Raw genomic sequence first — 218,091 nt, 5'->3', positions numbered from 1 at the left:
TTGCCTTTGTCACACGCACAAACGCACGTACTACGCAAAACCTAATTATGCTGGAATAGTGAATAAGGAAAAAAAATGATATCCAGCAGTAGCCAGTAGGTGGATTAGATGAGATGAGATTTGAAGCAGGTAGTTCAAGTCCAAAATTCACGTGGTAAGCATAAGTGTGATAAAAAGGGGCAAGTGAATCAAGCTGGTACGAGATTTTGCTAAAGCATCTCGGCAAAATATGATTCTGTTTGGATGTTACAGTCAGGCAGTGAAAAAAAAAAGTAGGAACGTGGTGCATTCGAGAAAGCCACGACGATGTCAAATGGAGCTTTTTATATACGTAGAAAGAAAAAAGAAAACGTGACATGGAGCTGACCAGTGTTAACTGGGCTGACATATGTTTCGCAAAACACTAAACATGAGTAACATCGTATGGGACGACATGGTCATCCTATGAAAATGGCAACATACCGATAGCGGCGTACGTTTTATTAGAAGATTGAGTGACAGGATCGCAGATAACAACATGATATAGTATGCACATTTCGGCATCTTAATAGAGCTGATTTAGGAGTTGTTGTAAACTCGGCACTGATGCACATTGGTTTGTGGGGGTCAATGGACTGACCGCGTACGTACACTACAAAACCATGAAGTGGTGTGAGATCGCCATTGTTTTGACTTAACCACCATTAGGTTTGGTCTTGGTCACCTGATACTGAGATACACCCATGCCATGTGACGAGAGCATCAATTGCTCCCAACCGATTATTAGCCCGGGAGGGAGTCCACTGGCGAAGTGGAGAAATTAAGTCAGACCCAGTGACCCAATATTTGACCGGGTGTCCTTCCGAACACCAGGTCCAGGGAGCAGCCGTCGCCAGCTTCTGATCAAGTCCATCTATTTCGCTATGACACTGGTGCACGGACGCAACGCGGGCCCGCGAGATGGAGCCGTTGTTTTTGTTTACCCGGGAGGTTGGTTTGGTTATGCTCGCCCCGCGGGAACGGGATGCGGTCTACGTGCGCCGCGTCCACGCACGAGTGAGCCGGGCCGGGTGTGGGGTTGGCTGTGCACCACCAGACCACTAGCCGTTATCTCCGGCTGGTTTTCCTCTCCTTGCTGGTTCACACGTTTTTTCTTTTTTTTCTTCCTTTCCGTTATGATTATTTGGTTTTGAGGTCAAACGATTAAACAATAATTTTACGTGTCCAAATTAAGTGCGTTTTTAAAATTTGGGGTGCTTCCCACTTTCTTTTTTATTTCCACGAAAATGATAACATGGTTGATCTGTCGATTAAACGGTGCTCAGTTTTCCATTTACAATTGGTCGTGTGTGCACAAGGTCCAAATTGAGTATCTGAGATAACTGATGTCCAAATCTGTAGACAAAGCCGTGTGCCTATTATACAAAATATTGAACAAGTAAAATCCTGTAGTTAAACCGTTGTTTTTCATGTTGTTGACAAGATAGGGGTGATGATTTTGTTTTCGAAAAAAAGGCGCCATGCATGGCAGGTGGAATTCGATAGTTCGAAAACAAAATGGAATTGATAGAATTTGAGATCGCATGAATATACAATAAAAGTTGTTTGGTTTTACCACATACTCCCTCCGTTCCTAATTAGGAAATTTACAAGGGTTTCCTTGCAAAACAGCCGGCGCCAATTAATTAGGAACGGAGAGAGTAATAAACAAAGCAAATTTTGGTCATAAACAAAGAAAACTTGTGCCTAAAACTTCCTTTGAGATTGCACGTAAAGCGGTTCAAGCAAAAGATCAATATACAAATCAAACAACCTTGTAGAAATAGTTTCTAAGGACTTCAGCCTTTTTTTACAAAAACATTTAGCGCCCAAAAGGCTCTAAAATGAGTTTTTAAAAGTGGTCAGACATAGAGGCACCCATTTAAATTGAAAACAAAAAAAATTGTACTTTGGTGTGGACATGCTTGCGTCGGAATGCAATGTTTCTTTTCTTCTCAAATATATGTACTCCGTAGCTAGAAGTGACGTAAGTTGCCACCACTAGCTTGAGCTTGTGACGCGGTTCTTCGCTTAGTCTTCAGAGTTCGGACTTTGTACTGAGTTACTGACCTTTGCTTTTGTTTCTTTTGAGAGGCTACTGACGTCTACTTCTGACATTGTATGTCAGCACCGGTGGGGCCGAGCTTGACTTTGAAGAGCCACGAGGTATCATAGTCATGGACCCAGCTAAAAAAGGTCATGGCCGAGCTTTTTCATGTTGTTGTGGTTTAGTGCAAAATTTTCCGTTTCTAAATATTGTCGTGGTTTAGTGCAAAATTCCCGTTCCTACATACTTGTCGTGGTTTTAGTACAAATTTACAGAATAATACAATATAGTGATCGTAGTGCCAGTGTTTGGCATCTACACAAATGAGTAAATATAATCTACAGAAACGAGAAAATTGTAATATCGAAATGCCTGAATGCTGCGAATTTGCAATGGCTTGGTAAACTTCTCCGAAGAATTCCACACACTACTGAAGCATTTTGATTAAGACGAAAGGGTAGCTGGTCGACCGTCTAAATTTCCACACACTGTTTGCATACAAAATTGCAGACCCAGAACATATCATATCTAGACAGGATATATACTAGTACGTGGAATATTATACAGCAAGGATGAGTTGTTGCATGTTCTCCATCCATGCAACGTACCCGCGCGGCACTATTTTATTGCCCGGCCAGGAAAAGGAAATACCGTGCACATGCGTGATGCAACGCAACACTCCGGAATAAATATACTCGAGAGTAGACCAGGGAGGCAACGCACTCATAATTAATTAGCAGGCAATACTTAATCAGTTGCACTGCTAGATTCTTGGATTTTGCCTAGGGCGGGAATAGAAAAATTGAAATATGTGGCGACAGGTTACTGAACGACTAAAATGAACGTACTCCGGAGCTACTAGGAACCTAGGAGGAGCTGAGGAACGTGTTACATCTAAATCAATTCACCTCCCAGCAAATGTGTGTCGACAGAGAAAAATAGACGATTGACACGTTTTGTGATACGCATTAGTTTTATCTTTTTGGGAGTATGACTTACGCGTTTGTGAATACTGTAAACATTATACGGTTTGTCGTTACTCTTCCGTGCACATGTCGGTACTATCATCTTTCCAAAGTGTAACTTCAGTTAGGTTTGATAGAAGAGGAAAAGAGTTGCATCCAGACTCAAGGTACTTGAAGAAGACATTCTTTTTAACTTATGACACCTCTTTATTAATCATCGGTAAGAGTACAATTTCAGTTAAGAGGTACTCCCTCCGTTCCTAAATACTTACACTAAAACAGCGACAAGTATTTAGAAACGGAGGGAGTACAGTTGACATTGGTGGATCATCAAAGCAACTACGAGGACCATCCATGCTCGCCAATTTAGCTAGCTCATGCGCCACACAGTTTTGTCTCCCTTTGGCAATGTTCAAAATGCACCTTTACAAACTCTCAAGCTAAATATAAACAATCATCAAAGTTAGCCGCAACAGTTCCTGAAAAACTACCACCATCAAGCATAATCTCAATCAAATTAATCAATACATGAAGTTTTCAAAAGGAAATTTAGAAGTGTAATACACTATCTCTAAGCTTAACTGGCGTGGCGTGGCGGTCGGTTTGTTCTCCCAAGCCGCTCGGTGGCCTCGGTGTTCCCAATCTTCACATTCTTAACTGGGCCCTTAGAGTCCGTTGGAGGTGGCTTGAGCGGACGGAGGACTCGCGACCTTGGAGAGGGCTGTCCTTGGAAACTTCCAAAGAGGTAGACGTGATCTTTGCGCAGCTACGTCCTCGCGTGCGGGAGATGGAAGGAGGACGCTTTTCTGGTCCGATCGGTGGCTGCGTGGGATTCACATTCGAGATGCGTTCCCCCAAGATTGTGAGCTTGGTCCGGCCCAAGCGGATCTGGGAGCGTACGGTCTGCGACGCGCTTCAAGGTGCTTGGCTTGAGGATGTTGGGCCGGACTTGGATGTTGTGGCTACTGGGGAGTTTCTCACGCTCTGGGAGTGGATCCAGGAGGTTCATTTGGAGGACGGGGTGGCCGACACCATGGTTTGGAACTGGTCTAAGGATGGGACCTACTCGGCCAAAACTGCCTACGCAAATCTTTTGCGGGACAGGTGAGTGACCTGATGGCGTCCGTGGTCTTGCACACGAGGGCTCCGGCGCGGTGCCGGTTTTTTGCGTGACTTGCCGCAAGGAACCGTTCCTGGACGGCGGACCGGCTTGCGAGACGAGGTCTCCCGCACCCGGCGAGGTGCCCTCTGTGTGATCAGGGAGAGGAGACCATCTCACACTTGCTGTTGGGATGTGTTTTCTCGAGGCAAATTTGGAGTCGACTTCTCACGCTTTGGGGCCATGGTGATTGATGTCCGATGCGGACTCCAACTTGCGTGGGTGGTGGACTTCGCTTCCCCTTCCGCGGCGTGCTCGGTGTGACTTCCTTTCAGCGATCCAATTGGTCTTTTGGACTATTTGGCGCCATCGGAACGATGTGGTGTTCAACGGCGCGCCCCCTTCGGCGCACGTGGTCATTTCGACTATCAAGGATGAGTTGGTGAGGTGGACGCATGCCGGTCTGATTAGGGGTAGTGTCTTTGTGTCGGCCCACAAGGGTGAGTAGGTGGCTTGCTAGCACTTAGTCTTTTGTATTTTGTTGTTGCCACTTCGTGCGCGTTGTATGGCCTCTCCGGTGTTGTACTAGCATTCTGACTCTTCTTCTTTAATTGATGATGCACCCGCTGGGTTGCATTCTTGAAAAAAAAATACACTATCTCTAAGCAAATTAATGTGTCATCAAGGCTGGTTACACTCTTAATTAGTGAAATCAATGTAGTCCATCCATTTCCAAATCTAAGATGTTTCATCTTTGTCATAAATCAATCTTTTTTAAAATTTGATGAAATTTATAGAAAAATCTACCAACATGTACAACTCAAAATTAGTTTAATTCAATATGTCATGATATATGTTTTATAGTATACTCATGTGATATTATTAATATCACTATATTTTTCTATAAACTTGCTCAAATTCTATTTTTTTGGTTTTAATACAAAGCTAAAACACTTATATTTAGGAACAGAGAAAGTATCACCGAGGTACCGAGCCATCGGTGCGTTCCGATTTAAAGACAGGAAATGGTATGTGTGAGAACTAAGTTCATCGACCATGATTACTCCAGCTAATTTTTTTTAAATAATACGATTTTTTAATCATTTTTTAAAATAATACGTGTTTTTCAGAAATTTCAAAAATAATACGGCCTCGGCCTCGCCCAGGCCGATTGGGCCCAGTCGGCCTGGGCCCGGCCGACTAGAGGCGGGCACTTTCGGTGCCGGCCGACTGGCCTTTCGGCTTAGCCGTGGCCGACTGGAGCCGACCGGGTGGCGGGCCCTCTCCCTTTCCCTTTTTCTTTATTCCCTTCTCTCCTTCCTTTCTGCCTCCCCAGCCCGAGCACCTGACCAGCGCCCAGCTCCCTACCCATTCTCTGTTCTTCTTCTTCTCCTCTTCTTCTTCCTAAAAAATGCCCCCAATTTCTAGCCAAAATTAGTGGGTTTTGATCCCGTTTAACCCACAAAACTGCATCCCCTTGCTATTTAGCACCCAATGACACCTTGATCTACTGTTTTCGTAGAACATGTAGAGCTAATTTTGTGTTGCTAAGTTGGGGCAATGGTGGTGGTTTGGAGGAGTTTGGAGGTGGTTGTGGTGCTCATCCGGTGACTGTGAGGCTGCTCGAGGTTGGCGTTCACACGCTTCAAGGGTAAATTCCAATCTCTCACATATTTATCCTAGCATTATCCTATAATGTATATGTTTATGAGGATACGTGTGTATGTATATATAGAAGTATGTTTTAGCGTTTGGTAGTGCTCATTATTTTGGACAACGGTTAATGTCGTACTGCTTAGTATTTGATGCGTCTAAATATTATGGCTGGTAGTAATATGTTTTGATAGACTAGATTTTTTTTGATGCCGTACTGTTTAGTATTTGACACGTATTAACATTTTAAATCTGTCGTACTGCTTAGTATTTGACGCGTCTAAATAGTATGGCCGGTAGTAATATGTTTTGATGGGCTAGATTTTATTTATGCCGTTCTGTTTAGTATTTGACGCTAATATGCCGTATTGTTTAGTATTTGTCGCGTATTAATATTTTTAATATGCCGTCCTGCTTAGTATTTGACGCGTCTTAATATTTTTTCTATGTCATACTGCTTAGTATTTGACGTGTCTAAACATTTTTTTAGGCATCAGAGATGTCCGGTGTAGTGAAGTTTGTTTTTTACTACGGTTCTGGTACTGTCTTAACAACTGAGCACGGAGCTGATCTAAGTCAGTTTAAGTATGTGGAGTTGGATCTAACGGCCCCTCAAACATGGACGTTTAGTCAGTTGCAGGAATGGTTGGTAGGATGTTTAGCGCTCAATCTTGAAACATACACCATCCGTGTGCAAGCATTGTGGACCAAGTCAAGTTCAAATATTTTCTGGCTTTTGAGGCTGATAGACCGGACATCAAAGTGGGTGCGCTGGTTAGAAAGTTACGAGAAAAGGGGAACTACACCTGTTGCCTTAATCCAGGTTGTCGCTCATGAGACCAATCTAGCTGAAGCCGAGGGTGAATCAAGTTATGACTTGTCCAATGCAAACTCTGTGTCAAATGCTGTAGGTGGTGGTTATGAATCAGGCCAGAGCTTCGGGGCAATGGGAGAGGATGAGTACACTGGCGAGGCAGATGCGGACGAAGAAGATGGTCACTTGCAGAACCAGATGGAGGACGAAGATACAGATGGTCGTAGTTCTTATGACGATGAGTCTCATGAGTTGGACGAAGAGGAGGTGCCGATTCCTGCATTATGGAATCAGGACTTCTCTTCAGCTATGATCGTGAACGATGGGCACGACTCTGCATGGCAATATCATCAGAACAACATTGCGAAGGGTGCCAGATTTCCTGACAAGAAACATCTGCAGGATGCGATAATTGCTTGGGCAATGTCCACGCAAAGGGTTTTCAAAACAACAGTCTCTTCACAAAAATATGTGACAATGGAGTGCGAACAAATAGATTGTCCCGGGAGGGTGCATGGCTATGTTCCTAAATATGACACAGATTGGGTTGTGAGTGACTTGGTGTTGCACACATGTGTCATTCCCAGTATCCCTCAGGACCATCGTAACATCTCGTCGACGCTTCTTGCTCGGTTGCTTTACACGGAGATAGTGGAGAGCAAAGCAATGGAAGTGAAGGCCATCATGCATAGGGTTAGGGTAAGGTTTAAGTACAACATTTCGTATGGCAAGGCTTGGAGGGCTAAGCAGAGGGCTCTTGAGGAAAGATTTGATTCGTTTTTCGACTCGTACGACTCTATTGTCCGCCTCCTCCATACACTGCAAGCCCGTAATCCAGGTACCTATGTCGACATCCAACACTTCCTGCACCCAGAGTATCCAACTGTGAGGGTGCTGCAACGACTGTTCTTCACTTTCGGTGTATGCGTCCAAGCTTTCCATCATTGTCGACCGGTGATATGCGTAGATGGCACTTTTCTCACTAGCAAATACAAGGGGTAGATCTTGACCGCCATTGGTCAAGACGGTAACAATCAAATCGTTCCGCTCGCATTTGCTTGCCCGATTGAGCATCATTCAACACTCTCACCCCCAGGAGATAGCCGAGCCGAGTTTGCAAGGTATGTACCTTAGCCAGTCTACTTCAGGCTCTAGACAGCACGCGGTAAGTATTTTCTCTTAACATAATGCATGTGTTTGTTACATACTTTGCCATATATATGTAATACTCTTCGTGCCAATTGCAGTCTCAGTTGACACAGGATTTACAGGCTGAGTTCGCTGCGTATGGACGTTCGCTTTCGACCGGTCCACTTCTACTACCACGGGAGCCGCACCAGTCCTGGCTTAGAGGAATGGAGGAGAAGCTACGCTCTGTTTATGCGGCTATCACGTGCACCCGCACTTCGGACGTCGTTCACCACTAGGCATCCGTACGGCCCCCTCGTCCCTCCATGCACCAGCAGCGGCCACGTCAGCAGGAAGCACTGCACCTCCGACACCACCCGCGTCCACGTCTACCAGAGCAGTCGACGCCCAGGCCACCACCTCCTGAGCAGGCCGGAGGTTCGTCGTGGCACCAGCCGCAGTCTTCTTTCGACTATTGGCACCAGCAGCAGCCCTCTTTTGAGGCCGGAGATTCGGCGTGGCAGCAGCAGCCCCCCTCTTTTCAGGCTGGAGGTTCGGCGTGGCAGCACCAACAGAGTCCCAGGATGAACTTCGAGTTTTGTCCACAGACCCAGCCACAGGGTATGTATATTTCTATCTATTGTGTTCATTACCATGACTGCTACACAATTCTAATGCTAAGTACTTCCCCCACATGCAGTAGCCTACGGGCATCAGTCGTCGTTGTCCGAACCCTCGTTGGGTATTGAGCAGACTCACTCAAGGAGAGGACTATTCTGTCCAACACAGCTGGATGTTCAATACTCCGCCACCAGACCCCACACAGGAGGATACACAGTATCGTAAGGATGGGTCCGTGATTCTTCCACGCAACGTTGTGCCACCTCATAGGTATGGCTGGACCACGCCAAAGGCACCCCCGGAACGCCGTCCCAGACGTCATGCCTGATATTTGCATGTAGGACCTATGTATGAGACATATTTTTCTACCTATGTATGAGACATATTTCTACCTATGTATGAGACATATTTCTACCTATGTATGAGAGAGACATGTTACTATTTTTCGCATTCTTATTCAAGTTACATTTGCAAATAAAAAACGGCAGGACTGAAATACATATGTAATAGAAAGACTGAAATTAAAACCGACAACTTAAAATAAGATAACCTAACTCTAGCCCTACGAAGATGAAGTGCTCTTGCCCTTAGACGATGATGTGCTTTTTCCTTTCGACGGTGCAGTACTCTTCCCCTTGGACGATGAAGAACTCTTAACCGTTTTGCTTGGCATGAAGATATCTTCATCGGACGATGATGTACTCTTCCCCTTGGACGATGATGTGCTCTTTCGCTTCGACGGTGCAGTATTCTTTCCCTTGGACGATGAAGAACTCTTACCCGTTTTGCTTGGCATGAAGATATCTTCATCGGATTCCTCCTCTTCAACCCATAGCAATGGATGTTTTCTAGCCATTGTAGGTATGACTCACTCTTACCTTCACTGTGCTTCTTCCACTTTTCGTGCAACCTTAGCAATTTTTGTCGTATCTCTGCAGAAGTGCTCAATGGGAAATTGCACCTATATAATTGGTGGCCCAGCTCAGTTAGTAGGGTGTCACTACAGAGTTCGTCTCATAGAACTATCCTATTGTCTACCTTGAAATCACTGGCTAACCACAATAGCTCACGGGACATATATGACCAAAATCTACGATCATCTGGGAAACCGGACGACATCTTCCCAAACGAAATGGTGAGACTACACTTCAATACCATGGACAGTCTTTTATAGTTACAGAAGATGCAAATAGACGGGAAACGGTGGCGGGAAAAAAGGCGGGAAACGGTGGCGGGAAAACGAGGTGGAAAACGCTGGCGGGAAAACGAGACCGGAAACGGTGGACGGAAAAGGAGGCGGGAACGGTGGCGGGAAAATCAGACGGGAAACGGTGGATGGGAAAGGAGGAAGGAAAAGGGAAAAAAGAAAGGAAGATTCGGCCCGCGGCCCACCAGGTGCCTTTCGGCCACGGCTAGGCCGACTGGCCTGTCGGCCAAGGCGAGGCCGATTGGGCTCAGTCGGTCTGGGCCAAGCCGAGCGCCTCGTGGGGGCCCGCGCGCTGAGCAGCCTGCCTCCAGTCGGCCTCGGCCAGGCCGACTGGGCCTAATCGGTTTGGACCAGGTCGACTGGGTCCATTCGGCCTGGGTAAGGCCGATGCCGTATTATTTTTGAAATTTTTGAAAAACACGTATTATTTTTTAAAATGATTGAAAAACCGTATTATTTAAAAAAATTAGCTTTATTCCACATTTACGTTCTTCATGTGTTATACAAAACCAAGTCACCTGTTTCGGAACTGAGCGAGTATTAAATACCGATCGAGATAACCAACGCCGAACCTTATCCGTGCTGTATGCCTCCGGTTCAGTTGCATGTAAAATTAGACCGTTGGTGGTGGCACGTAGCGGGATGGCTAGCCGCTACCTAGCAGCAGTACCGTCGAATTTCAAAAGGGTAGTAAAACACCGGGCGCCGCTAGCTGTAATCAACCACTGGGAATCAATCAATCAATCGGCACGGCCTAAATCTTTGGCAGTACTACGTCGGGCCACCATAAATCACCGTCCCGAAAGAAAAAAATTCCAAACCCAAAACCCAGCCGCCGCACAAGCTCCAATCCAAGAACGCCGGCGCACGCGCGCACAACAGCCGCGGGTCACACGCTGCACCCGTCGTGCTCTCGCCGTTCCCCCGTGTCTCTCGCCGTCGTGTGTCCCCTGCCGATCCGTGCCGCAGAGCAGCTTCCGTTCCGTTTCCATCCATCCCCCTCTTCTGCCGCAAGCGAGAGAGCACTGGCTGCTGGACGCCTGGACCACACGCACGGGCACGGGCGCATCGCAACGCACCCACCACGCTTCGTCTCCCTTCCCGCGGGCGAAGTGAAACAATGGCGTCGCGTCGCGGGCTTGGACCCCACCCAGCCTTTGCACCCCACCACCACCGCCACCAGAGGCGGATCTCGGGTCGGGGCAGAGTATATTTAATCGCCATTAGTTACTAGCTATAGATAGCTCTTTATCTTGCAATTGCAAATTCCCCTCCCCAGTCTCTTCGCCCTGCTTTGCGAGTGTGGAATTGCGCTGGCTGGCGGCTCTCTCTCTCTCTCTCTGTACGCACCGAGCGCCGAGAGAACGAAAGCACGCCCTCTTTTCCTTCTCGCCTCCGCCAAAAAGAGCAGCGAGAGAGAGAGAGAAAGATCACAGGCGGGTCGGGGTCTCTCAGCATAGGATTCCAAGCAATTCCACTCGCCAAGGAGGAGCACTGGAGCAGCCCCCGCCTCCCTGAATCTTGGGAGTCTGTGCGCCCGTGCTCCCTTCCGTCCTGCTCTGCTCCAGGGAAAGCGAAGGCGACCGCATCTCGGGGGATTTCTTCGTCCTCGCGGTGTTGGAGGATTGAGTTCGACTGTGCGAAGGGGAAGGGAGTTGGATTTGGTTCGGCGGTGTGGTTGGGGGTGGGGGAAATTAAAAAGTTGGGGGGAGTGGTTAGTTCTTGGCTTCTTGTACTCGTATAAGCGGGAGGAGCGCATCGTTGGCTCGCTCGTGCCATTAAAGGCGGCGCCTTTGGGTCTCTCTCCTTCCCTTCCTCCCTCCCTCTCTCTGTCTGCAGATTGGTGGTGGCTGCCTACCTGGTGGTTGGGTTTGGTTTCCGGATCCTCGAGGAGCCCCTTCTTTCTCTCCCCCGTTCGATTGGGGCTAGAAAGGCGCCTTCTTTTTCTTGCGCCTTCCTGCGCAATTTCGTGCCGCTCCCGGCGGCTGCCGCAGGTTCTTGTGTTCCAAATCTTGGCGCCGAGGCCGCATCCCTCCCTTTCCTTGGTTTCTTGGAGGATCTGTGGCGGTTCTTGGGAGGGATTTGGGCGCCTGGATGCCAGAGATTTGAGAAATTTGGGAGCAAGAGGAAGAAGAGGGGGGATAGGCCCTGATTCGCTGTGGTATGTGCCATGAGGAAGCTCTTCTTCTCCGAGTTGACCTCCTGCAAGGAGACCAAGCTCCAGTCCGCCACCCACTCATGGCTGCCACTGGAGAAAGGGAAGCTCTGCAAGTTCACTGGGCACTCCAGCTCCTCCTCCTCCATGTAAGCATTCTAGGAATCTCCAATTTCTTGCAAGAAAGCAGTACATGGTGAATTCTGTTGCCTTAGTTAATTAGTTAGTTAGTCTGCTCTTAGTGTTGAGAACATCAAAATTCACCTTTTTTTAATGCTGCTAGTTGGTTTTGGCCTTAAGAGCCAGCTGATTCAGATGTCTTTCCTTTGTGATGCAGAGAATCTCTGATGAAAATGCCGGAGCCGGCGGTTCTTCCACACTTCAAGCCCGCTGACTATGTCGATATTCTGGCTCAGATACATGAGCAGCTGGAGTATTGCGCACCCGATGAGAAGTCTTGTCTGTACCTGCTCCAGTTTCAAGTTTTCCGCGGGCTTGGGGAAGCAAAGCTGTCGCGGAGGAGCCTCCAGGCTGCGTGGGAGAAGGCGAGCACGATACATGAGAAGCTGATATTTGGGGCATGGCTCAAGTACGAGAAGAAAGGAGAGGAGCCGATATCTGACCTTCTTGGCTCATGTGGCAAGTGTTCCCAGGAGTTTAAGCTGCTGGATTTTGTCTCGCAGATCTCTGCTGAGTCACATGGATTAAGCTACGACGATGAGTCTGATGAATTCCAGGGCTCTCCGGTGGTTCATTTCCGGATAAAAGATGACATGATTGCGGGTGATCGGCGAAAGCTTGCAGCGTTGTCAACTCCACTGTATGCGATGCTTAACGGTGGTTTTAGGGAATCACATCTTGAAGTCATCGACATGTCTCGAAATGGCATCTCACCTATTGGTATGCGGGCAATCAGTAAATTCAGCCTCTCAGGAAGACTACCATATTTATCAGCAGAAGCTATTTTGGAAATGCTTGATTTTGCTAACAAATTCTGCTGCAAGGGCCTCAAGGATGCTTGTGAACGAAAGCTTGCTTCTTTTGTTTGTACCAGGCAAGATGCTGTAGACTTCATGGAGTGTGCTATTGAGCTGGGCTGTTCCATCCTCGCTGCATCATGCTTGCAGGTGCTCTTGAATGAACTTCCCGAGTGCTTGAATGATGAGCAAGTGGTTAGGATATTCTCCTCTGCTAATAAGCAGCAGAGATCCACGATGGCTGGCAATGCATCTTTCTCTCTATATTGTCTTCTTAGTGAAGTCTCCATGAGCATCAGTGCAACATCAGATGTCACCATAAGCTTCTTGGAAAAGCTGGTGGAGTCGGCATCAGATTCTAGACAGAAGCAGTTGGCCTTGCATCAACTGGCTTGCATGAGGCTGCTAAGGAAAGATCACACTGAAGCTGAGCGCCTATTCAATGCCGCCTTCAACGCTGGTCATCACTACTCAGTAGTGGGTCTGGCTAGATTGGCCTCTCTTAGGAGTAACAAACATTTTTCTCTCAAGTTGCTTGACTCTGTCATGTCATCTCGTTGGCCTCTTGGGTGGATGTATCAAGAGAGAGCACTGTATCTGGATGGTGATAGCAAGTTGGAAAATCTCAATAAGGCTACTGAGTTGGATCCCACCCTTACATATCCCTATATGTTTCGAGCTGCATCTTTGATGAAAAGGCAAAGTGTTGAAGCTGCACTGATGGAGATTAACCGGATCCTGGGATTCAAGCTGGTTTTGGAGTGCCTAGAGCTAAGGTTCTGTTGTTACCTTGCTCTTGAGGACTACAGAGCCGCCTTATGTGATGTCCAGGCAATCCTCACGCTTGCTCCAGATTATCGTATGATTGGTGGTCGGGTGGCTGCGAAGCAGCTACGTATGCTTGTCATGGAGAACGTAGAGCAATGGACGACTGCTGATTGCTGGATGCAGCTTTATGATCGGTGGTCCTCTGTGGATGATATTGGATCCCTCTCGGTCATATATCAAATGCTGGAGTCAGATGCTGCTAAAGGAGTTCTGTACTTCAGGCAATCTTTGCTACTTCTCAGGTAACTTAATTAATTTATGTTGTTGCACAGAATAATATTTGGAATAATTCAGTTTGATAGTCCATCAATAATTGGCATTGTAGATGCTACATCACATGGTTTGCATGCCTGGCATGTCTTGCACCTACTAGTGTGTTGATGTAGCTGGAATGCCAATGCACCAGATGGATGATCACTGATCAGCATAGTTGCACATGCCTCCTCTGATAACTTACGTAATGATCAGATGTTTTGGCAGTAATACCTTTTCTTAGGACTAATGCAATGTTTCTTGTCTTTTCCAGATTAAATTGTCCCGAGGCTGCAATGCGCAGCTTGCAGCTTGCTCGTGAGCATGCGGCAAGCCAACATGAACGGCTTGTTTACGAAGGATGGATACTGTATGATACTGGCCACTGCGAGGAAGGACTGCAGAAAGCGGAAGCATCCATTGCTATACAGAGATCATTTGAGGCGTTCTTTCTAAAGGCTTATGCTTTGGCTGATTCGAGTCTTGAGCCGTCAACCTCAGCAACAGTTGTATCGCTTCTCGAAGATGCATTACGGTGTCCCTCAGATAGACTTAGGAAGGGCCAGGTAAGAATTTTTTTATATACCTCCTCAGTTCTACTTAGCTAAGCAGACCATGCATGATAAGGAGTTCCTGTCCTGTTTCTGCTATGGACATGTTACCATGTAGATATCCAAGAGATATTATACCAAAAATAGGTAGATAACAAACAAGGATCATGGCAAGTTATGCAGTGGAAGTTTGTTCACTTCTCTTGAACTCTTGCTATTGCTTTTGTAGTATGCATGCATGTGCATTTCTTTATTTGTCAAATTTATAGCTCGCTCTTTATGGTTTAGATCAGGTGTTGCTATACATGCCTATACTGATGTTTGGATGTTAAGATGTCATATTCACTGTTGCATTTAGTAATGGGAATGGTGCACTCACCATTAAATAATGGCTGTCCTGGTGCTCCTAACGTGGCAACTCATTAACTGATCTCTTGAGGTCACTCCAAGAGTGATTTGATTTCCTATCAAGTGACTGGCCTTTTGTCAAGTTAGAACATGCCATACCATCCAGGGGTACTGAGAATTGCCATTTTACCATATGGATGAGTACTGGTTCACCATTTGAGTGACCTGCCTTGTTTTTTTGAGTGACCTGCCTTTGCTGATCACTGCATCAACTTAAGCTACTAAACTGAAAACTGTTTCTTTGTTGCAGCTTGATCCAAGTTCAAATAAAGATTAATATGTAACTTTATAGCCTGAAAAGTTCAGAAATAGTGTCTTACACATATAGTTGTTTCATATCTTATAGGCTCTGAACAATCTTGGGAGTGTTTATGTGGACTGCGGGAAGCTAGACCTGGCAGCTGAATGCTATATCAACGCCCTAAAGATTGGCCACACCAGAGCGCATCAAGGCCTCGCCAGGGTCCATTTCCTTAGGAACAACAGGACCGGTGCATTTGAAGAAATGACCAAGCTGATAGAGAAGGCCAGGAGCAATGCGTCAGCATACGAGAAGAGGTCTGAGTATTGCGACCGGGATCTAACTAAAGCTGATCTTCAGATGGTCACCAAACTTGACCCTCTGCGAGTCTACCCTTACAGATACCGTGCTGCTGGTAAGCGCATCTTCCCGCCTAGCATATTTAGTTTCCGGTGTGACAAAGAGAAGATGTGACATGATTATAAACCACCAAAGGTTGAAACTTTGGATATAAAATTCTGGTGGAAGTAGTTCAATTTTTTAAATACTTGTAGCTCATCTGTGCCCAACTCCCAGAGGGTTTGTGGAACTTTAGAAACCAACTACCCCAAATCCTAACATGAACCGGTAAGAAGTCAATGTTGTTTGCCATATTGGCATATTATATGCTCAACCTGATTAGTAGGTGTAACAACCATATATTTCATTTAGTTCCTGAATTAGCTCATCTGTTTGATTTTCTCATGCCTCCCTTTATGCTGACATGGACTAATGTATGATCTGGTCCTCAGTTCTGATGGACAACCACAAGGAGAAAGATGCCATCTCAGAGCTGACCAAGGCGATCGCCTTCAAGGCGGACCTCAACCTGCTCCACCTGCGCGCGGCCTTCCACGAGCACGTCGGCGACATCTCAGGTGCCCTCCGGGACTGCCGTGCAGCACTCTCCGTGGACCCCAACCACCAGGAGATGCTGGAGCTTCACCACCGGGTGAACAGCCAAGAACCCTGAGCCCACCGTTGTAAATACAGGAGCCCCCATAGCAAACCCCATACCAGTGTATGTTTTGTACCATACACAGCAAGCAGATCAATGTAAGGAGATAGTAGCCAGCCATTTAGGTCCCTTCCCCCCAAAACCACCATTCCTTACGTCCTTAATTAGATATATCCTGGCCCACCATAGGCTGTCTTGTTAGTAAATTATTGTCATTTTGTGATTAAGCCCTTCCTAATTGTACCACCCTCCCTCCATCCATGTGCCCTAGCCCATGTTGCCAACAAGTTTTGACTGTCACATGTGTAAAGGAAATGGAAAAGAAAAAGGAAATGGAGAAGTGCGCCGGGTGTTGCGCAAAAACTGTAAGCCTTTTGCAACTCCCTGATGCTTTACTGATTGCACATTTTGGTTTGCTTGGCTAGTGGTGGCCACTGATTATAAATCAAAGCAATGCCAGTGCCTTATGGGTTAGAAGTGCTCTTTGTTTAATCAGCTGGCATTACCAGCCAGTCAGAGACTGAGAATCTGTCCAGCCAGCGCATGCCGCTGCCATGATTGTAGCACTGAAGGGAGCGAGAATGATGGAAGTGTATTGAACTGTAGATGATGATGGATCTGAAAGTGTACTGGACAGAGGAAATTTCTATGGGATTCCCTTCTGAGTAAAGAGGCATCTGCAGCTTCAGACTTTCAGTAGTACCACCACGCTGGCTGAACATCGGATTCCGATATACTGCTGTACTGGGTACTGATGATTCCTGAGTAACTGCAGGACAGGCTAGTCGACAGAAAATGGACGGTCCGGATGGTCCATGGATGTTGTACAGAGGTGGCTTTATCCGTTGGGTTTGTCACATTCACATGGCTATCTTTGGAATTTGCTACTTACTAGATTAACTTGTAACTGAGCCAAAGACTCGAAGCTGATTAATACCACTTTTGAAAATGGCTAAGCCGACCGAGTGGTTCGTTTGCCTGCACTTGCAAATTAAGACTCCGTTGTCTAGCATCACATCACCTCTCGCCCATGTGTTCTTCCACGGTTGGCCGGCCTAACAATTCCAACGGAGACGACCTCATCACTCATCAGCCCGTATCCATCAAACCATGGCTTCGGTTTCAGAGGGCAGGAACGTGCCAGGCCGGATTAGGTAACCCGATAGGTGCACCCATCCATCCATCCACGCCATGACGCCAGAAAGAAAGGCCGGGGGAGCTTTTTGGCGCTGGAATTTTCAGCGGCAAGCTCTTAGCTTAGCTTCCCGTGAGGCCGTGAGAGCTACGCAGCCACGTAGGTGCGTGTGAGAGGGAAAGGGGAATCTTGATGTGGATGACGATGAGCGTGTGTAATAAGTGGATAAGAGCTTAAGCCGATGATTATTTTTTTCTAGAATATTAAGCCGATGATTATTGAGCTCTTGGTTTTTTGTGTGTGACACAAAAGGGGGTTTTCGACGGTGATGTGCTGACCACTCGCGGGATAGATAGCCGCCACAGGTTCCGTGGTTATGGATTAGCCCTTTTCTAATAGGTTTTGGATCGATTCGTTTGGGTGCTGTGATGATGTGTCGGGGCCCGCTTTTATGGATTAGCCCTTTTCTTCAGGAATCAGCGTTGGTCAGCAAAACGCATGCAGGACTCGCTGGACAGACGGAATTGTCGTAAGCCACAAGCTGCAAGCCAAATTAGTGTGCTGAACTTATTTTATAATTAAATTTAGTACGAAAAAGTACATGCTAAATCGAAGAAAATTGATTAGCCAAAAAAACAGATGCACCAAACTGGATTACGAGGATCCACCGCAATGCCGATTGTAGCTTAAGTCTCCTTAGTTATTTTCATGGCTCTTCAAAATACTTGAGGTTGGTGCTGACGCTTTCTCCTGCAGATGGAAGAGCTCCCATTGCTACTCGGCGAATTCTGCTTATCTGGCGTTTTTCGAAGGCAGGGAGGAGATGGCTGGCTGGGATCTCATATGGGATTCCATTGCCCCATGCAAATGCAAGTTCTTTTTCTGGCTTGCTTGTGCAACCACTGTTGGATTGCTGATAGACTTCAAAACGTCGCTACAAACAAAACACTTTTAGACTCAAAGGTATTTAAACTAAACATCGGAGGCCAAGGTAAGATAGATTATGTGCAATTGAATCATAACTGTACTAACAATTAATGCTAGATATGAATTCGTGGTTCCTTGCCTCTTGACACTTGATTAGCCGTGTTTTTTTTAGAAACACAACACACAAATGTTCACAAACACGCTCGTAAATTCACACTTATGATACACACATACGCACCTACCCCTATGAGCACCTCCTACATAAACACACACAAATGCACCATACCTCTATGAGCAACTTAGGGAGATTGAACCGGTAGATCTCGAGATTAGTGAAGTCATCGTAAACGTCTCGTAATTGATCAGTACGTTACTCCAACTAAAAGAACAATGCCGATTAACCCTGAAATACTGAAATACATCCAAATAAATGCGAGCATCAGTACCAACCACAAGGAATCAAATGTTCGCAAATGAAAACGGTTGAAATGAAAACAGTGGACGATTACTTTCCAAATGCGGTGGCTACGTTTTTTCTTCTTCGTTTTTTTTTTGAGCGAATTTTTTTTCAGGGGCGAAATTTTCTTCTTCGTAGAAGGTGCTGAAACATTTTTTTGATCTAACGAAGCCCAACGGGCCTAAAGGCCAGGCAGTAATGGTAATTGGACATGCTCACGTATTCTGACCACTTTTGGATTTCCGGGGTTGGAGGCCACAACGAGTTCGCGTCAGGCAAGCCCACCATTTCCTCTCCTGCTCCGGCGACTCGCCGATGTCCTTAACCCTCGCTGGCCACCGTATCCTCTTCCTTCTCCTCCTCCTCGTAGAGCTCCTCGCGCCGACTCGGTGCGCGGGGGAGTCGGCGACGTGCCTCGCCGTGTACCGGGAGGGGGGCGCGCCCGCGGTGTACCAGTCGGCGCACTGCCCCCGCTGGAGCCTCCACCCCGGCGGTGAGGAGGATGGGGAACAGAGATCATCATCTTCGACGCCGAGGACCTGCCACGTGGCGGCCCGCCGCGGTCGCCGGCGCTCCCAGGAGGACCGCGCCGTCTGCGCGCTCGGCATCCGCATCCCGTTCATAGGTACTTACAGGAAAACAGAGTAAGACATTTAGGAAATTTGAACTCGGTGATGCTGAGATGGAAAGATGAGTGTTAAAATCAGCGAGCGGGTTATGATAAATGATGTTCAATTGAATCAGAACTTCCAGGATTGTACTGGCAACCTAGTGCTACGTTCATGAACTTTGAGCTAAATTTGAAGAATCAATTCTACTCTAGGTTATACAGCTATAGTGGGTACTGTATGGATTGTACAGTTGTACATGTGCAATGTTAATTGAGATCTCTTTCAGAGAGTAGTAACTGAGAAATCGTAAAATGTTAGTGAGAAGCTGGATATAATGTTGGAAGGATCATGGTTCATGAATGCATTGGAAGTTCATCGTAGAAAGGTATCCCATAGAGTTTATCTGGCCTAAGAACAGAAATTGATGGAATGTCTTTTGCCTGCCATAAAAGGTTGCATGCTGCTGGACTGCTAGTTGCTCCATGTTGGCTGGTGTCTCTTTACACAGCAAGCCTAAGGATCACCGCCTGCTATTATGTGTTCAATCAAACATCTTTTAGAATATTATTTTTTCCGAACTGGTTTGGTTAATCTGATTTATAGCCGATTCTTTAACATGCACCTTTTCATTGTATTTTGGTCATGGCTAACTTACTATAATATACAGAGGGAACGAGGATTAAAGAGGTGGATGTTGGAGTGATGGCAATATTTGATGGTCACAATGGATCTGAGGCTAGTGAGATGGCTTCTAAGCTCTTGCTGGAGTACTTTTTGCTCCATGTATATTTTCTTCTTGATGGTATATATTCCATCATGTTCAAAAAATCTACTGGAAAGCTGACATATAAGGAAGTTACGATACTTAATAACATCCTTAACATGTACAAAGAGGATCAATCCATTCACAGGGAGAGGTATGTCTTCTTTTAAGCTTTGTTTAACAAACATAATACTGTGAATATGACATTATTTCTTCTGTTTCTGAGTGTTGTATGTGAAATAGCATGTACTATTGTACTTCACTCTCCCTGCAAAAAAGAAAAAAAAAACTAATTGTACTTTACTCTTGCAGCATAATACATCTATATTGTATTTCCAGTATTGCGGTATTGGCTCTCTTGGTTATGAATGCTTTGGATGGCAATAGCTAAAATATATTTTGCTCTTGCCATATGTATTAGCCTGAATAATGCCTGAAAGGAATATTGTTAGTAGATGCCTAGGACTGCCAGTGCCATGTACCTTCCTGTCTTTCCATGTCACAACATTGTCCTGCTTCTGCTAGTACAGTGGTCTGATGTTGATGCTTGGATAAGTAAAAATACTGTTTAGCAATATGCTGATCAGCTGACGCAGTCCAATTGTGAATGATTCATTGTACAACTAGGTTCAATGGTGACTTCTAATGCAGACTTTGGTCTCCTGATGGTGTCTTATTGGTCACGTCATCCTTTTGGCACTTATTTTAACATTGTCGTGGTAGCAAGAAGAGATTGTTATTGACTGTTTACATGTTAGTTATATACTTGGCAGATAACTCTAGTCTGGACTCTAATCCTATTACGATGTTCTCTCTAGATTCGGTCCGTCATGGAACAAAAAGATTAACAACATGTTGCTATAATCCATGTCTAATCTAATTCTGTCTATGTTTACAGTATGGAGTTTTATGTCCTGTTAACAGTACATTAATAATGATTTCTATTTTTTCTTGATCTCAAAAGCTATGAAATGATTAACAGCAACACATGCCATTTTCAAAGGATGCAAACCATGTTTTCAGGTAAATAAAAATGTTCACAGTACTGAAAAATGCAGGTCCTGTTGGACATCTCCCGCTATTCTAGATCGATCATTTCACATGGAAATTCTGAAGGAATCATTATTAAGGGCAGTTCATGATATTGATTTAACATTCTCCAAGGAAGGTCTTATTTTCATTTGCAAAATTAAATTGCATCCCACGTGTTCGCAATGATTGAAAAGGATAGTTTTTGTATTTATAATGCAGGAAGCTTTACGGAAAAATTTCGAGTCCGGTTCGACGGCAACTGTGGTCTTGATAGCCGATGGACAAATCATAGCTGCTAATGTGGGAGATTCAAAAGCTTTTTTGTGCTCAGAAAGTCATGCCCATAACCGTCAAAAGAGTTGGTCTTCTCTCTTTTGTATTTAAATAACTAATGAAAATTGGATTATTTTTGAACTGGATTTAGGACAATTGGATGTTGTTTATTCTAGATGTTTAAGCACTGGTACTTCTGTCCCATCAGCTACTTTCTTACTTTTGCTTGCAACTGTTTTCTTGCATTCCCTTTTCTCTCTCCCATATTCTTTCAATCACATACAGGCCCCCTTCTTTTGGCTTCTAGACCAGCTTATAGGTTCCAGGCAGCTGAAGCCCAAAAGAAGGGAAAATTCCCAACAGCTGCTACAAGAAGCCCATCCCAACTCACGTGTAAAATGTGCTTCTCGGAGAAACTGGTCTGGACCAGTTTCTCGGGCTTCTCCGCACTACAGTTTTGGACTTGCCCTCACGGCGAACCGTATTTACATCCAAAATGCCACCGCCAAGTTCCCCGTTGCGAACCGTTACTCCCAGACCCGAGCGACCCCCTCCCTCGCCAAGGGAATTCCCCATCGTCTTCTCTCCCGCAGCCGCCGCCCCGCCTCCTCCTCTCAGGTGGCCGCCACGCATCCTCCGCCACCCCCATCATGGTTCCGGATCCGCCGCCGCCGCCCCACCTCCCCCAGATCTGCCGCCGCCCCACCTCCCCTCTCCGGTGGCCGCCGCCCTCCCCATCTCCTCCCTCCGCACCTTCCTCCTCGTCTCCTCCCGGACGCGCCGCCCTCCCCGTCTCCTCCCGGACGCGCCGCCCCGGCCCCGAGACCCCGACCTGCTCAGCTGCTCCCGACCTCGTCCCCTTCGCTGCTCTCCCTAGGGTTGGGGAGCTCGTCGCTGCCATCCACCAGACGCGCCTCTGGCTCTCACCGCCCCGGACGCGCCAACCTGCTCCCTCCACGCCAAACTCCGCCATGTCGACCTCCTCTACCGTTGGCACCGCCCGGGCTCGTCGTTGCTGCCATTAAATAATTTTGATTGTTATTGTTTCTGATCTGATTGGCACAATTTCTGATTGTTCTTTCGTCAATATAATTGTTGTTTGGTTAGCCCTAAGAAACTAATGTTGATGTTGATTTGGTTGGATGGAAGCATTTTGGTACCTACTTTCAACCTGAATTTGTTGATGTTGATTTTGGTTGGATGGAAGCATTTTGGTAGCAGCTTGGTGATGGATGAACACATTGATGGTCTATTTCTCATTAATTTCAAAGATGGTTGGACATTTGTTAGACAATTATTTCTGACCTAAGTAAAAGGATGAATGAGTAGAACACTTGTGTTCTGGTTATCAGTTAAACATAGCACAAATGACTTGGGCAATATGGACTTTTCATATTTAGAGCAAGTTATGAACTGAAATTCCAGAAGCCAAAAAGAAGGGAATGTAAACAGCTTGTAGGGCTTCTCTTGGCAGCAGCTTGTGTGAGAAATTCAGCTGAAGCCGGCTTCCAGAGAAGCTCAAGCCGAAAAGAAGGGGGCCACACACTGTGGATGTACATAGTATACAACTATACATACTATAGTTAGCTGTGCTGAAAATATCAAGTCATACTCATACCTACTAATGTTATTCTTTCCTCCTTGGCATTCATGTCTGTATGAGCAATGTGTATACTTCATAATGTACGTGAGATATGATTAGCAGTTTAGCACTGTCTGGTGATCCACATTTCCTCAGTATGTGATATCATTGGCAATGCGTGAGAGAATATGTGAACAGTGTCTTTGGTGTAAATCAAAAACCAAAATCACCATAAGCTGGCAGAAGCACGTGTGACGAGAAATGTTGAAAATAAATACTGTTTTGCATATAGCTATGCTTGACCACATGTACAGATCGGTAAGTTTTGAAAAATCGGTACGTTGCATTGTTCATGTGACATCAACATCCCTTGTCAGCATGACCTTCATATTAGTACAAACTTCTCTCTAATAGTGCATCCTTTGGTGCTTGGGGGCTTTCCCTCATCATTTTATGTTACTACCTGAATGCACATTAAGAGTCTTATGACATTTCCTGGCTGGCCTGGTTCAGCAACTAGTTTACTCAAACATGATGGTAATATTTATTCATGTATGAATTGGAGTCATGAAAGAACTGTTGTAAACAATTTATTCACTTCTAGTTGAACCAGAAATGCTCCCAAGATCATACTTTTGCAACTTCACACAACTAAGGCCTTAGGCTTTTAGATGCCGCATCATGATCTGCTTTTATATCTTGTGCTGTGGAGAAACAGTAATCAGAAAGCTTCTATTATGTCAGGGAAACGGAGAAGAAAGAGAAACTCAAGCAACCATGACGACTTTGCTTTGGTAAATTATGATGGACCTCTTTATAACGTAAAGGAGTTGACCAAGGACCATCATCCGGATAGAGAAGACGAGAGAAGCCGTGTAGAAGCTGCTGGTGGTACTGTTCTTGAGTGGGCTGGTGTATACCGTGTTAATGGTGAGCTAGCATTATCGCGAGCTATCGGTGATGTGCCTTTCAAACGGTTAGTATGCAATCCATTGAGTTCGTCCTCTCTCTCTTACCTATCATTTTCCCAAGGTTTTCAATGTATTGCAATTTGTATCTTCAAGGACAGAAAAGTTACATTTAGCCCTAGTACTTTTCAGCAAAGAGTAAATTTCACTGTGATGAATGTGGATGACAGTGAGAAGTGTTGTCCAAATGCCAAATGGCTACCATTTTGTTAGTTCGCAATATTGTTCAGAATTCAGGAACCTGATAAATAAGCATTCATTAAGCATTGATCCTAGCAAGGAAGTGAGGAACTGGGTCTTAAAAAAACAAGGAACTGTCCAACACACCGGGTTCTCAATAACTGCAGATACGAAATCTTGTGCTCATAAATAGATGAATTGCTAAACAACTGCTGTTACTACTTAGTACCTGGTACTTTGTATCGATACCAGCAGTAATCAGAGAATTCACAGGAATATGATACATCAAAACTGATCAAGGATGCCAATCATCTCCAATCTACCAGTCCAAGAAGAAGTGCAACTACTTCCCATGATACCATCCTCATAGTTTCATCTGGTTCCCCAGCTGGCCAGCTCCTTACCCTGGTACCCATTCTGCTCCTGACTTGCTTGCTGCAGCCGCTTCCACCATTTCACCTTTTTACTCATCCTTCCAAGCCCCTGCTAAGGATGTACCCATTGGCTCCAGGCTATTGGTGCCATGAAGACGTCTCTGGACCATGCCCCTTAGATGTGATGATGTGTCACCCACATCTTGGCCTTGCTGCTAGTCTGCACTGCACCTGGATCACAGCAAGGTTGGTGGCTACTGACTAGTGCATGGTGAAGTTGTGGTGCGTGTAGGGCCACTTGATGCAGAGATGTCAACAGGAAGATATCAGGGTTCGGAGGAGATATGGTAGTGATTAGGGCCTAGTAGATAGTCATGCCATTTAGGTTATGGACTGGGAAGGAGAGTGGATAGCAGCAACTACCGTCAGAGAAGTGGGGAACATGTTGAATGGGGCACTCTATGTTACAAGAATACAAGAGAGATGCAGGGATGACTCACCTGTCCCATAGGATTTGCAGGGACAGACCAACAGGAGAGAGAAGGGAGTTGAAATTTCTGTATAAGAGAAGAGATCTTCTAGATTCCAAAGGCAACCCGGGATGTAAATGATGAGAAGACCAATCCAGTGAGATGATCATTTGCAGATTAACCATTAAATATTGGGATGTCCAAAATATCTCGCCATAAAACTAAATGATATGTCGCTATTTGTACACATTCCATGCTATGGTGGAAGTTCTAGACTACCATAAGAATTTATGTTTGTGCCATTTACATGTGATATTCTGATGTACAAAACTCTCTCTGTTCCTTGATATAGTAGTTTTGGGACATGCTGAGTTGTTTTGGCTCATTGTTCTTGTAGGTATGGTGTGATATCGACACCTGAACTGACAGGGTGGCAGCTTCTGTCAGCAAATGATAGCTTTCTTATTGCTTCATCTGATGGTGTCTTTGAGAAAATGACCATGCAAGATGTTTGCGATATGATGTTGCATGCAAAACTTGGTGTTAACCAGGGTTTCGAAACCTCTGTTGTCGCACAACAGAATTTGGCAGATTACATAGTTCATCTTGCTTTGCAGAAAGGAACAACAGACAATGTAGCAACTGTGGTTGTTCCATTGGTATCTGCTAGTAGCTCTGTGGCTACAATAGAAAATGAGCTCCATCTTGAAGAAAATTCCAGGAAATCTGTTTTGCCTTTACACACCATTCCATACCAACATAATTCTGGTAGGAGCAGTGTCCAATTTCTTATATATTTGACATTCTAAATAGCCATACCAAATCCCACAGGAGGGCAAATGACACTCCCTATGCCATCATTTGTCCCCTTGTTCGCTGCCCAGTTGCTACATTTTATTCCATTCAAATGATTGTTTGTTATATAAGTATTAGAGAACTGGATTTGTCTTGTGAAACTCAAATTCTAATTTAGTTCATATCTATTAATCTTTAGCATCGAACGTTGTTGCATGACTTACTACAAAAGTTTAATTTAAGTTGTCCTGTGAAGTTTTTCTCAGTCCTTTGTAAGTTTTGTTGACATGTATTTCCATCTATCGTAGATGATCGAGTTAGTTCAGCTGTTATGGACATGGAATATTTCAAGCACTCATCGACAAAGTTTCAGAGATTCTTGGTATGGGAGGACATTTTTATGTCACTGTTTGTTCCTTTAAGTTTACGAATTAAAACAAAGGGGTCTTACAGTCTGTGTTCTGTGTGATGGAAAACATGTTTCACTTAGCTTGTTAACGTTCTGCATGAGCTTGAAGTATTGAACGAGAAATCTCTTTCTTCATTCTTTCTGTCCTTTATTAAGCTACATGTTCAATGTTTGCTGGAGTTTATTGGAGATGTTTGATGATATAATATTTGTCTGCTTGGCCCGAAATTAGGTTGACGCAAAACTTAATTCACTGGGTTGTTTCTACTTATCTGAGAGTCTTGATGAAGATATGGACTATATATTCAGAGTACCAGAGTCCTATCAGCATGGAGGAGTCCGTGATTTCAATCACATTCCAACTGAAAATGTGTTATATTCTGATGGTGAGCTTTATGTTTTAGGGTGCTCACTTGTGGGGTCCTTTTCAGTAACAAATTCCTTTCTTCTCCTTTTCTTTGGAAGGTTTAGCTTGTTGGAGGGTGTCATCTTGTTTCGGTGGCTTGCCGTCCAATCGTGCCGTCGTAGTAATCTTCTTTTTAGGACTGATACAAATTGATTTGCCTCTGTTTGAGGGATGATTTTAGAGTTTGGGTACCTGAGAGACATGTGGACTTTTAAATGGATCTATGCCACTCTCTATTCCACCGGTTATAGATATGCCATTACAAAAACTTGACTTGGAGAAATGCCAACTTTCTTATACCTCTATCAATGCCATTCTGTCCACTTAAGACCAATAAGTGTTCATAAAATACATGTATTTCAGAAGTATTTACCATAATACCCCTATTTACAACGTTCAGCAGTACGTTCGAGTCTTCCAGGCGCCATAAAGGTTAAAAAAAATTCAAATTTGGCCCAAAATTCAATCTTCTCAGAAAATCTATAAAAATTACAAAATAAAAAACAGTAATATGAGTCCACCGTTGGGGACGGGATATGAGGAGCGCGTGGGGAATAAAAGGAATATAACTGTTTGACTTGGGATGGGAAAAAACTGTTCGTATAGAGCTATGTTTATACGTATTTAGACAGTATACGTGCTGGTATTGGACAAAATGGCATGCATAGAGGTATAAAAAAGTTAAGAGTGGCATTTTTCCAAGTCAACTTTTTGTAATGGCATATCTCCAACCGGTGGAAATTATAATGGCATAGATCCAATTAACCCTTTAATGTAATGCGTTTATGCGTGTTAATGTTCTCTATCTTGCTCATGCCCTCAGTACATTTGGTACAGGATATCTTGAAAAATACAAGGACAGAAACTTTTGCTGGTACCTTGGCCATCAAGATGATGAGCTGGGACGGTGTAATAGTCCTGAAGGTTTTGCAAATTATTTTGGTTTGCTTGATTCTGTTTCACACAATGGAAGCAATTTGAACAGTTCACATTCATTTGGCTACAACATAGCTGATATCAGGTACCATTTCCATTAATTGAGCAACTTCCTTAGCACCTTTTCATCATATCCAGCAGCATGTACATGTGTCTGAAGTTGAGATTCTTTGGTGCAATTACTTTTTAATCATCAGTCTTCATATGAGCTTACAGTGTTACTAATATCTCACTGATTGGTTCTGTCCCATCCAAAATTTTGACAAGAAAGACCTATTATCTTGCTGTGTTCTAGTTTCATGTTTTTGGTGATAACAAATGCAATATGTTCGCTATTATCCAAATGCAATATATTATCCAGATTGCTTTATTTTTCTGATTATGTTTCATCCATGAATGCATCATCAAGTGAAATGAAGAATCAGCACAACCTAAATGGAAGATTTTACTTGCTATAGTGACTTCTTATGGCAAGATTTATTGGTTAAGTGAGGTGTTGAAACCTAGTTTGAGTAGAGCTGCTGGAGATTCATTTTCCCTTTGAAACCATTTTCCTTAAAATATGCATGGTTTCTCTACATCAAGTAACATGTATTATGTCACTCTTTCTTATATCCCATAAATGCAAGTTTTTCTTTTGTTTAATGACACTCAGATACAAGCTGAAGAAGAGATTTGATCGCGGTTCATATGGTGAAGTCTGGTTGGCGTTTCGTTGGAATTGCTCTGATGATATAGATGCACATAAAAATCCTTCCCACTTTAGCACTATACTAACACCAGACTCATATAATTGCACAAGTTCGAATACAACATCATCTTATGAAGATAATGTCTCAGACATAATAGATGGTGATTTATTCATATTGAAGCGCATAATGGTAAGCCAAATATTTTCTACCAATGAACTACCTGCCACTCCATGTATTCCCATTATCTGGTATTAGAGGTAAAGTGCTTGATTCTGCCAGATGTATTTGGATTCACATTGCGGTAATTGCTAGGAGCCAACTAATCTGCTGAATGGTTGATGTTCATGCATATATTAGTTTTCACTAAAATAAGCAACCTAGATGCTAGAAAAACCTTACTGTCCCATCTTTGTCTTGACTCTGGAAATTGGGAACTGCAGGTGGAGAGAGGAAATGCTGCTTACTTGAGTGGATTGCGAGAGAAATATTTTGGAGAATTATTTTCAAATGCTTCAAAGACTCTTGAAGAATTGTCAAGGATGGAATCATCATCTACAGCATTTCCAGTGGACATGCAATTCGTTCAGTATACCTTTCCAGAACAGAACATGTCAGCTATTGAAGAATCACTGAAGCATGTGGCTAGGTTTATAGAATCTTTTGAATCAGAATCGAAGGAAATCTGGCTTGTGTACCGCAATGAAGGCCGCTCATTATCGAAACTGATATATGCAGCCGAAGAAACAAAGTTAGTTACTGGTGATGATAATGAGAGGGTCAGACATATTCAAGTTCTGCAACCATCAAAGTGGTGGTATTGGTTAAGGACAACTAAAGCTGGACAAAAGCAAATGCAAAACCTCTTGTGGCAGCTGGTATGCTTATGCTAATCATTATGGCCTTCCTTAGATGCTTCTCACATACTCCCTCCGATCCATATTAATTGTCGAAATATTACATGTATCTAGACGCCTTTTAGGCATAGATACATCCATATTTGGGCAATTTGAGACAATTAATATGGATCGGAGGGAGTAGTTTATTATGTAATTGGTCATTGTTAATTTAAATTGAAAGGGAACAAACATTCTCACAGTCTCCTATTGTATTTCTTTACCTCTTGTTAAATTTAAAATTTAAAACAAGAAATATTTGTGATTTGACAGTAATATTCTTGTTCCTTTTCTTGCTTCTTTTTCAGCTGATGGGTCTGAAGGCTTGTCATGATCGTAATATCACTCACAGGGATATTAAACCTGGTACAAATTCCATTGACTTCTATTCTCTTGTTCTTTTACCATATAGTACTAACTGAGCCGCACCTGTTTTTCAGTTAAAAAACTGAACTGCACCTAGTCTGCATCTCCCCGTAATTTTTTTCCATTGAGATATTCTATCAATCGTTGTGTTATCTGTTAACATGATTTGGTTTATGCCTTGAAAGAGAACATGATCATCTGCTTTGAGGATTTGGAGACTGCAAAGTGTTTAAGAGAAATTCCATCCGAAGCAAAGGAAAACAAGCTTAATATGTAAGAACTAAGATGTTAATTTATGCGATGCACCTTTTTAGACAGATCTTACCTTTTACTTGGATATTTCGTATTTCTTAATACTTGGATGACAAAACTGAAAAATCTACCAACATTTGGATTTTGGATAACTGACCTCAGTGGTAGAGGCATGTATGCACATCCTACAGCATTTTTCCCGAGCACCCTACTTTTTGCAAAAAAGTAACAAGGTGTCAAAGTTTCTAACAGTAGTACTCCCTCTAAAGTTGTACTAAATCCAAGACACTTATTATGGATCGGAGGGAGTAATATTTTAAAGAAATTTACCTCATATGTACTTTCATCTAGCTCCACATGCTCTATTTCAAATACTTTGGCCAAGTATTCTCAAATAAAGACCAATTAGAAATTGCTATGTTTGTAATTTTTGTTTCTCGTTAGAAAATAAGTCACTAGGACCCAACATAGAGAAAGGACAGTTAGATGACATGTATCATCAACATGGCTGAACACACTTGAGGTGGTGTGCTCTTGCTAGGTGAAATGCAATTATAACTTGAGATATTAGTAGTTTAGTATTCAAACTGCAACACAGTCAACTGTCATGTTTGCACATATAAAAATGTTCGAATGTTTTTGCATTCTTCTGGAACTACTTATTGACTTCTTGAACGCAGGCGCCTTATTGACTTTGGCAGTGCCATTGATGATTTTACTTTGAAGCATCTTTATGGTTCAGGGCCTACTCGGTGAGTGATCATTTTCCTTAGTTTACTCCCTTTAGCATTTGATTAGAGCATACATCTGTTGTGAGGTTTTTTGACTTTAATCACTGAATGTATGACCTATTTTTTATTTTCTAGATGTTGAACGTTATCATCACATTCTATAATTTAGATGCTCTGTGATGCTTCTCCAGTTTATCTCCTAGAAGATTAGTTTGTAACTCAACCTTATTGTTTCCATGGTCATCGTACTTTAAGTCTTAAAAATGTAGCCTTTATCATTGAGTTGGCTTGTAGTTCTTCAAGACCCTACTATAATCCAGTTTGGACATATATCTTAATAGTCCGTTTAATGAACCAAGTAGAGATAAATTTTTCAAAGTGCTACTGCAGGCTGGATTCAAAATTGAAGCATACAGTGTAGGTTATGCATGATTTTTGAATTTCTTATCAAGTTTGTGATTCCGTGCTTGATCAAAGATTTGAACCCAGGCCAAGCGATTTGGACAATATTTGGCTATCAACTGGATAGCAAATTTTGGCAGTTTGTAGAAGGCTATTCTCTACAGTATCCAACATGCTTGTTCTTAAACAAGATGTTTGCCACATGATCCTACTTTCTGTTGTTTCAGTCCATTCTAATCCTATGCATAAACTCAATTTTAGGTCTGAGCAGACTTTTGAGTACACTCCTCCAGAGGCACTCCTTAATTCAAGTTGGTTTCAGGGATCAAAAACTGCACGACTGAAGTATGTCTCTGTCTTCCTTACTTCTGCAAATGCTTCCTTGTGTCAGCATGCTCAGCAAACAGCTACAACACTGGAATTTTTTTGAGATTCTCAATTTGTTGTTTACAGGTATGATATCTGGAGTGTTGGTGTTGTCATGCTGGAGTTGATTGTAGGTTCACCACATGTTTTCCAGATAAGTGACCGTGCACGTGTTCTAATGGATCAGCGCCTCGAAGGGTGGAGTGAGCAAACGAAGGAGCTTGCATATAAGTGAGACATTGTTTTGATTTTTCCTCATGAATTATGAAGCACCTTTTCTATTTATGGAAATTTTGTGCCATGTCTAAGTCACAAAGATCATATAAAATAGATGGAAATCCATATATCCAAAAAAAAATACCACCAATCTTCTGATCTTTAATGCCGTAAGCTGAAGTGCGTGATTAACAGTATAATTCATTCATTTTTAAAGAAATTTTTATCTGTCACACTGAAAACTACAAAAATTTTGGTTTTCAAACTACATATAGAAACTAGTATCTTAGCAAAACAATAATTCTTTATATTGATGTCTCACAGTTGCATAATCCAAATTTTCTCTTTTGGGGTTGTTCCAAAACATTACTGTCAATTTGCTTGATTTTAAATTATTAATTATGGTGTTTCCACATTTGCTGTGCAGCATGAGAAGGTATATTCTTCAAGAGTAAATTGTTTGACATAGCATTTCTTCTGCCTTGCTCTGATGTTAGGTTGAGGTCTTACATGGAACTGTGCATTTTAGTCCCAGGGATTTCCTCGCAACATCAGGGCAGCGGTAACTCAGAACGGGTCAGTATAAGAACTCCATTTCTGTTGATTAACTTGCAATGATCCTATCCAAGTATGTGTTTCTCTTCAAAAAATGTGTGATAAATGGATGTTTCCTTTCATTACACACAGTTGCATTTCTTGGCAGGAAAAATGAACTGAAAGAAATGTGTAGATGTGAATATATATCCATCATTCCTTGCATCGATCTATTCTTTCATATTAGCTTGTTACTACAGTTTAAGATTCTAAACGAACTGATCTATTCCGTTCATTTTCTTGTCTAAGGGTCACGCGGGGTTGGCTTCTTGGAAATGCTCTGAAGAATCATTTGCCCATCAAGTGAAAATCAGAGATCCTCTTAAAATGGGGTCTGCATTTCTTTTCTTATCCTCATTTTATGTACTCCCAGACTATTTATAAAAAGGTCTACTTGTTAACCTTGAACTCTGGCAAAAGTTCACTTTGAAACACTTCACGTTTTGCTCTCAAGGTGTTTCACACGTGGTTTTGGACGTGGATGCGACCTCACCGTCATGTCATTTCCATGTCATCAAAATTCATATGTTCTATGCTTATACAATATTTTCTTCCTTCCTAGTAATTTTTTTTGTGTATGTTTTTTAATCCACTGTGTCGTTTGTTTTAGAAATTTTGTTTTGTAATGTTTCTTTGTTTACATAAGTAATAGGCTAGTGACATGGAGGACAGGCATGACATCCATGTCACCCAAAACCACTTGTCAAACCACCCAAAGGGTGAAACTGGGACTATTTCAAAAGTTCGGGTCTTCAATTCACAGTTCAGGGTTGACAAGTGAACTTTTTCTAGATTTTAGGATTGAAAAGTAGCTTTTGTCTTGTTTAGATCATAACATCTAATAGTGCCACCATTGCTAATGCTCTGCAGTTTTCCTAATTTGTGGGCATTGCGACTAGCACGTCAGCTACTAGTGTGGCATCAGGTAAGTGTCTTAAAACCATGTCAGCAAAAAAGAGGCACTCCTGTACCCTTTATTTTCTATATATTATAAACATGTGCCTGGAATAGTAGCTGCACAATGTTAAAAACGTAACTGTTATGAAATACCTGTCAGGAAAATTATACTTATGCATGTCAAAAGCCTCACTGGGGGCAGCAGTATTCTGTCATCTGCAATTTTGTTTTCCTTTCTCTGGTCCTGATATGATATGTTTTTACTGTAGTCTCATGCCACCACTGAGTTGCTCCCAGTAGGATGAAAATTCAAATATTTACCCCAGAAAACAGTGGGCATTACCTCTTTTGGTTGTTTTCATGTTATGCAATTGTTCGTGATTAGGTGCTGTCAGAGTGCATGCTATTGAACTTGCAAAGAACTGTTAAACCATAGTTTGGCTTATATGTGTCTTGTAATTTAGTTTACTGATTGTTTTGTTCTTCTTGATTCGGTCCTACTTTCCATTTTATCATTTCTTCAGTTCTGTTGATTCGGTTTCATTCACACCTGCCACCATTTACATGTGTCTTGCAGGAAGACCGCCTAACCGTTGACGAAGCACTGAATCATCCTTACTTTCAAGAGCCACCGTAACTGATACATGATAATGAGATCTAACTGACCAGAGGGTCTTTAACAGGCCTTTCAAGTTTAACCGACATCCATGCGTTGAGTTTGGTCAACTGATCTGTGAATGATTTGTAAACATGCATCAGATGTTGTAAATATTGCTGGAAAAATTACATAGTGCAACATAGGTAGCGATAGATTGATTAAAGATAGAAGATAGAGAAACTGTTGTATAGGTTGATAGGTAGATCCAAATCGAAGCTAATGAAGGTGTATTTGAGGATTTTTACCTTTTCAGCTGTGCTGGAAGAATTGTGTGCTTAGGACATTTTGGTTCCTTGGCACAAGCTTCAGCAATGCTAAGGAATCTTGCCATCACAACAAGTAATTGGTTTGTCCTTGAAAAGCAATGGTTTGCAAGAGGATGTCATACGTACCCGGGTTTTGAAAGTATGCTTCCCAAGCATGTCCTCGCCTTGCCAGGCAAGAAGATTATAACTGAGAATGTGATATCCGCCCCTGCATCTCTTGCATCCTGACGACAGTCACGCGAAGCCCTATCCGTAACCCCAAAGGCGATGGTGATGGCCGAATTGGCAGAGGCGCAGAGCTCCAGAGGAAAATCGAAATAAGGCGATGGTGATAGTTCATCGGGACTCGGGAGCTAGGGCACCATGGACAAGGAGGCCAGGCGTCCAAGCGGCACGCCGGACGTGAAAAAGAGCACCACTTTCCGATCAAGCAAATCAGCCATCGGAGGTGTGCTGAACAAGTAGCAAACCAAAAATAATTCAGGGTATGTTTGGTTTTAGCAGTAGATTCAACCGCGTCGGCGCCCTCCGCATTGCTGGTGACCGCGCAGGCGCAGTAGATACAACTCCTCTCAAGGCCGACGAACTGCACAGCTTTTTCCCGCGAATCCCTGTTTTTCCCAGGTTCAGCTCTCTCCAGAATCCAAACTCTTGTACAGGAGTGCTACCACACTCTTCGTTCCTCTAGTTCGGCAAATCCGTTAAAGTTGGGTTTGCATAACCTCCAATGACATCGCATACATTCTTCGTTGCATGACATTGCAACATACCAGACGGAAACGTGCGCTTCGCCGCGCCGTCAACACTTCTACATAACTGGATTCATAGTGATTTCTCAGGTTTTGCTTAGTGTATGCATAGTATAAACTGCAACTTCACGTGTGTTGCAGCACTGCTGATCACATCTTTTTTGCATTGCCCGCCTTGTTACCATCATATCTATACATAATTTTCCGTAACTTTTCGAGAACTTTTCGAGAATTTTTTGGCGTTAAATACACATGTCCATGGAACTTCCACCACTGTGTTTCATTATCCTGCACTTCGAATCTTTTCGTCTTCTTCTCATTTGTGGCAGTTCTATCACATCGCAGCCAAAAATAATATGCTTTGCCTCGTTCTCAGGCATGCATATGTTATTCCCAGGTTTGAAAAGGTAGAGTCAAGACGTTAAAAGTGTGGAAAGCAAGTACTCCTCTAGCTAAACAAACTTTTTTCTTTCGCAAAGGAGCTAAATAAACTGAGCAGCAAGAAGCTTGATGACATTTATGCATGATTGACAAAAAACAGAAACACAAACAATATATTTGGTAATTACATGGTCATCTTCATGGCCGCAAATTAAATACAAAAATAAAGTTCCACGCACAAAATCTCTAAACATTGGCACTCTAGATATGGTTAGTTCTAGAATTCTAGATCAAAAGTCAGAACCAACTATTGCTTTTACAATCAAGTAATCCTAGCAACTGTCCCAAAAATAAATCATACAGGAATGTCAAAACAATATGCATAGCGACCGGGAGAAATAATACACCTCTAATACTTAAAATACTTCTCTGCATTGGTTTGAAAAACTAAATCATACACACTAAAAGAACCAAGCTAACAATGAATCTTTGGAGGGAAAGTAAATTACATGCTCTAGATTATCCCACCAATGTTCCTTACATGAAGTTGGGTTCCTTCATAATCCTGGTAAAGCTTATGTCTCCAAGTTTTTGTTACAGTTTTCAACAGATGAAACAACGGGAGAGGGCAGATGACCAAGAGTTGGATGCCAACTGGCCCTTTCAAGTGCACTCTCTCAAGCATGGAGATAGATTCAGTAACAATGCTAAGATAAATACCTAATTTTCAATAGAGAGAGAGATATAATACCCATTAGGGAGATCTAAATACATGTTTTCCCTATGAACTGGCAGCTAAGATCCTGATCCTTCTGTAATTAAATGTTGGTGCATAATCTTTGTGTAGTCTGCGCCTTTGGTTTTGCTTTCTTGAATCTTTAGTACAGGAGAACTCCAAGCAAAGCAAACCAGTTCATGCTGGCAAGGAAAGAACAAAAATTCAGACATGAAAACTGTTAGAAATTGTTGATAAGATAGGAGTTACCAAAGGCATTTATAGGTAAAATTGGAATTCTGAAGAGGTGAACAGACGACACAATGACCACCACTCAGTTGGAGTTCGCAACTGAATGGCCAATGGGTCGCATGTAATATTCTAGCCAATAACTATATGAAACCTTCCGCGGAAACGAATGTAAACTTTATCACGGGTAATTTAAAAAGATCTTAAGTACTCCCTCCGTTTCTTAAAGAATGGCATATTAGCTTTCATTAAGACAAGGCTTTGATCACAAATTACTATACCAAGATGTGTTTTATATGACATAAAATTAGTATCGTTAGATTCGTTATCAAAAGTACTTCATGATATTTGTGGTTTCATGACATATAGACCACACTTTAATATAGTAATTTATGATCAAAGCCTTATCTTAATGAAACCTAATATGCCATTCTTTAAGGAACGGAGGGAGTAGAATGCATAGTACATGTAGAAGAGAGTAATAAAGCAGAGAAGTGGTGAAAGATGAACTGCAAATTATTTTGCAGGACCACTCAGGGACTCATACAACATCACTGAAGATAAGATAACATGTAAATCAGAGGTGGTTAACTACTGTAATACACAATTGGAAAATTCTACCGCTAGCTACTATGGGATAACTTACATTAAAACTTGTATCATCGTCTAGTGAGAAGAGAACTCATAAATTACCAATTGGGTACACAGAGAAGAGAACAAGTCATTTTATACATATGAAATTCATACATATAAACAAGGAGAATTATGTACATTAATACTTGTTTCAATACGAAATGGTTGGGTGTTTTCGGTCTAGTGAGCACTAACAAAGCTGACATAAGAAAGAAGGTTAAACCAATCTAAAGGTTAAACAAAAAGTAGCAGACAGGTGCCCGTCATAGAGGATGGCTGAAGGCGAAGCGCAAATCCTATAGTTCAATGTACATGATGGTTGATAGGTAGCTTGCAGTCTGACATACATAATAGGTAGCTTGCAATCTTGCTGCCCATTTCAATCAGAATAAACAACTCTTAAACATAAATTTGAACATAACTTTCTGGTATTATATTTCTTGTGTAACTTATTGTTTAAGGTACCAATATTTGTCTTCAACTATTTACCTGGGACCTGCTGCTAGAGTGACTTATCACCCTTTCAGTCTATTTCATCCTCAACTTAATTCCTAGACTTCAGGTGTGTTGTGGTGCGAAAAAGCAAACTGCAAGTATCATCAACAGCTATTTCATCAGCCTGCCCTTCTATCTGCAGAAAACATAAATTTCTCTTAAGCACATCGATTGAACAAATAAGTCTAACTTGAACCCGATAATGTACAGCTGTGCATATTATTAATGTTTCAGAAACATATATGAAAGAAGAATTATCTCATAGAAAGGATCGAGTAAAGAAACAAGATATCTATTTCGTGGGCCAGGAAATGCATCAAACATGAACACCCGAAGAAAGCAAGCTATCAAAAAGTCAGAAAAACAAACGTTCCCCCCAAATTTCACTTTGCCTGGCAAAAGCCTAGGTATTTCTTAGCAGTTCTACCCTTGTACTCCATCTCTTATATTATTCTAAATCGCAGCATGAAAATTCGGCACTGAACCTACTCAGCCTCATCATGAACTAAAATGAACAGCTAATAATACATAAGATTCCCAACCTACAACCACATCTGACCTAACTATTTGGGCATTAAAAAAATGGTTATTACATACACCGCTGCAACTAATTAGGGAAAGCATGTATGATAAAATTTCCCACTCCGGGATGGACGTTTAGCCGCAGAACCTTTGTAAGCTGGACCTTCTGCAAACACCACAACTAATTTTAATTTTTGGGCGAAACAAGAAACAAAGACAAACAAAAATGGGGGAAACAATGGGGTGGGTGGAGGAAGAAGAATACATACCGCGTAATTATAGATGGAAGTGAACTGCGTTAACTGCGCCTGCTTCGCCCTCACATATGGTGAATCCACCACAGCCAGCGGCGCCCTCGGCGGCCTGGAACACCCACCAGCGACATCACTCGGGAGAGCACTTGCCGACGCTAGCTGGCGGGGTCACGCGGTAGGAAGGGGGAACAGCAAAAGCCAGCGGTTAGGGGCGGCGTGACTTGGCTCCCAAAGCCGCCCGCTCTCACGCAGGGTGCGGGGGCTCCACCTCGTCGGAACACCACATCTGGCTCTTGGCTTCGCGAGGCCCCCTCGGCGACGTCCACGGCGGCAGCTTCCTGCCCTACTCCTCATAGGAGAATTCCGTCAAACACCTCCTCCCGCTCTGCATAGCAAAAGTAAGTAATTCTTTCATAGATCCTGTAACCACCCCGAGCAAAAACGAACGCGGATGGAAAGTTGGAAACAACCAGAACCTGCAACACCAAGAACAGACTGCAGAAGTGAAGAACCCAACAAGCCCCAAATCGTATCAGACAGCACACCCACAACAACAGCAACATCAACAAAAAACAAGATGGGATCCCAGGTACGTACGAAGGCGGCGAAACGGAATAATCCAAGAAAATGCGAAGGGAAAAAGGAGAAGAAACACACCAGCGATTGGAGCAGATGAAGACTCGACGGCAGCGTAGGACCGAGAGAAAGGGATCCGCTGAAGAACACGCCGGACGCACGCCCAACGCCGGCCAAATCACCGGGAAAACGGCGGAGCAAGCAGCAGGCCACGGCAAGACGGGCGTCGAGAACTGGGTAGCAGCCGCGAGCAGCGGCAGATCGGCAGAGAGCCAGAGACGCCCCTTGCCAAAGGAAGGAAGTGAAAAAAGAAAAGTAAAACAAGACGAAAGCCCACCACGTGCCCCCAGCCCCCCACCCCGGACCGACCCGAAGGCACGACGAGCCGACGCCACGTACGCAAGACGAACCGTCATAGCGTCAGCGTCGCTGACAGATCGATCCCACAGCGCGAGGAACGCACGTGCCGAAAGCCTCAGAGCACGGAGAGGGCGAGGAATGTGCCCGGGCGTAGAGATTGTAGTAATGACTTTTCTTGGAACGCAGGAACCAATAAACACACAAAAAAAGAAAGAAAATATAGCACAACCTCTGTTATGATCTCCTCGCCTCTCTTCTTGCGTTCCAAACATGTCCCATGATTACAAAGGTTTCCATTTTCAAGGGGAGTGATTAAACTTGGGATAAGAAACCTTAGCCATGTCTTTATGAGCACATGCACACACGTTCCTGAGATTTAAACGCTTTTTCAAATATCATTTTCCTTGAAGCGAGATGTTTTCTTATTACCGTTTTTCTCACTGAGACATTTAAATGGCGAAGTATCCGGTGAAAACTTTCATTCGGTATAAACCGTGCAAACTCCATAAAAATCATGTTTACAAGTTTTAAAAAAATTCTACAAAAATACCATATGTTGAGAGTGTGATGTTTTACAAATCTGCAAAATTTCAAGTTCAAAATCAAAAGCATTTGGAAGGAATTAAAAAGAAAATTTTGTTTTTTTCACTGCTACCAAACGAAATTGAGTTTGGACTTGAAATTTTAGACATATATAAAACATCACTTTTCTAACACATGTGATTTTTGTGAGATTTTTTTTAAAAAAATTCGATGGAGTTTTCACAGTTTGCACCATAGAGATGTTTTTCACCGGATACTTCGCCCACTTAAATAGGTATCTGTGACCGTGGACACTTACAATAATTGTCCAATCAAAAACATAATCAAACTGAAACCTGCAAGTAGAAAAGCATTGATGCATCAAGAGGTTCAAACAGATAGAAGTTGGAGTACTTAGATGTATAAACAACATCATTAAACTGAATCTTCAGAATGCTACCGGTTTACAACATGCAAAAAGTAAACCAACACTCGAACATAGGATTCAGTATCAGACCAGTTTGCGCTATGGCTTCCAAACTTCAAATGGTTCACACCATGGGTTTTAAGTAAAATGAAGGGTGTGTACGTAAACAAATGTTTTTGAACATGCGGCAGGAACAGATCCGGCCAGCAACCAAAGGAGGCCGGCAAACATTGTCAAATGCATAGTTGCACAAAGTATTATCTTCAATTCAATCACGCAGGTGGCCCTAGGAATCTGCCAAGGTAGCTCGCTGGAACAACGCTGCTAGCTCCCCGTCTTCATGTAGTTTCAGCAGGTCTCGAGCGTCGCGGACAGACTCACCATTAATGGACAAGACTGGTACTTGTAGACAGTAGAACATGTTTTCCGACAGCCGCTCTACCTCCCCGGCATAGTCAGGCCTGTCGAACAAGTCCTTCTCGATGAAGTTAATGTGGAGAGACTGGAGGGCTCCTCGAATGGTGTTGCAGGCACGTACGGTACTGGGTCTACCACCCTGTGTTTGGACGTACAGGATGACCTTGTCATCGGTGCTCGTGCTAACCGACGAGCCATGCTCTTGCAAACCAGTGATAAAATTTAGACAAAGCAATCTAACGTCACAAGGTAGAGCAAAATAAGAAATTGACATGCTTCACCAATGTGATTATGGTTGGTCATAGCACTTTACACGGGCTTACTGAAATAGTTAATGGAAAGTTAGTTGTGACTGGCGGTAGGTTAGGCGACCGCCCCCTCAGCCGCCGCCACTCTGGCGACGACGTCCACATCCATACACCTCCCCTAGGCCTAGTCGGTCGTCTCCCTCCTCCCGCTCCACATGGAACTCTCTCCTCAGTCTGGTTCGTCTAGTGGCGCCCCGGGTAGGGTGGATCTGAGCACCTACTCCTCCGACGCCTCCAGATCCGTGCGCTCCTTCAGCGCGGCGGTTCGTGGTGATGAAGGCGTCCCCTCTTCATGTCCTGTGGTCCGTCCCCAGCTCGCTTCCATGGTGGTCCGTCCGGTGGTGCCGGCGGCGAGGTCCCCGGTCGCGTCTCGTCTTGGGGGTCGGGTCCAATCTCTGGTGGAGGAGCCCGTCGAAGAGGGCTGGCATGGGGCGGGGAAAAAGCGACCCCGTAGTCGCCGGCGCCTGAGTCCGGTTCTGCCTGCCCGTGTGGTCAACAAAGACATCCTGCCGGAGATGGCCGAAAAGTGCTTCAATTGCCTTGGCGATGACCATGTGGCTGCGCTGTGTACCAACGCCAGCTACACGCTATCGCTCGTGTCTCACCGAGGGTCATGGGGCGTGGGGCGCTGAGGGCCCGCCGCGGCCGGCTCGTCATCTTCAACAGCAACCCCGCCAGCGCCAAAACCCCATTCTGAGGCTGGGTGCTGGTTCGGCGGTGGTGGCACCGACGCGGGTTGCTCCGGCCCAACCCACGGTGGCTCTGGCACGTGTTAGTCTGGCTCTAGTGTGTGTCGCGCCGCCCCCCCTCCCCTGGTGGTGCGGGTGGAGGCGGCGGCAGTGGTTTCTGCACGACAAGTTGGGGCCCTAGACGCGCACCCTCGCCTGGAGCGTCGCATCATTCCGCGCTCTGCTACCATTGACGAGCCGAGGAGTCCTTGAAGGCCCGCCTGGTGGTTCATGTCATCAGGGGAAGGGAAAATGTTGCGGCTTCTACGGTCTCGGGCCTCATCAACAGGGCCTGCCCTCAGGCGGTGGGAATTTCTTACTCCACCACTTCTGGCCGGCGAACTTCCTCTACGTCTGCTCCAAGTCGGCGGCTTGCGATGCAATTCTTGCGATGGGGATTATGCAAGGGACCGGCTTTTCTTTGAGTTTCAATAGGTGGAAACAGACAGATGCGGGCAACACTACGACCTTTTCGTTACAGAATTCATGTGGAGATGGCAGGTATTCTGCCTCATGCCTGGGTGAACGGCACTGCAGACTATATCCTTGGCCCCTCCTGCTGGGTTCAGCGAATTGGTACTGGAACTGCATCACGCTCAGATATGGGGCGTTTCTCTGTGGTGGCATGGACTGACAATCCGGAGAAGATTTCCTGGGAACTTTTGCTGGGAATCCCAGAACCTCCAGCACCATACAACACAAGTGAGGATGATCTGCGAGTGCACAGGGAAAGCATGATTCTGGAGGTGGTCAGCGTGCTCGACTACCCGGTGGTCGTTCACTTGCTCAAAGTGGAAGATAGAGAGGCTTTCACTGATATCTTATCGGACGATGCCTCTTCTGGAGATGACAGCAATGATCCCCCCCATGATCCTGGGAGTGGCCCCTCTCAGCGAAGACCTCGTTTTCATACCTTTGATTGTGTGCAGGGCGTGGTGGATAGCGAATCTGCTGGTAGAGGACCAGCAGGTTCTGGTGGCATGAGTGTTGTTTGGACCAGAGTGGGCGGCCCGCCGGTGACCACGTTTGCTTCCTGGCGCTCGGACAATTATGTTCAACAATCACTTGACGCGTCTGCGATATGCATGATTTATAGAGGATTCTCGGAGCTGTGCCTGGACCCAATGTGTGTGGAAGAGGAGGTCTTGGAACAGGTGGTTGTTTCCTTTGTGCAACAGATGCTGGTGGATGTGGGGATCAAAGAATTGGTGACTCGATCCAAGATCTGCGGTCACTTCCCCTGTTCGCAACATCGTCGAGGAAATTGTGGTGGCCGCCCCTCTATCGCCCCTCATGATGCTGCATTCTCGTATGCTCCTCGACTGACAGTGCTGGCCGGCATGTCCTTTTCTCTTCCTTCCCTCGATGATGGTGAGCCGCTGGTGGCACAGCCTGTGATGGACACTTTCTGCGTGAGCATCTCGGAGGGGTTGGGGGGTCTCATCTGTAGGCGACATCAGAACCATTCACTTCGCATCTGTCATGACTCCGGCCCGGGCCGTGAACCATGGGGATGATCTCATTACATTCATAAGGAGATGCAGGCGGGTGCCGGAGGTGCTGCTTCCCATTCCACCGCCTTTGTTGCCTTCGGTTCATCTGAGAAGATCGGTGGCTGCGAGACCTCTTCGCGGAAGCATGAGGTAGGTTCATAGACACCCTCTTGGCTCGTCCATTAAGAGGCAACAACGTGCCCTCATTTCTCGTTTGGGCTTGGCCTATGAGGGTGACAAGATCACTGGTGAGGCGTTGATGGCTTTCACAAAGCTATTCGAGAAGCCACTGTCCTAGGAGAACATATCTGCTATACTTTCTCTTTTTAGCTAGGAGCCTGATGTGTTACCCCTTATGTCGGACGAACTGCCGACGGCAGTTGTGGTCTGATTGTGTACTTGGGGTTTTTCGGTGGTTTGTGTGGATATGTAATATGTCGACTTCAAACCCCAAAATTTTGGTGTGGAATGTGCGCGGGCTTAATTCTCTAGCCAAGCGTATCGCTATGTTTCAGGTGGTGGTGGCCTCGGACGCCTATGTGGTTTGTTTGTAGGAATCGAAGCTACAGGTGGTCACGCCTCGCATTGTGGCCGAATGTATGGGTTCTGAATTTTCTGATTTTTTCTTCCTTCCTGCTCTGGGCACTCATGGAGGTGTCATCTTGGCCTGGAAGGTGAATCACGTGGATCTCTCAAATCCCCATATCACGGAACATGTCATCACGGTGAGGGTCAATTCTGCAAGTGGTTTTTGATGGTTCTCGGGCGTGTATGGTCCTCACAGGGAGGACGATAAACATACTTTTTTACAAGAGTTGAGGGATATCATAGATATCCATTTGGGCCCGTGGCTGTTGCTGGAGACTTCAACTTGATTGTTAGGTCGGAGGCCAAAAACAATATGAGATTGCACCGTCGTATGATGGTCTGCTTCTGACGTCTCCTTGCTAACCTGGATTTGAAGGAACTCTATTTGGCGAGTCGTCGTTTCACGTGGTCCAATGAGAGAGCCAGTCCTACTTTGGAAAGAATTGATCGGTTTTTCACCTCAGTGGACTGGGAGGGGCTTCTACCTAATGCCTACCTCTCGGCGTTGAATATGGCGACTTCTGACCACTGCCCCCTTGTTGTTGGATTTGGCTGCAGACTTGCGGATCGGTAGGAGGTTCTACTTTGAGACTTTTTGGCCTAAAGCACCAGGATTTCAGGAAGTGGTGGAGGCTGCTTGGAAAGGAGATGACCGGCCAATCTCAAATCCCTTTCAGCGTGTGGCAGGACGGTTGAGGCATACGGCTCGTCGTCTCAAAAGCTGGAGTGACAAGTTCATTGGGAATGTGAAGTTGCAAATTTTGGTGGCCACCGAAGTGATCCTTTGGCTTGACGTGGCTATGGAGGCGCGTAGTCTTACTGTGGCGAAGAGGGGGCTACGCTCTTTGCTTAAAAAGAAACTGCTCGGCCTATCCTCTCTTGAGCATACTATTGTAGGCAACGCTCTTGTCTCCTGTGGATCAAGGAAGGGGATGCGAATACACGCCTTTTTCATCTTAGCACCATTCATCGGAAGCGTAACAACAATATTGCTTCGTTGGGTAATGAAGGAACCTTGACCTCCAGCCACCCGGAGATGTCGAATGTGGTGGATGGTTTATTTTCCAATCTTCTGGGCACTGGAGTAGATCATGAATTTGGCCTTGACTTGGACTTTGTGGGTGGTGGAGATGTTGGGCCTTTAGCTAGGCCTGGAAAATGATTTTTTGGAGGAAGAGATCTGGCGGGTGGTTTGGGATCTGTCAGCGGACAAGTACCCTAGGCCGGATGGTTTCACGGGCAGCTTTTTCATTGCTTGGTTGGCCATCATAAAGGATGATATACTGGATTTCTTCAAGGCCTTCTCGTCATTGGACTGTAGGGGCATTGAGATGGTGAACTTGGTCTACATTTTCCTGTTACCTAAGACCCAAGGGACTGCGTCGATGAGGGACTTTTGACCCATCAGTTTAATTCATGCGAATGGAAAGTTGCTCTCCAAAACCCTTGCTAACAGGCTGGGCCCTGAGCTGCCCAGGTTGGTGGGCTCCCATTAAGGTGCTTTCGTTCGGGCGTTGTATCCACGATAATTTCATGCTCGTTCAGGGAACGACAAGGCGATTGTAGAATTTGCGTCAGCCAGTGGTGCTGTTGAAATTGGACATCTCGAAGACTTTTGACTCGCTCAATTGGTCCTTCCTGTTCGATGTTCTTCGGCGGTTGGGTTTTCGTCACAAGTTGCTCGGATGGATTGGAGCTCTCCTGGTTCCGCCTTAACTCATGTGCTTCTTAATGGGATTCCTGGAGCTCCAATTATTCATTGTCAGGGGTTGCGTCAAGGGAATCCATTATCTCCAATGCCTTTTATCTTGGCTATGGATGTCCTCAATATGTTGTTGTGCAAGGCTGAGGAATGTGGTCTCTTCCAACGTTTGGCAGCTCGGGGTCTGTCGCCTCTTTCTTCGCCGACGGTGAGGTGGGGTTCATTCAGCCATCCGAGGGGGAGTTGTTGACCTGCGTTGGTCTTCTGGAGGACATTGCCGTTGCTTCTGGCCTTCGGGTAAACTTTCAAAAGACACATGCCCATCTCATTAGCAGCTCTGTGGATCAAGGGGCCCTTGTGGGCCAAATTTTGGGCTGTGAGATCAAGCCTTTCCCTTGCACCTATCTTGGTATTCCACTCGGATTGAGAAAACCTGGAGTTGTCCAGTTGTTGCCTTTGGTGGAGAAACTGGAGAAGATACTTCAATCCTGGTCTACGCCATTGATCTCACCGGGAGGCAGGCTCACCTTGGTGGGTCACACTTTGTCGGTGATGCCTATCTATGCCATGATGTCTCTTGCCCTTCCGTTTAAGACTATTGAATCGATTGAGAAGGTGTGCCGGGGTTTCTTGTGGAAGGGCCGAAAGGATGCTAGGGGAGGCCACTGTTTGGTCTCCTGGCAAGCGGTTTGCTCCCCGCAGAATTTGGCTGGACGACTCGGTATACCGAATCTCAGGTTGCTCAACATTGCTCTTCAAGTTAGATGGGGTTGGCTGCAGAAGTCGGATTCAGAAAGACCATGGTCTGAATTCAATATTCAGATACCAAATTTAGCGACTGAGGTGTGTTCTGCGGCAACGGTTGTTGTGGTGAGGAATGGAAATCGGGCGAGTTTTTGGCGGGATCGATCCTTGGTTAGAGGAGGTTCCCCTGTGTGATTTGGCCCCAATATGTTTGAGACCATCGCCAAGAGGGCAAGGAAACTTTCTGTCGCAGATGCCTTGGCTTGGAACCACTGGACCTAGATCCTAACCTGACCATTCACGTCCTCGAGGAGAGTTTCAGAGTTTGGGATCTTGTTCATGGTGTGGAGCTCTCGGACATGGAGGACTCCTTTAGATGGCGATGGGGAGGCACTGGTCAATACTCTGCTTCTTCTGCGTATGCAGCTTTCTTTGGTGGTCACGAGGACTTGCCCGGCGCTGCTGAGTTTTGGTGTTCCAAGGTTGTGAGAAGATTCCAATTTTTCATGTGGCTGGTGGTGAGAGGACGATGCTGGACGGCAGATAGATTACGCTGTCGCAGTTTGCCGCATCCGGCCCATTGCCCAGTGAGCAAGAGCAAGAGAGTATCGATCACCTCTTGCTTGGATGTGTCACTTCTAGGGAAGTGTGGATGGTGATTTTGGGTTTATGGAGGAAGATGGAATGGACGCTGGGACAGCAGGGTAGATTGGTTGAGTGGTGGTCCACGCTATCGGTCCCTGGCTTGCACAAAAGAATGGATCTTTGAACGGGAGTCACGTTAATATCTTGGTGCATTTGGAAGCATAGAAATGCGGTCGTATTTGATGGTGTGGCGCCCAGTGTGAATCGTATTCTTCATATGATCGGTGAGGAAGGAAAAACTTGGAAGAGTGCGGGCTTGTTCAAAGGCTCAAGTTGTAGTAGTTTGCCGTGTGGACTTGTACCGTGGATCTCATGTGAGTAGTTGTAATTAGGGCTTAAACCGCGTCAAGGTCACTCTTCTTCAATATATGATATACCCAGCATGGTATATTCTAGAAACAAAACTAACACTTTATACATTGCCAATACATGCGTCTTGCTGCTGCTGTAGGTAGGGGTGGACATAAAAGGCTATGAACGAAAAAAAGAAACCGAAAAAACTGAGACCGAACAGGGCAGTTAAAAAAAATTGGGTAGAAAAATGTATGGACCGAAATTTATTTTATTAGTTCGGGTATCAATTCACAAAAGACCAAATTTTGGGTATCAATCACAAAAGACTGTTGAACTGAACTTGTGGATAACCGACCATTCTTCTTGCCCAATCAACGCGACATACCACATCCTAGGCCAAAAGTCCAAGTGCAATCAGGGCTAAATTGGCGCCTTGACGATTCTACTTTCCTAATCCCCACTGGCCACCCCAATTGATTCATCGATCCCCGTTAGTTTCCAATCCCTCGCTCTCGCGGCCAAAGGCGCAGATACATACTGAATTATTATGCTGAACTGCTTATATATTGGTTGTTGTCAATTTTATATGAAACTTCTGTCAGAAAAATAGGCGAAATGTTGTCAAAATTTGTAATTTTTTTGGAGCTATCTTTTTTCAAAACCTAAGCAATGCCACTGATTGATTAAGTCGAAAAAGAATTGGAAAATTTATAAGGAAAACCTATCAAAAACCATAAATCAAAGAATGCATTCAGTCGGCCCTGAGGCCGCACCCCTATGCAAGTCAAAGACCAAGTTGCCCTAGCGACAAAAGATGACACCCAAGAAACTCAACACAACACGGCAGAGGCTAAAAACCCAGAGCCACCACTCCGACATCCATGCCGACCCCAGGGCTGCTCACCTCCTAGTCAAAGAAGAAAAACGAACATCGCCGAAGAGGTGACGGGTTCCACAGCGATGCCTCCAAAGAGGGGAGCGATGACTGAGAGTGCCGCCATCGCTGGCAACAACCAAGGCCGGTGGAGGGTTTTCACTCAGAGCTCACCAAAACCGAAGACGTGTTCGTGTGACCACCAAAGCCGAGGTTGTCCAACAATTCGTCGCCACCGACCACCGACACCCACCAATGGTCCCTCCGGCTGGTCGAACATCCAAGATGAGGCACAAAGAGGTAAGTGACACAAGACACGTTGCCCTCACCCGATCCAACGGGTCTGGGGTTTCCTCCCCGGAGAAACCAAAGCGGAGGAGAGACAACACCGCCATGACGACGCCTTCAAGAAAGACGTGGCGCCAAAGAGTGTCGCCGCCGTTGGTCCCGTCTAGCAACCAAGACAAAGCATTCGCCCAAGGTTTACTTGTAGACCTGCCACATGGGGACCGACCAGACTGCCACCACCAACCCGCACGCACATCACCAGCCTTCTGCGTCCGACAATCTAAGGCCACGAATGAAAATAGTTGCCCGGGCCTAGATCTGCCTCCCGCAGAGCCACCCCCTAGATCGGTCTGAGAAAGAGAATAGCCGTTCGGGGCTGCCGCCCCGACATAGGGGCACCACGTCAAGCTGAAGTCCAATGGGCACCTCTAAAGCTCAGCTGATGACCAACAAGAAAAGATTGCGATGCTCGTCGTCTAGCCATCGGAACTAGGTAGCCATGCCCAACATCCCTCGCGTCGTCACGCCTATGCTCCCCCCGCCGAGACGAAGGCACCGCCGTCTAGATCATCACCTCTGCCCACAAGGTAGCCAGTGAAACAGGCAGAGCGAACCCGGGCAGCCACCACCACCGCCCCCTTCCTCCGACGGCAGCCAGCCAAAAAAAGAAGCCGTCACGCAGTCCATCTACCAGACCCGCACTGCCGCCGCCTGCCGGCCGGCCCCCTCTGTGCCACTGCTGCCCGCAGTCGGCAAAGGAGGGGCAGGGGGGGGGGCAGCTCTGGCAGCTGCTGCGTCACCGGAGGGACGAAGGGGGGAAGCCCTCCACTGTATACCGCGTGTGCTTTGCTCGAGGGGGGGGGGTGCGGTAGCCTTGAGCGATACAGGGGGCGGGTCAACAGTTATTTTGAACAATCCCTTAAAGTGTATACAGTGGTGGATCCACCAACATGGCAAGCTATGTCTTAAGCAGTTAAGCCACACCTTACTTTATACATTTCGTTTAGTATGTATATGTATTTGTATATGGATTACACCTACTGTTGGCCCCAGGAATACCAGGGTATCCCGAGTTCAGGAGTGCGGGCCGATTACTTACCTTTGGGCACACAACAGTACCTGATCCCTCATCCCTTCGTCGCTCCGTGGGGGCATCTGGCCTGATGCCGGCGGAGGGATGCGTCATCCGTGACATCAGTAGGTCATGGGGGCACCCATTGGATCGGGCCGGTTCGCGCCTACCCGCCCTTTTGCGCCCGCGGGTCCTTTCGACTACGGGTGTGACTAGTGCCACGCAGGGCTACAGGCTGGGCACAGCGAAGTCATTTCTTCCTTTTGACCGGGTAAAGCGCTTTGTGCAGGTTTATCACCAGCCGGCCCCGACAGGCCTGAAGACCCTTTGTGCCACGGGTCTGGCACGGCTCCTAGGTGCAGAACCACAGAGAGCAGGCGGCCAGCTTCGGATTCGTCTTGTAGCGTGGAAATTCTCTGTAGCAATATGCATGTCGCGTAAACCTGTCCGCCATTGTGGTAGCCCCTTACGCTTCATCAACAAGAAGAACGAGACTAGAAGAGATCAAAGGACAAGACAATCAACCAGAGACCGTAGAGATTCAAGTCACCAAAAGAAAGGACTTGAGCCGTGAGCTCAAGTCCTCCATTGTAACACCAGAACCACCCACTTGAGCAATACAAATCAATCATTACGTATGGTTTTACACCTCCAGGTGGCCTGAACCTTGGTAAACCGACAATGTCTTGAGCTTGACGGTGAAGTTCGTAACACTCTCGCGCCCCTTCCTACCGAACCTAAAAGGGGTGTCCTCACTCCCGGTGTCCGTGCTCTCACACATGACTCCTAGTTTTCATTTCTAGGTCCGCTACTGAGTGTATATGTTGATTCTGAATCTAAATATTTTTTTTGGAGCTATCACAAACCTATATAAATTTTGGTCATGGCCGAAAAAGACAAATTCAGGTAGCAGAGTTCTTCAGCAAAGTTCGGACATCATATTATAGAATCTGAATCAGGAAAAAACCGAAATTACAAGACCAAAATTCCGCTCATGACCGAATGTCTACCCCTAGTTGAAGGTGTTGCCTCAAAGCTCTACTGCGGAGATGATACTTCCAATTCTGACCTTTTTGATTGGTGTTACAGTGCTACCTCGGTCAACTCGGCCTCGACGGTCTCCTGCGGCTCAATCGTCGCTGCCAAGGCCTAGACTGGGTGCAAGTCCTGGAAGCCCAAGATAGTCCAGCGAGCTCGAAGGGAGGAGGATAAGTAGACGAGTCCTTGTGCTGTGTGGGATGTTGATTCTGTAATACACTAATACTCCATCCGGTCTAAATTCTTGTTGTGGTTTTAGTTCACCACGACAAAAATTTAGGATCGGAGGGAGTAGTTGAAACTGAAATTCTGAACTGGTTACCCCATCCTACCGCTATTCCTCTCTCTAATCGAACCACAGGGTTCTTCCGATTGATACTGGATTGTGTCAGTTGGATTGGTCAATATTTGTTGGGGTCTGGTGCCGTTCTGTTGGTGGAATGTCCCCGACGATAGGCTGTGGTAGGTGATGGAGAAGATGGTTGTCTCTAGGCTAGTCAAAGATCAAAGATGATGATGAGGATTTTTATTTTTATCCTTTTGTAAGCCGGTGTGGTCGGCTGCATGCCATCTTTTCGATGAAGTTATGGCTGTGTGTATTCGAGAATGCAGACCTAGAGGCTTTGCGTTCCATTTCGAAAATTTTTTTGGAAACATGCATGCTAATTAGTCCTACACTGTTCAATTTCATATTGCAAGCTAGATAACTTCTGTGTTTTAATTGTGAGATCAATTGAAGACTTGTTGCATCTAGACGACGTTCAGTCGTTCGGAGACAGCAAGCAAGTACATGTAACAAATATCCAACATGTTCCTAAAGAAATTACTCTATTATGTTAATACTTTACCTTGTTATGGTGTTTGTCTGCAACAAATATTTCCATTTCAAAGAAGTTGATATGGTGTTCATTTCTCTCGTGGACTATTTGGAATCTCATGGATTAATCATGTGAATAAAAGCAGCGTATACCTTGCTTAGTTCTGGCCCAGGTTCGTTTCTTGACTCATGAGGTACTGATCCTTCTCTCATGCTCTCCACCTCATTCAGCTGATTGATGATTTCTCTTATTTTTGGCCGTTTGTGTCTATCACGTTCTATACATTTTAAGCCTATCTCCAAGCATTTGTCTACTTGGTGTGGCCATGCTTCTTCTAGTCCACTCATCCACCTTTTATGTACCTATAGAATTTAAATATAATGCTAGTGTTTCAATGAGAATAGAAAATAGTACACTCAATTTGTCAGAAAAGAATAAGGGCCATTGCTCTCGACATTAATTGTGAAGGAATGTTTTTTCTTACATTCTCAACAATGTCTTGATGAGGCATCTCATATATTTCTTGGTGGGTACCATGCCTCCAACTAGCTTTAGAATTATAACCCCCAAGTTAAATATGTCAAACTCTTTTGAGATTATTCCTCTCTCTATGTACTCAGGTGGCAGGTATCCCCTATGAGACATAATAACAATGTCATTAGTCTTTGTCGCCGAAAAAGACTGAAATGGCACGAAGCAATCCATTTACTCGCGGATGGCAATAAATTAGTGTGGCTGGAACAAACTTACACTGTTCCTAAACGTTGCGCTGTGATTCGGGTGTCTGCATCAGTGAAAAGCCTTGACAAACCAAAATCTGCAATTTTGGCGACCATGTCTCCAGACTTTCCGCTGAGCAAAATGTTCTCGGGTTTCAGGTCCAAATGGTAAATTGGTCCTGATGGGCGATGATGAAGGTAATTCAATCCTTCACAGGTTCCCTTAATAATTCTGTAGCATGTGTCCCAATCAAGTCCATGTGCTTCATCTGCAAAATTGGATAATGAAATTGTCGTAATTGAAGAGTAAAATACACTGCTAGTCCCGAAGCTTTAGTCCACGAATTTAGAAAATGCAGACATAAGTCCATGAACTCATGTTAGTGATACGGATTAGTCCAAAAACGGTTCGGCAAGACTAAAAGTGGACACGTGGCATGAATCTAGTTACAAACCGCGGTCCAGGATCATGCCACGTGTCTTTTGGACTAATCTGTATCACTAAGTCGAGTTTATGAACTTATGTGTGCGTTTTTGAGTTCATGGACTACAATATTCGTTCGTTCCGAATTTATGAACTAGTGGTGTATTTTATTCTAATTGAAAACACAGATTTTATAATAATTTTATTTTACTCTGAAAAATATACATGACACCGTACCAGAAATGTAGTCCTCAAGGCTTCCATTGGGTGCGTACTCAAAGCAGAGAGCTGTTTTCATTGTGTCATCAAGCTTTCTTGTGAAATTATTTAGTCTTTTTTCTGTTTCACAGCTGTAGCCAAGTAGCTGTGTAATATGTGGATGCTTGAGCTTCAAAAGGTTACGTATCTCCTTCTTAAACTCCACACGATATCCACCCGGTCTTTCCAGCAACACCTTCACAGCAATCTCTTTCCCGTCCATCTTTCCCTGATCAATGAACTTCGTTAATGCTCATAATGCATACGGTGTTACTAATGATACAGTATGAAATGTTGAAAAAGAAAAAGTTCCCAGTGTTATTTTAAGACATCTATTAATTAAGTAAATTATTGGAAATTGCAAATCTGTTGTGCCTTATACTACCTTGTAAACTCCATGTGCCCCCACACCAAGCATCTGAGAGAAGTTGCAGGTAATCTCTTGAAGTTCTTTGAATCCTTTAGACTTTGGTTCCACGTCTGTGCTTTGAGATTTGCTCCCCATGTTATCTGCTATGCAAGCAACACAAAAATAAAATCTTTTCTTGTATACCGCATGTATATACATAATTTTTTTTAAAAAGGAAGATCATTAGGAATGATGCATCGAAATATAATTAAGGTCACCTGCTTCTTTCCCGGAGAAGGAGATGATGCCGTCCTTGTTGCTGTCGAAGAACGCCACTTGCTGCTGCAGCGCGGTCTTCCAGGCCGCCGACCGGGCCCCGCTCACTTAATTCGTCGGAACAAATAAAAGGGAACAAATCAGAGAACTGGTCATAGAAATGCGCAAAGATGACCCAGGTACGCAGGATGAGTTAGTTCGGAGTCCCTCCCCAGGCACGCTTCCTCTTCTTGTGTGGCCTCTATATGTTGGATGTGGCCTCTATATGTTGGATGACACCGAAAATGGTTTTTGGTTTCCAGGATAAGAACAAACACTTACCGCACTCGTCTCTATGAACGCACACTACACATGCTACCCATATAAGCAGTTCCAGTGTGCACATGTTTATGTGGCTCCTATCAACAATAAGTTGCTCGTTAGAGATAATCTTAGTAAACCGCAGAAATTAAATGATGTTACCTGTCTTTTTGTCATGAGCTACAGTCAGTTACTCATTTATTTTATGGCTGTTCTGTCATGCAAATCAAATGGAAGGACATTGCTGCTATTACTTAGAAACCTGCTCTTAACTCTTTTGAAGCTGTTGCCACCTACAAGTTATGGCTGTGTGCATCGATTGATACAGAGGCCGGGGATTCACCCCTTTTCGAAAAAAAACTACTAGTTATGCTAAATAGAAATGGTGTCACTAATAGAGTAAACTAGGTGATTCCCCACGCGTTGCCACAGAAAATTCTATTTGCATATTTGTATTTGATGTAACGAACAAATGATAATAAAATGATCAAATGCAAAAGAAATATGAATATTGTAGTATCAAACGACTTTATCAAGCAAAATAATAGGAGCATTTTTTACATGAACACTAACTATTTTGGAGAAATAAAAAAAAGAAGCTGCGGACCTGAATATTCACAATTCATAAAAGAAATATGGGTGATTGATGAAATTAATAGGTGAAAAGTCTTAGGTGCTAAAAAATTGAACTGTATAAGGTGTCACCAAAATTAATTGTTCGTGGATTGCATGATGTGAATAATGATGTGCACGCATGTGTAGTTTGCAAACATTAAAAACATCTTAGTGGGGATGTGGATGGTGAGGTGGATGATGATGTGAACACCTTTGGCATGTGTAGTTTGCAAATATTGTATGCACTTTAGTGGGGATCAATTTTATAGATTACATAGATTTCAAGGAACCACACAGTTTTGTGGCAGGCGTCTCACCGAGCCCCATTTTTGCTAATTTGTCGAGAAAATTACGCAAAACCACTACAATTGGGACAACATTATAGGAAAACCAACTTTTTTTAATTTTTTGCAAATCAGCACCGATTTTGAGATACAGGTCACTCCGAACACTAATCTTTCAGTTGAACACGAATTGACGGTAAATCTGACCATGGGCCTACTTGTCGAAGGCAACGTGGCGCCACATCAGCGCTCAAGGGACAGCATAGAAAAATCATGAATTTTGTCCCGACGGTGGACTTCGTCCCTGAGGCGCCCACCTCTCCGCCGGTCCCTAGCTCGTGGTCGTGGACGAGCCTGGCCGACGCCGGGGCACCCTCCCCTGCTCCGTCCGCCGTCGCCACTGTATATTGTCCTCAAGCTCGCCGCGCGGCTCCATCCGCGCCGCCGCTCCGCCCCCCATGACCGTTCGACCTGCCCATCGCGGTGGCGCTCTGGTCGTGCAAGACGCGGACGACCGAAGCCTCCTATTACACTGCCGGAGACAATTCCCCAGCCCCAGCGAGTCAATGCAGCTTGCCGACGGAGAAGATGGCGGCGACGGTCCTCGGGCATGGGGAAGAAGGAGGCGCCGGGCTTCGGGGCGCTGCTCGATGCGCCGAGGTGCGCCGTGCTTGCGCGCCGGTACAGCAACGCGAACGGCGGCGGCGGAGAGGCAGATTCGGCGCTGGAGAAGCCCAGCGACGGCGAGGTGCGGCGGCCGGACGAGCTGCGCGTCATGGGGGAGGCTCGAGGCGCGGGGGAGGAGCTCAACGCAGCCCATCTACATCGTGCTCTTCACCTTCCTGCAGCGCGTCACAAGAAGCTCCTGTACCACCGCACGCTTGCAACGACGACGCTGAGCTCACGGCAGCCGACGGCGAAGAATTGGGGCGTTCACCGTTGGTCGAAGTTTCCTGAAATTGGAAGAAGGAATGGGTCCAGGGAGATGCACGGAGCCACCTCCACATCGTCCGCATGTTCCATGCATGGCTTCTGCCACGAACTCCATGTCCATGGCCTACATAGAGCTCAGCTAGCTCCGTGCATGGAACGTGTTCGATAATATGCCGCAAGGCGGAGCTTCCTCGCCGGTGCCGGTGCCGATGCCGTGGGCACGGTGGGTGCACGTGGCGCTACAGGCGGGGCAGGCGCTGGAGTACCTCCACGTGCAGTGCGAGCCCCAGGTGGTGCACGGCGACTTCAAGGACTCCAACGTGCTGCTGGAAGCAGCCATGGACACCAGGCTCTGCGACTTAACAAGTGGTCGCGCAGACAGGCCGGGGGAGATTGGTGTCGACAAAGAAGAGTGGCGCAGTGGCCCAGACGTCCGCTAGAGGGAGAGCGCGGCGCCGGCGGTGCGTCATGGAGGAAGATGCGCGGGTGGGTTGGGGCGAAGCGGAGCACGAGGAGCTGCAGCGGAGCATGAGGAGATCCAGTGGCTGCGGGTGCTGCAGGTATTGCTAGCCCGATGGGTTGGTGTTCTCCTGGAGCGAGTCGTCATGGTGGTACTGGTACACGCCGCCGACAGACGCCCGTCCGCCAGTACGCCCGCCATCGCCCATCCCTAAACGCGTCGTCGAGCCCGGCGTGTCGCGGGCACTCTCCAACGAGGAGCAGGTCCAGCTCCGGCTCGGGCGCCTCCCGTATGCTCCAGTTGGGCGCACGACCAGCGGAAGAGCTCCGCGGCGTCTCTGCCGGAGACAGGGAAGACGAGCGCTCGGGTTCGGACAGCTCGGGCGGGTTGTCCAGCTTGGCGTTATGGTGGCACCGACATGCGCGCCCATTTGTCAGTTTTTACGTCAAAACGCAATCAACCGGCTAATTAGTGCGTGGGAGTACCTTAGTGCTCAAAAGCGGTGTTGATTTGCAAAAAAAAAAAATGTGGTTTTTCTAGAAGGTTGCTCCAATTGTGGTGGTTTTGCATAATTTTCTTCTAATTTGTTCATAGAACCACACATTTTCGGTTAGATCGTCTCAACTAGCCCAAATAACACAGATTTCACCGATGATCTCTTCTGCCCTGTTATGGACTGCTTGTAAATTTCGCCCACGATATCTTATTTGCTGGACACACATGGCTAAAACGCTGGCAACCTCTCTGTCCGAAAAGGAATATCCAGATCCTCGACCGTTTTCTCCTGCTGATGGAAATCGAAGTCTCGGAGGTTCCCCAACTTTGTCTTTGAAGAAGCGAAGAACATCAACTATGACAGGCCCGGGGATGCCTCAGACGACAGACCTGAAGACACCCGCTTCCATGCCTATTATGTGTAAGCTGTACTTTGGTGTTTCTGTCTTAATCTATTTCTGGAATGCTTTCGTTACTAGTCTAAGTCCTACTTCAAGACAGCTGTTAGACCTTTAGGCTTCCAGTTCTGTAATAAGGTTTTGGCTTACTCATGTGAACGATGTTTTTCATTCTCTGGAATGGAAAAGAGCAAAAATCTATTGATCTAAAATCAAAGATATTAGGAACCTTGGTGCTTACTCTGACTTGAACTATGAAACCGTGAATCAATTTAGCTCATGTGAATGCTTTTAAGTCCTGGCATGTTCTTCCGCTGGCCAGACTGGCCTCAGATTCAGGGTTTCGTTTTACTTCTAGATTTTTGTTATATTTACTTAATCAATTGAGCTCATTTCTGCTGTCTTGCTGACCTGATTCCGAGTTACTTCAAGGACATTTTTTTACAGGGTTCTACAAGGAGTGAGTATACCTATTATTATGGATTGCTGTTATCCACTCCATCATGCCCTTGCTTGTGTTTGCCGTGGCCTTCACATTCATCCCATATCTAGGGCCCCATGAAAGAAAGGTAGATCACAGTGATTAGACTGAAAGACCAATTATAATTTAAGACACAGACGTACTAAGCTGTATTCGTTTGTTTCTGGGTTTGTAGATCTGGGACTGTGCAATGTGGTACGTCTACCGTATAGAAAATAATGAGATGTTTAGGCGTAACAGTAACCCTAAGCCCAGCTGTACGTCCCCTATGCCATCTGAGAAACCTTTCCGTTCCTTGCCGTCTGTACAAACGGCCGGATCAACGGCCAGATAAGTGGCGCAGAGAGGTCGAGAGTAACCTCACCTTTCCCACCATCTTAGATATGTGTAACTAAGCTCCCAAACTTGCTGAACAGCTGAAGGGGTCCATTCAGGTCCAAACCAACTTACGGTGGCGTTGGATATTTACCTCCTCTTCTTAGGGATTTTATCCAGAACTTTGTAGGCATCATCGGCACTACTATGCAGGCACATCAGGCAAGCTCATGGCCAGGATGGCGTACTGACAAGACATACCTTGCATTCATCAGCTTGGCCCGGGCAATTTCACATTTTCACAACAACCACTGGGAGTAGGAATATGGGAGGGGAGATATCAAGAACCAAAGTGGCCTTATATTTTGGAGTTTCAGACTTAGGATTTGGCCTTGTATTTTCGAATGGAGGTAGTACAGAAGTAATAGAATTTACTAAGCCAACAGGAAGGAGGAGGAAGAGTACCTTGTAAACTACTCCATATCCCCCCCTACCAAGCACATCAGTATAATCGCCAGTGATCTCTTTTAATTCTTCGGGTCCATATGTTGCGATATGATGCGACGTGCTTGCCATGTTGTCTGCCATGCATCTAAAACATACACACACAAAAAGTTATACTCCGTATGTTCTTTTCTTTGTAAAATTAAAACGACCATGCCATAGTTTGATAATTAATCAACTGTATGTAATAAAAAGTAACTTAATCACTAGAATATCCGTCAGCAAATAAACAGTTTGAGACATTTTCGTATGTGTTATTGGTTTTAAAAAAGGTTTTGGTGATAAATACATCGATCTTGGGGGGCTGGGTAACAGCCATGCTGACGAATGCGCATGATGTAAGAGTCTAAATTAAACCACTAGGTAAGCAGGAGAATCGGAAGAGGAACTGAGAAGAGAGCATACCTGCAGGAGATTACCACTAACCTGAAGATTAGCCTCCAATTTCAGGGGAGGATCGCCGCCGACGCGATGGACCCAGAAGATTGATGATGACGGCCTAAGCGACCTAGCTTAGCTAGTGAAAAGTATTTGCCTAAGAAACTTAGACACTCGTTTCTTCTTTTTCAAGTCTTCAAAAAACCCAGCTGTAGAAGCACAAAAATGACTGGCACCATGGAGTAGCATGAATACACGCCTGGAGGCAGGAGCCCAGGACTGCGGTCGAGCTGGTGAGGGAGATCTGAGCGCCCTTCGGCGTATTGGTATGGAACTTATGGAGCACTGATTTGCAGCCCTGGAGTCGAGCCAATTCCCATCTAGTATAATCAAATGGGTCATCGATCCCCATCCCCTCTAAAAAAACATAAGATCATCGACCCATCTCTCTCCATGCAATTTATTTATATAATATACTATTCTGCTTGTTGCCAGATTTAAACCTCATATGGACTCAGTCTGCTCAACTTCTAAACTTAACATGAGCACTGCAGGGTTTAACCGACGATGTCCTTTTAGTGTGAGTGATGCACCAACTACAAAGTGTATGCAGTGATTTCGTCAATCTCAAAATCTTCTAACTTATCTTTCGGAGGTGCTTAGGTAAAATGCATGTGCGCTAATAGGAGTGATTGTATGTGCGTGATTGCAAAGGATGTCTCAAGTTTGACAAAATTTATATGTATTTAGACATGACTTAATATATAGATGCATCAAAATTTAGTCAAATTTGAGACATCTTTGTTGGACGGAGGAAGTTGCTTATTCTGATCCGAATCGGCTCTATCCCTTTTGTTAAACAATCATCCTTGAAAGGTTTTTAAAAAAATGGACTTGACCCAAGAGATGCGGTTGCTGTCTATAGTTGCTCGTGTGAAACCACGAGCCAAGGGGCATCTAATTGTCGTTTGGCGTCCAGGCTGAGGTTACTTTTGTGTTCATCAAACACTGCGCAAAGTTATCAGTAGACGTGCTGTCAAAATAAATACTCCAGGTGAGAGGCAATTTCCCTTTAGATAATCACATGGGCCAAATTGTCTGAACTGACTCGTCTTAATTTCTGTTTTGATCGACGCTGGGCGCGCAACGGTACAACAGTTGACACCCAGTACTATGAACGAGAATCACGTGCATCCACGTGGGAGAAAATGATGGCAACTTGTCAGGTGTGCACTCGTCAACCCAGTGAATAAGACGAGTCCACCAAGAATACGTTTACACTCTCAGTATAACCACTGACTCCACATTCACAATCTAGCAACTTTCTGAAGTTCTTAGCTTTCTTTCTTTTTTTGACGAAAACAGCAGCGCTGTATTTCGTTAATCAAGGGGAAAAAGAGACAAAGGCCTCATAAAGAGGAGAATTATTCCAGAAAGATAAAAGACAGCACAACCTGAACTAAACTATGAACAAGCAGCAGACAACTAAATCAAACACTATCAGAAACGACCAAGGGAGCTGCTCCGGCGGCCTCACTTCTTGTCCCCAGAAGATTGCAATCATCTGATCAGGGTCGCACCTTTGAATCCCGCACTTTTCCAGGCAGTGAGCTCATCCTGGGCCAAGTATCCGAAGTTCTTAGCTTTCGCCCGCTCCTTCTTTCTACTCCACTTCACAGGGCAACAACAATCATGTCCAACATTATACATACATTCTGGGCACGACTTTTACATTCATATGGTAGAAGAGCCGTGGCTCATGAGAAATCCCGGTCTGGAAAGAGCAGGGGAGCTACAAGGGTCCAGATGTACAATGCTGCAGTCGCCCACTCCATGCAGATTCGTACCCAGACGGTGGTCCATCCGACATCCATTAGCTCCCCGCTCTCTGAACCGGCGCTCGTCCAGCCGGTCAGGAGCATGGCTGAATACATGCTGGCAAGGGCAAAGATAAGGTGGAAGAAGGTATAAGAATAGCTCACGGGGCGCGGTTCACTTCCGGTGGTGTCCTCGCCCTTTCCCTCCTCCACATTAGCATCACCGAGTAAAGGATTTTTGGTGCCTTGCATTTTTCGATCGATCAACCATGATTGAATACAAATGTCAGCCAAGCACAAAGGACAATCTAAGTAAAGAATATTGATCATCGGTAGTACATTCTTCTTACCAGATCTCGGAGAAGATGGTGGCGAAAGGAAAGTAGTGGAAGATCCAGCGCGAACAGCAGAGTAGACTACAGAGAGCACAGTAGTGAGCATGCCAAGTATAAGGGCGCCCACTGAAACTTGCTTAGAGTGCATGTGAAGCCCATTGCACGCATAGTCATCCGGTTCACTGGAGAGACTGCTGTAACACAGGTACGCGCAGTAAACAGAAATGACAGAAGCAGGCATAACGCTTCCATTCACCTGGACGTATGGCCAGAAAATTTCTTCAGGTACCAAACACAAAACTCTTGATTAGCTATGGTGCATCAGATGTACTACTATGCTAAGGCCAACATCAGTTAGATATTAAAGAAGTCCATTTTTACCACCCTTGACTATAACTGAAGTCCGAATAACCCCTAAATTCTAAAACTCAAGACATGCTCGAAGCCATGATCTCCCAGTTGAGGAGCTCCATGTCAGGGTGTATGTCAATCTCCACTTTACCGGCGCCGCCCATTGACGACGAGGCATAGCTGCCGGGAGGGAAATAAATCTCAGCGTTACCTTGCTGCCACCCAAGAACCTCCGTGCAATATCCGTCACCCACTGCAGCAGCAACCTCATGGCGGCACTGATGTCATCAAAGCACTCACTCTAGTGCCACCAGCGTCTTCATAAGTGAATCCAAGATTTCAGATTTGTGAGCTGGAGGTGATTGACGGCGACCAAGCAGATGGGTGCATATGTGCGTGCAGATCGGAAGGCTGGTGTTGTTCTTACTGGCAAGACACTAGTTACTGATGGGGTGAGTTGGCGTTCTACGTGGCAGTCTTTAAGGTGAAAGCACCACCTCAGCGCCTACGTTGCGGAATTCAAGTGAAAAGACGCTTAGATTTATAGCAGATTAAGTCACAAAAAGTCAAATGGGCCAAGTGCACTTTAGACTTGATATGCAAATTGATAGGACACTGGCTTTGACTCAAAAACGGAGAACCTGCGGTAGGAAGCAAATAGTGCCTGTTCAATGGGAGAATTAGCAATTTTCAGAGGCGTTACCAACCACCTTTATGTTACCATGACCAAACAGAATGATAACTCTTCACTCAACTGGTAAAAAATGAATTCACAAAATTTAGATTCATCTGCTTGTACTACATTTACAAAACACACTTGATCTCTTTTTGCTGGAGGATGCAAAAACTATGTGTTTTTTGTTTTAGAAGGAAACGTCAAGATGATAGCAAACATATAGCGAGAAAAAACTGTGTGTTGTTTTGCTTTAGAAGGAAACGTCAAGATGACAGAAAACATACAACTCAGCTGCAAAAAAAGCAAAAGAAAAAACTAAAAAACCAGAGCAACTGAAAGTTCAGAACATTAAGAACCAGAAAGCACAGTGGTATGGCAAAACTGAGAACCACACTTGAATACTATTGATATTTTCTGGTTTGGCATGGGGAAAGGTATATGAAGGTGGAATTTTCAATTTTTCATATATTAAAAGTAAAAATAATATGTCACCTGGGGGTGCAGAGCAATTATTGCGAATGCAAAAGCAAGAATAATTGTCATGACAATAAAGAACACGTTGAGACCACAATCATGACCAGAGGGATTGAACAACATGAAGAGCACACCCGAGAAGGCAAATGTAGAAAGATAGCAAACCACAGTCACAACCAGCAAGGCTATTTCCCTGAACATTAGATAAGATGACAGAATCAGTGATAAGAGAAAAAAAACGTGAGCAAGTAATAGCTGATGGTTAGCGCACTCACCACTTCTGCTCATCTTTCTCAACCCATGAATCATTCCAATTATTTGTGAAGTCTAAAAGCATCACGACTTGCACCAGAAGGAACAATCCAGATCCAAACTTCGACAGCATCTCTGCAATGATTATTCTCGGGGTTAGAGAAACTCAACAAACATGCCATGGTAACTTGTTCAGAAGGAGCACTGTAAACATGCAACCAATATCTTTTTTCCGAACCATGCAGGATGGCTGCATTTAATATGCTATTAAGAAAGGAGAACGGGTTCAACGTACACAACTAACACAGAGGGAAAAAATGAGGTACAGAAGCAACAACCATGACCCATCGACTGGAAGAAAAACAAGAAAACTAGCAACCTAATAACTCAGCCAGGACCTTGGCGCCATCCCTGCACTAGAGCTAACCCTCAACCATAATGATCAACAGTATCTGGAAAATATGAAGTTTATCTAGTGCAAACCGTCAATTAGCTGCAACTGTCGAAACCTCATTGATTTTGCCTTACAATAAAATATGAATAAGAATAACGACGTGGCAGTCATCAACATGGTCTCTTGCAGTCGAACTATGCTCTCAGATTTGGAACTCCTGTAGGCAACTTAATATCCTTGAGAAAATTGATTAGTTGTAGACGTGTAGTCACGAATATTAACATTAGTGAATCATCATCCACAATAGAATGACATGCATAGCCTCTAAAGATCAAATGTTATTCTTGCCTGGCTGAAACTGGTTATCTTCAGTTGTCAAAAGAAAAAGAAAAAAACTAGTTATCTTTAGAGCATACCCTCTAGTCAACCAACTCACCCAAAAAAAACTGAGGGGGAAAAGTGTAAATCCAAATTAACATTTGCTACACAAATAAGACTAGCAATAAATGAACATAAAAAGAGCTTACCATAAACAGTAATTACAATGTTCGGGACAAAGAACATAAGAACAATGAGAACGACCCAGACAGCAATCTTTGCAATCCAGCCACCATGGTGCCATGCATCTCGCCGATCGTTCTGGTCTTTAACACCAATCATCATGAGAGCAAATATTCCAAAAAACAAGAAATTGCCAAGGCTGACACGAAGAACAACATTCATTTGAAACCATTCTTCTGGTGGTGTCTCATCAAATGTATTTATCCCTGCAATGCAGTACATTACAGACTTATAAAACTTCACATCACAAAAAATAACAAATTTCACAAATCTAAGCTTTTTTACACAACAAACAAGTAATACAACAGATAGAGCGTTGAGCAGTAAAATAGAATTAACCCTCTGCAGAAGGAAATGACAGTCATGAAGATTAATTGGCTAATTAATGATATTAAGCACAAATTGTGATTTAACTTTAAGGGAAAGATCCAAAATCAAATTTACTCCTCCAATTAGAAAGATGGACTGGGATGCTCTGGATCTGCCAAACTCAAGCCATTTATACTAACTAGGAACTGTGTATTTGCTACACAGCATATATGATAAATCGCACGAAATATATGTACTACACACGCAACTGAGAGGAGTACAACCGATATAAGAGGCCAGAGAAATGTGCAATGGAGCAGAGAGAAAAGGATGAAAGTCAATACATCTAAGGGATGGACTAAGTGACAATTATCTGGTGGAACATAACAGAGTAATTCTGCTATTAACAGGTAGTTAGTAAATGAATGATTAGTGCAAGGTTCCAGCTTAATTTGTCATTCATTGGATCAACAAGTTGGTGCCTCCCCTTGCAAGTTTGGTTATTAGGAGTAAGGGATGTTTCGTTACCCTCCACACTTTGCCACATTTTTGTACCAGAAGTGTAGCAAGCACAGTTTTTGTGGCTTTCAAATTGTCCACCACACTTGTGACATAAGTTGGCTAGCAAATGAGTCTATGGCATGTGGGATAAGAGGCTAAGCAAGTGTGGCATGCCACAACTGTGGCTGCAACCAAACACTTACCAAACCTGTCTGTCCCACAGAAGGAATCATGTATTCATTATATTCAGTCAATGAAAAACCAATCTAATTCTCCCCCAGTTTGTCTATCTCATGTATAGTGTAATCCTATCTCCTACCCGCTGAGTCTGCGCAGCGATCATCCCAGTGGTGTTTACCCAGGTTGTGCACACAGCAGTTACACTGCAAAGGTATGACTTGCCTGCGGATAACATTAATTTATAAATCACGCGAAGATAAAGCTATAAACTACTCAGTACATTGTTTACTTAAATAAATAACTGATATAGGGGGTTTGCTAGTATGAGGAGCCAACATAGAGACAGAAAAACAAATCCTTGGCAGTTGATAAGTGACTGCAAGATGGTGTTACCACTATTATGACCAAATACACAGACAGAAATAGAAATCCCAGGCAATCTGTCTCTATATTCTTTGAAAAAACTTAAGAAAAAGGGCAAGTCAACTATAAACTTCAACATTATAGTGCATAGGACCATTACACTACATGATCCTATTACCATCTTCTTCAACCTATTGCTACATGGCTTGTTTATGGCTATCCATATAGGCCAAAGGGTCCACTGCACAACAGAAGCATAAAAAATCGTAATGAATAATGAACTAGAACATGTGCGGACATTTCTGGTTTTGCAATCCATGTCTCAGGACTGTGCACACTGACAAATCCTTCAATTTAAGTACAGAAGTGTCAGCAAGTGAACATATTTCTTTATCTAAAAAAAATCATCATTGACACATAAGTTTCTCAATTTTTATGATTCTTGCAAAATAATTGTTCCGAATAGTAGTCAAATTAAGTCTAAGCCACCACTACAAAAATTGGGACTGTGCATGGTAACAAAAAATCTTAGAATTTAAACACAGAAGAATCTAGAAGTCCACCTCTTTCATCATCAGAAAAAAAGGAAAAGGGCCCCTAAAAAGACAAAACAAAGGAAATGAATCTGGGGAAAATGATCATGTAAATTCAATAGTATTGACATGTACTTCGTTCACCAGTAAAATATAGAAGTAAAAAGTGCACCGAAAAATAACAAACATAACTTCCACATGTCATTTTTCGTCTTTTCTTCAAATAATACTTTCAAACAAAATCATCCCCATGGTCAACTATACCACTAAACAAACAGAAGTTCCCTAAGTAACATCGTTTTTTTCTATCAACAAAATATTAATTTCAAGTTACAAATACCAATACAACGTAAACACATCTTACTTTGGATTTCAAAATGCTCCATATTGATGGATCCGTATCACAAATTCTCTCTGATTCAATTACTAATTCCGCTTTCTAACAAGGAGGATCAGTCTACGAACTCTACATGTCTATCCCTAATCTCCTCTACTTTGATAAATTATTCTCATGTGTGTCCGAGAACAAAGCGAAATGGACTTCGGAGTTGTTTTTTTATGGCATATGGGCATCATACATCAAATTCAGGCGCTCATACTTCAGAGCTGTTCTTATGGCACGTGATGTTAATTTTGCTGCACACCTTTGTCTTTGTGGCCAGGAGGCATGAGTAGCTTGTGGCTAGGAACTACTCCTGATTTCATCAGTACGATTGTAACTCAGCTGGAAATGACCGAATAAAATGAGCGCTTCGTTGGTAAACCAGAGTTATAGTTGGTCGACATCCCAAAATTTCCCAAACCACATCCATCAAACAACCAACCCCCCAAAAAAATTCCCATGATCTTGCAACTGCCGAGTATCACAATGATTCCATACACTAATTGCAACAAAGAGTGTCCCAGCGATAAAAAAAAAAGCATACGTGGATAGCAACTGCGAAATTGGATATTTAAAGAAAATAAAATAACAAGGAGGAATTAGGATAGGGTTGGACCGTTGGAGGCAGTAGATGCTTACACGGGATGTGCTGGAGGAGAGGGGCGGCGAACTGGCGGAGGAGGAAGGAGAGGATGAGGGAGGCGGCGAAGAGGCCGCAGTAGGCGAGGCGAGCTGAGCGGCGGGTGATGGAAGACGCCGCCGACGTGCAGATGTTGCAGGCGCAGCCCGCGCAAGCGGACGCCAGGCACGACGCGCACCACATCCCCGCTCCTCCGCTCCTCGAACCCTACTCCGCTCACTATCTGCTGCCCAGCCTCCACGGTCGACGCTACTACCCTGAGCTCGAGGGGGCGGTACCGTCTTCTTTTCCTGGGTGGCGTCCTGGATCATCCGTGTGACAACCAGAGGGGTCAGGGGAGGCACAAAGGAAAAGGGGAAAAGAAAACTGAGGAAATGGAATGACTCAACGAACCACTTGCAGGTGGCCACGTGTCATTTCTCCTTGAGCGACTTCATCACGCCACATGGCAGCATTGAAAGGCTCTCGCAGTTTCATTACGATAAGCCACTGCTTCAATGCGAGCCACGATGTTGACGTGGACTGCGTGTGATTGAAGCGGGACAGAACAAGAACCTTCCCCAGACTCCAGGTCAAACTTATCAGTTTGTTTCTTGTTTCTTGATACTTGAATCCGTGAACGGGGCTGAGAGCATCTCGAACCGATGATGCACAATAGACACTCGAAATTTAGAACAGGGCATCGATTTTGCAGTTTCTCGTGCCCTAACATAGAACAGCCGTTTCATATGATGTAAAACAGGGTACTAGCAAAAATCAAGACGATATAAAATAAGGTATAGCAAAATTTCACAATGACACATGAGGTCCACCAGTCAAGTCAACGACACATCTCTTCTTTTCCTTTATCTTCTTCCTGTGTCTTCTTCCTCCCAAATCCCAATTTTTCGCCCGCCTGCCTCGGCCATCCGCGCCCTGCCGCGTCGACTTGAACGATGCCGAACGCCCGCCTGCGAGTGGCAACAGAGGCCACCTGAGGGTGGGTTGCCTGGGCACGGGGCTGACCCTCCACAGCTCGCAGGGGGGGAGAAGGTGTGCCGGCGGTGCTCGAAGACCGGCCGGCTGCTCGGAATCGAGGCGGCACGCCGGCCATTTGGTGTCGGCGCCCCGAGTTGTAGGTGGCGGCAGATGGCTCGCCGACCATAATTCTGACCGGGATTGGGGTCGCGTAGGGCCGGGGCCGGCGGCCCTCTTCATTTTGGTCGCCGGCGGCGGTCGGGGAGGAAAAAGAGATGGCGGTGGCAGGAGGAAACTTCTAGGTGGTTGGCTTTGCGCGCAGATGGAAAAAGGATAGGGCACAGTGTCGCAATTATATGTCACTTGGCTTCATTTTTTGGGGGCATGCCCCTAAAATTATTGGGCACAGGATAGTTATACATCATCGGTTTGAGTGGTTTTTTTGGCCTCTCGTGTCCTAAAAAATGTTTTTTTTGAACAAGTTCTATTACACATCATTGGAGATACTATTGACAAGACGATTCCGTTTCTCTTCTACATGATCAGAAATGGGCAAGATAGAGCTTCAGTCTCCACTGTGATATCAGGCATGCCACCAAAGATTTGTACGTGAAATGGACTGACCGGACCGAATTGCCTGACTCGACTATAGTCGAACGTGGCTAGCTGGTACTGGCAGTTGGCTGTCTTCTCTCTCTCCTCGTCAAGTGGTCAGATTGACGAGGTTTCGTTAGAGAGCAACTGAATCGCAACTGAATACTACTAGCTCGTTTTCATAATTCTCGTCGAAATATTACATATATATATAAACGTTTTTTAATAATAGATACATTCGTTTTGGGACAAATTTGAGATAGGAATTATGAAACAAAGGTAGTAACTTTCAGTAGAGAATCGACACCTGGAAACAACGACTAATACTAGCATAGCAACCACTGTTGAACACCGGATACAACCAACAGAGTAGCCAACGGCCAAACCACACGGTGTCACCCTAACTATCTACCCCCACGATGGGTACCAACCACGTGTCCCGCTCTACTCTCTCTCCTCACTTCTTAATCTTGATTAGCAGATAATCGTGGGTCCCAGCAGTACCCGCTCGTCAGAAGCACACGCCCCTTCTCTCTCGTTTTCTCTCTCGTCCTCTCTCAGACCCGAGCGGCCGAGAGGCTGTCCTTTCTCCTCCCGCAGGGATCCAGTGCCCCTGTCCTGGCCGCCGCCGCCAGCCCCCGCCGGCCTTCGAGTCGACCTATCCCGGGCTCCGCCCACGCGCCGGCCGCCACCCCGGCCCGCGCGCGTGCGTGCCTCCCTGCCGCCCATGCAGGCCGTCGCCCCCTCGCCGTCTCCCCAGCCACGCCCGTGTCCGCCATCGCGGCCTGGGACATGGAAGCTCCCGCGCGCTGTGGAGGTGACGGAGATTTGTTTTCGATTCATTTTTTCTCCTCATTTGAAGTTTGAGGATTGACCAAGTACTACGTGATTTTTGAGGATCGACGTGGACATTGAATTTGTACTGATCTGAGGTTTGAGGATCGAATTTGTACTTGTTCGTAACGTGATCTTGTCCTCGTACATGATGTACCCCGCTTCAATTCCTTTTTTCTATGTTAGATCTATGAGGTACAGTGTTATGTTGACTGTTCGTACTGTGATTTTGTCTTGGTACACGATGTACACCGCTTTGATTCTTTTTTTCCATGTTAGATGATTGGCCGTGTTTTGATGATTGTTTGTACTGTGATTTTGTTCTAGTACACGATGTACTGTTATGAATTGATGTACAAAATCTTCATATGACGAGGTACTTCGATTATTTCTTCTTCGTTTTTCTATCTCAATTGAAAATTGAGGAGGTACTTATCATGTACTGTGATGTAATTTATCGTTGATGAGGTACTTATTAATTGTATGAGTTGAGGAATTATCATGTACCTTGATGTATCTGTGATATACCTTAGTGTATCTATCATGTGCATGAGGTACTTAAAAACTGTTAAGATCCATGTGATGTACCATACGATGTACTTGTATCATAAGTTCATGTACACGAGATATTTAAAAACTGATACCGTACAGTTCATATAACATAATGTATTAAATATGTAATTAAAAATATTTCATGTACCACAATGTACTTAAAAGGGGGTGGGGGGAGAGAGAGAAGAGCAAAATCTGTCAGTGGTCAAAGTATTAATCCTCGTCTAATTTAAAATATAACAGATTAATTAAAAGAGAGAGGGGGAAGAAAACCGAAACATGTGGCTAGGACGATAGGAGCAAATACTTGAGGTGGCACAGCCACAACGTTAGTAGCCAACGCCCTACTTGAAGATACAACCCATGCCTTGTAACCATTGGGGCACCAAGCCCTCCAGGCTCCAGCTCGAGCTCCGAGTGTTGTGACAGAGAGCAGTCATCCTAAATACTAAACACTACTTCCTTACTTCCTCCTATGTATATTAATTGTCTTAAATTTGTTCAAATATGAATATATTTATGTCTGAAAAGCGTTTGGATACATATAATATTTTAACAATCAATATGAATCGGGGAAGCACGTCTTTCAGCAGGTGGACGTGACCGCCTCCTGAACGATGTGATGCAGAATTGAGACATGATACCAAATATACAGAGTTCGACTCAAGCTGAAAATGGCTAGCTGAACTTAAAACATTTCCTTTGCCGCCTACTTTACACTTCACAGTATCTGTAATCACATCACAACTTGTTTAATTTCCAGACCACTTTTCCTGGATCCTGAACGCAGGCAGCGCTGCGAACCTCCCTGAACCAGACTGTACCGTACCCCACATCCTTTCCTGAGTTTCCTCTAACAGCAGGCTTCCTGACAATGTCGTCCTCCAACAAAGCGCGACGGGCGCTGCCGGAGCCGGACTGCACGCACCTCAGGAAATCTCCGGCGCCATCAGCCAGCTTCTCGAACCTCCCAACAACCTTCTCACAGGGCTCCTCGTTGCGCCGGTGGCTGAAGAGGGACGAGACGAAGGAAGCCACGAGGCGAGCGACCCGTGCAGGCAGCCACGCCCGCGCGAGCGCCTCCCTGGCCTGCTCCTCCTCCATGGCCCGCAGCTCCCACCGGCGCGCCGCGGCGGCGCACTCGTCGGCGCCGCGCCGCAGCTCCCGCCGCCACCGGAGCAACGCCACGTCGGTGACGACCTGCCCGCACCGGGCGGACACCGCCAGCGCCGCCTCCATCCTGATCTGCGCCATCTCCAGCCTCTCTAGGGTTTCGGTCGTGGTGCGGGCGGTGGCGGAGCGCTCCTTGTGCTTGCTGATGAGGAAGGAGGAGGCCCTGTTGACCAGCTCGCCGACGACCAGAGACCCCACCATCTCCGCCATCGTGGCCGCGGTTTTGGTCGAGTTGCATCAATGGCGGACGGAATATCGGAGAGAAAGCGATTTGATGAAAGTGGTTCTGCCAAGAATTGAAGGGGGCAAGCGACTAAGCGAGGAATTCCACGAGCAGTCAGCTAGAGCTAAAGACGCGTAAAGAAATGGTGTATGCCGCGGTCGAATGCGTTTTCTACCCTCTCGGAGTTGACTCGTCTAGTCGTCTGGGCGTCCGGCGAGAGGAATGGGGATGGGCCGATGGGCTAGGGACGCTGAATAGTTGGCCCGAGGGACCCCTTTCGCGGCTCACGGGCCGGAGAGGGGAAGCCCAAGTGGGGTTAAGCCCGATAAACGGAGAAAGGGAAATAAAGTAGTAAAAGAGACAGAGAAATAGAAATAAATAGGAAGTGCCAAACTGGAGAATTATAAATTGGAGAATTCCCTTTCCGACGATCGTCCCTTGCACTAGTTGTCAATATTGAGGCGAGGTGGGCGGCTTTCCTCCATGCGGAGAATTGTGGTGGCTGAAGCAGATACCCTTGGACCTGCATCGGCGTTGCTCGCCATGCGTGTTAGGCAACACATCTGGAAGTGGATCTGGTGGCAGATGAAGTGAATCTTCAACCTTGGCGGGTGACGGCCGCCGGCCAGAATCTATGCAAAAGCCTGGAGGAGTCGTCTGTATGCTAGCTCCGTCAGTCGGGCAACAACTTATCAAAGCGCTCTAGAAGGCCGGATGTGTGATTGTGAGGGAGGTGGAGTTGGTGGCAAGATATCGCTGGGGGCAGGGGTAGAAACGTGAGGGACCGCGTCGACACCCCGCCAGCGGAGGGAGAGAGGGGAAGCGACGGAGTCGGTGGGGCCGAAGAGTTGACCGGAGGCCACGATGAGGGCGGTGTTTTGGGACGCACGGCACAACTGCTGACATGTGGGGCCAGTTCCACGCGACGAAGCTAGACATCACCCTCGTCTTAGCTTTTGCAAACTACAAATCTCTTTTCAAAAGAGAGACCATATGTTCTTCACCTGCCTTTTTGCTAAAGCATGCTGGACTTCTCTTTGTCCCAATTTGACTGAGCAACCTTTCGTCCATGAAAAATTCGATCATTAAACTTGACTTGGGGGTGTCTTCTCATGGTGAAATTGATACTTTGGTTGGTTGAAACATTTGGAAGGCTCGAAATGATTATATCTCTAATACGGAGTACGCCCTATACCTGGGCATGGGTGGCCCGGCCCGGCACGAAGCCCGACGTCCCGGGCCGGGCTCGGACCTCTCTTTCCAATCCCAAGCCCGGCCCGAAACCCTGAAAGAAAGCCCGAAATAACCAAAAAATGGTATTTTTAGGAAAAATATGTATAAAAAATCATTTATTTATTTAAAAATAATTATTTTAATGCTTAAATGGCCTATTTTCGAGATTTCGGGCCGGGCCGGGCCAGGCTCGAGCTTCAGGTTTGACCGTCGGGCTTTTATGAAGCCCAGCCTGGCCCGGGGTTTGTCCGGGTATAATTAGGGCAACTCCAGCCACGGGACCCAAACAGACCACTTTTTTGTGGTCGTTTTCGTCCGTCTGGGTCGCGGGCCGAACAGAAAAGGCCTCGTGTCCGGCCATCGTCCGTTTGGGTCGTGGCCTACGTCCAGTGGGCGACCCATTTGAAAAAAAAAGCAGAGGACAAGAACAAAAGATACCGATTTCATATATATATAGTAGTCCAAAGTCCATACATATAGTTAAAACTTAGTACTGAAAGATATAAAAATATACTGCATATGATAAAGAAGATCATCTACTCGGAGTCCGACTCCAAGTCGATGATCTCCGGCTCCTTCGGCTCCGGCGACCAGGCGTCCTCCTCCTCCTTGACCTTGGGCGTCGGCGGAGGCAGAGGCGGTGGCGACGCGCCCCCATCCTTGTCGGTGAGGGTGGAGACGTAGAGCGCCGCGGCCAGGCCAGTGGCCCAGCTCCTCACGGTCACTCTCGAGCAGGGCGGCCTGGAGCATAGCCTCATCATCCTCCGCGGTCGGAGCCGGAGGTGGAGGCGGCACGTCCCGACATTACTCGCGGGGACGCTGGCGAAGTATCCCCGGCGGCGGAGATCATGCTCCGCCGTGAACCACGCATCCCAAAAGGGGACCCCTCCGCGTAGTCGAGGTCGTCGCGAAGGTCCTCTGGGAGCGCAGCGCGGCGGAGGAGGATCTCTAGTCGGCGAGCTCGGCCGATTGCCGGGACGGGGGGCACCGGAACCCGGTCGGGGCTCAAATGCCACCCGTGCGGGAGGTGAACATCGGACCGTGGCACGGGGATGCCGGGGTCCCAGAAGTACGATGCCTGCCGGACGTCGACGTAATACCGGTCCTGGCGTCGGGCCGATGGCGTCAGGCGGAACGACGCCGGAGGAAACGGCGCCAAGCGGCGGCGATGGCGGGCTCCAGAGGAGGAGCCCGCCTCACGGTTGTGCCGAGCGAGTGGCCACGACTGCTTTGGCGCCATCGCGTGCCGGGACGGGGTCGGGGCGGTGGGCTAGAGTTTTGGTTGGGGAGTGGAAGTGGGTGAGGTGGGGTTGGGGACGGGGCTGCTCCCCCTTTTAATATGAACGGGACGTGGTTTCTTCAGACGCTGCCAAGTGGGACTGGAAGGCGAAAGGGCTTGACCCCAAGCGTATGCGCGGACCGAGCGGCGCTCCGTTTCTCAGTCCGTGGGGACGCAAATCCGAAAGCGTCTTCGCGGATCGAAAATCGGACGTCCGTCCAAATGCGTCGCCCCGCTGGACCGCGCTTTTGGTCCGTTTCCCACAAACGGACCGTGCCGGCCCAAATGGTCGCCCTAGGTGACCTTATAACTAATCTCCACGGATGCGTCACTAGGGACCTATCTTGAGGGTGGACATGGTGCATGGAATTTCCATCCAACCCATATACCATTGTAATTGTGTTTTAAGAAACACACCTTGGCTCAAAATCCATATAAGCATTCACTAGTGGTCCACACTAGCCCATAGTTCTGAGCTACCATTGTGCAGAATGATTTTCATAAATCTTGTCGTCGACAGGGCTAGTGAAAATAATAATCAAACATCAATAATTGGAATCAACCTATCTTTCTTGAGCTGAAAGAAGGTTTGCTTAACCCACTTTGACTTTCATTTTCACAAATCTTCTTGTTGTTTTATAGCCAGCACATTTTTCATTGTCTACTTGACGTTGTCTGACTGACTGTACGAAGCAGAGAGCCTAATTAATCTGCACACCCAAGTATAATCGCATTTCATCAAACACCCCACGTTCGTCTTGAACTAGCCAAGCGAGAGACCGTCCGTGTTTGCAGCCGGCCGGCCGGCCGACTGGAGCCGACGATCTCCCAATGGACCTCGTGGTCGGCGCGTCGAGCGACGCGGCGAAGTCCCTGGTGAACAAGCTCGGGAGCCTCCTGGCGAAGGAGTACGCCCTGATCGAGGGCGTCCGCGACGACATCCAGTACATCAACGACGAGCTGGAGAGCATGCAGGCGCTCATCAGCACGCTCAAGCGCGCCAGGACCCGCAGCGAGCAGCGTCAAGGGTGGATGAAGCAGGTCCGGGAGGTCTCCTTCGACATCGAGGACTGCATCGACGACGTCAACCACCGCCTCCGGGAGGAGCCCCGTGGCGGCCGGCTCGTCTACCTCCGCCGGAAGTGGTACCTCCTCACTACGCTCTACGCGCGCCGCTGCATCGCCGCGGAGATCCGGGACCTCAAGCTCCGGGCGCAGCACGTCAGCGAGCGCCGCGCCAGGTACGGGGTGGAGAACCTCACGGCCGCAGATCTGAAGGAAATCAGCGAGGACGCGGAGGCTCCTCGGGACCTCGTGCCGCCGCCTCCCCAGCTGATTCACACCAGACAGATCGTGGGCATGGAGGACGCCATAGAGGAGCTCCAAGTGTGGATTAGGAAGGAGGAACCCAATGCTGCGCAGAGCACCTGCAAGACGAGGTTCCTTGCCATTTTTGGATCCGGCGGCATTGGTAAGACCACGCTCGCCATGGAGTTGTATCGCAAGGTTGGGGGTGAATTCCACCGTAGAGCGTCCGTGCAGGTGTCGCAGAAATTTGATTTGCTGATGCTTCTGAGGAGCCTTGTCAGGCAACTGCAGCAGTTCGGTGCTGATCCTAGGGATGAAGAACCCCTTGACAGAATCGAGAAAATGGAAGAAGGGCCGCTGAAAGAGAAACTCCAGAGCCAATTAAAAGATAAAAGGTATGGTCTATTTATTTTGGCTCTCTAAGTCCTAACTAAAGCTTAAATTTTAAACATACTAGAGCATCACTTTTCTAGTATATGCTATTTTTAGGACTTCTTTAGAAATTCACGGTTGTTTTCATGAAGTTTTTACTGTAAAAGTGGTTTTCACTGAATACACGTCCTTCTCTGTAATTTACTTTTCTAATTTTAGTTCAACGAACAACCTAGATCTAGATCTGGTAGTGGATTGTCTATTTACCATGATCTCATTAATTTCTAATGTTAACGCTGCGACCAGTAACATCATTTATATGAGGTATTTAATAGGCATGCCTCCTCTGCTCATTAAATATGTTATGCCAAAATTTCACTCAGGTTTAAGGAAGAAAATTGACAATTTGGAATGGAGGAAATGCTATGGCTTGCTATTGTTACAGAACAGTATTTTCTTTGTTTCTAATTTGTTTTTTCTTTCTGCTCATTAATTGGTCTTACCTTCAAATGAACATGCACTTAGAGGTCAAACCTATTTATTTTTTCTCGGCCAACGTGGAGATGCCTTCTGTCTTTTTAGTTATTCGGGTAAGTCCTCGAATCCGGGTGGATGGGTTCACAACTTCACAACCATGTATATGCTCACCGTTGCACCCCAGGAGATTTCTCCTTAGAGCTCAAACCTATCTTGCATGAATCAGTTACTTGTTATTATTGTTTGCTGCATCATCTTGATGCAAGAGCAAAGAGTAACTAATGCTTCTTTTATCCAAGAAAATGTTAATACTATATATTGTATTACTTACTTCGTCTCTAAATAATGCTTGAAACAGGTATCTTATACTGATAGATGACATATGGTCGGTATCAGCATGGGAAAAGATTAAGGATTGTCTGCCTGAAAGGGAGTGTGGTAGACTAATTGTGACCACAAGGTTTAAATCTATTGCCGTGGCCTGTCAACGTCGTCAAAAAGGTGATTGTTTACATGAACACAGAAAACTAGATAAAAAGAAATCCTACCATTTGTTTCGTCAAATTATCTCCAGCGCTCCTGAGGATCCCACTGTGGCTGCTAAAAATCTTTTGGATAAATGTGGAGGTATACCCTTGGCAGTAATTGTTGTAGCAGGGCTTATTGCTAGTAAACTGAGATCAGAGACTAGCAAAAAGACTTTGCATGATTATTTGCAGGACGTAGATAAGGCTTTGAGTGAAGGGTTAGGAACTCCTCCCAGCACGGATGAGGTGAAGAAAATACTTGACCAGTGCTACAACAGTTTGCCGGCTGATCTCAAGACATGCTTGCTATACTTGAGCATGTTTCCCAAGGGCTGCATTATCAGCAGGAAGCGTTTGATCAGAAGATGGATAGCAGAAGGCTTCATGATCGAGAAGCATGGGAAGCCTGTGCAGGAAGTGGCCGAGGACAGCTTCAACGAACTCATTAGCAGGAACTTAATCCGTGCGGTCAACAACACCAGCAACGGCAAGGTGAAGAGCTATCAAATCCACGACATGGTTCATCAGTACATTGTTTCCAAGTCAACCGATGAGAACTTCATCACCGTAGTGGGTGGCCACTGGCAGACACCATTCCCGAGATACAAGGTACGCAGGCTCTCGGTTCAGAGAAGTGAAGAGAAGCAAACTGTTGAGCAGATGAAATTGTCCCATGTTCGATCCTTGACGGTGTCCGAGAGCTTCAAACCAATCCGTTCCTGCCTGCCCGACTTTCGGATACTGCAGGTGCTAGATCTTGAATGTTGCAAAGATTTGTCGTCCCATCAGCTCAGGAAAATATGCAAAATGCACCAGTTGAACTACTTGAGCCTGCGCAGGACAGACATTGATGAGATCCCGCCTGAAATAGCCAATCTGGAATACTTGGAGGTACTTGACATAAGGGAGACAAGAGTAAGAAAATTCCCTCGGTTAGATGGGGATCTTGCGAGGATGACCCATCTGCTTACGGGCGATAAAAGTAAGCGGACAGGATTGGCATTAACAGAAGAAATCACTAACATGACAGCTCTTCAAACACTGTCTGGGGTTGAGGTATATGGAATTCCAGCAGCCAAATGGCAAATAGGAGGACACAAGGCGTCGAGCTGGGGCTCGTCCGTACAAGTGCTTGAAGCCTTGGAGAAGCTCACCAATCTGCAGAAACTCAGCATTTACTTACATGGGAAGTTTGAAGACGAATGTGATAAGTTTTTGCTGTCCTCCATTGAGCACCTGAGCAGCTGCTCCCTCAAATTTCTTGCAATTGACGATGACTTCACCGGTTTTCTTGACAAGTCACTAAATTCTTCAGAAGCACCTCCAGAGCATCTGCACACCCTTGAGCTTTCCGGCATGTTAACTCGAGTGCCTGGGTGGATCGTCCGTCTGCATAGTCTCCACAAGCTTACTCTGTCGTTAACCTCACTCACGGCAAGTACTTTGTTGGATCTTAGTAAACTGCCTCAGCTCTTCTCTCTCACTTTTTCACTGGATGCAACAAAGTCAAAGAATCCAATAGCTGTCAAAATTCTGCATAAGAACGTATTGGACTCGGATGGAGAGATGCTTGTGGAAGCCGGGGGATTCGAAAACCTTCAATTACTACGCTTCATGGCACCTGTGATGCTGCCTCTGAGCTTCCAGAAAGGGGCAATGCCGATGCTACAGAAGATTGAACTCAAGTTCAGAACTGCAAATGGTGTTTATGGCCTGGAGAACCTAGGGCGCCTTGAGGAGGTGTACATTTCAGTCAGCAGCAAGGAGATCAAGGCCGCCGAGCAGATCAAGCAATTGGCGAACAGGATTGGGAATCGCCTCACGGTGATCGACGACGAGTACAATGAATCATCATTGGAGCAATAGATCTCGTCTAAATAATCCTCGCGTTTCAAGTGTTGGGCTGTCATGTTGTCCCATCTAGCATGGGGATTGTAACTTTTTTTTACTCTTCAGTAAAGTCCTTTTCCTTCCCCACTGTACATGACTTCTTGGGCTTTTGCCCGTTGTGGTTCCCTTAAAAAACACATTTCAAGTGCTATTTCGTTGATGTTGTTTTTATGTGTATTTTTTCATGAAACTAGGAGAGTGGCCCGCGCAAATGCGCGGACAATCTCCATTTTCTTTTATATGTTTTAGAATTAATGTAAGTTATTTTTATTTGTTTTCCACACACAGAATTAATATGCCCTACTTAGTGAGGTATTGCACCTCTATGTTTTATATCCTTATTTAATTCTCTATTCTTAATTTTTCCTATTTATATCATATTTTTCTATTTGCATCATAGTTTGAATGAATATATTTCTAACATTTCATTCTTTTTTTACCTGGAAAAACAGCAGGAGAGGCACAAATTAAATGATTGTACGTCGTTTCCTAGAAATTTGAATAAAAACTTAGTGAAAAATTTAAAAGCATTATTTTCATGAGAATCTATAAGACTCATTATGTCTTTTGAAATCCCATTGAATTTCTCTCTTCTGTCGATGAGTATGCTCATTTATTTGAATCTGTTTCTCTCCCAGTCACTCACTCTCTAATCACCGCATATCCAAAATCTTCTTCCCCGTCCCCTTTCTTGTCTCTGTTTCCCTCTCTCTAAATGTCCGTACAAAATCAAAATTCCCCCCTCCCAGCCCCTTTCTCCTCTTCTGTTTCTATCTCACAAAGGCTTTGTAGTTTGTTTTGGAACTCTTGTGCAGGAGGCTTGTGGGAGGCAGGCGGGCTGAGTACGGTCATGGTGCTTCTTTGTAGCAAATTTTAGCTTTGATGGAGCAGAGACCTGCAAACCTGACGTTTTTTTTTGACCCAATTAAGGTACGGGTTTGGTAGGAAAAATAAACCTTCGGTTCTGTTATTGGTAAATTTTCATACCCGTGAGTCTAACAGTATCGGTCCGGTATTGCCAAAACCGAACCCACAGACCCACGTACCCGGTCATGTACAAAATAGTCACAGTCAGCCTAGCACATAAGGCCCAACCCAATCCGACCTACCCTACTCCCTCCAACTAATTGGGATGTTACTCCGCCCAAAAGCCCAATCTGGAGTAACCTATCCCCTTTCGTTCAGTCATTCCTCGTCCCAAGTCAAGGCCGAGCTACCTCTCCTCATACCGATTCCGCTCCGTCTTGACTCGGGACTCCCAAGATTGGCGTCCCCTTTCCTCATCGCTTGTGCGCTGCTACCACAGATCCAACGCAAGTTATCCCATGGAGGAGCCGGCCTGCAATTTGGATGGAGTTGAATGCAGAGAAAAGAAGACGGCTCGGAGCCGTGGATCTGGTCAGCACATTCCTCTCCTATTTTCTCGTCTAGCATGGCACTGCGTGGCGGATCGGTCACCTACATGACCCATAGGAGCAGGGGATGCTCGAGGAGTGTGGCTACATCGTAGGTAACCGGGTCGGGCAGACCCACGGGTCTGCAAGACTCGTAGACAGGTTTGGTAAACTTTTCGCAGTAGTGGGCCGGGTGGCCGGGTATAGGTCTGGTATGGCCAAACCTGGAGCCGATGAACCCGGGTGCCACATCCATAGTGGCGGCATGAATGCAGCATTATTGAAGCGTCCCATTGTTGAGCTAAGTTGAAGGCATTAAAGCGTCTGCTTTTAGGAGCAAGTTTGTATTGGCGTGGGGTTAGTTTGGGACAACCGTGAGGCAAAAAATTTGAATGAATAAATGTCAAGGATTTTGTACATTAGTGGATGCTTGTTGGGAGGGTTAGTGTATGTTCGATGGATGGAGGTGTTGCAGTTAAAGAGATTATAAGATGCTTGTAGATTAAACCGACCAGGTCAATTTTGTCTAATTCTTTTTTGTATTATGGTAGCCATCTATGTCTTGTATTTATGTCGTTGAAATATTTTCTCACTCCAGGTTACGGAAGTTGTGGCCCTTGTACTCGGGAAGACCGGAGAGATAAAAAAGGAAAAATACATCTACGCGTTTCTTCACAGGATACTTAGCAAAGGAAAATACTCCATAAAATAGGCATGTTACGTATGGGACAAAGAAAATAACTTGTTGTGTCTACTTGTCAGATTTAATGTTGCACTTACCGTACAGGTCCACCCGGCAACTGATTTAGACTGTTACGAAGATCTAACGGCCATGATATATTGATTAAAATTGGGCCTAAACTAACAGTCAGATATTTTGCCTTTTTGTGAGATTTCGAAAGATATATCTTTTTTCTGGTTGCTCCGTCATGTATTTTTAGTATATAATAGATTCAAAGTGGTGGCAAGGAACACATTCACCCAGTTGAAAAAAAATCTGAATGTCAGAAAAAAGCAGAACAATTTACACACGCACATCTTCAGATGGTTGAACCTAAGTTCGTTACATGCGGAGAATTTGGCTTCCGGGGAACTCCAAAGCATGAAGAATTTGCTGGATGCAAAGGCGCGAAAGGATTTAGATGATTGGACGTAGTTGGTTTCATGTGGTTAGACCGCCCGAAGATATTTTTCCTTTCTCCCACCCCATGTTAATATATGTAAAGGCTTCTACCTGTTTGTACCCACTCCTTAGGTATCGTAAAGAAAAAAAGTCGACGACTACATAGAAAATTGGCCGTTGATCTAAAGTCTTGAAAATATAAATGCGAAAAATATACCCTAGTGTTCGTACCCTTGCAAAAAATAAAACAATATGCAAGTATAGTGCTTTTCTGGTTCTTCATATGCATAGGCGGAGACAAGCCCCAGGCAAGGGGGGCCACGGGCGTGGGGCTTGGGTTTTTTTCTTTTAAAAAATTGTGATAATTGTTTAGCCTAGGGTTTGTCCTTTTTAATTACTATATTGCTTAGTCACATACACTAGGATAGTCCCAATCTAAATTAGTTCCTGCCCCGCCGCTGTTCATATCCCATGTGCAGATCGAGGTCATGGTCGCCGATAACCGGCCAAAAATACTTAAATGGTAGCCCGATGCACAAATATTTGATACTAGTTTACGAGAAAAATTAGCTGTGGAGGCGATGTCCGTGCCGGTTGAGATGCTCAACGAGGCAGTGGCTGATTCCTAACCGGAGGAGGACAAACGAATCAGGCCAAATTAAACCATCAAAAACAAAGTCCTTTTTATCAACTCCTCCTACAAAACTCAATTTGAACCCGCCAGCCTGCAGTTGGACCATATCGATCGGGGAGATGAGCTATCTACCGGACAGTGAATTTGAAGATTATTATACAGTCGCTTGTCAGGTCGGCCAAACGAGTCAAGTCCTAGAAAGTATTATTTGTCGAGACTTCACAGCCTTCAGTCTTTATGCATCAAGCCTCAAGCCGTTCGATGAATCCATGGTGGAACAGCTGGCGTCTGGATAAATCAACGTGCAGTTGCACCAGTATCACAATTTTGAAATAACCCCAAACTTCAGTCGACTTTCAGCGATTTCACACATGTTTTATAGGGTCCAAGAGTGGTTTCCCAGAAGTGTCGGAGCTTGGATTTATTCATATCTTCCCTGCATGTCCATGAGCAAGCTATTATGTACTTGTAGTCACACTCAGTGATGATTGGTTATCAGTGATTGCTAATTCGGTCCCGCGGTGATGACTTTGAATGGATCTATTATTTTATTGTTCGTGTGTTGAATAATGATTTTTGGGGTGAAAAGCACAACTAACCATCAGATTGAAACGACTATCATGTTACACATACATTTCGTTGGCAGACATTTTTTATAGACAACTAAACATTCACAAGGTCCAACAAGAAAATCATCGCTCACAATACATACCAAATGAGGTGATTCTAGAAAAAAACATACCACATCAACAGGAAACTTTGGATTGCTGTTTTTTTTAATAAACTTCGGTTTTCGGCTCGGTTTCCCTTATCAACGGAGCCATTTTATTCTTCTTAATGAAATGCAGGAGCATCACGTTCTCTTGACGATGTTCTGTCAAGAAAATTATCCTTTCCCATAAAACACCAATCCTAGTAAGAACACCAGTCCTAAATGTTTGCTTTAAAAGTGTAAAGTCCTCAATAATTAGCATCTTTGCCAGATCACAATCAACAAGGTACATTGTAGGTACACTAAAATCACAATCAAGCTATCGAAAATAATTTAGTCCTTTGAATTCTATAGCTGAAACGAACTTGTATACAAACACATGCTAACAATGAGCTTATTTGGCTCATGACTCCACGTTCTAGAAGCCCTATAAGATAAAGTAGAGGTAGTGAAACCTATATCTTAGATAGTGGTGAAATGATGATAAATTGTATGAAAGCTAGCTATTATCTGACAACAACAGAACATGTTGTCACCAATTAGCCATGAGTTGGCATACTTGCAACATCTCGATGCATATATCTTCGTATTCTACAAGAGAGACGGCATACATGCCAATGAAGACACAAACAATTGAGTGTATCTTGATTTTTTGTGTAATCAGAGATGATTGCTAAAGGAACCTCAAACAAATAGATACCGAAACCTAGAATGTATCAGATTAGCACATGCATCTCTGATGTCATAATGCCTCAAACTTAAAAATTGCTGTTCTTCCACACTTAACGAACTCATTATCCAAAAGTTGCGTGAGAACCTTTTGAAAGTTGTGTGTGAATTTTCAAAGGTTGTGGGAAATTTCTGAAAGGGTGGAAAGATTCTAAAACCGTTTGAAATCATATATGGAAGTCTTTATTTGTGGAAGTTTATTAAAGTAGTGTTGTAAGTTTTTAAAATTTCCCTTAGAGTTATTTATTATAATTTTACATAAGTACATTTTTTTTTTCTGAATGTTCATTGATAAGCGTGTTGTAATTTGGAAAGTTTCCTCGTAGTTTCTAAAAGTTTGCAAGGAACTATTAAAGCTCCAGATTTCCAATAATTAGCATCTTTGCCAGATCTCAAGTTTTTTAAAGCTAGATCATTATTAATTAAAAACTGTTTTTCTCTAAGAAGGATTGTGAGTGGAGGGTTTGTCCTAATAGTGTGTTTTTGGGGTGTTGACTTCCCCCAAAGTTTGACCATGAAGTAGGTCAAGAAAGAAACAAAAAAAGTCAAAAACAAAATTCATCGGACACCAATAAGAAAATTTTGAACTTTTACAAGTTGTACGGCCCATTTTCGGGCAAGATTTGCTTTACCGTACAAGTTAATGGTCTAGGTCCAAAATTGGCCTGACAGATGAACTCAAGTGACAAGCAAGTGGAGGTGGATATTGAGTTTACTCTGTTTTCATCAAGCTTTGTGTGACATTAATACAATTTGTCTTGAAATCTTTCTGTTAATACTAGTGGAGTTAAAGCTATACCTGGGCATGCGTGGCCCAGCCTGTCTGGCCCGGAACAAAGCCCGGGTCCCAGACCGGGCCCGGGCTTCACTTTCCCGTCCCAATCCCGGCCTGAAAGTCCGAAATGACTAAAGCAGGTATTTTTTAGAGAAAATATGTATGAATAATCATTTATTTATTCTGAAAATAATTATTTAATGCTAATTGGCCTTTTTTCTGGGCTTCGGGCCAGGCCTGGGCTTGAGATTTTCCCGTCGGGCTTTATGAAGCATGACCCGATGTTTGTCCAGGTATAGTTATAGCTAACGAGCCGAGAACTGCATTTTAACAAAACTGGCTAATTTAATATTTGCAAACCAATCTTGAGCACAACCTTAGTAATTTTAAATGCCTCTCAAAAATTATGGGCCAAGCGATTTAATGAACTAGTTCGGTTAGTTTTAGGCAGATACCATAAAAGTGGAATTATTTTACGGCCCGGTCTGTTTTATGGAATCTGCCGTAGATGCTCTAATATGTTATGCTAGGTTTCAATTATACTCAAACTGATATTTTTTTATCGAAATCTAAAATTTCAATGGCCACAGGAAATTACCGATTTTTCCCAAATGTCACTGAAATTTCGTCGAAAATTTAAACCTTGCATCGTCATCACTGGTCTTTGGTATGTTTTATTTTTCATTAACCTATTCTTCTCTCGGATCTTGATTTCACTCGTTGATCCCCTATTCCCCTTCTTCCCCTTCAGGCGGAGGAGGCATACTGCGGGCGAGAATGGCGGCGGCAGCACTCTCCAAACCCGAGGAGAAGATCACCAAGGCGATCAAGAAACTACTAGAAGCGTTGGGGCCACTTCCCGACAGGATCTCCGAGCTGCTGGAGCAGCACCGGGGTCGTCGGCGCACCGGTGCCGCCGCCGCCGCCGCCGCCGCGGATGACCCCCAGCTGCGCAGCCTGGAGTTCATCCAGGCCGAGCTCAGCGGCATGGTAGCCTCACTCGGCGAGCTGCAGTCGTCGGAGCTGGGGCCGGACTACGTCGACAACGACGACTTCAAGAAGTGGCTCCGCGCGCTCAGCCTCGTGGCCCCTGAAATCCGGGATTACCTCGAGAAAAGCGAGCAAGCTGCACGGCTCGGATGCCACGCGCAGCTGCACAGGGCCGCCGCGTACTGCTTCCTTCGTGCCGCGGGGCTCCCCTTGCCATTCCTGCGCGGGGTCAAAGCCATGGAGGAAACCATGTCCGATGTCGCCGAACGACCCTTCAGGTACACGCATCTTCTGCTGGCCGATGATGATGCTGCTCGTGCTGCCGCCGAGCAATTGCATCTGCATACCGATGATGGAAATCTTGTTGGCATCGAAGAGGGCCTCAGAAATAAGGTGATCAGTAGGTTCATGGATGACGGGGATGGCAACAAGAATCTTAGTTTAATTTCCATCGTTGGACAAGCTGGGGTGGGTAAGACGACGCTTGCCAAGGTGATTTTTAAGAAACTCCAAGAGAAAGAACACTGCGCAACGACGACGGCCAAGGTCGAGGTTTCACAGAGGCCTCATACGAAGGAGATAGTTATCAGGAGCATCTTCTCGCAGATCGGGCTTGGAGGTGAGCAGAACCTCATCCTGGTGGTTGACGACATCAAGCGGGACATAAAAGCATATTTGCAAGATAAGAGGTAATTCCTGTTCATTTAGTTTCTTTTTTATGTCATTTTGGGAATGACAGATAGGTCGACATCACAACTCTGAGGGCATAACCTTGCCTTGCCTGTCTGACTGTTTGTTGTTTGGATATTTTTTGTAATCGTTTTGTTTTTATTTCGCAAAATTTACATGGTTGTATCTTGTGCATTGGACTTTGAGAATTTTAAGCTTGATACGTTATCAAAATATGTATTTGACTCTGAAGTTGTTTGTTGTTCACTGGTAGGTACCTTATCGTACTCGATGGTCTTTGGAAGAAAACAGACTGGGATGGCATCAAGGATGTCTTTCCTCAGAATAACCTAGGCAGTCGAATAATTGTAACTACAAACCTTCAAAGTGTAGCAGAGTACTGTTGCTTAATTGATGGTTATTGCCTTGGTGAAGTTCATGAGGTTAGCCCCATGAGTGAGCGAGATTCAAAAATTCTCCTCTTCGGCAAAACTTTCGACTCTGAGGTCAGTTGCCCAAATCATTTACAGCAAGTTTGTTGTGAAATATTGAAGAGATGTGGCGGCATTCCATTGTTTATATCTGGTATGGCTGACTGGCTGAAGGAAGAACAACTAGATCACGAAGAGTTGAAGCTGTCCCCAATGCTGAAACAATTTGAACGAACACTCTCTGCTGCTTATGATGGTCTTCCTTACTGGCTGAAGGTGCAGTTGCTGTACATTAACATGTTTCCTGAAGGTTACGTGCTTAAGAAAAAAAGTTTCAATGATAAGCTGCGTGCTGAGCTGCTGCTGGTCGAATCGAGCGAAATTGCCGAGGACTATTTCTTGGAGCTCATCGATAGGAATATAATCACCCAAGTCAAAAACTCTCAAGTGGAGGAGGAGGAGAGCTGCCACTGGCAAGTGAATTACTTCATGCTGCAGTTCCTTGCTTCCAAATCAGCTGAAAAGGGCTTTGTGTATACTAGCGGAACCATCACCTTAGTGCCAGGAGCAGCCTCTGAGTCCTCAAGTGGAGGGGGAGGAGGCAAGAAACCACGGCGGCTATCCCTGCACCAGCCTGATTCCCAGCTACCAGAGCATCTAGCAGAAATGAGTTTATCCCACACCCGTTCACTTGCTGTATCCGGTGAAGTAGATGGGATTCCTCTTGATAAGTTCATCTGTCTGATGGTGTTGGACCTTGAAGGTTGGCAGCGCTTCAAGGAACAAGACTGGTTGCCGATATGTAAAATGTTTCTGCTTCGGTATCTTAGCTTGAGGGGTGTTAACACAGGGGCCAGCAAGGTCTCTCCCAAGATCAAGGATCTGTGCAAGCTAGAGACATTGGATCTAAGTCACACCCAGATAACTGAGCTTCCATCGCAAGTGTGCGAGCTTTCCGAGCTGAGGGTGTTTGACCTGAGAGGCACCCCGGTCAAGCGGCTGCCAGACAAAATCCGGAAGATGCGGCAGCTACGGCATCTTCTGCTTGGTGGCAATGGAGTTGATCCCCTCGACACGACGGTAACAACAGTGCCAGAGGAAATTGGGTATCTTCATGACCTGGACACGCTTACAATTGATTTAAGTGGGTGCTCTGCAAGCCTTCTAGAGGGTCTTGTTGGCATATGGAAACTGAAGGTGTTGGCCATAACTTTATCTCTTGAGCAGTCTACTGACAGGAAATTTCAGGAAGCGTTGTGCTCATCGATAGGAAAATGGAAACTTGAGTCTCTGAGCATTCACTGTGGACTTGGTTGTTCGATGGAGTTTTTCGGTTCTGAATCTTCTGGTCAGTTCAGTCTATCTGATTCTCTGAAGAAATTTAAGGTGACAGGTGGGAGATTTTTAAACCTTCCCACACGGCTCGGTGGGCTCGGCCATCTTGTTTCCATCGAGATCACCGTGTACAAGCTAGTCGAGGGTGATCTCAGCACCCTCGGGAACTTGGGGAGCTTGGAGGGCCTTGTGCTAGGTCTGTACTTGCTCCCAGAAGAAGAGATAGTGATTCAGGGGGGGACTCGTCTTTTCGGTAACCTCAAGAGGCTGTCCGTTGGTTGCCGTGTTCCATGGATAAGTTTCAAGCAACGGGCTATGCCGAGGCTCAGGTATCTTGAGTTGAACATTGGAGGAAGCCCGGCGAGTGACAAGAGCATTCCTTTGGGTATTGCCAACCTTGAGTCCTTGTCGGAGGTTGTCCTGAATTACAAGAAATGCTACGACGACAGCCCCAATGTCAGGTCGATAATTGAGGCGGTGACAAAAGGGGTTAATGAGCATCATAAAATGATCAACCTCATCATCAACGGACAACTACAGACGGAACATAACATTGTAAAGTAAGGAAAACACCCTGCTAACACACTGTGGTGCATGCCTGTGGCTAACCCCAGATTTCATGTGTTGCCTTGCTTTTGTGCAGGGAGAACCGATAGCCAGGGAGCAATCATCGCCGCAATGGATTATGGATGTTGCACAAACCCTACATCTCTCCTTGCGCTATACTTGTGTTAGCTGTATCTTCCCTTTGTTATGTGCCTGAAAATGCATCGGTTGCTATTGCATGCTATCATTCTTCATGTGTGATATATATTTCGTACCTAACTCATACTGTTAAATGAATGAATGTTGTATAATTCGTGTGGTCACGACTCGTGCCATGTTTTTCCACCGCACCACAAACAGCATGTACAGCTGGTTTTGCTCTAGTACAGAGACAGACGGTCAATTTCCAACCGTCTTGGATGGAAGGTGCGGCAAGCAAAAGGGATCATCAAGCTTCTGCTGGGGAATGAACTCCTGGGCTTTGGCTGCCACTGCAGCGCCACAACATCGAACTGCTGGCGGAGGCGTGCGAGGTCCCCTCAGATTTGGTGTTAAACCACGCTCCGGTGCATCGCGGCATTAGTCTTTGGCTGCGTTCTTGTTTTTTAGGACTGCTCTGCTTACTCATCTTCCTTGCACCTTGGTGCTCTCTTAGCCCTTGTAATCCCTCTATTAGGTCTTGCTCCCTGTTTGTTTTCCTTCTTGTATTTCCCTTCTTTGGTGGCACCTTCGTTATTAATGATTAGATCCGTTTCTGTGTTATCCTGGAATGTACGTGGCCTCGGACGGAAATTCAGCTTGGTAGTACTAACCTTGGTTCAGAAAAAAAAATTGGCGATTGAGTTGATTCAGATAATTATTCTTCCATTTGGTAATGTTGTCCTCCAGTAGAGATTTCGGGAACCTAGAAAACCGATCATTTCTATCATCTCATTTCAGCCTAGCTTAGAGAGAAGCTACTGATTTCTATTTGATTTAGCATATTGTAAATGTTTTGAATAATCTCTTAGCTAAATTCAGGTTGTATCCTAAGAAGTAAGTACCCAAATCACTAGATTGGTTTCTATTTGATTTATCCTATTGTAAATGTTTTGAGTAATTTCAGATTGTATCCTACAATAGTACATGAAAGCTAGTTGATGCACATTGTGATGTTTTCAGGTTCTGTACATGACCTGTCTTGTTAATTATGCAAAACTTTGAGATAAAGGCTACAACAGTTAAAGTACATGAGACATGCATGATGTCTAACTGCCTCCTTGTTTCTGCTAATTCAGCCGTAGATGTGCTGTGCTACCCGGACATCAACGTGGCACAGGTGAGATCAGAGAACATGACTCCTGACAGTCACGTCACAGTTCACCTTCTTCAGCAGTGTTGCCGCCTCGGACACGACTACATAAGAATTCAGAACACTTGCATAGAGGCAAGAAACCACGGCAACTGTATCTGCACCAGCCTGATTCCCAGCTCATCTGGCAGAAATGAGTTTATCTCACACCCATTCATTAGCTGTCTCCGGTGAAGTATACGGGATCCCTCTCGATAAGTTCATCTATTTGAGTGTTGGACCTTCAAGGTTGGCAGTGCTTCAAGGAGCAAGACTGGTTGCCAATATGTAAAATGTTTCTGCTTCGTATCTGAGCTTGAGGAGTGTTAACACAGGGGCCAGCATGGTCTCTCCCAAGATCAAGGAGCTGTGCAAGTTAGAGACATTGGATCTAAGCAACACGCAGATAACAGAGCTTCCATCGCAAGTATGCGAGCTTTCTGAGCTGAGGGTGTTTGACCTGAGAGACACCCCAGCCAAGCGGCTGCCAGAGAAAATCCGGGCATCTTCTGCTTGGTGACAATGGAGTTGATCCTCTCGACCCAACGGTAACAAAGGTCCTAGAGGAAATCAGGCGGCATCTTCTCTGAAAGCTTGTTAGACAGTCTTGTTGGCATATGGGAACTGAAGGTGTTGGCCATAACTTTGTTTCTTGAGCAGTCTACTGACAGGAGTTTCAGGAACCGTTGTGCTCGTCGATGGGGAAATGGAAACTTACATCTCTGAGCATCATTCACTTGGGACTCGGTTGCTCGATGTAGTTTTTTGGTTCAGAATCTTCTGATCAGTTCAGTCTATCTGCTGATTCTCTGAAGAAATTTAAGGTGACAGGAGGGGGATTTTACAACCGCCCCAAATGGCTCGGTGATTTTACAAGCTAGGCAAGGGTGATCTCAGCGCCGTCGGTAAATTGGGGAACTTGGAGGACCTTGTGGTAGGCCTCTACTTGCTCCCAGAAGAAGAGATAGTTATTTTGAAAAGAGAAGAAGAGGTACTCATTCAGGGGGAAAGTCGTCTTTTCGGTAAGTTCAAGAGGCTGTCCTTTGGCTGCAGCGTGCCGTGGATAAGGTCAAGGGGCAATGCTGAGGCTCACGGATCTTGAGATGAACATTGGAGGAAGCCTGGGGAGCGTTCCTTCGGGTGTCGCCAACCTCTAGTCCTTGTCGGAGGTTGTCGTGAATTACAATGAATGCTATGATGGCAGTTCCAATGTCAGGGCGACATTGGAGGCGGAGAAATAGGGAGTTGATGAGCATCGTGAGACGATCAACGTCGTCATCAACGGTACTAGATGACATGGTAAAGGACGTAAAGGACAACACACTGTTTGCACACTAATGCTGGCAATGCTGCACAAACCCTACGTCACTCCTCACTCTATACTTTTGTTGGTTGTATCTTTGTTATGTGTCAGAAAATGTATTCGTTGCTATATCACACCATAGTTTTTCATGCGTATAGATATTTCATTCCTATGCCGGTGAATGAGATTATAGTCTCCACATGTTGGCACTTCCAATCAATTGAGGAGAACTTTGAAACTAATCACACCCCTAGCTCGGTTTTGTCGATTAAATATCAGATGTTTATTTCATTTTGTGATTTTCTATCACCTATATGTGTTTTACGTTTGACCCGTCATATATTTTTTAGTATATTATCGATTATATAATAGATAGATGTTCTCATTCCAGTGGACACAGAAATAAAAATTGGGATTCAATTTGGTTTGAATCAAATTGGAATCCTGGTAGAACATGATTTGGAATCCCATGGAACAAATTAAATTCAGTACAGTGGCCAAAGGAGGGGGTTAATGTATATCTGCTGGAAACTATAGAAACAGAAAATACCCATTGTGCTCCCAATTTTTCTTTTTTCCGAGGAAAACAAGGGAAGCGCCTGTCAATCATTATGACGAAATGACATACTCCATCCGTTTCTAAATATAAGAAGTTCTAACTCTTTATCCTACATCAAACATCTTCAAGTTTGACCATGTTCATAGAAAAATCCACTAAGATGTACTCCCTCTGTTCATAATTAATTGGCGCCGGTCTTTTTGTAAAAAAAAACCCTGTAAATTTTCGAAATAAACCTGCAGTCCACATCTTTAATTAAACGTGGATTGCGCGTTAATTTCAAAAATTTACAAGGAGGTTTTCGCAAAAGTTCCAATTTACAAGGGTTTCTTTGCAAAAAAGACGGCGCCAATTAATTAAGGACGGAGGGAGTACAATATCAAATGAGTATACTATGAAAATGTATATGATGACCGATTTAATAAAACTAAATTGGATTTCTAGATGTTGATAGATTTTTCTATAAATTTGGTCAAATTCAAAGAAATGTGATTTATATGACAAAGATGGGTCTTCTTATATTTAGGAACAAAGACAGTATTACTTTGCAAAATTTATGCATATAACAATTAATCAAGCGTCAGCAATCAGCGAGAGGTACATTAGCACGTGACATGAATGTATCTCACGTAAGCACTACTAAGTCGTTGTAGAAATTTTGCACCTCAACTCAGATGATTGAAGAACACATTATGTCATTTTGCTTTTTTGTTATAAATCACAATTATCTTGTCACAGCAGGTTTTTGTCCCATAGACTCATGGCCGAGACGGCCACGGGACAGTGGGTTTCTACCCTAGCCAGCTTTCTCCTTTTGTCCATTTTTGCTTTAATCTCTTGTAAAGTACCGAGACTGTGTTGGTTCCGTTTCAAGTTGGAACCGAATTTGGGGTCGTCCTATTTCGGAAAGAAAGAAAAAGAGACTTACAGTCGCGAAAAAAATGGTAGATAGAAAGAAAGGACGTTAGAATACCCCGGATAGATGTGCGAAATCATGATCTGATGGCAGGATCGAATGGCAACAACTAATACTTGATACATATACTACTACATCATGACCAGTTGCCCAGTAAGCAGGCTCAAGCTCAGCCATGTACTCACTCCGTCTCATATTAAGTGACTTTCTATTACATGTATCTAGACGTGTTTTAGGCACAGATACATTCATATTTGTACAAATTTGAGTCGCTTAATATGGGACGGAGGGAGTAGAAGCAAATAGCTTTGTTTTAGGTGACCAAAGACAAGTCTATTTGGGCAAATACATGTAGAACTTGCCCATGCTCCGATGCTCGTGCAACCGGCTGGCTCCGCCCACGATCATGACCACCACGCTTTATCCGTCAAGCGCAAACATTCCACCCTGCCTTCTTTGTCTTTCCCTTTTCGTTCTTTCATGTTCAGCTACGCTCAGAGGACCATGCACTAGAAAAAATGGCTTGCCATCATTGTTAGTATCAGTTAAGACCGAGGTTTAACATTTCGATGAAATTTTGGTAATTTTAGTGGGTACCGAAATGTTTTATAGCTTGAAATTTCAGACTATATTCAAACAGAGTCCAATTAAGATTTAAATTTAGTCGAATAACATCAATCTAAAGTTCAAAGAGCTTTGTTCTACCTACCACTCTTCTCTTCTTCATCTACCTCTATCCAAGGTGGCGCTCAGCCACTCAGGTAGAGGTGCAAACTACACTCCGATCCTATTTAGTTCAACCAAATGAAAATTTTAAAATCACATTAGTTTTTAAAAACCAGTTCAACTAAAATAAAATCGGAGGGGTAACCTTTTTTCATCTCTACGCTCGGGCCGGAGCTCCAGGCAGCTTGGCCCGAGCCCGGCGTTCAACTCGGGCCGAACCGAGCCACTTTTTTCAGCCCGTTTGGTGTAGGGCCGAGCCCAGTTCGACTCGGGCCAGCCCAACGTGCCACGACGGCCCGGACAATTTATCAAGTTTTGATGGCGCAGTCGGCCCCAACTCCCCGAGTACCAGACTCCCGAGCTCCCCTCAAAAAAAAAAAAAAAAAACCAGACTCCCGAGCTCCCCCCCACCACGATTCGGAGCCGCCGGCGCCCCGAACCGCCCAGCCGCCAAGTGCGACTGTGCGAGCGCCGCGCCTCCTTCTTCCCGGCTCGCCCCTGCCCCGGCAGCTCCTCCTCTCTCTCCACATGCCCACGCTGCTCGACAACCAGAAGCTCCACCTCGCCGTCTGCTACCCACTCCTCCGCGGTCACACGCGCCTCCTCCCGCCGCGTCCTCACAAGCTACGCGCTGGCGCTGCTCCTCACCGAGACACCGACCCCTGCTTCCGCGCTGCAGCCGCAGCGGCTGCTGCGGTGCTGCCTGATCCTTGCCCGCTGAACTGCTGCTGCCTGATGTACTGGGCTCGCGGCCGCCGGCAGTCTCGGGCGGAGCCCGGCTCGGCTCGTGTCCACCCCTCAGGCTACTCCCCACCAGCACCTCTTCTGCCCACAATCCCCCAGATCCAAGTATCCAACTGATGCCAATTGCCAAAAGATTCGTTCTCAAAAATAAAAAACTATTTCTCCGTCCAAAAAAGGATGTCTCAACTTCAACTTCGATTAAATTTGAATGCATCTATATACTAAGTCATGTCTAGGTACATTCAAATTTTGATAAATTTGAGACATCTTTTGTTGGAACGAGGGAGTACTATTAACTAACGTTTCATTAGCTTGTCCCTTGATAACATGGATTTTTTTTTGTTTATGCGTGCAGAAGCGCTGAAAAGTTTCGACTCTTTCAAGTTTCCATGGTTTAGGCGTGCAGAAGCGCTGAAAAATCTCGAGTCTTGTAACTTTCCATCAGTAGGGAACCAAACCTGTGCTTCAGACTTCAGAGGAGATGATGACTGATTGTTTTTACTCAATAATGAGTCTAAACCGGGATCTAGATCGGAGCCGGCCTCGCCTATGGTTTTGTGGCAAGTCAACTGACGACCGGCTCTGTTAAGGGCAGTCAGGTAATTTCAAGGGTTGCTAGAGCTGGTAGGAGCTCGCTATTGGTTCTATATATGCCCTTGGCATTGGATTTTGCCATCAGCAGAGCATACAAGACCCGGTCGATCTAACTACCAAAGCTACAAGCTTGCGGCATCTGGGCAGGTGATTCAATCAAACTATTTGTATTAGTTTTAATTATCTGCTGAATCCCGTAGGAAATTCTGCAAGCTGTTTTATTTCTCATGAGCACCATCAAAGTCAGTCCCTCTCTCTCTCTAGATCTCGCTGCTTCTATGCAGTCTTTCTCGTATGATTTTAGGACAAACGTGTTTACATGTTGTGGGAGCTCAACTCACCTGAACATATAGCTAATTCAAGCTCCTGTACTTTTCCTTACTCTCTTGTGCAATCAGAAAATGGAGCGGGCGGTACTATCAATCCAGATTATAAAGAATATCACTAATGGGTTCACTGATATAATCGGCGAAGGTTCATTTGGAGTAGTTTATAAGGTACTTTACATACTTGTATCTTTTTTTTCTGTGTTTTCACCCGAAAGCGTCCACAAAACCAACTCTTCTGGGATCATACAGGGAAAGTATAATGGAAAGCAAGTTGCCGTGAAGAAACTTCGAGAATCGTCCCAATTGAGTGAAACAGATTTTGAGAAAGAGGTTCAGATTCTGAAATTGGTCGATCACCAAAATATAGTGAAGCTAATTGGCTACTGCTGCCAAAGAGAGGATCCGACGGAGCAACGCCCAAGTTTTGGTTCTCGAGACGTGGTGGAGAAATTCCTCTGTTTTGAATATGTCCCGAATGGAAGCCTTGATAAATGTATCTATGGTATGATAGATGTACTCTCTGCTCTGCATGCTTGTTTCTCTCTTTCTCTTTCTAACACACAAATATGAAGATTCTGTTTTTGCTAATCACTAGTCTGTTGTTATGATGATTTTTGTTCTCAGGTGAACCTTCCAAACTTGGTTGGGACAAACGCTTCAAAATAATTAAAGGTATCTGTAAAGGTCTGGATGCATTACATGGACAAGGAAGACGTATTATTCACTCGGATCTTAATCCTGCCAACATTCTGTTGGACGACAATATGGAGCCCAAGATTGCAGATTTTGGTTTATCAAGGATCTTTGGTGAAAACCAGACACATACTCGCATAACCAATTCTAAGAGTGCAATGTAAGATCACTCAAAATGAATTAATGTTCTCCTCAATGTAGTAAATAAGGTACATTTCTAAGTCTCCTGAAGGTTCCATACATTGTATCAGGGAATACATGGCTCCCGAGTACTTGCAGCGAGGTCAACTATCAATCGAGTCGGATATATATAGTTTAGGCCTTTTAATAATTGAGATCACGACGGGTGAGAAAAACTGCTCAGACGATGAATTATATACCACGGACTTCACTGAAGATGTAAGATGAAATGACTTTTGAATCTTGATTTAGCAACAAAATTACCTTGTACAATTTATTGAGCCACTCTTCTTACACAGGTACGCAAGAATTGGACAAATATGCCCTATATAAAATTGAAGTACCCGGCATTAAGCTCAGATGGCTACCGTCAGGTAGAAGGATGCATTAAAATTGGGCTAAATTGTCTCAGCAAAAAGCGGAAGGACAGACCCAATTCAGCAAACATCGTTCACAAGGTCGACCAAATTGGTGCAGGCTCAAGCTCGGTGTTTCACAGGGTATGAACTCTAGGGATAAAAAATTGCGCTTGGTATTTGGAGAGCATTTCTGTAGATTTTTGTTTTTGCGAGTATTTCTGTAGAATTTTTTGGTAGTGCGCAGGATAAAATGTTTAATTATCTTGTTCTTTCCTTTTTTTTACTCCGTAATGATTAGAAGGGAGACGCACACAGATAAACAGGCACAGTGCATGGACAACGCATCTGAGCGCAGCCCCTTTACAGATGTCCAACTGACGGTTATGATTTTGATCATTTTTAGTTACAGAATAGCGCATGTTTTATTAGAGATTTGATTCTTTTTTCTCTTAATAATTCAAAGTTTGATAGGGACTAATACTACCGAACGGTTCTGATTTAGGGATAACATGTCTCACAACCTAGAGGTATGGATTAAACATATGGACCGAACGTACTCCACTACACCCTTGTCTTCAGTATGCATATACTGCATTTTGTAACTGATGTAAACAAATTATATCGCTGCAAACTATTATAATAATATTATAACAACGCAGACCTGGCTTTTTACATTTCTTGAGGAACATCCTCTTGGATGACATGCTTGTGCACCACATTTTATTCAGTCTATTTTGAACTGAAATAAACCATATGCTATATTGGAATTAACTAGGCTGATATGCCCTTCGAAATTTCAGCCTCACCTTTTTGGGCGTAAGTGATACGTGGGACCTTGGATCATCAGAGGGATACCGGGATTTCAGCAAGACATACTATTAGAACATCCTTTTAGAAGTAATATTTGCATCCTCCTTCATGCAACAATTTGAATTACTCTCAAGTTGGTTTATGTAAGTCACCTAGTTGTTGCAAGATTCAAGTTGGACCAGTGATTAGACCAATAAAATGTGGTTTTGTCAAATATGTGGCCGGAAAGTGATGTCATTGGAATATGCTTTTGAATAATTCTTGTCCACATTGTTAGCTAGCATATCATTTGTCTAACTCGTGGTCAAACGCGAAATTTTCAATTTGTGGATGTCTTAAACTTCAGAATGAATGTTGGTAAATAAACAGCTGTTGGAAATTATTTGTAACTTTTTGCCTTGCTCATCCAACTATTTGTTTGCATTCTTATTGTATTTGATGTGTGATTCTCATGTACCGCAGTGTGAAAGTTCATGGATCTATGGAACAAAGTAATTTTATACGGAAAATGGAGGATTTTCAATCCGAAGAACGAAAAAAAAAATCCGAAACCTTTACTTAGTAAGCCCTAAAGGTCGCCTCGGATCAGTGGAAAGGAAGGTTGCAACATGTAAGGCTTAGCAACCTGTCACTCTGTCAGTCAAAAGCGTGAGCTAGTGTGGAGATTCTTTCTTTAGAGATATTGACAGGGATCATTAGTCCATGATAGCCTTGTAATAATTAACTCAGCCGAGAACAATATGCAAATGACTTCAAGAGAGTCTTCAAATGTTTGGGTTCCTTAAAAAAAAAATGGTTGGGTTCATATTCTTGGCCAGTATGATGACAAGAGTCAGTAGACTCACAACTCGCAAGCATGTCTATCTTGGAGTACAAATAATCTTGACATGATTCAATAATAACTTTTAGTGTTACCAGGAGAGTGGTAAATTGGCTAATCTAGGGAAAGTAACACAGATAGAGGGAGTAAAAGAAAACAAAGAAGGCATGGCTGAAAGGGGCCATCAGCAACAAAAATGAAAAGGATAAGTAATGAAGAGGATGGACTAATGTAGGGAAAGTAGCCCACACCATATCCAATGATTCAATACTCCGTAGTTTTTTTCTTGCGAGAACAATGATTCAATAATTGAAGCTAGTATGAATGTAAAGCGCATGGAACTCTCTATCAGCATCTAGCACAAAAAGGCCACGGGAAAAGCGGTCCATTGGCTTCATCTCTCTTGCACTGAATGAATTCCCGTTAATCCCTTTTGATCCCCACTGGGAAACACATAACCGAACGATCCCTTAGAGGGCTCGGGTGCCAAATATGAACAACATTTTCATCTAGGTAATTTGTTTCCTTCCAAAGCCTCTAACATCATGGCTGTGTGCATCAATTGATGCAGAGGACGGGGATCGTTTTCCCTTTTCGAGAAAAAAAAGTAAAACTACCTGCATGCAAGTGTTGCTCATCGAGTAATTTATGCTTTGTCATCGTTCAAGTTTTGACCTCTTGTCCATTGGCATGGGTTGTCCCGTCTGAAGCATAATATCCCGAACCGGGCTCGAACTTCACTTTTCCTCCTGACTGCCGGCCCGAAAGCCTGCAAAATGCTTGGAATGGAAAATAATATTATTTATCATAAAAATAGGTAAAAATTATCTTACACCTTAAAAATGATTAATTTAATATATTTAATAGCCAAAAAACGGTGTCCTGCTTGGCCTTGGGCTGGGCTAGACCAGGTTTGGGGTTTTGTTGCCATGCTTATGGAGCCTGGCCTGAAACCCGGCCAGGCCAAGGTATGCATATGCCCAGCTCTAATTGGCCAAGAAAGATAAGAGCAACTCTTTACAAAATTGGTACCAATTTTATGCAAGATCAAAGTAAGACAATAAGACATAATGTATCATGCGCATCTACGATTAATATGTTTTTCTTAGATCAAAGATCTAGCTTTATTTCTTAAAAAGAAGTACGCTAGGTCAATACAATTGAGATGAACATAAATAACGAAGATCCTCGATAAAGCTGAAAGCTCCATCATGGCCCTTTGAAATCAACACCACTAGATACATCCTTCACATCTTCACATTTTTCCTAGCGCCTATACATTTAGGGTTATCCTCAATGAGACACTACCTGTGTGAACTGCCTCATGATCGAGGTATTGATCAGCCAGACAACTACTGTGTCCATCGGCCGAGCCTAGTCAATTTTTAGAAAACCGTCGAGAAAAATGCTGGCTATTTAACAAGGGGTTAGAGCCCACTGGAATAAAAATCAGCGAATTAATTGCCAACTCAAACAAGACTGAACAAATGCAAGGACTATGAAAGTCTAAACAAATGCAAGGACCGTGAAAGTCTTAACAACTGCACTAATTTTTATTCAGGCAAAGCCAACCTAACAGCCTCAGCCTGGACGCCAACGAATAAAGTTAATTAGATACAGTACCATTCAGCTCGTGGTTGGAGGTGGTCAACCAGACCACGCGCGCAAGGTCATTTTGTAAAAACCCTTAATAAAAAAAGGTAAGTGTAATAAATAGAGAATTGGATCATGTCACATGAACTTATTCCATTTCTACTCTATGGGATCTTACGGAGCCTTTTCATGGATGACATGGTTGGGGTATGATCATAGAAAATATTCTCATCAAGTGAACCAGCCTATCCTTCCTAGGTAGGGGACTTACGTGTTGATTGGATGCGGAGACACTTTTGGTTGTGAATTCTAATGTGGCAGATCCAATTCTTTATCTGCATGGCCAAATCTATAATTCAAGTCACACATTCCCATAATCTGCCTTTTTTTCTTTTGTAAAATTAACTTCAGCTATTTGTATTATATCAAAATACTTCGGAGTTGAAGAGAAGTATCCAAATGACATGGAGAAAATGCAGATTATTTAACAAGGGTGCCAAAGCGCCAATTGGGATAAGAACAAGCAAACCTGCCGCAAGGAAGCAAACGTCCGAACCTAACCAGTAAACAAATTGCAAGATTTCTCTACTCCAATTATTGCACATAAAAAAACCTAGAGTTAGGGCAAGTTGATAATATGAAAAATAGTTGACTTGACCCCAGGGCTGAAAATTTTAGCATGTGGATGCATGCTTTGACAAGTTCCAAACCTGTAAACACCTGCCCCCTGCATCATAATGTAAAAGCAAAGCGTCTATAACGCGCAAGCGCGCACGTGCCAAGGAAGTCCAAGGTCCTCCCTTACAGGCGCGACGTCAGCTCCCTGCGACTGCGAGCCATTGGCTTGGCTCTCCATGCATTTCTCCGGCCCCCGTATATATACTTATCATGTGGTATCTTCCACCGCTTACATTAGCCAAATACATCTTCGCCGAGCTGTTTCTGGTCGAGGTGATCGCTTAGGCGCTGCGTGTGTGACCGACTACACGCCCCTTTCTCAGAGATCCACCGCAGCTGCGGCGGTGAACCTACCCTGGCCGGGAGTTGAAGACCAATCTCCAGGCTAGTCTACTTAGTGGTAATCACCTGCAGATCATATGCTCTCACCTGCAGTTTGTTTATGTCTATGTAATACATCGATCCATGCATGCGGAAGGCTAGTAAGTAACTGTCGAAGGCTAGAAGATGGCCGATTGAGCTAAGTTTGGGAACTCAAAAAGTAAGGACCGCGGCCTTATTAGTTTTAAACAAGAAATGGAACCCTCTGGCCTACGACAAAGAGTTTTCGGTTACCCGCACCGTTAACGGGCCTACTTACACATGGGAGCATTTTTGTCGAAATACCTGAACTCACACACTAACACACACCACACGCACACTACACTCACACTTTTTTTTTGACGAAAACGCAGCAGCTCTGCTTTTCATTAATTAAGATCGAAGAGAGCAAGGCCAAACGGCCGAAGTAGCTACAAGAGTTACAGAGAACAGCAAAGCAACTGAAAGGCCTACACGACGACCAACGTCCCAACATAGAACACTTGCAGTGCTACCGGAGCACTCTTAAAGCCATCAAAAGGCCACACAGCACCGAGACATTGAAATGCACACAAGCATCTTCGCCACTCAGCTGTCATCGCCACGGCCAAACAGAGCAACACGTCAACGAGTGTAGCGGCATGGTCGAAGGATCTCACCCCGCCGAGACCTCACCAGGTCGAAGGGCGATGCAAAGTCGAGACCTCACCGCACACGAACCTTGACCGCCGTAGGACAACCCTGAGGATTGCGAACATAAGCTGGCCATTCATGCCGTCGAAAGACACCAAGCAGCCGAGACAGCAACGGGAGGGCGAAGCTCATCACATAGCATGAAACATAGGATAGGCGATGACCAAAGGTGAAAGCCAAGAAGGGATGCTTCCCGCCATCAACTAGAGACCACCTGATTTGCCGAGGAAACCATGAATCCAAGGCAGCGTCTCCAAGAAGCCTGCGCCACAGATGTGCCGTCGCTGCCCGGTGCAAAGGACCTAGGGTTTTCACCCGGATCCGTGGTAGGGGCCACAACAATGCCTCGAAGGAGGGCTACGGCGCTCGAAGGCGTCGTCATTGTCAGCACCGGCGGCCGCCAGCCTGGGCTTTCACCCGGCCCCAACAATCCATGGCAGAGGAAGCACCTAGCGAAAGCAAGTGAGTGCGACGGCCTAAGCCACCCGCACAAACAGCAGAGGAGGGCACATAGACAGCAGGGGAGGACACACAAACCACCACAGGGGGGCGCCGCCATAGATCCTACACCGGCGAGCAAGATGCCCGTCGCGACCTCGGGACGCTGCCAGCCGCCGGATCCGGCCGCGGAGCACCCGATCCCGACGACCACCAGCGCCTGACCGCCTGCAGACCACTGGTGAGCCACCGAAGCTGAGCCACGAGCAGTGGCGAAGCCGCCCGCCCGCCAAGGAAGCCACCACGCCAGAGGACGCCGCCCCGCGAAGAGAATGGCCGCCCGCCCCGGCCACCACCTTTGGAAGGGGAAGGGGGGCCGCCGCTGCCGTGGCAAGGCCAGTGACAGCGGCGGCGAGAGGGGATCGGGATGGGGAGGATTCGCGCAGCTAGGGTTTGGCTCCCCCGGTCGCCTCGAGCGAGACGGACGGGGGTCAGGTTTGGGTCCTCTGTTACCATTTCCTACACTCACACTTTGCCCAAGGCTTTTTAGCCTCTTTATTGGAGGCCTTGTCTTTGCGCTAGGCTTTCCTTTCATCCCACGGCATATATGTGTCTTTGTCGAATGCCCGAAGAAAAGCCTCTGGCAATCTTAGGCAAATTGGGTTTTCCGGTAGTGGCACATTTCCCACAAACACCTACTTTTTTTGCTAAAGTACTCCGTATATCGTATATAGGTCTTTTTGATGGCATACATCGTAGTATATAGGTTGTTGGATTTTGCCACGGATCGATCACATCAAAATTTACCCGAACAACTGACTGTCAAAATTTTCTTTATTTTCAAACTCAAGTTCTTTACAATAATCCTGGACCTCACGTTGATATCAAGGGTTGGGTTTAGCCCCAAATCGCAATAAACAGAAAAGGGCACACGGGGTGCGCTTGGCAATATTTTGAGTGATGCGTTTTCATGAGCAATATTTATGTGATTAATCGTCCTTAGGGTTTTCTATAAAAAAATCATCCTTGGGGCTAAAACAGTAGTTCCCGCACGCTTCGCCAGCGCCCACATCGCCCAGCCCAGAGGAAAAATCCACGAAGACTGATTAGTTGAGCCAAGTTCGCAGCCCATATACAGCATACAGTAGGTATAAACCGCTGGCGCGGCCCGTCTCCCACCCCAACCTCTCCCTGGCCCATTTCCGTCCCAACACAGCCAAGCCGAGACGGCCCGACCTATCGTCTTCTTCCTCCGTTCGACCAGCTGCAGCCATGAACCGCCGGCGCCGTCACCTCGAATCCCATCACATGAACCATTTCTTGCAAAACCAACACCGGAAGATCAATTCATGTCTCTTCACGAACCGATTCAGGCCGCTAACAGTCTGTATCTCCTTTTCAATCCCCATTTGCAACTGACGAGCCGCGAATGCCGGCCGTCGGCATCCAACTCTCGATCTCCCTCCGTGGCCTGTAAAACCAATTTCGGATCGCGTCATCTCGAGTACCTTCCCATCCTTTCTCAAACCCATCTTCTAATTTCACTTGCCTGCACGCTACGGAAGCGGACAGTAACCATGTGCCGGCAATCGGCATCGGATGGCGCGCGGCTCTCCCCCATAGGAACCACCAAGCTACGTACATACATGCCGAAGGGCATCCTGGGTCTCTAAGCGCGCTCAAGATCACCGCGGTCGTGAAGGTTCCTCTGCTATGCCAAATGTCGTGGTGGGCAACGATGTTGCCGGTGCCGAGACCGAGCATGGTGATATGATGTAAGCAAATCGATCTTATACAAAGCTTTTAAACATTTTTTAATACTTAATAGTATTAGTTAGTTCTAACTAAGTTCATTCCTAACAAAATTCCGCTTATCATCAAGTTAGCGGGGCCATACATTGATCAAATGAGGGAGATTCTTTATAAGAAGTTCAAATCCAAATTTGTTAATTGTTTACAAGAAGTTCAAATCCAAATTTGTGAATTGTTCAATTAGGATGTGGCTATATATGTGTATTAATATGTAGATCTCATTTTGCCCTCTCTTTTTCCATCATCCGTTCGAGTCTTAAAACACAAATCATATCCAACGGTCTCTAATTAAAAATCAGGCAACTTAGATATAGCAAAACCGTTGTTCTAACTGCATCTATTGATCAAAAATCAGGCAACGTATTTACTTCGTGTAAAGTAGTTATGGATAGTACAACTCTATCTGTACTATCCAAGTATCCATAAGGAGATTAATCGTGCCACATAACTATTGTCGACTCACATGGGCCTCCAGAAAGATGAAGAGTCAGTTCAAGCTTTTGCTCATATCTAACACTTGGAGTGACGAGACCGCCGGATGTGGTTGGGAAATGTTCACCAATTAATTGTGCTTGTACTTATAGCTACACACACCCTTTCTAAAAATCATCACTTAACTTAGAGCACAGTTTTGTTTATCTTAAACAGATTGTATATACATGTACAAGAGATTTTTTATTAAAGTTTTCCTTTTCTTACATGCATGGCAGACAATATGGGGAGCAAGTCAGCTCGGTCGAGTGTACTACCAGAATCCCGACGACCGGCAGATATAGAAAAAATTACTCGCAGTTACTCAACGGAGATTGGTAGGGGGGCCTATGGAATAGTTTACAAGGTATTCTTGTGGGCACTTGCAATCTACAATTATTTAGTCCCTACGATCCATAATAAGTGTCGCTGATTTAGAACAAGTTTAGCAGAAAGTTGTTGTAAATCAGGACACTTATTATGGATCGGAGGGAGTATTATTTCCCTTAATATATCGTGCATACAAACTATGGCTTGGTATGTGTACATTTCAAAACTTATTGCACAAGAGATTTATTATACGAAGCTGGTACCATTAAATTCACATTAAAAGAACATTTCAATAGTAACTTTTTACGTCCCTGCATTGTTGAAATAATTGTTGCTCAAAGAAAATCTTGATAAGTGTGGCAATGTATTCCGGGAAGAATAGAGTATGAGATGCGTGCAACACTTTACTTTGGTACACATACATAAGTGACAAAATTAGTGCTAGAATTCTTCATTTCCCCTGGTGTATAAATCCTAGGGAACATGACTAAAACTGTAGGGAACTGGTTTCCCTAACTGCATTCCCAGCAAATGATTCTAGAGGAAAATGTGTGGGGAAAGAGAACACAATCCTGCAGTTCTTTCTGAAGAAAACCCTGGGGAAATAATTGTTCCCTAGGATTTGAAATAGTAGGGGCATTGTTCACATGGCATTGCTCTCTCAGGTGGAAAGACTAGTTGCCTATGTTACTTTTGCAACAACCTAGGGGAAGAAAACAACAGATTCCTTGTATCAAAAGTCTGCAATCCTAGGGAACGTTTTAAATAAACATTACTTTTTAGGTGCTAATTCAATAGTTCTTTCCTCCATTTGTTTTCGCACTAGGGGACTAAATATATTTTCACGAATTATATGTACATCATCGAGATAACTATCCATGTAGCCAGGTAAATTACTTCAAGACTTAAATACATCATTAATGTGTCACCAAATGTTGGTAAAAAAAGCATATAGAAACCTCATAATTCCAAAACTTAAATACATCATTAAGAAAGAAAGAATTAATTTGACTGCAACGGCTGTAGATATGTAGGGGTTCCATGGACAAACATGATATTTCAATTAATAGAGCAAGTTGATCATTTCTTTTGACCACCCAGCTACTTCATGATGGAATCGTGACACAAATTTCTGTTGTCTTACCTGCGATTATGAAGTTAACTATTCTCTGATAAATGAAGTCTCTTTTTTAACAGAAATAGGTACATTTAGTTTCGAACTAGTATCTCAAACTATTGATGGTTTCACGTAAAAGTCTTAACCACCCTAGCAAAAACAATCTTAACAAAGATTTTGTCACACTTAACCTCTCCAAATTCGCCTCATTTTGCCTAGTAATAATTTACATGATTGGCCTCTTTTTGAACTTGAGATCTTTTGACTCTGATACCATGTTGAATTGATACACCTAACCAGTTCGCCCCAAAACTTGAGTTATTAGGGAAATATTGGCAATGTATTTCAACATGACGTACATGAACAACCCATAGTACGTACATCGTGGGTTGTAGATAACACATCTTTTTCCTTAATTTGTAACGATGGATGGATGGACGCCAGATATTATTATGTTTCGTTTCTTAACTGAGAAAAAGATTTATTTCCTAGAATCCTAACTGCTACTGGAAAACAAATTTGATGTTTCTTCAGAGATACTTACTCCGTTTATATTTAGCATAGAATAAATAAAACACGCTTTAAATATTGCCTTTGTCTCCGATATGTGTATGTAAATGTTATCTTAAAGAAAAAGTACACTGTACTGCTGGGTGTAGATACACCATACACCTGTCGTACATATACCAATATACCATGTGGTAGTATATATACTGTTTCATCATTTCTAGTATATTTTTTAATATATGCATATACTATTTCTAAGATACTCCAAATCAAACAACATGATGCAAAAAAATGGCAAGTTGGTTCATTGTTTTTATCTTGTACAATTAACCCTAATCCGGAAACACTTTGCAATGCTTATTTTCCCCTCTCCCTGAGGGGGGAGTGTTCAACAATTTCACTGCGATCATCGTTACATCCAGGTGGTATGCTTCGCAGAAATAAGAAACTGGTAGCCAAGTTTAACTTCTTAAGCTCTGCTAATTGAGCGTAATGTATGTTGATTCGTTTATGGTAAACCTGGGTTGCGCTACAAATTAGAAGCTCTCCTAAGTGAGCGTATTGTATGCTGATTCGTTTATGGGTAAACTTGGGTTGCGCTACAAATTGAAAGAGGTAATGTCCGTGGAGTTATCTGAACAACCCTCTGCTTAAAAGTAAAAATGCATCTCCCCAATATGGTAATATCAAGTTAACAACAGTACATATCATGAAGACCACTCGGGACCCCAACTTAACTGCTTTAGGGGATAAAGTAATACCATGACACAAGTTCAGGTGATACGTACGTATGTGAGATATGAAATTGTTTAAGGAATGATGAGAGACTCGTCATTAGTTTGTGCAAGTATAATATTCCTCCGATCCATATTAGTTGTCGAAATATTACATGTATCGAGACATATTTTAGGCATATATACATCCATATTTGGACAAATTTGAGACAATTAATATGGATCAGAGAGAGCACGTTTTTTCCTAGTCTAATTTCATGTTGTATATGCGTATATTGATCAGGGAACAGATAAAGACGGGAAAGACATTGCTGTGAAGGTGCTCCAGGAGAGAACAGGTGGGAATCATGACGAGGAGTTTAACAAAGAGTTTTATAGCCTTTTAGAGCTGAGGCATCAAAATATTATACTTCTGGTTGGTTACTGCTATGAAACAGAAAAAAGGATTAACAATTTAACAAAAAAGTTTGATGAGATAGTAAAGGCAGCTCTATGTTTTGAGTATGCGCCCAATGGAAACCTCCGCAACTATATTTCTGGTATAGCTTATTTTTAGTACCTGCAACAAAACTATTTCAACTGATGTTGATTGTCTAAGATAATCTCTGTTTAAATCTATAGATGAGGGCCGTCAACTTGATTGGCACACGTGCTACAAAATTATTAAGGGAACTTGTGAAGGATTACATTACCTTCATCATCATCCAACAGGACCAATTTACCATTTGGACCTAAAACCTGAGAACATTTTGCTCAGTGGAGACATGGTTCCCAAAATTGCAGATTTTGGTATGTCCAGGCTTTTCAGTGATAAAACAACCAAAGTCTCAACAAGCCCAATAGGAACTTGGTAAGTTTGCTGCATCCATGCAAAGTCACATTTCCTAAGTACTTAAGTTCATGAGACGAACTGTGCCTGTATTGAACTTATTAGTTTATCGGCGATATTTACTAAAACCAAATTTCCTAACTTTGTTATTTTGTCTCGTAGGAGATATCAGCCTCTAGAATACAAAAAAGGAGGAACAATCTCAAAAGAGTTTGACATATACAGCTTGGGTGTCATAATGATAGAGATGGTTGTAGGACCTAAGACCTATGACAATTTTGATGATTTCTCACTCGAAGAAACTATTGTCCATGTGAGAGAAAAATTATTTTCATCCACTATATAAAACTATGTATTGTCAATCTCTGATTCTAACAGACATTATATTTGAGGACTGTAGGCAGAAAAAAAGTGGAGACCTAAACTAAAAGAGACAGAGACGTACCAATCACTAGAAGCGTATTGCCAGCAAGTCAAGAAATGCCTGGAGATAGGCTTAACATGTGTGGAGGCGAATCGACGTAGAAGGCCAACAATAGCCCATATCATCAGTCAGCTGAATGAGGTGGAGATTAAGACCCTTAATCGAAATTCAGTATTCCAGGAGTCGAGGAAGGGCTCAGGGAAATCAACACAGCAGGTATATACTGTCGGAGCCTCTCCTACAGTTTTACTTCAAAAAAAAAACACAGCAGGTATATATGAACCTAAGCTTCACCCCAAACTTAGTCTTTCACTGAAAACAGGCCGTGATGTCCTCAAGCTAAATGAAGAAGAACACACAGTTTTCCATTTTACATCTAACTGTACAACATGGTACCATGCACATTTACGTGCCAAAATTAAGGCCGTATTTGGTTGGGATGCTAAGGTTGTCATACTTTTTTCCCATGCATGCTTAAGGTGAAAAAATTAAAATTAGCGCCACACTTTGCCACCACATTTAAGGGAATCTTGCCACACTTTTTTGAGACGGTGATATTTGGGACTTGTGTAGCATGAAAAGAATATTGTCACAAGTGTGCCATCAACCAAACAAGGTGACTGACTTGGTCAAAGTTGCCTAACTTGTTATGCAATAACATTTGGAATCTAGGTAATATGAAAAGAATCATGCCATAAGTGTGCCATCAACTAAACAGGTGACTAATGTGGGAGCTGAATCGGATGCCACATCACGAAATATTGTAATTTGTGAACAAGTCTCACTTGTTTTAGAGTAAAAATTAGTATCTTTCCAACATTTAAGGGAACTCGTCTAATTATGAAGTAAAAAAGAGAAAGTATTTGTGCGGTCTCCCTGTGATGAGTTGGGAATTTTTTGTTTAATTGAGGTAAATCATGAGATAACACTATTACGGAGATAAAAGAGAAAACCATCTTCTTCACTAGGATAGTTGCTTACCCAATGGAATAACTAAAGGGTAAAATGTGAAATTTAACCACAGAATTAAGTATTTCTATCTCTGTATTATTTATGACAATACATAATACTCAGTAGATTGTTAGACAACGTCACATATATCTTACAAAGCGATCGTACATAATTAAAATTCCACGTATGTGTATTAATTTGTTAACTTCACTTGCCATTTAGGCTCAATCGATGCCGCACACGTGGGCAGCAGGAAGCAGCAGGGAGCAGCACCGAGCAACCACACAGATAGCACAGAAGAAAGTCAACTCAGAAAATACTAGACCGGAGGTACATCGAGAAGAAAAACTCACTGGGAGCACTCTTTTATAAATTTTATAACTATTTGAGTGGGACAACTCACTTGTGTCTGGGAGAGCTATTGCAGGAATCCCTGGCTTATAATCCCCCCGCTGCAATAAACAATGCGGCCAAAGCCAACAGCAAATGGTAAGAATATAAACATTTGTCTTTCCACAGACCCTGTGAGCACATAAGGACACACCAAAAGAAACTGTCAAAAGCAAAAGAAAAAGGAAACACCAAAAGAAACAGAGTCTTAGCTATTTTTCCCCGTTAATTTTTTTTGTTTTACTGCACGAAGAATTAAGTTTGTCATGAACAAGATCTAATTATCGATCCTCTAAGGCGGGGTTTAGAACCAAATTATCTCTGATCCTTGCTGAGCTGTTTTGATTAAACTTTTGGGACTGTTCCTTGTAATTTTTCTTCCTGTTAGCATGTAAAGTTGTAATTGTAACTGTTGCTTGTTATTCAATATTAACAAAGTAGGAACTTCTCCTGCTGTTTTTCCCAGTAAAAAAAACAAGAACTTAGTTCACTTGCCATTCGGTTTCAGTTTCAGTTCCAGCCAGGGACACATTCATATGTCGTTCAGTACCAAGCGTGGACACCGGGGGCACCAGTGCAGGTACAAGTGGAAGATGCATTACGAAAGAAAAATCAAGCGGTAACAATATGCAAATTTATCTTTTCAAAATTCCTATGAGCATATATGCAACACTAAACGAAATGGCTATCACAGAAATTCTTCTCACAATTAAATAACTGCGGCAATTATAATTTCAATTGACTGCACATTTGAAGCTGAAGAATTAAAATAAAGTTGTAGAGTAGCATAATGACAAGCTACAACCGTACAGTCTATTGACTATTTTTTCTCTTTTTTCGACAAAGATGGAAATTTATCGCTCAAGTAACATGATTCCAATCTGCAGCGAGAAGGTCGGCTAAAAGTCAGGACCATCATGTAATAACAAGTCAGTTAGATGCTCAATTTTATGGAAAAGTATATTTTTTGATCCTGAACAATTAGGAAAAATATACATTAGCTCACTTTTTTTTGGATACTTCTTCCCCCAATTGTCAAAATTGGACAGTTTTGATCCCTTGACACCGACAATAAGTGGTATAGTGCCAATATGGAGCGGATTATCTGACTTGCCACGTGGCCATCCATTGGAGCATGTGGAGCACTGCGTCAGTTCTAGTTGTGCCTGCTCCCCAAGGCTAATCGGCGGTTCACACTTCGAATCCTAGACATTTTTTTTACCAACGAATCCTAGACATTGGTGACATAGAGAAAGAAAAGAAAGCCCTTAGTAGTAAGGGAATGAGCAAGTGCATGCGAGTGAGAGAGAGGGAAGTGAGACCAACAATGTGGCAAATCACATGCAAACAACTCCGCATTTGCAGTAATACCAATTTTAGGTGGCTCGAAGAACCAAAAGTATCTGGTTTTGACAATTGAGTGACGAAATATCTACGAAAAAAGATAGGGTGCCAAACATAGGATGCAACTTTTTGCCGGCTCATGTACCTACAATAGCCCAAAATTTCATGATGATATCAATGGGGTATTATTACTTTGAGACATTATTTTATTAACATATTATTATTTCATTTCTATATCATACCTACAAGAGCCCAAAATTTCGATACCAATCAAATTTCATGATGATATCAATTCCGTATTAGTGGAGTATTATTACTTTGAGACACTATTTTATTAACATATTATTATTCCATTGATATATCATTTATATTTTCTTGGTATATCATTAAAATTTCATTTCTATTTCATTTAAATATCATTATTATTTCTTAATACATGCATGAGTGGATGCCACATGGCATTGCATGTTTGAACCGCTAGGTACCGAAGCAGGTAAAAAAAGAACACTTTTTTGGAAATGATAGATCATGAAGATTAATATACTTATCTTTTATGTTTTAATTAAATTTCCTTTTCCAATCTAAGTGAAAGAAATTCAATGTGGAAGTTCGATAAATGGATCTTAAGTTGGCCATTGTTTTTATTATTTACCTGGACTTATATTTATAAGGTTTGACTTAGAGCAAAGGTAGAACATCTTATATTTGGAAACAGAGAAACTAGTATTATATTATTATTTTTCGAAAAGGGGAACTCGCCCCGGCCGAAATATTTTGTACCTCTAACAATATATTCATGCTTTAATTGCCACACATCCGGTGGCTTCAGGAATTAGGACGGCGCAGCCTCTCTGGATTAGACTAATTAATTAGGCAGACAGCGATATACTCCTATAGCTTCGCATGTTCGACTTATACTACTTTTTAATCCGCATCAAAGCACTAATATTTTTGATAGTGCAGACTGATTCAAGCATTTTACACAGGCCCTTCAAACTGTCTTGCACGCCCCTGCTGGTTTCTCAACAGGCATGACGGGTGGCGTGGAGCAGGAGCGCGGCTGTCCACTGTGCAACCTTGCAAGCTTTCCGCAACAACAATCTCATGTATGTTTTACACTCATGACTCCGACAGCAGTAAAAAGATTTTTTGACAGCAGTAATCTACGAAGTAACTTATTGACATGGGTATATGCTTCTGCTAATGCAGTTGTGCCACGGGACGATGCTGCCACCAAGACTGCCAGGACTGTATATCTTGGACGACATGGGCGTCCACGCTGAGAACTTCATGAAACTACAAAACGAAGGGAGGCTACCGGCGGGCTCCAGTTCCCATCTGGCATGAAGGACGTGGTCGTCCTGTACGTCACCAGCAAGGGCAAAGAGTTTACCTTGGATGAATGCAACCGTGTCCGGTCAGCACTCTGGTCGCTCAACATTGCCTTCATCGAGAAGGACTTGTTTGGCAACGACAACAACCGCATGGAACTCGAGCAGTTGCCTAATTCAGGCAGACCACCAACCTTGGCTATTAACAGCAAGAACGTCGTCAACGATACGACGCTGCGGAAATTACTACGGGAGCAAGGGAGCCTCGCGTCATTATTCATGTGAGCCTCTTGGGCACATTTCTCCCTAGCTAGCTACGGCTGGTCATTCAAGATATAGTTTGCAAGGACTGCGGGTATGTAGATGATACTCCGTACATTGTTTCCCCTACCTACATTACTTTGAGGGCTCTCTTGTTGCAGAAATTTTAAAGGTTCGCTTTTCTACAGTTTCTTCATTCTCGTCAGACGCCATTGTGTAGTTGAGAATCAGAAACATATGAAGTTAATAAGCTTCTAGCATATTCACTTCGTTTTCCATAAAAATCCATTTTCTTGATTATACCATTTGGGTTGTGATCTGTTTGGTGTCAAGATAAGCATGAACAATGTTAGGTTCAGCACTTTTTTTTAGCGAGGCAAAGATTTAGATATATGCCCTTGTGGCTCTTGCCATGCAAGAAAAACATAAGCTAAATGTAGTCACCGAGCAAAAATTACCATTTATTTTGAAAATTTTGAATTTAAAAGCCTAACAAGGGAATATATTGGGTATTATCATTCCTAAGACACAAATGAATTTGAATTCAAAATTTTAGATTTAAATATGCCCATAACCATTTGGTAAAATTACTGTTAGCGTGGTAACCGCATTTAGAGCGCAGAGAGTTTTGTACTACCTCCGTTTCATAATTCTTGTCGAAATGTTACATGTATCTAGACATTTTTAAAAAATACATACGTCCATTTTTGGACAAATTTGAGACAAGAATTATGAAACGGAGGGAGCAGCATATATCAACAAGTTTCCCTCTAGTGGTGCGGAAGCTTACTTTGATAGTACCTCACTCAAACAATCTTAAAAGCACACGCGTACAAAAAAGCCTCACTGGAACAAGAGTTTATCACTGATCGGTCTTAAGCATGTACAAGGGTGGCAGGGGTCCGCAAGAAGGCTGAGCAATTGAAGTACCTCCGGTGGCGGCCAGACTGGTCCGTTTCGGTCCGAACGGAGAAAACAACAGTCCAGCGGGGCGACACATTTCCGCACGTATCCGGATTTTGGTCCGGCGTGACCCATTCCCAACCCAAATCTTGGCCGGGTTTGTGTCTCGCACGGACGAGAAACGGAGCGCCGCTTGTCCGCCCTCGATATATCCCTGGCCCTCCTGTCTGCTACCGCCACCCCCATTTCAATTTCCCACTCTTCTTCCCCACTGCCCCTCTCTCGCGCCCTCACCGTGGTACAGGAAATTTTTCCGGCCACCAGCCCCCTCCCCTCCCCCGCCACTGGCGGTCCAGCCCCTGTCACAGCTGCACAAGATCCATCTCCCGCTCCTGCCCCAGCCGCGCTGCTCAAGAAGCCGAAGAAGCAGTTGACCCCGGAGGCGAGGGCCATCTAGACCAAGAAGAGTGGGCAACGGCGGGTGCGGAAGCTCGTGCGTGACGCAGAGGCCGCCGCTACCAAAGAACATCAGGAGGCCATTCAGCGGCAGCTCCTGGAAGCTGCTACCGCTGCGAAAGAAAGGGAGGAGGCGATGCGACCCCTCTTTCTCCTCGGCGGCTGGGCATCTGGCGGGCCGACGGCGGCCCATGCTCGCCGCCCGCCGCGGCCACGACCAAGGACGCCTGAGACGGGCGGGCCAACGCAGCTTCTCATACCAGTTGGAGTCGCCCGGATACAACAGAATGGAAGCTGGCTGCACTCGCCGGTGATGACATCGACCTCAACGCTTCCTCGGCAACGATGCCGGTTTTGCCAACCTGGCAGTGAGGGGTAGGCCGGTGAGCGGCATTGGCGTCCAAGACTGGTAAGTGTTGTTGTTGTCGTCGTCGTCGTCATGAATATGAATGGCCATTGTTGGCAGGTGTTTCAAGTATTTCAAGGAGGTGTATCAAAAGCCATTTAACTTGATCCATTGTTGACGGATCCTCAAGGAGGCCCTCAAGTGGCAGGAGCTGTATTGTTAGCCTTTGATTCTTGTATCTAGATGCTTAGGTTTTCATTTGCCGTGTAGTTAGGCGTCCGGCGAACGGTGCCTGCGATGCGTACGAGTCCGGCGAAGTTTGCTTGAAGAACGTGAAGGTGAGATGCCAAGAGATGTCGTGCGATGAGATGTGGAGGTGAGATGCCGTCGTGCCGTGCGATGCGGCCGACCACATGAAGCCGCTGAACAAGTACGGGCAGTCTTTGTGCAATGTGCTGCTGCCGGCCGATCGAGTGTTTTGGTTGGATAGTTATGTAGTCGCTGTAGTAGTTAGTTGTTAGTAGCTGCATGCGTGCGTCAATTAATATTACATGTATATAGATATTACATGTATATAGATATTTTTTAGACATAGATATATTTATATTTGAGAAAATTTGAGTCAATTAATTAATATGGGACTGAGGGAGTAGTCAGTTAGATGTACGTGTCCGTGCGTGCATGTGGATCCTGGAGAGATTCTAGGAAGGAGATAAAGTCATACTAGTGCGTGAGAGCGTGGCTTGAGACCCGGGCAGGTTGTTGCCCGGCTCACGCGTGCGAGCTGCTATTTAAGAGGTTGAACCAGGAATGAGAATGAGAAAGAGATGAGATGAAAAGTTGGGTCGAATTCCAAGTCCGATGCCAAGCGTGAGGCCTTCAACCTCGTCTTCGAAGAGACGCTCAAGATGATTGTCTGAGAAAGAGGCCGGAAAGGAGAAGATCCAACAAAGGAAGGAGGAGCAAATGAAGGACTACCTCGAGGTGCAGAAGAGGAAGCTCGCCATCGAGCAGCCCAATGCGAAGGCCAGAACCAAGAAAGCTGAGGCTGCTCTACTCGCCGAGGAGACACGGATCATGTCGGCCGACTTGAGCCTCCTGGAACGTGGTCCGCGAGCTTGGTTCGAGTCCATGCGAAAGATGGTACAAGATCGAGATGCGGTCTCGCCATGTTGTTGATCACACTCATTTGGTCCCAATTTGGTTGTCTCTTTTGTAGTGAACTATGCTTATGTCTACTGCTGAGGCCTAAAACATTGACATGCTTATTTGTTTACTAATTTTACCATATAGTGGCCTCAATTGTTTGCTTACAGTGGCCTGGCGGCCAGAAAACAGGGTAGCCATTTGAATTCAGGCGCTAAATATGGGTCGCCCTGAAATGGGTCGCACCGCTGGGGAGATGGGCGGCCCAAACGGACCGAGGCCGGACACATAAGCAATTCTAGTCCGGCCCGTGACCCAAACGGACCGAAACAAACGCAAAAGACGTCTGAAATGGGTCGCCTCGCTAGAGTTGTCCTTACAGATCAGCCTATGGCACACAAATAACCTAACCCATCAAGATCGTTATTCGCCAAGTATCCTCCATTTGTCTTGTCATTTTGCTTGCAACCCTCTAGTCTTGTGTTTTTTCATCACATTCAAGTCATTTCAGAAATTTGACCACAGCATGAAGGTTTGACATATTGACTACTTTGATTGGTACCATATAGGCTTGACCGTGCCTTTGTTGGCATGTTGACTTGAGTAGGAAAATGTTAACTTGGTATTCGTCATGTAGGATTTAAGACCCCGCTCATCTAAAGATATGTTTTACTACAACAAGTTTAAACATCAATTTTTTCTTAGTTGGAGGAGAGAGAAGTAGGCTGTAGGGCATCGAACAGGTTGTTATTAATTAGGAGAGAAAATAAACAATCTTACACAAATTAACAAAAACTCTCTACAACAAGTGGTTTCTTCATCTCGTTACTAACCCTCTAAAAGTATATATATTTATTATAGTTGGCCCCACGAAAGTATGATGCAAGTAACAATTTTTGCACCAATAATAAATTTTAGTTGTTTCTTGGGATTTTTATTTTCGTGCCCTCCATTACTTAGTTCTACTTAGTTTTGCCCAAGGCTTAAAACCTTGCTTTCTTCTACACTACGTTCTTTGGCAAATGCTCACAAATGTCTTCACGGTGGACCTGTTAACGGTCAAGGCCTTTGACCGTTACCTCCTGACGAGTGGGGCTGCGTTAAACCCAGACAAGTGGGGACGACGCAGCTTCTGACATGTGGGGCCAAAGGAACAAGAAAACAATCTCTTCTCTGAAGCTCGCCGGCGCCTCGCCAAAAGCTCGTCGTATGCATCCAGGTGCGGATCAAGCGCGGCAGAGGCGGGGATACTAGCAAGATCATTCTGCAGCGGATGGAGGCGCTGCAAGCCCTCTAGAAGGCTTGGAGACGGTTGGTGGCGAGGTCAAGCGGCGGAGGAGGACGGCGCTAGATCGCGGGGTGCTGCAAGGCACGAAATGTGATGGGACAAGGGGGAAAACGACTGCTCATTCTAAACGCGCTGCCAGCAGCGGATGGGGCGGAGGAGCACCGCAGCATGGTCCTCTCGTCGGCGGTGGGCGGCGGCACTGCTTCAGGGACGACGCGGCTAATGCCACAAACCTCTCGCACAACCTTGCCAAGGAGGTAGGCAAGGGTCACAGGAGTCTACAGGTGAAAGGAATTTAAAAACGGAGGTTTAGAGAGAGCTCACCGTCAACAATGGTGGCGGCGGATGGCGGACAGAGACGTCGAGGTACCGGGATCTACAGAGGCTTAAACGCAAAACATTTAATAGAAAACTAACATAGGAGTGTTGAAGGCTTAATGTGACCGCGCTCGAATTTCGTTTTAACGGGCCTAGGAGGGAGATCGGGACGTGGATGCCGACGGTTGACATTCGGGGCGCGTGGTTGAATTTGAGAGATGAAAAGGAGAAACGGGCGATTTAAGGCCTGAACCGGTTCGTGGAGAGATGGGATCAGATCCTTGGTCTCGGCTCGATGAGGCACGGTTGGGAAGATGGTAATCCAAGTGACATCATCCGGCCCCAGAACCTAATGGATGTGGTATGTGCAGGGGTGCGAGGAGGAAAACGAACGAGTTGCCGGGCTGGGGCGGCTCGGCCTGGAGATGGGCTAGAGAAAGAGTTTGGCCCAGAGTTTGGATATGGGGGTTTGGAGAGGTTTGGAGCTGGGTTTGGAGGGGTTTGGAGCTGGAGATTTGGAGGGGTTTGGAGAGGTTTGGAGGCAATTATCCATGTCTCAGTTTCTCATTTCATCACTAAATTTTGCACCAACATGGGTCTCGCAATTGTACACAAGATTGCCAACTAAATTTTTTAATTTTATGTGATAAATTTTTTATTTAATTTTTTTATGTGTGAAATTTGACATTTTTTGTGAGACAAGTACCCAAAATAAGATTGATAGTTTGACGTTTTCAACTTCAATACTAGTTACATTATAATGGAGGAGTAATGCCCATTTTTCATGGCTTTTGGAGGTGATGTGCTATTTTTAATTTATTTAATGGATTTCTAGACATTTATTGAAAGTAATTCAAATTTCAATTGGAAATGTGTTATACATTGGTCATAACATATGAAAAAAAATCATTTTATGCAGTTCTAGTATGTTGGTACCTACCCTCAGGAAAGAAAGTTGAAACAACCAAACCCTAACATCAAATAGTCATGCATATAGGTCTGACCACAATTTGTAAAAAATATTAGAAAATGGAAAAAATTTCAAAAACTGAACTCCTTTTGCATGGAGTCATTTAATGTGTACTAATATGTAGGAAAAATGATAAACCTCAAGTTAAACATAATGAAAGAAATTCTCTTCACAAAATGGCCTATCATGTATGAAATTTAATGAGTTCTAAGCCAAATGAAAGAATCTTAGTGCATATGCATGTGTCAGTTTTTTATTTCCTCACCAAATTTTGCACATACATGGGTCTTATCATTGTAAACAAGATTGACAATTAAAGTTTTTAATTTTAAGCTATAAAATTTTAATTTAATTTGTTTAGGTGTCAAAATTGACATTTTTTGTGAAGGGAGTGGCCCAAATAAGATAGGTAATTGATTTTTTTTTAACTTTCGTACTAAGTAGGTTACAATGAAGGAAAAAATCGTACAAAGTTGTGTCACGAGTTTTCAAAATTTGACATGATTCGAGATCATGTGCATTTCATCGAACACGTTGCCGGCGTCGGCGTGACGGCCGCACCTTGCGTACATGCACACGAGCATGTTCCATGCGACCGATGGAGGCGACAAAGGGACAACAATCGAACGAACGATCACAAGTAGGGAACACATTTCACAATAGGCCCTCGCAAAGGATCTCCCTTGGAGATTGAAGGCTCCCCGTGTTCTCAGATTATTCAAGGAGTAAGCTTTGAGCCTTCTTTTTTTTTCTGTCCCTTCTGTTTTGGATCAAGCAGTGACCTTGTATGAGACTATGAGAGAGAGGGCTTGTTGACTTCAAAGAGTTTGTTGCAGCAACTCTCCATGACTCTACACCAGATGGCCAAGCAAAGGCAAAGGAAACACGAGGGATTCAGAGGCCGATGCGGGCATGCTGCTCAAGAAAATATGAATAATAACAAATTTATTATTACTTTTAGGCCATATTTCCAACAGTTGCAAGCTGTACGTCTCGAAGAGATAGAGCGCGCGCGGCGGCGCCACCCGGCCTTTCGCCTCGTCAACCGCTTCGCGTACGACACCTACAACTGGCTCGGCCACACGCTACGCCGGTGCCGCTGCATCGCGCCGGAAATCATTAATTGCATCGAACACCTCGCGTGCAACTTGAGCCGTGCAGTAGAAATCCAACCCGGACACTCCTTCTCCCATCCCTTCACCTCGAAGCATCCTCACACCATGTAGAACACGCCAGTCTCCTTCTGTAGCCCAGGGATTCCCGAAACGAGGCTCCCCACACTCGCCATGGACTTCATCGACGTTGTGCCGACGCGCCGCTATATAAAGTCGCCCTGGGCTTAGCCAAGACCCCCAAACCACTCTTATACCCCTCAATACGACTGCATAGCCGCCCCGGAGCCCCTTCGATTCTTCTTCTCCAACTCCGGCGAAGTGCGCCACCGAGTCTTCCGTCGCTGATGCCCGTTGCTCCGGTCCCTCTCCCTCCAATTCCTTTAACCCAGATCACCCCTCCACCTTATGGTCCTCCCCGAACCGTCTCTTCCCCTCGCAGGGTCGCCTCCCACTGCCGGCGAGTCGCTCCCTCACCTCCGCCACGACGCTCTGTTCCGGTCGCAGTCGCTGCTCTGTCCCTCCCCCACGTCCAGGCGGTGCACGTAGATGTCTGTGGTGACCCTGTGGTCATTCATGTGAACACGCCGACCGTCGCTGCCCTCCCAGTCACCGCCGGCGAGTCTCCGTCCGCCGCCCTTGTCCCTTGAAAATGACAAATGAAGTGGCACGAAGTGAGTCCTACTCTTTTGCCAACCACGCGGCCCCACCAATCAGGATTTAATCCGGCCCTACCCGTCAGAAGAAAACGGTCAAAGGTCCTTGACCGTTAACGGGTCCGCCGTGAGGGCATTTCCGAGCATTTTCCAAAGAACGAAGTGTAGAAGCGAGTAAGGTTTTGAGCCTTGGGCAAAACAATAGAACTAAACAAGGGAGGGCACGAAAATAAAAATCCCTTGGTTTTTAGTCCTTGGTATCCATTAGTAGCAATAACTGACGCACATGCTGATCAATCATGCATCTCATCTTATGGTTAGAGTACATAGCTAGTGGGGAGAGAGGAGTATTAATTAAGACGGGTTTGAGCAATTAGGATAAGAATCAGTGACTTGCCGATTGAATGCGCTCATGCATCTCATGTTGTGGTTGGAGGTAATTAAGCAAGAAGAGAACCACCGGGTCTGCCGGGTTATGACTTCGGGAAACCCCATATAAGTGCTGACTAATGACTACTCAATTAGATTTAACAGAAGTGATAGAGCCAGTTCGGATAAGAATGATCCACTTGCCACATGCATGAAAACAGACCAAGTCCAAGTCTGAAGTTTAGATCTGACAACTAGACCAATCAAATTTTTTCAGGGTCCCCTCCTTGTGCTTATTACTCTCTCCGTTCCAAATTAATTGGACCCGGTCATTTTGCAAAAAAAACCCTATTGATTTATGAAATCAACCTACAATACACATCTTCAATTGAACGTAGACTGCGCGTTGATTTCGAAAAACTACAGGATTTTTTTGCAAAAGGTATGGTAGAACATGGACTGCAGTTCGATTTCGGGAAATAGCAAGGAATTTTTGCAAAAAATTTGGCGACAATTAATTAATTAGGAACGGAGGAGTATTAATTGTACGGTGGGTCGATGATCTAGATCTAAAGTTTATATTGACTTGACTCCAGCTGGGGCTGCAAATTAAGCATGTGATGCTCGATAAGTTCCAAACCAGTAAATGATTCCTCATCCCATATTGCCAAGTATTTATGTGTAGCTGACTTTTGTCATCTTGTGCCTGTCTACGCAGCTTATATAGACCCAGAAAGAAGGAATCTAAACATTTAGCCAAACGCTAGCTGGTTAAGCCGCTGCGTGACTACGTCTAAATGAAGCTGAGCTCTCCCATCATCCGTCTCAGAGATTCATCGTAGCGCTAAGTGATTCTCCCCTGAAATTGGAGGCTAATTAACCTACAGGTTAGTGGTAATCTCATGTTTCTATGCTCTCTTTTCTGGTGCTGATCTTTCTATTCTCCTACTTAACTAGTTATTTTGTTGTTCTATTTGTACATCTACAATTCCACATGCGCACTTTTCAGCATGCATGAGAGCTACTCTCTCAGATGCCTTTATCTTCAAACTAGCATACGTTGGCCCCCTTCTTTTGGGCTGGAGCTTCCTTAGAAGCCAGCTGGAGCTGAATTTCTCAGCAAAGCTGCTGTCTGGGGAAGTTCAAGAAACTGCTTTGTTGCCTTCTTTTCAGCTTGTAGGATTTCAGCTTCTTATTTGATTTTGAGTAGGAAAAATCCACAATGCCCTTAGACTTCTTTTGTGTCGCACCAACAACAAGCAAAAATTCTAAAATGGCACAACAGAAATTCAGAACAATCTGTTACAAACTTGACTAGAATCTCAAAGAGTATCAGAAATTTTGACAAGAATGTCAAAGAGCATAAAAAATTTCAGAACATGACACAGCAAACAAAAATTCCATTAACCAACAACGATCAACAACAGTAGACTGAGCTTGAATCTTCAGAGGGGCCACTAGCTCGTGGCGGCAGGATGCGAGATGGTGAGGGGAGGCGGCGACGCGGGGCGAGGTGCCGCTGTCCAGTGCGAGGAGGGCCAGCAGGGTGAGCTCCATCGACGGCGGGGCGACCTGGTTCGCGGGAGAGGTGCCTCCTCCCTTCGTTGGCGCAGCGGCAGACCAAGAGCGGCGGGAGCTCAGGCGGAGGGGCGGAGGAGAATGGCAGGGGGTAGGGGAGGGCAGCGGCGGCCAGAGCAGGGGCCCCGGCGACAGGGGCCAAGCGGCGGCGGCGGCTGGAGAGGATGGGATGGGAGCGGCAGTGGCGGCTGGAGAGGAGATGGAGGGAGGGAGCGGCACCGGAGAGGAGATGGAGGCAGAGGGCTTCGGCTCGCTGGAGCGCCCCAACCCTAGCGGAATCGAGCGAAGGAGACTGGGGAGGGACTCGGGGTGCAGGTCGGGACTAGGGAGTTTTTTTTTCGGGAGATGGGCGCGGTGGCATTTTAGCCGTAAAATGGGTTCGCTGTGATGGCAAATTCATAACACGCGCGTGAAAAAGCTAGGGAAGCTGGTCCGAACCGGTTTCTCCATTTGCACTAAAGGAAGCAGCAGCTGAAAATTTAAGCCTTTAAGAAGCTTTGCCTTCTTTTCAGCTGGCAGCTTGCTGGGACTCAAAAGCTGCCCATAAGCTGAAAAGAAAGGGCCGTTAAGTTATTCGTCCTAGCTTTGGTAAAAGAAGTTATTCATCCTACTAGAACAAAAACTACCTTTTGCAAGAGTTAATCGTACCTCTAAGTTAATTGGTCAAGAACCGATGACCAGGATTAGTACTGTGACGACTTTTTCTTGTTGTGCTAGCCAGTTGGCATATACTCCAGCGTTTCATGATATAACAAGCCGTATTTTGTTTTCTCTGACCCAACGTTTGAACAAAAACTACTTCATCAAAGTGTGATTTGTGTGATAAAATTATAACCATAAATAATTTTGACTATGAATGGAATAAATATTAATTTTATTTCAAAAAATTTAATAAACTAATTATTGGGCAAAGGCTCAATAATTTTTTTTGAAAAACCTTGAAGAAAGACAATGGAGACAAAGCAAAACATGGCAATTAGTAGCAACTAGACAGTACACCAAATGACAAATAGTAGCATACGATATGTAAACTATGGCCGATCAACTTGGTAGCTGAGTAGTTACACGAAATGATAACCGAGTGCAACACGATATGACTCATATGGTCAAACAACATGGTAATCAGGTACTACACCACATGGTACTGAGTGGTACACGACATGACAACTAGTAAAACATACATGGTGCCTATTACCGAACAACATGGTAATTAGAACCAATAACATGTTAATTGGGTAGTACGAGACAAAATGTTAACTGTGACCAAACATCGTGATAACTGGGTACACACAACATGTCAACTAGCAATGAACGACATCACCTTATATATTGTAAGACCGTCTCTTTTTCTCTCTCATCTTCTCTTCACAAATATACTATTTTACTTCACCTCCAGACATCACCTTATATATTGTACTTGCTCTCAATTTTGTATGCATGTCTCATGTCGTTCCAAATATTTCTGCAAAGCATTGAAATAGGTAAAATTCATAGAATTCAATGCCTTTCTCGGGGCTAATTTTTTCTTCTTTCCCTCAATATATCCTTTTTTTTTTACTTTGAGTGAGTACCATACTTGCAGATGATGGTTCCCGCGATCGGTTATTTTTGTCCCAGCCAGGCTGTTTTCTCAAATGATGCAATTACTAGTACTCTCAACTTGAATCCTAGAATAATCTGACCAATAGTGCATCCATTATAAACACCAAGAGCAACTCCAGCCGGCCCCCTAACGTGGGCCTTGTAGCTGTTTTCGGTGTTGTACTAGCCTTCAGGCTTTTCTCTTTTAATTGATAATGCACCTGTTGGGTTGCATTCTTGAAAAAAAAAAGCCCCCTAAATTGGTTTGGGGGCGCCGGCGCGAAAATCAGACCCATCCGGCCTCCCCAATTTGTTTTTTCATCCGGCGCGCCCAAAAAGTTAGCCAGCGCCCCCAAGCCAAACCCAACCCACGGGGGGCAAGCGCCTTGTCAGCGACCAATTAATTGCCCCACCGGTTTCTCACCGGCCCCTCCTTTGCTCCCGAGTGGATTTTAATGGCGGTAGCCCGTCGGTTGCCACGCGGCCGCGTTTATCGCCATGTTCATACGCCCGCCGGTTCGCATTCCGGCGATATAAAAAGGAGCGACCACCGGCGGTACTCGGCATTCTCCTCTCGGTGCCTCCTCTCCTCCATCTCGACCAAACCCTCCCTCTCGCCCAAACCCTCCCTCTCTCTCGCCCTTAAACCCTCCCGCCGACGAGACATGGCACCGGGGGACGCACACGCTTGAGGAGGCCGAGGCCCTCCATGAGCACGAGTGTCTGGCGCCACCCGACTGCCGACGCCCAGGACCCTCAGCATCGGCGGCATCCCGACACTGCTGGTGCCAATGGGCCGTGCCCAGACAGCCGCCGTCAATGCCCACTGATGGCACGGGCTGACGGCGGAGGAGCGTGAAGACCCCAGGTGGAACCGCGCCACCGGGGCGAACTGGGCGCCCTTCTTCGTTGACCGCCACGCCGTCGACATTGCCCACTACGAGGGCCAAGGCGAGCGCCCGCCGCCGGGACGATTCAACATCGACGGCCGGCACCGGTTCTGGCGCGGGCACTCCGTGGCAGCGGTGCTCGCCCCCATCGCCGCTGGCACCGGCGGGCCGGCACCGGTACGGTGGCTCCTGCTCTTCCCGCTCCCCCGGCTCCGGCTTAGCGCATCAAGGGAGCCAAGGTCGTCTTCCCGCCGACGGGGGCCGGAGCCGCCTCGCGGCCATCTCCGCCTAGTTCGGCCAAAGCCGGAGCCGGAGTGGGCGCTGGCTCCGGAGTATGAGCACTTGGCGCTCGAATGACGCCAGGACGGTGACCCCAAGGATTTCCTGGGGCAGAGGGCGGCGGAGCGCGCCAGCGAGCGCGAGGCCGAGGAGGCAAAACGCCTCGGCCTCGCCATGATGGACGCCGAGGCGTTGGCGTGGAGCACCAAGGAGGCGGCCGAAAAGAAGAAGACGGGGAAAAGGCCGGCGAAGGAGGTGAAGGTGGAGCTGATCGACATTGACTCCGATGAGGCCTACCTCGCCTACTTCAGCGACCTTGACGACTAGGCAGCCGGTTTTTTTTTATTTTAGAATTATGTAATGAAAAAACTTTATATTTAATTAAATTTCACCGAATTTAGCTAAATTTTGCCGAAATTCAATTTTTGGGGAAGTTGGTATTGGGGGGCGTAGCTGGATCATGGCGGAACTAAAAAAAAATTCCCGGCGGCGCCCCCCAAACGGCCTAAAAAATGCTGCGCCGGACGCAAAATGGGGGGCGCGGCTGGAGATGCTCTAGGTACTTATCCTTGCTGCCTTGCTTGGAAAAACTAAAACCTGTGTAGGGTGATGAGCTCAAGCTCGGACCTGATTCACGTGACGCAAAGCGCATGGTGTGTGTCAGAGCAAGGTTCTGACTACCGAGCATGCATCCTTTTTTACCATAAGGAACGGTAACCGTATAATTTTATCCGGTGATTATCGTTTAAATTTCAAATCCAAAATTTGCAGCAAATACCTATGTTTCGAATGTACTACGGACATGATAACTCGTGACTCCTAGAACAGGAATGATGATATCCTATATATATGGTATATCCTCTTATTTGGTGTTAAATTTAAAATTTTCAAAAGATAGGTAAATTTTGATGTGAAAAAAAAAAATTTAGAGCATCTCTAATAGGCTGCCCCAAAGTCATCTCAAATGTCCAATTTAAGACAAATGGACATATTGGTCCAAAAAACATTTTCTAAGGGGATCAAATAGACAAATTGTCACTTTTGTCCGGACATATTCTAAAGTTGCCTCAAATTTGGAGGAGAAATGGGGTGGGGTTCTGTCCGGGCCTGGCCCACTAGTCCACTACTTTTTCACGATTCCCCTCCTCCCGAAGCGTCGTTCCCCACGCTGTGCTCCACCGTGCTCCTCCCCGTCCCCGAGCACCCCACCAGCGCCACCCCACCGTCTTCCCCGCCGGCGATAGAGGGATAAAATCCCTGGAGAACCGCCGCCTCCGTCCACCCCGTCACCTCCGGCCGCCCTGTCATCTCTGGCTGCCCATCACCATCTCCAGCTACACACCATGGACGGGAAGCGGAGGCCGAGTCCCGCCGTCCTCCATCGCCTCCCGCCTCCTCCCCGCCCCTAGCCGCCATGGAAGGCAAGCTGAGGCCGTCCGCTGCGTCCCGTAGGCTTCCTTCGCCTCCCCGCGCCATAGCCGCCATGGACGAACTTCAGTCCAGAGAAAGCTAGAGCTTCGGTTCAGAAAACTAGCAGGCCGATAACTGAAAACTTCAGTTCAGAATACCTTCCTCCTCGCTATCTCTAGCGACAGGCCTGCCGGCTCACCTTGGTGAGTAGTGACCCTTCTTCAGTTTGGTTCTGCCATTAATTAAGCATTCACATGCCAAGGCTATGCGTACAAACATGGCTAAGCAAACAGGGTTCAATTTTACTTGTGCTGACATTTCGTACTGCTGACACATGTATGCACATTTAATTAATTTTGTACCTGATTATATTGAGATTATATCTCTTTCACAATATCAAAAATCGATCAAAGACTGATGTCTAAATTTATTCTCTATCTATGTAAAGAGGAAATTTTGAGTTTGACTAGAATTTCAACAGTGTTACAAAAATGCAAAAATTTGTTTGCTATTTTTATGTGATTGATTTGTATGTTTTTAAAATCTAAACAAAGTAGTATGTGTGTGTGCAAATAGCCCAAAAGCAAAAAAATGTCATTTTCAGACATGTAGATGTCCGTTTGGGACGCCATTGGGTGATGGGGGCGGACATTGGACGGACACGTGTCCACTAGCCCCCCCAAACGGACAAACAACGGAAGTTTTCGGACAAAATTTGGGGTAGCCCATTGGAGATGCTCTTACCGTGGGAGCCGGTAAGTCCACGCGGTAACCAAATTACCAAAACACTGGCGCCGAGTGAGCTGATGATGTTGGTGCAGCATTTGGACATAAATCAGAAAAAAAACACGGAAGATTTTGTATGAAAGGTTCTCTTTTTTCCTTGCACATATGTCTCACATAACACAAGAGCTGTTGTTTATCTTAGAAAACTACATATGAGATTTTGTATGAAACGTTCTCTCCTTTTATTACATGCATGCTTGCAGATAACATGGGGAGCAAGCTACCACAGTCTCAGCGACAAACAGATATAGACGAGATTACTGGCAATTATTCAATGGAGCTTGGCAGGGGAGGCTATGGAGTAGTTTACAAGGTAATCTTAATCTTAAGGGCACACATGCATCTATAATCATCTACTCCCTCCGTCCTGAATTAACTGACGTGCATTTGTATAGATTTTCATACAAATCCACGCCAGTTAATTCGGGACGGAGGGAATATGATTTATGTTACCATATTATATCGACGCTAACTATATATTGCAGCTCTAGAAATTAACTCGACGTACACTGGCGCCAGGGGCAGACCCAGAGCCAAAGATGACTAGGGGCACTATTAAGGAAATGAAACCAAACCTAGATAATTTCAGAAAGAATGGGCGGCCTTTCTAGTAGACTGAGTGGGGGCATTAAAGGTGAAATACTACATTGTTTAGTATAAACATGAGTGACTGGGGCCGGGGACCCCACTCACTATACTCTGGATCCGCCCATGACCGGCACCTTGCTTTTAAAGATTGTTTTTTTGTTTAAACCCTAATACCTTAAATCGTATCCTCCAAACGACGCGGCCGTCAGCGACCTTGCAGATGAGCAACTCCACTGCCCCCAATCTTGCCGCCGGTCCCCTACTCGTCCCCGACCTTCTCCACTGCCCCCAATCTTGCCGCTGAACTTCTCCTGTTTATGTGCACAAGCAAGGGCGCTAGAACCCCCTAAAAAAAAGAAACACCCGACGGAACTGCTCTTTCATGACGTGCAATGATGAAATATTCCACGTGAGATATAAAGTTGTTTAGGGAAATATCATACATTAAGGTGGTATGCGATGTAAAATTATTTAGGGAATATGATGTGAATTATCTGATCAGCCTAGCTAATCAATGGTTTGAGCTAGTGAAATACTATTCTCTCCGATCGATAAAAGTGTTGTGCACTTAGTACAAAATTTGTATTAACTTAATATAAAATGGACTTTTTATGGATCGGAGAAGTGTTTTTTTTTTCAGTAGGGCATTGCTTGGTTGCTGTATTTTTTGTCGAAAGGGTTGGTATTAGTTCAACTTTGGAAGAACTAAATACGAGCCACTCCCACTAAAAATACAACATTTCAAATAGGGCTTATTCTTTCATTTTGATCAGGGAAAAGATAAAGACGGGGAAGAGATTGCTGTGAAGGTGCTCCAGGAAAGAACAGGAGGAAATCATGACGAGGAGTTTAACAAAGAGTTTTATAGCCTTCTAGAACTGAGGCATCCAAATATTATACTGCTAGTTGGTTACTGCTATGAAACCGAAAAAAGAATTAATAATTTTACAAAAAAGTTTGATGAGATAATACGTGCAGCTCTATGCTTTGAGTATGCGCCTAACGGAAACCTTCGCAACTACATTTCTGGTACAGTGCAACTAATCTTGAGTATATCTTCACTAAAAGTACTTTAACTGAAATTGTGTTTCTAAGATCCTGTGTTTAAATATACAGATGATGACGATCGACTTGATTGGCACACTCGCTACAACATTATTAAGGGGACCTGTGAAGGATTACATTACCTGCACCATCATCCAAGCGGACCTATTTATCACTTGGACCTAAAACCTGAGAACATTTTGCTAAGTCGTAACATGGTTCCCAAAATTGCAGATTTTGGTATGTCAAGGCTTTTCAGTGATAAAACAACCAAAGTCACAGCAAGCCCAATGGGTACATGGTAAGTTCGCTGCATCCTTGCAATCTCATGTTTACGCTTGACTAACTAATATGTTTGCATGGTTAAGTTCTTGACGAACAGTGCGTGCATTGTACTTAGTAATTCATTTTCAGGAACCTCAAACGGCTAGGGAGTTCCTGCAATTTATTATAGGAGTAAAGTTTGTACTACCTTCTTTTCACAAATGTTGACCTATTTGGTTTCGTTAAGACAAGCTTTGACCAATGATAATTTCATTATTAATATGTGTTTTTTCATAAATGAAATTTATATCAATAGATTCGTCTTTAAATGTTTTTGCTAATAATCATGGTTTCGTATTATATATATAAGTTACATATTAATAGAGTAATTGTTGGTCAAACGCTCGTCTTAACGAAACCAAATACGCCAACTTTTGTGAAAAGGAGAAAGTAATTAGCAAAATCAAGATACCCATGATATATTTACTCTCTTTCTTATACTCCCCCCGATCCATAAAAAGTGTCGTCCACATAGTACAAAATTTATACTAAACTTAGTACAAAATTGGCAACACTTTTAATGGATCGGAAGGAGTACCAAATTTCCTGACTCTGTTATTCTGTCATGTAGGAGATATCAGCCACTAGAATACAAAAAAGGAGGAACAGTCTCAAAAGATTTTGACGTATACAGCTTGGGTGTCATAATTATAGAGATAGTTGTAGGATCTGAGACATATAATGATATTGATGAATTCTCCGACTCCCAAGAAATTTTTGAGTTTGTAAGAAAAATTATTCCTCTGCTGTGTCAAATTTTATGTTGTGATCACATTCTGATTGTAACACTGAAATTATGTTTCAATTCTGTATAGGCTGACAAAAAGTGGAGGTCAAAACTCAAAAAGACAGAGACATATAAATCACTAGAAGCCTATTGCGAACAAGTAAAGACATGCCTTGAGATAGCGTTAAAATGTATGGAAAATAAAAGGAGCAAAAGGCCAACAATAATCGATATAATCAGTAACCTTAATGAGGTGGAGAGTAAGACTCCAAAAAGAAACTCAGTGGTCCAAGAGTCAAGGAAGGACTCAGGGTCATCGACGCAGCAGGTATGTTATTAATTTCTCACATTCTATAACTATTATGCATCTTCAACTAACACAGGCTGAGATGTCCTCAGGATATAAACGTAAAGTAACGAGCACACAATTCTTCATATGACATGCAAACAAAGAAGCTGGTAAAAACCACGTGAAAACCATGTTTTAGAATTTCCCAAAACTGTATGTTGAGAAGGTGATTAATTTCTATAAATATGTCCAATTTCAACTTCAAATCAAAATTTATTTTGGAGGTATGGTAAAAACATATTGAACAAATGAATAGTGGCAAACAGTAAAACATCACTACATCGTGAATTTGTTTTTTACATAGCTCCCAAATGATTGCTACTTTGAACTTCAAATTTAACATGTTCGTAGCACACCCTTCCAACATACATACTGTAGTTACAAGAGGATTTCTAAAAACTATTAAACACGTTACAGGAGTTTTCACAGTAACATGGTTTTAACAAGATAATTTCTCCTGTGCACATAGACATGGCTAGATTTTCTACACACTTTTTAGCATCTTAAAGTTTAGTTAATGAATGTATCATTTTGGAATTCAGTGCGAATTTCAAAACAACCCGTCCAAAGGCTTTTCTTTTATGAACTTTTAAATATCTAAAATAACCTTAAAGTCTAGGAAGTATGCGAGATTGCAATCATGCCTGGTCATTCATACATGAATGGGTGTATGAAGCAAACATTTAAGGTTATTTTAAATATTTAAAAGTTCATAAAGGAAAAGCCCGTTTTGAAAATTATCATATGGAGGAAACTGAAGTAGCGGAATTGTACTACTTCCTCCGTCCAAAAATAAATGATGTGTATTTGTATAGATTCTTATACAAATCCACGTCACTTATTTTGGGACGGAGGGAGTAATATTTATTAGAAAGAGCTTATGTACCTTCAAAATACTAAGACAATGCAAAAGCTGTTTTTTCTATTACAAGGGGAACACATACAAAGTGTGTAAAACTCAATCTGTTGCAAATTTCTAGAAAAAGTCTGTAAATTTATAAATTAAAATATAATGTTAAGTACATATTCCCATCTCCAATTAACACAACTTTACTCATAATTTTAATAAAATGAACTAACTATTTTATGGTGCAAATTTAATGGTATAACTTTTACATAACAACTAAGCTTTTTATTAATTAATCCCCAAAGATCGAGAAAATTGACTGCAAGGTTTCTAAGATTTCGTGTATGTTCGAACAGAACTAGTATGTACTATAGTTTTAAAAAACTCTCATATATGCATTACTTTGCTAATTTTGCCTTTCAGTTCCGATCGATGCCTAGCACATGGACACCCGACAAAGCCAACTACAAAAATACAAGAATGGGGATAGATCGTCCAGAAAAACTTAGGGGGAGCACTTCACTGGATTCAAGCCGTGACAATACAAGAAACATACAAGACGGCAGTGCAGTCATAAGGCAAAATAAGACGGTAAGAATATTCAAATTTATACCACACATTTGAAATTAGAGCTAAATTTAAATTTTGGACTAGAATTGGAGATTAGAATACATCACAAGCTACTGACTCACATTTTTTGTGAAGTACTGAAAAATAGATTTCCAAGACAATAAGCAATTTTGGTATGAAAATAGTAGGTAATTAAGTTTGAAACATTTTTAGGTTAGATTTTCTCAAATAGAAAAGGTGCTTTCTTAATTAACTTCTTATGCTTTGTCATAACGAAATAGAATGCCACATGTTTACCACCAAAAGTGCACATTTAAGATATTTTAGCGTTTTTCTCATGTAACCGAACCTTAAGACTGAGATTAGACAAAGTGTAACTTTCCTCATAAATGACAACCAGCAAAATGGACTATACCCATTGCCCCTTAGTTGCGTGCTTAGTTATTTGTTAAGTTTTTCAGACAACCAATGATCGTTCTTAAATTTTGTCATAACATGTTTGCAGAGACAGTACTTTTCGACCGGCGGGAAAGGTAGCAGTAGTGAAGATAGTAGTAATAAGCTTGTCCTGTACGTTACCGGACAGGGAAAACCGGGTACATTGGATGACTGCGACGACATCCGGTCAGCACTCGAGGTGCTCCGCCTTAGGTTCATCGAGAAGGACCTTTTCGACAACCCCGGCAACCTGAGGGAGCTAAAGCGGCTGTGCGGGGCGACCATACCAACCAGGCCACCAGCACTGTCCATTGCCGGCGAGCAAGTCATTGGCGCTGAGGATCTCATGGAACTGCACAACGAAGGGAAGCTAGCGGCGTTGCTGAAGTGCACTCCTGGCCTTCCTCCCCGGCGTGCCAAAGGAGGCGCCAAGGAAGCTGCTGATAAGGATGTGGTCGTTCTGTACGTCACCAGCCAGGGCAAAGAGGGTACCTTGGATGACTGCAGCCGAGTCCGATTAGCACTCAAGTCGGCCCGAATTGACTTCGTCGAGAAGGATTTGTTTAACAACCGTGACACCCTCAGGGAACTCCAGAGGTTGTCTGATTCAGCCAGACCACCAACCTTGTGTATCAACGGCGAGAACGTCGTCAACACTCAGACGCTGCTGAAACTGTGTGACCAACGGAGGATCGCAACGTTATTCAAATGATTAAAGCCCTTAGCTAGCCACATTTCTCTCTGCCTATCGGCTGATGCTGTTTACGATATAACTTGCAATAACTATGAGTGTATATTTATGTAACATATGACATTCTTTCCCTACCTTTACATACTCTGAATGCTCTCTTGTTGCTGGATTGTATAAATGTTCATCATTATTTTTTACAGTTTTTTTCTTTTCTTGTGTAATTCATCAAACCATTTGAAGTTGTTCAATAATATATTCCATTGTCTTGATTAACCAGTTTGGTTGTGTTTGGTATGAAAATAATGCCGTCTGTGTAACATGGAGTTGTAATATGTCTAGTAAGTTTTGGTTAACGGACGGTATTTTTCATTACATCTTCGACTGTGCCATCACCGTCCCATCCGAGCAGCCACTCACATCGATTCTTAGGTAGTGTTTGGTTGGGGAGTGGGGTAGAATGGAATGTAACTATTCCATTCCTATGAGAATAGAATGGAACGGAATAGTTCTGTTATGTTGTTTGGTTTGGGTGGTTTAGAATGGAATGGAATGGTTTCATCTTTTATTTGGTTGGGGTCATGGAATGAAATGACAAGGATGTAATCATAAGAATCTTATGGTGAGGTTACCTCTACGACTGTGACCAGTATGTGAGTATTTTGCCTCATCAGCACTTTATATAAGTATACACAAAATGACACGTACATATAAGGCTGTGTTTGGCATCTCAGTATTTTTGGAGTGTTGCAAAAATACTACTCCATACAATAGTTAGATTTACTGAATTATTTTCTCTATCTAAAAAAGAGCCCTAGACATCTTTATTTTTTACAGAACGGGAGGAAAGAAAAACTGGTGGGGCGTGGCAAACTAGACTGCCGAGTTTGGTCCCTTTGATATACAGTTTACATCACCTGCCCGGCGATCAAGTGTCATCCCCTTGCCGACTTCATGCGAAGTGGACCCATCCCGTTCGAGACCCCGATACCGGCCACATTGCAGACAAGAAATGGTCAATGTCATCCGATGGCTCCCTCACACTAGAAAGCTTGGGGGTTGGCGTCGACATCATGTCTCCAACAGTCCAATCAGGGAGAAGTTGCAGTACGCGGTCCAACTCCACTTTCTGGCAACCAACAAAGTGACAGAATACGAGGGCCTCCATCGGACAGTCTATAAAAAGTGTTGAGTACTCTCATACTCACTACAGAATTAGCACGTCTTGCTGCCCTTCCATTTCCAAGTAGCAAAGTTATCCTTAGCAAGAATTTCCCCCGACAAATGTACCACACAAAGATATTTTAGGAGAATTTCAAGTTTCCTCTGACATTTTTTTGGAATTGTCAATTGGTGTTAACCGAAATCGCATACATAGACTCCACCGTAAATTGCCCATAAGGGTGGAGAGACTAACGGGCAACGCCCGACTTGTCATTTAGGACGATGCCCCCAATCTTTGGCGACTCCCGCATCCCTAGAGTCAAGTCCATTTCTGAACAAACCTTCGAAAAATTGGGATGTCAATCAGCGACTTGGCAACTGAAAGCAGTCTTACCAAATGCAATAATTGTGTTGGTTCAAAAGAAAAACAAACAAATGCACTAACTGTAACAAACGCAATAATTGTGTTCAAGGCTTAGTACTGCATACTACTCCAACAAGGGGGTTAGACAATTTGGATAGGAACGAACTTGCCACATGGAAGGAGACCAAAGCCCGAATCTGAAGTTTAAATTAGACAACCTTGATTATATACAAAAAAAAATATGTACAATTCGTCAGACAACTTATGGAGGGCTTATAGATCAAAGAAGGTTTATATATTACCCAAAAAAACTTATGGAGGTATTTTTTTTATGGATCAAGGGTCAACTAGATGATGTGATACGGGTTCATATTTCAGAAGCAATTTCGAATTGTATACTGAGAGAATGACATACTTTTCCTTATGCCCGTGTAGTGTCCCGATTTCTTTCCATGTTTCCCTCTATCTTGTTTTCTTGGTGCTGACATACTTTGTATTTCCATTGTGCTTCGCATCGTATAAATGGAAAGGGGAGAAATCCCGGGTTGAACAAAAATATGCATGATCTGACATTGTGTCTTGCCAATTCATAAATTTAGTCATACCCATTTAAACCGAACACCAAACTAAAATAAGGATTACTGAATTATTGGTTAGCTGAAAAATCAATCATATTTTGATGACAATTATTAAAAATGCATGTTTCACCTTTCCATTTTTCTCCCAATGAAGTCTGTCATACCGGTGGGTCGAGCACGAGCCGGTGTTTTGACCCGACGTGTTGCAGGGAGCTGCGCGGGCAGGGGACACGTGCGGGAGGAGGCGGGCGGTGTTTTCGGAAAGGAATCCTAGAATCAAATCAGTATCAATGGTCTTCAGAAAATAGTTTCTACAAAACCCAATGGACCGATGATGGCGGAACATATTCTTGCATTTAAGACTGCCTTTGCTATTTTTGTTGTTACAAAATTCCTAGCCCCACAGTCGTTAAATAACTACATATCGACTCGATATATCAAGGCAATCGTTGATATAGAAAATATTGATAACTATAACTGGGGCCAAATCGTGGTCGACGACCTTAGACGCGCTGCAGCAACTCTTCAGAACAAACTCTCCCATAGAAAGGGTGTTTGCTAGATCACTAGATGCATCTTAATACCCCAGGTATGCTCCATGCAAACCTATGCATGTAGAATGTAGATTGTTTCCTGATATAGTTTTTCCTGACATTTTTTTTTTCTTCAGATTCACTATCTGGACAAGTTAGATTTTGCTCAGGATTATCCTTCAGATCACATTGTACCACGGATCAGTGCATACAGTAATTCTCTGGTGGGAAAATTTATCAAGCGGGATGTGGTTTTAAAAAATCGAGTCCCTTTGCCCACATATGTCTGGAAAAAATAAAATCCTGAAGCAATCTACATTCTACATGTATATGTTTGCATGGAGCATACCTGGGGTATTAAGATGAATCTAGTGATGTAGCCAATATCCTTTCTATAGGAGAGTTTGTTCTAAAGAGTTGGTGCAGCGCTTCTATGGTCATCGTCCACGAATTGGCTCCAATTATACTTATGAATATTTTCCATATCAACGATTGGCTTGATATATCGACTTGATATGTAGTTATTTAGCGACTGGGGGCTGGGACTTTTGTAACAACAAAAATAGCAAAGGCAGTCTTCAATGCGAGAATCTGTTCTGCCGTCATGGGTCCATTGGGTTTTGTAGAAACTGTTTTCTAAAGACTATTGATAGTGTTTGATCCCAAGATTCCTTTCCAAAAACACCGCAGAGGTATTCTTTCATGACGCTAACTTCTTGCGCGGTAGGAGGTATGATGGGCTTGCCACTACAAGATATTCCTATCACAGAGTATATATCCTCACTTGACAACTTAAGCACTCTATTTGTCCCGGAGAAGAATTGTGATGATACTGTGTCAAATTTACTGAGGAGCCAAGATGCAAATGGTTGTTTAATTTGTGTAGTTTCAAACTAGTGAATCCATGAAAACGCTTCTCTTCTACTAGTTTTATTTGCTGCGGGTCAAGGTGACTTCAATGACATCTACAACAATAGAGGCAGAGGGAGCACACCTGGAGTATATTTTGTCTTTCCATGCTTTCATCTTTGAAGCACTCCTTTTCCTTGAGATAGTGCGACTGAAGCCTCTTTTTTCAGAGGGTTCATGCGTCCTCCTTGTTCGATCTGCAGAAAGGGCTCTCTTCAGAGCAGAGTTGGAGGTTCTGCCACCATCCCGTGACTTTGCCATATGCTGCGTACTGCTTACACAATTGCAATTAGAGGGTATTAGCATGATTAGCATTAGTACACACATGATCTAATTTGATAATCCAACTAAAATCAATTGTTGAGCATTAGTACTGTAATCTACGGTGCATCTACAACATGAGTCAGAAGTAGACAGTAGACACCAGTGCATTTACGGAGCAGAGTTGGAGGTGCGCTAGTAGTACATATATGATTGCCAGGATTCGACAATATCTCCTTGCGGTTGCGGGGCTGTTCGGCGGCGCCGGCCGGCCGGCTCGGTAAGGTCGTTGTATTGGACGGCGAGGGAAGCCGTGGTGCTGGCTGCTGCTGTGGTGCTGGCTGGATGAGAGAGAGGGGGAAAGAGAGATCGGTAATAGATTCTGTTAGTTTGTTAGTATACGATAACTCTCACACCAAATTTTAAATCTGCGCGCACCGGATGAGGACGAAGGAAACAAGAACTAGATAATGATCATCGGCATTAGTTGCTAATTAAATTCAGGATTGATTTATCCTCTGTTGCTGGGTCGGGTTTGAGTAGCAGCTTTCTCTGCCCGTTAGCGGGACGCTTATATTATTAGATCGGTAGAGGAACTGGCAGATCGTTGGGCGCACGGGGAGATCAATCAACGGCAGATGAAGAGGGGGTAATTACCTCCGGGATTACCTTCTAATTTCCCATATTTCACGAATTAGTATATATTAAAAAGTTCATGGTAGCCAAAAAAATGTGCAATATTAATTGATCTCAGAAATGTGCAACTTACTTTGGTTGCACATATATCATTCATTCATTTGTGCAACTATGCCTTTCTTTATGATATCATTTTCGCTGTGTAATTACTAATGTGTTTTCAAACATTAATAATACCCCATCCGCCCCGAATTAACTGACACGTCCTGAATTAACTGACGTGAGTTTATATAAGATTTGTGAAGTGAAGCAAACATATAGTTGCACAATAAATATGTCTCATATTTGCACATGTTTATATGATGTAATAGACACTTTCTAAATCGTTTTCTTTGTAGTATTTACAGAACTGAATTCGTGAAAAGTTGGATAACGTTAAGTGTCAGTATTTCTTAGGTAGATAATTTCCACCAAAATTATCTATTAGTTGTTGTCTCTATAAATGCGAATTATTTTTGAAGTCATGCTTGCATGCGATTTGAGTAACAAATGATTTTTATTGTGTCCACGTGTACAATACTCGCTTTTTTCCTTAATTAGCATCTCATGTCAGCAAAATAACTAAAATATTGTGCCCACAAACTTCCATTTTGAGAGACCTTATAGAGTTCCTTCGTGACCTTTGACCAACCGTTGGCTCGACCAATTATGCTCCCACAATAATGATAACGGTTCTTGCGACACATAATTTAAAGAGAAAAGTACTTTTTTCGTCCCTCAACTTGTCACAAAGTTCTCTTGTCATCCCTCAAAAAAATTTCGTACTTTTTTCGTCCCTCAATTTTCAAAACCGGACACTTTTAGTCTCTTAGTCCATCCAAAGTGGTTTTTCTAACCACGTTTCTGGTTTTCGCATAGTTTTTTCACTTATTTTTTTTCAATCAAGATATGGATGATGTAGATGGAGGAGAAGCATAACCAGTGCCTCTACGAGATCCAGAGCACGACGACGGCCAATTTCAACAGCCTCGCCGATCACGGGATTAAGTGCAAACCGGACACGCGGCTACACAAACCGCTTCGGATAGCCTTAAGGACTAAAAGTGTCCAGTTTTGAAAGTTGAGGGATGAAAAAAGTACGAATTGTTTTTGAGGGACGAGAAATGAACTTTCCAACAAGTTGAGGTACGAAAAAAAATACTTTTCTCTAATTCAAATGAGTCACCTTTTTATGATCTGACAGCTGGTCAAAAGAAAAACAGAGATAGATACAAACTTGACACGAAGGGGAATCCAGATCTTATTTCAAAAGGAAGTTCTAATAGGACGTTAAGTTTCATGCTGAAACGTCCAGTCTCTCCTCGAGGAGAAGGTTGTGCTGTGCATATCATTTTCGCCCAAAAAGGTGGACTGAAATTTCGAACAGCATATCAGCCCAGTTAATCGAATCTTCGGGAAACATTTGCTTACATGAGGTGCAAAAGAACGTCGGCCCAGAGGACGATCCTCAGGAAATGAGAACCACGTCCTGTTTCAACATTAACGGCCATCTAAATTATCTGAAAGTTACAAGATGGAGTAAGATGTTCTTTCCATCATTTCTACAGAAATCCTACCAAAATTCAAAAGGTTTATATATGATATATTAGTGTCATTCATACCTTGCCGAACACTGAGCTTGAGCCTGCACCAATTTGATCGATCTTCTTAACGATATCCCCAGAAGTAGGTCGGTCCTTCCGTTTTTTCTTGAGACAACTTAGCCCAATTTTAATGCTTCTCTTTACCTGACGGTGGCCATCTGCGCTTAAGGCAGAGTACCTTGATTTTATATAAGGCATCGCTGTCCAACACTCACGTACCTGTGTAAGAAAAGAGTGTCTCAGTATATTGTAAATGCAGACTGGTTTCTCAAAATAAAGACCCGGAAGTCTTTTCATCTTACATCTTCAGTGAAGTCCGTGTCATACAATTCATGGTCAGAGCAGTTCTTCTCGCCCGTTGTGATCTCAATTATCAGAAGGCCTAAACTGTATATATCTGACTCAATTGATAGTTGACCTCGTTGTAAGTATTCTGGAGCCATGTATTCTCTAACAAGAATAAGTGTGAAGAATTTAGGGGACTTACAAATGTAGTATGTTGATTAAATCAGAAACAAAGCAACTTGTTTCTTTCCTAGTTTCAAGGGAACTTACATTGTGTGAGATCGAGATATGCAATCAGAGGGGAGGGGGGGGGGGGGGGGGGGGAGGGTTGAATGATTGCGCGGAAGCAAATTAAAACTTTTTTCGAAAGTTCAAACCCTAAATTACCTTTCTGCCCGTGAGAGTAAAACAGCCGTAACTTTTGATTCGATGAACAAAAAAATACGTATGAGTATGCAAAAGAAAGATATTAAAATTATCTAACCAACGCAATAAGAATCAGCTCAATTGGACTTACCAATCAAAAGATATAATCAAAGAAGTAACGGCTGACAGAAAGTTACGAGAATTAATCTATAATCGATTTCGAGGAATAACAAGAAAGATGAAGTCATCGTGATCTTTCCTTGATCTTGTGGTAAACCTGCAGCAAAGTATTATGAACTCATGATAAACCTGCAGCAAAGTGTTAGAAAGATCTAGCACGAAGAATCCACGAAGATCCGACAAGAATAAAGATGACACCGCCAACGAATCTCTTTATTGCAACGATGTCGATCGATTACAAAAGATGCGACCATGCATCCAAGAACTCTTCAAGAATTGATCTAGATCCAAACCTCTGAGTTCCCACACGTCCTTACTAAAAACCTAACTAGGACGCCATCTATTTATAAGGGAAAATTCGCGACCCTAAACCGAGTCCGAATCCAACACGAACTCTTCTGTCCCGGTCGTTATTCTGCCCGTGGGACCCACATACGACCTCGGATTGAGACGACTCCAAAAGCAAAGTTGTTCGTCTCCACGACGCGCAAAACTTGCATGTGGACCACTTTTCCATCGGACGCCATCTTGATGATGCTACTGTTTAATTTTTAAACAGCTCTCATCCAGCTACGGCTGGACCTACATGTCTTCACGTCGATGCCACTCCATGCCATCAACTCTTCTTGTGATGTCTTCAAAACTCGACCATCACGTGTCGAATATCTCAAATACTGTACATCTTCGGTATAAACAACGTACGACAAACCGGTGTCCTCCCGGATCATCGTAGTCTTCACTTTCATTGTTCCTTCACACGAACGTCCCGCATGACATTGATCCCTCGACCTCAGCTTCTCCCAAGTTTCGTCCCTCGATCCCATCATCGACCACGTTCCTCTAGCTCTGGCAACACCTGAAAACGAATACACAAATAACCAGTACGAGCACAAGTCCACGACTTGACTCAGGATAAGTTCCACACAACTCACACAATGTTTTCACATAAGAAACTAATGGATCAACACACCACTAGCAAAGCACTGAGTCCAAACAAGATACAAGTGATCATATAAGTATCCATATTATCCAAAATATCCACATCAATGTTTCACCTAAAACACTTGCCAATGTTACACATCACCTATGATTTCACACATTGCACTCTTTGAATTGGCTATGCGGGTGTGGGTCTGGTTTTCACCAAAGAGCCTTGATAAACCAAAATCTACAATCTTGGGCTCCATATGATCGTCCAACAATATGTTGGCAGGATTAAGATCCAAATGAATAATAGGTCTTTCCTGTCCATGTAAAGCTTCCACACCCTTACAAATGCCTTTAATTATTTTTTTAATTTTTTTTCGAGAAAACGCAAAAGTCTTGCGTCTCGATGCATAGATAAATAAGAAAGAGTTATGTACAAGACCACGGAGGGCCACACCCACAAACAACACGACGCGCCTAACTAAGATTCAGCGGCAACAGCGTCCCCAGGCCCACTGCTCTCACACTAGACCACTGTCGAGCCTCCGCCTTGATCAGGTCGAGGAGGGAAGCGATGTTGGGGAGAGAGTTGTCGAAGACAGCGGCATTGCGATGTTTCCAGATCGACCAAGCCGTGAGCAAGACCACCGACATAGTGCCTTTCCGAGCAGAAGGAGGGGAGGAACGGACAGCTCCCTGCCACCACGCTGCAAAAGGGATGCTAATTATCTTCAAGCGTTTGTTCCAACCAAGTTTGGAAGGTTCACCTGAGATAAGAAAATTGTGACGATACCATCATAACACGTACTGATGACTAAATCGCACATTTAAGTGTTAAAAATAGAAACATACCGTAGATATGGTTGTCAATGCTTCCATTGGATACATATTCGAAACAGAGGAATTTATCCACCACGTCTCGAGCACCGAAGCTTCCGCTTGGCTCTATCTTATCCTGTTTCTGGTAACAGTAGCCAATTAGCTTCACTATGTTTTGTTGCTCGACCAATCTCAGAATCTGAACCTCTCTCTCAAATTCTCTTTCATTCACGACAGACGAGTCGCGAAGTTTCTTGACAGCAACTTGTTGCCCATTAAGCTTTCCCTGTTTGATCCCCCAAAATAATGGCAGAACTGGTTTTGTCGTCACTTTTCACAATTAATCAGGCACAAATTTTGACAAAAGAAAACAATTATTGAAATAAGTACCTTATAAACTACTCCAAATGAGCCTTCACCAATTTTCTCAGAGAACCCATTTGTGATTTTCTTCAGAAGCTCGATTGATAGTTCCTTCGGCTCCATTTTCTGATTACACAAGAGAGAAGGAAAGTACCTGAGCATCAGCTACCTCCTACCTGTTCAGCTGAGTTGAGCTCTCTATGAGCCTTTAGAGTAACATGGTTTCAATGACAAACTGTAAAACAACACATGTGCAATATGCAGAACAGATTGGTCCTGAAATCAGACCGGAATTAACACCAACTTGCATAGAAGAACTTCCGAAAAGCAGTAATCTGAAATATCGGCCAAGATCATCAGAAGAGGGAGAGGGAGGGAGGGAGGGAGGGGAGAGAGAGACCTCACGCCTGACGGGGACTGGATTGAATTACCTTTCCAGGCGCCGCGCCCTTCAAGCGTTGGTGGTTGCTCGGGTATATGTTATCTAAGCGTTTTACTTCTGTTGTATTTGCTCATCTTAGCCGTAGTGCAAACGAGGCAACTGCTCACTTGTTGGCCAGATCGAGTGCGTCCGGGTTTACAGACGTTGTGTTCTCGGATGTATCCAGGATGTTGTATCCAATGAATATATGAGCGGTCTTTTCTACAACAAAAAAAAGGTATATGCCGGCAAGTCCTACTGGTTGGTTGCCAGCATTTGCTCACTTTCAAGATGTTTTTTTTACCATTTTCAAAATGATCCAAAAAACAAATCTTACATGTGGATGACTCAAATAAACATGTTATTGTGGATTGTCGAAGAATTACAAACCCAAGTTGTGTTAGAGCATCTCCAATTACATCCCCTAAACATATCTCAAATGTTCCATTCGGGGATACGGACGTTTTGTCCTACAAAGGCCCCCTTCTTCTGGGCTTCTAGGACAGCTTATGGGTTCCAGGCAGCTGAAACTCAAAAGAAGAGAAAATTTCCCAACAGCTGTTAGGAGAAGCCCAACCAAATCACGTATAAAAAGGGCTTCCATGAAAAACTGGTCTCGACCACTTTCTGGGGCTTCTCTGCACACTACTTTCAAACTTACCCCCACGACACACCATATTTACGGCCAAAATGCCACCACCAAGTTTCCTCTCGCGAATTGTTTTCCCCAGACCCGAGCGACTCCTCGCGAGCAGAAACACACCGCACCCCCTGCCGCCGCCACTCCTCCCCCACCCCGCCTCCTCCCAACCTCCGGCCACCCCTCCTCCTCCCCAACGTCGGCCACCCCGCCTCCTCCCAACCTCCGGCCGCCCCTCCTCCTCCCCAACCCCGTCCGCCCTGCCTCCTCCCCAACGCCGGCACCCCGCCTCCTCCTCAACGCCGGCCGCCCCGCCTCCTCCCCCACCCCGGCCGCCTCGATTCCTCCCCACCGCTGGCCGCCCTGCCTCCTCCCCAACACCGGCCGCCCGATTCCTCCCCACCTCCGGTTGCCCCGCCTCCTCTCCCCCACCCCACCTCCTCTCCCCCGATTTGCTGAAGTTTGGTGAACCTTGTGGTTCATTTGCTGAATTTTATGGAGTATTATCGCAACTGCTTCTTTCTGTAATCTTGCGGTAGTATTTGGATTCTTATCACAACTGCTTCTTTCTGTAATCAGATATCTATCGATGTGTTTTTCCATTATGAATGCATGGACTAGAACAATTTGGATTGTAGAGAGTAAAATTTGCATAATTGTTGTACGGGTACCGTAATATACCACTTTATTTTGGTCCGAAATCATCTTATCAGTTAGTTATGTGGTGTGAAATTAATGATATTCTGAATTGAACATGAAACATTTGAACTACAAGGGTATTATAGACATTGCCTACTCAAACTAGACAATAAGCCATCATTCTAGAAGCCAAAAAGAAAGGCTCAGGGTAGCTTCTCTGGGCAATAGCTTCCCTCAGAAATTCAGCTGAAGCTGACTTCTGGAGAAGCTGAAGCCGAAAAGAAGGGGGCCAAAATCAGCCCCCAACCACGTCTCCCAAATGGACCTTTTGTCCTCTTTGTCTGACTAGCTCCCTCAAATAGGCCCCAAATTTGGAAGAGGTTTAAGGTGTTCGGACATTGTCCGGTGCTCTCTTTTGCCCGTCCAGGTCACACAACAACAAATGGGAAAATAAGAAAAAAATGAAAATTAGAGGAAAAAAGATAAAGGGCTGGAAAAGCTAATTTGGGGGGTGTTGATGAGGACGGACATGGGGTGGACAGTTCACTTGCTCCCCCAAATAGCAAAAAAAAACATTTGGGGGCAAAATTTGGAGAATCCCATTGGACTTGCTCTTATGGCGAGAAACTTCTTTAGTGGGTGACTGGGTGTTCACGCAGATTATCCTGCGTGGACAACTCTCTTTTCTCTCCCCACCTACACGTCCTCATCTCACAACTGCCTCCCCTTCTCCCTGCGCCTCGTGCCGCCGCCGCCTTCCCCCTCCCTCCCGCTCGCGTGGCCGCCGCCTTCCTCCTCCCTCCTGCTCGCGCCACCACCTCCCCACGGCCCCCTTATTTAAGCGCAGTATAACGGTTCTCTCTTTCTGGCCAAAAAGGAGTACACAGTATGCATATATATAAAAAAATTACAGTCAACCATCACAAAGAAATGCATAGCATAATTCATTTCATAAACGATCCACCATTGCAAACTACATAAGACCGTCTGCAATCATTTATGCCTGCTCCTATGTCTGATATCCGAGAGTACATCGATAGATTCATAGATTGGATACATGTTCATACCACAAACGCAAAGTCTAACAATGAAATACTAAAACACGACCCGAAAATCCCGTCCGTGGAAAACACAACCCCACGCCCCCGCGTCGCCCTCTCCCCAGGCGACACATGGGCGGCGAACCCATCGTCCACCACCGCCCCCACACCTCAGCTCCGCCCCCTCACCATCGCCGCTGGTCTCTGCCGGGAAAAGCCCGCACGGAGCCGACGACGGCGGGGCTCCGTTCTTGTTCGGTTGTTGCGGCGTGCGCGTTGTGAGATAGGGAACTCGTGACGGCATCGGGAGGCGGCGTACGACGGCTCGGCGCGAGCTCTACAGCGGCATGCGGGAGGCGTCTGACGGCGGCGCGGCAGGGGCTCTGCGCAGCGGCGTGCGGGTGGCTGCTCCATGGCGCGTGGATTTGGATCACGGCGTCCCGAACCTGGCTGGACGTGGGCTCGTCGGCGGGGCCAGATCCGGCGGTGGTGGCACTGGATCCCCGAGGTGAGCGGTGCTGGATCTGGTGCGGGCTGCACTCTAGCGGCGGTCCTGCGAGGTGGGTTCCCGGTGTGAGCGCGCGGGGACGGTTGGCTTCGGGCTGCAGTGGTGCGCTGCGGTCTTCGGTGGTGCGTCAGTCCGGTGCGTGGTGCCGTTGTGGCGCCCTGGCCAGTGATGGTTTGGGCTCTGTGGCGCCGACGGGCCTATGTCGGAGCGCACGGTGTTCGGTGGCCTCTGGTCAGTCCTTTCGGCCGTCCGGTACGCCGCGAAGCTGCTGCTCGTGTCCGCGTTGGGTGCGTGGGGATGCGACTGAAAACCCTGTACCGTCTCTGGTGTCGGCGACGACGGCGTCCTCGGATGTCGCTCCCTTCTTGAAAGCGGCGTCGTGCAAACCTACTACATCCCACTATTTCCGGACGAGGTGTCTCCAAGCGAAAGCTCAGATTCCTGGATCGGGCAACGGCGGCGTTTTTGGAAGTCGTGTCCTCCTTGGAGGCGTTGTCTTCGGAGCTCTCGTCTGGCAGCGGAGTTTGCTTGTTGCTGTTGGATTGGCTGGGGTCTTGGCCAGGGATAGCGACTTCGTGCTGCGCGGACTTGCCGATGCGCGAGCTGCTCCTGTTGGGGCTGCCTCTTACTTGCTCGTCAAAGTAGCGCAGTTTTGTCTACCTTCTTCGCAAAGATCTACTCCATGTTCGGCGTCGTTGGAGTGGGAGGGGTTTCGTCTTAGCGGTAGCAGCTTGTTTATTCGGTTTTGTCTTGTGTATGCTCGTAGTTAAGATTTTTCGCACGACTTTTCTTGAATAAGCCATGCATTGTATGTTTTTTGTGCCCGGTTTTCCACATAAGCAGAGCCAATTTTCTCTTCTAATCGAGCAACGGAAATCGAACCGTCTTCAGCTAAAAAGAAAAAACAATCCTGCTGCTCGCCGTGTTATTTCCAAGAGCCGCGGTCTGTCCCTAATAAATCTAAAAGAAAAATGGGTCTTGCCAATCAGCAATTTGACATATCGCTGAACCCCGCATGTCTGCAATCTAAACCGTATTTGAAGTTTATTAGTGATTAAAAAAGTATTTCCAGAGTTAGTGACAAGATTACACGGAGTACTATATATCTCGGCCACCTTATTTTGCAAGTTCGGTAATTAAAGATGTGTCTTGTGAGTTTACGAAATTACACTTTCGGCAAAATTACAATGCATTTTGCCGTCGATTTACCTTGAATAGAAAAAGAATAGAGATTTGAATCTGAGCGTAGGCGCTGTTTATGCGAAAGACATCAAAGGAGGACATCACCACGTCACGACGGCCGTGCAACATGACGTCAGAGCCCGGCTTGCGTTCAGTTTCGGAGCTTGTCGCACGTTCAGTTTCGGAGCTTGTCGCAAGTAGGCTTTCGCACATGTGGGTTGTCTCATCGGTCCCGATCTGCCGCGTTGTGGGCTATATGGGCCAGGAGCAGCCCACCACAACAATCAACTCGCCAGCCATGCTATCGACCAAGGTCCAGGGCAAGTGGGATCGAATGTAGTCACACTGTACCAGACCTAACGACGTACTTCCTCCGTTTCATAATTCTTGTCGGAATCCTACATGTATGTAACATTTTTTAGGAATAGATAGATACATTCATTTGTTTAGCAAATTTGAAATAAGAATTATGAAACTGAGGGAGTAATCCGTATCTAGGACGGTTCCGGTGCAATTTTTTCTAAATAAACTCTCTCAATTTTCAATTACACTTCGGTATCAGGTATTAGGCCCCTTTCGATGCACTGTATATAATTAATAGACAGCCTTCGACGACGGTTATGGTCCATATGCAACCTGTGACACCAACCATTTCGACATTACGACGCTGGCGCTGTGACCACGTACGGGGGCACATAGTTATCTTGTGAAGGTGCAGCCATCGTCGCTGCCACATGCATCTTGGAGGCTCTTGGCTGGAATTTCGTGGTGTGATGTGATGGCATGGTTACACCGCCTTCGACGGCGCCACATGCCTCTTAGAGGCTCTCATCTTGAATTGGATCCTAGATTTCACCAGAAGTTTTGTTACATAGGTAGATATAGGTGCCGTAGATATATACGCACGTAAGTTCATCTTTGATCTTGTACTTCTTTGTAGACTAGATCCTAGGATTGATTCATCCAGTGAAACCCACCCACACCGTGTAATGCGACCCAAGTTAAGTACACTGTGTCACCTCAGTTTTGGACAAGAGCGTGTCACGGATGGAGATGGTCACACGGGATATCTCAAACCTGTCTGGCTGGCGTCTTGCTGCTAGACTCGAAAATGTATAGGCACATTTAGAAAAAATAATTGTTTACTTATTTTAGTATACATTTTGTGCGACTCTTGATTTGTGAACTAACATGATATAATTTGCAATTAGATGACTGCATGCATTGCTTCGATGCAGAGAGCATGTGGAGAAATACCCTTTTTAAATATAAAAAACGTCACCTTGGCTGCAGCACAAAATGAATGTGACGTCATGCAGAGTTATCAAATATCAATCCATGCAATGCAAGTTGCGCCAGCATGCCAGCATGTCAGAGCGGGCGCAGTTCAAGGCTTCAAGCGGCCGCTGGGCTTGCTTGCATCTGATCAGGGTCCCGGCTTCAGGGCGCCTATGTATGCTTTGGTCCAGCACAAAAATCATTGAGCGCCTATCACGCTGCTCCCTCCGTCCAACAATACGGGACGTATTAGCTCTCGTTTGGTCAATACTTTGACCATAAATTACTCTAATATATAATTATATGACATAAATTTATATCCATTATGTTCCTACACAAGAATATTTGCTTACCGTTATGATTTTAATCACATTAGTTACACATTCATGAAGTAATTTGTGGTCAAAGGTTTGGGCAACTGAATTTTAATATGTCTCGTATTGTTGGACGGAGGTAGTACCGACCAAAGCAAGTTGGGTCCAATTCATTTTTCTTTTCTTTTTTAGTTTTTTCCGCAAAAAGTTGGGTCCAATTCCACGCTGTATGAGACACAACGACAGCTAGGAGGGCTCTATCAATGTGTGCTGATATTTCGATAACCTCGGAGGGGAGCTAATCGCCATCCAGATTCTTGCAGGCACGGCCCCACTTCCCTGGCAGTTCCTGGTCGCAGGCAGTGTCGCGCCCTCAAGTCCACCGATCATTGGTAGATACTTTCAAATGCTTACTGAAATTTTGGTTGGTTGTTAAAATATTGGTTGATTACGAAATTTGCATACTTGTCTCGTAATCCCTTTACAACTATTGCAAAAAAGTGTAACAAATAATGGGTAAAAAAAAAAAGAAGTCCCCGACCCCCGCGTCGCTCTCCTCTGGCGACACGGGGAACCCTAGCCTCCCTCGACCTAGGCCGCCTCCCTCCTCTCCTCCGCACTGCCTCCGGATGGTGGCGGCAGGGCTTTGTTTTCCTCTCCCGTGGCGTGAGTTGGCGGCGGCGTGCGGTGCAGGCGGGCTGGCGCGGGGCTGTGGTGCTCCGGCGAGGTGGTGGAGGCGCGGCCTGCGCGCGGTGGTGCAGGCGCGGTGGCGTTGGCAGCAGGGCGGGCCCGATTTGGGCTGGCTTGGGCGGGCCACGGCCTCTGAGGGTGCTGGTGGTGCAGATCTGCGGTTGGGGTCGTGGTTGCGACGTCGTGGAGCGGTGGTGGAGGTGAGGGGCAGTGGCCCGGGGTGTGGCGGCGGTGGGCTGCTGCTTGTTGGCCGGATCTGGGCCGATGCGCCGGGATCCGTGCGGCGACGGCTCGGTCTGGCCTTTGGCGGCTAGATCAGGTGCGTGAGGTGGTTAGGCTCCGTGGTGTTCGGTGGCCACCGTCAGCGTCCTGGAGTGGAGCGGTGCTGGTGAGGCTCTAACCCTTGTCTTATTGCGTGGTTGTCCTCTTTTGTCCGTGGTGTGTTGTTTGTGGTTGCGGGTGAAAACCGTGCATGCATCGACTTCGTCGGTGTCGGTGATGGCGGCGTCTGTGGACGTCTTTTCCTTTTTGAAGGCGTCGCCGTGCAGTCTCATCTCATCAATATTAAAATTAATATGTGCACTCAAATCATTAGAAGAATTAATTTCAGCAGTAGGTGCACTCAAATCAGCATGTAAATCAACAATTTCACATGGTGCAGAAAATTCAACGGGTATCTCATTTATTTCATCACATGTCATATTTTGTTCAGCAACACAATCATCTTTATCATTACCTTGTAGGCTCAACACGTTTCTTGTACACCTTCTCTCCGCTTCACGAGCAAGATTAAGCAAACACAATAGAGAGTCGTATTTTCCGTATTCAATTATGTAAGAAATATCAAAGTTAAGCCCACAATAAAACCTATCCATTTTTCTTTGTTCGGTTTCATCTAAACCAGATCGCGAGGTTAAATTTGGAACTCATGGTAGTAATCATCAACAGTTTTATCATCTTGTGTCAAACGTCGTAATTTGGAACGCAACTCATAAGCATAACTTGGAGAAACATATTTTTCTCTCATGATTTTCTTCATATCAATCCAAGTGTGAGGTATTTTGTTTTCTCTAACTATCTCACACCACCATGATAATGCATCAAAACGAAATTTCCTACTAGCAATTTGGACCTTACGACTATCTAGTACATGGAAGCATGTGAATTGTTCAGTTAAAGCTAGCTCCCAATCTATATACGTTTCAGCATCATTTTCCCCCTCAAAGAAAGGTACACACAATTTAATTGTATTAGAAGGATTGTTTTGTACCGTTGCCGTGGCATTATTAACAAGAGACGTGGAGGATGGTCGTGATGAAAAGCACTCATCGCGGTCACGGGATAGCATCGGTCTAGTTGCCATGCTTCGTGTAAGTCCTGTCATGGTTAGTAGAAAACAAGAAACAAATCACAGTAATATGTTCCTATCAACTACTAGGATGTGGCTACAAGTCGCTCAACTCTCAAGCTAAAAATCAAGTTCTTACAAGTTCTTACCATGCAAAACAGGAAGGTGATGGCCAGCGGCGTGACCAAGCCCTCCGAATATTAAATGTATCGATGCCTCGGTAACAAACCAACCTAGCTGTAGAATCTGTGGAGCTTGGAGGCTTTTGTGAGTAGCAAGGAATAGCAAATAATCAAATCAGCAATGCAAAGTTGAAAATATGCTCAATAATGCTAGTCCTAGCTGCTGGAATCGATAAGAACGAATTACAGAAATAATCTAAGCCTAGATACTGAAAAAGGTAGGATAGAAAGATGGCACAACAAGTAAATCCTTGGGATTTTTTTTCTTTTTTTTTCTTTTTGTGGCCTTCTGTTTGGCTTCTTATTCTTTTCTTCTTCTTTTTTTCCTTTTTTCTTTTTTAACCCCAGAAACTCACGCAAAAGAAGGACTGGAAAACTGTACGTCGGTCTGTCGAAGAACAGCAAAGGCTGCAGTAAGAAAAATTCAGAAAAATATGGAAAAATATGGGTTAGAAGCGTATCGACACAAGCTTTCTGGCAAGGGCAAGATCACTCAAAACGGATGTCAGACGGTGGAGAAAACTGAGAAACACCGGGCTGCAGCGACGCCGGAAAACGGATGCAGAAACTTGGAAGCTCCGAAAGTCCACCTTACAAACCGAATTTGAGGGTCAAAGTGCAGGGCATCGCCCACAATATTTCCTGATGCACCTCGTCGTGAGCTTTCCAAAAAGTCCAAGAACGTCCAAATCCGAGTTGGTACGCAAAAGATACGCCCGTTTTACTGAACACGGGTCAAACTCACCCGAAACTAAAATTCTACTCGGACTCGGGTCCGAAACTGACTCGAACTCTTTCTCTTTTTTTTTTCTTTTTTTTTCTTTCTTTCCTTTTTTTTTTCTTTCATTTCTTTTTTTTTCAACTTTCCAAACAACTTGATCTCTAAACAAAATTCGATCTATGATGAAACACTTTCCAAAAGCACTCCTTATTGGACTCGGACTCGAACTCGCAGCTAAAAACTATAACTTGCCGACTCGATGTAGAACTCGAAGAGGGACACAGTGTAGGACTTGACGAGGGACTCGGTGTAGGACTCAAAGAGGGACTCGGTGTAGGACTCGAAGAGGGACTCGGTGGAAGATATGGTGGCGGCGGGAGATTATGGCGGCAGGGAGTTTTGCGGCGGAAGATTGATGAAGGAAACCTGCGTCACACGAAGAACAAGAAAACCAAAAGCAAGTTCGATCTAGTAGAAAAAATCTGAAAAACGATCCAATCTAATCCAGCAACTCGACACGATTAATGCAGCAAAGATTCAACAATGCGAATACTAAAGTGAAAATTGCAAGGCTCAGATTGGTTCTAGGACAAGGTAACTAATTCTAATTTTTGTTTGGCTTTTTCTGGACGATAGGTAAAAACAGATCTAAACTACGGATAAACTGGAAAAATCTCACCGAGCAACCTTAAGCTCTGATACCACGTGATACGGGTGCGGGTGGCCCGATCTTTCGATGAGATTGGTAACTTTCGATTTGGGTAGGAGGTGACGTTGACGATCCGACTACAGCCTAGGAGGCAGCGCCTTAGCAATCGATACACCAACTCCAGAGGGTTATTGATCACGCGGGGGCACGATCAACCTGACCACGAAGGTCTTTGTTCCTGCAAGCAATCGAAGAACAAGCAAGAACAAGATAAATAGCGGATGCAATCTAAAATTGCGAATATACTATATCAAACCAATGTCTCAACGAGACGATAAGTTGGGGTTCCGAAAGCGGTAAAACAGGTGGTCTAACCGACACACGCGATTACACGAAGTAGTAGCGATGGCTAACTTTTAACTAAACAAAACCCAAGGCTCCTTAGGGGGGCTCATGGGGTATATAAAGGAGGAGGGAGAGATATTTTCGTCCACCTTGAATAAGGAGTCCGAAATCCAACTCTATTTCTAACTTTCCTAACAAACTACAACTCTTTAGGAAATAGAAAAACAGATCCGTCAGCTTGTTTTGTCCGTCACGGTCAGCACGAGTCGAATCTCTTGATGGGGCCAGATCCGTTGGAAAGGTCTTGTAATTACCTTTCCAACAAGTACTTGTTTGCTTGATTTGGACTCTGGATGCGGCCTGGGTGATTAAAACAAATTCGGATCTCCTGGCAGCTCGGACCCGAATCGGATTCAACTTTAATTCGTGATATCTTTCTCTAGCAAGCTCCGAATCATGTGCCGTTTGATTTGTTGGAAAGTACACTTGAAATCCTTCCCTCTCAGCTGTATGAATGCTTGATTCTTGTTGGCCCTCCCGTTCGCCTCCACCGTATCTCATCTTGACCTTGGACTTGAAAAGCTCGACAAGATGCCTACGTAATAAAACGAGACAAGATAGTAGTAGCTCCGCCTCTTCATAAGTATGACAATGAAAACAATTACTACTTGAATTCACCTGATTATAAATCTTGTCAAATATTATAGAATTGAGGGTACCAAAGGTTGTATCCATGGTTAGCATGTCCATATCACATTGCACCCACCCTTTGCAGTCGAGATGCCTCCGAGCAAAAGCTTAAGATTAAGTTCATCTGGGTCGGGCAATGGCGTTGTTTTCGGACATCGTGCCCTCTTTGGAGGCATTGCCTTGGAGATCTCGTCTGGCGGCGGATGATGCTTGTAGAGGCAAGTCCGGTTTGGCCTTGGTCAAGGTTGTCGACATCGAGCAGCGCGGGCGGGATCAGGGGTGGCCTCTTCCTTGCTCCGGTCGTCGGAGAAGTCCAACTCTGCCTACCTTCTCTGGCAATAGAGTCTGCTGCCTATTCGTCGTCCTTGGAGTGGGCGGAAGTTTGACTTGGTGGTTGCAGTTTGTCCGTAGGTAGCTTTGTTAGGTTGTTGCTCGGTGTTAGGGTTTTCATACGACTTTCCTTAATAAGTCGTGCTCTTTGGTTTTCGCCCGGTTTTCCTTAATTAACCGAGCTTTTTGTATGAGGTCCGGTTTTCCTCATAAACTGGATCACCCTTCCCGTAGTCGGATTCTTTCGGCTGCGTCTTTGACAATGAAACCCAATGATGATTGTTTCGTAAAAAAAAAAGCTCAAGCATCTGTACTGCATAGCTCATCGGTTACAATTGGCTCTTGTTGCAGCACCAAGGGAAGTGCCTGATGTGTGCAATTTTTACAGGATGCAAATTTCATCATAAAGGTGGTTAGTGCATCGTCTAAATACTATTATGGGTTACTAGCAAAACAAGCCGCGAAGATCGCACGTGAAATTGAATTGGGCAACACAAATAGTAGGATAAATGTTTCCCTATAAAATTGATCTACTTCCCTCGTAGTTGCACCTATCCCCTCTCTATATTTGTGGGTATCAAGAACGTTTCTTTATGTCTGTACATGCAGCCCCAACAGGTTTTTCCCCCTCAAATTTACAGTTGGACTCAAAGCATGATTGCTTATGCTTTGTAGGCAAACGATTTTAATGCTGCTATATTATTGATTGTGTACAGAGAAAAGGTACGTCGACAGCATATTAATTGTACATAGTGCGATGGGTCGATGAAAATTTCCTTGAGTGCGGGTCTACAAATTAGCTTGTGATGCTTGGTAAGTTCCAAACCAGTATATATACACGGACTCGTGCTGTCGTACATCGCCAAATGGAAAGCAAGACGTTTACTTGCTAAGCGCGATCGATCTCAAGTCCAAGGATTCCGAGGTCGCCAGCCTTGGCTGCTTGGCTCTCCATGCATCTGCCCCTATTGCAAGTCTTCATGCGGTGAACCTTCCGGACCGAGAAATTGCTGGCTAATCTCCAGCTTAACGAGTGGTAATCGCATCCCTACACATGCTCTCTTTTCAAGTATACGATATTCTCCTGCTTAACTAGTTTGTAGTCTGGTTTTATAAAATGTTGCGCATTCTTCATACTTGAGGATACATGGAAGCTAATTTCAGCTGTGCGCGCGCTTTATCACCAAACCACTCATTTTTTAACTTATATTTCTCTTCAAACTAGCATATGTAGTATTCTAGAAAAAAAAACTAGAATATATACATTGATTTCTTTCATCCTAGCAGCTAGAAAACATGTGGAGTATCTTTTAGTTGAGTCCTTTTGCGGATCCAGTGAAGTAAATCATGACCTGGCTGCATCAGCACAAGTTTCAGGATGCATAACGAGAACACACGAAAACAGGACTCTGAAAGGTGTCAAAATCATCATGCGAGCATGGGGCATCGTATGGTGCCAGATGGATCAATGCAGCCATGAAGATAGAGACAAAGTATACATGCATGCGCGTGTGCAGTACATATGGGAGAAAAAGTAACGGTTTTGTCTTCTACTAAACCGAACAATTTTCAACTCAATGAACTAACCCAACTTGTTCAGAAGATTTCTATTACACCTCATTACAATTTCAACAAAAAAGACATTTGCAATGAAAATTATATTAATGCATCAATATTTGACGACCATACAAAATACATTCTGCCTATGCAACAACACGATGGCAAGAGCCTACCTAGGCAGCATGGATGAAAAAAGCCAAATTAGAGACAACGAAACTTCATGTGGTTCGTCTCTCATTAACCCAGTGATTTGCACCGTCGGATCTCGTCCTGTGGCATCTCTGGCCATCCAGTCTGGTTGGACTTGGCCAATTACTACAAAAAGAAAACATTGGCACACAACAGAGGTCTTTCACTTCAAACGCTTCAAACGTTAACCCTAGCCATAGCTGAAGACACTCAGAAATTTAGAATAGTCACATATATTGCCATTGCCGAATCCAACAACCTAACATTGAATCAGGTGTTTTCACACTGAAAGAGTGATCCTATAAGGTGTTTCGCTAGGTCAGAGAGGGAGAAAGGGAGTTTATAGTGGGGTTAGACATGGCAAATTGAGTTTTACTCATAATATCTTGTTTGGTGTGTTATAAGAGATACATGTAGGATTTGGTGAGGAGAGTCTCTTTCCTTGTTTAGTTGGCAGGAGTTCGAGACGAATTAATTATCTTAGAGAGGATAACATAAGTTGTGATGAAGGGCTAAGATCATCTCTAGCAAACAATTTCATCCTAATCCCCATCTCTCCCTGAGTTAATAAAGTGATCAGAGTTGGACTCTCTACTAACATGCTCAATCTCTCAGCTCGCACTCCCATTAACCAAATAGGTGATTTATGGCACTCTCTCTCTCTCTCTATTTACCTATAACCAAACAAGTTGGGGAAGACCTGGTGTTTGCACCTGGAGCTGGAGTACCGATTCCTGAAGAGCATAACTAGCCGACCTATCCATTTACTTCGATGAATATAGTGTCCTGCAGATGACAGACGAATGTTAGGGCACGGGTTTGTTTATCATAAACAAAATTGTACATGCATTGTATAAAAGTTCACTTCTTTCTACATGCAAGGCAGGTACATATATGGGAAGCAAATCAGAACAGACGAATGTGCTGCCACAGTCGCGACGCCAAGCAGATTTAGAAGAAATCACTCGCAAATATTCAATGGAGATTGGTAGAGGGGCCTATGGAGTAGTTTACAAGGTATTCTTCCGGGCATATGCAATTTACAATTGTCACATATTTGGCAAACAAACTGTGTGGCAAGCCTAGAAATTGTCTAGCCGGCTGGCCTGCATATATACACCCTGGTTGAAAAATAGGAGCATGCCCATGCTTCCAACTGGGCATGCCCACTTTGTACATCAGGTGAAGAGGAAACCCTAGAGGCTAGAGCAGGGTATTCCTTCACTGTCAGTTTAGCAAGCTATGCTGGCAAAAACTTGATCGCCCAAGGGATTCATCAATCCTATCTTGCTGCTCTTCCTTAAGTTAAATTCACTTACAGAAGCAAGGTCACATTTGAAGTTCTGACATCAACTTAATGTTACATTTGGAAACAAATGAATAACCTAATATTTAAGTCAATAAGTTTGCGAAAATATAATAGATTTCCCCACTTTATTCCGTAATGTTTATAACTTGTTACCCCTCGATATGCATGCACATATTTATCAGGGAACAGATAAAGATGGGGAAGAGATTGCTGTAAAGGTCCTCCAGGAAAGAACAGGAGGGAATCATGACTCGGAGTTCAACAAAGAGTTCTATAGCCTTTTAGAGCTGAGGCATCAAAATATCATACTGCTGGTTGGTTACTGCTATGAAACAGAAAAAAGAATAAATAATTTCACAAAAAAATTTGATGAGATAACACGTGCAGCTCTATGCTTTGAGTATGCGCCCAATGGAAACCTTCGCAACTATATTTCTGGTATTGCTAATTTTGAGTATCTTCGAGATAAGTACTTTAACTATGTTGATGTGCCTCTTAGATACACACTGTTTAAATTACAGATGAAGACCATCGACTTGATTGGCACACACGATACAATATTATTAAGGGGACCTGTGAAGGATTAAATTACCTTCACAATCACTCAAAAGGACCAATTTATCATTTGGACCTAAAACCAGAGAACATTTTGCTTACTGGTAACATGGTTCCCAAAATTGCAGATTTTGGCATGTCAAGGCTTTTCACTGACAAAACAACCAAAACCACAACAAGAGCAATAGGAACCTGGTAAGTTCGTTGCATCCATGCATGTCAAGGCTTTTCACATTTACCTTTCACTAGTTCAGTTGTATCGCTTGATGCAATGATATAAGTTTAAGAAAGGTTACCATATCGAGAAACCTTTGACTATTAATATGCTTGGTTCAGTTTCTGACGAACTATGTCCCGATTTGAACTTGAACTTAGTTTATCTGTGAATTTTCTCTATTCTTGAACCAAACTAGTGGGGTAATCCACATATTTGTGCGGCTAGACCAATTTTTGTGCCGTTAATTTTATTTATCTCATGGTTATCTTTTCTTTTATTTAGATGCTGCATCAGCATCAGCATAAGAAAAGTCAAAATGAGCATCTTTACAAAACATGATTTTTTTACAAGAATTAAATTTAAGCACCGATGGCTTGTACCCTGAACCTCGTTATCTATCCCATGACCTGCCATGTCACTATCCCAAGATGTAGTTGTTTCTTATTAGTACAACATCATGCCTCCATACACTTTCTTATATGATTATCATATTTGTTTTACTGCTTATGTCATTATCTAATCTAAAAACAATGTAATTACCAGAAATTGTTAAAATATTTTCTCCGGCGATCATTCGCTCTTGTCGTAGCTTGTAATTTCACATGGTGCCCATGTTGCTATTTTGCATTGACATGTACTCGAAGTTAGCTAAAATACTTCTTATAAATTTACATGATTTATTGCTTCTAATATTGGTTTGCTAAAACATTCTCTATCACTCATTTTGTTCTATAGTTATTAGATTTATTTTACCTCCACATTAGCATCGATATATCATTTGAAGTACAAAAAATGATTGTAGCTGGTGAAATGTGTCTTGAGGTTCCATGATCGAACTTCCGTATTATTGTTGTTAAAACATCGGTGTGAGAAAAAGATGACTAATGGCACCGATGCCAGTGTCATGCAATGCAAAACCATTAGTTAAATCCTTGTTCATCTCAAATTGATGTGCCTATGTGCATGACAGATTAAACAATAGATTTGTCCGTTATCTATGTGTGGAGAGTTTTAAATCTGAACCATTGTAATTAGTATCCACAAGAGATCAACAATGCAAATAATTTAGTCTATATGCACGAATGTTGTAATGTTTTATCCGCTTGTTTCGTTAATAATTTACTTTTTAACAATAGGCCTCCCATCGATTTCCATTAAAAAAACGCCAAGATAGTTCTTACAAACTTAGTCTTGGTACGACAAAAGAAAACAAAGCAGCAACACACAGATTACTTAGGTATTATTAATTTTATCATATATTAGATAGACTCATGACCTTGTTATTGAGTCACACAGGAGATATCAGCCATTGGAATACAAAAGCAAAGGAACAATATCAAAAGGGTTTGACATATACAGCCTGGGCGTAATAATTATAGAGATGGTTGTAGGACCTAAGACCTATGATGATTTTGATCAGTTCTGCAGACCAGAAGAAGTTATTGAGCTTGTAAGGAAAACTATCCCTCTGCTATATAGTACTCCCTCCCATCCATAATAGGTGTCTTGGATTACATTCTGATTACAACTTTATACTAAATCCAAGACACTTATCATGGATCCGAGTGAGTACAAATTTGTGTTGACTATATTACATTCTAATTGCAACACGACATATTTTTAAACTATGTAGGCAGACAAAAGGTGGAGGCCTAAACTAAAGGTGACAGAGAACTATCAATCACTAGAATCGTATTGCCAACAAGTAAAGATATGCCTCGAGATAGCCTTAAAATGTGTGGATATTAAACGAAATAGAAGGCCAACAATAGCAGATATCATCAGTCACCTTAATGAGGTGGAGAATAAGACTCCAAAAAGAGATTCAGTAGTTCAGGAGTCATGGAAGGATTCAGGGTCATCAACACGACAGGTATGATCCTAAACTAGCTTCATGGTATTTATTACTCCCTCCGATACATAATAAGTGTCTCAGATTTGGTACAACTTTGTACTAAGTTAGTACAAAATCTGAGACACTTATTATGGATCGGAGGAAGTAATTCTTTTGCGAGGGAGTTCCATGTTATGACTTAAGAATGCCCCACACGTGCTCGTACGTCTTTGGTCTAAAACAGAATGTGATGTCCACTGGATAAATGTAAATTAAACAATTCTTCATCTAAAGTCAAACAAAAGCAAGGTGCCCTGAAAATATTCGGTGAACAGAACAGCACTTCATGTAGAAATCAGGTTTAGAAGTTTCCGAAATTCGAAATTACATTATGTTGAGAACGTAACAAAATTTCAAGTTTGAATTCAAATGGTGATTTTACACATTTTTATGAATTTTGAACTCATGTGTAGTATCCCAGCATATACATACCTTTAAATATGGTTTGTACTAAGTTTCCACCGAATGTTCCTACTGGATTTTTTTTTCCATGCACATAAAAGTGACTCTTATGGCATAGCAGTCCCTGAAGTAGAAAATCTACGCTTGTGTGCACATATACATTTTTTCCCATTAATATACATACTTTCTTAAATTACTTATCAATCAGGTACAATCGATGCGTGGTTTGTGGACACCGGGGAAGAACACGGAGGAGCAACCGGCAACAGAGCAGATAATAACAAAGCAAGCAAAAGCAGGAAATACGAGACCAGAGGTAGATTATGCACGGACAATGAGTGGCCGTAGTTTAATGGATTCTAAACGCGTTAATACAAGAAACATAGAAGACGAAGAAGTTGTCCGATTGCAAAAGAAAACGGTAAGGATGTCCAAATATATCTTTAATTCCTCCAATCCTAAAAGCACATATATGATATGTAAATTAGTCATTTTCTCCTGTACTTTTACTTAATATTACAGCAAAAAGGATGGTAACAAAGAAACATGATAGTTCTATGTTGATATATACTTATCATTCAGATCGGACCCATGCCTAGCACGTGGACACCAGAAAAGAGCATGGTGCAGCAACCGGCAACAACGCAGATAATAAGAAAGCAAGACAACACCACAAATGCAAGACTAGAAGTGGATCAAGAACAGAAAGTGAGTGGTAACACTTCCGAGGATTCTAACCATGTCGGCTCAAAAAACATACAAGACGAAGATCCAGACCAAGCGCATAAGGAAACCGTAAGAATATCCAAATTTATTTGCATTCCTCAAATCATAGCTATGAGCACCTATACATATACCTAATTAGTCATTTTCTCTGTAATATATTTACTTAATATTGCAACATAAGAATTTTAACAACTAAAAACATGACAACTCTCCGTGAATTTACTTTCTATTTAGGTCCAATCAATGCCTAGCACATGGATATTGGAGAAGAGCAAGGAGCATAAACCGGCAACAACACAGATATCAACGAAGCAAGAAAACACCGCAAATACAAGACCAGCGGTGGATCTTGAACAAAAAGTGAGGGAAAGCACAACAGTGGCTTCTAACCGCGCCGGCACAAAAGGCAAACACGATGGAGATGTGCTCCAAATGCAAAAGGAAACGGTATGATTATCCATATTTATTTTAATTCCTCAAGTCGTGTGAGCAACTATATGAACACTAATTTAGTCACTTTGTTTATTATTGTTACTTAACATAAAGACAAAAAGGATTGTAATTACTAAGAACAAAACTAAGAACAAGGCAAATCTTTATTACTTACTTGTCATTCAGATCCCATCAATTCCTAGCACGTGTACAATGGGGAAAAGCATGGAGCAGCAACCGGCAACCACACAGATAATGATGAAGCAAGTCAACACCCCAGATACAAGACCAGAGGTACCTGGTGAACAAAACTTGATGGCAAACACTTCAGTGGGTTCTAACCACACTATTAATACAGCAAACATACAAGACCAAGATGCGGTCCTTACGCAAAATGAAACCGTAAGAATATTCAAATTTATATTTAACTACTCGAAACCTATGAACACGAGTATGAACACTTGATTAGTCCTCCATCCTCGTCTTTGTTATTTTACTTAATGTTGCCACATAAAGGATTGTCAAAAACTGAAAACAACTCAACTACTACCTCTGTTCCTAAATGTATGATGTTCTAATTTTGTCCTAGGTCAAACTTCTTAACCAGTTTAGAGAAAAAATAAATAAATATCTATATCAAGTAAGTATACTATGAAGATACATGTCATGACAGATTTAATAAAACTTATTTAGAGTAGATGTTAGCATATTTTGCTATAAACTTGGTCAAACTTTCAGAAGTTTGACTTACGCAAAACTAGAACATCTTACATTTAGTAACAGAAGGAAGGTATGTTAATTTACTTTCCAATCAGGTTGAATCAAAGACTATCACATGGACACTGGAGAAGAGCATGGAGGAGCAACTAGCAATAGCGCATACATTAAAGGAGAAAACTAACACTGCAACAAGACCAGAGGTAGATTATGAACACAAACTGAAGGGCAACACTTCAGCAGTTTCTAACCTCACTGGTGCAAGTAACATGCAAGAGGAAGATGTTGTCAGAATGAAAAACGAAACTGTAAGAATAAAAAAAAAATCCCATGAACACCTTTATGAACTCTAAATTAGTCACTTAAAATTCTATTTCACCTAATGTTATAGAAAAAATGATTGTAGTAACTAAATACACGAATTGTTCATTGGTTAATTACTTGTCATCCAGGTCCTATCAATGCCTAACAAAGGGACAACGGGAACAAGCACGAAGCAGCCAGCCACAACACAGATAATGATGAAGCAAACTGACAATGCAAAAGCAAGACCGGAGGTAGACCATGAACCAAAAGTGAGTGGCATCACTTCAGTGGGTTCTAAGGGAGAGAGTACCAAAAGCAAACAATACAAACATCCTGTCCAAATGAAAGATGAAACTGTAAGAATATCCAAATTTATCTTCATTCCTCGAATACTGTGAGAACCTACATAAATACTGAATTAGTTGTTTTCTCTATTATTCTAACTAAATACTACAGCATAAAGGGTTGCAAAAACTAGAAACACAAAATTCTTCATTAAGTTACTTTCCATTCAGCTCCAACCAATGCCTAGCAAATGGACATCGGGGATAAGCATTGAGAAAGAACCAGTAACGGCAAAGATAAAAATGAAGCAAACCAACATCGCAAATGTAAGACAAGAGGTAATGTCGCGAAAACGAATTGAGAGGCAACAATTCAGTGGTTCTAATCGTGATAGTACAAATTCCATACAAGATGAACATGCATTCCAAAATGCAAAATGAAATTGTAAGATATCTTTGGTTCATCAAATCCTCTTGGCACCTTCGTGAACACTAAATTAGTCATTCTCTGTGTGAGTTTGACTTAATTTTACAGTAGAAATGATTACAATAACTAAACCGATGAACTCTTCAGGTCCAATCAATGCCTAGGGCTTGGACAATGGGGAAGAGCATGGGGCAACTACCTGCCCTAGTGCAAATAATATTGAAGGAAGCAAGCACCCCTGCAAGACTAGAGGGGAGCACTGCAGCGGATTCTAATTGCATTAGTACAAGAAACAAACAAGATGAAGATGCAGGCCGAATGAAAAATAAAAATGTAAGCATATACAAATTTATCTTTAGGTCCTCAAATCCTATAAGCACCTATATGAAGGTTAAATAGTCATTCTATCCATTATTTTTACTAAATTTCATGGGGATTGTGACAAGTAGGGACAAATAACTCGTTAATTTACATTCCGTTCAGATCAAATCTACGCCTAGCACATGGACAGCAGCGAAGAGCATGGACCAGGAACCACCAACTATGCAGATAATAATAAAGCAAGCTAACAGTTCAAATAAAAGACCAGAGGTAGATCGTGAACAGAAACTGAGGGGAAGCCCTTCATTGGGTTCTAAGCGTGCCAATACAAATTCAAACGGAAAAACAAAGATGCGCTCAAGATGCAAAATGAAACTTTAAGAATATCCAAATATATCTTTAATTTCATTCCACAAGACCACAACTCCAAATTAGCCACTTTTATTCTGTTTTCTTTAATGCTACAGCTAAAAAGGATTGTAGAACTTAAAACATAACCACTCTTTGTTCAGGTCCGATCAATGCGCACATCGAGACTGCATAAGAGCTCGGAGAAGCAACCGGCCACAACGCAAACAGTACCGAAGGAAGCTACCAGCCTAAATACCAGACCAGAGGAAGATCATGACCACAAAGTTAGGTGCATCACTTCAGTGGGTTCTAACCATGATGTGACAGGAAACATACAAGACGAAGATGTGCTCCAAACAAAAGATGAAACCGTAAGAATACCAAATTTATCTTTAGCTCCTCAAATCCTTTCAGCACATATATGAATATAAAATTGTCATTTTCTACTTTAATTTTACTTAATGTAACAACATAAAGGGTTGTAAAAAGTAAGAAGATGACAACTCTTGCCATTCAGGTTCGATCGATGCCTAGCACATGGATGGGTAAGAGCACGGAGCAGCTCCCAGCAACAGTGCAAATAATAATGAACCAAGGCAACACCCCAAATACAAGACCGGAGGTAGATTGTGAACAGAAAGTGGTGGGTAGCACATCAGTGGATTCTAACAGCACTAGTACAATAAACATACGAGATGAAGCTGTGGTTGGAATGCAAAATGAAAGTGTAAGAATATTCATTTTTTTCTATTTAATTCTTCAAAACCTGTAGAGTCATTTTCTCTGCTATTTTTACTTAATGTTACTCCCTCCGTTCAGGTTTATAAGGACTACTTGTGTTCCTAAGTCACCAATTTAACTAAGGAGATATAAATTATATGACCTAAAAATATATCATTAAAGTTCATTCAATGATGAATCTAATTATATAATTTTTGTGCAACATAATACTCCCTCCGATCCATAGTAAGTGTCAGATTTAGTACAACATTGTACTAAGTTAGTACAAATCTGAGACACTTATTATGGATCGGAGGGAGCACATATTTAGTTGATCAAATTGACGACCTAGGAACATGGGCAGCCCTTATAAACCCGAATAAAGGTAGTCCTATAGATAAAATTGTAGTAACTAAACGGATGACAGCTCTTTGTTAATTTACTTCACATTCAGGTACAATCGACTCATAGCACGTGGAAACTAGGGAAAAGCATGGAGAAACAACCAACACAAACAGTAATGAAGAATGACAGCACTACAAATACAAGACTAGAGGTAGACCGTGAACAAAAGCTAAGGGATAGTACTTCAGTGGACTCTGACGGCCACACCTGTGCGAGAAACATACCAGCTGAAAATGAGGCACATGCGCAAAATAAAAGTGTAAGAGTATCTAAAATTACCATTAATTCCTCAAATCCCATGAGGACATTTATGAACTCTAGATTAGACGTCATTTTGTCTGTTATTTTTTATTTTAATGTAACAACAGAAATGATTAAAAAATAATAAAAAATGACAACTCTCTGTTCATTTCGTTGCTATTTAGGTCCAACCTATGTCACCTGCGTGGACATCGTGGAAGAGCATGGAACAGCCACCAGTCACGACGCAAATAATAGTGAAGCAAGCCAACATCCCAAATACAAGACCTGAGGAACATTGTGAACAGACAGTTAGGGGCAGCACCTGGCTGGGTTCTAACCGCGCTGATAAAAGAAGCATACAAGATGAAGATGCGATCCAAAGGCTAAACGAAATAGTAAAAATATCCTAATTTATCTTTAGTTCCTCAAATTCTGTGAGCATCAATATGAATAATAAATAGTTATTTCCTGTGTTAATTTAATTGATCCGATGGTAGAAAGGATTGTATCAACTAAAAACATGACAACCCATTATTAATTTACTTGTCATTCAGGTCCAATTGCTGCCTAGCGCATGGAGACTCGGAAAGAGAACGGTGAAGCAACCGGCACTAGCGGAAATAATACTGGAGCAAGCCAACACCATAAATACAAGATTGGAGGTAGATCATGAAAAGAAACTGAGACACGACACTTTACTGAGTTCAACCAGTGCCAATACAGTAAACATACAAGACAAAGATGTGGTCCGAATGCAAAACGAAAATGTAAGAATATCCAAATGTATCTTTAATTCCTCAACTCTCATGACCAGCTGTCGAAAAACTAAATTACGCATTTTCTCTATTGGTTTTTATTAATATTACACATAAAAGATTTTTATAACTAAAAACTTTCAGCACTTCTTTAATTTACTTGCTCTTTAGGTCGGATCGGTGCCTACCATGTTGATCCCAGGGAAGAGTACAAGGCAGCAACCGACAACAATGGAGTTCATGCTGAAGCAAGCCAATACCCCAAATACAAGACCAGAGGTAGATCGTGAACATAAACTGGGGGGTAGCACTTCAGTGGCTTGGAATAACGCTAGTACAATAAACATACGAGATGAAGATGTGGTTCAAATAAAAAACGTAAGTGTAAGAATATTCAACTTGCAATAATGAAGAACAGCAGCACTGCAAATACAAGACTAGAGGTAGACCATAAACAGAAACTGAGGGGTAGCAGTTCTAACCATGCCTATAAACAAACACACGAGACGAAAATAAGATCCATACGCAAAATAAAATTGTATGAATATTAAAATTGTAATTAATTACTCATATCCCGTGAAGGCCTTTATGAACTCTACATTAGTCTTTTTTGCCTGAAAGGATTGTACGTATTACTAAAAGCATGACGCTCTTCATTAATTTACTTGTTATTCAGGTCCAAACGATGTCGTGTGTGTGGACACCGGGGAAGAGCACGGAGGAGCCACATGTCACGGTGCAGACAATATTGAAGCAAGGCAACATCCCAAATGCAAGACCTGAGGAACATTGTGAACAGAAATTTAGGGGCAGCACCTCACTGGATTCTAACCAAGCTGATAAAACAAAGATACAAGATGAAGATGTGAACCAAGTGCAAAACAAAATAGTAAGAACATCCAAATTTATCTTTAGTTCCCCAACTTCTGTGATCACCAATATGAATACTCCCTCCATTCCTAAATATAAGATGTTCTAAGTTCTAACTTTATCCTAAGTCAAACTTTTAAAGTTTGATCAAGTTTTTAGAAAATCCAACATCTACAATTCTGAATTATTTTTACTAAATCTACCATGATATATATCTTCATAGTACACTTATTTGGTATTGCAGATGTTCCTTCATTTTTCTATAAACTTGATCAAACTTTTAGAAGTTTGACCTAGAACAAAGCTAGAACATCTTATTTAGGAACGTAGGTACAACTAAATGGCCATTTTCTCTGTTAACTTTAATTGTTCTTACGGTAGAAATGATTCTATCAACTAAAAACATCACAACCCTTTATTAATATACTTGTCATTCAGGTCCAAATGATGACTAGCACATGGAGACCGAGCAAGAGCACGGTGCAGCAACAGGCAATAGCTGAAATAATACTGGAGCAAACCAACACCATACATACAAGATTGGAGGTAGATCATGAAGACAAACTGAGAGGCGACACTTCAGCCAGTTCTAACCGTGCCAACACAAGAAACATACAAGATGAAGATGCAGTCCAAATGCAAAATGAAAATGTAAGAATATCCAAATTTATCTTTAATTCCTCAAATCTTGTGACCAGATGTAGGAAAACTAAATTAGCCATTTTCTCTATTTATGTTATTGCTATTATACACAAAGGATTTTAAGAACTAAAACCCGACCACATTTTTCTAATTTACTTGCTCTTTAGGTCCGATCAGCGCACACCTTGTTGATCCCAGGGAAGAGCGCAAAGCAGCAACCGACGACAATGGAGTTCACAGTGAAGCAAGCCAACACTGCAAATGCAAGGCCAGAGATAGACCGTGAACCAAAACTGAGTGGTAGCACTTTAGTGGGTTTTAAGCACACCAATAAAATAAACATACAAGACAAAGATGCGGTCCGAATGCAAAAGAGAACTGTAAGAATATCCAAATTTGTCTTTAATTCCTTAAATCCTATAAATGATCGCCTACATGAATTAGAAAGGATTGTGTATATATGTGCTAGGATCTGCAACTTTTCCAATTTTACCCAGGAACACACGGCCGCGAAACCTTTTCTCGAGTATTAGCAGACATGAATTTTTGCTTGGGAGCATTTGGTCATGATCCTGAAATCATGCACGGGGTTTAGGCATTCCCTAAAGCCAGTGGCGTATCCAGCCCAATGGGTCAGGATGGTCCAACAATGACACTGTTTAAAAATTTATTTATTTATGTTGTTTTCTATTTTTCCTATAATCCTATGATATACCTAAGGCATAAAGAAATTTCTCAGTGGTCCCCCTGTCCACCCTATGGGTACACCACTGCCAAAAGCTACACAGGAATAGGAAAGACATGAGTTGCACTTTTTTTCTTCTGTAGTGGTAGTAGAAGATATAGCGCCAAAGTGTAACTACTATATCCGTTCTTAAACATAAAACGTTCTACTCCCTCCGTCCAACAAAAGATGTCTTAAGTTTGTCAAAATTTGGATGTATCTAGACATGGCTTAGTGTATAGATGCGTGAGACATCCTTTGTTGGACGGAGGAAGTAGTTTTGTTCTGAAAGTTTGACTAGATTTATAGAAAATATACTAATATCTACAATAAATAAGTATACTATGAACATACAAATCATGATAAGGTGGATGCTGATAGATTTTTCTATAAAATTGGCCAAACTTTGAGCTTAAAACAAAACTGTAACATCTTATATTTAGGAAGGGGGAGTACTTTGAGATGGACATGTGGTGCTGTCGGCCTGGTGGCTGGTCCAGCTGAAGTTGTTTCTCGTTATGAATTTGATGGACCTGCATGTTTTTCAATTAGCTTTTATGATTTTTTTAGAGAGATAGCTTTAATGATTTCGATGCATCATTTGTGTGCAGTCTCAAGTTTGCACTCTACAATCTCAGTTTTTTTGCTTTCACTGTTGTATTTGTAGGGTGGACCTGTCATCAAAACAAAAAAAGATTGATGAAGCTTGGGAATAAGTGTGAAGTAAGGTCATAATCACAGTATGTTATGTCTTCTTTAATACAACTCATTAGCTTGGGAGTTGGGAGTACTATGCATGTCCCTGTTCCTGACTGGTTTCTAGATGAGCTCTTCTACAGTACCGTCCAATTAATATGAACCGTCTATTTTCTTAATCTAAGGGCTCAGATTACCTGTTACTCCCTAATACTCCAATTAGGATGCATGGAGGATCATCTCAAAACTAGATGGAGTATCAAGAAATAGGTGTAATAATCCAATATTGAGAAAAGAAAAGGACGTACCAGAGCTCCAGCGGAGGCTGCTGCGAGGACAGCGCCGGCAAGCGACACGGAGGGCAGCATGTACGGAGGGCGCCGCCGCCGCCGGCGCGTTCGAGGAGGGCGGCGTCGCGCTGAAGCAGGTCGGCGGCTGCTGCGAGGAGGACGGAGACGACGCACTGGAGGAGGTCGGCGGCGCGAGGCGCGGAGGACGGCGGAGGCGGCGCGAGGGCGACGGACGTTGTGAGAGGGCGGCGGCTGCTGCAGCGCGCTGGAGGAGGGAGCGGCCGCTGCGATGAGGGCGAGGGCGGTGCTGGAGTATGGCGCCGGCGCTGGAGGAGATAGGCTCGAGCAACCGGATCGAACGGGGCAAAGGAGAAAATTATGTTTTTCTTAAGTAAAATGTGAAAAGTCGATAATACCCTTCGCTGTCCCAAATAAGTGATGTGGATTTTCATAAGAATCTACTCTCCCTCCGTTCCATATTAAGTGACAAAATATTATACTCTCTCAATTTTACAAAGTTTGACGTGTTTTGTTTCGTTAAGACGAAGCTTTGACTAATAAAAACTATTGATATGTGTTTTTTCATACATGAAATTTATATCAATGGGTTTGTCTCTAAAAATTCTTACTAATGATCATGGTTTCATATCATATAACTTACATATTAATAGAGTAAATCTTGCTCAAAGGCATAGGCGGAGCCAGCAATTCGGCAAAGCCTGGGCACAGCACAAGCTAAAACAAAATTTCATAACTTACCAATCCCAAATAACGGTACATAATACCAAAATATAAGTGGTAATGTTGACATTTTGAAAAATATTGGGTTCCAAAATTGGTTTGAACGGTTTATCTCAAATTAGGATTTTTGTTTTGTTCCAAAATTGAGACAATTTTTAGTTGATAGGAGAACCCAATTTAATTTGAACAAGCCAACGTCTCAAACTCTCAATCACTCGTATTAGAAGAGGGAGGGTGAAAATTAGCAAACCGGCTAAGCGGACCCTCCATGCCTCCATGAAGCGTAAATTAGCAAACCAAGTTGTCTGATGCCTCCTCTTGGCCGGCTGCTGCTTGCTTCTGGAGTTGAAGTCCCACCGGAATTTCCATATATGCGTGGGCGTATGAGGTGCTGCCCGGCCTGAGCCGTCTGCCATCTGCCCGCGCGGTAGCCGGTAGCCTGATTCCTGAAGGTATTTACTTCCTTGGCAGAGTGTTGTGGGGATTTTTGATTGGTCATTGGGGTTTTGGGAGAGGAAGCGGCAGCCGAAGCTTTTTTCTCGTGCGGAAACGAACAAACGCATCACTGATCGAGGGAGACGACGCTGGGATCGATCGTTCGGCCTCAGGCTCGCTCGGGCTAAGTCGAGACCGACCAGGCCAAGCCCAAGCTTGACCAGGCCCAGAAAAACGAAGAGGCCAAGACGTCCAGTCGGAGGGAGAGAAGGAGATAACGGTTTGGCCCAGAAAAAACAGATCGCCCCTCAAATAAAGAAACAGATCCAGGCTTCGTTCTCAGGGGCACCGTCAATCCTGAGACAGCCGATCCGCCATGGCTGCTCATCGGAGCTCCGAGAGCCCGTGCCGGCAAGCCCGGGCACGTGCCCTAGGTGTCCGCACGGTGGCTCCGCCCATGGTCAAAGGATTATTTTGACGAAACAAAATACACAAACCTTTGTGAAATGGAGAGAGTATGTATCTAGACGTTTTTCAGTATAAATACATTCATATTTGGTCAAATTTGAGTCACTTAATATGGGACGGACGGAGTATGCTATACAAATCCACGTCACTTGTTTCGGAATGGAGAGAGTACTCCATTTTAGTATTGTCATTGTTTTAGAAAACAACAAGAGTAAGGGGTGCCAATGCTCAATGGCACAAGTGCGAGAATAGTACGTAGGGCGTGTACGCTGGCCTTATACGAAAATCGTCGTACACTTGGACAAGTTGACACGTCCATGTTTTTTGAATAGGTTCAGTCGACCCTGCGGGTACGACTTAGTCCTATGTTATGAGAGGCTTCAAGGGGGTCGTTAGCCAAGTGCTTGGACCGAACTCGTCTTTCCAAGTCACCTATAGCGAGAGATCTTTCGGGACCGTCTCGGACTTGGCCCGAACTCGTCTTCCCAAGTAGCGAGGTTGGGATACCCTCAGGACTCTAACTCAATCCCTCTACTTCGAGTCGAGACCATACTAGACGAGCCGGAACCTCGAAACTAGGCTTCCTAAGGTGCGTCCCCGAGGTTGAGTCGAGACTAGGCTCGACCCAAGCACTCGAGAGCGGGCTCCTTAGGTTGCTCTAGCCATCTCCCCTTTGATCTTATTCAAGTTGAGAGTGAATGATACATGTCCCCATGGGGGATATTTATAGTCTAGGGGTATATGACAAAAGACCTTGCCTACCCTTGAGGGAGTGAGAAAAGTGGAGGCAAAGTGGTAAAAAATGATTCTTGGTCCATAGCTTTTGTGTGCACCAAGTGGGAAAAGTAGGGGTTGATCCATGGTCCACCATGGACCAAAAGCCTCATCCCTACATCTTTTTTGGCCCATACTCAAGCTCCTCTTCCCCTTTGACCATAGCATGAGGGGTTTGACATGTTGACTCCTTTGACCGGTGTCTAGTTGACATGACTATGCCTTGTTGGTAAATTGACCGATTCTTAGAGTTTGTTGACTTGGTCGTCGACACGTAGGATTATGGCCCGGCTCATATAAGGATTTTATTTTATTAAAACAAGTATATATGGAGCATTGGGTACGGTAGAAAAGAAATCTTCTACTCCCTTTGATCCTAAATTCTTTTCAATTCCATTAAGAGTTTCTATTTGTTTCCATGCCTCTTCTTTGAGACCTTGAAACATGAGAGCAAATTACTTCTCTTAGAAACACATACAAGAAATGGTAGCCCTCCCATTAACTACTTCATCTTCATTTTCATTTGTGAATTTGATAGTAATAGAAATCCATGTCCTGCCCAGACAGAATATCGAACTTGCTATCCTCTTGTCTAATAGGCAAGGGTTGACCTATGAAGAAATATTCATTCATTCGGATCAGATCGATATGAGGACCCAACTCCGTTGCATTGGCAGAATCAAATTACTAAAACAACGACAATAATTTAGAATCGGAGAGAGTAGATATAATTCATCATACTAGTCCTGAGCCCGTGCACCGCAACTTCAAGATAAGCTACACTGACTTTAGATCCCTCAAAAAAAGGGTACACTGACTTTAGTTATGTATATTTGTGCGTTGTTATAATAGTACTTGATACAGGACTCAAATTCAACCTACCGAATTGCCTTAGATGCATGCAGTATTCTCCAGCCTCTCATTTTATAATTAATTGAATTGGTGAGTGAATTTGCAATTCCCAGACTGAAATAGAGATTTTACTTGGATATCAAATTTGAAATTTCTACTCCCTTTCCTTATTTTTACACATATATAACTTGTGGCCACCTTCCTAAAACGGATCCATTTAAGCCATACACCTTGTTAATGCTCATTGGTAGTTTTACATCCATAGTAGAAAGTGTTACCTTGTTAGTGCACACCATGCAATCATTGCAATGGGAAGACGTCCGGAATCCGGATGCATCAGTCGTCGCTTCTCTTGTCTTGGTTCTTAATTCATACTAAACAACTAGAACATGTATTTTGAAAAATATAGAACAAGATAATTTAACCATGGTTGTGTGCATCAATCAATTCAGAGGTTGGGAGATGCTTTTTTTCCCAAAAAAAATGATAATCTTAACCATAGTTATTTATTCATAATTGATTGATGACAAATATTCTTTTCCCTAGTTGATTGGCAGGAGGCGAATTTCTAGTTTTTTCTCTCTCTCCCTCTGATACTACATTGTTGTCGTTGTTTTAGTACAAATTTGAACTAACAACAAGACTTTAGGATCGGAGGGATAGCTCATACCCTAGCTTAGTTTGCTAAGGGAGGTGTAGAGCCGGTTTTGTAGCTTGAGCCACCACCTGTCATTTCAGAACTCCTCGTGGCGCATTATTCCTCTAAACCTATCTAATGAACCCTGCACTCCATATTTCCATCGCAAAAATGGGACACAATGATTTGCCCCAAATTCAAGACGTAAGGAGAATATACTTACACACCCCTGCGTTAATTCCATTAAAACTATGCTAGATTTTGTTGTGGAGTACTGCAAAACATAAGCCTTCTTAGATGTCATGCTTCCTTGAACTGTCAGAATGGCAATATATTGTCATGGAGTAGGCATCATTCTCTGTTTCTTACTTTGTCTCTGAATCTTGCAGTGGCATGGATCACTACTACAAATAGACTGCCTACAGATGAAAAGATGCATTGGAGTAGCGCAAATGTGTGTGGACAAGGAACCACTAATATGGATTACATCTTCGTTAAGCTGAATGAGAAGGGGATCATACGATTCAAATGGTCTGCAGTGTTGCGGGAGGTATTCCCAGTCAGTATCACTGTTTGGTACTTCTCCAATGATCCAATCTCCACAGCTTCTCTATTGATTCCATAGCTTGAACTGCATGTGTTTGGTAGAGGAGCCTCTTTCCTTAACTTTTAGTTTCAGTTGCAACTCATGCAGTCCTTTCACAAACTTGAGCAGCTACGAGGCTGGCTGGTAAAACCATGAAGCAGAGTATTCTAAGAAAGTGCACCCTGGCTGTAAAATTTCACTCTGTGTAACTTATTGCTCTCTATATGTATACAGAAGTTTGGTTTGTAACTTATCCATCCTTATCTGTACACAAATTTCTCGAATTTTTTTATAATTGCCGCATTCATTTTGACAAAAGCACTACAACTGATAATGTGATATATGACAGATGAAACTGCGGCTGTGATGTCAACACACAGATCACGGCACTTGAGTGTCCCGACCTCGGTTCGGAAGCAATTTCACAACTGTAATTCATAAGTGCCATTCATATTTCCAGACGAAGCAATCCATTCTTCCATGCATGCACAGTAAACATCACTTGAATCCTGACTGTTAAGTTGAAGCCATAAAAGTAGAAGTAACATACATATACATCACTACTTCTATATTATCAAGCTAACTAGCATAAAAGCTAGAGCCATCCTGGCTTCAGTTTTACCTCCAGAACTTCCATCTAGGCATCCTGCATCCCTGAAGGGGACAAACACAGACCACAGAAGCAATTCGAAATACTTGGACCAGTAACCTTTCTATTGCCTTGGAGCATATATACTTGATGCCATAGCTCAGAACTCTTATCATTTTCACTTTGACCTTATCACAGTTCAGGACAGGACACAAAGCGAGTCATGGTACCGGACTACCGGTACAAGCAAGGCGCGCTCTAAAGCAAAATAAAGAAAAATGAAGATGGGCATGGATGATTAGCCAGCTACTAACTCCATTGCAGGGATGATTATGACGGTAGCAGAAATGTTCCTAAGCATCTACTCTTTTTCCGGGCTTCAGATTCTTTGGAGGCTGCTTAGGCACAGAGCGGAGCTGGACCGAGTTCTCGAAGCAGTGGTCAAAGCCAAAGTGCGGGTATCTCTCATACCATGTCTCCTGTGGCTCGTGTGTGTCCCAGTGCTCGCCGCTGCTGCTCCTACCGTACTTGTGCACCCAGCCAGAGCCGTTGTGCCCCTCGCCCCAGGTGCGGTTCCACCGGTCCCCGTATTTGCCTTCCCACCAGGTTTCTCCCTGTTTCACACCGTGGCCATTCGGGTCAAAGTGTTCGTCCCACTTGTCACCCCACTTCGACCATCCATCGCCCTCTGAACGCTCAGCCCATTTGTCAGTGTATTTCACACTGCCTCCGCTGCCATCATATGTCTCACCCCACCTGAAGAGGATGAACCAGTAGGTTTCAGTAATACAAACTTGAAACTATTTGTCCATAAAATATTTAACTGTGGAAGTAACAGCACTTCATAACTGTCGTAGAATAACAGGCATGCGAGCAGAATTCTATTGTTGCTGAACTATTCGTTTTTATTTTATTTTGCAAGGAGAATTATTTAATTGGACAGATAGCATGCCGAAGAAAGCTACTGACACTCTTATACCTTTCATGCCAAACATGAGCATGACCAACATCCAACGGTGTATTAGGATCCAGGCTGCACCATTTATCAGCCCATTTTTCAGCTTTGCCGCTTGAATCATACTGCTCCCACCACTGCTCTTGCCACTGCTCTCCTTTGCCATTCTTTCCCCACTTATCTGCCGTCTTCTCCATGTGCATAAGCCCAGATGTGGAATCCTGCAACAGTTTAAAATGAAACGTATGATTAAATTATGGTGAGGCACTGAATTAGCAAATATTACCATACAGCTCTGCCTAAGCATTGAGAAAGGACGATGTGCACATTTTGTAAGTATGAAGCATGACAGTTGTAGAGTCACATGTCTATACATGTATGCCATGTAATCGCCTAGATGCAGCTTGTTTGCCTCCCACTAGGTCACAGTGAATCATGTGCTGTAACTTGAGCAGGCACCATTTGAAATACTGCATGCACTACTTGAATATAAACTGTAGGTTTTGCAAACACTACAAAGTGAGCAGATAATGATATCTAAACAGAGAAAAATTTACCTCCCACATCGACTCCTTCCAGTATTCCCGCCAAACATTGCCCCTGGCATCACGCCCGGACTTCTCAGAACCTAATTCTTTATGTTCAAAGCGGTCTGAAGCCTCCCAATACTTGTCTTCAAATTCAACAGCTCCATCAGCACTAACTCCCCTAATAACAGTCCATTTGCAAATAACACCATCGGGCCTTTGTTCTACACCAGTCTCCTTCCACCACTTCGAACCATCTGGATCTATCCCATGTGATGACTTCTCATCACTTGTACTAAGAGCTCTAGCCGCCTCAGCTGCATTTTTTGAAAACTGTGTTTCGAATACCTCCTCTGCATCAGCAGCTGGCTTGACCTCAGAATCCACATTTTCAGGCTCCGCAAATGACTGGAAGGGAGGAAGAGATCGATCTTCCTTCTTCTCGAAGAAAGAGGTCACGAATGGAAGTGACAAAAAGTCTGCTGACCGTTCCTTTTCCAACAAATCAGGTTGACTGGAGAAGGACTCGGCTTTCTTTGATGGTTTTAAACCAGTATTGCTTTCTCTCGGTTCACTGCTATTTTCCACTGGTGGTAACCATGACCAGAAATCTGGACCAGGAGTACCAAGCTTGGAACTTGACTGCTTGGAAGGAGATGAATCCCCAGTGTTTGGCACTGAGTAAAAATAAGATTATTGGTATCAGAGAAGAAGTATAACATTACATGGATACAGGCGATGCTGCGATAAGTAAAACTTTTTGCAGTCACCCAGCAATACTAAAGATATGCTTGATGTACAACAAGTACAACAATATTAAAACAACTTGAAACTAATAATTCCACGAAAGTGAACATAACCTATTATCACAATATCAACAGAGCATTACTAATTTACTATTGACTGACTAAATTATCCACATCATTCTTCAAAATGTTATGGCTGACTTTTATTACTGTAATATCTCATACTGGGACTATCAAGCACTGTTTTGGAATGTTACATGGATACCGACGATGCTGTGATAAGTAAAACTTTTTGCAGTTAAAAAGTGACCCATATAATACTAAAGATATGCTTGATATACCACAAGTACAACAGTATTATTACAACTTGAAACTAATAATGCCACGGAAGTGCACATAACCTATGATCACAATATCAACAGAGCATTACTGTGACTGACTAGATTATCATTTGCACTATTTCGGAGTATTATACAACAAGCAGAAGCACTATTTTGGAGTATTAACATTTGCATGCTCGTTACAGTTCAGTGGAAGTTCAGCAATTCACGGAATGATACACTCGAGAGAAAATCCTTCACTTTCCCTTGTTCAACTGCAATGCCTAATTCCTCTCGAAAGTTTGAAGGGTTTATCCGTTTATGGCTGGGTTATTTGTTTAGGCCAATGTCTGTTGACACTTATGTACTGTACATTCTTTTTAGCATTATATACTCATGAACTTTATGTTCTTTTCATCTCCGTGTCAGACTTAAAAAGGTGACACCTTTTACGCGAAACACGAAACTGGTGGTGCTAAGTTCACGAGAACTATCAGTCTATCAGCAATAATCTTTACGCAAACTCCCGAGCACCTAGTAGGGACATACCTTTGGCCGACTGCGACGGCGCCGGCGGTGGCTCGACCTCCGCCAGTGAGCTCGAGCTCCAATCCGACCCTCCCGGAGCCTTCCACGAACCTAACCCGTCGCCCGACCCTTCCAATTCCACGTCCGTCCCGGGCTTTTGCTCCTGCATCGGCGGCGGCGGCGGCGGCGGCGGGTTCTGCTGCGGAGGGTCCTTGAGCACGGCGCGCGCGGCCGCGAGGGCCGCGGCGGCGCGGTCGATGACCTGGGTGCGCTGCACGCGGTCGCGCTCCTCGCGGGGCACCCGCAGCATCTCCTCGAACCGCGCCGTCCTCCGCGCCACGTCCGGCGCCGGCGCGGATGCCTCCGCTTCGGGGTCCGCCGGCGGGGGCGGCGACGACTGGAGCCGGTACGCGAGCTCCGCGGACCGCCGCTCCCGGTCCACCGCCTTCTTCCACATGTCCAGGTACGACGGGCTCCCGGCCCCGGTCCGGGCGCCGCCTCTCCCGGCCCCATCCCCGGACACCGCCGCACGCACGACGCGCGCCGCGCCGCGCCGCCCCGCGCCCCGGCGGCCATGGAGGAGGAGGAGGTGCGAGGGGTGGAGGTGGGGCGCGGCGGCGGCGGGGGTGATGGGGGCCGCGGCGGAGTTGGTCGCCATTGTCCTCCCGCGCGCCCTGGCCTTGGACTCCGAGTGGAGGGATCAGAGGACTCGGGAAGTGTGTGAGTGAGAGAGAGCGTGGAGGAGAAGAAGAAGCCGGAAGGTGGGCCCTGGGTGGCTTCTGCTGCTCACGTGGAAGCGGAAGGAAGAGAAGGAATTTTTTAGCGGAGGAGGTTCGTCTGTCGGTTGCTGCGCGCGCCTCGACGTCCGTCCACGTGGCGTTGGTCTCCGCCGTTGGTTCCAGTCGACGGGCCGGGAGAAGAGAGAGGCCTGGCCGACCTCTTCTCCTGGGCATTGAATGGATCCAGGATCCCACTGCTGCTGGATCCATTCCGAGGACAGCGATTCTTGGGGAACAGTTCGGTCTCTGTTTTCTGGTCATGTAATTCCTTCCGTTATGGGTAATTTTATGTCAAACTTGGATCAAATACATTGCTAATATGTATTTGATTCCTTCCGTTATGGGTAATTTTATGTCAAATCTGGATCAAATACATTGCTAATACGTATTTGATTATTACGACATAAAAGATATTTTTTTTAGGATAAAAGATATATTGTGGATCGTATTATTGATCAAAGTATGACACAAGCTTCAATAGGAGCCTTGGAGACTCCTAGCAAAACATCACGTCACGCATTGTGAACTTTATTGATTAGAGATAACAGTTATATCGTTCACCAACAAGCTCAACATACAAACCATCACGCCACACATTGGAAGTTTGTGCAATGGAAGCACTCCTAGCTAATTCATGAGCCATGCTATTAGCTTCCCCGTTACAATACTAAAAAAAATACACTCCAAAGTATAGATGTCGTCGTCCTTGCAGAGAAACCATCTTGTCCCATAGTTTTGACCGGTAAAATGCAGACGTTTGGATGACAACGTTATTACATCCAATGTTCTCGGCTATAACAAAACTTTATCTAAAAATGTGTAGGCATGTGCCATAGGTGCATCAACAACATACGGGAGAAATTTCCGCGATGCCGCAATACAAGAGCCACTCACATCTCTTACCACCACCCTTATATCTCCTCTTCCTGAGTTGGTATCAAAAGGAGCATCCACATTTTTCATCAACTTTCCTCAGTGGCTTTTTCCAAAACCCAACTCAAAAAGTAGCTTTCAGTTTCTCCCTTGACCACCTATAGTTTGCAGTTGATCTCGAGAGGAATTTTAGCTGAAATTTTATCAGATTGGTTACAATAATATGCTTGATTGAATTTTTTTATTTTTTGTGTGCACGTTGAATATTTTTATAGTGAAATTGAGCTACACTGTAAATTTTTATAGCAGACACAAAGTAATCTGGTAGGGTTCTATATTGTTACTAACTAAATATTCGTGCTTTGTTTCAGGTATTCGTAGTAACAATTTATAGCAAACACAAACTAATCTTGTAGGGTTTTATATTGTTAGTAACTAAACATTTGTGCGTTGTTTCGGATAAATAAATTACATTACTCTAACATGTCAAGTATAGGCCCCCTTCTTTTGGGCTGGAGCTTCCTTAGAAGCCGGCTGGAGCTGAATTTCTCAGCAAAGCTGCTGCCTGGGGAAGCTCCAGAAACTGCTTTGTTGCCTTCTTTTCAGTTTGTAGGATTTCAGCTTCTTATTTGATTTTGAGTAGGAAAAATCCACAATGCCCTTAGACTTCTTTTGTGTCGCACCAACAACAAGCAAAAATTCAGAACACGGCACAACAGAAATTCAGAACAATCTGTTACAAACTTGACTAGAATGTCAAAGAGCATCAGAAATTTTGACAAAATGTCAAAGAGCATCAAAAATTCAGAACATGACACAGCAAACAAAAATTCCATTAACCAACAACGATCAACAACAGTAGACTGAGCTTGAATCTTCAAAGGGGCCACTAGCTCGTGGCGGCAGGATGCGAGATGGGGAGGGGAGGCGGCGACGCGGGGCAAGGTGCCGCTGTCCAGTGCGAGGAGGGCCGGCGGGGTGAGCTCCATCGACGGCGGGGCGACCTGGTTCGCGGGAGAGGTGCCTCCTCCCTTCATTGGCGCAGCGGCAGACCAAGAGCGGCGGGAGCTCAAGCGGAGGGGCAGAGGAGAATGGCAGGGGGTAGGGGAGGGCAGCGGCGGCCAGAGCAGGGGCGCCGGCGGCGGCGGCAACTGGAGAGGATGGGATGGGAGCGGCGACGACGGCTGGAGAGGATGGGATGGGAGCAGCAGCGGCGGCTGGAGAGGAGATGGAGGGAGGGAGCGGCACCGGAGAGGAGATGGAGGCAGAGGGCTTCGGCTCGCTGGGAGCGCCCCAACCCTAGCGCAATCGAGCGAAGGAGACTGGGGAGGGACTCAGGGCGCAGGTCGGGACTCGGGAGTTTTTTTTTCGAGGGATGGGCGCGGTGGCATTTTAGCCGTAAAATGGGTTCGCTGTGATGGCAAATTCATAACACGTGCGTGGAGAAGCTTGGGAAGCTGGTCCGAACCAGTTTCTCCATTTGCACTAAAAGAAGCAGCAGCTGAAAATTTAAGCCTTTGAGAAGCTTTGCCTTCTTTTCAGCTGGCGGCTTCCTGGGACCCAAAACCTGCCCATAAGCTGAAAAGAAGGGGCCATAGTGTGTTTCGTCTCCATTGTTATCATTTGTTTCATCCCATGTCTTCAAAAAATTATCAGAATTTTAAAATGATTTCTCAGTAAGTACAAATTTAAGAAAAATAAGAATTTTGAAAAAAAAATTCCTACACATAGCATGCCCATGAGTAATGGCTGGCGTCCCGATTCATCCCAAAACCATTTCGTGCCGGGCTAGTTGGGCCCACATGTCTGATCTAGGAAAAAGCCCCGCCTGCCTAGGTTTCGTGCCCGGAACAGGGATCGAAGGCTCGGCGTCCTGATAAGGCCTGTTCGGGCTGTTTTGATAAAAAAAAAAGCTGGACCGGGTAAGGGTGCAGCCCACTGTTTAGGCCTTTTGGACTGTTTTTTAAACTAGAAAATAATTGGGCCGGGGAAAGGGTACAGGCCACTGGTTTGGCCCGTTTTGATTTCACTTTTTTGTGTGTGTTTTTGGGACCGGGTCGTGCTCTTGAAGGCCTAGCCTATGACTTTTCGTGCTGTGCCCGGGCCAGCCCCACCATCACCATGTGCGTCGTGTCTGGCCCGGACCGGAAAATCCGTGCTGAGCCGTACTTTTTGTTTCGTGCTTCGGACTGGCCCAAAAAAGCGGGGCCCTATGGGCTATGGCCACGTTTGCCCATGACTCCATGACGACGAAGCTGCCCCCCAAAAAAAAGTTGCTCTAAAAAAAAAGAAAAAAAACTGACGAAAGCAAAGACGAATATCCATTCGCACGAACGCACGGCGGGTGACGCCCACACCACGACGACACCTTCCGTCTGCCTTCCTTCTCCCTTTACCTCCCCGAATCCGATCCGACCTCCTCCTCCTCCTCCTCGTCTCGATCTCCATCTCCACCCGCTGCTCTTAGATCCGATCCCCAGCCACCTCTCCCCCCGCCCGCCTCGCGCAGCGATCCGCTCGAGATCCACCCTCACCAAACAACCGCCGGCGTCGCGAGGCTCGGACTTGAGGGAGCTACAGAGGATGGGTGCTTGGATGTCGCGGGTGTGGTTCCTCATGTTCCCGGCCAAGGAGTACAAGATCGTCGTCGTGGGGCTCGACAACGCCGGCAAGACCACCACGCTCTACAAGCTCCACCTCGGCGAGGCCGTCACGGCCGCGCCCACCATCGGCAGCAACGTCGAGGAGGTCGTCTTCAAGAACATACGGTTCGAGGTCAGCGCTCACCCCCCACCCCTTCCCTCCTTAATTTCCTCTCTGGATCCCAAAATCCTGCTTTAGGAGGCTAGGCTAGATTTGCTTTTGCTGCTAGGCTGCGGTGCTGCTTGCTCCATCCATGATTATTAGCAGCGGGTCGAATTCGATGACTCTGGAACATCATGGCTGGGATACAACTGTTAATGTGTGATTTTCTGGGAGATTAAGATGCAGATTCATCAAGAGAGGGTGGGGAAGACAAAAAAAAAATGTTTTTTCCTTTATTAGGAAAATTCTAGAAGCCATGGGCATCGGGGCATCTTGGTTTCCTTTGTAGATTTGGATAAGTTCAACGTTCAAAGCTCCATTGGCTTGTGAACTTTTAGGGAGAACTTCAATGGGAATAGCTGAAATCATCATGGTGAACTACCAATCTAGTGTTTCAAGAATGCTCTAGCTTATATTTGCTTAGCTTAAATTTAGTTATGGATGGTGTGTATCGCACACCTTCATCTAGACTAGCACGAAAAATCCTTCTTTGGTGCCCTACATCCGGTTTTATATGTTAGAAACTAGTGCAGAGTTAAATGTGAGTAGTAAAAACACTTCTCCAGTGCCCCTTGGTCTGGTATTTTATAGTACGTTATAAACTAGTGCAGAGCTAGATATGAGTACTGATTGGGGGGTTTTCCCCTAGAAACCATTTGGTCAACTAGTTGATCTGGCATTGTGGCCGCTATGCTTTGTTTCCACACTAGCCCAAGCTGCGATCTTTTGCTTGACGTACATTGCTCGAGCTCAGCATAGCACACCAATAAGGCAATAGTCCAATTGTATATGAAAAAATAAAAGTTTGTTGTACACATATAATTATGTCATACGGTAATAATAATGTTATGAGGGTGTTTGGTTGTGCCCAAATCTTCCCTGCCAATTGCCCATGTCCAAAATTTTGGCATCTGTTTGGGTGGTTGCCAAATTTTCTTTTTTTTATAGAGCAAAAGGAGCATCGCTCCCGGTTTCATTAAGGAAACCACAAGTGTTTGTGACATAGAGGTCTCAACAGATAATAGAAAGACAGGATAGTGCCAAAGCAAAGAAGCTAGGCCTATTACATGGATCAGCCATAAGGCAGAGAAATTGTTGAAAAAGGTCTTCATATCTCATCCACTTCTTCAGGATGCAATACGTTTGACAGTTGGTCTCCAGCCATATCTCGCCTGGTACACTTCATGAGCGACCGTTGACAGGACATGTGCCATTTGCTTCAGCTTGTCTTTATCACCTCTCTTTTGAAGCCCAGCCCAAGCCAGCATCCAATGACATACAGAGAACACTACGTTAATAGGATTGCTTAACTGTTTCTTATCAAAATAAGAAGCATTCCTAGCTTTCCACAAACTCCAGCACATAGCAGCCCCACCACATGCTTTAAGGTTCTTAATCATCCCCCTATTTCCTTCCAGGATGAACTCAGTTAACTCTAACATGTCCTGCGGCACTTTGCTAAGACCAAATGCACAGCCCGCCACAGACTAGCAGAAATGAGCCACTGGACATTGGAAAAAAAAAAGGTGATCTATGGTCTCCATCGATCCACAGAATTCACAACCTGTGGATCCAGACCAGCCCCTGTGGGTCAAGTTATCCCTTGTCAAGATTCTGTTCTTGACAGCCAGCCAACTAAAAACTTTAATTTTAAGAGGTATCCTAAGTTTCCATAGATCCTTATAGGCGATCTGTACCTGTCGATCTTTAATAAATTTATATAAAGACCCTACCGAAAACACCCCTGATTTCGTAAGCTTCCAGAAACATCTGTCCTGTTCATTATTTAACTCAATATCTCCACAAAGCTGTAATAATTCAATCCACATCATCCTAGTTTCCTCTCGCAAAGCTCTCCTAAAACGAATGCATCCCCAATCTGAATGGACCACCTCAGCTATGGACACAAAGTGCTTGTAGGTTAAATTGTATAATCTAGGGAATTTGTTACAAAGAGGCATATCTCCTATCCAATGTTCTTCCCAGAAGCAGGTACGTTCTCCATTACCCACTATCTTTCTACAACAATTCATAAAGATATTTTTAACCTGCACTAGACCTTGCCAAAAGTGTGATTGCCCACATCCTGGCTTACAAGCAGCTAACAAACCTTTTTTTAACATATTTTGATCTGATTACCTCCTGCCAATCTCCTTCCTCATTTTCAAGTTTCCAAAGCCATTTGCAGAGAAGACTAATGTTTTTAACATCTAAATCAGTAACACCCAAACCACCTTGATCCTTGGGTTGACATATCTCATCCCAATTCACAAGGTGGTACTTTTTTTTACCTTTATCTTCCTGCCACAAAAGTCTGGCACGAAAAAAATCTAATTTCTTTTTAACCCCCTTGGGGATCCTAAGTAGGGACATCATATAACTGGGAACATTGCTAAGACAAGTTTCAACTAAAATGAGCCTATCACCCATAGATAAAAGGCTACCTTTCCAGCCACTCATCTTTTTCTCTACCCTATCCTCAATATATTTCCAATCACTATTGCACAAACGTTTATCTTTGATGGGAATCCCCAAATATTTGAAAGGTATCTGTCCACGTTGTCAAGAAAACATTTTAGCATATTCATCTTGTTTCTGGACAGACTCTCCAAAACAATAAGCCTCACTTTTATGAAAATTAATTTTCAATCCAGTCAGGTGTTCAAACATACAGAGAATAAACTTTAGGTTTCTAGCGAATTCAAAATTATCTTCCAACAGAAAGATGGTATCATCTGCATACTGCAGAATTGAAATCCCATTCCCAATTAGGTCACTAGCTAAACCTTTGAACAAACCTTGCCAAATTTTCTAGGGTGCCCATTAACTCATTTTCTTGCCAATTTTGGCCGAAAATATGGGCAAACCAAACCTCATACCAAACCTTTTCTGGTAGAGTTGGCTTGACCAAACACACCCACCACCAACTAAAATCAGGTCAGTGTAAAAATTCCATGTAATCTTGAATAAATTCAAATTCACACACTGTCCATTAGCCATTACCATTTTTAATTATTCTGCTTTCTGCAAGTTATAGCACTTCACTTATTTATTCCTAGATGAGGTCTTGCTTCAAAGTAAGATGTTATAAGAGCTGTGATGATAACACTTCACTTCTTCCCTCCATATTTTAAAAATAAAGGGAATTATTTTCTGTTTGGAGTGAGTCGGTCTGTCAGTGCACTTACTGTAATCCCATCCACCTGAAAATTTACTTGCTTCCTTGAAAGGTTGGTTGTTTAGCTGAAGACTACAGCCCTATTAAAATTTTGTAATAGTGATCATTTTTCTATCACTGTTGATTTGGACTGGTAGCAAAATTTGTCTTGCCCTGGAAACTTTGGACTTTGGTAATGTCTAATGCCCAATATTAAACATGCGAAGTCCTAGTCTAATTTGTGGGTGGTGAAATTCCTCACCAGGTTTTGGCTGGTGGGCATTTCGCCATAATTCGCACATTTGATATTTAACAAGGATTCTGGTCATGTTCCTGGTTTGGCCATGACCAATTTTTGCTACGGCTACTTGAGCACAAAACCAAATATGCCTTAGTTTCATGCAAGTCGCACTAAATTCCTATTCTGTTAATCACATTATTGCATCTGCACTTCTGAATGTTATTTGGTTCATTCATGCGATAGCCCTGATTAGTCTCTTTTGCCAATGCATTTGTACTTAAAATTTATGTTTCATGAACCAGGTGTGGGATCTAGGAGGACAAGAAAGCCTGCGCACCTCTTGGGCAACATACTATAGAGGCACTCACGCCGTCATCGTAGTAATCGACAGCACCGACCGAGCCCGGATCAACATCATCAAGGACGAGCTGTTCCGGCTGATCCAGCATACGGACCTGGACAACACGGTGGTCCTGGTGTTTGCCAACAAGCAGGACCTCAAGGACGCCATGTCGGCGGCCGAGATCACGGACGCGCTCTCCCTCCACAGCATAAAGAACCACGACTGGCACATCCAGGCCTCGTGCGCCATCACGGGAGAGGGTCTCTATGACGGCATGGGCTGGATAGCCCAGAAAGTCGCGGGAAAAGCCACGACAAGCTGACCCCCAAAACAAAAACAAAACAAAAAACTGTCTGTATTTTGGTGAAAATTTGTTGTAGTGTGGCGGTGGCAAGGATGATGGGAGATTATTGTTCCCTGCCACTCGGGTGTTTTACATTATTTATGTTTTCATATCTGAATACCGTGTCTGTATTCTTCCCACAGATCTCTGATTATAAAAAAGGCAAATTCGTACGACATCTGATCTCACTTTGCACTTGAGCCGATTCTTTCTTCTGTTACTGTAATTCTGCATAGATCCCCATTTGAGACAGGAGCTCTGCCGCCGTTGAGCAGACACGTTGACACTTCCATCACTGTGTCGACATGGAAAGGAGCGGCAGTGCTCTCTACGCAAGAGAGGATGACCAGAGCCTAGATAGAGGCAGGTCGACCCGGCAAGCAGAACGGAGGCCGGATTGAGACACTAGAGATGGGATCGATGAAACAAACCATCGGGATCGCGCCTACGCTGGTGGCCGTCTCGTCACTTTGATAAGAGGTCACTGTCTTGAGTCTTCTTCTTCGCCTCGGTTCTGGAGAGTGTGTTTGTGTTATATTGGAACTTGGAAGAACCGGACCAGGTCTTAATTTTGTGTTGGACGCTCCGGAGCTTGTTGGATTACTGCTGGATGTTCCAAATGGACGAGCGGGAGCCGTCGCTGTTCCTGTGTGTATTGGAGGGTGTTGCGTTGGACAAGTGACAAGATTATCTAACCACGGCATCTTTCGCAGTCGATCCTTGTGGTTTCCGGCGTGCAAAGTTGGAAGATTGTCCTGTATTTATGTACTCCCTCCGATCCATATTACTTGTCTCAAATTACCTAAATATTGATGTATCTATGTTTAAAAAACGTCTAGATACATGCAATATTTTGACAAGTAATTCCGGTCGGAGGAACTAGCAATTTTGTCTAAAACGCATGTATTCATATACTAAAACACGTCTAGATACATGCTTAGAAAAACACATAAAATCAAGCAAAAGTTGGTTAGCAAAACACAAAAATAGGAGTAAGCTGGTTGAAAAAGCTAGATTATCATAATCAACCGCAATGCCAAACTCACCCTTAATATGGGACGGATGTAGTACTCCCTCCGTTCCATAATTCTTGTCAAATAGGGAGTACTTACCATCGAAACTAAAGATGGATCAATCAGGATTAGAATGGAAAGCCTTCTATTCTTTACCGAGGGTTTAGAATTTCAACGAAATTTCTATAACTTTGGTGTACTCAGTGGGACTGGAATAATTCATCTTAAAATTTCAGAGTAGACTCAAACTAAAAGTATAAAAACCATCAAAATGTGTCATAATTTGATAATATTTGTTCAAAAAATAGTTTCTCAATTTTAGGTGAGGACTGAAATGTTTTTTCTTCCCAAATTTCAAACCCCGCGAGGCAATCAAAGGGGGGGGGGGGGGGAGCATCCCCACCTAAATATATTACTTCAAGGGTTATGATTACAAGAGGAGGGAAAGATAATCACGCCACAAGCCGACGGGAAATATTTCCGAAAAGAACAAGAAACTGCAGCGCCTAAGCACACAACCTAGTCAGAGAGAACAAACCTTGAGAACTACCACCTTAGAAACGGTCTATGGCGAGCACGAGAGGAGTGTCTCCGACGTCGTCGGAGGGCAAACCACTGCCGAGTCAACACCAGTAGCACAAACTCCAACGGCAAGGTCGGTGATCGCGGGGCTCCGAGCACCAACAAGTCAACCAGTGTTGCAAACCGGTGAATCTAGTCGAAAGGTATCACACACCAAGAGTACATAGCGATCATCAAACCCGCTGGCAGAAGAATGCCATCACTGCGAGTTGGTCCAACACCAGCAATCGAAGGGTGCCGCGATGCCGAGTCTAGATCACAAACACGAACCTTGACTGTGAGCTCAAGAGCCATCATACAACTCCGAGGACCGTGGAGCGAAGTGTGCGCATTGTGCCGACGAAGGGCAACAGGTAACTGAGATTTCACCAACGCGAAACTCCCGGACAAGAAAAAAACCACTGCAAAGGGGTAGCCCCAACCTGGTATGCTTGACCGGGAGCCATTGAGGAGGTGACGCTAGCAGCAAGAACATAGAGCTACAGCGATCAACAAAGGAAGATGAGGCAACACTGTGACACACTTTGTGTCACACCCTGATTTCTTCCAACAAAGCCCACAGCATTGACGGTAAGAGGCCGATGCGGTACAAGAATTCCAAGACGACACCTCCAACAAGGAAACGCTGTCGAAGACAGCATTGTCGTCCGATCTGAAGAACAGATCTGGGTTTTCACCTGGAGAATAATGACCAAAGGGATGTGATAGGTGGAATTCTGAAACCACGCCTCCAAGGAGGTGAACGACGCAGAGCAGCGACACCGTGGCTGCCATCGATGGGTCAATGGAAGGATTTCTCCTGAACCAACCAACCTAAGTCACCAGCCCACAAGTTCATCGGCAGAACACACCATGCATCAGCACTGGCAGCAGATGAGGGCCCGAGAGCCAGGGTCTGGATCGGGCCATACCTGGGGCAAAGGAGCGCCGTCGGCGCCTAGGAGGGCCTGCCAAACCTTACCGCCGTCGGCGCCTAGGAGGGCCTGCCAAACCTTACCGCCGTCGCCTTGGAGTGACATGCCGAGCAGCACTGGCGAACAGGGGAAGGCTCCGACTAGCAGCGCCTTTGCCGCCGGCCAGGAGTAGGGTTGACGCCGACCATGTCTAGCCGCCGGCGCGGGGCGGCACCAAAGGCACAGCAACCGCCGACCTGAGGGAGACGGCGGTCGCATTCATGTAGGTGGGCGGGGAAACGGCACCCAAACCGAATCCAAGCCTTCAGTCGCCGGATCCGGTAGAGGGACCGGCAGATATGGCCGGCAAACGTCATGCTGACGCCGAGGACGAAAAGGCGTGGCCTCAGGAGTTCTGACGGCGGACGAGGAGCCAAATCCTCGCCGCCACCGTCATCGGCAGCAGCCCAGGCTTAGCCGGCAGTGGCCTCTGGTGGCAGCAAGGGGAGGGGAGGTTGGCGGCGGCGCTAGGTTGCGCCCCCCGAGTCGCCCACGAGAGGGACCACGCGTGGTGGAGTACTTCAGTTCTCTCAATGTATCCGCCGGACGTGTATTGTTAAACAAAGGTACTAGTAATTAATTTATCAGGTGGTTCAATGGGATTTCTATGATTGTAACACATGGGAGAAAAATGTGTTTCGCGAGCCGGCTCAGGAAGGAAAGCGTTGAGAATTAACAAGTGTGCAGTATGTGCTTGATATAAACAAAAAAAACAAGTCTGTATTAGCACTGTTAAATATTCCTCTGGAAAAACTTTACGAACTGTCATTTGTGTGGATCGTTTCGCCTGGTCCAATTAAAGAAGGAAACATCTACCCATCATCAAAGCCCATTAAAAATACGACACAGCTCGGTTGCCCATTCCCAGGTGAGAACCCTGGTGTTAGCCACCCGTGCATGATTCCTTGCTCCAACCACACCAAGATGCCCCGCCCTTTCCATTTGGGCTCTTCCTCCTCCTCTTTCCACCTTCCACATATCAATCCCCTCCCAAGAACCAACTCTCTTTCTCTCTCTCTCCGTACAAGTCAAATCACGACACTTGGTAATTTACATCCTACAAAGACACCTTCATCTCTCTCTACAAATACACCCCCTCCGTCCCTCTCGCACACACTTAACACTCCCTAGACAGACAGAAACATGGAGACCACCGCTCTCGTGCTCCTCCCTCATGGCAGCCTGACGGCCGGAGCACCTCGTGTGCTTACAGGGAAAGGCGTCTCCTGCGTGATGAAGCAGAGCCACCCGAGGAGGCAACGCCGTTCCACGGTGCGCGCCGTCATGGCGAGGCCACAAGAGGCGACGCTGGCACCGGCGCCACCGTTGCCTGTGTTGCCGGTGAGAGAGACGGTGGCAGGGGCGACTACGACGACGACGGTGTACCACGACAGCTGGTTCGACAACCTCGCCATTGGGTACCTGTCCAGGGCACTTCAAAACGCTTCTGGTTCGTTGCCTGTCCAAATTCTTGCCAGCTTTGGAATGATCGGCCGTACATGTTCTTATAGCTAGCCAGTGTGTCTTGGTCGCCGTCGACATCGTTTTGCTGCATGCAAGAACAGACGTAGTTTGGGTGAATAAACCGATGTTATTTCATCGTTTCTTGATATAACTATCAATGGTTTAGTTTAATAACGAAGCCTTAGTTTGATAATAAAGCTACCATTCCTCCTAGATCTTTGTCTCTCGACGAGGGAGACGTACGGCCGTGTGCCTCTGACACCCGTGCCCCACACGTCTTGGATGCATGGTCGAGAGATGGTCGGGTGAGTATATATAGGACTAGTGCTACCTCTCCGACCACAGAATCACAGAATCACCACGGTGGCAAAACCACTATGAAACCCATCTCGTACGGGTCAAGTATCTAGTACCAGAAGTATTCGTGGTGAAGTGAGAACAAAAAATGGGTTTGGGGTTAGAGATGCTCCAGGAGAATCAAATGGACCTTTCCCCGATGCTTTTTTTCGTCGTCAGTTCCTTGTCTTGCCACCTGACGGGTGATACTATAGTCTATACATGCCATATTTGTCAGTATAGACTGGCTAATTAATTTAACTCAATTCGCTAATAAATAATCGATGCTGCACACGTAATGCTATGCATTCCGTGTTGCTTTCCTCCGTACCTGGCACGGCAAGTTAATTAATTTAATTTTCTCTTACATGCTTACAACTCACAGGATAATTACGGCTTTGCCACCAAGCCCATATATGTATCTCGGTTTTTATCGCCGGTTAGGACTTTGGTCCACATGCATGCATTAGTCAGCGAACAAAACTCACCCCCGATTAGAGATAAACAGTATAATTCTCCATCGAAAGAAAAAGATCATACTATAAGCCATGCAATTTCAAATGTAGAAGCAGCTTACCTATACGATCGAGTAACATATTGCAAAACAGGCAGAAGTGCATGAGCACATAAAGCTAGGCAACTAACAGGGGCCATAACTTGCCTGTCGTATAAAAATGGGAGGTGCACATTCTAGGAATCTTTTAGTGGCGAGTCTGTCCTTTTTTGTGTATTCTTTCTCCCCCTACTTATACAAAAAAAATCTTCATACAAATAACCTAATGGAGAAGTCAAAGTTCATGTAGCACATGGTTTTCCCCTAGGAGTTAGCCACTTATTAGTTAGTGTGTCTACTATGTGCATGTGTAAATTCCTGTGTTTGGTCGCCCGTATTCCTCAGATTTTTCGGTCACTGACTAGACACACGAATTAGTACCATCCAATAGCCATGAAAATATCCCTCCTTTTTTTTTGCCCCGTTGATCCCAGATAATGTACGTAGATGCTCGGTATTAGTGTGTGTTTTTTTGCGGGTATTAGTGTGTTGTTCACTAGCTTTCTACAATTTTAGTTAGTTCAGGTCCGAATTAAAAATGGTGAACACTAGTTTGACTGACGTGAACAAGCCTGCGCCTATGCATGACAGGGATAAGGAACAGAAAGCCTGGCTACGAGGGCTTGATAGAGGCCGCTGTGGCCATCTCCAGAATCTTCAGACTTGACACACAATGCGAGATTGTGGCCAGCGCTCTCGAACAAGCAATGCCGAGTTACATCATCACAATGGCAAGTGCATGAAAAGGATGCATAATTAAGTTCGTATAATTTCATAATTTTACTTGCATATTACTAGAAAGCATGAAAGTTATCTGGAAAAAAGGGAAGAAAAATAGCACAAGTTTGTCTCTTTTTTACCTGAATTTGGTTTGAGAGAATTCTGTTTGGGCAGATAAAGGTGATGATGCCGCCTTCAAGATTTTCCAGGGAGTACTTTGCTGCCTTCACCACGATATTCTTTCCTTGGCTGGTTGGACCATGTGAGGTATATACACAGCCTTTGTCTTCATGATCCATACAGAATTACAGATATATAATAGTTCAGTTCAGAAAAAGAGTAACCTGACGCAGGGCATTTTCACAAGAAAGAACTCATGCATTCTTGTGTTTCTGGTGAGCGCTGCACAAAATGAATGGATATAAAGCCACATGCCAAGTTGATAAATATTGCAAGATAGGATGTTGGACTGACACATATAAGATATATTTCTTTTCTCTGAAGCAAAACCCAAGGCATTTGGCTGCCTGCAAGCCATTTCTAGTGCATATATTTGTATGAAATGCAGTCACTTATGGAATACACTCCCACTTTGGATATGTTGTCTGAGTGATCATTGTGTCATTGAACAAAGGTCAGGGAATCTGAAGTCGATGGAACAAGAGAGAAAAATGTGGTGTACATCCCCAAATGCAGGTAATTCAATCATATCTGAGGAACTCGTTCATCGTGTAGTAAATGTTAAGGAAACTAAAGGCAGAATAAATTTGTTGAATGAGTTTAATTAGGATAAATATAAGGTCTTCCAGACATACTGGTCAAACAGTTTCTTTTTCTCGAACGCGCATTGAAATGTGTTTAATTTTTTACTAGAGGAAAGGTCAAAATGTTTCTTGGTCGGAGCATTTTATTGGCATGAAAATGATTAAGTATTTTGCAATTAACCGGGCATTACTATGCACCATCAAATGGTTCTTAATGAAATTTTTCCAGTATGTCAATCTTACCCAAGTGAATTGTTCTAAAAGGTAGTACTAGTACAAAAGAAAGAAGGCTGACATGCATCTTTTATTCATGTCCTAATCATGGCAAACTGAGGACCCTACTCACACCCCACAAGCTGCTTATAGGAATAGATGATTACTATCTTCCAGAAAATGAAAATACAGAGAAGGGGGTCATATTAGAGAAACTATCCCGATTAACACTGACTTAAGGAAAAGTTTTACTAAAGTGCAGACACACAAACAAATCTTGAAGACCCAGATGAAGGTAGTACTATTGATGTTGACCTTTCTTAATTTCCTGTCTTACCCTGTGACAGATTTCTGGAAAGCACCAACTGTGTCGGTATGTGCACGAATCTTTGCAAGATTCCATCCCAGAAGTTCATGCAAGATTCGCTTGGCGTTTCTGTCTACATGTCACCCAGTAAGCTTCCTTTGCTCTGATCCATGAGAGGCTATCCTGAATAGTGAGTAAATCAGTGGGTGCAACAACTAAAATATATAATTTACTAGAATCCAAGTAAAATTATAAAATTAAAACTCCGCCCTGCTGAACAAAGTCAGCAAGAAATTTGGATTGTCATAAATGTGTTAAAACTGAAAGTTATCTCTAACTACCCTGGTCAGTGACCTAATTATTCAAGCGCAACAGTATACAGACATTGACTTGAGTGAACTTTGAATATCACCTTTCCACTTTAAGTAGTGCTATAATAGGTCCATAGCCACCCAAATGTTTAGACTAGCCTTCAAAGGGAATCTCAACTCAAAGCATCTGCGATATCAAGATTCTCATATGAATAATAAAGAACTTCATACATTAAACCTTAAGATCTTTTTGAGAAAACTAAACCTTAAGATCTTGCAACCTATAACTATAGGCTCTTTACCTTTTTTTGTTATGGGAACCACAGGCTACCATTTGGGGAACAAAAGGGTTAGAGTGGGCCAACATGTTTGCAGGCCATAAAGCAGTTAGAAGCATAGGGAAAAAGGGCTAGCCCCTATATGTCATTCTTAGTGGGTAACTGCAAATCACAGAAACAAGTTGTAAAATAGTAGTGTCAATTCCAACCATCCCACGATCTAGTGCCGGACAAATACTGCACAGGCACCTTCACTTCACGGAGTAGAGCCAGCATGTTTCAATGATCAAAGCAATATTGGTTCGATCTCATTTTGACTTATGAGAAGCACTTGTTGTGAGTATCAGGTCTTCCAGGGTGATTCCGTATTTCAACTGCAACAATCATTGTCCATATTATAGGAAAAGGATGTTGATATTTTATGACTCAGCCCACAGAATCAGAGATTAATCTGAGTTGAAATATCAAAGGCACGATTGCCCCTGTATGCTTTCAAGTGGCTAACTCTGGGGGCAGCCAATGAATGTTAGCCTAGCACTGCTAATTATCTTAGCCCTTGAGACTTCTCTTTGACATTCTCCACTCCTGCATATTGCTATGGAGTGTTTCCAACTCCATGTCTGATGCAAACAAAACCAAACCACATATGACTCTACTCTTTCCTACTTGGAATAAAAAAGTAACCGAGGGCAGCATATCATGTTATGTTCAAATAAGCCAAAAAAAACTGTTTTTAGTTAATTATGTACGATATGAAATAGAGTATTATGTACTTACATCAATCATTTTATTAATATTCAGATTTTGACGACATGAGCTGTGAGATGATATTTGGACAGCAACCCCCTGAAGATGATCCAGCACTGAAGCAGCCTTGCTTCCGCACAAAATGTATGGACCTCCCTGAATGAGACATTTCAACAGATTCAACCAACATTCCTCTAAGTTCTTAACTTATGCGTTTCAAATTTATGCAGGTATTGCGAAGCAGAATTATGGTGTAAATTGCTAGCACATATGAACAGAGATACATTATTAATGATTAAACACCCCCTAAGTATCAGAAAAATGCCTACAGCTACAAGTATTCCATTTTATTCCTTTGGGAAGCAGCACTAGCTCCATAGTTGTATTTATCTTGAGAATCTTGCACGAGGCCTTTTTAATACATTCACCTATTATGTCAAGTTATTACCAGAGTAGTTTCAGATGAAATAGGGAGCAACGGGAAGTTGGGAATCATCATAGTATCAGAGCAAGAAATATATACCATGATTTGGTGGATCCTGATGTACAATTATCTGTTGTGGACACATTATGGGGGAAGCCTTACCTGTTAGGCTATTACCACCGCCATGGGTCCACATTAAGTCCGGTAACAAGATCAAATCAGTTCAGATTGTTAGTTGAATCTTTATATTGCGTAGACAAAGTCTGCTCGGATTGTGATGGTAAAAAGAGTGCAATCATCCCTGTGCTCTGGCAATGGTTGGTGTTACCGTGTTAGTAGTGACATTGGCGGGTATTCCAAAATTATTTTTGTCAACATCTCGAATGGCTAACAGCAATCAAAGATGGGCTACAATTTGGCAGATGGCAGGAGTAAAATGATTGGGAGTGGTGTGCACAAGAGTGCAAGTTTCTGACGACCTTCATAATACTAGTCTGTTTTACTATTTCTTAACATTTTCTTGTAAATTACAAGGCCATCTGATCTGCACAATTTCTCTTGCGCACAACTCATAATATTTCACCCTATCTAATACTCAAATTTGAAAAGCCCAACTGATGCATGTTTGAAAAAACAAAAGACCAACTGATACAGCTCTTAGATCTACTATTATATATTTGGTATAATTTTTCTGTCACTAGTCTGATGTTAACTTTGTTTTAGCCACCCAATCACACATGAAGGCATTGCTTTGCTCTTATGAATTATGATATATTGTAGCTCAGAGTTTCTGACAGCATATTGTGTAGTCACTTAAGATTTTTACCAATTAATGACATACTAGAGCAGGATATTACTTTTACTTATGATAAAAAGCACAGGTGCATATATCTATCATATACTTCCCAAGTATCTGCTGGTATTACAGCAACAAACACTCACATTTATTCAGGAAAATATTTGTCTCAAAAAGGAGGGAAGAAAGTTCAGTACATTGCTAGATTGTGGAACACATCTCCAGAGAAAGTGTTATTGGTTCTAGAAAAAGCCACATCCCCGGTCTGGAGACATTGGTAAATAAATCATGACTGAATTGACCAAAAGGGTATAAAGTACCACAGCTTCAACATTATTACAGAAAAGAATAGTTAGGATCTACTAGCCTGGAGATGCCACTTTCTGAGACCTAGAGCACTGACAGAATATACTCAGATAAATAATTCATACAACAGAACAAAGTCAAGACACATTCATCACTACTGACATGGTGTGCACTCTTACTGTGTTTTGGCTCCTGATTTATCTCTATGATCTGACTTATTATATTGATAATATTGAATATCATTAGAGGTGCAACTCAATAATGTTAGATTTAAACAACATTCCTGGTCATTATATGAAGGAAAAAAAACAAGGTTCCTAGTTGTCCCAATTTTACAGAGTCAGTAAAAGATAAAATCTTCAGAGTTATTTTGGGATTCAAGTTCAACAAGGGGGTAAAGATCTTGATCCATGCAGATATGCTCAGTACTTTTTGCTAACTGGTTGCAATATAAGAGATAGGATGAGATAGGACAGTACAGAAATCCAACAATTCATCTCTAAACTGATACTCCATCCGTTTCAAATTAGGATGGATAAAATACCACTTGATCTCCCTTTTCGTATTTCAATGCAATTTATTGCACCATGCATTCAACATTCCTCCAATCTCTACTTAGCCCCACCTCCCTCCGTCCAATAGTATGATAGCATTAAAATTATTTGCTAGGGAGAGTTCACGATGATTAATTAGGCTTCGGAAATCTTGAGAAAACTTGGAAGACCTATATGTACAACTAGTTTGAAACGGAGGGAGTATTTGATCTAGTGGTACTTCAAATGTGTATGAAACTTAAAAAAATGCCATGAGCCCAAAAGACATAAGCTCTAGAACTTGATATAGTTCCCATTTCAAAATTTCTTTCTGCAGCATTCTAGGGTCCAAGAAAAACCCCAAGATTATACTGTTTATTTGGCCTGAACTACATAAGAAAAGCTAGCTAAACAATCATGACGGTACAACAACAAATTATTAAATAGAGTAGGCGCCTAAAGAATATGCTTCAAAGCATCCAGATTAGTGTGCAGTGTTCCATTTGGATGGTGATCACCACTCAAGATTTGTCAAATAGAATAATAATACTGTCTTTCATTCACACAGGCACTGCACAAAATTCCTAGCAACTCTCGTCAAGACGTGCGCATTGCAGTCACTTGAGAAATAAAAATAGAAGAGGAAATGCTGAATACTGAATCTTGAGTTTTTAACGTTACTACTACTAATCCCTCTCTTAGTTTCGGTCCACTTCTTTCATAAATTGAGTACCTCAAAAATATCACATCTGGACTAACAATTAGCACCCAGCACATGTTCTAATTGTGCATTTAATAGTTTAAGTACACTATTACTTCTTTTTTTAAACGCGTCACACCAAGAAGGCACAAGAGGTACAACCGGCCAAGCAGCCAAAACAAGCAGCGAAGCAAACAAAGAAGCAGGAAAAAAACTGTACAGCCAGTGCCGCGACGGCTGCGCGTGGAGCGCTGTCCAGAGGTCTTGCACGGCATTTTCCTGAGTTCTTTGGCACCGACGACTCTCCAAAGCTTAGCCTCCTCTATTATATGCATACATTTCAAGATATCATGACCTAAGTTTCAATTGTAAGTCACATTCGAAGGTTTTGTTGGATTCACAACTTATAGATCTATTAATTCCTGTCTTTGTGATCAAAGTATAAATGAAAATCATGCTCATATAGCAGTTTCAGAGTGTTCAAGCAAACATCGTGACCTGCAAATATGCATGTCACAGAGGTGCAAGGTGCATGCACGAACTGGGGTAAAATCAGTAGCATTTTCCATGTATAAATAATTGTACTTAAGTTTGATGGTTTTGACTTTTGAAGACATGGGTAGAAGTAATATCAACAAGGTGAAGATTTGTAACAGGATGATATAAGAGATGGTTATGCTAAAAGAAATATCAAATGCCACTGCTAAATGGTAAGACCATGATACATATAGACAATAATATGAGAGCCAGCTTTGGAACTGAGAACATGGTAGATAAATATGAATAAAATTGTGAGGAAAGGAGAAAATTAATGAATTTGAGTCATACCTGCTAGCATGTATCTGCAAGTTTTAGCCACCTTCCGTCCAGCTACAACCTGGTTTTGAGTCCAGTCCTCTTGACATTGATTGTGTAAGGATATTATCAGCACTATCCCGTCTCCCAAGTGAGACATAAATATCAGCGAGCATTTTATAGTTGGCTCGATTTTCTGGATCCAGAGATAAGAGATGTCTGGCAGCTGCTTCTCCAATCACCAAATCTCCACATGAACGGGAAGCACTTAGCAGTATCCCCCACAAAATAATCTTGTTTACGTGTTCAGAAACAGTATTTTTTATCAGGTCATATGCATCAGTCAAGCGTCCAGTACGGCAGAGCAAATCAACAACACATGAAATATGCTCAACATTCAGCTCAAGACCGTATTGATGTTCCATGCATTTGAGCAAGTCCATTCCCTCTTCAACAAGACCAGTGTTTTTACATGCAGACAACACGGCAAGAAAAGTGTAGCTGTTCGGTTTTACTTCTGATTTCTTCATCAGTTCAAAAAGCTCAACAACTTCAGCAGCATGTCCATTCCAGGCATATACCTGCATCATAGAAGTCCAGGAGATTACATCCTTGTTGACAATCCCACCAAAGGTATCAACTGAATGTCTAAGGCTCCCACATCGACCATACATGGTAATAAGTGAATTAGCAATTGTCTTTTCATTCTCAAAACCTCTTTTGACTATCTGACCATGTGCTTCCATCCCCTTTTTCAGCGATGGAATCAAAGAAATCATAGGTAGTATCTCCAAGAATGTGATAGCATCCGGACCAATGCCTACCCTCTGCATTTCGACTGCAAGTCCTATTGCCTTCTCCACTTGTCCAAAAACTCCACAGCCTTTGATCATAGCATTCCATGCAATTACATCATATCTAACTTCTGCAAGTCCATGTAGAAGATCGATTGAGGAATCGAACTGTCCACACTTTGCATACATGTATATCAGTGCGGTTATCACAGAGGAATCTCTCTTGAATTCACTAGACTTGGCCAGCACATAGCTTTGTTCAATCCATTTTCCTTCTCTCCAATCCCCCAGCTCAGCGCAGGTCATAATGGCATTAACCAAAATGGACCTAGTGGCCAACATGGTCGAATTTGACACCATCCAATGGAAAAGCTTTAGAGCAGAATTTGGGCGTCCATTCCGAACAAGCCCACCAATCATCGTACTCCAAGTGATGGAATCTTTCGCCTCCATCTGACGAAACAACATCACAGCCTCTCTCAAACATCCAAACTCAGCATACAGCTCCAGAAGAGCATTGCAAGCAAAGATGTGGACGTGGAAACCAGACCTAATTACAACAGCATGCATCATATCACAGACCTCCCGATAACCAAAACTTGCGAACCCAGAAACCAAACTCACTAGTGTCGCCTCAGTCGGAGCCACTCCATCCACCGACCTCATCCTTTCAAATAACCCCAGAGCCTCGCCCAAGCAACCCACACGAGCATAGCCAGCAATCAAGGCATTCCAGACCACTTCATCTCGGTGTGGCATTCCATCAAACACGCTACGAGCAGACTCCACATCACCCGCTTCAGAATACAGCACGACCAGCGCCGTCCCAACCAGGAGGTCAGACGCCAACCCTTTGGCCTCTGCATCGCTCCCGATACGCCGACCGATCTCAAACTCCGAGGCGCGCGCGCACGCGGTCACCGCGAGGTGGTACGTGTGGCGGTCGGGTGGGCACGCCATCTCTCGGAAGAGACCGACGGCCAGGCGCGGGAGGCCAAGCGCGAGGTACCCGCGGAGCATGGCGTTGTATAGGAGGGGTTTGGGCGGCGCGGCCGCGGCCTCGGACGAGGCGGGGGCCGGTGCTGCTGCCCCCGGCACGGCGTCGAACGCCTTGCGCGCGGCATCGGCGGCGCCGAGGCGGAAGTAGCGGGAGACGAGGAGGGAGGCGATGTAGCCATTTCCGGCGAGGCCCGAGACTATGGTGAGCGCGTGTGGGCTGCGCACGTCGCCGGCGGCGGAGATGGAGGCAGCGAGGGCCTCTTTGAGTGCTTGGTACCGGTAGGTCACGACGGGCATCTGGACAGGGAAGCAGAGGTCGTGTAATCGCGTTTGAATAAAGCCGCGAAAGTACTTAAATAAATATATTTGGGCTCGCGTAGTTGGCAGAGAGCCCATGCTGTTTGATATGCGTTGACTAGTACACTTGACACGTCGAGCCCGTAAGAGGGCTTACCAAGGAGCGCCTGAAAGCCACATGCGGCCCATTTATCTAGCTTTGCTACAGACTGCATAGAGTATGTTCTTTTTTTCCAAATACAGTAATACTCATCTCTCGCAGAATATTCTAAAATAAACATCTCACAAGGTTTCGCTCAAAAAAAAAAACATCTCACAAGGTTTCGCTCAAAAAAAACATCTCACAAGGTCATTGTGAACTGTTGTGATCCTTGACACATGGCTTCGTGTCGTTTCTCTGTGGTCCAGAAAAAATGCCGTTTGGATGTTTTCCTGAGGATTTTTGTGTTTTCAATTTTTGACACGGTTACAATTACAAGCAATTTTTGGCCAATCGAGAAAAATCACTGTTCTTGGCGTTTTCGTGGGATATAGCACATATTTTTTTGGTTTTTGCCGAATTGCCGATATCGTGACCCCGATGAATGATTACAAGACTTTTGTGTTCGGCCGGGAAAAAACACCATCATGAGCGTTTTCATGGGCTATAAATTTTTGGGTTTCGGGCAAATTTTATGATATCTAAAACTCTAGTACACATTTACAGGCGTTTTTGGGCAGTCGAGCAAAATCATCGTTGCGGATGTTTTTATGGGTTGTAGCTCACTGTTTTTTTTTTGGCCAATTAACCAATATCGTGACCCCGATACATGAATTTGGGCCATTTTTTGTCGGTCGAGAAAAATAGTTGTTCTTTGGATTTTCGTGGTACGTAGTTTTGGGTTTTGGCCGATTATCCAATAAGGGGACTAACGGTACGTCGGTCATGAAAAATCACCGTTGTTAGTGTTTTCATGCACGTGTTATCAAGGCAACACAACTTGATGGTCATTTTTCTCCATTTTTTTTTGCAAACTCATTCTTTCTCAGGTTTGCACTACCTGATGGATCATACAATTGTTGTGAGTTATGACACCATTAGCAAATAGAGTGAATTTCATTTTCGACCTTTTTGACCGTTTTGATCCTATTTAATGGGGTTTTCTTTTTTTTACCCCATTTAACAAAACTTGCGCCACTAATGATCCAATTTAAGATTTTTACCCTAACTAGTGAAAATGCCCGTGCGTTGCCACGGCCCACGCACACGGTGGTCAGGATGTTGCTTTCACGTTTGTTGAATCCATATGTTTACTTGGATAATAAACACCTAAATTTTCTGACCTCAACTTTGACCGCAACCGCCGTATCGTAGGGTTGCCAAAGGACCGTCTGTGTGCCATGCTGTTGAGCTGCACTACGCTGCTACGGCCTAGAGGCACGATGGTTGTCATGATCATTTTGAAAGGTGATTGTGTGCATCACGTTGCCAAATTCCGACGATTGCTTAGGAGGGCTCTCGTCGTTCCTTTTGTGTTGGCGGCGCCACCATTTGTCTCTCTTCCAACATCCCGCAGTCGCGCATCTCCGTTCTTTGTCGCCCTTTTTAATTTGTTTATTTGGTTTTGTCATATGCTTATATTTAAGTCGTCTAACTTTTGATTAGAGATAGGTTGATTTCTCAGCATTTTTATATGGTTTGTGCTCTAAGATTTGACACGGACGACTTAAATTCAACGTCTCTGATTTGTTAGCTTATATTTAAGTTTTTTTTCAAAGTAAAATTTAGACAACTAAGAGTATATACTTATATGGCCACACCCTTAATCATTGTAGCCAATGGTACTTGTCCACGGTCAAGGGCAAGTAGCTTCTTTTGTATTCATTAAATTTAAATCCTAGAAATTTAAAATTTAAAATATATTAACACTGCATCCAGTCTTTTTTACCTGATTCGTGCATATCTATCTATCGCACTCTCTCATCATGTACTCCAGTCCAGTCTCCCCCGACCATGCATCCCGATCCCCGCTGTCACTCCAGTCACCCCTGACAATGCATCCCCGCCGGCTATGTCCGGTCGCGTGGGAGCTCTCCCCGCTTCGTCGGCTCCAGATCTGGCGCCGTCGCCCATCCCCTACACCGGCGCGCTGCCCCAATCCCCTGCTTCGGTGCCTCCCCGTCTCATGATTCGACGTGCGGCCTGTTCGCCATGCTCCAGCGCCACACACGGAGATGGCCTTGCGCCGCGCGAGTTCTAGCGCCTCCAGTCCTTCCAGTTCCTACGACGTCACCTCCGGCAGCCGGGATCTGTCACGGAACAATAAAATAAAATGATACACTCAAAACACATGCATCAAAACTTCCTCTTTTTGTCCTTCTAAAATAATAGCACACATATATCTGAAATAGGAGTATGTACCGAACTGAAAGCGATTTGTGCTGTTATTAGCAAGTCAGCAGAGTACCAGCAGTAAAAAGGGAGTGCAATTATGCAGCATCATTTCAGATTCTTTCGCAAAAAACACACACACATCATTTCAGATTAAATATGAAGGACCACATCTGCACTTGTGGGATGGTAGTAATATGATAGCGAGAAAGACAGTCAAAATGCATGGAAAGCTTAAGTAGTAACTGAGAATCAAACAGAAGAACCTGTAGCACTATAGTATAGTATATCACTTTATTGTGGGATGTGTAATTTGTACAACGAAGCTCAATCAAGAGAAATGAGAAGAGATGCAGCACCATCACCTAGTATGTGCCACTGAGGTACAATTCAATTGTTAGGTGAATCAGATCTCGGACCAGGCCCCGTCAAAAATAAAAGATCTTGGTCCAGCAGAAACATAAGTAAACCAGGAAGAAATCTCCACTATTGAATCAAGACAGCTGATGTATTCTGTATTAGACAAAGCTGAAACCTGGGTAGCTTGTTTTCACAGGTGCTTAATCAAAGTTGTTTTCCCTATAGAATATTGACCAAAAAACATAACCATTGGTTTTGCATCGAAGTCATTGTTCGTCTGGAAAATGGCAGAATAAACAGAATGACATGTAAGTACTCTTTGCAACATAATTGATCATATTTTCTTTTCACTGCAAATCTTATCAAGAATATTTTTCCTCAAAAAAAAACAATAATAAGCTTCTATAAAAACAATCTCAGGCTCCAAGTGATAGACATCATTTTCATGAATCCTAAACATTTCTAAGCTAGAAACAATGCACTGATTATTTCTAGACTGATAAAAAATCTTAACCTGTCATGAAATGAGCGAGAGAAACCAGGACTAACCTCCTGCCAGAAACAGCGACCAAGCTTGACATTAAACTCTGTGCACTCTCCAAAAAAACTTCTTGAAAGGGTTATCCACACTTGTCAAGTTGATGGAGAAATAGAATAACAAGTCCCCCTCTAGGAATTAGCGAGCAGTTAACGAGTATCCAGAAACAGCCACAATCCACCATATTATTGACTTGCATCCTTTTTTCTTAACAAAAAATCTGCCTAACATAAGGTCATCTACAAGAGAATCAAAATAGTTTTCCCCTAGAAACTAACATAATTCTCCCTCATCCTCCAACAAAGCTGAGTCTGCATAATCTAGAGCAGGGACAACCTACAGGGCCTCATCTCATGAACAAAGCAGGCTTGAAAATATTTCTAGTAGGAACAGATTGGCACATTTCCAAGTCACAAAGCACAGCTAGCCCTTTTATTTTAAACTTAAGTCCTTAACTGAAGCCAACAAAGAAGCTTGCACTGTTGCACATACATATAGGTTGATCGAATAGCTAAACCTTATAATTAAAACACAAGCCCAAAAGTTTAGAGCCTTTTGGGTTGACCTATCCAAATGGCACATTTGGAACTCTTCAATAATTTAGAAGTCCAGTGCATTGCTCCAATGTTGTAGCACTCTTGAGGGTTTATAGAGTATATGTACTCTAAGCTCCTTTTGCAATATCTTTGATTTCGAAGGTTATATTTTGTGGTAACTGGCATAATCTACCAAGTTGGACGTTTTGGCATCCAAATTGCAATACCATGGCTCCAATTTGTACAAGTTCCAATTATCCTGAACCAAAAGAGAGGCAATGAACATTTGAGAGAAGAGATGGATACTCTGCAATACAAAAAGTTCACCCGCTGCAGCTGCCATTACCAGGTGCCCACCCATGGCCGCCAAACTTTCTGAACAAAGGTTCTCCCGCTACATTACTTCTCTTCTCCACCAAACGTGCTCAAATCGAGACACTAAAAAGCACCGAATCTTACCATCTGCATAACGCTCGCTGATGAAGAGGGAGAAATCGAGCCACGTCTCAGGTCGCGTGGAGATGTGCCTGACGAACACCAACACCTCCCCGGTCACGCTGGGGACGGCATCTCCTTCGTCCGCCTCCTCCTCCCAGCATCGAGATGCCGCTCCTCACCCTCCCAACTATCTCCGCCAGATCGCTCTGATCCCCGCGGATCCTCTTCCTCATTTGTGTCCCCGTCGGTACCCTCCGCCTCTGCAGCGGTGAGTGGGGAGAAGGACTCCGGCGGGGGCGGTGGGGCGAGGAAGGACGCCACGTCCACTTCTTTCGACAGGGGAACGACCCATCGACGGCGGGGTTGCGGCGGCTGTCGCGCAGCGAGAGGTGGTGGCAGCTCGTGGGCGACGGCGTCTCGCGTGTGCGGAGGGAGGCGGTGGTTCGTGCGCTCGAGGGAGGAGGGAAGACGAGAAGATGAGGCACACAGAGAGATTCAGCATGGGGCCACGCCAGCTACGCACGGATGGAATGTTTGACGAACGAAGAAAAAGAGGCGAAGAGAACAGTTCGTATTTTTTAGATAGTTATAGATTTAAATAGTCTACGTTGATTCTTTAGGGGCATGTACCAAGATTGTACATATGGTAAGTTATACTCGGGTAAGTTATCATGATAGGCTGATAACAGAAATGACATCCTTAATTCAGACATGGACAAATTTAAGACCCGTGGTGAGAACATCAAAGTAGGCCTCGGCATTCGGTTTAACTGAAAAGTTCGATTCGGTTCTTCGGGTATTTAGGAAATTCGGTTTTTAGAATATCCTAACCGATCGGTTCTTGACGAAAGGAGGAACCGAAATTGTTAAGAACCGAAACTTTCAGTTCGGTTTCGGTTTTTGACCGAAATCACCGACCTGTATCGAGTGTATGAAGCGCTGGCTATGGACTATGGCCGCCGGACAAGATGACGCCGGCCGTGATGGTTTCGCTGCTGCCCGCCACAAAGAAACGCCGCCGCCGGAATATGGAATCCTGCCGCCCAACAGGCTGCAGCGTTGCTGTCGTAGAGCCAGAAAGGAGAGGAAAGGGCGGAGAGGTTGTTGGCCGCGGTTGCTGGAGTTGAAATCGGATCCAATCGGAGGTGGCCCAGCACGCACACGGAGGTTGGCGGCTAGGTCTCAGGAGGAGATCGAGTTGGAATTTGTTGTTTCTCATCGATCAAATAGACGGTGGTCAAACGGATTTGTTTCCCATGGTGGATTCGTGGGCTATTGGGCTGGACTTGGCTACGAGGGAGAGAGGACGAGACATGAGTAGGACACGGGGAGATCGATCTCCCCGGTCACGGGGCTGGATCGGAGGAGTTGCCTTTCTGTTGTTTCTATTTCTGTCTATATAGTTTGGTTTCTTTGGTTAATTCGGGTAACCGAGGGTCAGAACCGAATAGCCCCAATAAAGTTCGGTTTCTCCAAAATGGTAACCGAATTATGTACCTTGATTTTCGGTTATGGTTTCTTCGGTTTTGGTTCCGGTTTTTTCGGTTCGGTATTTCGGTTCTCGGTTAATATGCCCACCCCTACATCAAAGTCACAGTTCCATAATTCCACCATGTTTATAATATGGGAAACGATATATCCCGCCCGGCTGATTTCACGCACAGCGTCGGCTGGGCCGTTGGATCTAAATCGATCCTACGTCGACATGTGTGAGCCACGACACGAGCGTTTCTTATCCCGTTATCCGCACGCATGTAGCGTCCTTATCCTCAAGCAAGCCACGCACCCCACCACTTGTTTTCCCGTCTCCATCCCCATCGCCATGGCTACCTGTAACCTCAAGCACTTCCATCGCTGCTGCCGCGTGCTGCCAGCAGGGCAACGCTGCTGCAAGCGAAGACGCGCCACAATGCAAGCTAGTCGTCGGTGCTACAGCCTACATCAAACGGGAGGAGGCCATGGCCACCGATGCTGCGAAGTCATGGTCGCCGATGCTGCAGGGAGAAACGGTGGTGCTGCACAGCCATGGCCGCCGGTGATGCTGCAAACTATGGCCGCCGGGGCTTCAAGGCGAGGTGAAGATGCCGTGACCGGTGTGGGCCTGTGGGGCGGTGTTGTGAGGCCATGGCCTCCGGTGCTGCAGGGGGAGGCGGAGGTGCTGCAAGGCCATGGCCTCCGGTGATGCTGCAAGCGACGGCCGTCGATGCTGCAAGGTCGACACGAAGATGCTGCGACTGGTGTGCGGCGGTGCTTCGATGCCAGGACCACCGCCGGTGCTACAGGGGGAGGCGGAGGTGCTGCAAGACCGCAATGGCCATGGCCGCCGGTGCTACAAGGGCAAGGCAAGGACGCTGCGACTGATGCGTGGCAGAGCTGCGAGCACCGACGTTGCTGCTGCAAGGCGGCGGCGCTGTGCTGCAGGCGGCCATCCGCCGTCTCCCCGCCGGTGGTTTTGGAAGCCCGGACCAGACTTGTTGCAAGCTGGCCGCCGGCGCGACCGGTGACTATTCATGGGATCGTCGTGTGAGAAGACGGAGGGAGATGGTGGGGTCTGTGGGGAAGAGACTTGGAGGGAGACGATGCTGGGGGAGGATTCCAGAGGAGATTAGTTGCTTCCGTGAGAGATCTAGCGGCAGCGAACGTTCCAATCGGACGGCTTCTGTGCTAAAAACATGGAGCTGAAGCTACTTATTCCTTTATTTTCTTACTAAAATAATGACAATTTCCTAACTTCCGGTCCAGGTGTTGAACCGAGTAAACCGGCGGTTGGACCGGTGAACCGCGAACCGACAGCCTGACCGGTTCGGTCACCAGTCCGGTTTTCGAAACCAGGCTCCGGAGGCGGGTTGCATGCGGCCTCTTCCTGCATCGACAGCAGAGGCACGAGCCCAAAGACAGGGAGGGACCAACGTACGGGCGAGAGCGACGTGCATTACATATGTACGTAGTTACGTACGTACGGTGTGCACACACGCGGGAGCTAGGCGAGAGACCGACCGGTAGTACTGGCTACACACACACGGTACAAGCATACATGCATGTGTGTATAACCTTATACTGCTTTATACTATCCGTACACCCGATCGATCGACCGTCTTTTTCCATCTCGGCTAATACGAGGCTATATAGTTCTGCTGGGGAAACAGGCAGAAGCATTGCCATGCATGCATGTGACACTCGTTTGTAACGTGCAGTGCCTAGCTGCTAGCTTAGCTACCTTAGCCTCCGACCAACGAACTAGATCGGCCGTTATCGTACACTAACGTTTCCATGTATGCAATGCAAGAGGCGCCGTTCCATCCATGCATGCATCGACCGGGCCAGGGACCATATATGCATGTACGTTACGTTATCGTGCGTACCCGCGTATATACATGCTGCCTGCCTGCATGTTCGTACGTACGGATAAGCTATAGCTAAGACACGTATGTAAGTACGGCGCGAGCGTGGCATGTCTCCCTTTGTGTGTACATAAGCACGTATACCTATTACGGTGAAAAACGCATGTGAAACTCAAACTCTAGGTGACTAGGTCGCATGAACTCACTCGACGTGTCGATCGATCACGTGTACTTCGCTACGTGCCGGTCGGCCAAAGGAGGCAACAGTTCGTTGTTAATCTGCTTTCCCTAAGCAACTAAAACATTTTTACCCCGATATTTCGATAAATTACAGAGAGTATTTGAGGGAATAAATTACAGAGAGTTTTTAGTTGATCAACCCGTTCTCGGGCCTCTTTGCGCGCGCGTCCAGCCAAGGGAAGGGACGCTTGGGCCCACGGCCCGCATAAGCAGGCCCACTTCTTGTCCGGGGGACTGGGGGACACGCGCGCTGTGAGGCCTGACTCCTAGACCGGCCCACGCACTTGTCCCCTCCGCGGCCTCATCCGGCGAGCCAGCCAGCGAACACAGCGCCGCTCCCGTCGCTATCTTCGTTGATTTCACCGTGGCAGAGGGAGAGTGATGATATAGATAGAGGCGCTCTGAATTGATGGATGTTTGGATGGTCGGTCGCTAGGTGCCTGCGGCGTGCATGGCGCCGTGACAGGGCGCGTCACGGCCCTATAGCTATCAGGGAATAATGGCGTTGGCGACGTGTGCTGCTGATCGATGCAGCTGCGGGCTCTGATTGAATGATGACTGGGTGGAGTGGTGCATGCGCTGCAGTGCCGGCACTCTACTGTCTCTGCTCTACTGCACGCTGGTGTCACTGCCGCACGATCGGCAGGCATGCATGTGGTTGTCGTGATTAACGCGGGGGCTGTCACACCGCTGTCTAGACCCATCTTAGCAGGAAACTAATATTTACGACACAGAGAGATTAGGCAAACTAGTACTTATAACAGGCACTATTTCTTTTACTGACAACTCTTTATTTTTATTTGGTTCTCTCTCATTCTATGCGTATTTGTTCCATTTTCAAGTACATTGTGGTACACAACATGTTTTGAAATACATATTTCGTACATTATGGTAAATAAACTGTACCTTATCAGTTTTCAAATATCTCATACATGAACTTAGGAGAAGAGTACATCGTATGGTACATCACATGTACATTATCACTTTTTAAGTACCTCATGTATATGGATTTATGAGACTACTATATCGTATGGCACATCACATTTTTTCCAAAAAAAACCCACAGTACGTGACAGATACTTGACAAGTACATCAACACACATCACAGACACATCAAAGTACATGACAAGTACATCAAGACACATGCGAGTACATCAAAGCACATCACAAATACATCGAGACACATGGCAAGTACATCAAGACACATCAGAGACACATCAAGGTACATGACAAATACATCAATGCACATCACAAATACATCGACGCTCATGACTAGTACATGAGGTACCTCTTAGTACGTTAGCATTAAAATGCACATTAAACTACGTCAAACAAATGGAATTATACAGTTGAGTACCAGGTACCTCTCAATCCTCAATCACAGTACCAAGTGGTATCCAGAATCCTCGCTAAATAAGCAGAAAGATCCCCACTAAATCAGCACAAAAATTACACCTTCGATGCAGTCAATCCATGTGTAGGGACCCGACGGCACCAGACGTCCTCCACGGCGGCTGCTCCCGACGGCGTGGCGTCCTCCTTCTCCTGCACGGAGTTGGATCGGACAGGCACCGAGGCCGGGCTTCCCCATGGCGCAGAGAGCGTGAGTCGTGAGGGAGAGGAGAGGGAGGAGAGAGAGAAAGGAGAGGAAGAAGGAAGAGAGGACCACCATGTTAATCCCATGTCGCCAGAGATTAAAAGAAAAAAAAAGGGACACGTGTGTGGTGGAGAAGGTGGGGCTAGATAGCGGTGGAGTCACCATGAACTTTGGCTTTTCGTGATAGGGATTTTTCACCGCCGCACCAAGGTCCAAGGCTTTAGCCTGGGGTTGTTTTGTTCGGGTGTAATGCAAAGGCCAAAGGTTGTCGTAGAAAAATAGACACAAATGCATGGAAAAAAAGTTGGTCGGCCAAAAACGAAAAAATAGGCGGGAAATCGGTTTAAAAAACGGGATTGTCATAATACACCTCCATGTAAAACTCAGTCTTGCGGCATCGCCGTGGGTTGAGTTTTGAAAAAAACTTTCATGTTCAGAACATTGCATTGTCTAAGGGGGTAGGGTGAGTAAGCCGCGCCTACCAAGCTAAGCTTTCGTCAAAAAGACATCACTGGTTGCTTTTCGGCGCCCGCCCTTTATTTAGATGTTGGGGCAAGGCAAGCCCAAGGAAAGTCTAGGTTGGCGCTACATCTCGGCCGGCATCCTGCTCTTGAGAGGGTGTGGTCCTTGAGCGAACTCGTCATGCGCTGTGTTGCCCCAACGCAGGGGCATTTGGTGAGGTTCCCGAGTTGCAGAGAACAATCTGAACTGAGGCAATCTTTCTGGATTCGCTCCGCCTTACAGCCTTGCTTCCCATTGTCATTGTCATTGTCATTGTAGCACGTGTGTGGCCCAGCCCATAAGGGCCATGCGGACTTGACGTCATCCCCACCTTCCTCTAGTATCTCACTGGCAGTCCCTCGTGAGTGCGGCACGCACCTTTTTCTTTGTTTCGGAGCGGGGCGCGTACTATTACCACTACATACGGCATCGTCGTGGATTGAGTTTTGAGACACTTATCTCTTTTTAACCCGTTCATTTTTGCCGCTCTTGTCTAAAATATGTATTTTTACTGCGATTTGACCTCCACATCGTGGCGAAGAAAAACAATTGTTGTGTTAAAAAAAACATATTGGAAAATGCAATTTGCTTGCATGGACCTGGCCCCAATCCTGCATCACCATGATCGATCAAGTCAACTATAAGTCCTTGTCCGATCAAGGCAGTGACGAAAGTTGGCGAAGCCACCTATGCGAGTTAACAAGTCAAGAAGACCTGGATGAAGTAAAACAAACCAAGCTTAAGGAAAATGACTCCAAATGCAAGAATAAGAGGATCTTGGTAATTTAGAGAATCTTCCCTTGTATCCTCCTTGCCAACAAGAGCATCCATGGTCATTTGTTACTCCCTCCGTTCCTTGAAAGAGGACATATTAGTTTTTATTAAGACAAAGTTTTGACTAAGAATTACTCCATCTGACTATAAATTGTTGACTCAAATTTGCGCAAATATGAATGTATCTATTCTTAAAAAGCGTCTAGATACATGTAATATTTTGACAACAATTTAGGATCGGAGGGAGTACTCTATTAATATCTAGATTGTAAGATATGAAACCACAAGTATTATAAAATACTTTTGATAACGGATCTAATGATACTAATTTCATGCCACATAAATTACATCTTAACATAGTAATTTGTGGTCAAAACCTTGTCTTAATGAAAACTAATATGCCCTTTTTCAAGGATCGGAGAGAGTATTAACCCTCATTCCAGAATGTGTATCTCATTCATCACAATTTTGAAACCATTCATGAAGAGCCCCTTTCCTAAAACAAACGCCAGGCTTTGGGAAGGAATTCTCTAAGCAGACCTAACCGGGTTTTGAGGAGTCGAGAGTCTAAGAGCTTTGTGCTCTAACATAGGAGAGGTTGCGTTACATGAAAGAACCGAACTAACTTTCGCTCATAAGGGTGGCGTACACACCCTCATTGATATTTACAAAATAGTCAATTGATGCCTCCTCATTCCGGTGTCATCACTCGACGACAACAAGCTTTGAATTAAGTTTTTGGTTTGGAGGGAGATGTACTTAGAGGACTTTTTTGCAAAAGAAGTAAATTAAAATATTGTTGTTTTGCAAAAGAAAATTCTAGCAAGTGCTTAGCTACGTGGAGCTTGAACCGTAGTCAAAGTATGATAACTGAGAAAAAATACTTATGTAAAGCGGGATTAATGAGCAAAGTAAAACAATCAAAAAAGATAAGTGGTGATATTCTAATATTTAAAAATCGGAAAACACATAATTCTTGCAACTCACCTAGATCTCATTTTTTGTATTCCTTTGCATGAGAAGTAAGACGAGAGTGTTTCATCACTAGCAACATTAGAACTTTATTTTTGCATCTGTTTGACTTAATTAGATCATGTTTATTAAGATTTGTGTATTTTACACATGTCCCTCTATCATATTCATGTGTTTTATTTATCCCTGACGGTCTTAGATTCTGACAGAGCGGAGAAAGAAATCATTCGACCGGCAGCCAACAGTAATTTCCGAGGTTGACGACCCAGTCTCAGTGGATAGAAAGTTGGGCCTTGTTTCCAAGGCCACCGACTCACCACTGCCCATCCTGAATTCTGACCCACAGATGGTTGGGCCTTTCTCCAGGCTTCCAGTTTAACCCATAGCAAATCGAGGACGACCACAAATCCCAAAAACTCGCATGAAGAGACTCCTCCGTCAGAACAAGCAATCCTGTTTTTCCCCCCAACGCCGTCAGGGCACAGGCGATGTCCCGCCGGAGAACACTACGACGGCGCCGCCATCGCCGGCTGAGACATCCCTTTCCGCGCTTTAATAACTACTAGCGCCGGCAGCTACTAGTAGCTAGCTCCAGCTTGCAAACAGTGGCCAAATTGAAGCGGACATGTGCGAGTGCGATGCGAAGCGAGACGAGGACAGCAGAGTCAAAGCGAGAGAAAATGAAACCGGGGTTCCCTTTAAAGGCTCCCCCCGTTGGTACACCACATGCAGTCCAGAGCATCCCCACATGGGTAAAGAAGATGAGATGACCATCTGTTTTTTCTTTGCGAAAGGAAGATCTAGCAATAATGCGAAGCTGCAAATGCACTCAAATTTCCATTCATTCATTTCATTGGGAGGGGCTTAAAAACGCACCGTCTCATCGTCGTAATTAACGTCCACTACACACCTAAGAACAGTAACGGTAATAAGTTTACAGAGCACTCGGTGGAGGAAGAAGCAGTACCAAGAGTAAAAGCTCCATTATTTTCTGTTAATGATCGTACTCTCTAAGCTTTTCCTACCACATTCTGGGAGCGGCGGTGACCGATGAGAATTCAGAAGACCAGCTTCCGGCGTGGGAGGCGGAGGCGGTCGACGTCAGCGAGCTCGCGGATGGTGTCGGCGACGAGGTCCTTGAACAGCAGCCGCTCGATCTGCAGCACTGCATCGGCAGCCTCGGCGGCGGGCGTCCACCGGCGGTCCGGCGCAGCCAAGTCGCGCAGGATGGCGCCGCGGGTGAGGTCGTTCAGGTCCTCGGCCGGCGCCGGCGGCTCCATGGCCCGCTGGACCTCGGCCCAGACGTGCTTCACCAGCTCGGCGCCGCGGAGCCAGGCGACGGGGTCCGACGGGTGTGCGGCGCGCCACCGGTCGAGCGCCTCCGCCGCCGCGCCGCAGAGGAGCCTCCGGTGCTGCCACGTGTCGCCGCCACGCTGGCAGCGTTTCTCCACCATGGCGTACACGTCGTCCTGGCCTTTGGAGTGGCTCGACAGCAGCAGCCGGACGACTTGTGCCACGTACGCGTAGTCCGGGTCGTCGCTGGCAGAGCCCTCCGGTCCCGAGAGCCACGCGGCCTCCGGGACCCACTCTTCGTCTTCTTCCTCCGGTTCGCACGCCGCGACAGGCCGTGGTCTCGGGGCGGCTCTGAAGTGAATCCCACGCTTCGACCCGGACGACGACGGCGAGTCCTCGTCGGCGAGGAAGGCCGCCGCGTCGAGCACGGACACCGGGCTCGGTTGCTGGTCGGCGGCCGCGTCGCCGGCGCTGGTGAACGCCTGGATGCTGCTAAGGAGCTTCCCGCACCGCTCCAGCAGGCCGCGGTCCGCGCTGGGGTCGACATCGAGACGCGCCCGCTGCTGCATTGCGAAAAACATGGGACACAGATGTGTTAAGTCCTTGCGCAGAGATTTACTCATTTGAGTACAGTAGCAATTTTGGAATTGATTGATGTTTAATTACCTCGAAGTCCCAGCGGGAGGAGGCGCTGGCGCTGAGGGAGCTGCTGCTGCCGCCGTCGGAGAACGTGGTGGAGCCGTCGTCTTCGGGAGGAGATAGCGTGGCCGCATTGTGAGCGGCGCGGCGGGCAATGCGGGAACGGACGCCGTGGAGCTCAGCGTTGCTCGGCTTCTTGAGGAGCTGCTGCTGCTTAGGCGATTGCGCCGGAGAGATGCGCCGCTGGGGGGACTGCGGGCCGCGCCTCGCCGGAGACGCCGGGCTCCGGGCGGGGGACGCGGCTCGGTCCGGCGAACGAGGGCGGCGGGCGTTGTCAACGTCGACGCGCAACCGCCGGGTGGGAGACGAGGTGCGCGCCAATGGCGGCTGAGGCGGGCGCGAGGACGGGCGCATGACTACGATTGGGGGCGGCAGATGGCTGCGCGCCGAGATCGACGGCGGAGGATTAGTAGTAGCGTGGTGATGTAGGAGGCCTTTGAGCTGCAGGGCTTCGAGGATCTGCTTCAGCGTCTCAAGATCTCTGGCCGGTTCGGCGATGCCGCGCTTGCGCAGGCGCCGCTCGATCTCGCCGTAGAGCGCGATCTCGCCCTGCCCGGCGCCGCCGCTCGCGGCTGCCTTCGCCGGCTCCGGGAACACCTCGCGCGCGTCGAAGTGGCTGCTGCGCCTCTGCAGCGCCGCCGCCCGGTGGTGGGCTACCGGCATATCCTGCGACGACCGCCTCTGCAGCGCCGCCGCCTCCGCCGTTGTCGGCCTCTGCGACTGCGCCGGCTGCGGCAGATGCACCGGCGGCAACGCGGGCTTCTCGAAGAAGCTGGGGTCGACGAACCTGAAGCGGGCCGGGTCGCGAGTGCCCGAGCTCACGCGCTCGGACGCCGACCGCCTGAGACCACCGCCGCTGGGGGGCACGTGCTCGTTCTGGGACGCTCCGTCATCTTCTTCGTCCCCGGCGCCGTGCGGCAGCGCGTCGAGCCCCATGAGCCGGGCGACGACGCTAGGCGACCGGCGCTCGTCGCCGCCAATCCCTGGGGAAGGCGGGGCCGCACCGGCAGGAGAAGAAGTCCTGATGTCCCGCGGGCGTAGCTTCCCCCTGGCATCCACCACGGCGCGGCTGTCCAGCGACAGCCGCGGCAGCCTCCACGACGCGGCGGCCGGGCCTCCGCCTCCGCCCCTGTCCTTGAGGTCCAGCGGCGGCAGCTGCAGCGAAGGCCTCGGCGCCGCAGGGGGCGTCATGTCTGGGGACGACGGCAGCGGCGTCGCCCGCTCCGAGCCCCGCTCCAGCGGCATCGACATCTCCGACGGCGTCGCCGACCCCTGCAAACAAACAAACACATAGCAGGCCTCATCAGAAACCCGACAGGAACGGCAAGAAGGAAAGGCAAACTCCATGGCGGACGGTGGGGAAGCAAAGCGTACGCTGGAGGAGGAGAGGAGGCGGCGGGGCTGGTGGTAGAGGCGCTTGCCGGAGAGGATCTGGGGGCGGTCGAAGAGGTGGAGGAAGCCGGCCATGCAGCCCTGGTGCACGGGCCGCTCGTCCTCCTCCGCGCCCATCGCCACCATGATCTTCCTCTGTTGCTCGCCCCTTCCTTCACTTTCTCTTGGTCTCCTCCTCTGTTTCTCTGAGTCCGAGGTGTGGGTGGATGGTGGAACTGCGGCGCTCTGGGTGCCTCGCTCGGCTCCCGCTTTTGGGAGCGTTTTAAAGCGGTGGCGGGGGACACGACGAAATGACCTCCGTAACCCTCGGGCTCTGGCGGTAATCACGGCAGCCTGCCATCGTTTCCAGCCGGTGCGTCGGGACGGGAGGCGAGACGTTGGCGCCTCGGAGAAGGCGTCCGGTCCACTAGCTGTTATGAACGCGACGAAGAAAAAACGAACAACCAAAAAGTACACAATGACTTAAGGTGCAAAACCCTCTCAAACAACAAGAGGAAAAACAACGGACGTCAGCCAGCAAAACTGCACTATATGTGAGTGTTTAGAACGTTAGGGAGATTTCACGAACTCAACTCATCCCAAAACGGCGGCTTAATATATATATATATATATATATATATATATATATATATATATATATATATATATATATATAGCAGCAGCATTAGGGCATGTCAGATCCGTAACGATCACACAGGCCGGAAGTTCCGCATATTCTTGAATATCCGGAAGTTCCGTAGCAAGTTTCGCAATTTTTCGAAAAGTAAAAAAGATCAACCGTAGGTTCGGCCGGAAGTTTGGCCGGAATTTTCGACGCTTGGAATGGCCGGAAGTTGGGCCGGAACTTCCGGCCACTGGGATTTGGATCGCAAGCCCACAAACCCCACCTTGAAACAATTTCTTCTTATAGCAAATTTCTCCTTGTAGCATTAACAGCAACAACTTCTGAATCAACAAAGAAAACACTTTCAACGCCAACAGCCACTAGGGCTAAACAGTTATACCAACTAAGCTTGAGCATAGCTCAACCTTAGCAATAGGAACAGACTTTGTCATCATATCAGCAGGATTATCATGAGTGCTGATCTTGTATACTTTCAATTTACCTTGTGCAACAACGTCGCGAACAAAATGGTATTTGACATCAATGTGCTTGGTTCTCTCATGAAGCATCTGATCCTTAGCAAGGTAAATAGCACTTTGAGTGTCACAAAATAGGTTAATGCAAGAAACATTTTGACAAAGCTCAGCATATAAACTCTTCAACCACACAGACTATTTGCAAGCTTCAGCAGTAGCCATATATTCTGCTTCAGTCGTAGATTGAGCAACAACTGGTTGCAGTGTTGCCTTCCAACTCACAGCACATCCACCTACCGTGAACACATAACCTGTGAGGGATCTCCTCTTATCCAAGTCGGCAGTAAAATCTGAATCAACAAAGCCAGCGAGTATCTCATCAGTCTTGCCAAACTTCAAGCAAGCATTGGATATGTCACGGAGGTAACTAAAAATCCACTGAACAACTTTCCAATTTTCTTTACCGGAATTAGCCATGTAACGACTGATCAAACTCATAGCATATGATAAATCAGAACGTGAACAAACCATGTCATACATCAAGGAACCAATAGCACTAGAATAGGGAACTCGTGACATATACTCAATATTTTCATCAGAAGTAGGACATGCAATGTTGACAACTTGAAATTAGAAGCAATAGGAGTACTAACACACTTTGCATCATGCATATTAAAGCGATGAAGTACTTTCTCAATGTAACTTTGCTGACTAAGAAATAGCAACCTAGATTTTCTGTCCTTTTAATTTCCATACCTAGGATTTTCTTAGCAGCACCAAGATCCTTCATCTCAAATTCACTACTTAGTTGTGCCTTCAAAGTAGTGATTACTTTCATGCTCTTGGCAGCAATTAATATATCATCAACATATAACAGCAAGTATATATGTGATTCATCAACAAATTTAATGTAGACACAACTATCATACTGTGATATACTAAAGCCACGTGAGATCATAAATGAATCAAACCTTTTATACCACTGTTTAGGAGATTGCTTCAAACCATAAAGGGACTTCTTCAACTTACACACAAACTTTTCTTTACTAGGAACTATGCACCCTTCTGGTTGGTCCATGTATATTTCCTCTTCAAGCTCTCCAAGCAAAAATGCAGTCTTCACATCTAACTGCTCAAGCTCAAGATAATGCATAACAACAATACCAAAGAAAGTACGAATGTAACTATGCTTACAACTGTAGAGAACACATCATTATAATCAATACCTGGTATTTGATCGAAACGTTTTGCCACTAACATTGCCTTAAACCTCATAGGCTTATTAGGAGATAAACCCTTTTTTCTCTTGAAAATTCATTTGCAGCGAACGGCCTTCTTTTGTTTAGGCAAGGGCACAACATCCCATGTGCCATTCTTCTCAAGAGGTTGCATCTCCTCTTGCATTGCAGACAACCACTTCACACGGTCGCCAGAAACAACTACTTCATTATATGTGTCTGGTTCATTATCATGCTCCACCTATTCTGCACAACTCAAAGCATAATAAACAAAATCACACTCTTCAATTAAACGTGGGCGAGGACCTTTATTCCTCTTTTGACGGTCAGCTGCAATAGACCGTGTGGGTTGCTGCAAAACAGGTAGTGATGGTGAAACAATATCATCATTGTTTCCATCATCATTACCATGATCAACCTGAGCATTATCGTTGTCAACAATTTCATCAACGTGCTCCACCTGCACTTTAAGTCTCTCCTCTTCAATGTGAGAGGCATTAGTGGACAAAGTATCATGATACATAGCTTTTTCATTAAAAACAACATTGTTGCTCAGCAAAATCTGTTTAGTTTCACGATTCCACAACCTGAAAGCTTTCACTCCAGAACCATAGCAAAAAAATATACACTTAACAGCTCTAAGTTCTAGCTTTCCATTATCAACGTGAGCATAAGCGGTGCAACCAAAAACTCTCAACTGTGAATAATCAGCAGGTTTACCAGATCATACCTCAATGGAAGTTTTCTTGTCAAGTGGAATAGAAGGTGACATGTTTATGAGGTAGCATGCGATGGAAGCTGCCTCAGCCCAAAAACGCCTGCCCAAACCTGCATTGGACAGCATGCAACGGGCCTCGAGATGATGGTTCTATTCATGCGTTCAGCCACGCCATTTTGCTATGAAGTACGGGCAACCGTGTAGTGCCTAACCACACCATCATTGCTGCAAAACTCCTCAAACTCATCAGAAATAAATACACCGCCATTATCAGTACGCAAAATTTTCATCTTCCTTTCAATTTGCTTTTCTACCATAGTTTTCCACTTCTTGAATGCACCAAAAACATCAGATTTATGTTTCAGAAAATAAGGCCAAACTTTTTTTGAGTAATCATCAATAATGGTAAGAATGTAATTAGCACCACCAATACAAGTCTTACGGGAGGGTCCCCAAACATCAGCACGCACATAATCTAATATGCCTTTGGTGGTATGAACGGAAGAAATGAACTTAACCTTTTTGTGCTTACCATAAACGCAGTGCTCACAAAACTCAAGCTTACTCAAGTTGCAGCCATCGATGAGCTCTCTCTTGACCAACTCGGCCATCCCATGTTCACTCATATGCTCAAGACGCATATGCCATAGATTCGTTTCTGCACAATCATCAGAATCATTAGGTGTAACGGCAGCAGCAAACCAGGCAAAGTGCTACGTCTAAGAACATATAATTTGGCAGAATTCATATCACCTATCATGTGAATGAGAGAATCTCTAGATACCTTCAGAAGTCTACGCCCACCGGCGTACTTGTACCCGTCACAGTCCATGGTACTAAGTGAGATCAAATTTCTTGTCATACTTGGTATGTGTTTCACCTCTTTCAACGTGTGTGTCATGCCATCATGGGTCTTGATCTGAACGGACCCAACGCCAACAATATGACAGGGATTGTCATTGCCCACACGCACAAAATCTCCAGTTTGCATAGACTCATAAGAACTGAACCAATTCTTGTTACAACAAATATGAAAGGAACATGCTGTATCAGGAATCCACTCATCATCACGGGAAATATAAGCAGCAAGAACAGCGAGGCATTCACCCTCAGAGCTGTCATTGGAAACAAAAGCGGCCTTATCAGTACCATCGGACTTATCTTTCGGTTTGTAGGTACTGTTCCTTTTCTCGTTGTTCTACAGTTTATAACAATTTTCAATGACATGATTATTTTTGTTACAATACCTGCAGAACTTATCTTTTCCTCAAGACTTTGAACGAGCTTTTCCGTCCCGGCTTTTATCTCGGTTGCCATAGTTATTGTTCCTTTACTCGGTCCTGCCACGAACCTGCAAAGCTTCTGCCTTTGACGACGACCCATCGGTCTGCACCATAGACTTCATCTTTTCTTTCTGTCTAAGTGTTTCTAAAACCTCATTAAGGGTTAGAAAGTCATGGCTATAAAGAATTGAATCCCGAAAATTTATATTAAAACTAGGCAATGAGCATAAGAGTAAAGATGGCTAAACAGTTATATGAGATATTACCGATCCACCTTCTTGCAGCTTATGGGTGAACAACTTCATCTTTACATGCATCTTACTGGTTAGATCTTTAGACGTGCAGATCGATTCCAGTTCAGCCACAAGGCTGCTGCTGATTTCTCCTCCAACACTTCCTGAAAAATATTATTGGATAGATGAATCAATGACAAAGCCTTACGATCTTTGCGTTTCTCTTCAGCAGTCCACTCCTTTTCATCGTTCTTGCCTAAGGAATCAAGCGCTCCATCCAGATCTGAAGTTTGGGCGAGAATCGCCTGCATCTTCACTTGCCACAACGAGAATCGTGTGGTGTAGTCCAGCTGCGGCAGATCGAACTTCAAGGTAGACATGTCGCAAACCCTAGGCGGAACTTGGGGCTCTGATACCACTTGTTATGAACGTGGCAAGTAAGAACGAAGAACGAAGAAGAAATCACAGCACAAGGACACACGGATTTAACGTGGAAAACCCTCTCAAACAACGAGAGGGAAAAACCACGGGCGCCAGCCAGCGAAACTTCACTATATGAGAGTGTTTACAACGCTAGAGAAATTTCACGAACTCAACTCGTCCCAAAACGGCGGCTTACAAGGGGTATACATAGCAGGAGCATTAGGACATGTCAGATCCGTAACGGTCACATCGGAAGTTCCGGTTGGAGGCAGAAATTTTCACATATTCTTGAATATCCGGAAGTTCCGTAGCAAATTCCGCAATTTTCTAAAAAGTAACAGAAAGCAACTGGAGTTTCGGCCGGAAGTTCCAGCGTCCGGAATGGCCGGAAGTAGGGCCGGAACTTCCGGCCAGCGGGATTTGGATAACCAAGCCAACACTAGCAGTGTCAGGTGGGCTCGAGATGTCATGGATTTGTGATTTTTTTTTGGCTGGCTGGCTTTGCCTCGGCCTGCCTGCACGTTTACTAAAGGTGCATGTCAGGGGAGCTCGCCCCGCTTTACAACCGCGCTAGCCTTATAATTGATGGATGCACAGCTCTATCACTAAGCGTGCCGGCCGGCCGACGACGTATAATACCCCTCTGCGTTCCGCTGCTTGAACAACTTCTCTCTTGTTGGTATATCTAGCTGCGGTCAGAGTCGTGAGTGCCGTATCTGTCAACGTATAGTACTTACTGTATAGGACTAGCGGCGTCAATGCGTCGTACTCGTATCTGTGAATGTATAGTCCTTGTACACTACAGCGACTGTACTCGTATCCGCCGATGCTCGCTCGGTGGCGCACATGCCTCGGATGTGGTCGCGACGACCAACCAACCAACCCCAGACTCGGAGGATGGCCAGGCCAGGCCAGGCAGCGCTTGCACTTGCACGGGCACGGCATTCGAGCTGGAGGAGCTCGCTCTGGGTCTGGGCGCGCACTGGGGGGCTTCCCGCGACCCCGGGCGCGCGCATTGCAGTCCGCAGGGTCAGGTTTGACCGGCAAGCGGACGAAACTCACGAAATCTATCCCCGGCGATTTTCCCCACGCCCCGCTCGCTCGCTGCCTGCGCATGTGGGCGCTGCGTGCCTAGACACCGCCCTGGCGCGTCCATTGGCCCATGGTTTTACCAGCCTTGTTTGCCTCTGCATGCAGAGGTGAAAAAACAAAGGAACCTCGCGCCCCATCCGTCGTCCGTCTCTGCGTGCATTGCTGCAGGCAGCGAGCGCGTTTACAGTTGGGAGCAGGGCAGGGGCAGGGAATCGTGGTGGCGCGCAGGCAGGCTTGCCGGTGGGCGATGCAAGGGAGCGCGGCCGACATGGCCGCGTGTAGGTGTACAGACTACAGCGGGGTGTGCAGCCGTGCAGAGGGGGGCTGCGTGCGTGCTTGGCTGTTTGTGGCTGCCTGGCCTGGCCTGCCGCGCCTCCGTTATCCACGGAGGTGCGAATCAAATCCAGCGTATGTGTGGGCAATGGCCCGGTTTCTTCTTGTGTGCATATCGATCAAAAAAAGGCGCAAAATGTTTCTCCGTGTGTCAAAGTATGACACCGACAGTAGTAGCAATACTCCATTTCCATGTATGTGTATGCTCTCATCATCCCGGAAAAGTGAAGACATCACTATCGATAAGGAAGCTGCTCCTCCCGAAACCACACTACTCTTGCAATCTAATTAAGCATGTTTATCAGTGTTGGATACGTGCGCCGAGCCCAAAGATCCGAGCACGAATTTTTTTCTCTTTTCTACACCTTGCGTGTTGCTACCGCGTCGCTTTTCCCCTCGATACCAAAACAAACCATCGATCCAACCATCCCACTTGCACGCAGATGCAGGAGTACGTACTATGCACGCACGCACGTTCACGCCCACCGGGAAGCATTCCATCACCGGAAGGAAGAAGCAGAATAATCCAGGTAAAAAGCATTCACGCACGCAGGGCTGAGGCTGAGCTAGTCTTTCCAGCGCGAACGGAAAAAGGAGAAGCTAGAGGGGGGCGGTCAAGTCGGTCAGACGAGCCTGACCTGCGCCGATCTGGGCAACGATCCGGGGTGACGCATGCCACGGAAGCATGTCCATCCGGATGGATGGATGGATGGCATGTGCAGCGCCTCGTCGGGGCCAGCGTGAGATGATGCGCTGCGTGCGTAAGACAGATAAAGGGATAAGGAACATATGGAGAGATAGAGTAGAGAGGTCCCCTATAGCACCAGCGATGCGGCTTCTGGTGCTACGTACGCCAGGCGGTGGGCCGTGGACGTATGTTGTACAATGCGGTGTTCGGTGCTCCGCTAATCCTCGCTTAATTACTCGCTCTCTTCTCACTCCCACCATGGGGCTGAATGGCCCAATGGCTCCAGCTACTCCGGTACGCCCCACACGAATTCGGACTTGTATCCCCTGATTTTTCCTGACTGACAGGTGCAACGGGTTTCACATGTCAGTGACTTCACTTTAAGTCAGGGGACTGATCTCTCGCCCACGAATTCTGTGGCTAGCGCCTAGCATGCAAAATGCATTGGCGGAATGAATGTTGGGATTACTTTGTTTTGAAGGGTACGTGGACCTCTTTTGCAACGTGGGGGTTGAGATTTCAATTCAAAGCGATCATGCCCTAGTAAAATAACCGTAAGTGGCATTCGTAAACCCCCTATCTTAATGACATGTTGATGAAATTGCTCCATAATCAATTGGGGCTTGAGTGATTTACAACGGTGCCCGTGAAGCACATGGGGTGCGTGGGAGCCTACCACTCCATACATGGTTAGGATTAGCTGGATGTTTGGTTCTGAAGACAACAATCCTCAGTTGATCACACGGTTCTGCACGAAAGAAAAAGATTAACGGTTTTGCTTTTTCTAAGCCGACTGATACATAACTATTTCTAAGTCGAC

At 44.6% G+C, this 218,091-nt stretch overlaps 18 protein-coding genes and 4 long non-coding RNA genes across 72 annotated transcripts in view; 10 read left to right on the top strand and 12 right to left on the bottom strand.

Moving 5' to 3' along the window:
- Positions 1-10,786: 10,786 nt before the first annotated feature.
- LOC100827716 (ETO1-like protein 1) lies at positions 10,787-16,435 on the top strand. Its single transcript, XM_003577372.4, has 5 exons — positions 10,787-11,856; positions 12,045-13,754; positions 14,039-14,330; positions 15,070-15,379; positions 15,756-16,435. The coding sequence occupies exons 1-5, from the start codon at positions 11,723-11,725 to the stop codon at positions 15,974-15,976; spliced, it is 2,667 nt and encodes an 888-aa protein (XP_003577420.1). The 5' UTR covers positions 10,787-11,722; the 3' UTR covers positions 15,977-16,435.
- Positions 16,436-18,729: 2,294 nt separating this feature from the next.
- Positions 18,730-33,726, top strand: LOC100827416. 3 transcript variants are annotated; one of them, XM_003577371.4, is made up of 20 exons: positions 18,730-19,105; positions 19,759-20,008; positions 20,913-21,022; positions 21,110-21,244; positions 23,486-23,717; positions 25,131-25,501; positions 25,837-25,910; positions 26,170-26,323; positions 27,181-27,364; positions 27,935-28,160; positions 28,412-28,846; positions 29,173-29,230; positions 29,416-29,503; positions 30,163-30,234; positions 30,877-30,960; positions 31,069-31,212; positions 31,695-31,773; positions 32,041-32,123; positions 32,662-32,716; positions 33,266-33,726. In XM_003577371.4, the coding sequence occupies exons 1-20, from the start codon at positions 18,796-18,798 to the stop codon at positions 33,323-33,325; spliced, it is 3,204 nt and encodes a 1,067-aa protein (XP_003577419.1). In that variant the 5' UTR covers positions 18,730-18,795; the 3' UTR covers positions 33,326-33,726. The 3 variants fall into 3 exon arrangements, with proteins under 3 accessions (XP_003577419.1, XP_010237606.1, XP_010237607.1); XM_010239304.3 differs by having other exon boundaries at positions 20,898-21,022; XM_010239305.3 differs by lacking the exon at positions 18,730-19,105 and having other exon boundaries at positions 19,879-20,008; positions 20,878-21,022.
- A 1,415-nt stretch (positions 33,727-35,141) lies between these two features.
- On the bottom strand, positions 35,142-38,525 carry LOC104584513. Of its 11 annotated transcripts, none has more exons than XR_002966549.1 (5): positions 38,268-38,525; positions 38,087-38,105; positions 37,626-37,995; positions 36,829-37,522; positions 35,142-35,660 (listed from the first exon to the last, which is right to left on the bottom strand). It is a non-coding gene; the product is annotated as an uncharacterized LOC104584513 (long non-coding RNA). The 11 variants fall into 11 exon arrangements; XR_001407395.2 differs by lacking the exon at positions 38,087-38,105 and adding an exon at positions 38,081-38,086; XR_001407393.2 differs by having other exon boundaries at positions 37,626-38,105.
- Positions 38,526-48,559: 10,034 nt separating this feature from the next.
- LOC106866632 (cysteine-rich receptor-like protein kinase 13) lies at positions 48,560-58,472 on the bottom strand. Its single transcript, XM_024463642.1, has 9 exons — positions 57,277-58,472; positions 56,486-56,563; positions 52,852-52,928; positions 52,533-52,637; positions 52,291-52,415; positions 51,885-52,134; positions 51,255-51,492; positions 50,989-51,138; positions 48,560-50,866 (listed from the first exon to the last, which is right to left on the bottom strand). The coding sequence occupies exons 2-9, from the start codon at positions 56,554-56,556 to the stop codon at positions 50,848-50,850; spliced, it is 1,035 nt and encodes a 344-aa protein (XP_024319410.1). The 5' UTR covers positions 56,557-56,563; positions 57,277-58,472; the 3' UTR covers positions 48,560-50,847.
- A 430-nt stretch (positions 58,473-58,902) lies between these two features.
- Positions 58,903-65,805, bottom strand: LOC100827107 (probable serine incorporator). Its single transcript, XM_010239302.3, has 6 exons — positions 65,461-65,805; positions 62,520-62,759; positions 61,622-61,733; positions 61,365-61,539; positions 59,861-60,101; positions 58,903-59,755 (listed from the first exon to the last, which is right to left on the bottom strand). Exons 1-6 carry the CDS (start codon positions 65,642-65,644, stop codon positions 59,451-59,453), a joined length of 1,257 nt encoding a protein of 418 aa, XP_010237604.1. The 5' UTR covers positions 65,645-65,805; the 3' UTR covers positions 58,903-59,450.
- A 3,089-nt stretch (positions 65,806-68,894) lies between these two features.
- On the bottom strand, positions 68,895-69,959 carry LOC100830851. Its single transcript, XM_003575874.4, has one exon. It carries the CDS (start codon positions 69,779-69,781, stop codon positions 69,140-69,142), a length of 642 nt encoding a protein of 213 aa, XP_003575922.1. The 5' UTR covers positions 69,782-69,959; the 3' UTR covers positions 68,895-69,139.
- Positions 69,960-73,019: 3,060 nt separating this feature from the next.
- On the top strand, positions 73,020-77,057 carry LOC100826803 (putative disease resistance RPP13-like protein 3). The gene is made up of 2 exons (XM_003577369.4): positions 73,020-74,009; positions 74,822-77,057. Exons 1-2 carry the CDS (start codon positions 73,138-73,140, stop codon positions 76,854-76,856), a joined length of 2,907 nt encoding a protein of 968 aa, XP_003577417.1. The 5' UTR covers positions 73,020-73,137; the 3' UTR covers positions 76,857-77,057.
- A 5,885-nt stretch (positions 77,058-82,942) lies between these two features.
- LOC100830541 (putative inactive disease susceptibility protein LOV1) lies at positions 82,943-86,980 on the top strand. The gene is made up of 3 exons (XM_003575873.4): positions 82,943-83,926; positions 84,181-86,232; positions 86,316-86,980. The coding sequence occupies exons 1-3, from the start codon at positions 83,025-83,027 to the stop codon at positions 86,326-86,328; spliced, it is 2,967 nt and encodes a 988-aa protein (XP_003575921.1). The 5' UTR covers positions 82,943-83,024; the 3' UTR covers positions 86,329-86,980.
- A 5,420-nt stretch (positions 86,981-92,400) lies between these two features.
- On the top strand, positions 92,401-95,530 carry LOC100826489 (cysteine-rich receptor-like protein kinase 8). Its single transcript, XM_014901890.2, has 7 exons — positions 92,401-92,537; positions 92,789-92,887; positions 92,969-93,221; positions 93,344-93,572; positions 93,664-93,811; positions 93,892-94,092; positions 95,224-95,530. Exons 2-7 carry the CDS (start codon positions 92,792-92,794, stop codon positions 95,254-95,256), a joined length of 960 nt encoding a protein of 319 aa, XP_014757376.1. The 5' UTR covers positions 92,401-92,537; positions 92,789-92,791; the 3' UTR covers positions 95,257-95,530.
- Positions 95,531-98,099: 2,569 nt separating this feature from the next.
- LOC100830234 (putative receptor-like protein kinase At4g00960) lies at positions 98,100-110,144 on the top strand. Of its 10 annotated transcripts, none has more exons than XM_024463635.1 (11): positions 98,100-98,252; positions 101,866-101,993; positions 104,598-104,853; positions 104,936-105,164; positions 105,306-105,456; positions 105,544-105,783; positions 106,741-106,848; positions 106,946-107,007; positions 107,411-107,527; positions 109,216-109,358; positions 109,462-110,144. In XM_024463635.1, exons 2-11 carry the CDS (start codon positions 101,871-101,873, stop codon positions 109,533-109,535), a joined length of 1,503 nt encoding a protein of 500 aa, XP_024319403.1. In that variant the 5' UTR covers positions 98,100-98,252; positions 101,866-101,870; the 3' UTR covers positions 109,536-110,144. The 10 variants fall into 10 exon arrangements, 7 of the variants coding, with proteins under 7 accessions (XP_024319403.1, XP_024319407.1, XP_024319408.1 ...); XR_002966543.1 differs by lacking the exon at positions 98,100-98,252 and adding an exon at positions 100,511-101,118 and having other exon boundaries at positions 109,239-109,358; XM_024463639.1 differs by lacking the exons at positions 98,100-98,252; positions 109,462-110,144 and adding exons at positions 100,511-101,118; positions 107,755-107,827 and having other exon boundaries at positions 109,239-109,358.
- Positions 110,145-116,606: 6,462 nt separating this feature from the next.
- LOC100829930 (serine/threonine-protein kinase PBS1) lies at positions 116,607-129,726 on the top strand. Of its 3 annotated transcripts, XM_014903133.2 has the most exons (9): positions 122,843-123,349; positions 123,751-124,015; positions 124,136-124,245; positions 125,294-125,549; positions 125,637-125,865; positions 126,460-126,613; positions 126,704-126,943; positions 128,235-128,402; positions 128,887-129,726. In XM_014903133.2, exons 2-9 carry the CDS (start codon positions 124,009-124,011, stop codon positions 129,529-129,531), a joined length of 1,809 nt encoding a protein of 602 aa, XP_014758619.1. In that variant the 5' UTR covers positions 122,843-123,349; positions 123,751-124,008; the 3' UTR covers positions 129,532-129,726. The 3 variants fall into 3 exon arrangements, with proteins under 3 accessions (XP_024319402.1, XP_014758619.1, XP_010237599.1); XM_024463634.1 differs by lacking the exons at positions 122,843-123,349; positions 123,751-124,015 and adding an exon at positions 116,607-118,295; XM_010239297.3 differs by lacking the exon at positions 123,751-124,015 and having other exon boundaries at positions 122,845-123,349.
- A 433-nt stretch (positions 129,727-130,159) lies between these two features.
- On the bottom strand, positions 130,160-133,784 carry LOC112272533. The gene is made up of 2 exons (XR_002966546.1): positions 133,141-133,784; positions 130,160-131,012 (listed from the first exon to the last, which is right to left on the bottom strand). It is a non-coding gene; the product is annotated as an uncharacterized LOC112272533 (long non-coding RNA).
- Positions 133,785-135,418: 1,634 nt separating this feature from the next.
- Positions 135,419-137,817, bottom strand: LOC106866686 (cysteine-rich receptor-like protein kinase 18; the record flags this gene model as incomplete). Its single annotated transcript, XM_024454560.1, has 4 exons — positions 135,419-135,502; positions 135,614-135,862; positions 135,898-136,045; positions 137,525-137,817. Coding segments are annotated over 4 exons (774 nt in total), but the record flags the coding sequence as incomplete, so codon positions are not given.
- On the bottom strand, positions 137,703-139,130 carry LOC100829623 (proline-rich receptor-like protein kinase PERK8). Of its 6 annotated transcripts, XM_024463632.1 has the most exons (5): positions 138,967-139,130; positions 138,824-138,870; positions 138,563-138,661; positions 138,206-138,458; positions 137,703-138,120 (listed from the first exon to the last, which is right to left on the bottom strand). In XM_024463632.1, exons 3-5 carry the CDS (start codon positions 138,656-138,658, stop codon positions 137,831-137,833), a joined length of 639 nt encoding a protein of 212 aa, XP_024319400.1. In that variant the 5' UTR covers positions 138,659-138,661; positions 138,824-138,870; positions 138,967-139,130; the 3' UTR covers positions 137,703-137,830. The 6 variants fall into 6 exon arrangements, with proteins under 6 accessions (XP_024319400.1, XP_024319397.1, XP_010237595.1 ...); XM_024463629.1 differs by having other exon boundaries at positions 138,824-139,130; XM_010239293.3 differs by lacking the exon at positions 138,824-138,870 and having other exon boundaries at positions 138,936-139,130.
- Positions 139,131-150,342: 11,212 nt separating this feature from the next.
- On the top strand, positions 150,343-165,120 carry LOC100829321. Of its 2 annotated transcripts, XM_024463628.1 has the most exons (25): positions 150,343-150,548; positions 152,148-152,278; positions 152,753-153,008; positions 153,092-153,320; positions 154,639-154,792; positions 154,976-155,215; positions 155,847-156,059; positions 156,221-156,433; positions 156,599-156,811; positions 156,983-157,198; positions 157,612-157,821; positions 157,966-158,175; positions 158,678-158,863; positions 159,014-159,121; positions 159,364-159,573; positions 159,720-159,929; positions 160,377-160,586; positions 160,753-160,965; positions 161,125-161,337; positions 161,497-161,656; positions 161,991-162,214; positions 162,634-162,846; positions 163,005-163,217; positions 164,229-164,301; positions 164,443-165,120. In XM_024463628.1, the coding sequence occupies exons 2-24, from the start codon at positions 152,156-152,158 to the stop codon at positions 164,259-164,261; spliced, it is 4,470 nt and encodes a 1,489-aa protein (XP_024319396.1). In that variant the 5' UTR covers positions 150,343-150,548; positions 152,148-152,155; the 3' UTR covers positions 164,262-164,301; positions 164,443-165,120. The 2 variants fall into 2 exon arrangements, with proteins under 2 accessions (XP_024319396.1, XP_024319395.1); XM_024463627.1 differs by lacking the exons at positions 164,229-164,301; positions 164,443-165,120 and having other exon boundaries at positions 161,497-161,604; positions 162,002-162,214; positions 163,005-164,008.
- On the bottom strand, positions 151,046-164,708 carry LOC112272532. 8 transcript variants are annotated; one of them, XR_002966539.1, is made up of 8 exons: positions 164,566-164,708; positions 164,018-164,235; positions 163,022-163,092; positions 161,991-162,104; positions 161,514-161,656; positions 160,760-160,855; positions 156,972-157,107; positions 151,046-152,047 (listed from the first exon to the last, which is right to left on the bottom strand). It is a non-coding gene; the product is annotated as an uncharacterized LOC112272532 (long non-coding RNA). The 8 variants fall into 8 exon arrangements; XR_002966535.1 differs by having other exon boundaries at positions 161,514-162,104; XR_002966537.1 differs by having other exon boundaries at positions 156,972-157,094; positions 161,514-162,104.
- A 4,412-nt stretch (positions 165,121-169,532) lies between the features above and the next one.
- LOC100825548 lies at positions 169,533-173,439 on the bottom strand. Its single transcript, XM_003577365.4, has 4 exons — positions 172,727-173,439; positions 171,142-171,788; positions 170,609-170,805; positions 169,533-170,385 (listed from the first exon to the last, which is right to left on the bottom strand). Exons 1-4 carry the CDS (start codon positions 173,361-173,363, stop codon positions 169,983-169,985), a joined length of 1,884 nt encoding a protein of 627 aa, XP_003577413.1. The 5' UTR covers positions 173,364-173,439; the 3' UTR covers positions 169,533-169,982.
- A 3,237-nt stretch (positions 173,440-176,676) lies between these two features.
- LOC100825863 (ADP-ribosylation factor-like protein 5) lies at positions 176,677-181,422 on the top strand. Its single transcript, XM_003577366.4, has 2 exons — positions 176,677-177,132; positions 180,863-181,422. Exons 1-2 carry the CDS (start codon positions 176,941-176,943, stop codon positions 181,223-181,225), a joined length of 555 nt encoding a protein of 184 aa, XP_003577414.1. The 5' UTR covers positions 176,677-176,940; the 3' UTR covers positions 181,226-181,422.
- Positions 181,423-184,552: 3,130 nt separating this feature from the next.
- LOC100825245 (beta-carotene isomerase D27, chloroplastic) lies at positions 184,553-189,927 on the top strand. Its single transcript, XM_003577364.4, has 7 exons — positions 184,553-185,244; positions 186,739-186,878; positions 187,042-187,134; positions 187,502-187,563; positions 188,192-188,298; positions 189,542-189,631; positions 189,718-189,927. Exons 1-7 carry the CDS (start codon positions 184,938-184,940, stop codon positions 189,750-189,752), a joined length of 834 nt encoding a protein of 277 aa, XP_003577412.1. The 5' UTR covers positions 184,553-184,937; the 3' UTR covers positions 189,753-189,927.
- Positions 185,253-195,154, bottom strand: LOC100829022 (pentatricopeptide repeat-containing protein At2g33680-like). Of its 14 annotated transcripts, none has more exons than XR_002966527.1 (7): positions 193,075-195,154; positions 190,074-190,219; positions 189,518-189,643; positions 188,564-188,649; positions 188,182-188,329; positions 187,008-187,269; positions 185,253-185,343 (listed from the first exon to the last, which is right to left on the bottom strand). XR_002966527.1 is itself a non-coding variant. In XM_024463626.1 (2 exons), the coding sequence occupies exon 1, from the start codon at positions 195,129-195,131 to the stop codon at positions 193,098-193,100; it is 2,034 nt and encodes a 677-aa protein (XP_024319394.1). In that variant the 5' UTR covers positions 195,132-195,154; the 3' UTR covers positions 190,226-192,601; positions 193,075-193,097. The 14 variants fall into 14 exon arrangements, 2 of the variants coding, with proteins under 2 accessions (XP_024319394.1, XP_024319393.1); XR_002966525.1 differs by lacking the exon at positions 190,074-190,219 and adding an exon at positions 188,765-189,360 and having other exon boundaries at positions 188,182-188,334; XR_002966526.1 differs by lacking the exon at positions 190,074-190,219 and adding an exon at positions 188,765-189,360.
- Positions 195,155-205,233: 10,079 nt separating this feature from the next.
- Positions 205,234-218,091, bottom strand: part of LOC112272531 — a 14,602-nt gene continuing 1,744 nt past the window's right edge. The window contains exons 2-3 of the long non-coding RNA XR_002966522.1: positions 215,754-215,755; positions 205,234-205,470 (exon numbers count right to left, since the gene is read on the bottom strand). This is a non-coding gene — a long non-coding RNA (uncharacterized LOC112272531). The remainder of the gene's footprint in view (positions 205,471-215,753; positions 215,756-218,091) is intronic.
- LOC100824942 lies at positions 207,618-210,440 on the bottom strand. Of its 2 annotated transcripts, none has more exons than XM_010239286.3 (3): positions 210,166-210,440; positions 208,759-210,063; positions 207,618-208,655 (listed from the first exon to the last, which is right to left on the bottom strand). In XM_010239286.3, exons 1-3 carry the CDS (start codon positions 210,307-210,309, stop codon positions 207,858-207,860), a joined length of 2,247 nt encoding a protein of 748 aa, XP_010237588.1. In that variant the 5' UTR covers positions 210,310-210,440; the 3' UTR covers positions 207,618-207,857. The 2 variants fall into 2 exon arrangements, with proteins under 2 accessions (XP_010237588.1, XP_010237589.1); XM_010239287.3 differs by having other exon boundaries at positions 207,618-208,652.

This window comes from Brachypodium distachyon, chromosome 4 (genome assembly GCF_000005505.3).
Source record: "Brachypodium distachyon strain Bd21 chromosome 4, Brachypodium_distachyon_v3.0, whole genome shotgun sequence".
Taxonomy (NCBI): Eukaryota; Viridiplantae; Streptophyta; class Magnoliopsida; order Poales; family Poaceae; genus Brachypodium; species Brachypodium distachyon.
The sequence above is the reverse complement of the archived record's forward strand: the minus strand, read 5'-3'. Positions and strand labels throughout refer to the sequence as shown.

Excerpts from the sequence above, each read along its gene's own strand:
- LOC100827416 (XM_010239304.3), top strand. The coding sequence starts at position 18,796 with ATGTCCTTAACCCTCGCTGGCCACCGTATCCTCTTCCTTCTCCTCCTC. Across the intron at positions 19,106-19,758 it reads CATCCGCATCCCGTTCATAG|AGGGAACGAGGATTAAAGAG; the intron begins GTACTTACAGGA and ends TATAATATACAG. Across the intron at positions 31,774-32,040 it reads GCAGCGGTAACTCAGAACGG|GGTCACGCGGGGTTGGCTTC; the intron begins GTCAGTATAAGA and ends TTCTTGTCTAAG.
- LOC100826803 (XM_003577369.4), top strand. The coding sequence starts at position 73,138 with ATGGACCTCGTGGTCGGCGCGTCGAGCGACGCGGCGAAGTCCCTGGTG. Across the intron at positions 74,010-74,821 it reads AGCCAATTAAAAGATAAAAG|GTATCTTATACTGATAGATG; the intron begins GTATGGTCTATT and ends TGCTTGAAACAG.
- LOC100829623 (XM_024463629.1), bottom strand. The coding sequence starts at position 138,892 with ATGATCTTGGCCGATATTTCAGATTACTGCTTTTCGGAAGTTCTTCTA. Across the intron at positions 138,459-138,562 it reads CATTTGGAGTAGTTTATAAG|GGAAAGCTTAATGGGCAACA; the intron begins GTACTTATTTCA and ends GGGATCAAACAG. Across the intron at positions 138,121-138,205 it reads CATTGACAACCATATCTACG|GTGAACCTTCCAAACTTGGT; the intron begins GTATGTTTCTAT and ends TTCTTATCTCAG.
- LOC100826489 (XM_014901890.2), top strand. The coding sequence starts at position 92,792 with ATGGAGCGGGCGGTACTATCAATCCAGATTATAAAGAATATCACTAAT. Across the intron at positions 93,222-93,343 it reads CCTTGATAAATGTATCTATG|GTGAACCTTCCAAACTTGGT; the intron begins GTATGATAGATG and ends TTTTGTTCTCAG. Across the intron at positions 93,573-93,663 it reads ACCAATTCTAAGAGTGCAAT|GGAATACATGGCTCCCGAGT; the intron begins GTAAGATCACTC and ends ACATTGTATCAG.
- LOC100825548 (XM_003577365.4), bottom strand. The coding sequence starts at position 173,363 with ATGGCGACCAACTCCGCCGCGGCCCCCATCACCCCCGCCGCCGCCGCG. Across the intron at positions 170,806-171,141 it reads GGAAGGAGTCGATGTGGGAG|GATTCCACATCTGGGCTTAT; the intron begins GTAAATTTTTCT and ends AAACTGTTGCAG. Across the intron at positions 170,386-170,608 it reads GCTCATGTTTGGCATGAAAG|GTGGGGTGAGACATATGATG; the intron begins GTATAAGAGTGT and ends CATCCTCTTCAG.
- LOC100829321 (XM_024463627.1), top strand. The coding sequence starts at position 152,156 with ATGGGAAGCAAATCAGAACAGACGAATGTGCTGCCACAGTCGCGACGC. Across the intron at positions 156,060-156,220 it reads TCCGATTGCAAAAGAAAACG|ATCGGACCCATGCCTAGCAC; the intron begins GTAAGGATGTCC and ends CTTATCATTCAG. Across the intron at positions 161,338-161,496 it reads TCCGAATGCAAAACGAAAAT|GTCGGATCGGTGCCTACCAT; the intron begins GTAAGAATATCC and ends CTTGCTCTTTAG.
- LOC100825245 (XM_003577364.4), top strand. The coding sequence starts at position 184,938 with ATGGAGACCACCGCTCTCGTGCTCCTCCCTCATGGCAGCCTGACGGCC. Across the intron at positions 185,245-186,738 it reads GGCACTTCAAAACGCTTCTG|GGATAAGGAACAGAAAGCCT; the intron begins GTTCGTTGCCTG and ends TATGCATGACAG. Across the intron at positions 187,135-187,501 it reads GGCTGGTTGGACCATGTGAG|GTCAGGGAATCTGAAGTCGA; the intron begins GTATATACACAG and ends CATTGAACAAAG.
- LOC100829022 (XM_024463626.1), bottom strand. The coding sequence starts at position 195,131 with ATGCCCGTCGTGACCTACCGGTACCAAGCACTCAAAGAGGCCCTCGCT.
- LOC100825863 (XM_003577366.4), top strand. The coding sequence starts at position 176,941 with ATGGGTGCTTGGATGTCGCGGGTGTGGTTCCTCATGTTCCCGGCCAAG. Across the intron at positions 177,133-180,862 it reads TCAAGAACATACGGTTCGAG|GTGTGGGATCTAGGAGGACA; the intron begins GTCAGCGCTCAC and ends TTCATGAACCAG.
- LOC100829930 (XM_014903133.2), top strand. Across the intron at positions 125,866-126,459 it reads GCAAGCCCAATGGGTACATG|GAGATATCAGCCACTAGAAT; the intron begins GTAAGTTCGCTG and ends TCTGTCATGTAG. Across the intron at positions 126,944-128,234 it reads CAGGGTCATCGACGCAGCAG|TTCCGATCGATGCCTAGCAC; the intron begins GTATGTTATTAA and ends TTTGCCTTTCAG.
- LOC106866632 (XM_024463642.1), bottom strand. The coding sequence starts at position 56,556 with ATGAATGTGAAGGCCACGGCAAACACAAGCAAGGGCATGATGGAGTGG. Across the intron at positions 52,416-52,532 it reads CTTCTCCGGGAAAGAAGCAG|ATAACATGGGGAGCAAATCT; the intron begins GTGACCTTAATT and ends CTTGCATAGCAG. Across the intron at positions 51,139-51,254 it reads GCGCAACGTTTAGGAACAGT|GGGATACCTGCCACCTGAGT; the intron begins GTAAGTTTGTTC and ends TATGTCTCATAG.
- LOC100830851 (XM_003575874.4), bottom strand. The coding sequence starts at position 69,781 with ATGGCGGAGATGGTGGGGTCTCTGGTCGTCGGCGAGCTGGTCAACAGG.
- LOC100830541 (XM_003575873.4), top strand. The coding sequence starts at position 83,025 with ATGGCGGCGGCAGCACTCTCCAAACCCGAGGAGAAGATCACCAAGGCG. Across the intron at positions 83,927-84,180 it reads GCATATTTGCAAGATAAGAG|GTACCTTATCGTACTCGATG; the intron begins GTAATTCCTGTT and ends GTTCACTGGTAG.
- LOC100830234 (XM_024463635.1), top strand. The coding sequence starts at position 101,871 with ATGGGGAGCAAGTCAGCTCGGTCGAGTGTACTACCAGAATCCCGACGA. Across the intron at positions 104,854-104,935 it reads CCTCCGCAACTATATTTCTG|ATGAGGGCCGTCAACTTGAT; the intron begins GTATAGCTTATT and ends TTAAATCTATAG. Across the intron at positions 107,528-109,215 it reads TACGAAAGAAAAATCAAGCG|ACTGATTCAAGCATTTTACA; the intron begins GTAACAATATGC and ends TTGATAGTGCAG.
- LOC100827716 (XM_003577372.4), top strand. The coding sequence starts at position 11,723 with ATGAGGAAGCTCTTCTTCTCCGAGTTGACCTCCTGCAAGGAGACCAAG. Across the intron at positions 14,331-15,069 it reads ATAGACTTAGGAAGGGCCAG|GCTCTGAACAATCTTGGGAG; the intron begins GTAAGAATTTTT and ends CATATCTTATAG. Across the intron at positions 15,380-15,755 it reads TTACAGATACCGTGCTGCTG|TTCTGATGGACAACCACAAG; the intron begins GTAAGCGCATCT and ends TCTGGTCCTCAG.
- LOC100824942 (XM_010239286.3), bottom strand. The coding sequence starts at position 210,309 with ATGGTGGCGATGGGCGCGGAGGAGGACGAGCGGCCCGTGCACCAGGGC. Across the intron at positions 210,064-210,165 it reads GCCTCCTCTCCTCCTCCAGC|GGGTCGGCGACGCCGTCGGA; the intron begins GTACGCTTTGCT and ends GTTTGTTTGCAG. Across the intron at positions 208,656-208,758 it reads CCTCCCGCTGGGACTTCGAG|CAGCGGGCGCGTCTCGATGT; the intron begins GTAATTAAACAT and ends TTCGCAATGCAG.
- LOC100827107 (XM_010239302.3), bottom strand. The coding sequence starts at position 65,644 with ATGTGGTGCGCGTCGTGCCTGGCGTCCGCTTGCGCGGGCTGCGCCTGC. Across the intron at positions 61,734-62,519 it reads CATTGTAATTACTGTTTATG|AGATGCTGTCGAAGTTTGGA; the intron begins GTAAGCTCTTTT and ends TAATCATTGCAG. Across the intron at positions 59,756-59,860 it reads ACCATCTTCTCCGAGATCTG|GCACCAAAAATCCTTTACTC; the intron begins GTAAGAAGAATG and ends GAAAAATGCAAG.